This window comes from Triplophysa dalaica, chromosome 24 (genome assembly GCF_015846415.1).
Source record: "Triplophysa dalaica isolate WHDGS20190420 chromosome 24, ASM1584641v1, whole genome shotgun sequence".
In the NCBI taxonomy this organism is placed as follows: Eukaryota; Metazoa; Chordata; class Actinopteri; order Cypriniformes; family Nemacheilidae; genus Triplophysa; species Triplophysa dalaica.
The window spans coordinates 3,652,913-3,941,270 of NC_079565.1; the positions used below are offsets into that span (position 1 = coordinate 3,652,913).

A 288,358-nucleotide genomic window follows, 5' to 3' on the forward strand; every position below is an offset into this window, starting at 1 on the left:
AAGATGACAGTAAATTTTGCATTTAATTTGGAAATCAAAGTCCCAGAGTCTGGAGGAAGAGTGGCGATGCACAGAATCCAGGAAGATGAGAGACACCAGACCCAACAACGCAGATGAACTGAAGGCCGCTATCAAAGCAACCTGGGCTTCCATTACACCTGAGCAGTCCCACAGGCTGATTGCCTCCATGCCACACAACATTGATGCAGTAATCATGCAAATGGAGGCACAACCATGCATAGAAAGGAACATACTTTTCAGAAGCCTGACATTTCTATTTAAAAGATCCTTCCTTTATTGATCTTATGTAATATTCAAATTTTCTGAGACACTGAATTTTGGGTTTTCATTATCTGTAAGGCATAATCATCAACATTTAAAGAAATAAAGCCCTGAAATATTTCCCTCTGTGTGTAATAAAACTATATAATATACGAGTTTCAATTTCTGAAATGAGTGACAAAAAATATTGGCCTTTTTCACGATATTCTAATTTTTTTAGAAGTACCTGTATACTTCTCACCTGAGCCTACTCACCTGTTGAAAGACGAATCACTTTTTACAATCCTATTTATTGTAAATGTATTCTATGACGTTCAATCCTTCATGTACACTGTATCGATGTTATGACTTATTTGATTTGATCATCTAGCGTCTAGTTTTGTGTGTAAGACGTAAACAAGCCTGTCGCGAGCACAACAAACGTATTCATTACGTTTATTCGACAAGAAAATGAGTCATTTGTATGGTAATAAAACTACTTAAATATAAGAATGACAGTAATTATGCGTTCAAGTTGTTGTGTTTATAGGGAAAATACGTTTTACTGTTATGCTGCTGCTACTACCACAAAACGTCTTAGGACATGCGGATTGATCCTTTAGTAGCGTTACAGTCTTATCACATGAAAAACTGGCCCTGAAAATAATTTTGATATATATTTATCGGTCTGAAATTGAGCAAATCGTGATACGAATAGACTTCAGTAGAATAAAATCAGTGTGTTATGAAAACCAATACATTAACCAATTCCATCACCTAAAGTTACTGTGTCCGATAGGAACTATTTATCCTTCCGCTCATCCGAAGATACGTCTCGGTTACGTATGTAACCTCGGTTCCCTGATGGAGGGAACGAGACGTTGTGTTGAGAGACGACTGGGGTTTGATCTTGAGAACCTATCATCTCCGAGAGGAATTTCTAAACGCCAATAGGATTGGCGAATGGCCCGCCCACGCCAGTCTCCGCCCCGTACATACGGGTATAAAAGGAAGGTGGCGGCGGTCATTCACTTACCTTTGTGCTGAGGAACCTGAGAGAGTGTCTCTCGTCACTGCAGCGGGTCGGCGCAGTGGTGTGGCATGAAGACACAACGTCTCGTTCCCTCCATCAGGGAACCGAGGTTACATATGTAACCGAGACGTTCCCCTTCAGTCGGTCTCTCGACGTTGTGTTGAGAGACGACTGGGGAAGAATCTACACACGCCACGGCACTACGCCGCATTACGACCTCTAGCGGGGCGACAGTGACTGGCCCTGCGAGTCAAGACTGAGCGCTACCGCGAGATGTAATCCTCCAGTGGATTCAGTATCAGACATACGAAGAAGCTTCTACTGACGGTCATCACGGAAGGTGGCGTTACCCCTGTAACGAGGTCCCTTCCGGGCCGCACTGGGAAAAACACTATTCTTCTCTTGAAGAGTGTGTTGCGGAGCCCACATCCAGCCACGAGGGGAGGTACATGTGGAGGTATAAGGCATGGTCTACCCATAGGGAGAGCGCATGTCAGAAGTGTCAACCCGATTCCGGGGACAGTAAACCCGGTGGAGAGCCACCGGTGGGGAGGTCACCAATTCGCCAGAGGGGAATACGTGAAATCTTCATACGGGACTACCTATAAGGGAGTCACTACGTATGGGGCACTAGTCCAAGTATAGGGGTTCGCCTAAATAGGGGTAACTCTACCAGTACTGGACCTGGTTCCAACAGATCGCTCCGCCCGATCTATTACCAATGCTGTGCTTAGTGATGGATGGAATGCCTATGCTTCACCCTAATGGGGGAATTGCAGGGAGGCAGTTAGCGCACGTTACTCACCTGAAGAGGGGAGAAGGCGCTTTCGCAGGCGTACGTCCGGGTCAGATGCCGAGCCCCTATCCCAGCAGGACACGGGCTGACACCTGTTCCACTCGGAGGTCGTAGAACCTCACGAAGGTACTGGACGTAGCCCAACCCGCAGCTCTACAGATGTCTGCCAGGGTGGCACCCTGGGCCAACGCCCACGAGGAGGCCATACTCCGAGTGGAGTGTGCTCTCACTGCAAGCGGGCATGGTTGGCCCGTGGACTGGTACGCCAAGGAAATGGCATCCACAATCCAGTGTGCCAGCCGCTGTTTGGAGACAGCTCTCCCCTGATGCTGTCTTCCAAAACAAACAAAGAGCTGCTCAGAACTCCTAAAGTTCTGTGTGCGGTCAATGTAGAGGCGCAGAGCGCGTACAGGACACAACACATGAGAGGTCGGGTCTTCCTCCCCGGAGGGGAGCGCCTGCAAGGTCACCACCTGATCCCGGAAGGGAGTGGTGGGGACCTTGGGCACGTAACCTGGTCTGGGTCTCAGGACAACGTGAGAGTTACCAGTTCCAAATTCTAGGCATCCCGGGGACACGGAAAGGCCCTGTAGGTCCCCAACCCTCTTCATGGATGCGAGCGCCGTCAGGAGTGCTGTCTTCATCGTAAGATGAGGAAGAGAGGCATCTCCGAGGGGCTCAAACGGGGCCATAGCCAGGCCCTGTAGGACCACATTAAGATCCCAAGAGGGTACAGACCCAAGAGGGTCCCCTCCTCGCACCCTTAAGGAACCTGATGATCAGGTCGTGCCGACCAAGAGACTTACCCTCCACGAGATCGTGATGAGCGGCAATAGCGGCTACATACACTTTCAAGGTGGATGGGGAGAGGTTACTCTCTAGTCTCTGCTGTAAGAAGGCCAGCACTGACCCGATCGGGCAATTCCGCGGGTTCTCTCCAAGGGAGGAACACCAAGACGAGAAGAGACGCCACTTATAGGCGTACAAACGCCGCGTGGTGGGGGCTCTAGCCTGCATGACCGTCTCTTGGACTGCCAGAGGCAAGCCACTTAAACTCTCCTCGTCCCGTCCAGGGACCAGGCATGGAGATTCCAGAGGCCCGGATTGGGGTGCCAAACCGTGCCCTTCCCCTGCGAAAGAAGGTCCTTCGAGAGGGGAATCGGCCAGGGGGGAGCTATCATCAGAGATATGAGGTCTGGGAACCAAGGCTGGTTGGGCCAGTACGGCGCAACTAACAGGACTTGGTGCTCCTCTACCCTGACCTTGCACAGAGTCTGTGCAAGGAGGCTCACTGGGGGGGAAGGCGTACTTCCTCTTGTCTCGCGGCCAGCTGTGCGCTAAGGCGTCCGTGCCGAGGGAGCCCTCGGTCAGGGAGAACCAAAGCGGGCAATGGGTGGAGTCCGGGGAGGCAAACAGGTCTACCTGTGCCCGCCCGAACCGCTCCCATAAGAGCTGGACTACGCTGGGATGGAGTCGCCATTCTCCACGGGGAGTCCTCTGACGAGAGAGCGCATCGGCTGTCTGATTCAGGTTCCCCGGGATGTACGTGGCTCGCAGGGATTTGGTCACCTGCTGACTCCATTGGAGGAGGCGTCGGGCTAGTTGCGACATCTGCCGTGAGCGTATGCCGCCCTGATGGTTGATGTACGCCACGGCAGACGTGCTGTCCGACCGGACTAGCACGTGTCTGTCTTGCACTAGGGGCCGTAGCCTCCTCAGTGCTAGATGAACTGCCAGCAACTCTAGGCAATTTATGTGCCATCGCAGTCGGGGGCCCGTCCACCGCCCTGCTACTGCGTGCCCGTTGCACACTGCCCCCCATCCCTGCAGGGAAGCGTCTGTCGTAACTACGACGCGCCTCGAAACCTGTCCGAGCGGAACCCCCGCTCGCAAGAAGGACAACTTTGCCCAAGGGATGAGGGTACAACGGCACCGGGCGTGATCGTAATCCGCCTGGTGCCGCGGTGCCACGCTGTCCTCGGAACCCGACTCTGAAGCCAGTGCTGTAGCGGTCGCATGTGCATCAACCCGAGCGGGATTACCCCGGCTGAGGATGCCATGTGCCCCAGGAGCCTCTGAAATAGTTTCAGTGGGACCGCTGTGGCCTGCCTGACCTGTGTCAGGCAGCGAAGCACCGACTGTGCACGCTCGGTAGTGAGCTGCGCCGACATGCGGACAGAGTCTAGTTCCACCCCGAGATATGAGATGCTCTGCGCTGGGGAGAGCCTGCTCTTCTCTCGGTTGACCTGGAGGCCCAAACGGTCTAGGTGCTCGAGCACAAGATCCCTTTGCGTACTCAACACATCTCGCGAGTGTGCCAAAATAAGCCAGTCGTCGAGATAGTTGAGTATACGCACGCCCTGTTCCCTGAGGGGAGCTAGGGCGGCCTCGGCAAGTTTCGAAAAAACCCGCGGAGACAGGGCCAGACCGAAGGGCAGGACCCTGTACTGATACGCCTTCCCCTCGAACGCGAACCGTAGAAACGGTCGGTGTCGAGGAAGAATGGAGACGTGAAAGTACGCGTCCTTCAGGTCGATTGCCACGAACCAATCTTGGTGTCGAACTGACTCCAAGATGCGCTTCTGAGTCAGCATCCGGAACGGTAGCTTGTGCAGGTACCTGTTCAGGATGCGTAGATCCAGAATAGGGCGCAGCCCTCCTCCTTTTTTGGGGACGATGAAGTACGGGCTGTAGAACCCAGAGGACATCTCGGTTATGGGGACGGGCTCGATCGCACGTTTCGCCAGCAGGGCGGCGACCTCTCTCCGAAGCACGGGGGCATTCTCTCCTCGTACTGAGGAGAACAGAATGCCCCGGAATTTCGGGGGGCGCTTGGCGAACTGGATCGCATAACCGAGACGGATCGTTCGATCCAACCACCGTGAAGGGCTGGTATGCGTCTGCCACGCAGCCAAGAACCTTGCCAACGGTGTTAGAGGAATGATCTCCTTCACCGTCCCTGGAAGAGGTGGTTCGGTGGGTGGCAGAGCGGTCACCTCGCACCGGGACGGATCCCTGGGAGGTTGACGGCTCTGCGGACTTACCTGTCTGATGGCGCTGGCCGACGCAACGTCGCGTGGAGGTTGAAGTCGTCCGCGCCGTCCACCCTCGCCACTGCGCGCCGAAGGGTGCTGTGGGAGAGAAAAACCCAGGGAGAACAACTCTCTTAACGAGGAAGTGGGCGCCGGGCCCTGAAAAGGGCCCGGACTATGTGGAGACGCGACAGGCAGCGCCTCGTACCGACTCGGTGTTTCCCCTGGGTTCATCCCGTCAGGGCCGCTGGGAGTCCTTTGCGGGTCGCAGGCGGGGTTTCGCTCTCCTCCGCGTGGGTCTGCGTCTCGGGTGGGCCGTCCTAGGGGAGGGCACCGGAACCGGAGGGGCCACAGCAGAGGGGCGGGGCTGTTGGGAAGCAGGCTGCGCTCGGGAACGTGACGACCGATGGGTGGTCATGCCGCGGCGGGGCAAAATCTGTTGAATCGCCTCCGTCTGCTTCTGTACCGCGGAGAACTGCTGTGCCACGTTCTCCACGGTGTCACCGAACAGCCCTGCTTGCGAGATGGGGGCATCCAGAAGGCGGGCCTTCTGTGCCTCACCCATCTGCGCAAGGTTCAACCACAGATGCCTCTCTTGCGCCACCATAGAGGACATCGACCGACCTAATGCGCCTGCCGTGGCCTTCGTCGCTCGTAGCGCGAGGTCGGTGGCAGCACGCAACTCACTCATGCGAGTGGGGTCGGGCTTCCCTTCATCCAAATCCTTCAGGACTTTAGCCTGAAAGACCTGGAGAATCGCCATGGCGTGGAGGGCGGAGGCGGCCTGTCCAGCGGCGTTATAAGCTTTCGACACCAGGGTCGAAGAGAGCTTACACGCCCTAGACGGGAGTCTAGGTCGACCCCTCCAGGTGGCAGCCGTCTGCGGGCAGAGGTGCACCGCTACAGCACGCTCCACCTGGGGGATGTCGACGTAGCCTCGGGCCGCCCCGCCATCCAGGGAAGTCACAGCCGCCGAGCCCACGAGTGTAGAACGCGCCGAGAAAGGTGCATTCCACGACCTCGTGAGCTCCTCATGCACTTCCGGGAAGAACGGCACCGGGGTGGTTCGTGGTTTTTGGCCGCGACCCGTACCCAGGTACCATTCATCAAGCCGCGAGCGTTTCGGGGAGGGCGGGTTAACGCACTGCAACCCGATGCTCACGGCTGCCCGGGCAAGCATGGCCGACATCTCCGGGTCGGTCCCATCACGAGCTCTACCGCCCGTGGACAGGAGCTCGGAGAGATCGTCCCCGTCTGATGCCAGTAGGCAGCTGTCCGATGCCGCGACAGAGATTTCGTCCTCATCCCTCTTGCGAGTCTGCCCGCTATGGAACGGTCTACCGCCGTCCATCGGGGACGCACCAGGTGAGCGAACTGGGGTATGGGCGGTTCGCCGAGCCGGAGCTGGCGAAGCGACATCCATAGCAGTCCCCATATCACCCCCGCTGCTCGTCGAGGCGGTCGACTTCGCCGAAGCGGCAGCCGAACTCGCCTGAGAAACGAGCGGGTTGGCGGCAACAGTTCCGAAAAACGTCGCCAGCCGTGACCGCAACACCTTGATAGACATGTCCTCGCAGATAGGACATGTCGTATCACTGAAACCTGCTTCAGCATGCTTGACGCCCAAACATGTGACGCAGGTTTCATGGCCGTCTGACTCGGGAATGAGTCTGCCGCACCCAAGGACACAGCTGCGAGACATGCTCAGCAGCTGGGAAATTTGCTCTTTTAGAATAAGGCTCTGTGGGAATTTGCCGGGAAGTCGAAGGGAAGACCGTCACACCAGGGGATCCGCTGCTTCCACGTCGCGCCGGCAGGAGAAGAAAGACTCTCTCGAAGAAATAAGTTTGACACATGTAGTGCAAACAGTTCCGAAGAACAAAAAGGTAAGTGAATGACCGCCGCCATCTTCCTTTTATACCCGTATGTACGGGGCGGAGACTGGCGTGGGCGGGCCATTCGCCAATCCTATTGGCGTTTAGAAATTCCTCTCGGAGATGATAGGTTCTCAAGATCAAACCCCAGTCGTCTCTCAACACAACGTCGAGAGACCGACTGAAGGGGAACAAGAAGTTCAGTATCAGGATGCTCTTCGACCCTAGTAAACGATGTGAAAAATATATATATATAATTCTATCCCAGAATTCATTCTTGTGTCCTGCAAATCGTATGACTTTACTTTACATTTTCCCTGATAATTAACAGGTATAAATAAATATGTCAATAAACATAAACTACGTCTGAACCCTTAAGCCCCGCCCATCGCAGCGAAGAAGAGCCAATCATAAACGCGGAAGGGAATGACGTAAGAGGAAGCGTGTATGCACGCACTGGCGGGAGATTTTGTTATGAAACTTTTTGTGACGCGCAAAAAACATAAGACAACAGTCTATAAACAGGTTCGCTATTCATGAAACACGTAAGTGTGTGTTATTGTCAATATTATACCACAGTGCATCTGTATGTTAAAATGCGAATTTAAGTTAAGAATTGTACGTCTGACAGCTGCTGTTATATGATTTGTTGCTTTGTTTACATTCATTCGTCCTAGCACGTTATCCCAAAATATCTCAAAGATACAAACGCATGCGTTGATTAACTTATATCCACAGGTCTGATGTCTACAATGAAAGTTACGGCGGAGAAAATTATTTCGTTATCGGAGGAAGATGGTATAGACGAGCTTCAGAAACATCTTACCTTGCTGTCTGACGATAAGGTAAGCATGTGTGGGGTGTACTGTACTCATATATACATATAATATGTATACATTATAAATGTAGTGTTGGATCTCGATGCAAAATGTTTTATGTTAAAGATAGCACCACTTAATCACAATTAAAAGTGTTTTTTAACTTTCTGTTCCTGCTGTTTAGCTCACAACCATGATAACAAATAGTGCATTAAAAGGGAAAGAGACAGGTGTCCTGATCAAAGCCATATTTAAAGGTAGTTTTTATCTATTAAGATATTCAACTGCATAATCAAGCCATTTCTATGCACCTGTATTGAATAGAATAAAAGCATTAACATGCACAGGACAATATAAAACATGTGTTTGTGACTCATTAGGATCACCGGTGAATGAAACCAACGGTGCAAACCGCAGGCTGCTGGTGTACAAGCACTGTATTCCCCTCTGTGAGTCTGGAGACCTGCAGCCAGAAGTGGCCTCAGATATCATAGGTCTCCTGATGTTGGAGGTGAGGACTTTTCACATGCAGTACACAAAGCAATGTGATGATGTGGTTTAAAATCTTGTCTCTTACAGACACACGGTCTGCCTGGTTCTGCATTGGCAGCGTTAGGGTCTCTGTATGTGGAGGCCATTAAGATGGGTGAAATGAACAGCGGGAGGTCACTGGAACTCTTCCCTACGGTCCTTACTGCTCTTGCGGCTACTGAAGCATTGGCTTACGGAAAAGGTTCGATGTCTTTCATTATGCCATTTTTCATTACTTTTTCATTACTTAAACCTAGTAAACTAACCCTAAAAAGTACTAATGAAATCTCTATTGTGCTATTATAAACATTGTTTATTTCAGGTGAGCTGAGTGGAGATGAATACAAGAAACAGCTGATCAACAGTCTTTGTTCTAGCAGGTAAGATACACTGTTTATTGCTTTATTAATAGCTTTCAGACCGTATTCATAAAAGGTCTTAGTCTTTGAGTTTGAGTATATAGACTGACCGCTTTTATGATTTGATTGTCGAACAATAATCACGATAAATCGCATTCAATACAAACACATACATGTGTACATATTTAGAAATATTTGCACTTATTTATATGTACCAATATTTTAAGTTATAAATAAATGTTTATTCCTTTTTATATTTCAAATATATTAATACAATTAATTAATACACTTAAATACAAAATGAATACTTTGCAAAGTACACAGACATATTTTATGTAAACACAAACTTTTATTCTGGATGCAAATAAAATCACGAGTAATCATTCGACAGCCCTAATAAAATGAAGCTTTTAGTAGTCAAGCTTACAATTTAACACCGGCTGTTTTAGGAGATAGGATATTTATGGTTTTAGTAATATACTTCTCTGATGTGTACAGATGGGATCCACAATGTGTAATCCACCTTACCACCATGTTCAGGTATGTTGAAATCTGTTTAACTTGCCGGCCACATTTTTTAACCAGAAGAAAAAGACCATGTTTTGTTCTGTTAGGGACGTTCCATTATCTGCTGAGGAACTTCAGTTTTTGATTGAGAAGATTCTGCGCCTGTTCCTAAAGTTAGACCTGCAGGAGATCCCGCCTCTGGTCTATCAGCTACTGCTTCTATCCTCAAAGGTCTGACATCAATCCGTTTATTGGTGTAGAAGTACTTTACAGTGCGTTACATTCCAGATTCTATGTTTCATTTAGGGTTGTAAGAAACTTGTTCTGGATGGAATCGTCAATTACTTCAAAAAGCAAGACCAGCTACAAAAAGAGGAGCAGAAAAAAGGAGAGTGAGTTATTACTTAGAATACGTTATCTTTTAATCAGATTTTATCCGATTCTTGTCAAATCACCAGCTGTTATATACTCGAATGAGTGATCTCGATGTGCTGGTGTCTGTGTTCGTAGAAGTGAAGACGTGGAGGTACAGACCATCCCACAGGACCAGCTGCGGCACGTGGAGGGCACCGTCATCCTTCACGTCGTTTTTGCCATTCGTCTCGACCATGAACTTGGCAGAGAGTTTTTTAAATGCCTCAAGGTGAATATCTGTCAGTTTCGTATGAACACTTTTTTTAAGTCTTTTTTAATTCAATCCTACTTGGCTGATTGTTTTTCTGTAGGCTTCCCAGAGCGATCCATTGTGTCCTTTCAGTATCGCTCTACTGCTTTCGGTGTCCCGCATACAACGTTATGAAGAGCAGGTGCGTTATCTTGGGTTTTGTTCTTACACAAGCTCAACCTAGCGAGTTGCCTACCTAGACGGTATTGTGTGGCATTGCTCGAATGTGCAAAGACATGTCAACATAGACATCTCACTTGGGTTAAAGACACAGCCACTGTCTCATATTGTGTTGTAATGTTTTTAGGTGTTTGAGTTCCTGAAAGGCGCCATCACCAAGAACTTCAAAGATGATCAGATTCAGCAGAGCTCCAAGTTTCTGCAGGACCTGCTGCCTCAGTGTAACAGTGTCTCCGACATGATCATAGACACTGTGAAAAACAGGTGAAAAAGCTAAACAATCTCTCCTGTATCCCGTGTACTTGTTTTTGATACATGTTTGTGTCTGTAGTGTGTTTGGCTGGGACCACGTTACTCAGGGTCTGGTGCAGCTGGGATTTATGCTCATGGATTCTTTTGGGCCTAAAGCTGGAATGTTTGGAAAGGTCACAGAAGTGACATCCACTACGGCTAAAACCCCAAATCAGCTAGCATGTCGACTTGGTGGACAAGTTCTCTTGGAAAGTTTTAAGGTATGACAGACGCGTTAATATCCAAAGTGTGTTTCATGCAACTGAATTGTTTGTTTGAGTTTGATTCATTTTTATACAGATGCATGAGCCAATCAGAGGGGAGATCCTGGAACAGGTCTTAAACCGACTGGTGACCAAAACGGCTTCCCCTGTCACCCATTTTATTGGTTGGTGGGAATTTTGTACTTAATGCTCATTTTGATTAAAGCGTATATATGTTTGTTTATTTGTATTTTTCCCCTTGATATTTCCACAGACCTTCTTTCCAGCATTGTGACGTCTGCTCCCATGATCCTCTTGGAGTCCTCTTCCAAGGTCACAGAAACATTTGACCAGCTCTCATTCTTGCCCCTCAGCACAGTACAGGGTCTTCTCAAAGCCGTGCAGGTAATGTTACTCTACCCTCTCTCACACACCATTTTAACATCCCATAATCCTCCAAATATGTGATGCGGTTGGTATTTCCTGTGTTCTCAGCCACTGCTCAAAGTCAGCATGTCCATCAAAGATGCCCTCATCCTGGTCCTCCGGAAGGCCATGTTCTCTAGGTAGAGCAAGAAAGATGTTGGTTGTGTGTGTGTTTAGCGACGACTACATCCTACTGAAACATCTCTTTGCAGTCATTTAGATGGACGGAAGTCAGCTGTGTCCGGGTTCCTGTTGTTACTGAAGAACTTCCGGGTTTTGGGAAGCTTAGCTTCTAGCCAGTCTAGTCAGGCCATCACATCCAGTCAGGTATGATGCTAACATCTGTCAGTTTCACTTCGGCCATATATTTGTGCACAAGTTAACGTGACTGATTCTTGTTTGCAGATCCAGGCAGACGTGCATTCGCGCTACAACGCTGCAGCTAATGAATCCTTCTGTCTGGAGATCCTGAGCAGCTTGCGTCGCTGTCTGAACCAGCAGGCTGACGTACGGCTCATGCTGTATGAGGTCTGGATCTCTCAGATAAAACAAGAGTGGAAGAATTCTGCTTTTTTTACTGGTCCTTTTTCCCAATATCCTTTGCTGTATTGAGAAGGTGATGCGTTTTTCTTTTAAAGGGTTTTAATGATGTTCTCCGTCGTAACTCTCAGCTGGCGAGCTCCATCATGCAGACACTCTTGTCACAGGTCTGTGTTTAAATTTTCTATGAAATCAATGTTAAAAAAATTACTTTATAAACAATACAAATAAAAGTTTTTGTTAATTTAATAGATGTATTTAAATGAAATATAGAAAAATAAACTTGTTTATACCCTGTTTTAAAGCTCTCACACATTAGACAGTGGGTTTGATAAAATGTTTAATTTTCTGTATGACGGACCCTTCTGAATGGTCTTTTTGATGGTACTGTGTTTGTGTGTCAGCTGAAACGGTACTTCGAACCCGAGCAGGATCTTCTTCCTCCCCTGAAGCTGGAGTCATGTATCAGTGCGCATGGAGATCAAGTCTTCCTCCAAGAGCCTCTGGTACAAATCCACTAGTTTGTCATTGCAATTCACTCGATCGTGGGAAATTCAGATGATGAATGTAAAGATGATGTCATCCAGGCTCATCTGCTGTGCTGTACGGTTCACTGCCTGCTCTGGGACCAGAACGTTCGCTCCGATGGCAACTTGAGCGATGACGAAGAAGATGAGGAGGGTGGAGTCCAGAACGAACTGCATGCCATTCTGGAAAGCATAACGAAACGGATGATTAAAAGTGAACTGGAGGATTTCGAGTTGGTACGTTGTATATATCAGTTTAGCAGAGGACTAATATAAACCACAGTATCGTATAACTGAATATGTTTTTGGTTCAATTCAAATTCTAAGATTAAGTCTTGATTTGGGGGGGCCGCAAAGCAATGCACCCTACACAAAGGGGCCTTGCAATGAAAACGTTTGAGAACCACTGGTTTAGCAGATATTGTGCAGAATTGTTGAGATGTTTTGTAAACTTGAAATCTGATTTTACTAAGATCATAGAAAACTCTTTGATAATTGTGGAGGGACTATAAATTATCTGAGGCCAATGCAAGACGTCTCTATGATGTCATAGTGTTGCAATGAAACCTATTGCGGTTCTTAGAATACTAACTGTCTGCAACTAAATGCTATCACAGAGTAAGACTTAGTTTCATCGTGTGCGTGTGTTTTTCAGGATAAGTGTGCCGAATTTTCAACAACTTCCAGCGTTGGAGTGAAGAACAGCATCTACGCTGTGTTGGTGATGGGAGTGAATGAGGTTCTCATGGAATACAACTTCATCACCGGCAATTACAGGTTGTGTGCCTGCGTCTTTGTGAACCTCTGCTTGTAAACCATCTTAATTTGTGTTTAACCTGCTATTCTGTGTTGTGCAGTAAGAACCGTATTGAGGAAGTTCTGGAGCTGTTCAGACGCTATCATAAGGTGTCTGACATCCTGCGGGACAAAGCGGGGAAGGGCCGCACGGCATCCAGCAAGACCCCTCGCAGTCTGCTGTCTCTGAGCTTTGTGTCGACACTGCTCACTGCTCTGTTCAGGTAGTGTTCAAGTAAGAAGGAACATGAAAATGTACTTGTGCCTATCGGGTGTACCTGAATGTTTCATTCATTTTTTTTAGAGACAGTACTCAGAGTCGTGAGGAGAGCCTGTCGGTGCTGCGCTCCAGTGGAGAGTTCCTGCGGTACTGTGTGAGCGTGGCCTTGCAGAAGATCCAACAACTGGAGGAGACCGGACACACTGATGGACCAGAGGGCCAGAGTGCCGATAAGGCCTTTCGCCATCTTTGTGACATCACCAGGTCTGACCTTCACATCACATGAAACAGACCAAAGAATTAGATTTTGGACAGTGCATGAATGAGACTGGAATATGTCACCAACAGCGTTCTGATGTGGCGCTACACCAATGTGCCTTCAACCGTGGAGGATGCTGGGAAAAAGGGCCTCAGTGTGTCTCTGCTATGTCTGGAGGGTCTCCTGCGAGTCTTCACGACCGTCGTGGACCGATACCCAACACGAATGGGCAACTTCCTGTCTTCTCTTGGTGGGGGTTACACACCGCCTGAAACATCTCGAAGTTCTTATTAATATGTTTGTAGGATGTTTCAGTGACAAAATGTTTGTCCTAAAGATGTTTCAGGGGAAAGAGACAGCGAGGGCTCAGAGCAGACCGCTTTCTACATCCGCCAGTTCCAGGTTTATTTTCAAATCCTACAAAATGGTTCAGTTAGTTAGTTTTAACTGCAAGATGAAAGCTCATTGATTTTTGTACAGCGAGCTCTGATGACCCAGCTCAGTAGTGGAGAGGAGGAGTTTAACAGTAAAGAAGCACAGTTATTGGTCAGCATCCTCAGCGTGCTGTCGCGGCAACTTAACCCCGCTTCTCAACAGGTAGTCGCGTTAAAAAAAATCGTCTCTGTGTAAGTGGCGGCCGTAAACCTCAATGCACTTCTGTTCTTGCACGCAGTTTGCCCAAATGATCACCTGCACCGTGAAACTCTGCAAAGAAACCAACTTTGGTAAGCAGACTGAAGAGATCATTGCCAAATTGATATGAAAGATGGAAAAATGATTACATTAAATATTTTAATGCGATTTAAAGAATCATACATTGTTGAGCTTAAACTTATCACGTCAACATCAGATCTTATGTAGATTCCGTCCAACCTTTGCAGCGAAATTCAAAGTTACGTCCGTGTGTGTTTCAGAGGACATATCCTTTAGTAAAGGCTTGCTGTCTCTGCTGTTCAGCCTGCACGTTCTCTATAAAAGTCCAGTGTCTCTGCTATGGGAGATGTGCCAGGACATACACAGCCAGCTGGGAGATATCGACCAGGTAATGTAGTGTTTAATTCTAGGGAACTTAACAAACCACACTTGCGTTTTCTAGGGCCCTAATTCACCCTCTTTTTCTCGCTCTGTCTCCGAGCAGGATGTTGAAGTAGAGAAACAGTCTCACCTTGCTATCATCAGCATGAAGACCGCTCCATCCACTACGGTAAGAAAACATTCATTTGCTTATTGAGAGCATTTATACCTTCACACAGCATCTAATGCCTCTGTCCAGCTTTTAGTGTTGTCTCAGGTTGGAAAAGTGTTGGATGAAGTCGACTGGCTGATTGCTAAGAAGAAAGGTCAGATAAGTTCAGACAGAACCATTTCAGGTAACTCACATTCCCAAACAAACTTTCTGCTCCGCGTCATATCGATGTTTAAGGTGTATAATGCTTTTGAGCACTTTCTTGTTTAAGGAAATACCCAGCAGCCACTGGTCCAGCAAGACCCAATAGAGAAAGCTGTGACGATACAGTTAGGAACGTTGTTGACGGCTCTGCACGAGTTGGTTCAGACCGCCCTGCTTCCGGGACCCTGCACAGACACACTGATGCGAGAACTCAGCCGGACATACAGTATTCTCACTACACTTACCAAATATGTGAGTTCTGTCCTGGAGAACTGACATTTTTTTCAGGAATACAAAACATTCCTAACTTTTATCTTGAATAAAAATTTTTGGAGAAACATCTTGTCTGTTACGAATTTTCTTCTTAAGAATGTTTTGTGAATCTGGCCCCAGATTTTCTATATTGATATGATTCATTGTCAAAGAGTCAAGGGATAACAGACCCCTTAAGTGTCCCCATCCTCAAACTTAGCTGGCAAAAAAATATTGTTGGAAAAGGTCCTTAAACATTTATTTTTTGTTTTTTTCAGTATATTCAGCTTTGTGCGACCCAGCCGGGCCAGCTCCCTTCACGCTTGGAGAAATTGGTGAGCTTATTTTATTGATTTAGTATCAGCCGGAGTGGTCCGTAAAATTAAATTGAAAGCCAGATCAAATAGTATAAATACAATATATACACAAAGTACTTGAATACTCCTGAATCTTAACTCCTTGAAGTTTGTGGAAGGTTTTTGAGTTAAGATTAACCTTTCTCGATATCTTAAAATGTAACATGAACATTTGCTTCATTCCTGAATCATCATCTTTTTATCTCGTGTTCAGGTGAAGCTGTCAGGCTCTCATCTCACTCCTCAGTGTTACTGCTTCATCACATATGTACAGGTAAGCATGCATACAACCCGTTTCTTTTCTGGTATATTTACACCTGCACCATTGTGTCATATTATCAAACCTTCCTCACAAATAGAGTGGAGAGCTGACAGCAGTAGGCTCCGACAAGACGAAGAAGAAAAAGAAAGAAGACGAGGCAGTCGCAGCCGCTTCAGTAAGAGCGAGTTTTTGATGATAACGCCAACAATTTCAAGAACAGAGATATTTTTATTATCTTTTATGTTTTTTAATAGTTATTTGTCCTAATTTTGACAACACAGTCCTTTAAGTATCTGATATGTTCTATTTTTAATCTCAAGGCAAAAGTTCTTCGTGAAACGAAAGCCATACCAAACCTAATTTTCAACATTGAACAGTATGAGAAGTTTCTCATTCTTCTCTCCAAAAAGTCGAAGGTATTGTCTAGTTTTATTAATCCTATGCTATATACAGAGCACATAAATAACTTCAGTCCCATCTGTGAATTATCATGCCTGTGGCGCCCTCTACAGGTCAATCTGATGCAGTACATGAAGCTCAGCACCTCCAGAGACTTCAGGATCAACACCACTACTCTGGAAGCTGCACTGCAGGAACAAGAGCAACAGCATGATGACAGTCAGCAGGTTTGTGTCTCTTAAACTGATCATGCAACACCTCCATTGGTTTGCTTTATAGTGATGTTACTCTTCATTTCAGACTGAAAGTTCTCAGGCTTCAGAGGGAGCTCAGGCCCCCAAAAAGAAGAGGAGAAAGCAGTGAGAAGAGGCGATGACTTTGCACTTTTTGTTTCAGTGTGTGTGTTCACCCTTATGCCACGGATGTTTGGTTGTTATATTATTTCCCTTTAGCCAAAGATCCTTTGGTGATCTCTATAATCTGGTAGATATCCAAGGCGTCACCTGATGATATAAAAACAAGCTTGTTATGTTCAATGTAACAAAACAACTGTTAACAATTGGATAACTTCCGACTGTCATTTTATTCATACTTTTTTATGTGAGTTTGTAAAGTTCTTTTTGTTCAAAAACTGCTGCTATAATCTTAATAAATATAAATGCCCGTATCTGGTGTGTTTGTTGATCCGTTCAAGCCTCAAACATTTAAAAATATTTATTTGAGACCTCATTGTTTTGTCTCATCGTGTTTAGTTTCTGTGAACTGTTCTTTAATCTTACCTTGTGCTATGCCGTATCTTCGCTCAACTCCTGAAGGGTTCGATGGAGTCACGCAGTCCATGGTGACCTCCTTACGTAAGCACTGATCGATATCCACAGCGCTGAAGAAAGCCACTGACTGTGGTAGATCTCTCATTCCCAGTTTATAAGCGAACATACACCTGAAGACGGGACAGTAAAAACAGGCATGAAATTTACAAGTGACCGTCAAATGTACAATACAATACAATAATAACTAAAGAATGACATTTACCTGATAAGCAGGTTGGTTATTTGTAGGGCCAGCGCAGCTCTGTCGCGATCCTCGCTGCGCACCAGGTAACGCACTTCGTCGTGAATGCTGATGCAGAATCGGCCGTCGATATCGTACTCCTCAAACAACCACCGCATCGCCACCAACATCAGATGAAGATAATCCACAGCAGAACTCTGCACCACCCAGTTCACCCTGCTTGTTATGAACTAAAGGGAGAGAACGAACCGAAGACTATCCAACACATTTCTTCAAAGCATGAATAAAAATGACGTCATCATTAATTCACAATTATGTGGTTTTCAACCTGTATATCACTCTTTCTTCACTGGAACAGAAAAGAAGATATTTTGAGAAATGTCAATGGGGAAATGTCCCGAAGTCAATGGGGGTCAATGTTGTCTGGTTACCAACGTTCTTCCAGATATCTTACTATTGTAGACAATAGTGGCCATGAATGGTTTGCTTTCCTACATTCTTCAAAATATCTTCTTTCGTGTTCAAAAGAAGATATTTATAAAGCAATTATTCCTACTATGGTAGTCAATGGTGGCCAAGAACCATTTGGTTACAAGCATTCTTCCAAATATCTTTCTCTGTGTTCATCAGAAAAATGACATTCATACAGATTTGAAACTACTGTGGGTGACTGAGGGTCATTTTTGGGTGAACTGTCCCTTTAAATCCTTCATTCACCTCATCTTTAACAGCAGAAGGTTCCAGGGCTCTGGAGATCCTGCAGCCTAGCACCGGAGTGGCTGGTTGATCAGAGTGAGCGATATTCTCCAGTTTATTGAACATCTCCGACTCCGTGCCGCCCGCCCACACGCGTTTCCCCGCGAGATTCCATTTCCTCTTCCTGCGGGTGCTACGGGAATCAAAATAGAAGCGTAACATATAGATATGTGTCAGACGAACACAAACGGCATGTGTTTTAAGGAGATCAGCTGACCTTTGAGTTGCTAGTTTTGAGATCCTGCGGAGTTCCTGCAGCGAGATGGTACCGTCATCATCTCTTTCCACCTCCAGTTTTAACTCCTTCACCAACCACTCACCTTCCTCAGACAGATGATACCTGCAAATAATAAAAAATGATCTGCTAAGACATAATCTAACAACAGAGTTCAGTGAACCTATTACAAATTTAAAAGGAATGTTCAACCCAAAACGAAAATTGACTTTCTTCTGCAGGACACAAAAGAAGATATTTTGAACAATGTTGGTAAACGATCAATATTGGCCTCAAAGACCTCATCTTATGGACACAAAACCACAGAGACATTTCTCAATATATCATCATCTGTGTTCCACAAAAAACCAAACATGACAAAAATAATGACAAAATATTGACTTCTTAACAGGCAAGCAAAGGCACAGAGTCTTAGGCACAAAAAATATCTCCGCGCACCTGCGCAGTCCTTTGGTAAGTGCATACATCTGTCGAGCTTTGCTGCCTGCTTCCTGTTGGCTCAAGCGATGATTAAACTGCATGAGCAGTCGCTCGGCAAACGGCTGGCCGGCTCCATAAATCCTGCCGTAGTTGAAGACCTTGGCATGCTCGCGGCTAATTCCAACAGCCTCTGCGGTACGGCTGTGCAGATCCGTGCCTTGACTCTTTTTTCCCTGAAGTGTCATCCACCCGAACGCAGTGCAGCCTGGGAAACGGAGGCATAGTTAATTTTGTCCCACAGGGCCATCATACTGTCTTCAGCTAACGTGATATGTATCAGACTATTAATCTTATCTTCTATGGTGGTTTAAGACGTTGACAACAGAAATCATACCATGCATCCCAGCAAAGTGGGCTTCACCCAGTACGGCAGCGATCCACAGCTCTTGGGAATCCACATCTGCTCCCACCAGGTGATAACCAGGTGGCACCTGCACCATGGCCTTCAGTTCACTGCCCACTCGATCTTTCTGCACACGCAATATAATACCAACATAAAACAAAACAGCTTCCAATGATTGGAAAAAATATATTATTATTTATTTGCCCGCATGCTTCGGTCACCATTTACTTTCATTATAAAGAAAGATGAGTTTTCTTTTACCAAAACGTTGCACCAGAATTATATGAGACTTAGTAAATTACAGAATTATCGCTAAAGAAAACAAGTTTCATCAGTGTAGTCGTCATACTCGCGCATTGCTGGCAGTAAGCCACGTTGGCTCTACGGCTCTGCGCGTGACCGTTCCAGCCGTGATGACCTGAGGTAAAATAGCTCCGTACTGTCCTTCCTCATCGTAGTCTTCATGTCTGATGTCATTACAAAGATAGGGTTAAACAGTACATTGTGTTTAGAAACATAAAGGCTGACAGGTCACATACCTGCTGACAGTGCGTGGCTGCTCTCCTCTTCGCAGCCATACCACCATTTGAGAGCTGCGCGAATAAAATAAAGAGTTATTCTCAGTCCCCATTCACTTTCATTATATGAAAACAAAATACTTATATTTTGTATATTTTGTATAATAATGTATAATGATTATCTTATGTTGTGTCTCTTGGAAGTATGAGACCTGTATGAATGTGAGACTAACAATTTTTTATTTTGTTTGAAATATCTGCATATAAGGACAGCGAATGTAAAGAAGACACAAACCTGATGCGTTTTTGGGCGTTCCTCCAGAACGAGATCATCTTGTTGATCTCCAGGGCCCGCGTGCCGTTCGTGCCCCCCCGCCTCGCCTGAAGCGTACCGTCCTCCATTTTGGACAAGAAGTCTTTAGAGAACGGGCTTCCCACATTGTTGTCGTTTCCATCCTGTAATTACAATCCAACAGTTTGAGTCAATGTTAATAAAAGATTAATGAGTGTATGATAGGAAAGGAGGTTGTTCAACACCTTGTGTGGCAGTTTAAAGAACCAACAACCAGGGATGTTGACATCATTGTAGGGTCCATTTCCATGGTGATAAGGGCAGTCACTGTTCCCATTGTGAACACTCTTAAGAGTAAACAAAATTGTCGTTAGTTAGATCGTTTTGCTTAGATACTAACAATATTAGTATTAATAATGTGACCCTGGATCACAAAACCAGTCATAAGTAGCACGGGAACTTTTTTGGTAAAAGCCAAAAATTCATTGTATGGGTCAAAATTATCGATTTTTCTTTTATGCAAAAAATCCCTAGGACATTAAGTAAAGATCATGCTATAGATATTTTATAAATTTCCTACCCTAAATATAGGAAAAACTAAATTTTTGTGAGTGGATGGCCTGCAAAAGCGCCTCTGTTAACAACTTCAAAGGCCATTTTCTCAATATTGCATCCTCAGATTTCAGAGTTTTAAACGGCTGTATCTAAGCCAGATATTGTCCAATCCTAACAAACCATACAACAAATGAAAGCTTTTTTATTCAGCTTTCATGTGATGAAAAATCGAAATTTCGGAAAATTTACCCAAAACACTGGTTTTGTCCAGTCTTTGTCCAATATTTCTTTGAGAAACATTAAAGCTGTGATCCTTAACTTTTTTTGGTTAAAAATAAACAAAAATCTGTACACACAAAATGAACTGTTCAAAGCTTTTCTCCCGGTTTGAAACGGTAAATTAACATAATTATTTAAATATAATCTAAACTAACCTTTGACCTTTTGGATGGGACTCCTGTAGTATGCGTTTCATCATCAGACACTTCCAAACGACTAATTTCTTCAACCTACAAACAAATATCCAGACTTATGCCAAAAGGTGACTTCCACAGAATATACACTCCGTACCAGCCCTAAAACCAAGAGAGTTTGAGCATCTCTTACCGCCTGCCACACGGTGCTATCCGTCAACATGAGGTCAACAGAAAGCGGGCCATCCTGACACTCCAACTGTCCCTTCCCTTTCCCTTCGCAGTATTCCTTATAAACTTTATCGATTTCTCTAAACACCAGCAGAACCACAAAAGGGATAGTAGCTGTAAAGTTCCTCACATTATACAAGCGCTCCAAACTATCTTTATTTTACCTGTAAGGACATACAGATCCCTCGTTGTCTTCGGAGATCTCCAGGTTATCTTTGCGCCCCGGTACCAGGTAACCCCATCCGTGCTGGTCGGTGTAGTGCAGGGGAAAGCCGTCCCAAGTCAGTCCCATGAGTTTGGGTGTGACCCTCATCTGTAGACTGATCAGACTGGCTCCAGGAGACCAATCCTTGGCTTCGGACATCTTCACGCACAGCTTACGGTACCATCTGGGAAAAATGGTTATTGAAAAAGTGCAACGCTATGTAAAGTGTTTTTTAAGATAAGGGGCGGATCTCACCCGGGGTGGGCCGGTAAGTGCTGTCTCCTCTTTGGCAGGCAACTGATGGTCTCCTTTAGTTTCTTAAGTAGTTCTCCGCTGGGGTGTGGAATATTCTCCTCCTCTTCGGAAGGAGGACCAAAGTCTGAATCAGAAAGTACTTTATCATTCCCGTTACCTTGAGGGGTTCAGTGTTTTACTTAATATGAAGATTAAATAAAATACATACCATCGTCCCAATAATAAGGGATGTCATTATTCACTAGCGCTGCTGTCGTCTCTTCCTCCTGTTTGGCTTTCTTCTTACTTACAGGCACTTTCTTCTGTTTGAAGTCTTGAACGTCCCAATCCAAATCCCATAGCCAGGGGTCATCTTTATACCTACAACATAGCACAAAAGATATGATCATCACGAACCCTGTTTCACTTTTATATCTTAAAAGTAGAAATATTAAGCTTAGTGTAGGTTAAAATTATTTTACTGATCATCCTCCAATAACTGGCAGGCATCGTCGGCCAAAATCATCAACGATTTTTTCATTTCCCTCTGCAGCTCCTCATAAGTGTCCTGAGCGTCCTCCAAGTACCGCCCCCAGCTCTGATTGACAGGAAGATAGCACATGCCCATTTCTAGCATACCTGCGAGCGTCACGGGATGAGGACACCTACGGATATACAAAATGACATAAGTGACTGATAAAATGCCACAGTGTAGAATTCAGAGCGGACCCTGGGGACAGGGTTATGCAAATGAAGGTCCATACCGCTCTAAAAACAAAGGCAGCTGCTGAGTAAAGACCTCATGGGTGGCCTGTACATCTGAAGCACAATACTGCATCAGCTCCTTAAACGTCAAAGACACAAATGTCAAGATTTTGTTATGCAGACGCGTTGTACGAAGTTTGTATTAACAGAATTCTTGCTCACCTGAAAGTTGGACCGAACATCCGACATTTTTCCCTTCACAAAAACATCTCGTGCTTCTTTCTTCAGCGGCTCTCCGCCGACGTACAGAGCGTGAACATCAGCAAGATTATTAATGCTGCTGATATCAACCCATTCCCATGATCCAATCTGTAACATGACAAAACACAAATATGTTTTAAAATATATGCGATTATGAAAACCCTCCTCCTCCCCAGCTCGACATGTAGAGATCTGCTACGGGGATCCCACATTCTTGCAGCCTTCCTTTGATATTTTTGATGTTTGTTATTGCTGAACTATTTTTGTATTATCGTAGTAGCGTAGCAGATCTCGTCCCCCAAAATCAAGCTTAATAAATGCTGGTTAAACTCTGAGAGTTGTCATGAATGAACTGTTAATATGTAAATTTTATGTTAAAAATTTATAATTTTTATAGTTTTCTTAAGTTACGCTGGGGGCCCAGGAATTGCACATCACTTTTAATATACTGACTTAAGTCACAAACCTTCGGTCCCTCCGAGCGTCGGCCGAGTCGCTTCATGTGCTCTTTAACCTCCTGCAGGCCTTTTCTCTTGCCGTGCTTGCTAGCCATCCAGAGAGACCGCTGAAATCCCGTCAGCCCCGAGACAGCCATGTGGAGACTCATGGTGTCCAGGAAACGCAACTTGGATCCCTGCAGGACCAACACACAAGATAAAAATAAACACGCAGAACATCAGACTCTACATTCAAGAACATCTGACAAATAAGGACCCTACTTTTAGCAAATACTGCTCTTTAATGTGCGCTCGATCAAAGCTCACATTGTGTCCAACCACAAGCCTCTCCTGCCACTCACCGCCCGGTGGTCTGGTGGAGTTTGTGGGGGTCTCCAAAGGAATAAGTTCAGCCAGAGTCAGGTGACTTGACCAGGTGTATCTTTCTTCTATCAACCTCTTACTACACCATGAGTACCTAAAATGTATCCAACAAACATACACTGATGAATTTGTTTTGTGTGTTGCAAGTTTAAAATACATCATCATGGAAAACACTGACTAGTTCTGTCAATAAACCTCACCAGGCAGTTGGAGAAACCGCCACGGCCAGCGTCGGACACTGTCCTTCCTCCATGCAGACTTCCACATCAAACACTAACGCCTTCTCATCTGGAAAATCCACCCTGTCGCTTTTTCCGTCCACCCCGTAACGCGTCCACCCCACTTCCCAAGCCCATTCCGTGGGCATGTCGGGCAGCCCTGCGCCCTGAAGCTGGCTGGCCGCATCCAGGTAAGGCAGGCTCTGCGTTTGGGCCAGGGTGCGAAAGTGTCCGTCGATGTCATCCCCGTACATGTGGGGTAGTTTGAGTTCTACGTCTGGTAACAGATCAGTCTCTTTCCCCCAGAGTTGGTGTTTTTCCAAGTGTCTGATGCTGACCTCGATGTCTTCTTCTGCGTACTCCTGCGTCTGGCCCCGGAAGATCTGCTCCTGCAGGTTCCTGGACAGCATCTGAATGTTGAGCGGGTTCAGACGGGTCTGATGGGATTTGGGCTTTACTGAGGTGGAAGAGCATCTTTGCCCGAAGGTTTGCCATCGGTAACGTGATATCAGACGATGTATCATCTCAGGGTCATGAAAAGATTAACCTGGTAGATCAAACATAAGCACAATTCTAAAAGACATGAACATATACATCTTACTTTAAAATGATTGAGATGTTAATATTAACATTGATGTAAAAATGTATTGCTTATTGTTTCACGTTAGCTTAAACATTAACGTTAATGAATGAAACCTTACAGTAAGGTGCTACCAATCAATCTTAATTATTGTTTTTATAAAGACAAATGACAGAACAAAGCAAATTATATAAGTGTTTACTTCTTTTCATAAAGCGATGATTCTATTTGACTTTATCTCGATAATTCAGACGTTATATCAGCCTCAACTCTATATGCAGGATTGTCATATCCATGAATTGAAAGCAGATTTAAATACCTGTTTAACCACCGTTGGATAAACAGACTTCTCATGTTACCGTAAATGAAGTCATAGATTTGGTTTAAAGTGCAAATAAATCATTTCTTTACTCAAAACAAACATTGCACATGGAAGTACTTGAGCTCCATTCGAAGAAAACGGATTGCGCTTGTTATGCACATCTTGACTTATAGCGGCATCTAGTGGTTTGGTTGAAAATCTACCAAAGACTACATGACTTAACAAGACGCTGCAGTTCCTTTAGCGACGGAAGTCCCACCTCACAACGCGTTAAGGAGAAGCAACATGTAGAAAATCGGTATTTAAGTTAAAGAAACATTGTGACTTCATTAAGTGATAAAAAAACTAACTTTCCCAATTAAAGTAGATATGACTTTGACTGAAATAGTACCCAGTCGCGTTGCAAATAAGATCGCGGAAGTGCGGAGACTTTGCTTTAGGGACTTTGAACAGACATTCTTCACTAGAGGGCGCAGGGCGGCTCAAAAGGTCAATTTCCTTAGCGAAGCGCGTAAAATACGTATTAAAATAAACTTACCCATTCTATTTTTCACACCTCCAGAATATTGAGTAGCTAAAATGACTGAAAAATTACCATCTAACGTCATCATAAATGTAAAATACAGGTGCTAATCCGTTGCTTAAAGACTCTCAAATAACACCGATCTTCGTTATTGTATATAGCCATATGTTTTTCTATTTGTTAGCGTAGGCCTCGTGGCCTAATGGATAAGGCGTCTGACTTCGAATCAGAAGATTGCAGGTTCGAGTCCTGCCGGGGTCGATCTTTTTAGTTTAACATGCGTAACTCAAAGAAGCAAGAAACTAGTCCTAAAAAAGAAACACATACATTTTATGTAAGATATACTCAGATACATAATCATATAGTACCATAAATAATAAAATCAATATTAAACATTAAGAAAAAACTTTGACATACTTTTATTTAAAACGTATTTAGAACATATTTATATGCGATACTAAGCAACAGTAAGACCCTCTAAACAAATAGATTTAAAATATTAGTTGGTGAAATCGCACTAAAATTATTCCGTTAATCGAAATTTCCAGTGCATTTTCTTAACATTACCACAAGGGGGCGACAGCATACCAGTCAAGAAAAAAAGGCATAACCAATTAAATAGGTCGTTCTCTGTTTAAAGATGACAATAAACACGTTCGTGGTTATTTTTATGATTAGATATCAAATATACCAGATATTCAAATGCCAATTTAAGTCACATTTTAGTTGTTGGTCCTAATTTGAAAGGCCTATGTGTTCTCTACACAAAAACGAAAATAATTACCTAAACATTTTAGAAAATGTATATATATATATATATATATATTTAAACTTAAAACCTGATCAACTAAAATCTGTAAAATCTATTTGTTAAAATTGTAGTGAAAACAATAACTTGAGTACAATCTTAATTAAAACATCAGATGTCTCTTTTGAGATTCTAGAAGTACGAGCATTGAATTTTCCTTTAAAATGCAAATCTATAGGTGCCTTCAGAGGTCCCTCTGTTCATTGTAATTATAATAAACCTCACTTCATTATTAAACAAGTTATTGCCCACAAGAACTTGAATGTACACATGCAGCTATATAATATATTTTTATATTCAAAAGTCCATTTCTGACACCTCCCGTAATATGCAGATTATTATGGGTTCAGATTAGGTAAATGTTCTTTCTTTCCTCATCTGTGCAGCCCTAGAAGGCAGCTGAAAAGAAACTGCCTTTCTCAGTGAATGAAAGAGCGCTTGTTAGATCAGACCCTTAATTTCGCCAAGTGTGCAGCTCGGAGAAAAGAAGGGAGGGAAGTTTATCTGTGTGTAACTGAGAGAGACAGAAAGAGGGAGATATAGAGGGGGTTGTGTCTTAAACAAACTTCTGTTCGTCTGGGCGAAAGGAACCCAGGGGGGTGAGGATACATTAAATCATCATGTTTAGGAGCTTAGGCACGACTCTGGTGGCTGAAAGGCCTGTCCCGGCCTTCAGTGTTGCTATTCATGTTCAAGGGAAGGAGGTCAAGGGGTCGGCGGGGTTCACAGGCTCCAGCGCTATTGGTATGCAAACGTGTTGTATATATCCTCAGGAACAGACAAAATCCTGAAACTGAAAGAAATCAATTCTGTTGACTTTAGTTTCAGCTAATGAAGTCTGAAAATTATGGTCTAGATGTTTTTCCTTTATTCTTTCATTTCTTTCTTTCCATCTTTCTTTCTTTCTTAAAAAGGTCTATCCATCTAACGCACATTATGCAATATGCAGGATTATGAATGCCTTTTTAGTCTGATATTCGATTCAATCATTCTCAGTTTACATCTTGTTACCTCATAATGTGTTTTGTCTTCACCTCTATAAATGATCATGGCTTCATTGACCCCTGTGTCATCTCTCCTGGCTGGTCACTGGGGAGAAAGAGGAAATCGCCACTCAATTAGCACTTCTTGACCTGTCACTATGAACTTTGACCCCTTTATTGTCCTCCAGGGAGCGACCAGTCGGTCCCCGTCCATCTCCATCAAGTATTTAGATGGACTAAAGAAGTCAAGGTCATTACCGGTAAAGGATCAATAGTCTGACGTAATATTTTTATTTCCGTTTAGTCTGTAAGGGTGATAAAGGGCACGCTCACAGGGACGAACACGTGAACCCATTCGTTTAAGCGCGAGGAACTCAAACGTGTAGATTTTTCAGACATGAGTGTGCAAAGTGTGCAAAAATAAAAAGTTTTTTTTTATAAAACGCAAAATGGTTATTTTTTTCTATCTAGTATGGATTTTATATATAATTTCTTTACGGTTTCATGTCTTTATTTAAATATTATTGCGCAGCCTATTGTAGACCTGTGATTTGTAAGCACATGGATATATTGGTTAAATTGCAGACTATATCTCCAATTGTTCTCATCTTGTTTCGTTTAAATAGGCTAATAGCCATATAATTTAGTCTATTATGTTTGAAAATTGTAATTTCTTAATGAACTGACTACAGTATACAATTAATTTGTATGTTATATTTTTTCTATAGCCTAGTATTGCGACTGGATTCTTGCACAATAGCTAATCGTCCTTTAAATTACACATTTGCTAAAAGCTAGTTTGACTAGGCGCACATTTGCTTATCTATTATATAGATTTTGAAGACTACTAAAAAATAACACAACATTGGTTGTGTTACCTTATTTGTCGTAAGAGTAGCGTGTTTAGAATTCTGTTTTAGGCTAAATCTCGTATTTCAATTTATTTTACCGTGTTTTATATTGTCTATAGCATTTCAATATTAAAACGGTTGGCTTTATAGCTAACCCAGCTCGTTTTATTAAAGCCTGTGCCAAGGAAATCCCTTTAGGATAACGAATAACCAATCATACTATGGGAAAACGGAGTTCTTGAATATTAACAAGGTCTCGTTGACGTTGCTTGGTAACGTTCCAACTGTGATTGGTTTTCTTTCTTTAATATTAAACGCGCCTCGCCTACGTTGCTTGAAAACCAGCCAATAGCGACCGTTTGCTTCTTGAATATTAAGTAAGTTGTGCTGACGTCGCTCAATATCGAAGGTTTGATTCATACGCGATATGCGACCATCCTTTACCATAGTAAACTGGGGTAATTCGCAATTGGGATTCCCAGCATGCTCGTCACATCTCCTCTATTCAATGGCTAATTAACACTTAATAGTAGCCGTCTCAAAGGTCACTAGATAATTTCGCATAGGCATTTGCTTGAATCCATGTGGTGGGGTATTAGATTAGCCCAATTTATATAAAAATAATCTAGACATGCACTGTCCTTCAAGCTATAATTTCGTTTTATGTTAAGAAATATACTGTAGAAATATATTGTAGAAATATACTGTAGAAAAATAAAGACATCCCTCAAATGTTTAGGCAACTAAATTCGCAAAACAGAGTTTTTCGGTTCTTGTGGCAAAATGCATTGAGTTTAAAAAATTGTGAAGGTTATTTCTCAGTGTTTGTGCCTAAATTCATTTCTTAGAATAATTCGTTTTTTAATAGAAAACACGTGTATAAATTATGTAAAATGTATTTGTTCTCTTACAATATTTTAATCAAAACGTGTATTGTCAAGTAGGTGTAGATTTGACGTCCAAGGTGTCCAAGATTATACAAACTAATAGAAGACAATTAATGTCATAATAATCGAGCAAAATGCTACATGATGTTTTGTAAAAAAACGATTTAATTTCTAAACCATACAGATTTTCAAATGTCCAGAACAATAAAATAGTATGTATATATATTTTTATTTACAAACACAGCATTTACAATATAAAAACGATCACAAGGAGGAGGAAATAATAACTAAAATAAACATTACATTTTGATATAAAATAATGCACAAATGAAATGGTAACAAAACACTAGTGAAATCAGTTAACACACATGACATTACATTCTATGGACGTATGTAAGTGTACAGCATTTTGAACATTAAAACAACATGGTTTATCTAAACAGAAAAACAATACAATTCATTTTTTTGTTTGCAAGAAAAAATACTGTTCTTCTCTCTCTCTCTCTCTCTCTCTCTCTCACACACACACACACACACACACCCACACACACACACAATCACCAACATGGTTTTTATGCCTCTCAAACTTTCAGGTGCATGGGTTTTTTCCTTTGTTCCTCCAGACCTAATTCCAGATTTTCATTCATTTCATCCCACGAGGACATCCCAGCTCAGTCCACTGTCCATTCTGTAAAAGACAAGCACATCAGCACTTTAGTACGAGGTTCCTCTTCAACAGCTGCTTTCCCAAAGAGCGGGTGACTTTTTTTAAACTGTGTGGACATTATGAGTAAATTAGGCAAATTATCAAAGTAAAACATCGTCATTGTCTTCCTCTCATTGCAGCTTCACACAGAGAGCTACAGAGGCCGCAGAGCGATGATGATATCATTTTAATATTTCCATGTGTTTCGCTCTCATCAAAAGCGAAATAAATGATCTGTAATCAATCTCTTTCTCTCTTCTTCAATGGGCCTTTGTAAACAGTGTTACAGCTCTGTCACAGTTTTTAAATATTATGCATGGAGGTTCCTGCCTCTATTCAACGCCACAGCTTCATGTCTTTCTCCGGCAATTTCCACCCTCTCCCCTACGCAAACCCGCTCTTTCTCTTTCTGTCCGCACAACGTAGGATTTGTGCTTTATCTTTTTGTTGTTTTCCTCTGAACACCCTCTCCGGGCTCCATGCAGCTTATGTAAATGAAGCTTTTTTTTGTAGCCTCCTCCCGCTCGCCAATCGCACGCATACGCACCCTCGGTTTCTCACACACACATTCTCACACACAGTCATTCTGTTTCCGTCTCCAACAAACACCTTCGGTGCCAAAGCGCGGGCAACCAATTACGAGACTGCCAACCAACGTCGGTTGCACTTGGCAGAGATCCATATGGACATTCTCATTTATAGCTCCAGTGCAATAACTCGACTGTAACCACGCTCGTGATACGCCACGCACTTGCATTAGGTGACAATTACAAGCAAAGCCGCTAACGCACATCATGCTTATGATGGCCAGGTGCATTATGGGATTCTAGATTTGAACTTGGGCTTGCGGGGAGACCGCAGACCCGCAGATGGTGGGGTGCGGGTGCGGCTAGACTAGAGTGATGGGGTGGGGGCACGTCTCGGTGGGGGGTGGAGTAGGTCTGAGCTGGCGCGGAGATGTCTGATGAATCCGGAGCTGGAAGATTCCCAGGCTCCGGGACTGTGCCCAGCTGCGGTCGGAGGCGGGGAGGGGGCACATCATCAGACAGTCCTGACAGCACCGTCTTTCACAGGCGCATTACTGAGCCCTCTCGCCTCCGTTCCATAGCAACTTGCTCCCAGGTCAAAGGGCAATAGCCCCCCTCGCCGAATGCAAAGAAAGAGGGGAATAGAGGAGGTATGGAACGGACCGTGTCTAGACATCTGTGAACTTGAACTTGACTTTCTCACACAGTGATGCACATAAGGACCTTCGTGCATTTGGCTGACACTTTTATCTAAAGATTTATCCACAGCCCATGGGTTTTTATTTCACATGTGCCCCCAGTGCCACAGCAGCACATTAAGTGTTGGCTCCCAAACATGCTTTTCCTTCCCTACATCCTCCACAACTTCATCAGGTTCCACCACAGAGGCTCAATTAAACTCAGAATTCGAAAGGGTTTCAGATGCTTTGCATCAGCTAATGAGTAGCCTAATAAATAAACTATAAACATCCTTTTCAGTACTCGACTAATTGACGCTTATTTGATCATAAACAAACCAACATACTTCTAAAGATCGTGAGCCTCTGCTCGACTGTCCCTGAAGACTCTGGACAACTGAATTATCCCCCCACCAAACGCCCGTACAGAATCAGGTCAGATGCCGTGTTGTGGTAAGAAGATCAACAGCTTGACTATGTATAAAACAGCTTGTTTTGTCTCTGCTTTTGTTTTTGTGACTGTAGATGCTCAGTTTGAGGACCCCGTCAGGACGTGCGGCTTGAGAAATATCCGTTGTGACTTAATATGTCTTTAATAGCTTGGCTTTTTCTGAAGATTACTTCTTGGCTAAAGTTCCATTAGGAGACCAAGATTAAGTTTGACCTACATTGGACGTTTTTGAAGACTCCGAATGGCACATGAAGGATGGGTTACATATTTGACAAAGTTAAACGCAAGATTTAACAAATACTTTTCTCACAACCTTTTTTAAAATAGAAACACTGCACGCAGATCAAACTCTCAACACCTAAAAATAGAAAAAAATATTTAAACGATTACTTTTTTTCTTTAACACTTAAACATCAAGGTATATAGAGTTTAGTTGATGTCGAGCGAAGCTTTATCCCAGATTAACTGGACACAATCACAGATGTGAAAAGCCGTCAGACTTTTGCTCCTTGCTCTTGACCTAAATACACAGCAGCCATGATCTTGATTTAATCTTCCTGGATTCTGTTAACAGATAACGCTCTATTGACAGCATGCTGTCTTTCTCCACTGAATATAATTTTGACTTGTAAATAAGTTTGCAAAATCAAACAAAATGTGTATGGAAATGCACTTGTTCACCGTGGACTTCTATAAAGACATAATTGCACATCAGCGCATTGTTTGTTTTCACAGACTGAGGTACAAGAAAAAAAAATCGTTTGGTAACTGACAACATCAACAGATGCTGTAGATAGACCTTCAATTATTAGATTACAGAACTGGAATATTAATTTAGCCTTTTGAGTCTTGATTTTATAACTAAATGCAATGAACTCTACTGAACTCTAACATTCTGTTCATCTTTTTCTTGAATGAACATATGAAGTTTATGAGTTGAACTCTTTAACACGCACAATGAATTGTTTAAACCGTAGTGCTAGGGTGATGCTATCGTGTTGAAGCAATGGTTTCATATATCTTTTGTGTTGCATTTCTTGAATTGGTTAAACCGTTGCACTATATGGAAGTCCAAGCGGTCTCAAAAACAATTCTTTATGAGACCAAGTCGAGTCAGGAGCTGTTTTGCGACTTACAGGAATCTCGAGTTTCAGACATTTCTGAAACGTATCCTGTTTTATTTCCTTCCTAATAATATGATCCTGCTGTGTTTTAATTAGGTCAAATGAACTTATTTAAAGGATATTAAAGCAGATGAAGTTTAAATCCAACCAGAATGAGCTACAGGGCATAATTGCCCTCTCCTCAATTCTCGATTCTTGTGATGCCCTTCTGCACAGACGCCCAATTACAGACACAGAAACCCAAAAGCACAGAAAAAACCTTTACCGCCTGTATTTGACAGAAGCTCAGAACTGTCGGATGAACGTAAAACTAAACATGGTTCCACATCACGTTTTCACGTGAATCTTATCTGATGTCATATGACCTTCATCGCTGTGGTTGTGAGGTTATTTGCTAACCTATATGGCCGTGTTTGTTAGCGATCAAATGCATCAGAAACTGTAGTTCTGTACTGTAGATGCAAAAATTGTAGGAAATCTTTTCAGATTGCAGTGCAAGAAAGTTATGTATATATATGTGTAGTTGACAAATAAAACACACGTGTACTATGGCGTGACGGCAAATGTTTAGAAATAATATATTATTAATATTTATAGTTATCATCTAAAATAGAATATTAGAGATTTATCTTCATTTCTTTCTACATTTTTGCTGTCACACCATTGACAGTACATTTGCCCGTTTACTGTATTTTGTATATATTTTCTTATTTTTAAATGAGATAAACACGTAACACAGCTACATTGTGGTGCTTTCAAGATGACCTGAACAGAAAATAACCTTTCACAAAGCGTGTGCGTTCTGTTACACAAAACATGTTTCATGCTTACATCTGCATCTCGCTCAGACACGTATTAACTACACGCAGACTCATTAAGATGATCAGGTGGCCTGTAGCCTCCGTCTGTAAACATACACACACCCCTGTACACACAAACACACACTCGGCCTGACAAAGGCCCTACGATCTGCATAACCGTCTTGTGTCTTTGGCATCTGGTGGTGTCTGGTCTGCATCGCCGTTTCCCACCCTGCCCCCTCTCTGGTGGTGATGCAGGAGCAGCGCCCCTGACAATGGTGGGAAAGCGAAGCTCTTTATAAAGGAGGGGGCCTCCATTGAGTGAGAGGGACCGGCCGCGAGCTGGGCAGAATATTAATGGCCGACACCACGTTCTGTTCATTAAAAGCGCGCGCGCTGCAGCTGCCGGCCTGGCCCCACGGCGGCCCTCGTACCAGCCTCGCCCTCTCTCAGCGTTTCATTAAACCTCAAGCCAGATCGCCAGGGGATTGCCTGGCGATTTTGCCAGGGCCCTGAGCGTGAAGGGGCGATTCATGCTGTTCGAAAAATTGTTTCTGTGTGAAAGGCAGAGAGCAACATCAAGCCACAATAAGGTGACTTTCACGATTGAATTTTTAATTGGACAGCTAATGCATAATATGTCCATAAGCTTTAGTGAACAAGACTTAAGGTTGACATTTATATGAATATATAAAGGAACGTGAATATAGATAGATGTGAATGCTAAAGGCTTCTTTAAAGGGATAGTTCACCCAAAAATGAGAATTGAAAAATCTTGCCATTTCACACCTGTGTGACTTTTGCAAATGAAGGTGTTTCGAAGAATGTTGTTAACCGAACAACAGTGGTGCCCGTTCGCTTTTTTTGTATGGACACAAAACCAATGCAAGTCAATGGGTACTGGCTGCGGTTGTTCAGTAACAAACACTTCTCAAAATATCTTTATTTGTGTGTTCTGCCTAAGAAAGTTTGAAATGACAAGAGGGTGCCTAAATGATGATAGAATTTTCATTTTTGGGTGAACTGCCCCTTTAAGTATTGGATCATTATTATTATCGCTTTTATTAATTTCTTTTCTTAAAATGTATTTTAAAGGGTCTTGTGGTGTGCCGAATTCTTTTCTTGTCAAGAACATACATTCCAATGTGTGCAGCATTTAATGCAACCAACTAATGTGAGGATATTAACTCTTAAAATCTCGTTTCGCTTTAAATGTAACATTTTTTTACAAAGTGTGATAATCCATTATTTAAGAGCATTTTAACTGTGTTATTCAAAGGAACTTGAAAGATTATCAATGTCTTTATGCATTAATATATTCATACATTTATGCATTTATGCATTTACCTATTCAATAATTATGCAATAAATATTCAAGCGTTATTCAAGCATTGAGATATTCTAGCACTTAGTCTGCAACGTTTCAGATTATACATTTGTTTGTGTGAAGAAAATAGTCCTGTATGGTGGGTTCAACACCCATGAGAAGATACATGGACTCTGTCTGTGTCTTTAAAACCCAACCCCTGCTCTCCTTCTATTCATTGCATCTGTGTCAAGAGATTCTTAGCTTAGCGCTACTCATTAGCAGCCCAGTTTCCTAATTTTCTTCTTTTGATTCCCTCCCTCGTTATCCGTTCTCAGCTACAAACAATTAAGTAAGAGATTTGAATTGTAAATAAGCCCCTAAGAAAGAAAACTTCTTTTTGTGTGCAATGCTGTTATGGGGACAAACAATAATACGTTTGTATAATAGTTTACAAGTGAAAAAGTAAAATCCAATGGATGATTTTATAGTAAAGTGATATTTTGACAGGCCTCAAGTTTGACAAATGTGACATATATTCAATACACTTAAAAAAAACTCTAAACAATGCTCCTAATAGTATCTGTCTTTTAAAGACATATCTTTCATTGCTTTTTGCTATTAAAGATATTCAGCGTTTTGAAATAGTAAGTAGTTTTTAGGTTCATTAATCGAATTTCTAACCGAATCGAATTTATCTCCTTAACGAATGATGCGAGATGTCTCTTATCATATCAGGGCGCACTGCAGCATTAAACAAAGGAAAATAGCAGTCGCCGCTACTGTCGTTCAGTTCATTTATTTTCGGTGCCATCCCCCTCCTCGCCAAGCCCCCGCCAAAACCCTATCGTTAATTAGTGAAGTGAGATCAGATAGGCTAGTAGCAAGAGAAGCAAATTAAAGGAGCCGTAATATCCCCGATATGCACACACACACAAATGACCATGATGCAACTCACCTTACATGTGTCAGCCCAGCCATCTTAGCTTCTACTGAAATCTCTGTCAAGATGGCCTCCCTCAGCAGTCTGTGTTGGTGCCAGGACAAGGTTTGCCACGCCGCTGGCCCTGGCATGGGTTCTCCCCAGCCCCACGGGGAACCAGATGGCACTAGGGGTTTCTGGAAAGGCGGAGAAGGAAAGATACCACGTTCCTCTAAGCATCTCTTTCGCTCTCTTCCTCTCTCTTGGATGGTTGTGCCGTTGCTTTATTGTGCCATTTTGTGGATGGAAGTATCGCTCTGTATGCCGCAAGATGGAAGAAGGGGTGAGTATGGGATACATGAATAAGGGGGATTAAAAACACTGTGTTATTATTGCCAGGCTGATGCCATGGCAACCGTCTCTTGGTTTGTTTCATGATGGTTGCACAGGATGGGATTTTCTTTTAGTTCTTCAGTCTTGTGTGTTTTATATTCGCGCCAGGATTGAAATGCTAGGGTTAGTTTGGAGGACAGGAGTGGATTTAAAATCTATTTAAGAGAGGGTTTTTATGGGTTTATTTAAAACAATCTGTCAATTTGCACTTTTAAAGATGTGCATGCATGCTTCTAAACAACCAGTGAATACCCTCCATTTTAAAGGCAAAAACAGGGAAAACTCCAGCAATGCATGGGAACATCCTCATCGGCCTTTAGAAACATACTTCACTGAATCCAACCAATTAGCCAGCACAGTGTATTATTAACCGCCGCAATAGAGTACTGCTCTGTTCAGAGGTTTTCCAAAAGAATTAAAAGCATCTTCATTTAGGGAAGCGCTGGTTTTGTGCAATGATAGGCTGCTCACCCTGCGTGTGTACACACAGGCCATGAATAAGTGTTTGTACTGCTAGCATTGTTTCTGTCTTTCACACGGGGAAATCTAGCACAAAGGGCCTAAATGGGACTACAGGACAATCCTAAAGCCTCCTTTTAGGGTAGAGACCCCAACAAATAGCCCTCGAGTACCTCTTTTGTTTGGTGAACTGGTGAGCATCTCACCCGCCAAAATCGAATCTCTTTTACTAGATATAGTCATAATACACTGCCCCACAAAATGGAATTCTTTTGGAAAAACATGTCACAAGATTATACATCAATGCATATTTTGTAAATAATCCAGTCTCATTATAAATGTATATTGCGATAAAGTAATTCAGGAGCGAGATTATGTTCTGCAATGTTATGTGCAGCTGGGTTATGTTGGTAAATTGCTAACTTTCAGTATGTTCAACATCATCATAGAATATCACAAACATTACAACGCTGATTTTCATTAGTATATTCTTTATGACTTCTTTTAAATGAAAATATTAAAAATGCATAAAACAAATGAACAAAGGAATTACCTGAGGCACTCTCTGACGTCACACCAGTTTACAGTATTTTGAGGATTATTTCTACTTTCGGTTATCTAGCTTTATGAAAAGTGTTATAACTCATACAGCTAGATAACCAAAGACAGAAACCAACCCTCTGAAAGAGGCTTTGGGCCCAAGCGACGATCTTGATGATAGGACTGCAGTAGTACATCTATAAAAAAAATCACAAATACATGTTATATAACTTATATAATTTAAAAACTCAAAAGAAAAGGAGTATCATGTGAACTGTATTATTTACATTTTTACATTTTAATTTAAAACATCCAAATGGGTCATTCATTGAAATAATGATCATGCTCACAGACGAGAAATTTCGTTTTCCAAATTTCTTTCCAAGAGTGTATTTTACAAAACTAAAATGTACAAAATGAAAGATGAAGACTTACTATTATTCAATCATAATAGGTATGTTTTTCGCATATGTATAATTTGACTAATAAGGCCATTCGTATTTTTACATGGCCAAATCCCAAATTTGTCTACTAAGACGTATTTTATTGTGGCAAAATGACAATTCATGCAAAGCTCAATACATGTAACATCAGTTTAAAATACACGAAAAATTATATTATATAAAACAAGAGATTATTCACGGTTCCACGATCAAAAAAGTAATATTAAACTTCACAAAATCTTTCACAATGCGAAAATTGTGCAATAAAAGACAAAACCTACACAATCTATTTGACAGGTTATTTCACCCGCAAAGTGTTAAATAATGCATTTTAACATTTATTCAAGTTTTGAGAATGTAAAAATGTCACAATTTTATGATATTGTGTTTGTGAAACCTTTCAACTATCGTAAGAATATTTTAATGCCCAAAGCAAACTTGTCATTAACATTAATTTTAGAAAATGTGCTTGTACCTAACTGTTGGATACGTGATCTTCGACTTCTGTTCTACTAAATAATATGAACTAATAAATAATGATATAAACAAGATGTGGGATGTTACGAAACTTACATAAGTTGAGTTTCGTCAAGAGGAAAAGGCACGTGATGGTTATATTGCATTGGCTGAACGGTCAAGGATGAACGACACCCATTGGGTTGCTGCCCTTTTCTCTGAACGAATATAATACTTATGCCATATTTGTGAACACACTTTAACATTAAATATATATATAATAAAATAGTAAATGGGTCGCCTGCATGAACTGCATTTATATATTGCAGAGCCGAAATATCTTCATTTATTTGTCTCTACAGCTTTCTCTAAATCTAACAGACTGTCCTGAAAACAAAGCACATTTCATATTTATAGTTATGTAAGAGTGTAAATCGTACCTCTTGATGTCCTCCGTGCATAATGGACTCGCCATGAGTATCCTCACGCGTTGCACATGGAACCCATGAAATGTACCGATGCATTGCAACATGCAGCATGTCTGTAATCCACAACGTCTTCTTTGCTCCCTAGACTCACAAAATAATGGATTTTTTTCTCCTTTCTGTCTTAAAATAATTCTAACCTTTCTGTGCCGCCTTAATCAGTAACAACAGGTGGAAAACTCTCCATCGATTATATCGATTATGATGATGTTGGTGCTGCTGACGCGCGTCCTCTCCTCCTGCTCGCGCAGCTTTGGTACCAGTCCTCAGCTTCCTGCCCAGTATGTTCTCTCCTGCAGTGACGTCAGCGTGAGACCGGCCAATAACAGGCGCAAGCGCGCGCCGTCCGGGGGACCGACCAATCGGAGCGCAAGGACGCGAGGCGCTTTTGTGCGCTGCTCTTGTAATGATGTGACCGAGCATTCGCCGATGGCAAATTTCTTAATTAACAGAACTGACTGCAGGTCAATGCTTTGATGTGTTTGTTTATTCATTTACTGATTTTCGTAGTTTATAAAATCCGGTTAAGAGGGACTGAGATAAACAGCTTAAACAAACAAACGCAACAGGATAAAAATAATTGTGTATAATTCACATTAATTCACTAGCCTATACAAAGTTGTGTTGTCCTATATACATTTTAAAGAAACTACTGGTAACACAATGTATATTTGAAGAGGTTCAAAAAGTTCAAAACACAGTTGGGCACATTGTGACACAATCATTTGAAATAACAAAGTGCAAGATTAAAATGGGTTTATTATTAAAAAGACAACTTTTAAATCATTTAGAATTAGTGACGAAAGTATGTTCAAATACATGTATTGCTAAACAAGAAAAAGAACGTAGAATTTTCTAAATGTATGGTTTTTTAATACAAATAAATGGGCGCGTTTTTTCATTTATTTTCTGCCATCAAGATTTCTCAAAGATTTGAAAGGCGAATTAACAAAAACGAACGACAATGCAAACAAGTGTGAACTATCAAGTCAATGATGATCAACCTTTATACAGAATATTCATTTCTTTTTCGTCATTGTTAGATTTATATTCACAGTTTGTTCTATGCATTATTATTAACATGAATATCCCAATAAATATATGATTATTATTAGCAGCAGTTGTTTATTTTACACATATTTGTTTCCTTTAGCTTTCGTGAGAAGTGTACGTGAGGACAGATCGTATTAAAGAAACAGCAACGACGTGTATATAATTAAAAAACTACAATTTCGAAAATTAAATACATTTCACAAACAAACATGCCCTTGTGATATTAATATATTTGAAAATATAAATAAAAATAGCCACACAGTTCATAAACTGTATTTTTGTCATACAGAAGTCAAAATGTATTGTTGAAAAAGCAGAAGAAAGCGAAAAATGAATAAGAAGAGGAAACTTTAGAAGAGACACTCTACATTATTGTATGTGATGAGATTAACTATTTTAAATAAAGCAAAATTTAAAACACATTTATTATTTTTTCCACTTATCTAAATGTGCAGAATATTTCCTGACATTTATTAAAGTTTAATTTTGTTTGTTTGTTTTAGCTCCAAAGCCTCAACCATCTTCCATCTCAACAGTTTTTACACTATATAACTATTTTTTTATGTCTATGGTGTATATCAAAGAAACTTTGAAATATATTTACCTACCAGTTCCTTAGGTTGGACAAAAGTTTGTGTCAGATGAATGAAGGACTTTGGATTTGAACTTGAGACCTAAGGCATCTGCCCCACTAGAAAAATCTGCTGTCATTTCAGAGCCTTTTGAAAGACAATAAAATAAAATATTAAATATACATGTAAAAATATCTATTTGAATATCTTTATTTAATTATGTATAGGTGAAACGTATGTTTTTAAAGACCAAACAAACAATTACACATTTAAATTGTTAATATCAATTTTCAAAAGATATTTAATGATAATGTTCCATAGTTTTCATTCACATTCTTTTATTCTTGTAGTTAAATGAAATACAATCTGTGTGTAGGATTATCTGACAACATGTCCCAAGGAATGTGTGTCTACATTCCTCCATTCTTAATCACGGCCTTAATGCAACATTGACTCGTGCTGTGGGGTAAAGTGAAAGCTGGTCTTGACCTGTGACCCCCGCTGTCTGGAGAGCAGTCATGGCAGAGGGGGTCATGGTTCTCTCAGCCCCTGTAGGGAGGACGGCTGTCTGGGAAAGCTGAACCAGACAGTACTAGAACACGTCTGGATAGGGAGGAGAGCAGAGACATGTTTGGGACAATGTGGTACCCATATATCCCAAAGTCTGAGGGTGTCTGCCTCACCTCGGGGCCCTGACTGGGGCGTGGGGTCCAGACAGATCTAGCATGTGATCAGCATACACAAACACATGGGACACGGAGAAGCAAGCAGTGATGCAGACAGCACCACAAATGGCACCTGAGCTCAAATTATTCATGGCCTTTATATAATGATTCACATTGTAATGTATATGAAATTCAAGTCATTAAAATACAGTACGTCTCTTACGTGGGTAATTTGGCATATGTTGCATTTAGCAAGTGTAGAAGTCTGGGTTGGATTCTCATGCATTTACAGAAACAAATTAAACATGTGTCGAATGTAGTGCAAGTTATTTTAAAATCAAGGCATCTGCCAAATGTTTACATAAATTGTGTAATCTTTGAAATCAAAAGTTATGTTTTTAACTATTATAATATGTATCTAATTGGTTCGATCCCAGGGGATTGCAAATACCTATGTAGAATGTATAGGATAAAGCAATGTAAGTCGCTTTGGATAAAAGCGTATGCCAAATGCATAAATGTAAACGTAAAAGTAAAAGTAATTATGATGCAATAAGCATTAACCTTCAATTTCAACCATTAATATCATTATGACTTCAATTTTAGACACGGCCTTTACTCGTTCAATATTAGAGATATCATTGTTATATTTTTATAGAATGTTCTTTACACGTTGGATGATTTCAAGAAGAAAACAGAGTTCACCTGGGCTTTCAAAGAAAAATGCAAAACTGCATCTATTCTCAAATGGATTATTTGTAAATAATGTTTAATATAGAACTGTTTCTGAAAACGGTAATGAAATAAAAAGAAATGTAAGAAAGGAAAGGTAAATAGCTATAATAAGCTAAATAGATGTCACTGCTTGATATGTTTGGTAAGAGAATTAGTTTTATCAGTGCTTCAACCATAAAATTTAGACTGTGTCAACTGATCAACGTTCTGTAAAAATGGGATGTGAAAATGTATCTTGATGCATTTAAAAATACATAACCTACATTTGAACTGTTTCACAAATAGTTGTGTAAGTGTTAAAAAAGGGCCTATGTGATGTGATACAATTCAATGTTACATAATAATACTAAAACTAATTACACCCAGCAGTGAATTCTAGAGAGTGTTGCAATTTCATTTCATGTGTTTAGGTGTTGCTTTTCTAGACTTCTTGGTAACACTTTACAAAAAGTTTTTATTCATCTGAGCTAATGCATAACCCAACACAAAGTAACAAAGGGCAACATATTTTTACAGTATTTATCAATGATGCAAATGATACAAATACAGTTTTTCATTGTTCATTCATTTTTACATTGTGCATTAACTAACGTTAACAGATATAACATTTGATTTTACTTAATTATAAAATGTTAAATGAACTGGAACTAAAATGAATAGATGCAAATGCAGAAGTTTTGTTAATGATAACAAATCAAATTGTTTAGTTAAGTGTTGCCAGTTTTTATAGTGAGACACAGATGACTATATAGCTCAGAGGTTATTCTTTCCCTCAAGGAGTTCTCACTCGTTTAATTTTAGCTGCAACTTAGTCTCACATGTTTATCCTAAAATTAATAAAAAATGAAAAAAGAATGAGATACATATTAAAATATGTCAATTGTATAAGCACAATTATCTGGATTTGGGTAAAGTTGAAATTAGTTCATATTTAGATATTAAATATTGACATTTGACTTGGCAAATCGGAGCTCAGTTTGTGAGATCTCTGATGAAACGGACTGGAGATATTTCTTAGATTTCTTGGACTTTTTTCTATTTGTTCTCCATGTTATTTTAAAGGTGTCTACGAGAAATAATTGAGAAATTAAAGAGATTTTCGTTATGAGAAGCTAGCAAGGTGAAGACATTTTTGTCAAGAATGGCTGGATTTAAACTGCAATTCACGACGCTGTACACACAAACATTCGCATGGTCTAGACAGACTACACAACGAAGATCGATTGCGAAATGATTTCACTGAAACAAAATGGTCTTCAACACAACCGTTGTCATTACGCTTTTACAAAAGCACGAGCTCACGAGGGGTGGACACTTCCCACGTATATTTTTCACCTCTCTGCCACAAAAGCAATTGCCAGGCTGTCCAGAAATGATGCACTTTTACAAAGCATGATGGGAATCGCGTCTTCCACACCATCTTCAGGACGAACAGCGCAGCGCAACGCGATCTCAAACAAACAGGTGCCTCTGGTCTGGAGAGGCGCGGGACCCCGTGCTCACCAGCGTGTACCAAACGTTAACAGAGACGTTATACACACATCCACAGTGCCATCCCCATTTATTTGGCCTTTCTTAGCAACCACCACAGCACTGTGAGAGAAAAGGCTTTGTCCATAGAGCACCCGCCAAAGTCACCGTGTTTAAGCGCATCTTTGCGGTAGCCTACAAGGATTCCAGCGTTGACCCGTAAACCACATCTCTTCTGGGCGAGAGTTAGTAAGGGGGGAGGTGGATTAGAGTTAATCTCTTGTTCCTCACCACGGTGCGCTGACAGGGGCACTTACCGACCCTTTGAGTCACCGGATACCTGGAGTGTGCGAGGCGCGCAGCCGGCAGAGGGTCCGCGATCATGACAGGTGGTGGGGGTGAGACTGTCAAGCTCGAGGTTAGATGGAAAGCCGGCCCACTGTACAAACAAATTACCAAATTACACCTTGTAATGTTAAATAGGCATATATGACACACACACTTCGTTATCTTCTAAAGCTTCTAAAGCTAAATGAAAAAAGACTACTTTGTGAATTCTATCCTTAAAGAAAAGAATGAAACAAAAGTTTTATTTCATAACAAACTATACTGTTTGTCAAGTTATCTGGCATGTTGTAAATGCTCTCAGATATATATATATATATAGTTATACCTGGATTGTCTTCAAATTTTACTTATTAAATAAAATAATAGTGTTATTAAAGGACCACATATAAATTATAAGCCTCATTGCCTTTATCAAACTCCATTTTGCCATTTATCACATTTTGTGTTGATTTTGTATTGAATTGATGAAAGGGACAAGTTGTGTTGAAAACACAAAATGTGTTCTCCCAGAAACAACACAAAATGTGTTCAGTTAAGGACAACACATTTGGTGTGTTGTCCGTACCATACATAAAATGTGTTGTTTTAACACAGCCATTTTTGGAGTGTATATTTAATAAATGCTCAAATCATTTATTAAGGCAAATCAGTGGAAATGTTAAAATAAATGGCCAATTATTTATAGTGGTCAATCACTAAAAAGTATGGAATACCCTACAAATCCCCACAGCAAAATCCTTTTATCAATATCACCTCTAAAACTCTACTGTAGTGATGACCAGTAGAAGGTTTTACAGCGGTTACAGTGTCTGTTAATGAGTCCTAAGACTACATCCCATAATAATAAATGTTCAGACTGAGAACAGACGAAGATCAGTTTGGCCGCTTTGTAAACGTGTTTATGGACCTCAGTCTCACAGGCAAGAACAGATTTACAGGCGTGTTTATGAGGGTAGAGCACACAAGCACTTGGTCCCTCATAATGTGAGGCGTTTTATTGGGTTACACAAAACACATGACACCAATAGAAACACAGAGGAACACATTTTAAAACCCACATAAAAATGTATGAATCTAATTGGATTGGTTAAAAATATATAACCGCCTTGGACATGTGTCAAAATTATCTTGTTAACTTTTATTCTGTGACAACTTATTTACATTATGTGATGTTTTATTTCTGTGCATCGTGTACATTTTGGTACTTAATTTTAGAATAAAAAAGGTTTATCTACAAAGTCAAATGAAGTGCAAAATCGGCATCTCAAAACTGCTCAGAATGCAGAACCATATATTTCTGTGACGTAATGATGCTAAACATTTTTTTTAAAGTAACTTTTGTGACTTTTACCCACCGATCTTAAGGACAGTTTTGTCGAGATACCACATGTGAAGTTCAACACATTAACTACGAAGATTTACTCAAATATTGTCTTTGATATAGTGTTTCAAACAAACAAATGCAACATAAATCAAATCAACATTTTTTAAATTGCACATTTAAAATAACACTCTTCAGAAATGTCAACAAAGCACAATACCACTACACACAAATACAGAGCTCCTATCTTTTTTTATCAAACACTGTTAATGTATATAACAATACATTTAACCTTTTAAAGTTTATAATCAAAACCAGAATAAGCACACAAACACCAGGAATTTATTGTCGTCAGGGGAGCTCTTCAGCATACATTTTTTAAGTTTTAGACTTAAAAGGATAAAAAGATAGAGTAAATAATAAAAAACATATAATGGTGTAATGAAAGTTATTACAGTTGTGCCTAGCATGTGAAATATGTATAATGTAAATTTTAATCATCATTTAAAAATATGTACTAAAACAAAAATTATGATATTACTTGAAATTAGGTTGGGAAATAAATAAAATTAATGACATCCGGGGATTTGTATCCAAATACTTTCTGGGAGCCAATGTATGCAATAATCTCATTTCATTCCATTTTATCATCTCTAATCTTTGTCCAACATTGATTTTAATATTCAACATGCTAAAGCAACGATGATGGTCACAGCTAATTACAGGCATGGATATTCTCACCAAAGCCCCTCTTTTCACACACAATGTCTTAACCTTTATTTCTCACAGTTCGACATCAACCCCACCCAGAAACAGACTCCCAATTTTCCCACCCTTTGGCTCGACACCGTCTGTCAATCAAAAGACGGGCAATCAGTCATCAGCCATGAAAAGAGCCCTCTCTCTCCCTTCCCTCATTCTCTCCTATAACCTTCTTTTATTTCTTTATCCCACTCTTTCTGAATGGGCGTGACATATTTAATCTCCATCACGCCTCTTCTAAATTCCCGCCGTGGTCCTGACCGTGTCCCCCATTGGCTGGTCTAATCACGGCAGAGGCAGACAGTGCTGTCTTTTTTAGGGGGCTATAGGATCAAACCGGCCCCCCGCCTCTCCCCTCTCTGTGTCTTCAGGGTCAGGCTCCCCCCTCGGAACGGGGCCCTTTGAGCGCGGCAAACAGGATCATGTCGTGAATGGGGCTTGATTTAGTTTTAACAGGGGGTTGCGTCCGTCAAATAAGTGGTAAATGAATATACATTAGCCACGAAAGGACCGCGGGGAGGAGAGAACAGAGAGGCACAGATCTGAATGCTGAGAAGGTGGAGAAGGGGTGTGCGAGCGCAAATAGAACGGGGGGGTTCCCACTTTCCTCCACAGGAGCCCTAAAGCAGTTAATTGGAACGTTCGTTTGTTCCTTACCGTCTTTGAGATGGGAGCTAAGATCTAAGTATGTCACATGCTGATTTCCCACAGAGGGGAAATTAAAGGCTTGCGTCCACAGCTTTAGGTTGAAAAACTATTTGTTTGTGCCTTTGTCTGTGACTAAATGTGTAAAACATCACGCACTACAATCTGAAAGTCTGGACACGGCTGGAAATTTTTATTATTTGAATTATAAAAAATACAGTTTTTAAACTAAGGTAAATGTTTGAGAAGTTTGTAGTGATCTTACCAGTTTTAGTTTCCTTTGTCCATTACATCTCTGCAGACTCCGTATTGAAGAATGCTGGATGATGTGGCCTGCTTTTTTCTCTACTCCTACATTAAAAAAGACAAACTTTATTTTTATTATATAAATGCAATTTCAATTATGCAAAATTCAAATCCAAATAACTGTTTTGTATACACAAGATATTAGAATTATTCAAGCTTTAAGATCAAAATGTTTTAAGATCATAAGAAACGTATTTCACATCCAACTGTTGACTGCCAATAGACATTTAGTTTATTTTTACACATTGACCAAAAAAAGCAATTCAATTTAGGTCGTTTAAGATCATGTCACCAATCTAAATAAATAGACGCCTTTACCTGTTGCGTGCTTATACCCTTTGACCTCAAACGTTCAGTTATCTGTTAGGTATTGTTGTTAATGGGTCGGACATGTGGCATGGTCACCTCTGACATCATCCAATTGACCCCAGACAAGCAGATGTCATGCCCTTTGACCTCAACATGAGTCCACAAGGGACATCGAGGTGGTCACTAGCCACAGAGAAAAGGAACTGGTTCAAAACTTCATGTTTGCACAGACGGTTGATAAACCGAGAGTAAAAAGGATACAGAATGAGACGTATATTCAGAATACTGACGTTTTCCATTTATAAATCATTCTTCATCAATCAAAATCAGACCAAATCGTTTTTGGGCTCATTTTTGTCGATTTAACTGATGCTATGGATTGTAGACCGTAGAAAATAAAAGATTAAATCTCATGTAACAATTCAATAATTTAATAAACAATAGATTTACAACTTTTTTTAACAATCTTACAATACGGATCAACAAACGAGTATGATACAATACAGAAGAAAATTTTAAAATATAGAAACAATTACATATGTTGATGTATGCATACATGCTGATTAACATGAAAGCAATTCAAATGATATAGGAGAAAAAAGATCTGTAAACAAAACATTACAGAGTTTTGCTTTTGTTTGAATGCTTGTATCCTTTGCTGAACACAATGCGCGGTTGCTGATGTAAGAAAAACAAAGACTCTAACATTTAAAACAATTACATTACGATCAACCGATCAAATATTAAATTTACACATGTAAAATTCATTGATTTCTACTCTAGTTTAAATGAAAATTTATCTACTAGGAGGTTTAAAAGTTCTTGTTGATCATCAAATCTGTGTTTAAAAGAAATTGGTAAATCTAGTTTCACATTCACTTGACTGGTCAAAAATGTGACATACAAATATATTAAGACAGTTGTGAGACATTTTGGATATAATATGAAATGAAATGCATCTCCATGTATTCTGCCAGATTTGTCCATCATAAAAGCCAAAAGGAAATGTCCATTTCATTTTAGGTTTGGCTGAATGGTTGTTAACAGAGAAAAGCAGCATGAAATAATTGCCATTGACACAGATCACAACACTGCACACGTGTTGTTTTGTGTTAACGCTGCTCCACGAAATTCGTCTCTGTCCTGCAGGAGAAACTGTGTGTCACTTTCAACTTACAAACAAATTACAGACAATGAAGACTTGCCTGTAAACTCAACGCTGTCTCCATGCGCCACCTTGTGGCAAAAAAGGGTAATACACAACCTAACTGCAGTGCTGCTGAGAAACATGTAGCTACTTTGTTTAATACGAAAGCTTCTACACAATATATCCTGTCAACTTACTGTAATAATCTTAAATATCAGGTTTAATTTACATACAAAGTCATTATTAAGGTGTAAAAAAACTCAAATTAAATTTAAACAAAAAAAATTGAACTAAATTTACGTCATAGCTGTTCCTTTCTCAGACCTTGTAAAGCAACCAAAAATCGATTATTATAAACACATACTATTTTGTTTTTCATACCATTTAATTAGATCGATTTTTAAGAACAAATGTCAATTTGAAACGTTAATGTTAGTGTAAGGACGATTGAGCGCACAAGCGCCCCCTGGTGGAACAACAAATACCGTTTACAGGTAATAAGGGTATTGGAAAAACTATTTAAAACTGTGAGTGATTAAATTATTTCGAGTTTATCTAAAACCACAAACATCTAATAACAGTCTGTAAAAAGCAATTCAAATAAAAAAATAAAAAGTGATCATTGTGATGCACCACTACTCACATGTCCGCATGTTTGTTTGGGATCATGTGATTGGTGTAAGTCAAAGGAGCGCTTTCCTCATCCTCAGGAACCTACAGCCAGCCATAAAATAAACAAATTTTATTTAATAAAATTAAAGACCAACAGAACAAAACACACACATACAGCGTCACATTTCTAAAATATAACTTATGCAGTAAATCAGTTGTTCTACCTTCTTTTATGGCAAGAATGTAATTATTGGGAACACGATAATGTATGTTAAACTCAATGATGCAAACAATCTTTCTGCCATCATATCAAAAAGCAACTCACCTCCCAGTAGCACTCATCATCAAAGCAGTTCTCATCTGCTGGATCACCCCACATGGGCAACTTCAGAATACAGCCTGTGTATTAAAGAACAATACAAGTTAAAACGTTACATAAGAAGTTACACTCACAAGACAACATGTAGCATTTCTCCTCACACTAACACATTCTTTGAAGGCAAATGAAAGCTTGAATCAATACAGAAAAGCCCTTGAGAGTCTCACTGCCAAATATGACCCCACACTGTATTTTGTAGGATTCATGTATCCTATTCATGTTTTACAAACACAAAAATCGCAATATGCATATACGACTTGAAATCTAAAGAGTCTCTGTTTACCAACAAAAATGCCGCCTCCTACTCCAAACAACAAGGCCACACCAAGCGCGGCTGCCTGAAATCCTCCTTGGACGGTGGGAACTCGCTTTTCAAAATCTCCAAAGAAGTCAAATGTATTTTTCAAGCTGAAATGGAAAAAAGGATTTAGATACGTGTATTTTATATTCATGCTGCGTGTATGCGAGATTTGATGTCATTTCTTTACTGGCTCACCCTAATGCCCCATAAACTTTCTCGCTGGCAGTGGCGGCTGAGACGGCACCCACAATTCCTCCGATGACCCCTGGCATGGCGTGCAGGTTATGAATGCCACAGGTGTCTTGAATCTTCAGTCTCTTCTCCAAGAATGGCTAAGGTACAATAAATATCACATCATTAAAAAACACAGTTTAGTTTTTGGGTTTGAAATTAAAACAAACACCGTGGTTGACGAAAACATTTCTGTTGACACTGAAATTGAACCTTAGCAATCCAAGCGACTAAAAATAAGTGTTGCATTGTGAAATCTATAGTTCAGCTATTGTGCATCAGCACATTACAATTGAAATGCTTGCAAGAACCATGAACTGTTTTCTGAGGAATTTATGCTTTGCCATCACAGATAGAACGGAGCACATGAAACAGAAGAGTGAATTAGAGTATAATTTAAATGGTGTTTCTTCAAATGGTGCATAGCTTCAGAAATAATTATCGTTATTTCAATGTTTGGTCTTAGTCAACAGAATCTGTAATTTTATAATTCAGTTATGAATCTCAAAAACAATCTTTTTAATTGCAAAAGTTAAATAACTACATTGGGATTATTGTATGAAAAAAGGTTTTCTCTCCTTTAGTCATATTAAATGTGTTACAGAAACACTAATACTAGCAAAATGTATCATTTAAGATCACCTAAAACAAATCTTGACAGGTAAAAAAACTCACAGATATATAAATGTAGCCCAATGTTGATATAACTCCACAAATGAAACCCACGATCAAAGAACCATATGGGGACAACATAAATTCAGCTGCCGTTCCTACGGCAACTCCTCCAGCCAGTGTGGAATTCTGGATGTGAACCTGAAGAGAAAAAAAACGGTGTTTTAGATTATGGATCAGATGGTTTCCGTTTCAATCAAGTATTTTAAAAACAATACCTAGAGGGCAATACATGTGAAAGAATGAGTCAACACTTGGGGTAAAAAAGGAACCCCATATAACATATGTATAAAAATGTATGATGACAACACTTGAACTGCATCCAATTGAATTTTATCTGTAAATATCGTATGCATCTTATACTATAAATAGTAACACAATCCAAATAACTGGTAGTGGGGAATTCCGAGGAGTTTCCAAAAAGGTCTTGTGAGAACACAAGTTGTTAACAAAGTTGTAAGCCAACGCAGCGAAATGTTTTGCAGATGCTACCATGTCTAGTTTTCCTGTTTTCTCGAACAGGCTGGACATTGCGACTGTGGTCAGGACTGTGGAGGCCAGAGCCAGGTATGTGTTGATGGCCGCTCTGTGCTGACCGTCTCCATGATCAGCAATGGCAGAATTGAAACTGGGCCAGAACATCCACAGGAACAGAGTGCCTGCGTGAACAGATTTCATAACAAAACCATCAATGTGTGAATATACTACTTAAGGGATAGTTCACCTTCGAATTAAAATTTGGTCATCATTTACTCACACTGTTGTCATTTTAAACACGTGTCATTTTCTTTCTTGTCCAAAACACAAAAGAAGATATTTTGAAAAATGCTGGTACCCAAAAACCAAATTGACTTCTATTATATGATAACTAAACCAATGCAAGTCTATGGAGACTAATGGTTTTCAGTAACCAACATTCTTCAAAATATCTACTAGAAAATCAGGTTTGAAATGACAAGAGGGCGTGTAGATTATGACAGAATGATTCCTTATTGTAGGTTTTAAGGCTAGTCCCAGACTAAAATGAATGTTTGACCTGTCTTAAGTATAATAACTAGATCTTAAAATATATCAGTGCCATTGTTTTGTCTCAATTATAAGATTCTATCTGCAAAACATTCATAGACGCAAACATTTTCAAGCAACACAAACTATTTACTTATAACTTTTGGTAAAACATGAGGTTAGTGTATAATAATGTGCAAAAAATGTTTTTTATGACACTTTTCATATTTTAGAATGTTTTTTCTTGTTCAAGTTCAGCATAAAAGGACAGATCAAATTTCTTTTCAGAGACGAGTTTGGCTGAAATAACAATTTGTTATTAACTGCATTTTGTGAGTCTATGTAAACACAGGTATAAGGAAGCTAGCGCTGCTGGCTAGTGTTCTGTCAATAAATATACAAAAATTATCTCTACAAAACAAAAAATACTGTCGTTGGTTGAGCTGCTCTCGTTGAGAAGAGTATCAACAGTCAACCTTGAGGTTTCTTATAAACATTGTTTTGTGTTGCACTGTTCCAATATTCCCGTCACTGAGGAGTCCGTTCACATGACAAAGAAAGCGGATCCTGATTGGTCCTCTAGTGACATTCAAAGTGCTCATTGGCTCTTTATAATTATAATTCGATTTTGTAGAACCTTTTTGCTTTCTTAAAAAATGTCCATAAATGAACATTTAAAAAAACATGGAAAACTAATGAGTTGTTACAGAATAAGAATATGTGAAAACTTAATTTTGACCAAAATGTCAGATAGAACCTTATATTTCTAAGGCAATGAAATATCTTTATTCAACTAAGGCATAGTCCTGGTTTAAGCTGAAACATGTCTGTGAAACCGGGCCGTAGTGTCATAAACAAAGTTTAATAAAAAAATATACAATTTTTTACCGATCATGGCAAAGAGGTCCGAGTGGTAGACCGAACCGTTCAACTGTTTGCTCTTATCCAAGTCCGGCCGATACAGAACCCATGATATGGACAGACCGAAATAAGCTCCAAACGTGTGGATCACCATAGAGCCACCAGCATCTTTAGCCTGACGGGGATAAAGAAATCTAGTTTAAACCAGGAATAAGCCTTACAAATAAACTTTACAAGTGTGCATTTTTAAATATGTCACCGCAAGCTATCTTCAGTTTTGATAGCTCTAACATTTACTTGAGTCTAGTAATCTGTTTTTGCAAATGAACTCTTCATATACAGTTTGTCCAAACAGTGGAGGCCGGAAGAGTTTAAATTCAGCATTAAAATGTATATTATGTGTGCAAGTAAGTAACTCACATGAAGAATATTGAGGATGATGAACTCTTCAATAGCGAACAGCGTGATGCCAAAAAGGGTCATCACCAGCAGCTGAACCGGACTGACCTTTCCCAGGACGGCACCGTAAGCTATCAGACAACTCGCCACACAGAAATCTGCATTGATAAGGCTAAAACAACATTTAGAAATGAACCCAGTTTTACTCAAACTGAACAGACGGCAGATAAACATACTTGGTTGCCTGTGAAATCCAGGTTAGAGTCAAATAATGCAATAATGAGATTACAAGTATCAACGTTTGATTTTAACCAAATATTTCACTATGATTTCAATTTTTTTATATACGCCAAGATTCAATATACCGTACATCAATATTAAAGATATCAAGGTTATAATTTCCACTTACTTTATTGTACTTGTTTGTCAGGCTTGTGTTCCCATTAACGTTTAAACACAAATCTCACCTGTGGGATTGTTCTCTATCCTGTTCAGCTTACAAAAAATAAAAAGGGAGAAGAAACATACTTTTCTATGCCGATCTTGATCTTTCCATCGGTGTAATCCAGAGAATGAAACCAGCCTTGCATCAGAAGGGCCCACTGGATGCCGAACGCCGCAATCAGGAAATTGAATCCCACGGAACTGAATCCGTAGCGCTTCAAGAAGGTCATGAGGAACCCAAAGCCGACGAAGATCATGACATGTACATCTTGAAAACCTGTAGGGTGAATGTATCAAACAGTTCAGTTTAAATCAAAGGTCTTTATTCAGCACATGCGGGTCTTTAGAAGATCAAACATGTCAGAAGTTCTTAATGGGGTCTAGACATGCATGCTTGGTTTCTTTGTTCTTTAATGCATCAGTTTTGTTTCGACAAAAGACATTTTAAGGACCCTTTAGACCGGTGCCATTAAGAGAACAGTTGAGGGACAATGATTACATATAACCATTCACTTACACCCTTACAGAGATGAAAAGGGTTTGATTCTTCACTTAAAACCGCCACGCCCTGATGTTGACTGTCAAACATGTGCTTTGACAGGTGTAGATGTATGTAGCTTGTGGTCAAAAGTAAGCAGCTCATACTAAATACATATCTGAACACTGAATGAGTTTCTCAAAACAGAACTGGGTTTGGCTGCTCATTTTGTAAAGATGTTTCGAGTTCTCCCATAAATGCAAACAGAGCCACACAAACCAAGGACGCAACAATACTTGTGATCCGTCAAATCATCCTACCCTGATTTCCCTACCGCAAGGCAAAACTTAATCTAATCTAAACCAGATGGACAAAATTAACAGGTAGGATGATTTTACAATGAAACATTGGTCAGATAGTCCAACCTGCTTAAAATAAACACATAAAAAAAGATTACGGAGTAAATACCCTGTCAGATTATCCTACCAGCATTAAAGAAACGTGTCAAATTAATTTACAGCGCAATACCCTATCAAATCGTTCTTCCGGTATTTAATAAAAATATAGAATGATTTAACAATGAAAATACACCATCACATTCCCGTAGCAGGTAGGATGATTTTATAATTGGAAAAAAAATGACATTACATGGATGTGTGCATGCCTGGTAGGATAATTTGACCCAACCTGCTTATGTCAAACGTTAATGACAACAGACAATGCTGTGGTTTTTGGACAAGCCCTTATTTGCACAGAGAAAAATACTCTGCTGGTCATTGTTAGCATAAATCGACTGCTAGAAACCAAAACAGATCGTTCCTTAATGAGTCGGACAAGAATCATGTTTGACCTTGAAATCAGAGTCAACCGATGATATGAGATCTACTAAATAGCAGGTTACCACTTGTAAAACGAACTTGTATTTTACAGAATTTGATTGTTCCACATATATCAAAGTATATATATACATACATATATTTGAAAGTGCTGTTAGAAGATTCCTATTGACAAGTATACTTCGACTCTTAAATGTTTTAAAGTGCTCTAACTTCATGCACTAACTTTGTCCTTAAATGGATACTTCACCCAAAAATGAAAATTCTGTCATCATTTATACAGTGTCGACAAAAGGCATTACATGTTACATTTACATTTAGCAGTTAGGGAGCAACAAGCGATATGTCATACAGGAGCCATAATACATTAGGTGCCATTACAAAGTTACTGGTTTCAACAAATGCTAGATTACTACCTGTTGAGAGAAAGGGTTATTATTATTATTTATTTATTTTCTCATTTGTCTGTCAGGCATTCACAGAAGAGTTGGGTTTGAAGTAGTTTTTAGAAATGCATTAGAAACCATGGCCATGACAAACCCATTAAGGACAAGAATAGGTTGTCATGTCACGTCGAGTCCTGTTGCGTCCGGTGTAGACACGGTGTTATTCACCCTTAGATTGTTACAAACCTCTTTGTCTTTGCTGAACACACAGGAAGAAATTTGAAAGAATGTCAGATCTCACCCACCAAATTTGAGGGTGAATAAATATTCAATTTTTAATATTCAATTTTGGGCGAAGTATCCATTTAAATTTAAAAACGGTCTTTTAAATTAAGTAGTCTACTACTTTTGTGTCCTCAGAGTGTAGTCAACTGTGCTAATTTGGGACACCATGCATAGAAGATTAAAGATCATATTTTTTATATATTAAAGTCCCAGTGAAATTAAAAATGAAAATTTTCTTTTTTTAAAGAATTATTGTCGCACTAATATTAAAAAGCTTATCATGGGGGTCATTTTCTTTCTAAGATTCATGCGCCCTCACAATCTTCAGATAAAATCTGAAAATGCACTTCCACCCTGAAGTGACTATTCATCTCAAAGCATCCGTTAACTCCTCTCCTTCAACTGTCACTCTGATGCCTTTGAAATTCCTTTTCACTCCGAAATATGTCACAATACGGAAGTAAAAACGATCGCAACTTCCGGTTCAAGGGGATTTTAAAGTACTCTACTTGAGGCTTAATACTGTAACACTTTAAAGAAATTTACCCAATAGTAATTTAGTCGCAAGTAGTATTCAAAGAACACTTACACATGCACTACATAAAGTGCAAGTAAACTATACTTAACAAAATTAAGTATACACTTGAAGTGTACTTCAATTATCAATAGTAAGGCATATAAAGTCGTATGGAGAGATTTTATACACAAACCTTTTCTACGCCAGACGTATCCTGAAAGGCAAGCATCAGGTGTTGATACATTTGTTTTGTCGACACATTAAGCAGTATCAGATCTCACGCTGCTAACAAACACTACAAGCACATCATCAAGAACGCTTGTTAATACAAAACACCCCACCCTGTATTTATGGCTTCTCTCGTATCATAGAGGGTTTCCATAATACCCCTCGTGACTGACCACCTTAAGTTTCGTCCACACACTACTTAGAGATGAACTCGAAGTTATGTTTGAGGTAAGTCACACCTCGTCCAGGACAATTAGAGCAAAATGCTTCAATGACATCCGATCATCCCCCAACGATAGACAGTAGGGTCACAAAGCACCTGCCATGCAAGACCTTGATCCGATCTTGCAGGGAGAATAGTCCGACATGAGGGGCAAAGCTTTTTACATGGCAGAAGAATTCAACCACGCCTTCAAAGATCCCAAAGCTAACAAATGACACAATTACATGAAGAGAAATAATCCCACAAACACACACACACCTCTCTGTGTGTATCACATATTCAGATAATAAGAATGAAGTGTTGTACATAAAGATAGATTGTTTGCATAAAGATAGACGTGTTTATGTTTATTTGATCAGATCTGATATGAATATGAGACAGAAATATAACGGGTTTTATTACAAATACGATGAATCTCCAACTGTTTACCATTAAAACCATTATGAAATTCCTTTAAGTGCCGTGTTTTAGGTTCTATACTAGTAAGATTTAATGCTGTTCCAATTGGTTCCCATCTGCCAGATACACAAATTCAACCCACAAATTCAACCCAACAGAGACCCACAGAAACCATTATGGTTTCTATTAAAAGCAATACAACCCACTAGAAATTCTGTGATGTTTCAATTGCTGTTCTGGAAAGAGTTGAATGATTCATTTCAATCCCTAAAATTTAGTTTGTAAATGCAAACATTTTATTATATTATATTTAAATAGAAAATGATAGAAAACGTTTTAATAACAATTGTTTGACAGAATGCACTTACTGGGGTATCTGAAGTAGAAGTCATTCTCAATATCACTCGTGATATTATTCTTTTCTTTGAAATCGACCCAGTGAGTGTCTGCCTCTTCATTATACCGCACAAAGACCCCAAACAAAACGATCATAGCCAGTTGCCAGACCAAACACACGGCAGGTAAACTAAATCTCACATTCGTGTTCTTGGGTCGGTCGCAGATGCCGTGCATGCAGTTCCCCATTTCTGCAAGTTATTAAAGAGCAACCTGCTGATGCCGTCAAAGCGTGTGAACGCGCATTAGTGCCACTTTTAAACACAGCGGGAGCGCGGAGGTGTGTCCGCTTTGCCATATCGGGCCCCTTAGCAAAAACGTAGACAGAATAAAGTTTACGGATGAAAGGTCAATGTAACATCGTGTGACGTGTTTCTGTTTGGTGATTCGTGATTGATTCAAATGCATTGCCGCATTGATCTGTCATGACGAGTACAACTTTTAATTTGAAGACAGGATTATTTTCACGTCGTGTTTTTTTTATTTAATGCAATGAAATATTAATTCTCTAGTAAAACAAGAAAAATAAAAATGAAATAAAAATGAAATAAACCAGCGCAAATTTGGTGACGGTCGTATCTACGCGTGATGACGTATTTACGTTATTTTAATGACGTTTCTTTGAAACGCTACTTTCTAAATACTTCGCAGCACAGTTTAACGTTACACAAAGAGTTTATTTCTAAAACGAGTTAATAAAAAAAACATGTTTTTTTGTTGTCAATTCAAATAACGAGAGAGTTGTTACAATAAAGACGTAAAGATTCACTGCTGGTGTTACTTATTTTTCTCAGTTAATGGGCAAGACACACTGCAGTATGGGTATTTCATGCATATTAATAATACATGCTATACATGCATATAAACATGATCAAAGTTGAAATATATGTTTCTAATGTCATTTATTTCTTTAAAGAAATCATGAGCCATTGACGGGCATGCGTTAAATAACATTAACTGTGATTCAGCTGGGCCAAAGCAGCTTTTTCTATGTTATTGTGGCTGAACTCATTTTTGAACTCTGCCAGGTTCATATAGTCTAAAAGTACATAAAGTAATATCACGTGTTTATGTTTTAACCTTTTTCTGTCCACAGGCGATGGTTGTGTGGGCATGCTGGTCATTCTGGATATTGTTCTTAATGACCTCATTGTTACTGATTCATTAAACAGAGAATATGCCTGTAGTGTACACATGACTGACGTTCTGCTGTTACCGCTTGTAATGGCTTGTGGTTACTGAGAAATGGACATGATTGTATAACTTCCAAGGGTATGTAAAGTATACTGTAGATCATCATCAATGACCCATCATGACTCCCTCGATAGCTTTTTAGTGCCCAATGCTGCTCCTGCTGATACTATTTAGGGGCCTTTTCTTATATTGACCATACCTGTGTCTAACTCAGTAAATGGCAAAAGTTTATTAAAGTTCATTCAGGGTCGGACTGCAGATGATTTGACAGAAACTGCTGGTATTTGGAACTGCTGCAGGAACCGTGGTAATCTCTATAACCTGCCTAGACATTTAGTTGACACGGATATAACTTCAATTAGATTCAGACTGATGATTATAAGCCTTTCGGTGAAGGAGTAAGTTCTCAGCTAAAGTCGAGTCAATGCTTTGGTTTGCGTCACTCAGCATGCTGGTGTTACTGAGATGAAGCACCTCGATCCTGATGTGTCTGAATGCATTAGCACATTCTTGAAGGTCCACATTGATTCAATGTAATATAAATCCATCCATCCATCCATTTTCTACCGCTTATCCGAACTACCTCGGGTCACGGGGAGCCTGCGCCTATCTCAGGAGTCATCGGGCATCAAGGCAGGATACACCCTGGATGGAGTGCCAACCCATCGCAGGGCACACACACTCACTCATTGTAATATAAATCCGTGTTATAAAAACTATTTTTCCATAATATCGCAGTGATTAAAAAATGTAAACATTTCGGAACATTTGCTCTCTTCTCTTGCAAACGCCAGAAGACCATAGGGGCTGTAAATGAGCCCTTATAAACCCTTTTTTATTGAATGATTTGTGTTTAGGAGATATGAAGGTGTCATTTTCTTAGGCTCACCTGGTTTCAGCATGGGCTTAAAGAAATAAAAAACATTTTAATTGCATCTAAAATAAACTATACTTAAGCTTGTCAAGAGTTAGACAAAATGACCACAGCAAACATGCTTTGAATAGAGCAATACAGACCAACAATTTTTTGACTTGTCCTCTGTTTCTGCCCGTGTTAAAAGGCCATCTTACCCTTATTTTACCTGGTAATGTTTAGCCATCACTGCCTCATTAAATTCTGATACTCAGAGAGGTTAACATCAGTTCAATGTTTGACAATCAAGTCTAACCAAATAACAAGCAATGCCTTATTTATCTTCTCAAGGCGTGACCAGATCAAACGGAAAAACATTCATATTTGTATCCTAAAGCCTCCTGCGTATTTTGCAATAGGCTACAACAGATGTTGGTATCACATAGCGCCATCTGGAACTGGAGCTATTGTATACAGAATGCACAAGTGCTCTTGTTGTGGTGAGAAACAGATGACACAGGTCTCCTCAGACTGTTTAGTGTTAGTTACAGCAACCATCACCTGGAATTAATGAGTATTTGAGGCCACAAACCTGGGGAGCATTTAACAGCAGAATAAGTTTTTGATATTGAAAGCAAGAAGAGGATGAATTTCAAAATGATGCCAAAATAAACATACACGAGAATAAAATTACATTCTTAACCAAGGTTATGTCTTATCCATTGTGTTGTAAAAAAGCGAACCGTAAATTAAATAAAATAGGCTTAACGTTTGCACAGGCTAATCCTCAGCTTTCCCAGAAGCACAAAGAAGTTTTTTGACGTGAAATTCCTGTTGGATAACAATAAAGAGCCACAAGGGAAGATCATATGTTTTATTAACCGTTAATATGTCTTCAGTGTCTGGTCGCTTTTGTAAAGAAGAAATCTACACCACACGGTTAGCTGGGGAGGTGTGTAGGTCATGTGGAACAATGTTTTGTTCTTTTCATCACGATCTGATTGATGTCTATTTACACGTTTTCCACTGAAATACTGAAATTGACAGTTCAGTTGACGTCACTGAATCGGTTTGTTTGTTTTGAATGGAAGATTTTGTAATAGAACTGTGGACATTATCATAAATCATGTTTGTAGTGTTGTGAGCCTCAGATACATGAGAAGGATGATGCACTCAGTTGTAATTTCGTTATTGAATCAGCTCATTGTTCGGGTTTTGAGCGTCACTCAGTATAATTCAGTTTGAGATATTGATGAACTGAACAAATGCTTGCAATGTTTTTATCTAATTATTTTCCTGAATCAATTTATCTTCCAAGTATTACATTTTTTTAGCGTGGTCTTTTTAATCCTCACCACCAGAGGGCGCCATGATGATAAACTAAGAGTGAGAGTGTAAATCAGAATCCATAGAAAACTTTAGGCCTGAAGCTTGTGGCATTTCTCATTCAGTAAATAAAATTGAAAGAATTTGTCTAAATATCTCATTCTTCCCCACAGATTTTAATCCAAGTAATTTTCAGAGCAAAACATTCTGCCACATTTCAATCCTTTTCTTCGTCACTTTTAAAAAGCTTTACTAATTTTCAACACCCCAAAAACAAACGTTTAATTATGAAAAATTGCAGTACATTTTAAATAGATTGTGCAGTTGCGTATGTTGTTTTTATAGGATATTCAAGATTTTAAATCAACGTAAACCCCATTTCAAGATCTATTCTTTAGGCTAAAACGTTTTCATGATATGATTTTGCAATTCACTGAATTCTTCTTCGGGCAACAGATATTTCCTGATGATTTCTTTAACTTCCTCCTCTGTAACTGTTTCATAGTCCTTTCTGTTCTTAAAAGGGAGGTGACCTGCGAGCTCACACAGAGCGACATTAAAAGCAGACTCTTCCTTCGCCCCGAAACAGGACAATCTGGGCCAAATGACGACCCTCACCCCATTTCGGGCTGAAAACGGGTCACCCGCCTTGTTTGGAGGGCAACCTCGGGTGATGAAGAGGTTGTGTGCTATGTTCTTATCAACCATTATATCAGTCAGTTTACATACAGCGTTGACTGTCAGTGTGAGATCTGGACCCTGGGTGTAAAAGAGAAACCCGGTTGGAAAGTCGACCAGGCGGTACAAGTGATTTTGGGGGTGAATCAGTTCTGCTGGGGAGCTTTCAAGCCTCATTTGGTGGTCGAGATAGTAACCATGGAGATGTAGATGGTTTACAGAAGCAAATCCACCCAGGCTATTGAACCCAACTCTGAAACCTGGATCAGCACTTAGCAGAACGGTCTCGATGCCTATTTGGACCGCCAATGGGGTCAGTATTTGCGGGTGACAACGGTCCGGTTCGGGAACGAGCAGACAGTGGCCGAATTCTAAAGGGCTGACGTTGATAATGATTTTGCACTTTTTATTTCTGCCATTTTGGTCGCTTTCAGTGATAACTTTCTGTAGTTCAAACAGAAGCTCTTTCGGGTTGATCTTGTTGAAATTAAACTGATTCGGATCGAAGTTCTGTCGGATGCTGACGATCTCCTGCGGTTTTCGTCGCTCGACGCCTCTCAGGATGTTCAGCTGAGCCACGAAGCCACACGGACCGGGAAGGATCCGCGTATCCAGGTCACCCAGGTGGTATCGGAACAGCCCGGAGTTCATTTTCTCCGTCCATCCGGACCGCAAAGCGATGTCAAACCTGGACTTACTCGAAACATTTACGAAATCCTCGTCAGTGTAGGTGAAAACCGCACAGTTATCCATAGCGTTTGCCGATTAAAGATATCCAAAAGGTGTTTAAGTCTAACGTGATAAATAGCAAAACTTTATTTCAGGTCACTAGGATCTGTCGTGAGTATTTTAAACGCATTTAACTCGTGTTTCAATTCAAACAGCGACACCGTGCCGGAAGACGTCATTGCAACGCGGTGAACGTCTGTTGCCAGATTGGGGAACGAACGATTTTTTCCCCCAAAACCGAGAAGAATAATTGCCCCGCCTACTCGAACATTAATCCGCTTAATTATATTTTTCTAATAATTTTATTGCATCACTGTCAAGGTTGCTATGGACCATTTTCATCTTTTTTAAACGAAATTAATTAAAAAATTTCGAGAATTTGACTAATATATACAGAAACCATTTCAATGCGGCATTCAGATGATTTTAACCCTCCATAAATAATAAGTAAATAATAACGTAATAATCATTTTAATGTCTGCAGGAAGAATAAGTGAGTATATGATGTATGAAAACCCCAAATCTGGCAACACGGGTCTCTGACTGGTCACAAAACGAGTCGGTATGGAAAGCGAGAGTGCTCATATCGCTCGTTTAAACGCGATTTGTAGTTTTAGGTCTACGTAAGTCCGTAATATGCATTGCTTAACGTTTACAATAAACTTGCTTAAATGAGAACATCAACTTTATAGTTTGTTTCATAAAGTTTTGTTAAAAGTAATATTTCACAAGTAATTATATGACAAAATATTGAAATTGTTTTTCGAACAAAATTATTATTATAAAAAATGTATATAATAGTTAAATAATCATATATTTTGGAGATAATGTAATCAATACTCTTTTCATTTTAATACATTTAATAACCTTATATTTATTTTTTGCCCTTTTAACCAACAATGTCCAATAATAATTTGAAAGAGGTGAGAAAAAGCAGAATTCACTTTGGGAGAAACCCTTTACAATATGTAAATAACATATTGAATCCTTAAAATGTATATTTTAATATTTAGCATGTCTGAATAAGGGATTATATAAAAAAAGACGACCACATTTCAAACAAGAGTAGTATTTATATAAAACCAGAAAATATCATTTCACATTCAATAGTTAAAGAATTGAGGTGATGTCAAACAAAAATAAATACAAGATCAATACTTCTGTGCTCTTAATCACAAAGATGACTACAATTATTGGAAATCTGTGCATAATTTCATGGAATGCAAAATATTTAAAATAAATTGTTGAGTGCAAGTTAAGGAATGAAGGTGAATTAATTCATATTTGGTCTCTTTAGGTATGAAATGTGTGCTACCTTTAAATCTTTAAGATTCATTATCTCACACAGATACATTGTTTGGAATCAACCGCTTGATCTAACCGACTTGTGATTCTTCCGACCTCACGTTAATTCTTCCCTCATTGCTGCGGATCAGTCCGTGCTCAATCGCCAGATCCAGGCAGCGCTGGGCGGCTTTGCAGATGGAGGCCTGTTTAGGGTCTTCTGCTTTAGCCAGAACAGAGAGGATCTCCAGCGCTTCACTCTCCATCAGTTTCTCCGCAAGACTTTTGTCAGCCTGCATGATGTTCATTACGATAACCACAGCACGATGCCTCAGGTCCAGACTTTCACTTAGCAACAGAGCCTGAAAGATTTCCAGCCACTGGCTGGTCTGCAGAGAATGATGACATCACAGACATGATAAATCTTCAAAGAAATCTTCAGATCCTTTTTTGCTTTGAGTACAGAAACCACAGTGCTCACCGTTCCTGGAATACGTGAGCAGAGCTCAGGCATCTCACCGGTCAGCACGGCCAGCATGCCCGATGCAGCCTTTCTCAGACGCTCATCATCTTCACCGCTATAAAGGACCAGCAGCTTGAGACGGTCATTGTCAGTAGCCGTGTACAATTTCTGCACCTGATAAAATAACAAAAAACCTACATATAGGTCTTTTAATATCTTGACAGACATTTAAGAAAACGCACAGCCATGGAGTATGATTGACTACATTAAAGACACTATTTTTCAAACAAAACATACTGTGACTGTCGCATTATAATACCAGGTAAATGTCAAGAAGCGTGAAGCATACTGTAATACCTCAGTGCTCAGGGCCAGATTACACATACACTCAGTGGCTGCGGCACGGATCATATCATGCTCCTCAAACATATAGCCCTCTACTTTGGGCACTGCTTTCTCCTTTATGATCTTCTGCCTGTGGAAGATGAAAAACGTATTGAATAAAGTCAAGATATATTTATTAAACATTTTCTACGGGAGCCGACCTGAGTCTCTCGCTGATGCCAGCCAGGTTGGTGAGGGCCATCAAAGCCTCAAAGTTCTGCAGCATCGTGCAATCAAGTGCCAACAGACTAAGCAGCGGTCGGACCACCTCATACACCTACGGATGGATAAATCATCACATTACACAAACGATAAATCAACAAACTATAAAGTATAAGAGAGGTTAAAAGGGATGCCGTCTCACCCTCTCGCCCGGGAAGGCGATCTCTGGGTTGGATGTGATGGTGATCTTGGCCAGAGCTTGTGCTGCTTTGATTTTGCCCTTATCTGTGCTCTCGGACACCAGCGGCAACAAAGCCTGAATAAACAGATGAATTACATTTTAAATCAGGGCAATGTTAAACAAACTGCATTTGTTTATGAGGCATGTTCTTACTTTTCCTCCACCTTGTGCAACAACCAAACCCCTGTCCTCTTGTCTCTCCACCAGAGACAAAATAACCCTGTTAGAAGAGCGATGCATTATATTTATTATTTTATAAACAGAAGCTGATTTCTTGCTGAAAGATTCCATTTTGTACATTCACCGGAGCTCCCTTGACAAAAAAAAAAAGGAAAGCAACCGTCCCAGCACTGGGAAATGGCTAAAAATGATTTGCAAATGAATAACTTTTAAACCAGCAGCATTTGAATATAGCCAGAAGCTTCTAAAGATTTACTCTGGACTGAATTTCCCTAGCGTCAAACCTAGCAACGTGATTGGAGTGAAGGTGACCCACCTGGCGATACATTCCCTGCAGGCTTCGGTGAGGGCCGGACTCTCTTGCTTTACCATACACACCAACGCTGACACCACGCCAGCTTCCAGAAGCTTCACCACTCTCTTCTCCACAAATGACTGGGCATCCTGTATAAACACACATTGAGTCACTGATGCTAAAACGTTAAAGGAACAGTAAACCTGAAAATGTGTTTACTATGTTCCACAGAAGAAAGTTCGCAATGTGTTTATTTGTGTGTCACTTGAATGTTGTGATATAACGGTCAAGCGATTGAGAGCTTTATTGCAACAGCTGTTGTTGTCGTGTAATGTCTGGTTTCTACCTTCGGATGCTCTTCAGGTACGTGCTGTTTTGCGTATTTAGCAAGTTCCACCATCTGAGGGTCTGGCTTCTCAACGTCGTAGCTGTTAGTGCAGTTGACCAATGTTGATCCGACAGCAAACAACACCGTTTTGTCCTCAGGACTGTGGTGATCAATGAGAATAATGTAACAATGGTCAATATAGGACATGTGTATCTGAACCACTGGCCATTACTTTGGACAAGTACCTTCGCCAGCTCAAACATAGCTTGAAGTGCTTTCTTATCCTCCGCCAGGTCTTCTTTCACATCCGCATCCAGCGTGAGATAGGCCAGACCCTCGATGGCCCAGCGGCGTGATGTTGGCGGTAGTGCTTCGTTGCAAAGCCACCTGGGAAATAAAGAGACAGTACAGTGATGTGGCCACCTGCACGTGCACTTTTGCATTTAAAGAACGTTCTGCGCCTCTAATGACCTCAGATTTAGATATGCATACACATGCAAAAATAGCTTCTGCTGCATATGCACGATGAATGGGGTCACTGTAAGAGGAAAGTTTTATATGCAACGTTTTAATGCTACCCATTTATTCACCCTCATGTCATTTCAAACCTGTATGGTTTTCTTTCTTAAGTAGAGCAAAAGAAGATATTTTGAAGAATGTTGGTAAGCAAACAACACTGGCCCCCATTGACTTCCATTGTACGGACACAAATCCCCCGAGACATTTCTCAAAATATCTTCTTTTGTGCTACACAAACGAAAAGAGTGCCATGTGCAAAAAAACCTACTTCCTGCACTGCTTGGCGAGTTTGAGTGTCGAACCCTCCGCAAACTGCTTCATGCTGAAATCTGTGCCTCCAGCTGACCCAAGTTTGCACAACCCCTACAAAACACACAAATACAACTGTAACCACAATACAAAAAATGTGTGCAGTCGCTTAAAGGAACAGTTTACCCAAAAATGAAAATTGTGTCATCATTTCCTCACCCTTGAGTTGTTCCAAAGCTGTATTCATTTCTTTGCTCTGTTTAACACAAAAGAAGATATTTTGAAGAATGTTGGAAAGCAAACAGTTCTGGGGCACTTTTCACTACCATTGTCATTTTTCCTACTATGATAGTCAATGGCATCCAATAACTGTTTGGTTACAAGCATTCTTCCAAATATCTTTCTATGTGTTAATCAGTACAAAAACATTTATACAGATTTGAACAACTCGAGGGTGAGTAAATGATGACAGAATTTGATGAACTGTCCCTTAGAATACTAACCACCAGCGCCCGCACACGTATCCGGTCGTTTTCACTTTTCTTGTAAAGATCTTTCAGCAGAGCCACGCCATTGGCCGTGATGAACGATGCCCGCTTGGCTTTGCCAGCGGCGTGAATGAGCGCCTCTACTGCCACCTGCTGGTGGGTGATGTTCTCTGAGGCACAGAGGGAAATGACGGCCTCTATGATACCGCTGAGCTCAAGGGTACGATTACCCACGTCACTGGGACCCTGCAGCAGGACTGAGACTGTCTGTATCGAATGTAGTTTCCGTTCCATACCTGAACTGCCGAAATGATGCCTGCACACAGAATGTTTGTGGATGGTGAGAAGAACAAAAAAACTATATTATATTAAAGATAACCAATCATAAATGAGAAATCTTGAAAAAATACAGATTTTTATTCTGATTCCACTTCTGAGTGGTGGCTTAAAAATGTGATATGCAGTATATGCGGTGCACAGGGGCACCGCACAAGGGGGGGCCTATTGTGCCAAAATGTGATTTAAAGTTTCTACTTCATTTTACTCCGTTGTTTTATTAGCTTTCAGATGTGTTGTTTGTCTTTTCCGAATTGTTTATCTGTTACACTCTGAAGCCGCTTGAAAAGTGTTAATGTAAAAGGAAACCTTTATGCTTCTGTTTTAGATGCAAATCTGATAGTCACCTTCACATGATTTAAAATCCAACTAGAATGACACCAGAGATAAAATACAACTTGTCTACGGATTTTTGATTTTGTTGTGTGCCAAAACTGATCTCGCATACCCCTCAGCAAATGTGCAGTTGTGCCACTGCTTCTGAGATATTGTAAACACATCAATAAAATGTAACTATTTTATACTTGTAATACGCTTCAGAAAACCCAGTCCAAGAACCAAGTTCTCAACATTGCACACACTCTGTTAGATCTCACTTACTGGACATATTCCTCACAGAGCTTGCTGAAGTTTTCTCTCTCTTTATCACTCTTCAGGTCATCATAGAGTTTATTGAGAAGAACGGAGCAACTCATAGGTGTGCTATCTGTGAGCGGCAGCCCGTCTCCCATCTCAGGAACTGTACCTGCAACTTCCAGAATCTTCTTCAGCCCTATAAGAAAAGCATAAACCATAAAGATCCTAAATCATTTGATGTGGGCCTGTTTAGAAAACCTACATTTGATATGACAAATAATGCTCTGTAGCTGTCCTGTCACCAAAGTCAATGGTTTGAGAATGCACACACACTGATATAAATTCTGCCAAATACATAAATGTTAGATAACAGGATTTCTCGCTACGTGATAAGAAATAAACAGGTCTGCAAACACGTATAATCATACTGAAGGTCAATGGGGTATTCTGGTCATTACCTTGGTCGATGACCCACAGGGTGAGCGAGTTGTCTGGGTTTTTCAGAGATTTTCTTGGCACCTGTTTGACGAGCAGGTTAATGGCGTTCTCACGTCCCGCTCCAGACACGCTGGATGCGGGCAGCATGTCAATGAGATGACGCAACATGGAACGCAGCTCGCGGGAGGGTTCTGCAACACACAGAACAAAACATCCTCCGAAATGAATGACGGTATTTAATGTTCCTAATTTATGACAGCTGAAGACATTTAACAGCCACAAGAGATTGTCTGACAGTTTAAATATGTAATCTAGGGCTGTTGAGCATATCATTACTGCAACTGCTTTCAAGTAAAGAAACTCTGAGAAAGTTTGACGACAGGCCGATTGTAATTTATCTTTTACGTAATTTCTCGTTTCACATTTACTCTTTAAATAACCCAAAAAAGTAGAATTCTCTGCTGGAAATTATTTCTGCTCTTGTCATAAAGTAGGTCGCTACAACTAGCTCTAAAAGTGAAAGTTTCTCACCTGGCAATATTGCCTCATCTTTTCCTCTGATCTCTTTCTTCATGCCTTCTGTAAGGGACTCAAACATCACTTGGACCAGGTGGCATGCCGACAGAGACACAGTAGAGCCACCAGACCCCATGACACCACACAGGCTGTCCATGCCAAGCTCGTTCACAATGGCCATGGTCTACAGACAACAACAGTGAAGATGACTAAACGTTTTGATAAGATGCCAGTTGGCTGGAATATCAACTCTTGCTGGGGAAAAATAATTGGATGTTTGCTAAACATTTACCCTTGACTGATGTCCGGTACACAGACCAACCAAAGTTCTGAGAGCAGAGAGAACAAGTTCCTCCTGCTGGGACTCCAAAAGTGTTTGGAGAAGTTTAACTCCATCATTCCTGAAGATCTGCTCAGCGCCTGCATCCTCCCGCGAGAGCACCACCAGATTTTGAGCAGCCTAAAGAAATGATGAGGAAAATGAGGAAAATGCAAAAACTAAAAAAAATCTTGAAGCAAGTTTACAAGTTTTGGGATTCTTCTTGCCAACCTTCTGTCTGTCTGAAGCCTCCGCTGAGCTGTCCAGGAGGAGTTTGAACATCTGTTGAACTCGTGAGTCTGTAGAGGATTGTTGTGTTGCCTACAATACAAAAACAAATCAATCAAAAAGCAAACAAACAAAAACAGCAATTCACAGGGTGCTCTGGTCAGCAACGTTCTTGTTAAAATAACAGTTCAAAACAGCACTTCTATATTTCTGCAAAGAAACGCGAGCGGTGCTTGCTTGTCCAAAAAACATAAGATGGTAATGTGAGTGGTTGCTCGGGCATTCTGGGTACTGCTTGCCCTAGTCCAAGTAAAAAAAGACCAAACCAAAATGTCTGATTTGTGGAAAACTGAAAATGATTTTCTTTCAAACCTGTATGACTTTCTATCTTCTGCAGAACACAAAAGAAAATATTTTGAAGAACGTTAGTAACCTTACAACATTGACTTCCATTGTATGAACACAAAAGCACTTTAAAACACCCACATTCCTCAAAATATATTCTTTTGTGTTAAACAGAAGTAATAGTCATATACAGGTTTTGAATGACATGATGGTCAATGTTTTTATTTCCAGGTTTTCCTAACATCACTCAAGTGACCCACCTTCAGCTGGATCTGTGCTCCTAGCTGTCTAAGCAGATCTTGGAAAGCTTTATTTTTGGGCTCCAGCTGTGCACATTTCTGAGCGTCCAGAAACGCCTGATCCGGTCGCCCGAGCTTCTGCAGAGCCTGTGCTCTCCTGAACCGGGCCTTAATGTCACCTGGGTCTATGTCCAAAGCTTAAGAAGGAACCATAACACAGAAACAATGACCATAAACCCAAAACTGTGAATCTTCTGCTTAAGAAGTTGTCATGAATAATCTATTTACCCTTGGTTGCATCTGTCTCTGATTTGGAATAGTCTTCTAGTTTGAGATAACATGCAGCACGGTTACGGTAGAGAACACCACTGTCAGACTGACCATCACTGATCTTTAAAGCTTTTGTGTAGCAGCTGAGAGCATTTTGCACATCGCCAGCCTTAAAATAATTGTTCCCTTCCTCTCTCAATGCAGAGGAGTCCTGGGACATCTAAACATTCATAAAAAAACACTCAGTTAGTAAAAACAATCATGCTGCCAAAAATTGAAACACATTACCAGTATAGATGAAGTTGCATTGGGCTCGTCATACGTGCTCGCTATCTCACCTTTCTTTGCGTATTTGTTTTTGCTTTTAGTATAAAAACTTAAACGAACGAGTTGTTATTGCAGTCTGGCTACGTTTCTCTATAAAACGAATTAAAATGTAGCGTTATATTCGTAAGTGTAATGAGTCTGTTCACTCCCTTCTGGACCGTTCTGTCTTGTGTGCTTCCTGGTTGAGGTGCGCGAAGACGACGCCGACGAATCCTATTGGTTGAGCGTCATACACCGTCATTAATATTCATAAGGTGGTCCGTAGCTGTGGTTGGGTTGTTGATTCGCTTCTAGTCCCGCCTCTTATTCCTTCGACGTTTGACCATATAAGTCCAACAAAGTCAAGCTTCACTGGGAGGGAGGGATGGGCTTTTTTGAATTCCGTTTAAAGTGGCACAGGTAAGGATAGTAAACAAAACGTTTTTATTTGTGTGCTTCTTCCGATACATTATTTAATTTTATACAAATATATGAACAATTAATTTCATTATATTGTTTGTGTACAATGTTTGGGGCACACCCTGACTCTGAGAGAACCGAGGCCAAGCGCTCCATCCCTCATCCAGCCTGGAATGTGTCTATTTGGATTTGGTCTCCAAGGGAACCTGTCTTATATGGTCCTGGTGTAGTATTTCCCAACCAATCTGGAAACAAAATACTCAGTGAAGTGTGATGGTCGGTATTAAGGTTGAAAATGCAATGAAACCCTGAAGGGAACCACAACATAAACTATAGGGGAAATAGAAGATGCTTGTTCCATAAAACTAGAATGATTTTATTAGTGAACATACTCCGTTCCTTCATCTTTACAACCAGTATGAACCGGAAAACCTGATGGATCTATTCTACGGATACACAAAAGCTATTTTTTGTATGCTTGACCCTTGTCTATATGTTTACCTGTGTGGATTTATTATAAAAGACACCATTTGTATAACATTTCCAATATTATTAGGATGAATGGCTTCATTGTTGTCCTCACTCTTGCAAGCCTTTAAATGTTAAACTTGTTTACCCAACCATTACAAAAAACGCTTTTAGTATTTTAATTTGTTAAACATAATTCAAACTCTTTTTATAACCTCCCCGTTTGACAATTAACCTTTTTAAATATAACCGTAAATCATCTTGCAAATGTATTTGCACCGTTTGACATGTACTACCCCGCAATAATAATCTAACCAATAAGCGAGCAGTGCGCCTCAGCGACTAATAAACTACATACCCCAGAATGCTTTGCGCCAATCTCAAGCTCTAGCATAGGATAACAGACGTCTTTCAGCAGAATTGAACGGGTAAATATTTGATTTCCTGAGACTGCTTTCGCTTTAAAAAGCCGATGCTACTTTCAGGTCAGCCGTTGCACAAACGTTAGAAGTGTCGTAAAACGATTTCAACGGTAAGAAATGTGTTTTTTGAAGCTTGATCGCGTCCGAGTGACCGAGGTTGTATTAAAGAATGGAAGAGACCAGACCCTGTGTTCAGATGCTGCTTGTGTAGATAACGTTATCGTACGCACGGATATTGTAGATGAACTCGTCTTTTGTCTTATGTTGAGTGATATAGTCTGTAAAACACGGAAAGGTCGGATCTATCGTCTTCAGGCTAGTAACTTGCATGCACGGGCTAAGCTTTGCAGTGGATATCAATGGATATGACAACTGCAACAAGCTGGAGGGAGAATAAAGCTGGTTTAATGAATAACTATGTACATTAATGGTCTCATCTTAGTCTGATGTGGTAATCTTTCATAATTTTTCCTGGAAAGCATGCAAACATTTAGTTGAAGTCGTGTTGGGATGCTAAGGTATTTGGGGCTTGTATCATATTGCTTTAGTTAATACATGCGGATTGTTTAATTTGTTTTCCTAAAAATCCATTTAGTTGCATTACAGTTTTTTAACTGTTAGTGATAACGATATAATGTGTTTCAACATGTCTGTATCAAATGTGTTCACAATTATTCATAGACCAATATTAAAGGGATTGTTTAACCGAAATTTTCATCATTTATTCATCCTCGTGTTATTCCAAACTTGAATGATTTTTCTTTTTTGCAGAACACAAAAGTAGATCTTTTGAAGAATGTTGATAACTACACTATATAGAAACAAAACATTTATCAAAATATCTTCTTTTGTGTTTCACGGAAGAAAGAGTCATAAACAAATTTTGAACGGCATACATAAGGACCATTTTTATTCTGGGGTGAACTGGTCTCTTTAAATAATTAGAATATTGTTATTGTCATTGGCCATAACTGTGCCGGAGCTCTTCACATATCTCAATATGTTGTCATTGTATCTATCGTCATTGTATCTATCATCAGCCACCTTACTTCCTGTTGGCCCAAAAATTTTTTTTGGGAATAGCTGCTTGCGATTGGTCCGTCATTAGTTGGTTGTGAAAACCATAAGATTTTGTTTTTACAGGTGCTGGACTCCGCATTCCTGATGTTTGCTGCGGACGTAGGAGTTTGAAAAAACAACAAATACAGCAAAACTACAATTTGAACCTTCGAGAGGAAGCAATTTTCTCTGTAGGCTTCTTAACTCAATGTGGGATGTTTGAGCTGTTTACGAGTGTTGGAGGAAAGACCCATCCCAAACCCGTCTGGAGGGCGCTAAGACACTGCCTGACTCAAAGCCGACAGGATTAACTTCATATTAGATTTGTGAGACAAGAGAGAAAGCACACCTGCTTGAGTTTACAATCCAGGCCACGCTGCTCCCAGTTTGTAAGCGTATCGTATCTTGTATGCGAGACGCCACCTTGAACTGTCAAACTTGGCACGGCGCGTGCACCACCTGAATCGCCTGTTGTTGTAGGACTTTACAAATCCTAATCCATTCAGAATCAAGGTCGGTCGTCCTCTGCTGCCAAAAAAGGACGTTTTCGTGTTTGGCTCCCAGATGCACGCTAAAGAATTTTTATGTCTGAAACAGAATGACCATGAGAGGATAGTGCGAAGCAAATGCACGTGCATATCTGTGAAGGCATCTCAGCCGGGCTGGAAAGAAGAGGAAAAAGTCCTTGAGAGAGAGGGGAACTGAACTCTGCCGGTCTCATTCAGGTCCTATTCTTTTTTCTGTATGGTGGAAGCGTGCATTCGCGCGATGGCTCAGTCGACAGAAGCAGCCACTGCCGTGTGAAGGTCTACGTGCAACGCTGTGAGTGAACGCACACACACACACACAGTTGGGGGGGTGTATACACGTAGTAGTTGTGATGTCACAAACGGCGTAGCTCAAGCACCAAAAAATATTATAAATGTTTATATTAAACAATGTATATATTATTAAATTATTCTAAAAATAGTTTGGGAAGGATTGAGTGGAGTTGATGTTTAACAAGTTACTCAATGATTTCAATAAGTCACACAACATCCACAAGCTATTCTTAAGTAATGAAGATCGAGCACATCCCATTGTAAAAGTTGTAAAGCCGGTGGGACAGTAGATCCCCTGTCTGGGCTCCCCTTTGTTTAGAACCTGTGTTTTTTTTTTTCTTTCGGCGTCCCCTCGGGCTTGAATGCTGGAGGACAAGGGCCACTTTGAAAAGCTGTGGTTCGGTTGCAGTTCACAGACTGCCGGTCAAATCTTGCTGATCACCGTCCCCTGTGTATACACCCCCAATCCCACAAGCCCCCGCTCTAGAAATTGGAGCTGCTCGGCACTTTTTGAGTTTGGGGACCTTTTCTGTCAGTCAAGAAGAGACTGCAAATGTAAGTTCTTTCCTCTTTTTGTGCGCCTCATGTGCCCTCCGAATTAGCATCTGTCAGATAAGCAGAGCAGGATGAAACTGAAGAAGCAGGTGACCGTGTGCGGAGGGGCTATCTTCTGTGTGGCCGTCTTTTCTCTCTATCTGATGTTGGACAGAGTCCAGCACGACCCGGCGAGGAGGCAGAGTGGAGGGAACTTTCCGAGGGTAAGCCGACGACTGTGTTCTTTTTATGAACTCCCTTGGTCCTGGGTTATATTTTTTGCTGTGGTGTTGCTGTGTGGGTTGGTTTGAACGGCTCTATTTATCAAAGTCGTTTTTTTTGTTTTTGCGTTTGAGTGTGAAGCTAGCGATGTAGCCAATTTGTTTCTGGCTGACATTAGCTACAAATCAACTACTAAATTAGCTAGAGAATATCTCGCTGTGTGCATTGGGCTTTCTGTTCGGTGTCTTTTGGTTAACATGAAAAACTAATTATTAAGAATATATGGTGGTGGTGGTGTTCTTGAAATGGGTTCCAGGATGGGATGTCGTTGACAGTGTTTGATGCAGAATAGTTTCCGTACTTATCGCGAGCCTCAGGGGAAATAAAGCTCATTATGCAGATGCTCTTTATATTCAAAGCGTGATGTAAATCAGAAGTCGCTCCGATTGTAAGCTGGCTGTGTACCAATGTTACAAAAATTGGGCATTTAAAGTGAAAATTCCACTCGTAAACATCACCTACGACATTCATTCGCAAACATCACTATTACTATTGCTCATGTTCAGGTTTTTGATGTCAAGGACCCCGTAAGAGACCCATATTGTATAAAATTGAGCATTTTAAGCCTGGTCCTTAATACCGTGCGTAATTTTTTTAATCAAATATTAATTGAAGGACCACCTGCAGTTCATTTGTGCCATAGACATATATGACAAGACAATCATACTCATTTGCATTTGGGCTATTTAACGATCAGAAGACCCTAGAAGCGTAATAACTTTCACAATGACATCCTGGCAACCACCCACAATCCCCTAGCATTGCGGCAAAGTTTTGTACATTTCCAGAATGTAGAACCCTTTGTATGTAATACCTTGAATTATAGGTTATTATCATACCTTGATGTTGTAGATCGTGGTGGTAGATAGATGACCCCTCCTCCCCTTTGTTTTTCAGAGCCAGATTTCGGTGTTACAGAACCGTATCGAACAGCTCGAGCAGCTTCTTGAGGAGAACCATCAGATCATCAGCCACATTAAAGACTCTGTGCTGGAGCTCACCGACACGGGCGCCGTCTCTCCCAGCGGGCACCTACCATTTCGCAGCGCCAACGGCTCTTGGGTGCTGCCTTTCGACGGCAGGCCCACTTTTCTATCCGTTAAGCCGCAGGACTGCCAGTTTGCACTGGGGCGCAGAAGCAAGACGGACCTGCAGGTGAGAGTCTGATTAAAGGGACAGTTCAACCAAAAATAACAATTCTGTCATCATTTTCTCACCCTCTTGTCATTTCTTACCTGTACGATTATCTTCTGCAGAATACAAGAGATGATATTTTGAAGAAAGTTGGTAATTCCCATTGACTTGCATTGGTTTTGTGTCCATGCATAAGAAGCGAATGGGTGCCGGTTCTGTTCGGTTACTCACTTTCTTTAAAATATCTGCTTTTGTGTTCTGCGGAAGTTGGCTAAGTTATTTGACATAAATACTCAAGTGTGCAATATTAAATATTTTTTGAATCCTCACATAATTGAATATTAAGGACATAAATAAGGAAGTAAATACTTTGGAGAAAAAAGACACATTTTGAGAAGTCACTTTCCATTGGGTATGTGCTTCGGGCTGTCATGCCTACTCTTAGAATTCTTGTCATCTGTCAATCATGTCAAGTTGTCATGAGACTCAGTTTGTTTGAAGAAAGCTCAAAACATGACCAGCGTCGTGGAACCAGCCCTGGATTTGATATCTATATTACATTTCTATGTCAGAAGGTTCTGAAGCTTTCAGAAAGACCTTTGAGAATTGAGGAAGAGTTACAGAATCCTGCTGAACGTTTTCATTACGTGTCTCAGGATTGATTGGTGGATGGCGCTTGTGTCTCTCTAGATGCTGGATGTTTACTCGCTGCTCAACTTTGATAATGTGGATGGTGGTGTTTGGAAGCAAGGCTTTGAGATCACCTACGACCCCAGTGAGTGGGATGAAGAACCGCTGCAGGTGTTTGTGGTCCCTCATTCTCACAATGATCCAGGTACATCAGCGTTTAATATGAAATATTTTTGGCGTACTTAAGAATGAATAAAGATACCGTGTGAGTTTTCTTTATCAGGGTAGGGAATGATTCATTTTAAGCAGGAAAATTCAGCCCAGGCTATTTGAAGAAATGTCAAAATATCTAAATTAGCATCTAAAGCCGATGAAAACGTTAAAAACACTTTTAGTCACTAAATGATAGCAATGGTTGTCAATGCAGGTACAGTTTGATGAAAGATTTGTGCAAGGAAAATGGGTTATTTCCTCACCTTGCCAATATGCAGCATCTCCGGTAAACCGTCTCCATAACACAATAAGATCCTCCCTCAGGACGGATACATTTGCAAACCTCTCGACTTGGCTTTTTTTCCACCGTGATTATCAGATGACCTAGAACTTCAAGTCGGTGACCCAATTCCCTGTAGTTTAATTTGGGTCGATACATTGTCACTGGGCTTCGTAGCTCTGCGTGTTTAATGCAGATTGAGTAATGCAGAACTTTTAATTCACCTTGTAAAGTTTTAATCAGTTTTAAATGTCTTATGTTAGGCTGAGAGTCAGCAGTGATCTGTTGGCCGACACAGATTTGAGCGGTTTTTGCACACCACAGCAACACCTCTGAATAATGAACAGATGGTGTTATTTGAACAAGTTGTTCATGGGGGAACGAAATGCTGGGGAATGGCGGCGTCTCCTTTTAAAGCTTTTTACAGTAGATGTTACATCCGTTTGTAGGCCAACCTGAAGGCTGAATCACCATGGCAAATTAGTTTTGGATTTATGATCTGCAGCTATTGCTTGCCTGAGACTTCCACATTTTGTTCTTCGACAAATTAGACATTTTTACACCTTTTTATATATGTTGGTTCTTGTAGTCTTTTTTAGCAAGTAAAGGGGCTTTAAAAATCACGTTGAATTACTTTTGGTTTTAACTTTTTAATAAGAACTATTTTATTCTGAACTTGTCACAGGATGGATCAAGACATTTGATAAGTACTACAATGACCAGACCCAGCATATCTTAAACAACATTGTGGTGAAGCTGTCGGAAGACCCTCGCAGGAAGTTTATCTGGTCTGAAATTTCATTTTTCGCCAAATGGTGGGAAAGCGCTGATGTACAAAAGCAAGAGGCAATGCGCAGGTCAGTAAAGTTTACGTTTGGTGTTGAATAATTGGTTTAAGACGATATCAAATGATGTCAACAAACCACGTTATGTGTGTAATGTACATTGTTAAGAGACAGGACATGAAACTTTTTGTATCCGTAAAGAATTGATTTGATGATTGGAAAAACTTCAACTAAATGAAACATTTAAATGTTGTCTCAGAAATAAGCTTAATTAAGTTAAAGGCACTAAAATGATAATAATGAAAAGATAAATATATATAAATAATCTTAAATAGCAACATCATTTTTTATAAATATATATTTTTTTACTAAAATTAACATTAAATCTAAAAATAAAAGCTAGTTTAAAATATTAATACAAAATATTATTAATAAAACGAAAATCAATGTTGGTCTGTCAAACGATTAATTGCGATTAATTTCAATTAATCGCTTCCACAATAAAAGTTTGTTGACATAATGTATGTCTGTGGCACTCTGTTTAGTCTGAGACTTCTTATGATCTGGTGTTGTAGATGGACACGGGTGAGATCTGTGCTTTGTACCCCACTGTCCTAATTTTTCTTTTAGGCTTGTTCTCAACGGACAGCTGGAGATGGTAACGGGAGGTTGGGTCATGACGGACGAGGCCACCGCTCACTATTTCGCCATGATCGATCAACTCATCGAAGGCCATCAGTGGCTGGAGAAAAATCTCGGTATGATTATGTGGTGTGATGTGGTTTAGTGGTCAAACTTCCTGGAGAAGACTTAGGTTTGTGAATAGACTATAAATCCATGTTTGATGTTTTAGGTGTGACCCCTCAATCAGGCTGGGCAGTGGATCCGTTCGGTCACAGCGCCACGATGCCTTACTTGCTGAAACGGGCCAACCTGACCAGCATGCTGATTCAGAGAGTCCATTATTCCATTAAAAAGCATTTCTCTGCCACCCGGAGCCTAGAGTTCATGTGGAGGCAGGTCTGGGGTGAGAGCAGGTCTTTATTATTACAAAACCAAAGCAAGTTTCATAGTAAAATATATACCTTATGTCATGTGATGCTGCTTTTTGCCCCATTATTAAATGTCTAATGAAGGCTGCAAAAACACATACATTTGACTGATGCCAAAGAGTCGAGCCAAACCAAATCCTGTGGCTTTTCCAGATCTTAACACACATCAGCATGTATTCATTTTCTTTCTTTCCAGATCCTGAATCAAGCACGGATATGTTCTGCCACATGATGCCATTTTACAGCTACGACGTGCCTCACACCTGCGGGCCCGACCCAAAGATCTGCTGCCAATTTGACTTCAAAAGGCTTCCGGGTAGTAGAGTAAACTGCCCATGGAAGGTGCCACCCCGAGCCATCAATGACGCCAACGTGGCCGAGCGGTGAGGATTTGATTCTGAGTTAGGCTTGCGAACGAAAGTAGGTTAATTTCCTGTGTTGGTCAATAAAACTCATTAGTGCGACACCCAGCTGGCACCAGCTGTATTACGTGGGTATTGTTTGAATTGGGATTAAACCCAAATCCATCTCTCGCTATACACGGTGGACCTGGAAAAAAACGAGATATTATCAAGCTTGTAGCAATTAGTGTGCATCTGTCTTTATATTATGCAGGGCATGCTGGTATAAAGGCATAGGGCATTGTGGGTATACCCTGAGGCTGTATGCATCAGATGTTTAGAACTAGAGATCGCTAGAGATCAGACTGCTAATCTAAGGGTTTACTTGATCATGTTTTACGTTTCAGAGCTTCGGTTTTGCTCGATCAGTATCGTAAGAAGTCCAAGCTGTTCCGTAGCAAAGTGGTGTTGGTTCCTCTGGGAGATGATTTCCGGTACGATAAAGTATTGGAGTGGGACCAGCAGTTCTCCAACTACCAGAAACTATTCGACTACATGAACTCCCATCCAGAAATGCATGTGAAGGTATGTTTACAGATAAGCAAGCTTTGAACTTTGACCTTAAACTGATATGATCCCAATAGGGTCGTTTTCTTTAATGTTATTATGGTATTAAGGTTCTATCAACCAATCACAGCTTTCATTATTTCCTTTATAATGGTATTGATTTAGTAAAACAGTGTATTGCGCTGAAATAGAATGTTGTGTCCTCAGGCTCAGTTTGCAACACTGACGGACTACTTCAACGCCGTTTACAAGGCTAACGGAGTCACCCCGGGGGCGCGACCGCCAGATTACCCTGTGGTGAGCGGAGACTTCTTCGCCTACGCGGACAGGGAGGATCATTACTGGAGTGGATACTACACCTCACGACCCTTCTACAAAAACCTGGACCGCGTGTTAGAGTCTCATCTCCGGTAAACTACTTTTGTGTCCACCTTCCCATAATACAGCACGTTTTCATTAAAAGTGTAAAATGACAGGGCTAAAACTAATATTATCATTTGTTTTAGATGTAATGCAATGTGTATGATTTAAGGTTAAAACACTGTATTTTCTACATAGCGTGCATGTTTGAATATTCTCTTTGCCCCGCCTCTCGGAAACGCGTTGATTTTTTACAAAGCTCATCGCTCTTTAAAGCGAGGTGGGCAATGATTGGCCAGTTAACCATTGCGTTATGAATGGTTGAATACTGCAAGCGTTTGACAGAAATGTATCGCCTCTTACCATAGTTGGAACATCAGGTTCCAAAGCAATTGTACTGACAAGTACGCCCACCTTACTTGCGTATACATTTGTGCGGTCTTAGTCAAATCATACCACGAACTGACGTAGATTTGTGGGGGTGTGGTTACACGAGGCGTTTCAGGCAGGTCTGGTGTAGCGTTCGCTTTTAGATACAATGCATCTTCTGTTCAGACACTTTAATTTTTGCAATTTTACGTGTCTAATACACACATGGGCAATTTATAACACACCAAAGACACAGAAAAACACCATATGACCCCTTTAAAAATATCTGCGTAATTGGTTTTGTAGTGCTCATTCATTTATTTTTAACAGTCTAACATAATTCAAATAACCTTGACAGGCTATCATTGAAGTATCTAAATTAAATTCTGCATTTTGGCATCTTTGTGCAAGTGTCTAGCTTTATTTGCCAGGATTATATTATGTTTTGAATAAATGCTGATTCTCTGTGGTATTATCAGTGAATTGTTAAAGCGGCTGGTCTCAGTCAGCTTGTGTTGGATGAGCGTTTCTCATTAGTCCACTTCTTTGTTTTCATTTGTGGCGTATTTCATTACCTGTTTATTATGCAACTTTATTAGTTGCAAGTTTTATCATATGGTACACAAATACACATTAGAGCGTTTTTGGTGCGCGTCTATTCATTAAAGCATTCCTAGAGATCCCTGCATTCAGTTCACTTTGTTTTGATCCAAATAGCTGTTTATAACATTTTAAAGGCATACACTGACAACTTTCTTGAGGTTTGCTTTTATGTGTCCAGCTGGTGTGTAAATTTTAAAGTGGGTGATGAAAGAGCCGCATAAACTCTTATCATGAGTGATAAAGCACTACATTCACTGAAGATTGCCAGGTTTGTGCAGTAGTTGACGTTATTGTTGTTTATGTTTCCTATAGAGGGGCTGAGATTCTTTACAGTCTGGCGGTCGCTCACGCGCGGCATGCGGGCATAGAAGGAGGTTACCCCACCTCAGATTACTCTCTTCTCACTGACGCCAGGCGGAACATAGGGCTCTTTCAGCATCACGACGCCATCACAGGCACTGCCAAGGAGATTGTTGTCATTGACTACGGAAACAGGTCTCTGTAAAAAAAGAAAGAAGTCTCTTTAAATGGGACATTATTTTGAAAAATAGTCTTTATAACTGTTTGAATGGATGTTTGGTGTGTAAGTGGCTCTTGTTGTTCTGCAGGTTACTGCGTTCTCTGGTCGGTCTGAAGCGAGTGATCATAAACGCAGCACACTTTCTAGTAATGAAGAACAAAGATGTATATCGCTTTTATCAGACAGAGCCTTTCCTGGAGACGGTGAGCAGCAGTATTGGTGTAATCTGACACAAGTGGTCGGTTTTATGAACACGCTTGACCTTTGACCTCTTCTGTCTTGTTGACATGGGTGCAGGACGACAGACGGGCCACGCAGGATTCTCTTCCGCAGCACACGCTTATCGAGCTGGAGTCTTCTCCGAGGTCAGATCCTTTATGCACAAATTTGAGGAGATAAGAGGGGTTTGCAAAACAGAAACTAAAAGAATAAACAATTAGTATCATTTTGAGTATTATTGTAACAACAAACCGTTTTTTTTTATTTTACAAACTTTTGCTAAATGTGTCTATTGTTTAACTGTACACCACCATTGTCTCTGACTGTGTGTTCATACCAAATGCGAATGAAGTGTTAAGCACGAGTGAAATGATGGGACATCCTGCGGACAGTCGCGCAAATGACGCCCGAGTTGGAAAATCTGAACTTTGGCGAAAATTTGCACCGCGTTAACCAATCAGGAGGTTGCGCTAGTAGTGACGTGATGATGGAAATTAGGCAGAATCCCAAACAACAATGGAGGACAAAATCATTGTTGCCGTTAGTGGATACCTGGAGCTGTACGATACATTTTAATTTTCTCAAAACAGAAATTAAAAGGATCTTGCTTGAAAGAAAGTGAATGAGGAGGTCGTACAATCTGGTAAATGATCAAAAACGATCTTTACACAATTTGAGCTGTAGTGAGATGAATTTGACGTGCAAATGAAGCGAATTTGACGTGCGAATGCGAGTAAACTTAAAATGTTCAAGCGTCCAACTATTTGCGCTAGTCGCGTTTGCGGTATGAACACACAGTTAGACAATGAGTAAGTTTTGTCAAATAAAGATCCCAGATGGAACCTATCCATGAATTTATCATGTGGTCTCAAATGTGTTTTAATGCGTGTTTGATCTTCGTCAGGTATCTGGTGCTGTTTAACCCGGTGGAGCAGGAGCGTTTGTGTATGGTCACAGTGTTGGTGAATTCAGCTAAAGTACGGGTTCTAACTGAAGATGGGCAAACGTTACCCGTTCAGCTCAGCGCACAGTGGGTGTCCGCCGTCGAAATGAGTGGAGAGGTTTACCAGGTACGGTTGTGCCAAATTTCTATCCATATCCTTGCTGGGATGAACACAGAAAAACATATTTGGATGAATGCTTTTGACCAAAGGGTTTTTGGCCACCATTGAATACCATAGTAGTAAAAATTGCTTTATAAATTTCTTTGTTCTGTTGAGCACAAAAGAAGATTTTTTTAAGAATGTAGGAAAGCAAACAGTTCTGGGGCAATTTTGACAATCGTTGTCTATGGTGGCCGAGAACTGTTTGGTTACAAGCATTCTTCCAAATATCTTTCTCTGCGTTCAACAGGAAAAAATATTTAACTCGAGGGTGAATGATGACAGAATTTTCAGTTTTGGGTGAACTGTCCCTTTAAATCACTGGGATTATGTTATGAGACAAGAAAGTCGATTTACTCAAACCTCGACACAGATTTAAAAAAAAAAGTACTCTGGTTCTGCTTTTTACTCAGGCCTCTTTCATGGTACGCCTGCCTGCGCTGGGATTGGCCGTTTTTCACCTGTACGACTCTGCCGACTCCCCCATGACCATGCACTCGGAAACGCTGCTGAGGATTCCCGGGCGGGGCCAGGCCATACGAAGTTTGGATCCTTTGCCCGTTCGTTCGCAGACGGCGGATCCTCAACCCTTCTACATCCAAAGTCAGTCTCTCACTCTGGGCTTCTCTGGAACAACAGGCCTGCTGGAGGTGAGATGATTTTCGAAAAAGACATCCAATTTCTTTTTATCAGGTGCCAAACAATGTTTCTCTTGTCCTTTTGGCCCTTTCCATTCTTTTCCTCCATTAGAGCATTCGACGCAAAGACGACCCCCAGGAGGTCAGGGTACGGATTCAGTTCCTCACATACGGCACTCGACCCTCAAAGGACAAGAGCGGAGCTTATCTCTTCTTACCGGACGGAAATGCTAAGGTATCTTCCCCCGGCCACACATTCCGGGATGAAAAGTAATTTATCAGACAGCGCTTGGAGAATTAAAACCTTTCTTTCTGTCTCTCAGTCTTACTCGCAGAGAGAAGCTCCGATTGTGCGTGTGCTGGAAGGTCCGCTCTTCAGCGAGGTCGTGAGTTACCACCAGCACTTCCAACAGACGGTCCGCATTCATAATGTTCCAGGTATTCCCTCGATCCTTTAGCCTTCCATCTGTCGCTCGTAAAAGCATGCTTGCATCTCGTCGTGAATTATCACGGATTGTTTGGTCGACATCTCTTGTCTCACTCTTGCAGGAGTAGATGGTTTGTCTCTGGACATCACCACCATGGTGGACATCAGAGACCAGAATAACAAAGAGCTGGCCATGCGTCTGGTTACAGACATTCAAAGTGAAGACACTTTCTACACGGACCTCAATGGGTTTCAGGTAAAACGCATCTCTCCCTTTCGATAAACCTGCTTCTTTAGTGTGTCTGGCTTCTACTTTCTTTAGCAAAGTATCTTTAGAAAGTATGGATTAAAAAAGGAGTCTCAACATGAACTTCTGTTGTTGCTTTTTCTCAGATCCAACCACGGCGGTTCTTCCAGAAACTTCCATTACAGGCTAATTTCTATCCGATGCCCACCATGGCGTACATTCAAGACAGTCAGTACCGGCTCACGCTTCACACGGCCCAGGCATTGGGGGTTAGCAGTCTGGCCAGTGGTGAGAACAAATCGCTTTAGTGCAATTTGCCGTAAATTACCAAAAATATCATCGCAAAAATGGAAATGACCTTATTGTATTGTATATTTAATGTATTGACAAATATCTACCAAACAATAACATAAGAAATAAAAACTTTTGTAATATATACATGCTGTATATAAAGTCATGTGACTCGTCACTTTACGAAGGTTCTTGCTCGGTGACAGCATGAGCTAGGACTCAAAATGTAGCCGCTTGTGTCCCCAATCGAGTCGATACAACCAATTCTGTTGAAAAAGTGCATCATTACATTGTTTTAATATGGTATCGACTCGGTTCCAAAGTATCCATACATTTTAAAGCCGTAGCGGTGAGTACCCTGAAAAAGGTTTTATGGATCAAGAGATGGCGAGAGTAAAAGCACATATAGTGAGACACAACGCTCTGCTTCTCTATTGATTTAATGCAATGTATCCGATAGATGAAGATGAAGTGAAACACAAGTCATCGCTCTCGTCCTTTGTTTCCTCTCTACTCTGTGTTTTCAGGTGAGTTGGAGGTGATTCTGGACCGGCGCTTGATGCAGGATGATAACAGGGGTCTGGGTCAGGGCCTTAAAGACAACAAGAGAACAGCCAACCGCTTTCGCCTTCTGTTGGAAAGGAGAAGCAATAGCGGAAAGGTGAGCTCTGATTTAACATAAAACTGGATTAGTTTGGGTTATTTTAAGCTATTTTTGTTGTTTCCATTTTTGTCTTATTGAAACATAAATTGTCTAAAGGTTGGAATAAGATCAATAATCATTTACAGAGCAAGAAAAGTCATTTGCAGTTTCACAATAATGTGAACAGCTGTTCAGACATTTGTCTAAAATGTTTTGGTTTCGAATTTGTCTATTTAAAAATAGCAGATGTTGTACAGACGACTCAGAAAGCAGAATGAACTATGGCACTTATTTATATTTGATGTACTTTTAAGGAGTTAATGCTAAGAACCTCAATATGTTTGTCAAATTCAAATCATTGTTTTTCCACAAAGCATTAATAGTGTCAACATTGTATTTTTACATGATTTTATTACCCAGGAGACTATTAAAAACACTGTTTACTCGGATGACCCCAATTTGCAATGCAGTCGGTGAAAAATAAGAGTCTTGTAATGCATGTAAACATATAAATTCATATAAAACACAAAACAATAAAGCCATGTCTTTTCAAAATACATTTAGTTTAAAAATTAAAGTGCGTTTCGGTTACATTAAAATGTTACAATGTTCTCGAATTATTTCTTTTTTAGAATTTTGCCTTAATGAAACAAAGCATTGACAAATCTTCATTGATAAATATAAATAATTAAATACAGATCAGACTTTTTGTGATCATTATAGATTTATTTCCAGAATTAGCTTTTATATTTTTGTACCAATAAAATGTGCCATGTGTTCTATAGCTTGACAGTGACAATTTAGCAAACAAACTAGTAATAATATTTTATTTTATATGATTAATATTTATATTTGTAATATTAAATGGCATAAGAGACACGTGTGGTTTAATTGGCAACTATCCATTTATAGTTATGTTTGTTTTTTTTTTGAATTTTTAGCCTTATTCTTATGTGTTTTAAATTGTATTATATGTCTATTTTATGTTGCTATATATGTTACATTTATTTTCAATTAAGTTTTAAAGTTATTGTTTTAGTTTTTATGTGTTTCACTTAATTGTATTTTAGTTTCTCGTCTTACTTATTTCAGTCTATTGCTGAGGCAATATCAATGTCAATGTTTAGTTTACATCTTTCGAATAGTTTTTAGGTTGATATTTTATTTGATTTCAAATACAGTCATGTTTTAATGGTTTGAGTAAACTATAATAAATCTGGTGCCAGCGTAATTGATATATGAGCTCTTTCTCAGATCTCAGTATGACCTGTAGGGGGCACTATGTTGTTTCTCATGAGGTCTGTTTTACTCAAAGGCTCCGGGGAGAATATGATCCTGAGACTAGTGTGTCTAAAAGCTGTCAAGTGTGTAATAATACTTAATGGCTTTTGGAGCTTTCACACGCCTCTCCGCTGGCTCAGATTAATTTGAATAATATATATTTTATGTAAATAAAACTGAGCTGTCTCCTGTAAGATTATAATAATCCTGTAAGTAATGCATTGTTAAAGTAAAAGGGGTGGGGCTCAACAGACCACCCCCTGCTGATCACGTTTTTTCTCTTCGTCCATTGTACTTCTCACTCTCTCTTTTCTCACATGCATGCAGCCTCTTGGCTCCTATGCTAAAGTCACCCACATCCTTAACAAAATCATTACTGGTATTTTAGGAGACCACAAGAAAGAGGTAACACAACCGTTCCAGTGCTGGACTCTAGCAATAGCAGTTTTAAGACCCCGTATTCACCTTATGTTACCATAGCAACCAGTGACAGGTTTCCTCCTGGACGGAGAGGCCAAAGGTCCTTTCCCGTCTGCTGTGTCCCTGTCTTTGCTGTTATGCCCCCAACCTTTCACAGTACTAGAGGATAACAGGCTTTAGAGTCTTGCTGCTCTGTAGTTTTTTTCCTTTTATAGTTCATCTAAAAAATAAAAACGTTCAAATCTCTTGTGTTGTTCCAAACCCATCTAACTTACTATTGTAAAATGTTTGGAAATATTGTTAGGAGTCATGTTAGCAGCTGTGGTCACCATTCACTTTCATTATATGCACAAAAGTGCAATGAAAGTGAATGGTGACCAAGGCTTTCATTCCGTCTTTTGTGTTATTAACAGAAGAAAGAAAGTCATACATGTTTGGAACAACGCAAATTATTTCAATTACATTTTTTGAGCCACTTGTATAAAGTTGTTTACTGACCCCTGTCTGTATCTTCCAGATGGTGGACAGCAGATCGGTCAGCTTCCCATCGCTGCTCAGTCACATGACCTCTTCCATCCTAAACCACGATGTGCTGGCGCTTCCCGTGTTGCCCAGGAAACACGGCGTGCCCCCCATGCGCACCTTCGCACCATTGGCCGGCACGCTGCCATGTGACTTCCACCTCCTGAACCTCAGGAGCATCCAAAGCTCGGTAAATAATCCAACGATGTGTGTGTGTCGGTGTCTCCTGCTGTTGGAACTGATGAAGGCTCGAGCTCATGATGTGTCGTGTTTTTATCTTCTGGTAGGAGGTGGATTTATTTTCTTGACATTTATTTGATATGGTTTCTCAGCAGGACGCACACTCTCCGTCTCCTCATACGGCTCTACTATTTCATCGCCTGGGGCTGGACTGTGGTCTGGAGGCTCAGAACCCCGGTTTCAACTGTACTACCACACAGGGCCAGGTCAGCATCCTCAGAAAGAGTAGTCAGTTAGTACTACTAATAATAATTATGATTGACTAAATTACTCTCTTTTCTCCAGCTGACCGTTTCTGGACTGTTCCGCGGGCTGGATGTACATTTGCTGCAGCCCGTATCTTTATCACTCATGCACTCTCAGCCTCCGCTTTCCAACGACTCCTCCATCCATCTAGAGCCAATGGAAATCTCTGCCTACAAGCTTAAGCTGTGCTAGGACAAAGTTGCACCAGAGCCGGGCACTCCGTTTGGACACTCGGAACCCGTGTTAGCTAAAGTAGAGAGCCACAGCTGGATGAACAGAGTAGTTTGTTTATCCAACCCATCCAAATCAACAAATCTACATGAAGGCGCTAGTCCCTCTCGAGGTGAAAGGATCAAAGACTCAAAGATGAGAATGTTCCAGCCGAACGTAGAAACTTGGTAGCTGCACTTGGAGCTGAAATAAAAGATAATGCTCGAGCTTGTTTTTATTGGACGGAGCACAAATCGGCTGACATCTTTTTTATTCCCGCCGACCATTGTTTTTATCCGTTTTTGTTTGATTTTGGCTCGTATGTTTCATCGCCACACCTTACTTAAACCCATTCTGGAGTTCATACTGTATGTAAATATGTCCAAGCTATACGACTGGATCTATACAAACTTGTGGGACTCTGTGCAATATGTAATGCTTCACTTTCCGCTTCTTCGTTTGCTTTTTCTACTCTAGGCCTTGGAAGCAATGCTTGAAAAGCTCGCTTTATTTCTTTGTCTTTGCTTGTGCAGGGCAGACGCATGATTTCTATGAATGTGAGTTGCCACAGATGGTCTGTGAAGGCCATCAGTGGTGTAACTTAAAAAAAACGTCTTTTTTTCATAATAGGCCACGATGAACCGCAATCCAGTGGTGGTCTTCAGCTAGCTCTATTAGAGGTCGGTTATTGGTAAGTTGCGCGAGAAGACAAGTGCCGACTTTACAGATCTGTACGTAAACTTTGTCACAGAATGAAGCTGCTTTTGATAAGCTAGCTCTGAAGTCTGTTGTTGTTTTTACGTTATTATTTGACATTTTGCATCGCGATTAGCATTCAAAACGATCCTTGAATCGCTGAATGTTTGTTTATACCGCTTTGTGTCGTCTTATGTGCAGGTCTGAGACATTTTTTTTCCAAAGCAGTTAGCCCCGTAAGGACTGTTTTTGGATTAGACTTCAAAGATATGCAGCGCTGTATTATTTTAAAGCATCTAAGGATCAGTCTGAGAGCTTTTCAAAGAGCACCCAGATCAGTCAGAGAGCTTACACCTATACATCAACACATAAGATAGCCTCTTGAATACCTTCCGCAGTACTTTCAGGTAATGGAACATTACTTGTATCCGACTGTAAAGATACAGGCCACTACAGGCCGCTTTCTCATAGTAACACGGTCCTGCATTCGCAATAAATTGTGGATTCATCTACATGTTTGTAATTCTTGTATGTCGTGTAGCAGATCCATCTTGGTCCTTTTGTCTGTCACCTCGGTAGCTTGAGTCAGCTTCTGAAACTGTCCGGCTGACACGGACAAGCGTCGAAAACCTGTTCCACAATCTGTCAGTTTAAAGTCTCTCGGCTTTTGATTTAAATGACCAAAAACATTCTGGCTTCCCGATTATCTCTCTGCGGGGTGTCCATTCCGATCACTCGGACCGTAAACAGACTTTCCCGGCTAATCAGGTTTGGCAGTAGCATCCTATCAGAAACGTAATTTTCTGCGGGGGGAAGGCCGCTGCGCATTGAGTATGAATGGCGTGCGAGCCAAACGTCCGTCCACGGAGCACGTTTTGGCTCCCGGCGGGGTTTGCTTGTCATTCCAGAATGTTCGTTCTTCCATAATTTCACTTTTGTAATTCATATTCATTCTCTCTCTGTGTGTATCACTGCCATGTTTATGTTCTGCATACACTTGTCCAATCAGCTGTTCTGACAGATCTCATAGTTAGATGTCCTTTATTTGTGTAGTCAGTTTTTTCTGAGAAAATGTAATGGCGACGTATTGAAAGATTAATGTATTCTTTTTCCCCCGTTTTTTCGATTTGGTTTCTTAGCGTTTGTTTTGAAAATGACTCGAACGAAGCAAAATGCAAAGACATTAAAGAGGACGTTTAATAAAAATCTGACATTTCAAGAAATGTGGGAATGTTATTATATATGCATCCATGCTGTTGTGTATTCAATTGCTAAATCTGAACCAACCATTTTCCTTGCCTTTTGTCCAGAGTTTGTACAATTTTGTTGTTGTGCTCTGAATCAAAGACAGGGGGCAGTAGGGGGTCATCTGCAGTTAGCTCCTGCCGTGGTGTGTGGAGTTCAGTTCGCAAGAGTTCACAAGATATTCTGCTTTTTATATCAAACCACCCACGATAATGGCCAGAACATCAGGTAGTGATTCTAGCAGACACTGTGGTTTGTACCCTGCGAAAGGACAGAAAATACAGCTGACCTTAATCAGAGCCGACAGATCTCTGGCCTTTTTTGATGCCCTTTAATGCCCAGTTGAGATCAGATTTGGTTTCATCTACAGCCGCAGAGATTGTGTGTTAGAGTTGGAAAAAGGCCCTCAGCCAGGGCGTTTGAGAAAGAGCCCATTCCTCTTAATAAATCTGCCAGCGATGTGGGCTGAGACGGCAATAAAATTCAATCTCACAACTAAGGGCTTTAATAAGACGTGAGAGGTGCTGATAGATTGAGATGTTTTTAAAGGATTAGTGCACCAGAAATGAAAATTCTGTATGGCTTTCTTTTCTCTGTGCAACGCCAACACAATTTGTTTCTCAAAATGGTCACGGCGTTCTTTTCAGAACAATAAAAAGCAATGTTTTGTGAATATTAACTTAAAGCAATCTGTCATCATTAACTTGGTCCAAATTTAGAACGCTTGTTTCCAAAAAAAATTGGCCAACTCTGACTACCATCACCGAAAAAAAAGATAGGATTTATGTACCTTTTTAAGCTATTTGCTCAAATTTTAGCACAGTTTTTATTTTAAGTAAACTGCGTGCAAAAACTTAAAAAAAGAGAAAAACTTGGTGTGTGCAAAACTTGCACATATAAACATAAAAATATAAGTAAACCCTACTAGTTGTTTATTAAGGTGAAAAAGGACAATGGTACCCAAAAGTGACCCAGAACTTTCCTACAATCTTCAAATCTGTACACATTTGTTTGTTTTGAGGAACACAAAAGTAGATATTTTGGAGCAACTTAAGGGTGAGTAAATGAAGACAGAATTTTCATTTTTGGGTGAACAGTTTCTTTAAAGCAGGGGTCTTCAATTACTTTTCTTTGTCCAGAATCCAAAAGTATAAATAAGATGTGGGCCAGTTTTTCATAACCGTATCCTTATTCCTTCTATTATTTAGTATTTCTGTTATTTACTGCATGTTATTACTTTTATGCAGTTTTTTGTTGCTGTTACTTATAAGTCATATATTAAACATGAACACAAATATTGCATCCAGTATTAATGCCTTTTCATGATATTTAATTCAAAGGGATATTGTATTTTTGGTTGTATTTTATATTCTTTAAAGCGTTAGTTTACCCCAATTTGAAATTGCTGTTAATTTACTCTCACCCCCAATCCCCCAGTACATCCAAGATGTGGGTGGCATTGATTTTCTAGAAGATATTTATGAAGATATTTAGTTGACTTAGTCAAATCAATGAAAGTCAAAAGCACCAATATATTCAACACAAAAGTAATCCATTCCCCTTGTGATGATAAATTAGTGCCTTACAAAGCGAATTAATTGATCTGTGCAAGAAAATGCATGCTATATGAGCTTATATGAGCAAGGCCAGATCCTTTGTAGTGTGTGTTCTGGAGGGAGATGGACTCCAGTGTCCAGTGTTGTTCGGTTCCCAACATTCTTCAAAATATCCCCTTTTGTGTTCTACAGAATAAAGTCATTCATACAGGTTTGAAACGACATGACGGTAAGTAAATGATTAAAATAGTATCGTTTTACGTGAATTATTCCTTTAACTGAGATCAAAGCTCCGAACCAATGTTTTTATTGGAGAACTGAGTGAATAAAGGATATTACACAACAAAGACAAGCTCAAACGCTATTCATCAGATATGCTCATTGAAGTGGTGGGTAAACATGCTTAGTAATGCCCTTATGAAAGATGTGAAGTCTGTGTATTTTACTTAGGATGTCAGCCAAGTCTTAACTCAAACGATCCGACCTCATACTCGTTCTGAATGTCAGCAGAACTTTTCTCTCTCCGGGCACGTAGAGTTTCTTCCTCTAAAAGCATGATGACAAACCTCTTACATCACACTACGGCGAATTCAGCCTGAAAGAATCATTTCAAAGAACAGAAATAGCCTCTCGTCTCTCAGGAACTAAAGATCCGCGCCAATTGTTCGGCCCATTAACAAGGCAGACAAAATCAATTAAGTTCTAGTGGAACATCTCGGAAGGATAATGCAGATTTTTTTGGTGGTAAAAATACAACCCACGACATCGCCGGCTCTTGTACTATTAGTCAAAGACACAGCTGTTACATTAGTGGCCCAATGGCAAATCAATGCAAGAGAGCTACATAAAAAACCCCAGCATGACGGAAATTAATTTTCAATATTCTCTTAGAAGTGCACACTGAAGAGAGAAATCATCACGACACCTCAAGTAGCTGGACCATCCGTCTTTCTGTCTTATTGCTCAATTAGTATGTACGTGGCGGCAGCAATCTCACTTATAATGCCAAGTAGGCAGAAGCTTCAGGCATGGAAGACGATATCCCATTTCTCCCAGCTGAACTAATTACGGAAAGCATTTTTAAATGTGCCATTTCCATAAACTGGATCTCTCCCCCATCTTCTGGGATGCACTTTTTTCTCCACTGTCATAAGGATCGGCCTTGTATCAAGTACTCATGAAATATTTATGATCATCCATATCACACTTTACTTAGCGAAGCGCATAATGTGTGGGCTATTCATTTAGGGTGATCGTACAGCAAATGTACTTCGATTATGGGATGGAACCCACGCAAGAAGATACTGAAATGGGAGGGTTTTAGTAGCATCACCTGTCTCCCATCATCAGAGTTGTTGAAGTACTTTTAAATGTTTTTGAATAAACACAGACGCAACAGATGTTTGCAATTGATTTAATCACTGCAGTTTTGACAGCAGTTTAATAAAAACGGTAAATGTCTTGATGCGATGCTGAAAGCTGTGGAAACAAAATCATTTTGACGTTTATCGTGTTGTGAGCATTTTATTTCAAAGTTTGATACGCATGCTTGATATCTTCATCTTGACCTATTTTAACTACTGTCAATGTCACTTACCACTATACACTCATGTATGTACAGCTGCTTCATTGATATCCTACAGGTACAGTACAGTATACGGTAATTGTTTTAGACTTTGATTTAATTTAGTTTATTGTTTATCATTCACCATGTACTTTCGGAGTTAAATGGATTGTTGCATCACAGTAGTATGGAGTTAATGATGTTAAAGGGATAGTTTACCCCCAAATCATTTTTTTTCATTATTTACTCACTCTCATGTCATTTCAAAGCTCCATGACTTTTTTCTTTTGACGAACAGAAGATATTTTGAAGTGTGTTGGTAACCAATAGGGATGTAACAATATTATATTGTGTTATGGCGTATGAAACAATACGTCTTCCGGGCCTAAAATAGAGAATGTTAGAAAAAATGAAAGATGTTCCCTTTGGCAAGGTCCATCTGGTGCAATTTTTTTCTTTTATAAATATGATTTTTAGGTCATTTGACCCATCTTGTACTTTAACTCATACCTCTAAGCAACAGTTATGATCGGAGGATAAAGAAAAGTCGTCATTTGTCATTTTAAATATTGTAATACAAACCGTACCACAGACGTTCTACCGAGGTCTTATCGCACAGTGAGATTTTGACATTGTTACATCCCTAGTTACCGAACAACACATGGTCCCATTGACTTCCACAGCATGGGCACAAAACCACAAAGACATATCTCAAAATATCTTCTTTTGTGTTCTACAGAAGAAAGAGTCACATACAGGTTATGAACCACATGAGAGTGAATAAATTACATTTTTTTTTTATTATTGGGCGATGAATCCTGAGTTTAACAACAGCTTGACAAACAGGGGCGATTTCACATCTCAGGGCTGGCGATGACCTTTTTGGAAACTATTTCGTGCTTGCAAAAACAAGTAGAGTCAAATGAGACCTAAAAATCAATTGAACGTCCTGTGGAACAAAGATTATTTTTGACTTCCAACACTAATATTGAAAATTCATTATGAAAACATCAGCGGGGAAATGTGTGAGGGAACAAATTCATTAAAACCAGAACAGACAAACCAAAATGAACTAACAGTGAATCTTTAATCTCAATTATAAATATGCGAGGTTACTGTGGTCTGAAATAGCTAGTGATGGTTCGCCCAAAAACAAAAGAAATTCCGTCATAATTTATTCATCCTTGTGTCCAAACCGGTTTGACTTTCTTCCGTGGAACACAAAACAAGATATTTTGAAGAATGTCCACCTATTCATTTGCATTGGATTTGTGTTCATACAATAGAGGTAATTAGGTGCTGTCTAGTAATCTCATTTCCAGCTTTGTGTGCAGTATACAGTGAACTGTATGGACTGTGGGCGGTCTGTTGGTAAACTAAGACACTGCTCTATCTAGCTTGATGGACAGATAAGGTGATCTCTCAGCTCAATATTTCGATCCCTGCCACTTCATATCTGTGCCTGGGGCTCTCGGCAGACTGAAGTCTGCGTCACGTTACTTCCTTCCGTGCTGCTATGATTCTCTTTTATGCCGTCGTTGCAATCGTTTAGATTTATGCACGGTTAAATCATCCCTGATTGAATCGCTGGTGATGTCCCGAAGCTGAAAGCTGCCTAGCACAGAGAGCTGTACATTGACTTTATCGCCAGGGCTTATAGGATGAATGATGCAATGGCACAAAGGACTTTTGAGCAAAAAAGTTTTGTTCATAAAACAGTCTGAAACGTTTTATTAAAAGTTGACTGGAACAATTTTCAGCCCTTATTCTTGTTACAAAGTAAAAGGTTGGGTTTGCACAAACCCGGCACAAGCACATCTACGCACACACACAAACAAACATATACGCACATCTGATCTTAATGACCTTTAGTGGTTTAAAACTGAGACCACTGATAAAAGCACGAGTCCAAATAAAAGGAATCATTGAGCTGTCCTGTGTTTAATCAGATATTGACGTTAAACTAGCGTTGTGTATGGTGATGATCTCTCTCACGCGCGCACAAACACACAGCACACTCCCATTGGCTCTGCAATTAGTTCTGCATCCCATTATTGGAAAACAGATGTATAAAAAGCTCCACACCAACAGGAGGCGCTAAAGAGCACTTTGAGTCCGTATAAAAGCAGTCTTTTCGCTGTGAAACTCCAGTTCTTCGCTGTCCGACTCGGAGTTCACCCCCGCTGTTGCATCGTCGTCCCCCCACACAGTGGGGATCCCCCGGTACGATACCTTCCCTCGTCCGAGACCGAAGCCAAACCCTACTCGTATCCCCCCTCCACCAGAGTCCACCACCGGCAATTTGGTCCTCCTAAAAAAGGGAGCGCCGGCTGCTCCCGAGTGCAGCTGCAGCAACACGAAAACCGCTGCGAAAGTAGCCAGGATGAAGGCACAGCTGAGCACCGCTACCAGTGCCGGCAATTTTGAGGGCACTCCGGGCTCCCGTAAGACCCCCTCCGAGCCTTGTACTCCCTCGCCGGATATTCTGTTTGGGAGGACAGGGATGCTGGGAGATTTTCGCTCCACCTGGTTTTGGTGCAAGCAGGAAGCGAGTGCCAGGTGACTGTGCGGAGGGCACGAAAGACATTCGTTTTCTCCCGGCCCGGAGCAGGTCAGGCAGGCCGGGTGACAGGGGAGGCAGGCCTGCACGGTGGAGTGCTCCACCCAGTTGTCCAAAGACAAGTTGAGGACCTGCGGCCCGGAGCTGAAGCCGGGAGGGCAGGACTTCACGCAGCCTTGCAGGAAAAGCGAGAAGCCTGTGCTGCATTCTGGAAACAGAACATGTCATCAAAGACGTTACATCGGAATCATTAAAGACGACAAGAAGTGATGTTCACAATGTATTCCATATCCATGATGTGATGCATTGCCGTGGATTCTTTTTTACAACGGAAATGTGGGTTTCATAATGATGTGATTTTATTGGCCTTGGTTATGTCAACAGAAAAGCTGCTTCAGAGACGGGAAAAGTTATTAAATAGTGATGAAAGAAGATGAAAATAAAAGCTTTTTCTAAACAATAACGACATGCCACTTATGAATCATGCAAAATAAAACCCGCAATAACAAGACAAGTAAATTCGAAAGCTTTTAAATATGCAAGGATGGAAAGCAATTCATGCACAGAAACTCAAGAACAACAAACTTTACATGTATAAGCATTTGCATCTGCCTGAGGTGCCACAAATGTTCCGTTATAATGAAACAGTCGGTCCCTTATTTTGTGATCAGAATCGAATTACTTAGTTTCACCTCGTACAATTCAGGACTATCTGCAGTAACACCTGAGAGCACCTTATGAAAAATGAGTGAAATAACTTTGGGTTCGTCCTTGAGACGCTGTCTGCACCGTATGGTGGCTATGATGGAAAATCCATCATGGCACAGAAACTTTTAATAGGTCAAAGTGAAGTCTTCTAATTAAACAAACTAAAGTTTGTTTACTGACCTCTAGAGGTTTAAGGGAAAGAACGACCTTGCATCAAGAAGGCGCAGAAATTTGAAAACTTTCCTCCACCTTCAATAATGCAAACCTCTCTGGTACCGCAGTGTTTTGCAATATTCATACTCATAAACATATATTAATATTCATAAGAACTGGGGGTAGACACACTGAGACATAAGAGAATTTCTATATGAGTTTTAGCCAATTAACTACTGTGTGTGTGTAATAATATTTCCATGCGGCTGAATAAATTAAAAAGCTTGTTAAAGAAAAAGCCCCTTAAAGGAATAGTTGACACCCTTAAATAAAAATGCATTACTTGCTCGACCTCCTGTTTTATAAAGCAAAATATATTTTGTTCAGTATAAATACTTTTGAAAGAATTGCCATGCAACTGTTTTCTATACAATGAGAAACTGTAGTAATCAAGTATCAACATCGTAAAAAAAAGCACCATAAAAGTAATCGATAAGGCACGAATGTCATATTCCAACACACTAAAAACTTCATAAACTATTAATATTTCTTCCTCTTCAATATTTTTAAACCCCAAGAAAGACAAATTTGTCATTTTTGTCTGAACTGTCCCTTTAAGGAATGCCCTTTGAAATTGTTCATTGGCAAGCACTGTTGGTCCAGGGTTATGCGTGTCTTACCGATGCAGATCTGCTGTGTATCAAACGTTTTGCAGCTGTTGTTTGACGGTCGGGTGTAGTCTACAATGTACGGATCCGTGGCGCTGGAGCCGGTCCCGTACAGAATGAGCGTGAACTGAGACAGAACTCCTGTGGAAACGATATCCAGCTTAAATTTCGTCCATTTAGCAATTAGTTTTTGCAACTAGTGCATTTTTAGAACAATAGTTGTGGTACCGTAATCGTTAAGTCCAGCGGTGTTCTCAATCTCCAGTGTCCATTCTCCCCGAGGGTCCTCGTCCCAGGAGTGTGTGGTCATGAACGCCCAGTCATTAAAGCCTTCGGCTGAGTTGTCCTGAGGCCTGAAAAGAACCCAAAGAGAAACTCCGGTAAGGATACATTTGTAAGCGTCCTCTTAGAGTACAAATGTTTAGTCAATTGTGAAACGTTTTTGAGATGATTAGATGCACACTGTTTGTGCGGCACACATTTTATAGCGTTGCCTACTAAGAGTTGATTTTTAAGTGTCTGTACGCGTGTATTGATTGTATGTGAAAGTGAGTTTGCTGGAGAGCATCAGGGTGAAAGGGCTTCCCGGGGGCTGATGAGATGACACATGTGAGTGTTTATTACCGTGGAGCCAGCAGCGTGGAACGAGTCCCGAGTGGGCTGATGAGGTGAACTGCCAGGTTCCCCCTGTGGTTATAAGACAGCGTGAGTCTCGCCTGCACGTGTTCCATAGAGCTCACAAAGTCCTGCTGTCCAGAGCAGGCTTCTACAGATTTGCTGAAAATCAGGTGGTTTCTAATATCCCTGCGAAGCAGAAAGAATTGAAAATCATTGGGTGATCCAAAAATAGATATTTGGAAAAATGCTTGTAATCAAACAGCTCTTGGCCAGCATTGACTGCCACGGTAGGAAAAATTGCTTTATAAATGTCTTTGCTCTGTTAAACCCAAAAGAAGATATTTTGAAGAATGTAGGAAAGCAAACAGTTCTTGGGGAACTTTCGACTACTGTTGTCATTTTTCCTACTATGGCAGTCAATGGTGGCCATGAACTGTTTGGTTACAAGCATTCCTCTAACTATCTTTCTGTGTTCATCAGAACAAAGAAATGTATACAGTTAATGATGACAACATTTTTTGGGTGCAGTGTCCCTTTAAGGGCTCCTCAAGTTCTTAACATTAGCTAATGTACTAATGTCCTGCTTGTGCTGCATGACTTGTTTCACCGTCCTCACCTGGGCTCAGTAAGCATTTCAATGACACATTTGTGCTGCGGCCCCACGCTGCTCCAGTTTTGGGCCAATGTGACCATGGCGCTGGCATCCAGCAGACCATAGCCGTAAGAATGGCTCACTGCCACATAGAGAGAGAGAGAGAGAGAGAGAGAGAGGTCAAAGTGTCCACCAAACAAACAAATGCAGACATCCCATCTCTGATTTGACATTGAAATTGTCAATTACCTAATCGGCCCACACCATTGGTCCTCCAGTCATTAGTTATCAGGTGGGCGGGACGCGAAGTTCTCACAACCAGATGCTGCATATCTCTCCAGGTCAGGTTCATGCTACATGTGGCACAAAAAACAGAACTTTTATATGAATATTACACAGCGGCGGCTGCACATTTTTCATATTCAAATGATAATTCACACATAATTATTCTTTTGGATGTGACAGGATGTCTTTCTGAAAGACGCGTAATTAAAGCCTTTCTTTAATCCGAGTCATAGAAAATGGCAAATGGAGACGTTCCGTCCTGGGGGCCGTGCATCATTTTGTAATTACACGGGCGACGGGGCCTTTTTCAACTAAAGACCTGAAATTGTCCTTCCTGAAAAGGCAGCGATATCAGATTCAATTTATAACGGCGCTTCCATGCTTCACATCTTGAGTTTATTAGGTTCCTCATTGGCTGTTGCTTTACACGGCAGAAACAAGTGATTTGGGGACTCGTGCGCCCCACAGGCAGGGCTGAAAAGCCCCGTTATCGCTCAACAGCGTTCCAGGGCAGAACAGGTGTGGAATGGGGAATAATAAAGCACTGATGGTTCATACCTGAGCCATAAAAATAGACGTGGGGAGGCTTGGGGTATTGCGCTGTAAAACCTTCATGAACAGACCAACGTTCGTGTTGACATTGATAATTAAAACCTTCCCGCTTCACAATGCTTGAAAAACAACCGTTCGCATATTTTTAAAGGTGATTTATGAGGAATGTGATCCAATTCATACGCTTTGCATTTTTTTTTACCTCAATAAATGACTTAACGGGCAAATTCATAATGTCACGTGCACGATTTATTAACCTGGGGCCGCGGCACAGACAGATTTAGCTGCACCCGGTGATTAATAGGCGTTATACTATTTTAATGCCATGTTGGTGTACATGAGGAAACTCCTGGTGGAAAAAAGGGTGGAAACGGAGTTCTTCTTGCAGTGATGCCGGGGTACAATATAGCTTGCTTTTGCACGTTTTGGGGAAACTTGGCTGGGCACAGGCCCTTTTTATAATTCGGTGTTGTTTTCATACACAAACAAATGAAGAGTTTATTTGCAGAAAATCATGTTTTTATTGTGCATTCCAATTATTATCAATCAAACTGCAGGTAGGTAATTATAACTCAAAAAAACTAACTAACACCATAAACCTTGGTAAAAATATATTAAGAACGGACTTTTCTGTTTTTACAAATAAACTCTTTATGTACAAATCCTGTACATTTTCAGGAAAGTGAGAGTTACTCCCAACAATATTCCTGAACATAATGGTCTTAATATACAATTATTCATATGGCAAACGCTTTTATCCAAAGCGACTTACAAGTAGGAGAGCATATCAATATTTTGTCAATGTACATAAGTGTATACATTGGTTCACAAACTGGGGGCGGTTGTCCCTGGGGGTGCCCAAGATGGTTCGAGGGAGGACACGGGTTCTGTAGCATATTATGAAATTTGTCATAAGTTTTGTGCAATCAAACATCCTAAAAATAAGACCAAAAGGCAAAGTAATTGATTTTTACTTAATAATTTCATTTAAATACTAAATTTAAGATTATAAGTCTATTTTTAAGGGGGAGGGCACAAAGTGAAGCACTGTACACAAAGGGGGCCATACAACAAAAACTTTTGTGAACCACTGTATTACAATATTGATAGAAATATTGCAGGTTAAGAAATACAAAAACAAAACGTTTTCTTGCTAATAATTACAACAAAGTCAGAGAACATAATCTTTCACTGCAGCTTTCGAATCCTTCAACATTAATAAGGTATCGTGTTAGCCATAAGCGACTCCAGCAGAGGACCGTTCTTGATATAATATCTCCACGAGGGAACAAAGCCAGTGTTTTATTGAGAGATTATGAAGTGGTGTCCAATGTTGGTCTAATATCTTTTTACAGCAAGTATTCCTGCTGAAACTTTGCAATCTCTCATGGGAAAATGTGCATCATCACTCAACATTAAATAGCGGGATATCAGCACAAACCCAAGACTTACTGCTCCTATTTTCTTTTTATTGATCTTCACTAAGATTTTTCCTAAAAATGACATCCCATAGTGATATGTCTCTTCAAAAAGATCCATAAAAGAGATCTACATGTAGACAACAGCAGACATCTTGGTCGGTTCATGTGCTTTAGAAGCTACACAGCATGGGTGTCATACAGACATTTTATCGTTTTTCTTCAGATTTTTATAGATTGCTTAACACACTGCACACTATGAATTGTCAAAATGTTTAATTGTTGATGTGTTTAACTAAACAATAATACTGTCTAGTTTCAACGGACATGAGGTTGAGAACACATTACTGTGCAAACTTTTCCTTTAATTGATCATTACGACTCAAAGTTGTCTAGAGGTCTGCACACCTCTGTCTAATTTGACGAGAAATGCAGACTAGCATCCGTCACCCGTTCTCTGTCTCTCTGTATCTCTCCTCGCATCAGGGCGATGACGGGGGGCTGAAAATGATGTGTGTGAGGTAATGAAGTCTTACTGACGAGGTCGGATGATTGACAGAAGCGGTGGGGTGTGGAGAGTGTGTGTGTGTCCGTAGAGACAGGTGTCAATGTTGTCATCACTCACTTGGCCTCCAGAGCGAGAGCGATGATTCCGGCAGCCAGGGGAGCCGACGCGGACGTGCCCGTGTGTGAGTCCGTACACTTCTTCCTGAGGTCTGTCGTCACCTACCAACAGAAATGGACACAAAGATGGAGAGGTCAGATGTGTCAGAAAATACACTGGTTGTATCTATACACACACACACACACACACACAGACACGTAAATGTGTGGTTGGGGGGGCGCGTCCATCAGCCAAAGGCGCATGTCAAAGGGCTTGATGAGAACGAGTCTGAGAAAAGGAAGGAAAAACCAAATTCACTGCTGGCTCAGATGAAATGTGTGTATGCCGAGCAGACTTATAATAAGCTGGCACCCCCTAAGCATGAGGATTTGGGGTTTTAATCAGGGCGTATGAGACTCAGGGACGTGCCGGAGTGATTGACAACGGTCAGGATGAGAGAAGGTCCAGCCCGAGGCGACAGAACCATCACAGCGCACACAGGAGAGCACCTGTCACACACCCATACACACTAACACTCTTCCTCTTTGACTTTTATTTGTCGCTGTCACCGTCGCTCTGATACAAACACGTACCTGTGCGAAGATCCAACCCCACGCCACCCCTGCCACCGCAAATGCGTCCATTTTCAAATTGAATCTGTTATTGCCTTTGTCATTGTAATGGAACGGAGGTCTCGAACGAGAGAGGAGGGAGCTATCACAGTCAAGCGCGCTGAGAAATACTTGACATCAAACAAACAAACACTCTGAAGCCGTCCGTGCCGTCTCTGATGAGCTTCAAGGAGCTGGCACTGCGATCAACCTGCATGCGGAATCTCGCTTTCGCCAACAGGGCCGTATCGCAGTATCAAACAAAATACGGATAACTACCCACGGCAAGTTTTTTTCACTGATGTTCACTGAATCTACAGTGATGCTGCAAACAGAACCCGAGCTGAGAGTTTGCAGTCTGAATTGAATGTGGGTTGATTAAAAAAATGGTAATAAAAACAACCAAGGCAGCGTTTGCAGACCGTTATTACAAGGACACAAACTCAAAGGTTAATGATTTAAATAAGTCTAACAAATGATTTAGTATACATGTTTGTTTAGATATGCAAAGTCTGTTTTTCTGCAGCAATGTTCTATTTATAATATACCACCAGCATTGCAGCATGTGAAATTGAGCAACATTATGAATCTTGCATTGAGTTTAATGCGTTTTTAATCCATCATTAACTTTCCTAAAGATCAGGTGATTAAACTACTTTGCAATCCTCCCTCGTATCACTCACGTGTACAAACAGATGTTTAAAAATAGCAGACCCTCCCGAAGAACGAACTAACAGCAGATGCTCATCATCAAAGATGATCGTGATGTCTCTCGTGAAGGGCATCTAAAATCTCTTTTTGGCCCAAATAGCTGCCCTAATTGAATAAATATAACTTCTGCCTTGAAACCGAGGACAAGGGAAGACAGAGAAATCCTAGAAATCCTGATCTAAAGAATCTGCAATGCAGCATGTTTGGTATTCAAAAATCGCTGTCTCTGTGTCTTGCACCTTCGCTTGATCTCATTTATGTCTCTTTCCTCTCTCCTCTCTTTATTTCCGCTCTCCGAGGAAATGACCGGGACGGAAGCAGATGTGTATTGCTCGCAGCATCACCTATGATGGAAAAGTTTACAGACGTGATTCTTTGGCGTCCCGCAGGCACACCATTCACCGAGCTGTTTTTCAGTGAGCCCGCAGGAAATCATAGCGGCAGATGTGGAAATCATTTCATTGGCTGACACTTCAACTTCACAGCACGCTGACGGGCCGCCGCACCATCGCTCACTTGCCCGTGCGGTCGTCATATGGTCATTTAACCCATGCGGCAAATTTGGCAGCTACTGCTTGTTCGATTTGACATGAACAGCGCTTACGACTGGAAATGACTACTTTGTGGTTGTTTGTCTTCTTGCTGCTGGTGAGAAAAATACTACATTTCTTTTAATCTATTTTTGGTGCCATTAATGAGAATCAACAAAGTGTGTTTATGTCTGTGTTTGTTCAATGATAATGAAAGCTTTAGCAAGCATTTGCATATGTAACTGCATATGTGAGGCAAACAGATGAATAATCATATTATATAATGGGATAGTTCACCCAAAAATGAAAATTCTGTCATCATTTACGCAAACTCTTGTCTAGTCAAACCTGTTTTACTTTCTTTCGTCTGCAGAACACAAAAGAAGATATTTTGAAGAATGTTGGTCAATGTTGGTTTTGTGTCCAGACAATGGTAATGAATTGGAGCCGCCGTTGTTTGTTACCAACAACTTTCAAAATATCAGGTTTAAGTAAATGGTGACAGAACTTTCATTTTTGGGTGAACTATTCCTTTTTTAGAATTTTAGATTTAAGCTATAAAACCAAAACAAGCAAATGGAAAGTCTGGACTATAAGACAAAGCTGTATCGCACGCCTGACACTTAACAAACCCTACAGAAGTTGTGCGAATTTATCAAAAACCAAACATGTTTGTGTGCGGATGTGCCTTTAATAAACACGAAAAGGGAACTCGTATCTGCACATATGAATGTAAATACGTACAATCTGTTTCTCGTTGAGGTTTCCACTGCTGTAGGTGGTGGCGAGGGTGGATGAACAGGCCTCGCTGTACCACGGTACGTTACCGTACTGCGTGGTGCTGCTGATGGAGAGGGTGTAGATGCTGTTGGTGTATCCGTCGCAGTTGCAACTGTCTCTCTCACGGCCTCCGTTACCTGATGCCCACACAAAGATGGAGCCCAACCCGCCTCGACCCTTAGGCACACACAGTAAAACGGCGCATTTACTCAATAACAGTCACTTTAATGGAAATATATACATGTTAAAGAGCAAATTATCATGTTATCAATGTGTTCGTGCTTTCAGTCCCGATGTATTTAAAGGAAAAATTCATACAAACATGAAAATTCTGACATTATTTACGCACTGTCAAGTTGTTCAAAATCTGTGGAATTTTTGTGTTGTTCTAATGAACACAGAGAAAGATATTTGGACTAATGCTTGTGACCACACAGTTCATGTCCACCATTGACTACCGTATAGGACAAATTATTTTATAAATTTTGTCGTTCTGTTGATCACAAAAGAAGATATTTTGAAGAATGTAGGAAAGCAAACGGTTCTGGGGCACTTTTGACTACCATTGTCATTTTTCCCTACTATGGTAGTCAATGGTGGCCAAGAACTTAGTGAGTAAATGATTAAGGGTGAGTAAATGGTTTAAATTTTTGGTGAACAGCACTGGGTTGACAGTGTTAAATATGAAAAATGTGTTTTAATATTTTTTTGCTAAAACGGCAAGTAAATTGGAGCAAAACTACACATGTTCCTGTGAATTTCGTCTACGAGTATTTATCATTTAAACATCCGTGTAGCGTCCATTATTGTCCATGCTCGCGGACCTCATATATAATACAAAAGCCCACCAGGATCCGATTGAAGGAGCCGATTATGGCTGTCATGATTAATTTAAAACCGATACTGTGACCTCTGCATGTTGAAATCTGCTGTATTTTACGCTTTATTAAAATTGGTTGGACACCTGACAAAATGCCACTTTTCCTTTTCTCATAAATCAGTCTCCTCTCTCGCTGCAGTGAAGCAAGTCTGCAGAATTTGATTAAAGTTTCGTTCTATCTTCTGCCTTCCATATGGCCAATATTCACGGCTGACTGACTCAGGATTATTGTGCCCATGAAATGGTTTGTTTGTTTGTTTGGTAGCGTTGCCGCAATCTGGGTCGCAATTCTAGAAATGATAAAATCGCAAAAGAGGTGCGCAGAAAACGACCAAGATGGACTCACGCTGCTGGGACAGATGTTTATGTGAAGTGTCATTTGACAAACCTGCTCGAGGGAGAAATCACTTTAACATGCTATTAAAATGATCACTGACTCAATTCCACATGTCATGCATCAATCACACCAAGAAAACAATGAATTCATTCGGATAACATTTTGATAACATAGACAATACATTAAGGGCACGTTTACAGTAAAAAAGCGGTGTAATAAGATATTTTGCATGTCAAACACGGAACTCTTCTCTCTACGTGTCGAATCGGATAATAGTTTCTAAAGCTTGAGGGCGAGAGCAGGTGATTTGGATATAATTCCATTAAAGATATTTCCCAAAATTACTCATCGAGGATTATCTGAGCTTTGCAAACGTCTGTTTTAAATGGCTGTCAGAATTTTCGCTGCTTTGGCGTTCTGTATGAGGTCACCGAGTTGGGGAAGATTGCGAGCATATGGTTTGAAACACTCGATGGCACTTAAACACACGTGGGAGCTGATTAACATTTATAAAAGAAAGCTGAATAAATAGAATATTGAAACGAGTAAATAAGATGGGTGTAGAGAGAATTTGATTTCATGTTGTGTGCTCATGCAAAACTCATCACCTCAATGCTAAAATGACGCCAGGGTGATGACATACGGTTGCTAAGATGTCACATCAAAAGATCCCCAACTTTCTCAGATACTGCGATATGCAGAAAAGGCTCCTTCACTACAAATCTCACGAAATAGTATGCCTGACTGCTTCGAAAAGTAATAGCCCACCTCTCCTCAACAAGCCGTATAATTTAGGGTATCATTCACGTAGCATAAAACTCTTGGTGTGAGATGAGTATTCAAATGCCTCACGCTACATATAAAGAATATTAATAGCGCTGCTTGCCTTACAAAACATCACTAAAACATAAAGAACGACTCTAAAAGAGAATAAGAGAACGAATGTTCTAGGAACAAGACAGCCTAATGCTCACATCACAGAACGAAAAACTCATTTTTGCATTCAGTGTGCGACGTGTGTGTCTGAGCGCCGAAACTCTATCAAGGTAAAAAACTGACAAGGGATAGACGCGTGTGTGTGCCACACAAGAAAGATTACCATATCAAAAAAGTAAACAGTAAACAAATGCTTATCTCTCCCAAGATCTCAACAATCTCAATAAAAGAAATCTCTGTTGCGAGACCTTTTGCACCTACATTGGCTGCCAAGGCACCATACTAACAATCACAGAACTTCATATGTGACGCATATAAACCCCTAGATAGGCATCGTAGAGTTGTGCACGAATTAAACAAGACGCTCAAATGACATTTCAATAGAATGATCAACGACACAACACGTTAATGAGCAGTAACATCTTTTATTCTTTTCATTTTGTATAAATCAGAATAGTTTAGAATTGTTTGACATCATTTTTTGTATTGAAAGAATGAATGACTATTAAACGAATGAATATTCCTACTTGACCCCTCTCTTCCACCGACCACACAGTGGTGGCTAAAACAAGAGCGTAGGCAAAACAAGCTAAGTTTGGAACAGCCCTCGCATCATGAGGACTCAAAATGCAGCCTACATAGGCAGCCCACTAGGATTTCGATCAGAGAAAGAGTTTTCTAATACTCCAAGTGAACTTTCTTCTCAGTTCTCTCTCGTTAAACAAACGCATTTAAATAGGCCATGACATGTACAGCTCACGACGTCCAGTCCTGTTCCACTTGCAGAGGTGCTTATCAGAGCTGACAGCGACTGTGGCACGTTTAGCCGATCTGAAACCTGCCTGGATGACCTGACGGAAGTGCCAGACTCACCTCGGTGACCCCCTGCAGGAACGCTTCTTTGGCCAGCTTGGCAGGGCCGTCCACCGTCTTCCCATCGTCCTCGGGGCCCCAGCTGGCGCTGTAAATGTGGATGTGCTGGGAGTTCAGGCTGAGAGATTGAGCCTCTACAACATCTGTTACCTCTCCATCCAACATCCGCACACCTGCGCGGAAGACAGAAAGAGAGACAGAAAGCGTGTGTGGGTGTTAATGAAGATTTCAGAGAAAATGTGGGATGTGGGAGAAACATTGTCTGTTAAAGTGATTGATTTATTTAAAGAGAAGGCAAACGCAAACGAGATAGGAAAATAAATTCAAGTAGGAATAAACTATGACTCACTTCCTGGACAAAACAAAATGCTAATTGGACTTCATCTGGCTAGTCAAAATCCAGGCTATGCAAAATCAGGAGTTATTGCTTGCCGTTTTATTTAAGTGTCTAGTTTGAACATGGTGTGAAATAGAGCAGAGATGCAATTAGTAAGAATGATTCAGTGGCCATTTTTGTTTGATTAATAATTCCAGGGACAGGATTCATAGTCAAATCACCCACACACAGAAACAAACACACACACACACACACACACACACACTCACAAGCCAGTGGCCAATTAGATCAGCAACATCTGCTGTCTCGTGTTCTTCACACATACACACACACACACACAAGGACAAAATTATATTTTACTACAAAAATACACACACAATAACAGATATCACAAGTGGGCGCCGACTTGCCCTCTGCCTTAATCACTATAATTTACGGAAAAAAATATGTCTCTAAAAAGACAGGATTAAAATAAAAGATGGGCAATTTGTTTTTTGCTGTCTCGCCAGAACGCTACAATGTGTCCGGAATACCAAAGATAGTATTTGATAAAACCCAGAGAGAAAATTCACTTTAATGAATTAGTTTTATAATTAAACGATGAAGCGTTTCAGATTAGCACCCATTAGATGTACAAGACAGGAAATGACATAAGAGTTTCATGACTGACTGCTTTGAATGACCTTATTACCATATGCAAATTCCCATGTGCCAATCATCCCTTCAACTCACCTCCGATTTTGGCATCGTGGGCCACGCCCACTCCACAGACGCCATTGTTTGCCGCAGCCGCTACCTCTCCGGCGCAACGGGTCCCGTGCCTGGAGAGACAAGAGAAGAGACAGACATGTTGGTGTGATGGCTTGCTAAGCCTTTGTGCTCCGGCGCACGGTGTGCCTTTGCCCGATTCAAATCCAGTTCACATTCAGTTCAACTTGATTCAAATTCAGTCCACGTTCGCACAGACAAAGTCTCGGAGGTGAGACGCTGTGCTGTCACCACAATTGAGGGGTAACTCAAACACAGATGCACAATCCTTACCCTACAATTAAAAACTCATTAGAGCCTCGCCGGAAACTACGATAAATAAACAAACACCTAAGCCTCTCGAGTCGGCTTGTCACACGTGTGTCTGAACGTTCTGACGACACCGCAGGCGGATCTCAAAAGCTCTGCTGTGGAGATAAGCGTCACCGCCTAAAGAAAGGGCAGCTGGGTTTGGGCTTTGTATCTGCACCGCAAGAGCAGTTCCCTCCATTCAGTGGCATCCTATTGGAGCTCATTGTTTCCTTTTGACAAAGCGGAGAAGAGGAACGTAGAGAACCGAGAAGAGGACTGGAGATCAAGGCAGCGGGGCATTTTTAACAGTTGTCATTACGTGTACCGTTCCACACAAACATAGAAGCTTATTAAACTGAATTACACATAAACATAACTCACGGCCGAATGAAAAACCCTCAGTTTTATGGTCTCCACAGCTGTCATTCACAGGAAACACAAATCAGATATATACAGAGACCTACACAATGTGAGAAATGACAATGGCTTTTCCACAGCTCTGCGTTATCATGACACCATTGCAACATTTTTCAATGTTGTGACTCAGCCGTAGTGCTTGTAAGCCCTTGTAAGTTTTCAAGTAAAAATAAAAAATGGCTACATTGTGATAAATCAATACACACAGTACGACCTACAGAACATAGAAGGTAAGGAATGGTTCATTGGAAAAGACAATCGCTGAGGAATATACAGTATATGATATTTTTCAGCCTTTTGGTGATATTAATTATTTATAAATGCGCCTTGACGTGTATAAGAATAGAAGAATCAGCTGGAGGAAATGAACGTGACCAAACTTAAAAGAAACAAGCAATTTTGTCCTCACTGTTTTAACTACTTTAAGAGAAAATGTGATTGTTAATATAACTTATTGCAGTAGTTCAATGATTATTCATGATTAGTTGCGATTAATCGCAACCAGAATAAAGTTTATATATACATAATATATGTCTGTGCATATTCATTCTGTACACATACATGTATATATTTAAGAAAAATACACTGTAAAACTACAGCAACTTTCTGTAGAATTATTTACTTCTTAGTAATACTTTCCTATTAGTACGGTTTTCAATTACTTTAACCAAAATTATAACACCCTCGACTTTTGAGATTCATAATGAGCAAGAAGAGACTGACATTAGCACAGCAACACTGCAAAAAATGACATTCTTCCTAAGCATTTTTGAATCGTTTTCTACTAAAAATATTTGAAACTTCTTAAATAACGATTCATTCACATGACAAGAAAAGTGACCAAAGATATTTACTCTTGGTTTATGAAAGAAAAATACATAAATTTGGTAAGTTTATACTTAGAACAAAGTTGTACATTAAATCTACATGGCAAACCTGCTGTGAAATTACAGCAAAGTTTTACAGTGTGTATATATATATATATGAATACCCTATGCATAATTTAAATTATATATAAATAGATACATTTAAATATTTCCTTAATGTATGTATGCATGTATGTATATGTGTTTATAAATACACTGTACACAGACATACAGTATAATGTAAACACAAACTTTATTCTGGATGCGATCTATCCTTGAACAGCCATATTTTGCAGTAATATAAAATATACAAAAGCCACAAAGGGGCTTCAGTAAACCTTTGCGAGTGATGACGCAAGTGAATTGTTAAACAATTTCAAAATCTTGTCGCATTCTTAAATCTCACGTAGCCAACAAAAGCGTCTGATTAAAGCTTTGTGTGCGCTGTATTTCATCAACCTTACAAATCCGTGTCTGCTTACCGAGCAAACACCTGACATACAAAAACACTTTCGTCCTTCAATGGGACCTATTAAGTGTCAGCGCTTCCGAAACGCACCCAATTACGCCTGAATTTATTTCTCGCCGCAGTCTTTTCTCCAAGGCATATGGAGTTACACACATTCCCTGGATTTTTCTTCTCTCGCTATATAGCGAAGAAAAGCTGCGTATACCATTCTGATACATTCATTAGAGCCTATTAAGCATCAAGATGAGATTGAAATCAAAGCTATTTAATGTTAACAAAGCCCTTTAGCCAGTTAACCTGCCTAGAAGTTGGTATGATTTTACATAATTCAGCAAGCGTGTGTAACCCCATTTTTACAGGTTTTGGTATACATGGCCAGAGTTGAATCGCAACAAATTCCTTTCAAGCTTTGCATGTAAACCCGTCATTTGCAATAAAACATCATTTTCCACATTCGTCTTGTGGGAGGTGACGGTTATCATGACAAATGGCCGGGAACACCCTCATGAATAAACAATGCAGCTTTTATATCTGCTCATTTTGCAGTCATTTACAGCTCCAGACACAATCTACTGAAGAAGGTAATCTCTACATTCAGTACAGAGAGCTTTTATGCGCATTCATTTATATTTACATATACTGGTTTCAATAGCCTTCAGCGCACTGTGAGAGCACCTTATATCATACAGGCGATTAATCAAAAAATGATTATTTTTGTCAACTACTAACAACATTTCTCTCAAATTTCAAATAAAAACATTGTTTCTAGTTGCATTTATGTCCGGAAAGTGAATTCTGTATCAGATTTTATCACAGTTTTCATGTGAATTGTCATGCTGTCAATTTTTCACATTGCTTTATGGATGACTTTATGTCACTCCTGAGGTTTGATTTTGTTGAAATTCGGAAGTCAATGGACTGCAATGGCCACAATACATCTAGAAATTCTGATTAAATGAAAATTTGTAATGGTCTCTTCATCTATTAGTCTTTTAATGAAGGATAAAAATCAATGCTCATAAAGACTACTTAAGATGTTTTATATCTAAACTCATCCCCTTTATTCCACTGCTTTGTTAATAAATTCACAGCCTTCCACAACACATTTTACCTTGCACTTACAGAGCCAAGCCAATGCTCCCATTATTATGTGTAATCTACAAATATCAATATCCAAGACTTGTTGTGTGCAATAAATGATTATAGCTATTTGGCCTATTTATTCGTGAAATATCTCTCCATCACCCATGCGGTGACTTTCTGTGAAAAGTCGCAGATGGCACTACTCACATTGGCACACAAAGTGATTTAAACTGTCTGTTTAATCTTGTTAGTATACGTAATGTTAAAACAGTTGCCTGCCATAAGAGGTTGGACGGGTATGGCTTCATTTGCATATTCCCATCTCTGACTTTCAAAGAAACCCACATGCCGTCAGAAAGACAGATCATTGGCCGTCTCCTGAACTCAGGGGCTTAATGGCTATCATTATGGAGTGTTGGCACAGTTGAGCGTAAGGTCAGTTCGCACAGTGAATCTTAAAAGAAGCTATAGGACCGCATCGCAAGCTTTCTCTCCGAACGTAAACAGACGCCTTGACAAAAAAATGAAGTGCCGTTCTTTCAGAAAGCAGAAAACAGATCAAGGTCGGCCTTCTGGCAACCACTCTGACATAAAAGCCATCAAGCTATCATTTGCTCATAAGTGTGGACAGTACAGCCTGTGCCTGTCAGTAAGGAAAAGTTATTGTTTGTTCTCGAAAAGTTGTGGGATTGCAGATTCTTGCATCTGACTCTTTTACAAATCACATTGGTTCAGAGCTATTTGAATATTAAAGATAAACAACATGAATAAATTATAGGGATGTATATATTCATAAAATTTAGAGATTAGAGAAAGAAAGTCAAGTCTAAAATAAAACATTGATTAATCAAATTAAATAATTTAAGAATTCTTCCCACATTTATGGAGAATAAAAGTATTAATGAATGCGGCACATGCATGACTAAAATGACTAACTGGGAGTAACCAGCATGTTTTTACTCTTTCGGCACCCTGACCAGATCAAATTTTTATCTATATAAATGTGAAACCTTATTCCGGAGGATTAGTTCTACCTGGCTTGCAGAGAAAGCTGTTTTCCCCACAGAAATGCTGCGTTCAACTCATTTACCTTTCACAGTTCAGCGAGGTACAAAAGCACTGATACTGAACGAGGTCTCCATATTTTTAAAGTGCCAAGAGTCACAATAAAGCAGACAGGTTGTTGTACCTGACGCAAACCCAAAAATGATGTGGAAAAGAGTGCTAATGGATGCTGCAAAACAATCCTCGTCTTTCCTTAAATAAATGAAATATGCTTGAGTCACGGATAACACATCAATGCCAAACAGACCCAAAGTCATGACACACCTACAATTCATTCATACTGCTTCACTGAGGTTTCCATTCACACTAATAGATGCATACATATTCATTGGAAATTGTTCAATAGAAATGAAGCTGTGACCGTCACTTTTCGCACAAGGTTTATGTTAAAAAAGCAATGGCAAATGCTTTTTAAAAACGCACGTCTGCCTACACTAAGCTGCTGTGTGTGTTCACCTTCATGCACACTGATTTCAGTTCATTACTTATATAAGTTTACACAACCTTTATGTTCCCGTCATGACCTTTTCAGCATGACGCTGGTAATTATCCTTACCAATATTCATATTTGTGATATCTGAATGTTTACACAACTCTGCTTAACACGCACACACACTGTATAATCAAATATAACATAAAAATCGGCTGCTTTAGTCTCCAACTAAAATTGTTCAAGGACTTTCTCTTACACATCATTTCACCATATATCAAGATGAATACAAATTCATGCACTGTAAAACTCTTTCATTCACCTCTTTCAACTTAAAACTTTAGTTCAAAAGCATAAAACTTCAAAAGCTTGAACTTAAAGATATAGTCTCAGTTTCTCAGAAAGGCATAAGGCTAGTTCCAGACTAAAATGAAGTTTGAGCTGTCTTAGCTGAAAATAACTTGCCCTGACATATCTTAAAATATGTTCGTGCCATTGTTTTGTCTCAAGATGCCCATCGGTAATGTTGTTTTCTATGACATTTAAAAAAAAAGCGACTTAAATAGTCTATAGTCCTAGCTTAGTCTAAACCTTGTCTATGAAACCGGGCCCGGGTGTATGAAATTAAGCGCCATCTAGCGGTGAGGTTGCAAATTGCAACCAATGGCTCACTCCCCCTCCCATTTCAAAGCACTACGGTAGCTACACAGGACTAAGATGTCGTCAGGTTATCACTTCTTTGGCGAAGGAGATAACGTATTCACGAAATGCGCTCCGTAGATCATTTTTTTTGTTTAGGGCTACTGTAAAAACAACACGGCGAATTCCATGCAAGGTGTATGTAGATAGAAATAGCTCATTCTAAGGTCATAAAAACATAACACTTCATTATGTAAGGTCTTTATACACACCTTTGAACACATAGTTATGTGTATTTTATAGCATTTATGTCAAGATTCTGAGTAATGGAAAAACGTGTAAGATGACTTATTGAGAACATTGTTTCTTTTGCTCTCCATTACAATGTTGTGATCCCTAAATTAATTTGGAGCATTCAAAATGAAGTTTGCTTTATTTGCACTTCATTTTTATGTATCATGACTATAATTCCTATCTAGCCAGAATTTTAAAACAGAAGCGCGTCTGTTCTGAGAAGAACAACCAGCGTGTTGGACAGGATTACACTTTATCTTCTTCTCTTCCTGTCCCACATCTATTTAGGTGCAAAATTACTAGCAATCTTTTCCAGCCTTCCCTGTGGAGACCACAACAATCTGTCCAAGCCCACCAGGGAGAAACAGAGTAGAGAGTGAAAATTAACTCAACACAAGTTTTTTCTTCCACCCGAGCCTGCAACAATCATACGATTTTGAAACCGGAGGCGAAACGGAGGAGACGTGTTCTAATTCTGTCCATCTCCTTGTTTTTCAGCCCTCTATTCGTCTTGTTTTATGATCTCTTCAATTCTCTTATTCATCCATTTATTCATCCTACTCAAAGGCATAGGGTGCCCTTGAAAACTAACGATGAGTCTGTACAGTACAATGTTAGAGTAGAGTAATGGAATCCGTCCATGTGTTGTGGAAAAGAGTCTGATCTTTATGCCTCCCTTCAATAGGCTTGGATTAAGAAGCGCTCTAAAAGGGATTAGTGCATTTTCCGGCCAGCTAAACCCAACCCTCGGGCACAGCCTCGGTAAGCCACATGTCCTGGATGAGAAAGAGGGAGATGGAAAAGGGAGAGTGATAGAGAGACAGAATCCCAGATAATGGAATGAGAAATAAGGTATACGGAAGTCATGATGAAACCTCCGCCAACTCTTTGACGTGTCTGCGAAAGAAACCGTGACGCATTCCAGAACTCACAACCCGAAAACCCTGTCACGGTTCTGACTCCAGCTTCAATTGCTCTGGCTGGCGTGGGGCGGTGTACGGTAGGGCAGATTTCCAGCCTTTCTGATGGGGTTCCAGAGGTCCGATTCTGGTGGAAAAGAAAGCTGTCAGGTTCGGGTCACGTGAGGTGGGGTTGAGTGGAGAGGCAGCCGCGTTATTTACAGGTCTGACTGACAGCCACCTAACGCAATCCATCCATCACCTGCGCTTTTAGAATTAAAGTGAGAAAGAGAGCGAAGGACTTTAAAAGTCTTGTTTATTGACTCCATAAAGCCAACCGGACGTGGTTATTTATGCACAAAACAAAGACTGGAGTCTTCGAGGTGACATCCACCCAATATCAATAATTCAACACTTTGAACAGAAAATTCCCATTTATTTTCTCCATAGAAAAGATTTTTTTTAACCTTTTAATACAGACAACTGTAAGCTTTAAGAGACTGATGGTATATGTTTCCGTAAAAGCCAGACCCCCCCCCCAATTTATATATGCTTTTTTCCAAAGAATATGAGTTTATATTTCATCTTGATCAATGGTTTGATTACGATTTAAAACATTTTTTTTGTTATGTCAATGGAGAAAATGTCTAAGAAAATAGAAAAAACGTTTCAGTGTCTATTTGCTTGCTAGGGCATAGCTTGGAGGTTGCTAAGGTGTTGTGGGTGGTTGCTACGGAGTCACAAAGCTCACCGAAATCTTTATAATACTGTGATCCTACAGCTCAGGTGCCTCCATCGATTTAAAGTGACAGACTTTTATCATTTATTTAACCATCCACCAGTTGAAAAACCTTAAAGGGATGGTTCACCCAAAAATGAAAATTCAGTCATCATTTACTTACTATCTTGTCCTGTCAAACCTGTATTTATTTTCCTTTCTATGGTAGTCAATGGGGGATGAGATCTGTTTGGTTAATGACATTCTTTCAAATAACTTTCTTTGTGTTCAGCAAAACAAAGAAACAACCTGAGGGTAAGTGAATGATGACAAAATTTTCATTGAACAATCCCTTTAAGGCTTATCAAACAAAACAACATCGTCCTCAACAAAACAGCATGATTTCAGGTAACATTAAAGCCCATTGCAGGATGCAAAACAACTCATGCTATGCACTGGTAATTATCCAACTAAAGCCCACCAAAAGCAAATTTGCCTCTCACTTATCGCAACTACAACGCAAAGACAGAGAGACAGAGACAAACAGAGATGCAGAGAGAAAGACCATTATTGTCCTTCCAGCTTTCAATCTATGGGATACCAAGCCATTTCTGCTACCTCTATTTGAATTTGAATAGGCACTTTATGTCCAATTGTCATTTGCAGAGAGTGGCGTATAAACGAATCAGACCCGGTGAAATTAGTTAAAAAGCCTTGTTTCCGTGTTTTCTCAGGTGTATTCAACTGTTGTTATCTGCTGTTCTCCTCGACCCTCTTCAGTCGCAGAATAAATATCTAAGATTAGCACAAACGAAACTGGGCTTTAAGATCACTTGCACTGCCTGTATGGACTGCTTCAAAAACATGTAAGCAGCATTTGCAGTTATTAGAGATTATGAAGGACATGTGAAAAACCTTGAAAGTAAACAAAACGTTGTGAAATCCCCAACAAAACAGAAAACTGTCTCTCTCTTTCTGTGTTTGCTTCTGTCTTTCTCTGTAGATCTATTTTCGAATTGTTTCCCGGTGCAAAGCTCTGTAAATATTTTGAAGAACTGCAGCTGTCTCGGATCAGAGCGTCATTTTTAGCACCTGGAGGATTTCCTGCAGGAAAGAAAAACGCCAATGAGATGCTTCATGTCTCAATTCTCTTCTCCAGATACCAGTAAGATTCAATGCATGGTAACTTGCTGGAATCTCCTGCTTTTCAGATTATTTCTGACAGTATACCCAAGTCTGCAAAGTCAGAGATCTAAACAATGCAATTCAATTGTATAACTCTATAAATTCATTACAGTACAAGCCAATAACTTTGATATGTTTATATCGTATAAGCATGTGAGACAAACATCAAAGCATCACAAGACTCTCAAGCAGTCCGTCTGAGCCTGATAAAAAAAGTGAGAACATCTCTTTAATACGATAAGATTTAAGACTGTAGAAACACAATGCTTTTCTAAAAAAAGGGTAGACAACCCCTCATCCTGAACAATAAAAAGCCTCTGAAACTGACAGGTACTCTTACTCAACCACCAATACATGTCAATACATAAGCTACACACAAAAAAATGTGTTTTGTGATCCGAAGATGTTAACTCTAACCTGCCAACACTGGTGCCATCTCCCATTTAATCACAAGGAAAATATTTGATAACTCAGCCACGCGCTTCGCTCGATATCCACGGTGCTTATTCATCTTAAAATCAGATTTTACAGAGGACTCCGAAAATCAATTTGCTTTTAATAAAACACCAAAATCTCTCCGCTGCCTATTTATGAACACCACCCATAATTTCGTTGCAGATCCATAAAGTTTGTCGCTCTTTGCTCCACTACCATACATAAGCAAGTACTCCCTCCTCAATTCAGTTTTCTTATACCGCCTCACCATTTGTGACTATTGACACAGACATGCATTTTACCTCTCATTTCACGGACTCAAACCGATTCAATTCAGGATAATGGTCTTGACAGTAGATGTGCAGCACTTTCTGTTCGCTGGGTTGCCGAGGTGTGGCAGACCCGACGGCGATGGATTTCCCCGCTCTTTTTCACATTCAGCTGATTGATCTTAATATGCATTTGTCTGGGTGCCAGGAGGGTTCCGAATGCTTGTTAGGCTTCGCTGTTGCCGCAGAATGGCAGTTACACTTTAAGCAGTTGCTGTGGGTTTTATCAGGAGTGAAGACTGTAACTTCCACATGTCAGTAGAAGAGGCGCTTAGGCAAGATTGGTGGTGTTAACAGATTCGTTAAAGAAGATTTCCTTCCGTAACTTTGTAAGCTGCACTGTCCTGAGATTGAAGACTTCCTCCTGCATCCTTCTGCACACTGGAATCAAAACCAGGAAAGAAAGCCGTTCTGGCTTGAGGCGCAGGGTGAGACAGATTTGAGGTAAATCCCTCCAACAATCTATCACCGTAGCAATGGGCTTCTGGGATTTTCAGACTGAAAGGGAAGGGGGAAATTGTCCTGGCATTGAAAAGAAAGGAACCGTTCTCCCTCCATTACACCCGACCTTATAACGCTTAATGCAATCAGAGAAAGGCCACAAATAGATGAGGGTCTATCAAAGAGAACAAGCAAAAATCCAGATGTCTTCGGTGGGGTGAATTTAATCACAGCTGATTCAAGAAGAGAGAGGAGAAGAAGCAAAACAAGAAAAATACAGCTTGTAGATTGTCAATTTCGGAAATATCTAAATAAACCAGCGCACAACGGGCCTTCAAAAATCCTCTTCAGACATAATGGTGCTAAAAATGCTGTGTAGACTGGAAGACACAGATAGAGAAAGGAAGGGAGGGGCACTGATCGGCTAATTTCTACCGCACTGCCATAGGCGATTACCGCAACATGATGGTATGACAGTTAAAACTAAGAGAAAGAGCGATACAGACGGAATAAAACAGTGGGAGGAAGCTCTCTCTTGGGGAAACCGACAGCACGTAGGAACACCGTGCAGTTATGAGATTTTCTATAAAATGCATTTTTCATGAGAGTATTTAGGAGCCGTTAGCGCACATCTCTGAGCGGCAGGTGCTCGCCAGACTGCATTAAACCACGGAACGACGCAGCTCCAAACCACTTTATTCTCCTAACAAAACACTAAGCGTCGCAGTTACCGTCAGTACATCACAGCTTAAATCTGTTAGCTAAAGAGGGGAGAAGCTATGTCAAAACCTAGCGAACTTCCTAGGCAGACTTTACATTTTACCCATTGTAGTTGGTTTAAAGGTTTATCGAGAAACAGATGTCGGCTCTCGTGCTTGTCTACCTGCAAGAACCTCTAAAATATTTACAATCAAAGAGCTTCTGCAATGTGACATTTTATTGCAGCCCAACAAATCTGGCAACCCCGCTGTGGATGTGGTGATTGGATTGGAGATGGAAAGAGATTGTTACCTGTTGTCATTCAGCTGTGTGTATCTGGGCTGAGGGTCTGGATCTCTGTCATTCACATCATAACTGGCATCTGGATCCTTGAAATAAAACAGAGAAAAGGAAGGGCTGTATTTTGACACTCGACATTCCGTTTCTCTTGCGTTGCTTGAATGCACAATGCGTTTCAAAACCTAGTGAGCTGTCTACCCAGACAGAATTTTCATAGATGTAGTCGATGTATGGAGTCCATCTCTGTCAGAGGAACACTATTAGTTCTTACTATTAAATATATCTAGATTTATAATTATGGCATTATCATTGGACCATTGGTCAAAGCAGTCCAATAGAGATTTATTGTTGTAGATAGCTCACGTAGTTTGTGGCGAGATCGGGGTGATCCTTCTCGATGCCGTCATCCAGAATGGTCACGACAACTCCTCTTCCTGTAAATCCCTGAGCCCAGGCCTCCCTCACATTCAGGTCTCCACGACTGGGATTGAGCTGCAAGGTAAAATACATTTTACTAGACATATTTCACATTCAGTTTCACAGCCAAGCCGTGAAGAAAAATTCTGGAAAGAGAGAAAATTATTCCTCAGTGCTTTTATAAAGAGACACCCCCTTCAGCAAGAAAAAGGCAAATGTTGGACTTGGGAAAGCTCTTGTGTGTGGCACAGAAGCGCAGGACAGGGGACGCTGTGTAAAACATGAAGCCCCCGAGGTGTTTTGATGGGGTAAGTTAACCAAGTCACACACAATTTGACCAAGACTTCCCAATAGGGGAAGACCACCTGCAGAACTACACACACACACAATGATATTTTACCCTTGTCACAAAGGAAGATCCAGCCACAGGAGCTAAAGCAAATGAAAGATGACCGTTCACACAATGGCCCACACATTTTTCTCTCCTAAATTGGAGCATGTCGGCAGGACCATCCCAAATAGGTGTTATCCTCTTTACCCAACAGCTATTCCCTCAACAACAAAACTATTTCTCACTTCTCTTTCAATGTGTTTTTCTTCTGGCGTTTCATTCCCTCACGCTTTCCTTTATATCGCCATCTGCCATAACGCCACATCTACTTTCGACTAAACTTAGGACATAATATGTAAATGCGGAAATTGGGTGGAGAAACACAATGAAGAACTTTAATTTGCACGTCTTTGGATAACTGGCCCTTTTACAACCTTCACTCCCCTGACAAAAAACCCACACATAAAAATAAACCGACAGAATCGAATCCCTCGTCTTTCTGTGCCGCTTCTCCAGTGTAAACAACTTAAAAAGCATTCATTCCCTTGTCAACAATAATACAACCTCCATTCTTCACTATGAAAACACCAAGTATGTGTGTGCGTGTCTGATGTTTAACACAGCAAGACACACAGACGTGGCTTGAAAGAGGCGTCGGACAAGATGAAACTTTAACGGATTAGTATGCTAATGCGCCACGACAGCTCTCGCGTTTGTGTTGTCGTTTACGGCCCACGAAAACTCATTCAGTTCACATATTAATATGTTTTGAACTTGAAGCTCGACAGCTGAATACAGAAACGAGCTTTATAGCAGCTACACCCAAACAAACACACTCATCCGTGTTAATGTTCACATACACAACTACACATAATTCAATTATTTATGCTTCTTTTAATAAAAAATGAAAGTCATTCTCGAAGCAATTACTTCTTTTTTTATACACATTAAGACCAGAAAGATGTTCAAAAAGTAAACAGGGTAGATTTTTTATTCAACGTTGCCTTGCACTTAAAAGCTGTTTAAACAGGACTCATGTCAGTATGGGGATTTAGTGAAGGAAACTATCTAAGAACCTTCACAGATCAAGCGCAGATGGCTTCCCGCTGTAAAAGCACTTAATACACTTTACATTCATAACAACTGCAAAATAAACAAACACAGATGCTGTTCACGTACCAGGTACCACTGCTGAGGGAATTTCGGATCTGTGGGTTCGATATGAATGTCTCTCTTGTGTCGTCGCTTGGCAATCTGCTGCTCGGCCCAAATCACCTAAAAAAACATAAATCACACAAATACACACATTAGAGGAAATAACAAACACAATATTTCATAAGTTAAACATTTGCATTTCAGTAAACTGATCTCCATCTTTATCTTCTGTATTGAACGGGCATGTATGTTATTACTGCATAGCTTATTTTCACACTAAAAATACTCAAATTTCACAGGGATCTGCACAGTTTAATTCAATCTGCTCTGTTATTGCACTTCACTTCGTTCTATGAGTGTGTTTCTGCATGTTTGACTCTGCGTGTGCACATTTCCGTGCATGCATTTCTTTGGTGTTAAATAAAAATAAAATCACAAATTTGATTGTTTAATTTCATTCCCAGTTGTGTCTCTTTTCAACAATGATATTTAATGGAGTACTTGTCTCCTGTTTCAATTTCGCCTTAGTAATCTCATTTCCTGAAGAGTTTAACGATAAATTGCGATTAATCACATACAGAATAAAAGTTTTTGTTTACATAATAAATGTCTGCGTGCTGTGCATATATTTCCTAAATTTATATACATGTGTGCGTCTGTGTTTATAAATCAAAATTTATTATGTACAGTACATAGACATATATTATGTAAACACAACCTTTAATTCTGGATGCGATTAATCATTTGAAAGCCCTAGTTTGTGCTCCTGTTTGCTTAAATCAAGTTTTACAATTAGATATTTACAAATATAGGCCTCCAGGGCACCACACAGATTTTATTACAGAATTTGTCTCTTTGTTCCAAGGTTAACGCAGGATGCAGTTCATTCCCAGACCTGATGGCAGAGCTGAGAATGGGAAGCGGTGACCTGACAAGAGCTGAGATGATAGAGCTGGATAAAGGACGCGGCGACTTGACATGATTTCACTACAAAATTTCAAAAGTTATTAGATTATATATTAGATTATTAGATTATTAATTAGATCTTAAATCTATAATTTACCTTATTAGTAAATTTATTTATTTTTTACTTAGCCTTGTTGTGCAAGCACTGTTGAGCTTGTGCAGAGGCAGCAGCTTTTGCCAGAGGGGAACTGGAATCCCCTGGTTGGGCCTGGGTTCTCCTGAGGGTTTTTTTCTCGATTGGAGTTTTGGGTTCCTCGCCACCGTTTGTATACTGTTTTGCACTATTTGCCTGGCCGGGGGGGCTGTTTTAAAATTCAGAAGTTTTACATAATTAATAATGCTTATGGGAATTTATAGTCCATTTAATATTTGACCCGTGGTTCTCTCTGCTTTATCTCAAATGTGTGCTTTCACTGTGCGTGTGTGCGAGTGTGTCTGCGTGTGTGTGTCGATATGTGTAAGTATGTATGCATATTCTGTGTGTGGAGGTGTATGTTTGTCTTTTGTGTTTTTGACTTTTTCTTGTTTTTACAGGTGTATGACTTTAGTTGTTTTACTTGTAGTCGATGTGTCTTATGTACAGCTGCTTTGTAACAATGAAAATTGTAAAAAGTGCTATATAAATAAAGTTAAGTTGAGTAGATCTCAATAATCTCATCATTTCTAATCAAATGTTTCATTATTCTATTTTTTATCATCCACAGGAATTAAAGGAGATGCAACTGTGATAAAGTGTGTAAAACCTCACTTAAAACACAGATAAGTCTATTCAACTATACAAGATCGGAGTTTGTATCTTTATGAAATGTATTAAAGAAAGCAAGACACAGCACAACCATTAGCATTCACACTAACCTAGAGGTATTCGAAAGCACGGGGTAAAATCTAATCGGGTGGAGATGTATAGACATCTCAAATGCATTCCCTGCAAAACAATTGTTTCTAATGAACTCAAAGGTCCATGGGGCTCCTGCTTCATACAGGGATCATTTTTCACTTCATGGGGGACAAACAGAGGGCCTACAGATGATCTTGTTCTCATTATCTTACCTCTCCCTTCCTGCTCATTCCTTTTGCCTTAAAATTCACAAACAAGCCAGTTCTGAAAGCCTCCCAAAGACAACCCTCAGTTCACGGTTAAAGAAAACCTCATTCTAACAGTTTAGAAGCGCCAGAACATCAGGTGTTTCAGCGCAAAGCCATGTTTACATAATTACATGTGACTGGAGGTTGTAATTTACACGTTTTTTTCCATTTCGGTGCTTGTAGGTAGAAAACCATCTCTTGGTGGTTAATGGATGGGTGGGTGGGTTGGTGGTAATATGAGAAGTGAAATGCTGTGTCTGCTTGTTTTTTTATAAAGTGTCAACATATTCTTCCATGACTAAATTATCACATAAATTAGATGTCACCTTTATGAGCCCACAGCATGCAAAACAGGGCACAACATATGGTGCAACTTAAAAAATAAATGCTTGATGTGCCTGCTTGTTATTAAGCAAATCCAAAGTTTTTTTGAAAATGGTTCTTGGGAATGTGGTCTACACAATCCCCTGTAAGAAACCATCCTGCTATATGATGTATTTCAATGAAACCAGCAAAACAATTAGCTTAATCCTTTCACAGCGTAAAAATGTGGTTCATTTTATTATTCTCCTCTTCTGAGCAGCAAGCTTAGCTTTCACAGCGCATGTTCTTTTAAAAGACGAGGGTGATTCACACACATACACCCCCACTCGCTCAAAATCCTTCGAGTAAAGCAGCCTAACGCCCTTGTTTTTCTGTAATGCAAGGGGCTAAATTTATCCCGAACCTAGCAAATGTGCAGCAAGGCCAGGTCAGATTTTGAAGAATTCATTTTCCTGTTTCTGTCACGTCTTGCTGCCCTCAGTTCTGCAGAAATCTTCGAAAAGCCCACGCTGACTTTCCCAGCGAATAAAATTGTGGCAAGCGAGTAAAAGAGGCGACCTGCATTACATTTCACAAATTCGGTTAGGAAACGTCGCTGGAGGGAATGTGCTTCCTTAGAAAATCTGTGTCTTTAGCATAAACCTCGCTGACCTCGGCATGCAGAGCAGGCTGTGCGTTGTGTACGTGTGTGTTGTATGTGTGTGCCTTGCACTAAAATTGAAGTAGCAACAAGAGCGTCTGACCCGATGCAATACAAAATGGATCTAGAGCAGAACCCTGATTCTGTTAGCCTCGCATAAATAGAGGCTAGGACGCTGGGGAGAAATAATCCGGCTTGTATCTTCCCTGTTGTCTTTCTGCCTCTCATTCTCTCCTGTCACAGATCTGTGTTTGGAGTCATCCGGTGTCTTTCGCCAGCGTCTGGTGGGCAGGTGGGGTCTGGGAGGGCATCGGTATTAGGCTTGTAGTTGGATCTCTGGAGAGTGCAGTGGGTTTTAACTAGCGGCTGAAGCTTCAGAGAGCGAAGATAAGAGGCTTGTCAGTGGGAGATCTATGGAAGCCTGCAGCCAGCGGCCCAAATATGCAGTCGCTCGGGACGCCTCTGCTGCTCTCAGATAACTTATCGGCTGAGCCAGGGTCTTACACTTTAGTACCCACACACACACACGCACAAGCTTAAAAAACGCAAGCACCTGCGCACATATTTCAATAAAACAGTCAGTCGACCATTTAACTCTTAGGACCAACTATGCCCCCCTTTCTTGTCTCCAAACATTGTGCATTGGCGACTAAACCTTACCTGTGGATCGGTGTGTAGTCGGACGTGAACTCCGCGATGGCCGAACAAAGATCTCTTCACCACACCCCTGTGCTGGAAATGATAGTAGTCCCCGAACACCTGTGGAGACGCACACACAAAGAGAGGTGATATATTAGAGTGCCGTTCCAAAAGAGCTCCGTCCTACCCAATGCACAAGGTCATCTGGTCTTACGATCCAGAGGGAAACACACTCATTACCTCCAGCACCTGCACACAGGCCTGGCCATCTCTCTTTCCAACACACCTCACACAGACCCACATGAACCCGAGGCACAGCCGCGTGAATTAATCTCACACAGTCCTAATACAATATCTGCGACAGATCCGAAAACAAACACGTCTCAGACATTCCCACATTGAGAAACATTCTGTGAAAATAACAGAAGAATGATCACATTCATGACACACACATGCATGCTGACAAGTGTTATGCATTTTACTTGAATTTCTTTGTAGAAGACTCGCGGTACGGCAAACACGCACATCAAAAGCGTTCAGTATAAAATGTCTGGTGCATAGCAAAAGGGGGATGGAGATGAAAAGAGAGCGTTCTAAAGACCTGACTCCCGTTTCCATTAAATTTGATCCAGGGAAGCTGTGATTTTGTTGTCATGTGCTTCAGCGCTGTAAACCAGCACATAAAAAGCAGAAATCTCACTGCTTCTGGACCCCCACATGCCACATGCTAATGTGTGGGCAGACACGGCGCTCCGCTGGGCGGCTCGCAGCCCTGTGTTCTTTGAGCTTGTGCGTGTGTAAGAGAGAGAACATTTGGACAAAATCATGCCTCCATCATTAGTCATCTTGTGGTATTTTAAGCAGAACATGGAAAGAAACTTCTGCTTGTCTCGAACTACACACACAAACGCACAGCAATGTTCACTTATTCCAAGTGATGTCAGTGGAGACGTACTTCTCCGAATGGATTCGCCACTATACAGTAAAGTGTCTCCATCCTCTAAAATGACGTTCATTTATCAAAAAGTATCCCTGCTAGGCTTCTTTTCCCCTGACACTTCACTGCAGACAGTCTCTCTGCTTCCTATGCTGCCTCTGTCTCCTTTTTGCTCAATAACCTCTGACTGTCTCCTTGTGATCAATAGCATGACCTCTACTGCCAACATCTACCTGTCCGCTCCTGCAGGATTTCAATGACACTCTATCACACCTGACTGTAATTTTTAAGTAAGCTCTGTTATTAGCTGGCTCAGGTGGGTTTTATAAAGGTATAAGTTTTCGTGTTACAAAGCCGGATCAGCACGGCTTAGAATGTGAGGACTTGTGTAACAGTGATTTCATTTAATGTTGTACCAATACAATTTGACGCTAGCATGCTAAGCCAACATTGCAATACTGCAATATGCTTAAACACACAGTGGTAGAGTAATCCTATTTTGGTTTTACTGCAATGTTTTTGATTGACACTTTTCAGTATTGAATGAAATTCATAGTTTATCAACGTCGTGCTTTTTTTTGCTGTGCTCAGCGCAATGCATTGTGGGATTGCTCAGTCTGAGATGAATACATGCTGCCTTAGAATTTTGCAAGAAGGTTTTCAGACAAAATGTGTCAAACTACTCATATTTTCCAAGGTAGTCTGATATTTTAATATGAACACATCTGTCATCAAATTCTGAAAAGACCAAATTATATAAGCAATGCCATCCACGTTCGTTTTCATATAGCTCTAAACTCTTATTGCGTGTCAAACGGCATTTGCTGTGCCGCAACATCATCAACGCCACGGCAAAATAAATGACATTTCGTCAAACTTGTGAGTTGGCAGTCTGCATCGAACGTTAAGAGATAAAAGACTGAGAACCACAAAAAAATACCAAGACAATAAATACAAAACATATTTCTATTGTGTTGTGAAAACAAACATTTAATCCAATTTAGAAAACACTTAAATGTGCTGCTTACTTTAATAAATCTGTCAAACATATTCCAAAAGAGTTTGAAATAGTAACTATTACTCACTAACTCCCTCAGAGCGGTTACCGATTTAACATCTGACTCACTGGATGTATATGACATTGGATTGAAAGATTGCAAAAGGTTATACATACATTTCTAAATAAATGATAAATAACCAAAAATAAGCTTGACGTAGACAGGGTCTGGGTCCTGTAGCAAGTTCTAAACTGGGAAAGGTTTTATTGAGACCAGATGCTAACTTTATCTGTTCAAATCACATCACACCATATGTGTCGTTCGATGAGTCACAGTATTAACACAGACTCTATATCTCATTCCCCCCCATTTCTTGACTTTTATTGACTCACCAGTCTTTTACTTACCCAGATTGAATATTAAACCTTGGTGTATAAGCATGGTTGTGATCAATGTAAACCTTCAGGTCAAAGTAAGCGAAAGCGAAAGAGAAATAGGAACGATGCCGATGAAAAGAGAGACAGAAAAAAAGAAAGCTAACTTTGATTTACAGCAGAAGTGAATGTGAACATCATTCCTCTTTCAGGCCTGATTGTATAATTCATAAACTCACTGGGCAGATATCTAAAAGAACTCCTTTACTGTTCTCTGTGACTCTGTTCATGTGGATATGACTTATACTGAGTAATGGTGAGGATGCTTTGAATGGACAGTCTACTAAAGATCAGCAAACTAAGATGGGAGTTTATGGTCTGCTGGTTTTTGTGTGTGTGAACGTTCCCTCGAGTTCCTGATCTCTCCCCCAGCTGGACATTTTACATGTCTCCCTTATTTAAAACATCAGAATTAATGTATGAGCTGATTAGGAGAGAACATCATGACCTACACTGAGTGTATAGAGTAAAAAGACATCAAGTATATGTATAGTGCTGATAAAGGGAACGGGAACTTTTAAAGCATTTTATTTCTGTTTAAGAACACCTTTAATGTCAGTGATGGTTTCTTACAGTCATCATTTATTTAGTTTAACCTGATTTTTTCACATTTCAACAAACCCTTAGAATTAAACTGTTTTACGGTTGTATATGGTCTTGGTTATCACTGGCTCACTGTTTCTTAATACTGGTGTAGTTTATGTGGTAATACTGGCGAGGAAGCTTTGCATGGGGGATGTTTGAGTATTATCTTTATCAAACTTGGTTTGATGTTTCCCTTCAATACAGCAACATTTTACCTCCCGTTATATTATATGTCGGAGTACTGTCTGTCTATAATGCACAACCAGAATTCTGAACTTTGGAAAAAAGGATCAACTTTAAACCTAATTAAATTAAACTTAATCGGAATTTATGTCCAAAAATGGAAACTATTTCAGAGACAATGATTTAAGTGTCTTGTTATGTAAACTGTGATCTAGTATACCTAATAATTGTCTCAAACAAACTCCAACATTGGCAGTCTTTACCAACTTAAAATACAACAAAATGCAGCTTTTTGTTTCATCGATTTAAATTGATGAGGACTGTACTTTTATGCCTAGAAATAGAAGCTCAGGGGTGATACCAATGGGCCACCAAATGGACTCCCCTTGAAGAGACCTTGCATCAAACAGTGTGTAAATTAACTTTTTCACCTTTTGGGGGTGTGTCATTTGAGACTACAGACGCCCCATGTAAAAATTCACCTACAATTAAAGACACACAGAGAAACCTCATTAAAAGCACAGCAAGGCTCACATAAAAAGAAATGAAATCGAGAAGGGGATAAAGAGAGTATTGCAAAAAGTTTAATTAGTTTTACTTCTGCATTTGCCTTATTCCACTGGCAACATTTCTTGAAATTGTATTAAAAAACCCACAAGCATTCTCAAACCCACAAGCATTCTCTTTCACTAAACATGTTTTCCCTTTATCTTAACATTGATTTTCATGTTTAGCAAGTCAAAGCTTAAATGTTTTCACGGCATTAAGCGACTTTTTTTTATTATATAACCAGCTCGAATACAGAATGCTGCGTCTCATTCAAAAAACATGCGACAGCTATTGATCATGTGACTCACTGCATCACCGTTACAGTTGCATAATTGGTTTGTATAATACACTAGTCAATACAAATCAATTTTTCATAATTGCCAGAGCAGTGAGCGGTACTGAATAGATTCACGTTAGATGCAGGGACATGTGCCAAAAGAATTCTGGGAAATGATCAAAACAGCTTCTGATGCCCCACTGGGCTCCACAGTAAGCGTTGGACCTGACGTTGGGCTATTGATGTTCCACAGCTAAATTAAATTCAGAAAAGGTGGAACACATCAAGAATACAAAAATGCTCCACAAATGACCTTCAATCAATAGGAATCTTATCAAGTATCCTTCTTAAAACTCTGGTTTTCAATGAACAAAGGGAGTGGAGGCCTGGGTGAGGATGGATTTTGGCTGTGTACCTGTGGTTTCTGTTCTTTCACCACAATGTTTTGAGCAGTTTATGTATAATTTTTCCAATCAAACTAACCTGATCTTCAAAGGTCTCTCAAAAATATATATCATATTATTTTTCGCACCTTCAGTTTACAAAGTACAGTTATATCTCAGCCAAATATTGTCCGATCCAAACACAATACATTAAAGGAAAGCTTATTTATTCAGCATTCAGATGATGTAAAAATCTAAATTTAAATAAATTGACCCTCGAGACTGGTTCTTGTTTTCCAGGGTCACATATGCTAAAAAGCGTGTTATTTACAATACTGTACATTGAAAACATTTTATACAGCCTAGCTCTAGGTTGGTGGAATAATACGAGTCCTGTTTGCCAATAGACGAACTTTGGCTTAAGGGTTGGTGTGTGAGTCTCTTTTGTTTTGCATTTGCACTCATGTTGCTTTGAAGTACCAATATTACAGTAAGTTACTGTATGCATGTATATGTAAGAGTAAACCAGAAAGAACATAAGCTGTGCAACTGTGACAGCAGTTACCTTCAAAAGGATCTATCTGGCTGAATGTTAAGTTTTAAATCTCCCAGTGGGCTAAAAAAATACGTTTGCTAAATTAGTATACACCGCATATTTCCTCCGGTCCGACGATGCATAGAATATGAATCTGCTGGCAGCGTTTCTCACGTATTCCCCCTCCTACAGACACACACACAGATCTGAGAGCAGTTCTATAGTGTCTGACAGAGTTGACAGAGCAGCATTTCTGCCCCAGCTTTGCAGTCATGGGGGAAAGCGTTAGTCTAACTGGGATAAAAAAGAATTTCATTTGACCTTATTCAACCATGAAGCTTTTCTTTGATAATATTTCATTTTTCATACAAAGCGAACAAAACAGGGAAACAAGGGGAGAGATAAAGGATGGCGAGAAATGAAAGCAGATAGGTGTGTAACAGCCAGGGCCATGTACTAACAATCTGCTAACAAAGTTTTCATTGCTTCCAGATGACAGGGCACTTTAAAAATGAGAAACAGAGGATTTGAATTGTCACATATCTTTACATTCCACAGACACGACAGAAGGTTTTGGGGTCATCTGATGTGACTATACAATAAAACAGGCACAGAAGGTTTTCTCTCATGCTTTTTCCTTATTTATTTTTGATTTATAGAGATTTATTCAGCTAGGGATACGCTATATATCATCTGGAGTAATATACAACAACATTTTAGGGCTATGAACGCCTACCTGGTAAGGATAACCAAAATGAGAATTGATGCAAGTGTTTGCGAAATGCCTTCTGGTTTTTGATTCATAAAAAAAAGATAGCATTTGGAATCATCCGTTTTTTTTTAGATTTTGTAAATGATCCATTACAACTCACGATGCAGTTGTAATGAGTTACATAGCAGGTAAGGCTACCTGTTGGGACACTGCAGACACACAAACCAAACGCAACGTGCTATTAAATGTGTTGTAGTGGCTATAAGAAAACGGTGTAATGTGGGAGTGTGCTCCAATTACTTTATGTTCAGGGAAAAAATTATGTACAGCTTATTAAAAAAGTGAATTCTCTGTGGTGTGGAACTGACCCTTGTTAAACCTTACCCACCTTACACTGGCAGGCTTTACTTGTGCTTGTTCAGAATCAAATTCAGGCAATTATCTCTAAAGTACTGTTGGGTAGTTTTTATTCTGGTCAAATGTTAAATTAAAAAAAGAAATGCCTCGTTTAAGAAACATTAAAAATGACATTATTTATTATTTTAATTAAAAGTTATGTTTTTTGATTAAGTATATTTTAATGTGAAATGAAAACAAATCAAATGTTTTTTAGGCAAGAACCATTAGCATATGGTAGATGCTTCATTTCAAAGCTCCAGTTCAAATGACCTTGGCTATCGTTGCTACTGCAATGCTTTAACAACTGAGCAACTGGAAACACTGATACAAATATTTGTTTTTATCGCCCACTCCTACATACCGGATCATTCTTTTCTTACCTCTTCATCTGTTCCTCCACAAAACATCAGTTCATCTCAACAGAAGCTTTTTTTGTTGGCTCATATAGGTGGCAATACCAAAAAGCTTTTACAGAGTAATAGCGCTTTTTGTGTTTCATTCTCTCTCTCTTTTACACAATATAACCTCTACTTTTCTTTTATACAGTTCGTAAGCTATTTTTCTATAGTTTTTCGCTTGGATTGCACGCATACACATACTAGAGAAATTCTTCTGTGTTCATCCATCCCCAAAACTCACTTGTGTCTGTGTGAAAAATTTAATCGACAGGCATGCCGTGTCACTACAGCAAAATTCTCGTTTGATAATGATAAAAAAAAATGAGGCCATCAGGGTTGCTTATACGCTCACCTGACCCCGGATCGGATGATCAGAGGTAGCCAACACTATCAAGACTCAACTCAATTTCCCCTAATTATCAGTCTCATTTTAGGCTATAAGTTCATCGGGCAAGTTTGATTGGTTATCCATAACACTGACCCTAAATGTCACTGAACGCCCCGATGTGATTATAACAGCACAAACAGTTTGTGAATACTGGGTAGAAATTTCATCTAGGCTGAAATTGGAGAGAACAGCTCAATGTAAATCAGTCACCATTGAGAATTCACGATAGAGAGGTTTGTAGAGAGCAAGTTAATTTACGACTGTAAAAATGGGAAATAATTCAGAACGAAAGGAGGAATAATTAAAATGTTTACTTCTAAAATATGACTAGGGATGTAAAATATTGGTACTTCTGTTACAAGTCCATTCTAAAGTGATATTGCTACAAATTGGACTTAAAAAAATAGAGAAAAAGAAAAAAACTTCATAAAACATAAGATTACTCCAGTGTCAGAATGCAACTAAACAAAAATATGATCCGAAGAAAAAACTGCACAGCTAAATTTTTCATCAACCGATGCAGATGCCTAGAGAGCAAGCTGGGCCTATGGCATAATTTAACAGTAGTATATTATTAAACATTGGATTTTTAACATATTATTAAAATTAGATAGACTTACATAATAACATAAATAATATTAAATAAAAATTTAACAAACAAACCAATGCAATTCAAAACAATAAGAGATTTATTTGCCTTACTGGAAACACAGTCAACCATTATTTTCAATTACAGTCAAATTTCAGTCAGTCAGAAAGTAATGTTAATGCATTATAATGGCAAGAATTTAACTGTAAAATACTTAAAATTCCACAAGCCACTGGCATCACGCACAGGGATGACCACTAAAATTTTTTGGGGAGACCACTCTTTGCCTGACATCACACTACAAAACAAAGACAAACTCTTCTTGTGAAGACAACATAAATCACAAAATCCTTCGATTTTTCATCTAGCAACAAATTGAATCTGGTTGAATGATTCTCCAAGACTTCACTTAAAGGTCATTAGTATCATCCAAGGTCATGGCCAACACCGCACAATCAAATGGAAATTGCTTTCTGAAGCTAAAATCACTGAAAGAATGAGAGAGCAGGAAAGATACAGTCACATTCAGACCGCTACCGAGGGGAAAAGGGTCATTACCTCAGAATCGGAGACAGAACTAATGACACAGAGAGAAAGATTCAAAGTTTGATACACACACACCTATGCGAGTACGCACCGGCGAGATCATTAGCACTCGGCGTCATTCAGATGTGAGGGAGGTTTGGATGCGCACAAACACGCGCATACATGTGTGCTAATCTCGCAATGTATTATTCATAAGATGCCGTTATTACTTTCATTAAAAACTGCTTTTGATTCATTGAAATGATCGGTGGACGGGTGAGATTTTCACTGTCCTCTGGACCCCTACTGAAAGGGGTGACTGAACTAATCTGGAAAGACTCATTACATCAAACGGGTCTACCATTAGTGATTTCCAAATGAAAGGACTATACAGTAGCATCACCCCAAATAGACCTTCATCAAGGCTTTTAACGTTCATCAACAGGTCTGTCCTGATAATGCACTCAAGGACAAATCAATAAATAAGGTACTCTAGTGCGTGTGCATTTATTCATACCGGCCTTGTCCCAAATGGTGCTCTTCATGGGGAGTGTCATGGCCTTCGTTGCACATGTCCATTAAACCTACAAAACCTCATTGTCATTTTATTCAGAGTAATACACGCCAGCCCCCCTCATTGTGCCATTCTGCATGCAACCTCATCATGACCCCCGCCCAACTATTTGAAAATATCCAACCTAATGTGCCAGATAATATCTAGTGGTTATTTCAATTATATTTAAATATGTATTCAGTTAAGTATTTTTGTATTAATAAAACTTGGTCAATGTCTGATCATTCCATTGGGAAATATGCTGCACAACAAAACCATTTAGAGCTCTTCATCTTACCAGGTGGCATCTACTATTTACTCCTGCTTGCGACAGCATTTTACATTTAGGTGCAGCTTTTCTTCCCCAAATCCAGTTGAACGACTCTGTAAGACTGATGTCAACACTGACTCCAGATCAGCGCTAACAGGATATCACTGCTCCCTTAAGCAGGTCAGATTTGCAATAAAGAGATGATGAGATGCTAAGCTATACTGACTGAATCACAGCACCATTTTTCAATTCATGAAGCAATTTCTTCCTGCTCTCTCTCTCTTTCACACATACCCTTAAGGCTGACAGACAAAGACTTTATTCCTTTCTGATGTTGACTAACAAGGCCTGTCATTTAAGGGCTTTACGGCTACATTAAATCTGCATTGAGGAATAGTTCCCCATTGAATTGACCATAGTAAGTTTCATTCCTACTATGGAAAGGTCAATGGGGATCATTTTTTGGCTGAACAATTCCTTAAATCCAAGGCCACTTAATCACAACAATGTTACCTCCAATTTTCATAATCACAAATTAATAATCAGGACGGAGCAAATTGTCATGCCTTTAGGAGCGAGATTAGAGACTAAACTACATGATGTCATATTTTGATTAAAATTAATATTGCCGTAAATCACCTTGACAGTGTTGTAGCTGGGCCCTTCTTTAGATCTGTGGAAGGCTTCAGAGCGGCATCTAAAAAAATTACTTAAGATACATAAATCTTTATTAAAATTAGGTAAAGAAATTCCAACCTAAATCCCTCGGTCAACTAACTCATATAGGAATATAATCAACTATGACCACTTGAACAGAGCAAGAAAAATGTCTCCACAACAGAATTACACCAAAATTCCAATTTAAAGGAATAGTCCAGCCAAAAAAAAAAATTCTGTTATCATTTACTCGTGTTATTTCACACATGTATGACTTTCTTTCTTCTGCAGGACCAAAAGAAGATATTTGGAAGAATATTAGTAACCTAACAATGGCAGTACACATTTACTTCTATTGTGGACACAAAACCAATGCAAGTGAAAGGGTTCTACTGTGGTTACTGATATTCTTCCAAATATCTTCTTTTCTGTTCTGCATTTGAGACATTTGAGTGTAACAATATTTTCATTTTTGGGTGAACTATCCCTTTAAACTCTCAAAATGGATCATTAATCATATCGGCTTAATAGAAATACTTTTACAGAAAATATGTATCTGTATCTCCAGAGAGCCATTACCTGTTCCCCCAGCCTTTTCTCTGAATCATCTATGAATTAACCATACTCTGAATCATCATCTACACAAGGCGGTAATGACAATGATTCATTCCCTGTGCGCTTCACCATCTGACACACAAGAGCTTCAGTAACAAATCGATAAGGCTCAGATATCCGTGACCAAAGGTTACTAAAGCCCACCGTTGTTTCACAGCAGCTTGTTTCTTTTAAACCTCACAGTTTAGTGTGTGTATGTGTGCAATTTTAAAGAAACCTTGAAGTTTTGTTGAATGTATAACCTAATGATGTACGATAAGGACTGATGGCTGCCACCCAGAGGTTAACTAGATTGGACGCTTTCAAATTATGTTCCCCAACAGAGTGATGCCAATTTGAATGATATGAAACATTTCTTAATAAAAGCTCTGCTCTGTGCCGTTGAGGTGGCGACTCTTATTAAGATGATGACAGCAAAGTCTGCTCCTTTACATTATATTAATGGTGTCAGATTATTGAAATTACTTGTTAATGAACTCCGCTGTGAATCTGTAGGAAACCGTACGATTTAAACCTCACTTTTATATTCGTTGTGGAAGACACTAGCTCTGATCATGAGGGTAGTCTGACTTTCTCCTATTGGTGTGACATGTTTATAAGCATATACACATTCAAAAGGAAAACCTCAAAGTAGCAGACATCATTCTCTCAGTAGACCAACCAGTCGAAGATGAAATGCTTCTCTGTGTATGTGTGGGACTGATATAGAGAGGGGACCACATCCTTCTCACTTTAGTGTTAGCCATTTCAAAGATATTTTTTACTGAGGAGAAGAGGGTTTCATCCGTTCTCTCGCCCTCTTCTCCCTCTGTGGACCTGCAGAAAACAAGTTTGGCATGAAAGAGTTAAGAAAGTCCGTCCTGCCCTAGCCTGTTTGTACAACCTGTGCCGGACTTTTGAAAGCGACTGGACTGGTATAACACAACGATGTTTAGGTTTTCTAAAGATAATTTGTTAAAGAGTTTTATCATAAATGGTCCAGCTGGCAAGATGATGCTATGCAGTCGCAAAGATAGACCCGAACCCTAACCAAGAGCTAAAACAACACAAATTGCATGCAAAAACACAATTTTAGTAATAAAAAGTAGCAGGTCAACCAGGCCAAAGTCTATCATCAATATTTACTCACAAATGCTCTTAACGTAGAGCCCTGAAACAATGACGGCTGAGAATAACCAGAATTGAACATCAAACACAAGTCATAAATCAGACCACAGAGCTCCATTTGAAGCCAAGTGCCTTTTAAATCAATCTATGAAACATTAAAATCCCACAAGATTTTCAGGGATGTGACATTAAAAAAAAACAGTAAATAACCATTATGTTTCTAAGGGAGTCTTTGCAAATAAAACAGGAGATCAACCATTAACCGATGCCTCAAAATTCCACATCCCGTTTTTGTCATGCAATCCATCGCTTTGATCTCTAGAAAAGTATATCAAACCTCAGTTTCACAGTATTTTTTGCAACAGAGAAAGGGAAATCTTCCCCAAAGCTTCGGTGCTTATCATGACCGCTTTTACAGCAGAGGTAATGACCATAATAACCAGCCAGTGCATTTATTCCAGTCTTTCTTGCTCTGTGAAATGCCTTGTAGTTGAAAGACGACTGCTCTGGAGAGATTTCTCACATGGCTGAGCTGTAATAAGACTGAAAACGTCCTCTAACACTTCAGGTTTCTATGGAGACTTTCTCCGTCGTAAGTGTACAGCTGACAGTTTTTTTTAAGAAAAGCCTTGAAAGACATGTTTTCTGCATATATCAGTCCAGTAAAACCGCGTGCATTGATGGATGAGGGACTATTTCTTTGCAAGCTCAGGGAGAGATTCTCTTAAGGGAGATCACTGTACCATGAACAAGTGCCCGCGTTCAAAAAGCAGCTTGGGGCAGTTTCTCTAACTACTGCTGTTGTACCCCAGAGCCAAGACCTTAACCCCCCAGGGGTGTTTTCTTTGGATTGTGTGCAATGTTCATTGACCACTCTCTCATTATATTTCTCAATATTATTTTACTCAACATTTGTATCACTATGAATATTTCAGTTAGTTAATAACAAACATTTGGTTGGAAAATTAACAAACACAGAGAAGACTGCAGCGCTTTTAATGAAATATTTAATTAGTCATTAAGTTTCCAAAAGACTGCAGCAGTTTCACGCCTGGTCATGTGTCAGCATGAGCGCACTGAAACCAACATGTTCTGTAGCATCTATAATTTAAACCTCAGAAGTAGAACAAATGCAGATAGAGTCAGGAATTTCTCTGAATAAATTTTGAGCTGCTTTTCAGTGATTTATTTCCTATTCATCACAAAGTCCACACAAGTTTTTTATATTAATCTTTTATATGTGATTTAAAACATAAAATGCTACCAAAGATTATACCCATTCATCACTATTTGTAGCTACAATTTAGATTTATTGTTGCACTGGTGTGTATAAATAAAAAATATTCTGTTCACTTATTGTTAATTTAAGCTTTCCTGTAGCTCAGTGGTAAGAGCATTGTGTCAACAACGCAAGGTTGTGGGTTCGATCCCAGGGGATGGCACATATCTAAGTATAAATGTATAGGTTAATCCAATGTAAGTCGCTTTGGATAAAAGCCTGTGCCATATGCATAAATGTAAATGTAATTAATGCTGTTAAATTACTGTTTAGTGCATTCAAACCATTTGAATCTATAAGCAACAATGGCCTTTTAAAATAAAGGTTTTTGATTTGGAGAATGACCCCCCCATTAAACAATTTCAAAACTAATACGCGCAACTCATACATCACTATATAATTTTCTTCCTACCGACTCTATTCCCTGGGTTCTGCAAGCTGTTAAGGAAGGGCTGAAAACAGACATAGTTTCATAGTGTAAGATAAATAAATAAAAGAAAAATGAATTAAAAGAAGGTACAGCAGAAAGGAGAAGAGAAGGATCAAGCGGGATGGTGAAAGGAGAGAGAGAGAGAGGGAGAGAGAGAGAAAGAGCGAAGGAGCTCTGTGGAGAACAGAAGCAGTAGGGGAGTAATTATTTAGCCGTCTCCTGCGAGGAACTCCACTACAATGGCAGAACACTACCCTGTAATCAGGCATTATTCACTTCACATTGTTAACCTAGTACATATCCACCATGTGTGCATCTGTGTGCGTGTCGTCTAAATAACAAGCTTGGGATACACAAATCCGTCACAGAAGACAAATGGCACCCAATGCGCTCCAGACAGGGAGCAGTGCCACTGCATCTGAAACCAAAAACGGACGTGGAGAAATGAGCAGAACAGGATGCGCTCCAGCTAGCCTAAGAAGCAGAAACAGCTTGTTATATATTCCTGCTTCAAACTTTTTTGAGAAATGGGGAAAGGACATATTGTGCTATGGCTGAGGCCATTTTCTCACCACATCTGTCATTTTATTCGAGGAGGAAAAAAGCGGTGAGAGAGACTCTCCCTCAGGGGAAAAGCGACTTCGATAAATGTTGATTTGGAGTTGTGTTTGTTGAGTGTGAATGGATCGATATTGGCCATTTGGAAATGTATATCTGCACGGTTAGAGGATGAATCGAAACGCAATTTCAATTCCACTCCAGGAATTCTAAGCAGATTTTCAAAAATGAACTGAATTTCCTGCTGATTTGAATTCAATCTGTGGAGATAGAAATGATGAAATGCTGTTCACTCCTGAGACGTTCCTGAGGCAAGAGCGATTGGAGCGGAGAAGGGTATGGCACAGACTGTACAAAAAGCCTGCTCAGAAGGGTCTGGAACCACACCAAATACCCCATGATGTAATTGTGAAGTATCATTTTAATGAAAAAGAATATTATGCAAAGAACATTTTGTAGTCCAGACTGTATGACTGACATTTTTAAGCAATTTCTCTTGTTGAACAAGAACATTATAACCAGGCATGTGCTAAACTACATATTTTCAATCGACCAGTGGGCTGTCTGAACAAGGAAGTCCTGTATAATTAGGCACTTTGACAGTCAATATATAGATGTAAAATGTTAGTAATTGTCTTGATTTGTTGAAGATGGAGTATTAGTTTCAATCAAAGTGATCAATATAGAAGCACCGCTTATTATTGTTTCACCTTCCTAATTAAAGTCAAGTTTGCTATTGTCATTTCACTATATATTGGGACATACAGTGGAACGGAATGTTGTGTCTCACAGGACAACAGTTTTACATAGACAAAACACACATGACAGATATAAACTTAAACCTATTCTAACTATAAATTTAGTTTAGTAAACTATACTGTTCATAAAATAGATAGTCCTAGTGCAATGTTAAAAAAGAACAATTGACATTGTGCATATGGAGATATACAAGGCAGGCAGCATAAACAGAAAAACAGTGCAACATGAGTTGCCTGTTAAACTTAAAGTGACCAGTGCGCATAATGATAAGAGAGTGTGACCACAGGTGGATGGTTTTTAGAGACCACATCATGGCGTTGATGAAATTTCCCCACTGGTTAGTAGACGTGTAAAAACACCGGTAGTGCCGGTGACACTGGGGGCTGGGGGGCTGGCTGTGGGGCGTTGGAAGAAGCAGTCGTGTGCATGACACATACTTTCAGTTTTGAATTAGTGCCACTTCGGGAACAGCAATTTCTTGAATTAATGTTTGGTTCAATATCTTTCTTGATAAAAAAAACTACAAAAATCTAAAACCAGATTTGCTTATATTAAAAACAGACCTTACAAAACGAATAATCACAGCATACATCAAGCCAAAAAAAAAAAGAAACAAAAAAAAAAATTCGCTAGATAGCTAGATAGATTTTTTTTGCAATTAAATTAATGCAATGATAAGGAAAATCAAAGCTATTCTCTGCTAAAAGAGAACAAAAGTGTATTCTTCCCCATATACAGTATTGCATGTAAAAATATTTTGGAGAGTAAGATAAGTTGCCTATATTAACAAAAGGAGTAATCACCACACATATTGTGCAACAAATGAATAAATAAGAATTAGAATGGAATATGAAACGAAAAAAAAATTATGTTAAATAAATAAATAAATAAATAAGAAAAGAAAAAGAAAGGAATACTAACGAAGAACATTTATGTTAAATAAATAAGAAAGGAATACGAAACGAAAAACGTTTATGGTAAATAAATGGCAAAGCACCGGCTTTTGAAGATAAGAACTAAATAAAATTAAAACTTAACTGGCTCTTGATGAAAGTGCTCACTTCTTACATATTCTACTGCATGTTCTTTGACAGAAAACTATCCGCCATGATCTTGTCAGTCAGGACTTCACTCTCCTTACATGACAAATAAAATCGGACTCCTGCTGTTGATCTTTCCTGCGACACTTGTTCTGCTTAACAAGCCTAGTAACCAGTGCACATAATAAGAAGAGAGTGAAAGTGTGACCAGAGATAGATGGTTTTTAGAAATCAGTATTGCACGTAAGGGGTTGTAAACATATAGCAGAGGTAGATGTGATCCAGTGACTGGGGGGTCTGGGTAGGGGTTTCAGAGGGGGCTTGGGTGGCTGGAGTTAAGGGCTCTTACAGCCTAGGGAAAGAAACTGTTTATCAGTCTGGCTGAGTGGGCCCTGATACTTCTGTACCGTCGATCTGATGGAAGGAGTAGGAAGAGGCTGTAGGAGGAGTGGGTGGGATCCGATGCTGGTGGCCTTGCTAGAGCGTCGTGAAATGAAAATGTCAAGGATCGATGGGAGAGGGACATTGTGTTTACTGTCCGCTCAAGGGTCTTGCAGTCCGCCACGCTGCAGTTCCCGTACCAGACGGCGATGGAGATACTCAGAATGGTGCCCCTGTAGAATGTGGTGAGGATTGGTGGAGGAAGACTGCTCTTTTCAGCGGGCACAGAAAGTGAAGTCGCTGTTGGGCCTTCTTTGAGAGTGATATGGTGTTGGTGGTCCAGATTTACACTCCCAGGATTTGGTGCTACTGACTCTCTCCACAGTTGAGCTGCCGATGGTAAGTTGGTGGTGGCTAACAAATTCTTTAACAAATTCATAACACACAGAAGCTTAACAATTTTTAAAGCTAACAACCTTAAACCATCTTAACCCATCAGTACACCACAATAGTAGCAAGTGAGGCGAGAGTTTTTAGCGGTCCCTATTGGCTGGTTAAAAAAAAGCGCTTTTGATGTCCTTATGAATATTCATTACCTCCCTCAACTATGGTGTGACTCACTCACCCATAACAGCTCTATCTGTGCTCTGAATTATGGGAAAAACGATACCACAGAGAAGAATGGGAGACATTCATCTCCTTTTATTGGGGAACGCTAGGACAGAGAGACCAAGTAATACAATGAAGATGGGCCAAAGACAGTGACAAATTGCTTGATGAAAATGTTTCTAATAAATAGTCCTTGAAATGGTGCAGCCAAGTAACAACATGAACAAATAAGACCAAGCGGATCATAAATAAAAACGGTGGACAGATGATTGATATTAAGTCCTATAAATAAAACCTTTGCTGTTTTTTGCTCTGTATTTAGGGAATGTTCTTTGAAGAATTTCATGAATTTTTTGTGTCATCAAAATGCATTCATTCTTTTTCAAGTCTTAAATCTGAACTCTGTACGCCGTCAGAAATGAAACTCTTCTTCTTGATCAGAACATCATTCGATGGTGATGTAGTCCCAACGCTATGTGTTGCTGTATAATTATAGGAAATATATTTCATATGATGAATCTGGTGTAAAATTCACTTAAAAGTGCATTAAACAAAAAACATAACCCTCGGTTAACATCTTTGTTAACCATAGTTTAACATTTTCACTTTTAATTCGAATGACAGCTGGCACCACTTTTGACCCTGGATTAGGGAAAAATATCGAATTGCGGTTTTTTTTGACAGACATTGCGATTTGATGAGCAATAAAGCTTCAGCTCAATATTGTCAATAGTGTGGAGCACAGTATGGGTATAGTTACCCAGAAAACAAAATAAAACATTACTGAAATTGTAATTGTTCCATTAAAACCATTACAAAACAAAAGGTATACAAAGAAAGACTTCAAAGAAGTTACTGCACATAACAATACACACTCACACAAACATACATAGCTTAAAAGCAATCTCTCTCTGTCTTTCCTACAGATTGACTCCCTCATTGTCTGTGTCAGACTGAGCATGCCACATTTGATATTTCACATTCCACCATCTCTGCTGATCGTATCAATCTCCCATCGACCGCCTGCAGAACTTCAGACAGTTCTGTCTCCAGCTGCTAGATAGATACTCTCCTTTTCTCAAAGTCGACACGGCTGCAGACTTAGGAAACAACTTTTTTATCAAGTCCTTTGTAACTAAAGTTTCTCTTGTGTGCTTCTGGCAACACAAAAAAGATCTCTAAAGATAAGAGGAAAAGCTGCTTGAGGCAGATGGATAATTAGTTAAAATAAAATGACTATTTCTCCTTGATAAGACATTATAAAAAGTGGTGACTTGCCTTTCCACATACTTCTTATTGTCAACCTAATGCATTCAGGTTGATTACGCTAGTTAATAAAACAAGATGTTTACACATTGTTCCGAGCCTTCATGGTACATTTATATGTCATCTCCCTTCAATAAATAATCAGCTCTTGTAATCAGCTGGAAACCGAACGAAAAACAGGCAACTATAAAAGCAATATAAGCTCTGGTACACTGAATCAAATCACATTCTCTCACCAACCATCTAACAGATAGCACAATCCAGTATTCTGCTCTATTACCACTCTGCCAGGATAGATCAAATGTTCAGAGACGATGCAGCAGACTAAGGGCTACTCGCAATGGAATCGTTCTTGTGTTAAAAAACAACTCGATGGGCCACTGTAGAAAACAACAGAATGTGTATTTTTAGCCACACTGACTGCCATATAATATTACTTACAATATAATCACCACTGGTTATGTATCAAAAGTTACATTTAATATGACTGGGTCGTAACAGCCAAAGATGCCATATGTAATCATACCAACAATTTAAAACTACTTAAAGGAGGTCTTTGTAAACTGTCCCTCAGCTATTAAAATAGATGCATGTTTGAATTTGGTCTTAGCTCTCTGTGGTACATGCGCCTTAAACTATCTGTGACAATATAATACAGTAGTGTTGCACGATACACCGGTACTAGAAAAGTAGAGCGATACCCTTCTGTTTAAACGATACCATTTTCTAATTTATTAAATACGTCCATTTGCGGCAGCTATATGTTGCGCGCATGTGCTCTCAACGCTCTGTTCAGTCAGTGGATGTGTACAACTTTCTTTCCTCGTATTTGTGCTGCAGATTTCGGGGTGATGACGAAATTTAAGTCGTCTATTCACGGCTTGTCAGTTTAAAATTAGTTAGCTAACATGAACTAATAATTGGTAATCACTTTAAAGTGTTAACAATTGTATTTGTTAACATTTGTCAATGAACTAATATGAATAAACAACTAGATTTGTATTAAGTTACATAAAGAAATTCATAAATCCTGTAAAAAGAGATTTGTTGTTCATATCAGAATCTATTATGTAATGTTTTTAATGAGTTGTAATGATTGAAGTGAATGAATTTAACCATGCTTTAATGTCTTAGCTAGTATTAATGTAGATTAATTTAAGTTTAAACCGTTTATTTTCATGTTTAACTTTAACAGACCACAAACAATAAGACCGGTACACATTTAGGATTGTATCATACATTGATACCTGTCACTCATAAGTTGGTCTCTCTGGTGACATGTCATTTTTAAATAAGGGGAAGACATGCTCAAAAAGCAAGGCAGGAATACAGTGTAAATTGTTAGAGTAAAAAATAATATAACAGATTATGTTATGTTTCATAATTTTTTATTTAATTACTTCTTGTATGTTCTTTTTGCATGGTATCGATTACGTTTTCGTATAAAAATACTTATCTTAGGCATTGTATCGAAGTCAAACTTTTGGTATCTTGACAACACTATAACACAGACAGCTTAGCTCCATCAGTGTAGACATGTTCCCTGCAGAGCTGTCCTATCAATCTGCATTCCTTATACAAAACTAAGAGATTTAAAAAGGAGAGTGAATAGTGTCCAACTATGTCTACCTCTCCAGTCATCTTAAATAATGATTTCTGAAAAGTTGGATGAGTGACAAACCTTCGAAGAAAACGAGAGAGAATTTTGGTAGCAGACAGCCAGAGAGACATAAAGAAAGTGATTTTGTTTTCAGAGATAGAAAGAAACAGGCTGCCAGGTAGTGAGAGCTCATGAAGCTGCAGGAGCTCTTAATTTGAGATCTGTACATGCGAATTACAACTCTCTGGGGACTTCTGGTTAGTTTAGATGAAAGGAATTGGGGTGGATGTGAGGGCAGGAACAACTGTATTTTAACTTACTTCTTAAAAGAGACAAGTAATGATAAGTATACATCCAGGACATTAATAGCAACATAAATGGCCTTTAAATAAATACGCCATTTCCATAATGAAACGTATTGATGAATAAAACATTATAGCAAGAGATCGGTGATACAAGTTGGAATAAACTTTGGAAATAGATGAATCACAAAACAATTACAAATATGTTTAAGTTACACGGGGAAATGTCATTTTATCTTAAATATTTATCAATTGCTAATTAAATGCAACCCAATAGGGCTTCGAAACTAAACAAACAAGTACATATAAACATTGAGAGCAATGCACCAAAATAGTAGTAGATGGCAATCTGTCCTAAAGACTTCTTGTGAGTGCGAAACAGCATTTTTGCTTGTCTTTTTAATGAGCGATGAATCAAAATTATTGTTTGCGCTAATCGACCACTTGTTTTTGTGATTTGAACTCTTATAATTTTCCCCTTGGGACACAAAATGCTTTCTCAATAGGTTATAATTACTTCGATAATATGGGCTTCACAGGAGATGGATCAACCACTACCTAATTTATTTAAAAACATGTTTGAGTCATTTGTAAATCGTACAGCATTTGAGACTTTCTCAAAGTTTCAACATAAACGTTTCGTTCTTTAGTACAGAATCATTGTTCCCCTTTGGGTCTTTTGTGCACTGGTGCTTTCAGCTGTTAGACAAACACCATGAATAAGCAAGGGTGGAAAAATACACAAGGGGTGCATAACGGTTTCGCTACCAGCAGAACCCCAGATAGTGAAGACTTGCTCTGTGTACCCTATTGTCAGGAACTGTCTGATTCAAAACAAACAAAAAACAATGACAGCGAGGCGCTGTGGCAAATGCAATCAGCCCACAATACACCAGCCACCATCTCTCCCCACCAGCAGCTCTAAAAGCAGAGAGGCCTTTGAGAGCCGTGCTCGGCGATGGGAGCAATCACAAGTGTTTTTGTGTGCAAACGGGAGGAGGTGGGGACCAATGCGTCACTGAAGTGTGCTGATCAGCTGCCTGCTAAGCCGTTATTGTCACACCCGCACGCAGAGCATTAACAGAGAGAAATGCAAAAACACCACCAACTGCAGTTAGGACAAAAAAAGCTGTTGAAATCCTATTGAAAGCCGCACAAATGCTAGAATCCTGTTCCAAATCTTAATTCCCACCCCTCTGCTCCTAGTAAACAATCCACTCAGCTAGGGCTGGCGAGAAAGATAGTATACAGCCAAAATGAGTCAACAAACAGAGATGCTAGATACATAAAACATTTATTTTTATGATTTATATTTACGTTATATGTTGAAAAAAATAAATTCATCATGATATAAGAGACGGTCGTACTGCTCACCAACAGTATTAAGCATCACAATCATTAGTCCAATGAGCATGCTAAAAAGTACTTAAAATAAGATCAAATACTTTTTGGCAGGAGCTCCAGGGCCAATAAAAGCGAATCACTCTGCATAAAAACACCTGCTAAACAACTACTTTTAAGACAGTGAGGTCACCTGTTTTTTTAATCTATGGCCACATACCATGCTTATGCTAAAACTAGCGCATATAGCTACGAATTATTTAATCTCTTATCCGCTGAATGAGTTGAACAGCTGTTCACAACTCTCAGGTTGAGGATTCATTTCAGCAAAATCCTCCCTAAACTCATCCACTTCAATTCCAGAGATGAGCGCCTCGTTCCTCATTTTATAGATTCCCCACCTGAACTTCCATGTCCTGAGGTGTGCTCATTACAACACTTAAAAGAACGGTGGCAGGTGTGTGAACAGTAGGAGGCCCTTAAAATGCATAATAGTCAGGAAGTTGGGGAAGTCAGTCTGCTACAGACTGTGATATACCTTGAATCGGCGTATCTGCACCTCTTAAATTGGTGTCGGAAATGACAGGGAACAGGTCAAGACTTACTTAAATTAACTCTGCAATTACCTGCTCGGCAGGAGGGTCTGACTTGAGTTATCACTTGGGTTTGGTAAAATGTGAAAATCAGGCTTTAGGGACAATGACACACACGCTGTTCACCTGTTCAGTGACATTCACAGCCTCCAGCATGAGGGTTTGTGTGGCTTCGTCTCCCCCCCTGGGTCTGCTCCACCATCCTCCGTCTCCTCAGAGGAACATCCCGTCGCTCTGAGGGATGACAGCTCAAGCAACATGACATTTAAGTCTCGCACTCCCTGCTTTTATCTTCACCTATCCATCCATTCTTGCCTGTGATCGAGCTGAAACCCTCCCCACAGGATTTGGGTTGTGCAATCAAGTAATTATGGGCTTGGATAAATGTCTCACACGTCCCATCGTTCCCCTGTGGAGAGAGACAGGCGCTTTCAGAAATAAATAAGGCACTTTCTGTCACTTGGAATGGGGCAGAGCGCAGCGAGTCATTCGTTGACCTGATGTCACTTTTGTCTTCCTTAATCACTATTCCAGGCTATTGAGCATCCAGGGTGACATAAGACTACGGAAACGGACCTAAAAATAAAAGTTTTTCTATTCTGGAATATGTATGCTCACTGCATCAAAGTGACAAGTGTTAAATACTTTCTACTCAATTTCAAAGACTATAAAGTTAATGCATGTAAAATGTTAGAGGTAGAAAAAACACATAAAGCAAGTGTATATATTGCACATTTTTTCTCTTATGGTGTTCCAATCTGGTCCAAATTTAGCCAAAACCATGCTTGTTTTGCTACTTTCTTGTGGTGGTCAACATCATATGGTGGTCCACATTAAATTTTATATAAATTTTTCAGAATCAACACGTATCCAATATACCCTTTTCTCCTTCCTGCATGCTCGATGCTTCACCTTCTCGTATCACTCTCTATCTCTCTCCTAATAATACATTTTTGAGTGATACCATTTCAGCATTGTAGGATTTCTTGTGGATTTCTGTGAGGACGCTCCGAGACTAGACACGGCCGAAGCGACGGCACTCTGGATTAACGTGCCACACCTTCTCACCCAGAGACCGGCATCTCAAAGCTCTTTGCTCAAGTCACACTTTCTGACTTCAAATAACATCAAATGGAGAGAGGGGAAGACGAGAGAAAGCACCATATGGCATCAAAAATTCAACTCGGAACACAGGGATCCTTCAAGGACTTTCACAATCTGCCTGAGAGTCTGAAATGAATAATGAAAAATCAATCCGATGTGCAGGGTGTGAAAGTGTCCCTTGTTTGACTGACAGGTCAGTGTCATGCATAAATCAACGGAGATGCACGAAGAGCTTGTTCATTATGCCACACTAATGAACGCCAAGAATTCTGGGCATACACACAGTGCACACACACACATCAGTCTATTGTGATCCCTGATTCTTAACAGTGGCGCCTGCAGCCGTATGGCTGTATGCACTGTGCGTGCCATAAGAGGGCACTAGTTATAATTTTATTGATATGTTTGAATATTTAAATTGTATTTAAAACTGATTATTAATCTGTGTAAACTCATGACATATTCAGAAAGCAAGAGAATGAGAATGATACTAAATAAATAAAATAAATTGTGTGTATGTTGTTAAATCAAATATAGCAGGCTTATTTTCTTATTTACAGCTGCAAAATGCTAGAACAGTGTTAGCAGTGTGTCAATTATCACTTAATGTGGGAGTATCTATACCTGTTCCATACACACATGATAATTTAGTGGATTCACTCCCGTATTTAAATACGATTGTCACTTCTCAAACTGCAGTGTGTTCATGGCAAAACAGGATGAAAGACACCAGGCTTACTGGACTTGCACTAGTGAACATTTAACCTGAGATTAAAATGAACACCGAGGAGGTGCTGAAACAGGGAGGAGTGTAAGCCTCAAACAGATATACAGTATATATATATATATATATATATATATATATATATATATATAAGATAAACCTTATTCACCAATAACACAATTTCCTGTTTTCAAAGTATTTCATTAAAATTGAACAGAGTTAATGTGTTTTTGGAAAAATCTGCAGAATTTTGTGGAAAAGTTTTAAATGTGTTTACATTTGTAGAGAAATGTAAATATGGGAAATGTGTTAAAATATATTTTTTAATACCACCTGTCTATTAGCTGCAGGTGACAGTGGTTTGGTTCCACTGGAGACGGTAGAGAAGCTTTAAGTGCTAAGTAAAGAGACTGTTTAAACTCTAAACACACCAGGCCAAAAAAGTACTGCATTTGAACCAACAGAAAATGTGCATGTCATTTTGTATGAATTTTGTTGTTTATAGTGTTAAAGCAAAAACGAAAGGGCTCGTCTTAATACATTCTTATGATGATTTTATTGTGCATTGAGGACACTTTTCATCTTGTTCACAACACAATGTAAAGATAACTTCACATATCTTAACAAGAGAATTTGCCTCTCATTCATTTTTGTGAACGGATTGGAAATGATTCAGTGCTGTCTCAAATAATCAAAAGATAAATGGCGTATTATGAACTCCTCCGCGGTCAGTTTAATTTTAAACGTCTCAAATATCCAATCGCTCGTCCTCAGGCTAAAAAATCAGTCAGCGAATTTTATTAATGCGCTCACGTTGTGTCTGTAAACTTGTCAATGATGAGGTGAGCTGTGACCAATGCGATGACACCGGGAAACATCAGCTCGTGCTGTCTCAAAAACTATTTAGTCGCAGTCTTGAGCCCTGGAGTGGTTCCATCAAAGTAATTTAACATGTTTGTTTCATTTCAACACAGAACAAACAAAAGAATTAAACCAAATCAGCTAATATTGGTTCTTTCCAGCTTGTTATCTCGTCTGTAATAATGGATGTCTGATATGTGTGTATCAGGTTCACTGGTTTGTATCAGTGGAAAATGAGTTCATTTGTTCAGCTCTGTCAGATCACATTAGTCAGGAAGCTCTTAAATCGGAAAAAAGAAAGAACGAAGCAAACAGAAAGTTGGACGACCAGTAAATGGACTTGGTTTTGATCCGGGAATGCCAGGTGACAACCCTCCACCAACACCAACCGCATAACCAACCTGCTCAGCTTAAGCAGAGGACCAGATTTTTTACCTCTGGCTCTAATTTTTTTGTAAATATGTTTGTAGAATCTGATTTACAGTAGGGCAAATGTGAGGAGGGGAGAGGAGAGGAAAGCTTTATTTTGGCAGCTATTTCTTATCCTGTCCTCCCACACATGTGCTATTCACAGACTCCTCATAGCAAGCTCAGAGGGCACTGCACTCACAGGGATTAATTCACATACAATAATGCTTCAGCTGTCAGATACATTCCTGCTTTTCGTCTATCAGCTCAGCGTTTAATTCCGTAACAACAGAAGCGGGAACATCTGGCGAGACGAACAATACAATGCGGGCGGCGGGGAAAGAATACAACATAAGCTGAAATTAATTTCGCCAATCACATCCGACGCATCTCCGTCTTAATGAATTGAATGGTGACAGGCGCAAGACATTGCGACTCGACAAGCAGCTACAAGGACTCGTTCAAGAGACTTTGTGTACGTGTGGGGGTGTGTTTGTGCAAATGTGTCTTTCTCCGGCGTAAATCGGTACGGCTTGACAGCAGAAAGGTAAATGATGCTTTGCAGTCTCATTCAGCATTATCTCCACATACACAAATGTGGCGACACAGAACAGGGGATAAATCTTTGATAAAGAACTGATCCCACTCACCCTCCCGTGACTGATGAAACCGTGTTTGCGTGCGATTCTTTCTGCCTCCTCAGCTCCCCCTTCGATGTGGATGGCCCACGTGTTCGTGTAGATGCCTCGGTCAGCAGTTGCGTGGACCTCAGCATTCCTGAGGACCAGAAACGCCCCCAGCAGCAGCAGCAGGGTCCGGCGGCCCTCCATGAACAGGAGTGCTTAGGCTCAGAGCCTAATGGTTTTCTGGATTGCTTGGCTTTCAACGTTGTGAATTCAGAACTTTGATGACCTAGAGGTGATAAGACAGATTGTCAGCAAAGAAATACTAGCACACTGAAAGACCTATATTTTTCTATAAAGCTCAGGTTAGCTGAACATAACCGTTCTGTCAGAAAACATTTGCAGAGGGACCACAGCGAGCGATACATTTCCATGAAGGTGACTTGAGTGCTATTGATAGCTTTACACTAGGGGAAAACTGGGATCCAAACAACACTTAGTGGGACAAGGAGACAAGGAGGCTGTGCAACTCACATCATGTACCTACTTGTTATATGTTTGTATCTAGAGCAAGTATATAATCCACATCCTCAGCACCCAGCAAAAACATCCTAACCATTTTTGGGACAACAATCAATTCACAGAAACATTGTTTTATATAAAGTTTCACACTGCAATGATGACCCTGTAGCTTTCGAGTATTGCATCATTTCTCAGAGAAGCACTACAACACAAACTAAGGGAGTCCCGTGAGAGTTGAGCAGCTCCTTAGAGACAGCTCAGTTTTTGCTGATTGTGTCATTTCAAAGTTTGGCTCAGCGCTCGATGTATAACGTCAGACACCCTCTACAACAGAACAGACCATAAACAATAATAGTCAAATGCATATTTCTGCTTTGTAAAACATACAGCACACCAGCAAATCACCTTCAAATTCATGATATCCTGCTGAAGTTCATGCTTGTGAAATATGAAATTAAGAAAGCCAAACTGCATAATGCCCAGTAAGGTTTCAAAAGACAGGATGTCATTAGCAAAACTAGTCCATAGCCTGTGACGACTACGATCCGATTTTAGCATTTAAATAGCACCGCGTGGTAGGAAGTAGCGAGGATCTTGGTAAAAGGCCTGGTGAAGAAACAAACAAATTGTCACGTCTAAATTCTGCATTACAGAGCTCATTAAGGGCTGGCACAGTGCAGTGAGCTGGAGAGAGAAGCGAAGACAACCATGTGTGTCTTACTGATGGAACCCGTGAGAGTCACACCTCCACAAGCAACGGAGAGAGAGAGGAGGAGGACAGAGAGTAATATACGTACACTTTACCACGACTGTTAACCACACTGTAACTGTCATCTTTTAACTGAAATTCTGAACAACTGTTTTAACAATTAGTGTTTATTTTAATTATGCTAGATCAATCTTGAAGACCGAATAAAATTACATCTAAACACAGGAAGTGATAGAAGTTCCTATGCCTACAAGCATTGTCAGATAACTGCTTTTCAAGTTAACTCCATTTTCGACTGTCTTGACAAGACTAATTTATTAATGCAGTCTCTTCTGAAAGCTTCTTCTAATGGATAAATGTCAGAGGTAATGAAGGGTTTACCTTTAAAATGTTGCAGTCGTAAATGCGCCTGAAGACTGTCAATGTCTATTCTGACAAACAAGTGACAGCTTAGTGTATTTCTCTCCCTATTAGCTCTGATAAAGTCTTGGGATTAATCTGGCATTTTATAAGAAGGAAACAAAGCAGAAGAACAGTTTATACGGCAGAAGATACCAGAGGATCTATGACGATATCTTAAGCTCACAAGCAAATGGAACCTGGCCAAAGGGGTTTTTCTAATAATTGTTGCATTACAAAACACAACATTAAATTAACTAAATGAAATGAAAAAACCTTGATAGAACTGAAAAACACATCCGAGAGCATTACTAATACTTTGCAAATGGGCTTCGGGGACAGGTCAAATGGAAGTCATTCAAATGGAGCGTTGTCAAGAGAGGATTCAGAGCCGATCTTTTTTTGAGAACTCGGCGAAGGTCAAACTATCAATCCTCGTTCCGTCCTTCAAACGATCTGTTTTTTCCAAATGTAATGACTCACGAGCCATCATTAAAAGTCAAAATGTAAAAGATTATCTAGCTCTCACCGAGGACCTAACAGATTGTTTGCCCGCAAAAGGCGCCATCCTGGGTGACGCTATGCTGGCACGGGGAGCCAAATTTTTATGGCATGTTCTCTAGGGAAGAGAGAACAGTAATTACTATGCCTTAATAACTCCTCATCAAACACAACTACAACTACTAAAGCTTTAATGACCCATGATGGCTTGGTAAGGGCAGGAACTGAAAAGCTTAATCACTCATTAGAAAAGGGAAAGACAGCATGCATATATGCTCTCCTTATCTCTTCTTTCCGTTATCCTATTTCTTGACAGGACGAGATATAGAATATGACCACACTGCCAGTTTGCAGGAGCCTTAAGGCAAAAACCAATTTCATAGTCACGCTGCCAACAAAACCAATGTTTCAAGACAGTTAAGAGGACACTTATAATGTAAAAAGGGCAAACGGAGGACATGAGCCAAACATTAATCACATGGCAATAAACATACGGGAGCTACAGTTTTCACAGTCGGAAGGTAAAAAACATACATTTCTGAGGATGATCACGTACAGTCATGAATCTTGAACTACATGAGACACATGAGATCAGACAAGTCTCTTAAGTCCACTGGGCTGGAAAAGAGGGGTATATGATCACGGCTCTTTCTCTTTGTTGTTCTTTCATTTGCTGTACTGGACCAGTAGCCTACTACTGGGGGCATTAAATATTTCATCAGGTTTCTTTGGGTTTACACGGTAGAGACTCTCACGTGCACAGTAAACCGGTCAAAGTAACGGAAATCGGTCAAAACCTGTAAAACCAGAAGGCGCACACCAAAAATAGTTTTCATGTAATAAAAATAACGTAATAATAACCAAACTGAGAAGAAAAACACTCCAATTGTTTTCTTTTACACATATTTGCATGAAAATATACGAACACGACACGAATTTCTCCAATTCCGTTATATAAATGCATATATTTCTGCTTAATCTATTGAAATCACTCATTTAAAAAACACACATTTGTCAATAACCTGATAATTCTGTCGACAGTTTTACGTTAGGTTAGCCCTGCTATCTCAGTCATTAAAAACAATATTATACAAAAAATAATATAACACAAAACACGTTTTTAGATTATAGGAGAGCAAATATAACTGTAAACTAAATTATTACCTAGGATATACAAAAAACAACACAATCAAATACATTAAATGCAATACGAGTATTGTAAATATAAAACAGTTTGGTGCAAACAGTATTAAATATCATTCAGAGTTAGCATTAAAATATCACCGGTTAGTATGACAGCTCCAAATTCAGACAAAAGAAAATCTTGCCTCATATTAAACATTTGCTCTTTATTATTTGTTTTTCGCGCTAAAACAACCATTAAACAAACACAGGAGCTGTCATTTACCTCAGACAAGAGACCGTTGACCCATCCTCGAGTAACGGCATACCACACCGGACTGTCATTCCGCTTCACACAGACAGAATTCCGGTAATCGGGATAACATTTCAGCTCTCGGCTCCGGTCTGAACTCCACTCATCACGGAAAAGTAAAGTGCAGCCGTTACGAAGGCAAAGAAACCGTTAACGGAGCGCTCGCGCCGCTGCTTGTGTGACGCGAGACCCCCTGAACTCACTCAGCATCACGCGCAGAGAGAGCGCGCAGATCGATGAAACTTTCAGCAGCACGCGTCTTCCTGTAGTCCTCCGTTTTATTTATGTATTATTATTTTGTTTGTGTCTCTGAAAGATTGTAAATCAAAGCTGCGAATATTGTAAGCCATTAAATAGGCGCTTGATATGTGACGTTTCATCTGTAGCGTTTGTTTATTGTTCGTCGGAATAACGGGCTCCGTAGTACACTCGTGCACAATCCGGGGTAATCACAAATGGCCTACAATTCCCAGGAAGTACGTCATGTTATAAACCTGTTTGCGGTCTGTGATTCACGTGCTCCATCTGCAGGATTTAAGGCATCAACGTTAAATTGTCCTCTTGTCATATTGATTTCAAACGATCCAGTAAAACATAAAGATGTACATAAAGATGCATTCGGTGCAAGATGCAACTAGTTACCGTCTCCATACTAGAAATATGTTAAATGTGAGATTTTTCTAATTATTGTAGTAAAAGAATGTCCATTATAAAACATCAAAGGTCAGATCAGCATCATATTCAGGACCAAGGACAGCAGCATCATTAAAGCAAATATTCAGATAACAGGGTGGATCTTGTTCAGTAGATATAAATAGCCCCATTAAAATCTCTATCGTTTTTTATTTGTAGACAGATGTCAAATAAAATCAATAGTTTTGTCAATATTTGCACTATGCAGGTAGAATTGCTCAGGCAGAATTTCCCTGACGGTCTCCTCTTCGCTGACCCAGCTCTTCACCTTTTTTTGATTTATGCGCCATCTTAGAAAAAGACTTTGAAGAGCAAATAACCAGAAATATACTAATTACATTGAACTTTCAATTTCATTTAGAAAAGGAAGAAAACATTTAATTTGAAATACAAGATAAATCAATATTATTGTAAGTATGGCGTATTTGTAAAACATAATGGCCCGGTTTCACATACAGGGTTTATTTTAAAACCGGACTAAACCGTAGTTAAATTACGATATTTAAGCTATTTTTTATAGAAATGCTCTAGTAAAAACATTACTGGTGTGCATCTTGAGACATAATAATGGCGCTGACATAAGACAAAAGATGTTTTAAGGTGAGTGATTTGCAGTTAAAACTGCTCAAACATTCATTTTAGTCTGGGATTAGCCTTAAAACTTGTCTTTTAAACCCGTCAAATCAGGAATATTCTGGTTTGCTGCTTTCTAGCCATTGACGTCATTTTTACGTCAAGTACCTTAATGTCATTTTGTAGTCTAATGAATTTAATGCTGCATTTAAGTAATGGAAAAATATACACATGATGGGAGATGTATAAGCTTTCCCCTAGGTAGTAATTTAGAAGATGCTTTTATCTGAAGGAAATGACAGTATACTTATTATGAAACAATCCACCTGGAGCAATCTCAAGGGCACCGAACCAGCCTTAAAATGTATCTGCTGGGCCACACAACCCCTCTCATGCAACTAAAATACCCTTAAATAGGAAATGCTTAAAATAAAAACACGAACAAAGGGAATTATATTTTGTTCAAAGAAAATGAAGCATGTTTTTGGCCTACTAAGATTTCCTGCGTAATGACCCACACAGATCCCATTTTACTTATTTGATGATGCAAACTCATAAGGTAAACATTCATATCAGGTGGTCCTACCCATCTGTTAATGATTTTTATAAAGCATCCATTGTATTTGAAGTATTTAACCTTTATGTATTTTAAGTTACTTTAATAGTAAATAAAATTATGAAAAGGTGAATTTAACTAAAGTTTAGATATTGCTTTAATTGCTAAAATAAACAACCCCAAAAATATTATTTTAATTGTAAGTTAAACACACTGTTATTACATTTAAAACATGTAATAAAATGACATTTACTTTTTTTAAATATAAGAACAAGCCTGGTTTCATGTGGCGAAATGTCCCGTGTTCATGTTCTCTGGCGTAAAAAAGATGCAGGGCTGTCACCTATTTCAATGAAAATACTTATTTAAGATTTATGCACTTTTTAATTTGTCTAAATGATGTTGAAATGCTCCCTGTTAACGGATCGTTCAAATACATTAGATGGTAAATAACCCAATAAAAGTGAAATATCAGATTGACGTACATAATAACTGTACATTATTAGTTAAAACACTAGATGGCGCACCAACATTACAGTTGAGTTGCTCTCTGATCGTTCGCCTGCTTCGCGTTCGTCTCTCAGCGCATGCGCAGCGCCGTTCTTTGTTGTCACGGTCCAAATTTATCCCGGAATAAGGACAGCACGCATGTGCCGTGAACCCGGATGTATCAAGACTTGAATTAAGAACAAAAGCGACGGGTTGAAAATATATAAGGATTCTTGCTGAATATTAAGGATTTAAAGCGTTCTTGTCGGGGTAAAGTACTTGTGTTCGGGTTAGATGATTGATCATCATAAATAACGTGTTAAACAACAACTATTTCCATGCATTTGACTTCTGTTACGCAAACGTTCTGTCGTATCCATGCACGAACATTGGTAGCAACCATCTAACATCAAAACTACAAGTTTAACACACATCGTCTCCGCGATGCACTTAATTCATGTCTACGGCAAAAAGTATGAACGCGGCAGCAACTGGTCCGAACCAGAAGTGCTTGAACTTTTGCAAATCTGGTCAGACGTGACTGTCCAAACCGAGCTGGTGACATGTCTCCGGAACCAGCATGTTTTCAACCGGATCGCGAACACGCTTCGTCAAAAAGGGATTAATCGCACCGGCGACCAATGCAGAGAGAAGATCAAGAAGTTAAAGTTGGAATACAAGCAAAAGACGCTGAGATCCACGCGTTATTATGAACTTATGGAGAGAGCGCAAAGTAACCGGTCCGCCGCATCCTCTGGCACTTTTCCAGTATGGGGCGGTCCCATCACGAGCCAGGTGGTCGGGGTTCAAGATGCTGCTGTCGGGTCAGAGGTCGCGGGCAACCCGCCCAGAGCGGGTGAGATACTGGAGATCAAGACGGAGGTCTTGAGCTCCGATGATGAAGCGGCGGGTCCGCCCGAGATGCTGTACGAGTTTGGACCCGTGGACGATGACGATGAGGGTAATGTTGACAACAAACATGCGGGTCCGAACGCACAGGAACAGACGGAATTGGACGGGGAGCAGGGAAGCACGCATATGGTGTGTTCCCCATCAGGTAAGTTATAGTGGACAGTTTGAATGACGCTCGCAGAAATGTACCAGAAAGCACCTGTTGAATAAAGTAACACAGATTCTAATGGTTTCCATTACAGATAATATGATCCATCCTCTGTTTATCCATTACAAAATTCCTTTATGTGGTCCCTGCTGAAAAAAACAATACCATTAAAGAAGATATAATGGTTTTAAAGGGATTTGTATTGGTTTTATTGGAAACCGTAATTGTGTTTGCTGGTATGTGATGGATTGGCGGCGGGATCCCTGTAGAAAAAAACAATAGAAACCCAACCGAAACCATTGAGGAAATTCTAATGGTTACCATTAAAATACCGTTACAAACCATTAGTTTTTTCCATTAAGACCATTGTGTTTTGGGCAGTTTTTCAACGGATTTAACATCCCACCAGTAGAATTCTTCACATACCAGTAGAACCATTACAGTTTCCATTAAACACATCACTTTAAAACCATTTCTACCATTATAACTGCTTTAATGGTTTCTATTGTTTTTTTCAGTAGGGAATGTTGTGTTACATTTTTTACAATATTGTGGTCGCATTAGTGAATTACATTATTGAGTTGCACAGTCTTACTGTTTCTCGCTGATATTATCCATAATTATTTGGCGTGTGTGGTCAGTGTAGCGGTGTGAAGGCTTTATTCATGCCAGCTGGAATGATGATCATTGGTTTTCCTCTGCTGCTGGCATTATTCTGTCATCTAAAGCATTACGTTCTGCACCGCAGATGTTCCACGTGGCAAACCTGGCATGTTGCAATGCCTACTGTCACTTTACGTTTCATTCTGAAGCATGTTTTAAGCTTTTAATATTCAAACAGTTCAAGATCTAACGTTTGATTGAATCTTTTTTTTGTGGTATCACCTCAGATTTTAGTGACCAAAATATGACTGGCTCCTCCGGTGCGGGTGTCTCCCCGGCAACTGCTCCCATGGCAATCAGAGATGGAGATAGCCATGGCGACCAAGAAGGCAACAGAGCTTCCGAATCGTTCCTTCAGAGGAAACGTCGCAGGGTGGGACGAGGCAGCGATGGCATGTTGACGAATGCTCTGGCCGGGTATCTGAGCTGGCAGCAGACAGCAGAAGAGCGTTTCCTCGCTCTGGAGGAGGCACGGTTGCGCCAGGAGGCGCGGGCTGATGAGAGGAGGGAACAGCAGGAGGAGAGGAGAGCAAAGCAAGAGAGAGAACACGAGTTTCGTTTGATGTCCATGTTGACTAGAGTTTTGGGCTCAACGGAGACGAAGGAGGATGACCAAAAGCCCACTACTAGTGTGGCGCCGGTCACCAACCCTTTAATTTCACCCAGTTCCTTACAAACGTTGTTTCCTCAGGCGTCATGCGACAGTGCCAAAGCAACAACCACACCCAGCATCCTTTTGGGTGATCAGACACCCCACTGCAGTCCATACCTCTCCTGTCGTGGGAACAACATGCGAATGCAACAGGGAATCTTGCAGGAAGGCTACGTCAAGTATCACGTCAACAGACACGACGAGAACACAAACCCAAATGTTAGTCTTGCTAGAAAAGTATTGCAATAAGATTTTATAGGGTTTTTTATGTATAGACGTGAAAAAGAATTGAGAGACCATTCCAAATTTTGCATGTAATCAGGATTTCTAGATGTATGTGCCTATTTCAGTCCAGTGAATTTCGAGGAAATCTAAACCAGTTTTCATTTTCTTCAAATAAATTCAAATAGAAACAATACTTTTAGTTCGAATTTTGGAATTCTGGAAACATTGTTAGTAGTTCACAGAACGAAACAAAAATTATCCTTTTACTATATACCTAAAACATATACCTAAAAATAGTACATTAAGAAAATCGGAAAATAATTATTGTAATTGAAATTTTCTGCGGCTGTATATTGAGATTCCTCTAAATGTTAATTTCTAGTTCATTTTTAACCATACTTAAAAAAAAAATAGGGAAAATACTAAAATGAACTGTAAATATGAGGATTCACCCCAACAAGACATTGCTGAAATGAATTTTAACTATCCATCTATTATTTGCACACTTTTTTTTTCGATAATTCATTCTGTTTGCCCAGGGTGTCTGCATTTTCCAAAAAAAAACTTATGCTCCTACATTAAAACCTCTGATAAACACAGAGTCTTGTTTTAAGTGGTGTACTTTGCTAGATTCTAAAGACACAAAGGTCCTCTGGGACTGTCAGGAAATGTAGTTGCAAATCTGTGTGGCTTTTCTCATTTTAAGCACTTAAGAAGTGCTCTTTTCTGTTTAACCTGCATCTGCTGTGCTGTAATTTCCTGTGGTTTTGTGTCTTTTTTTCAGGGCATCATCAACATGGGAACCAGTGAAAACAAGCTTAATTTTGACCTCCTCCAGAAACGGGTGAGCTATTTTGTTTAGTATGCATAAGTGAAGTGCCTTTGCCTGGAAAAAAACCCATCAAACAATTATTTTACTGTTCAATAATAGGTAGAGAGCACTTGGTTGATAATGCATAAAAAAAGATCCTGCACCATTTGGACTGTTAACATGAATGATACCTTGTATTGTTTGGTTTGTTGAAGAGATTATCGTTGCGCTTGTAGTTTTCTAGACAGTTATGTAAAATGTCATACTTATTGGAATAGATGTTACATCTGACCTATTGGTTTTCACAACAGCTGACGCAGCCCGATATGCTTCACATTGAGCCGGCTTTCTTGCAATATTCCGACTGGAAAGGCCACAGCTTGTAAGTCAACATTTAACATAACTTAGCATGTTTGGTTTTCAGCTGAATGTTGCTGAGAATGCTGAACTGAGCTTTCATTTCACTGTTTTATTCCCCCCTCCAAAGCCTAAGAGAGGAAGTTGCAAAGTTCCTATCTGATTATAGCTGTTCTCCAAATCCTCTGAAAGCTGAGAACGTGAGTTTTTTGTTATCATCATATGTGTGTATTTTTTGTTAATGATTTATTCTTCACTCTGGTGTACACGCTCTCATGCGTCTATTCTCTCGCAGGTTGTTGTTTTAAATGGTTGCGGCTCTGCCTTCTCGGCTTTGGCAGCTGTGCTTTGCGACCCAGAAGGTATGAGACCATCTGGCCACTACTTAATACAACTGCGACCGTGTGTCAAAAACAGAAGCACACTCACACTGTGAAGCTGTTTAACCTTCAACCTTTATATTCACATTTATGCTTAATCGGCAGATATTTGGCAGTTTTAAGATGATCGACCCATAAAGATTGAGCAATTCTTCATACTGTGTGTTTTTCAGATTCCATTCTCATTGCCTCTCCGTTCTATGGCGTTATAAGGGAAGATGTGGGATTGTACAGTAGTGTCAAACTCCGACATGTGCCGCTTGACAGTCAGGTGCTGAACAAAAGCTCTTATTATGCTTGTGTTGGAAATTGAAGGGTTTTCTGTGAACAATAAGCAGAAATAGTAATTTTAGCATTACACTTATAAAAGTTTATTAGACTGTGGTGTTATTATACTTTTAAAATAAGTCTTTTAAGTTTAAATCAGTCTACTTTTTATTAACTTCTCAGAAAAAGGTTTTTAAGGGGGCCAATTTAGTCCCAAATAGTATGGAAATAGTACACTTACAAGTGTGCTATTTCTAGGACTTACTACATATTTCATACTTGAAAATAAACATAGGTGCATTTACTAAAATTAACTTGGAAGTATACTTATTTTTGTAAGAGTACCTCTCAAAACATTATTTTTGTGGTTATTTTGTTAGTTTATTTTTTTTTTTTGTGTATGTTTTTGGTACAGTCCACAGGAAATGATGTCAGACCGTTCCAGCTAACTGTCGAGAAGCTTGAGATTTCTCTCAAGGAGGCGAAGCAAGAGGTTATTTTTAATAAAGTTTAAGCAAATACACATCACATTTTTATTCTGAATCATGTTTATCTTGGGTTTTTAAATGTATTCTTTTAGTTTATGTCCAAAAAAGCAACCTTGTTTGAAACGTACGTTGTACAAAAACACAAATATTTGTTTATGAATTTTATATATTTACTTTCTTACAGGGATTAAATGTCAAAGCTCTTATTTTACTAAACCCCCACAATCCACTTGGAGAACTGTATTCATCTGATGAAATGACCAGCTTTCTAAACTTTGCCAAAACGTGAGTTCACAACCACTAAATATGAACCTCCAAAAATGGTGTCCCGTCCCTTTAAAAGATCTGTGATAGCAGTCTGTTTTTCAAATGTTTTCATACGCATAATTAAGTTGCTCATTACAGACAAGAGAAATTGTGTTTGTTTTCAAGGTTGTCTCCCCTCGGCAGCACTCATGTCCTCATTCTTTCATTATTTCTCTCTCATGTGCTCCAGGCATCAGCTTCATGTGATTGTGGATGAGATTTACATGCTCTCAGTGTTCAGCGAGACGGTCGCGTTTCGCAGCGTTCTCAGTTTCAACGGGTAAGAGACACCAACGCAAACATCCTCTCTCTCTTTTCCTTCTCTCATTTACTAAATTAACTAACATGCCCAAAGCTGAAATTGGAAAGAACGACAGTTCATTACTCGTCATGGAAAATTAACAGTCCGTCTGTCTCATGTGTTTAATGAAACAAAATCAATCTCATTCATCTTTATCTGTAATGTTCTGGAATAGGCACTTCCCATGTATGTGACAATTTAATTATAATACATTGCCTGTAAAATTAATTATAAACTTCACGCATGTTTCAACAGGTTGCCAGATCCGCAAAGAACCCACGTTCTGTGGGGTGTTAGTAAGGTAAGACCGGTTAAGTTAGACTAAGGATACCATGTCAGTCTAAAGGATTTGGATGGATTTGTACATTATTATTCTGTGTGCATGTGTAGGATTTCGCTATGGCAGGGGTGCGAGTAGGTGTGGTCTACACGGAGAACAGAGATGTTGTTCAGGCTTTGGATCAGCTGGGATGCTTCCATGGAGTCCCTGGACCCACACAGTACCAGATGGCCCAACTGCTCAGAGACAGAGGTGTGTGAACCTTCTCCGTGACTTTCTCAAATACACCCAATGTTCTGATTTGTTGTTCTATTTATGTCTGAGTACAAATTCTCATATTACAATTTGTCTAAAAAGTGAGACATTAGCATTTCTCAAATCGTAGTATGTCAAAAAAAGTATGTCAAAAAAGTATGTCAAAGGATGATACTATTTGTGGTTGTTTTTTGGTCGTTTACAGATTCTGTGTTAAGAACACTTTATGGCAGTCATGAATGAGCCTTAGGCCATGTTCACACTTTACTTCTTATTTGAAGCTGCTAGCATCTGTTTTACATGATAATCCTATGGAGTAAACCGTGTTTTCAAAAAAAGTACTGAGCGCTTTTTGAAACGGCAGCACCAGCGTCTTTTTCTGTAGCACAGAGCGACTTTTGAGATGGAAAAAAGTTATCCTTTTCTATAAAAAAAAAAACGGCCCACGTCAAGCACCCACAGTTAACCAATGACAGAGACCTGTCATGTCCATAAAAACAAGCAAGGAACGTGATTGGTGGGGAAGGCTCAAGCTCGAAAAAATGTAATAGCGGCCGAAACGACCGCTGGAGCATAGTTTTGTACAAATGTACGTTTAATTTTCACTTTCAATAACTTCTGATTGCATTTCTAGCGAGAAATTAATATTGTAGTATTTATAAATATGTGATTGGTTATTGCAAAGACGCTCTCTGTTCGTAATTCAAATAGACTTCTGTTATGAAGCCTGTCTTTTTACGCTGCCTACTTGCACAAATGTTATCTTTAGCATTGCCGGCAGCAATTAGTAACATCAACGCTGGAACTTTTAGTGAACTGGAAAAGCGCCATTTTTCTTGTCAAAAAACAAGTCAAGTGTGAACACGGCCTTAATGCCTTGATTCAAAATAAGATAAAATAAATGACGTAAAGATGTATTGTGACACAATATGTCATGATTGAACAAGTCTTATTGGTTGAGCTGCCAACACATGATCTGCATCTACAAATGTAGTGTTTTGTTTGGTGTTATCTTTAAGTCCCTTAAGGTAAAATTCAGGTTTTTCAGTGACAGACCTATTCAATCTTTATTAATTGTCATGCGAGCCTTGCAGATTAATTTTTTAATTGTGGCAATTTCTATAATAATGTATATAATGTACAATATCGTAAATAAGAAATGTTATTTAATTTAACATTTTTACTTTAATCTCGTAACATTTCGGTTTTAATCTCGTAACATTTCGGCTTTAATCTCGTAACATTTCGGCTTTAATCTCGTAAACATTTCGACTTTAATCTCCCATTTTGGAAATAAAAAAGAGTTTATTTGCAAAAACAGATCCATTGGAAAAAAAAATTGTTTCTATTGTGCATTCCATTTAATATCAATCAAGCAGTTAGGTTGTTTTGATTTATTAATAATAACTCAGAAAATATATTCAACTAACACAATCAAAACATGATAACATAATAAAAACATGAGTTTTGAATTTGAAGAATCTGTTTTTGCCAAAAAATATTTTTTATAATAATAATTTCAGATTCATTTTGTTAATAATATAATGATGCTATTAATTGCAAACCCTGTATTGTAACGAATCATAAACTGAGTGTATTATACACCCCCACAAACAGTCATATTAAAATGCACAGGAATTTGTGAAAGAACCCTTTTTTCTTGGTGTTTCCAGACTGGCTGAATAAAGAGTTTCTCCCCGAGAACAGACGTAGACTGAGAGAGGCTCACAGTTACCTGACAGAAGAGCTAAAGCAGTTGAGAATTCCTTTCCTGAACAGAAATGCAGGATTCTTCATCTGGGCTGATCTCAGCAAGGTTAAACCCAAGAAACTACATTATGCTTCCTCACTTTTTAATTCAGTTATAAAGTTAATATTTGTGTGGTTGTGTGTGTAGTATCTGAGGGAGAGGACGTTTGAAGAGGAGCTGTCTCTATGGAGGTGTTTCATCAAGCACAAGGTTCTCCTCAGCTGTGGTCAGGCTTTCAACTGTGTATCACCAGGATGGTTCCGGATCGTCTTCAGCGATCAACGGCACAAACTCAAGCTAGGTCTGTTTTTCTTACGATTCATTTTATTCATTGTGCATTTGGACATTGGTGTTTAACATCTTGGTTCTTAAGGTATCCAGAGGATCAGAAATGCACTGGAAGAACTTCAGGGTTCCACCTTAATTGAGGAGAAAGGATGCAAACAAGATGACACAAGTGGGTCAGTGAGGAGGGAAGACACTAAAAACATAAATTACGACACGTCAGTCGAATCCTCACGCACACAAAGCCAACAGCCATTGGAAATAAGCTGCATAAAGACAGAGCCAGTCTCATTGGCTGATGAGGAGTTTGTATTTCATAACGGCCAATCCGCTGACGTCTCAGAGAGTCTGGGCTCGCTGATCGGTACTCTGCGCCAGCAGATCCACGGGTCTGATTGGCTGGAGAAAAACAAGCCTGAACTAGCAGCTGGAGAGGACCCAGGACGATTGGATGTTTTTATAGATCTGTTAAACAGAGCTAGGAAGTAGTGTGGTATGATAGTGTCACTATGTGTTATCCTTAAGTACAGGTATGGTCCGTATTTCCAAAAAAGACACTTGGGACCCCCACAATTGTAAATGGAATGTGAATTCATATGTGTTGAATCACAACAGTTGTATATCAAAGTTTTGTTTTTTATGAACGTTGTTTTTAATATTATAAATAATTATATCTAAGCTGTCACATTGATTCAAGAGAGCTCCTTTTTTGCCTCATGATTCAATTCTTTAAATCCTTTTAAAGCTGTCGTATCAAACAATCAAATTTTGCTTGTTAGAAAAAATATGAGTATTGTGAAGAGTTCGTTTTGGTTTTGATGGTTGAAAAAATGATTTGCCAATTTCTGAAATGTATTCATATCGCTGAACTTTGTGCTGTTCCTCACGTATAGAACTTGGCTGTATGCTTATCGTGCCGAAGAATGGCGTTGTTACAAAGAAGTTTTTTTATTTTTGTGTATTTTGGTCTGATCTAAACATTTTCAGAGACGCATTAAACGACAGATCTGTCACAAAGTAAAAGTTTTATTAAAACAAACTCAAATGTCTGAGCGATGTTACATAAGTCTTAAAGGCACAGAGGCATTTTTTTATGCTAAAGATCAAAAACATGCTACTATTTTTGCAACAAAAAATAAATCTTGATCTATGTTTTCAGTCATGGGATAAAAAGTGAACGCGGTTTAGATAAAAAAATGTGTTTTTTGACACTTTACAAGAAAAACTTGCCTTGTATTCTGACACCCGGATGGATGTTATCTTTACTTTTCAGTTTAGGGTCATGACACATTTGATAATTTTGTGGTTGTCGAGTGTTTAAGGGCTCCTTACTGAATAAATAAGTTAACTTGCATTAAAATGTTTTATGTTAAATTATATTTTCCCAGCCGTGTCATATTTGTTTTCTGTGATCCTCATAATTTTTTGTCTCTTTGCATTGGTCTGGGAACAGCTTCTGTTGTCCAAAAATCATGAGAGGATAACGGAACCGGTGTCAGATCTGTGACAAACCACGTGCCACAGGAAGTAACCATTTGCTGGGTTTCCTGTGAGCCCACCTTGGTTGGGGAGCAGGGCTGTTTTATTTCCTTTGTCGATGATCCGTAACCATGACGACACCGCAGCGACCTTGTGTCATGTGACGCCACGGTAACTGTGGTTCAGCCTCCAGTTCTGCCTATTGCGATGATACAAAAACAAAAAAAACTCAGTTCGGAGAAAAATTTATTCACTCTTGTGTTGTTCAAAACCTGTATATGACTCTTTCTCAAGAGGAACACAAAAGAAGATATTTTGTCTGTCACATTGTCTTTGTTTTTTTTTATGTTCAAACAATGGGAGTCATTGAGGGTCAATGTTGTTCGGGGACCGACGTTCTTCAAAATATCTTCTTTTGTGTTCTTAGGAAGAAGAAAGTCATACAGGTTCTGAATAGATATTTTCTATTTACAGTCTGTTCTTAAATTTTCCATGTTCTCTAGTTCTAGACGTTATTGCTTACAGTATGCACGTTTTGAGAACAGTGAACACAATTTCACTTTCCAAATCTCGATGAGGGAGTCTAGGGGAATTTAACTACTGTGTGTGACTGTATGAGAGCTAGGGGGAGTTTCCACAGCGAGTAGGACTCCACTGTGGGCTGAGGGAAATCTTTACAGTGTGGAGGAAGCGAGATCGAAACGTCCGTATGTCCTCATGATAACCTCACTGTTGTGATGCACTTGATATGTCGGCGTCCGCACTTGAGTCGCTGATCACTTTGTGCTTGTTGTAGAGTCAAATCTTTCTATCAACATTTCAACGCTTCACATTATAACGGACAGAAGTTACAGGTAAGAAAACCATAAAGGATGATTTTGTGTTCTGAATAACCAATTGTAATGTTTTATGACTCACAGTGTTAGTTGAGTTCTTCAACCTACCTTGCAATGTGTTATGAAAGTTGGAAAGATATAAACTTTATTTAAATGTCACCATTCACGTTTGTTCTTCATCAGAATAATGAAAGGACCAGAACTGGTTGACTCGAGGAGTCGTTTTCGATTTATCGAATCGTGTGTTGGACTGATGGGGAGTTTGTGTATCAACTATGCCATCTGGACCCCTCGGTGGCTGGATAGCAGGGGTCTGTGGTTCTCGGGGAATGAGACAAGCTCGGATGATAACTGGAGGATTGAGGACATGGTTAAAGGTAATGTTGGATACCGCTAACATCTGAAAGAATAAAGATGCTTTATGTCTTGGGTTGTTGTTTTGTGTGCATCTTTTTATTTCTGTAAATGGAGAGTATGAATGATGCCCATGCATGATGCTATCTTTTTAAAACAGGAAGATTGTTGCGAATTTTTCAAAAATAGAAATTAATGTTCCTTAATGTTATAATAGTGCTGTCAAAAACAGAACCTTTCAATGAGTTCCTGTTACGCGTTGAGGTTTATAGATCTTAGGAATACTTGAACAGAGGCTCTAATAAGATCTGAAAGTTTAAAAGGAATTTTGTAACATTTGGCAAGTTTTGACCTGCGCATGTAAGACAATAATGACTAGCTAGCCAAATGAGAGGGAAAATTCTTCTGTGAAAGTGTGGTGTAGAAATTCCTGAACATCAAATGTCTCAACAGTTAGTTTGACTTGAAATGTCATATTGTGATTAAGTGTTTGTGTTGGAGGGATTTCTGAGATCGGGTGGGCTGTAGCTGGCAGGCCTTGACATGCTGCATTTCTTGCATGTTTTATTAGTTGTAGCCTGTCTGGTTTTCCCCCAGCAGTTTTTCTTTTTAGTCGATAGAGGATGAAACATTTGAAAAGTATGATCTCTGAAAAGTAATAAAATCTCAAACATTTACTGTAAAATACACTGGCTTTAGTTTTACATATATTCTTAGTAAAAGGGATAGTTCAAAATCTGTCATCATTTATTCTCCCTCTTGCCATTTGAAATCTGTATATGAGTAATTTCATCTGTATATCACAAAAGAAGATATTTTGAGAAATGTCTCAATGGTTTTGTGTCCAGACAGTGGAAGTCAATGTTATTTGGTTACAAATGTTGTTCAAAATAATGTTTGTGTTCAGCAGAAGAAAGTCATACAGGTTTGGAATGACATGAGGGTGAATGATAAAATAATTTTCATTTTTGGGTGAACTGTCCCTTTAAATATAACCCTAGTTAGGTAGATCAAGTAATTTGATTCGCCAAATTTAGTGTCTATGGTGTAACTAGATTTTTATTGGAAAATTGTCATTGATTAAATGTATTCCAGGGCTAAACTATTTGAGTCCTGGATATGTCTTAGATTTACTTTTTTATAAACGGTCTACCAAATTATATTATTGGTACCCCTGTGTGAAAGGGTCATGGGCAATGTTACCCTGCTTGACCCCATATGTTATCCCTGAGTCACTGTCAATCATTATAAACAACAATATTTATGTTATTTTTGTCTTGTTCAACAGCTCTGGAAGCTGAGAGGGTCTTTGCAATAGTGGCATTTCTCATGTCAGTGAGTTCTGGAGTGTTGTGCCTCATGTTCGCCCTCTGCTGGACGTCTCAGACTGTGCGTTCTTACTCCAACACCCGCTCGCTGCTGATGGTGGGCCAGGCAGTCGACCCCACCACCATGCTGCTTTTCACATTAGTACCCACAGGTCAGTACCTTAGCATTATTGCAGCTTCACTTGCTTGAGCGGTTCCTAGAGGCCAGTATCAGTACCCACATATTTATTAACGCCATCCTTATTTGATCTGTTCCACAGGGTTTTTCTTTTTTCTTACATGGATGCTTTTCACAAATCAACATATCGGTGTTATCCGGGAGGACATCACTCGACTCGGACCGTCCTATTGGGTGGGAGTCGTGGGCTGGGTGTTGCTATTGGCTGTGCTCCCTGTGATCTTCCTGGTGGAGAAGTTGGTGGTTCCGGACATTTTGCCAGACCTCATAAAGTCTGCAGATATATGGTGGAGTGCCCCGGAGGTTGCGTACACAAGATCTTTAAGTGAAGGTTCTCATCATTCACATCACAAGTATCAGGGTTACAGAAGGTACATGTCAATGCCCTAAAAGAGGGGGAGATGAAGAAGAGTTTGTGATGAGGGCTCTCTCAAATACTGAACATTTATGTGCTATCTGAGAGTGAGCCCCAAAGCAACAGGGTTGTGTTAAACTCTGATTTGTTAAAATGTTTGACACTGAGTGAGGACAGATTACGGACTATCATCACTCACTATCTGGATGTGAAGAAGCAGAAAGGTCGTTCCAGTTGCATACAGACTCTTAAAATGTTGTCAATCCTGATTTAAAGTCACATTGCACTTTCTACCTCTAGCAATTCATGTATTAAATAATTAATAATCCCAGGTGCTAATTTACACTATGGGTTGGTTTCCGATACAGGGTTTTAGACTATTCCTACACAAAAATAAAATGCTAGAGCTGTCTACACTGAAAACAGCTTGAACTAACAAACATAACAATTACATCAGTGCCGTTGTTTTCTCTCACAATCCACACAAGTAATGTTTTTTGTAAAACAAGTTTGTATAAACTATCCTAATTTAACAAAGGCCCAGTCCTGGTTTAATCTAATCCCTGTTCGGGAGACCTTCCCTACATGTTCAGTTTTGCAGTCTTTTCATTGATAATGCTAGATTTGTCCTGTCAAACAGTGACCTCTGCTGGTAGTGATATAAAGAGCATCCTGTCTTCTCTATTGTCTTTGAACCTGCTGTTACATGATTTTAGGCCAAGTGTTAAGGTTAAGATTCTGCGAAAACAGGTCAAAATATCAAATTGTATCAATTTGCATTATTATCAAATGTCATTGGTTTGTCAAAAACAAGAAAATGTCAATGAATAAAATAAATAGAAAGTTGAGTTTCAATCGTTATACTTCATTATAACAACACAGCAACCCTTTCTTTTCGGTGCATGCTATGATAATTTTAGTAAATTGAGTAGCCTATGTATTTAATAAAGTAATTATTCTTAAATTGAGATTATTCTTGACCCATCTTACAAATTTTGTCATTTTTAAATATGTAAAGCTGCACAGATGTCATATAAGTAGTCCACTTCAATCCTTCACAATAATACAATACTGTAAAGGAATAGCTCACCCTCACTACCCTCTTTTCATTTCATTTTAAAGTACGACTTTGTTTTTCTCCAGAACACAAAAGAAGATATTTTGAAGAATGTCGGTAGCTGAATTGCGGTACACATTGACTTGCATTGGTTTTGTATCCGTACAATAGAAGTGAATGGGCACCGTTGTTGTTCGGCTACCAACATTCTTCAAAACATCTTCTTTTGTGTTCTGCAGAAAAAATACAGGTATGAAGTGACACGAGTGTGAGTTTCTTTAATCTATCAAAACAAGGCCTGTCAAAATGCAAGAAAATGTTTGCAATGACATCAGGGTAAAAAAAATAGACTATGAGATTTCCATCAACTTTCATCCGTACTATTTATGTATTCATTTATACTTTAATTGATCATTTTTCATCCTCCGTAATGACCCTAAAGACAAACAGAGGAGAAAGACGCCAAAAGAGACTTCTTAACCCACAGGCTTTCATTCTGATCCCACCCAGTTGGAGATGAATGAAGTGTCTTTGTTAATTGTGCATTAATCAGATGCAGGTCTAATTAAAAGGCACTTCCACCTTTTTAGCGGAGCCTAATGAGTTTGTTATTAAATCCACAGAGAGATGCTTTTTTGTCACTTACTATTAGGAAAGCTCATAATTGGCCCTCAGATCACAACTTGAGTGTCCTTGAAGGTTGTGACGGCAGGGAGTCTGAGAGTGCATCGGATGACATTGCCTTCCTGCCCGATGGGAGTACGGAAGCCATTCTGTGTGCGTTCTGGATGTAAGCGGGCCACTTTTATGATCGTTTGAGGACATTTGCAGCAGGGCACAGCTCTCAGAGGACCTCAGAGGTCCACACAATGCTGACATGCAGGTGCGCCTTTTATTTCTTGCTGTGCTAACCTTTTGGTTTTATTTACGCTTGCTTTTTTCTTCAGGATAAAGGGCTGTGCTTTGAATGTAATGCTCACCATTCTGGATACTTTCCATGATTTATTTTTAAGACAATAGTATTATGAGAATCAATGAGGATTATGCAGAGCAAAATATTATGTTCAGTGCCAATGTATTGTTACATGACCTTATTGGATGTTACCCGAAGAAATCTGTCTTAACCCCCCCACCCCTAAAAAACAGAGCAGTGGGTATTTATTAAATAAATATAAATAATATGAAAAGAAAATATGTTTAGTCAAATATGTACAGCCTATGATAACTTTAAGAACAAAATCGTCTTCTACCATTCAAGGGCCACTTTGAATTAAATATAAACAGCATTTACGCAGAGATTTGGGCCTGATGTGGCCACTTTAATGGCGCGCGCGACTTTGATTGATCGGCAATGAGGACACGCCCACTCGCTTGATACGTAAGGTCTCGGCCCTAGCGACACTCTTCATTTCAATTAAGGCCCAATTAGGGAGCCATGTTGAACTAATTATGCCACGCTTCACATTCCCAGAATAAAGTGAGCGCGTGTTTACTGAGATAAATAAATAAATAAACAAAGACACGGGCTGCCAAGGCGAACCGACCTTAATCAGATTTTCAGAGCTTCCTGTGTGCGCGTGCGTTTGTGTGCGTCATGCTGTGTGATTGAAACAGGGTGTAATGACATGAGTTGGCCGTCTGGTGGCAGTGTTGTAACACGTCTTGTGAATACGTGGCGCATCATTTTTTCCTATTTGACAAATAATGAAATCAGGGATGGTTGTTTCATGCTGGGAGGTTGTTTGCTTGTGTGTGCCTGGGTGTGTGTGTGGTTGTGTGTGTTAGAGATGAAGAAAAACCGTGCGGCTACATGTGGGGACTGTTTCTGCTCAGGTGTGAAGAAAGTCTGATGAAATGGCGTCTAAAAACCAGACAGTATTCACCGTTGTTGAATATAATAAATAATGATACAGATTAATGTGCTGTGCTTTTATAAAATCTTCACAGTTGGTGTATAATGTAGCCTTACGGGAGGTTTTTTTACAGTCAGACATTTTTACGGCCAAACCACAGAAACATGGCAGTTAAGACATGAAATGAAACTAAGATGACGAAGTGATGAATATTTTACAGAACCTGGTGACAGCTCAAATCTGGTGACCGTCGGCGGCCAAAATTGGGGATGATCCAAGTACAATTCGCTTGCACGAAAATCCTCTTTAACTGCCTCTCTGGTTCTTTCGAAACACGTTGTGACAGAGACTGAATTAAGACTAGTTTTTCACATGCTGTCCCTGCTAATGGTTCATCTCGTCTAGACTTAGAGTCGTGATCAATCTGCGCTTGTGAGACTTGCCGCTGTATTGGTCATTTTTATGGCTAGTCTTATGTAATATGTCTGACTGATCATCTGCACCACTAGCGGCTGGTATTGATCAAACTCTTTCTTTTTAGCACACCAGAGTTTTATTATCTGTAAAGAGGGAACCAGGAGAAGTGCTTTGGCATTGAGCTTGGACTAATCCACCAACAAAGCCCAGATCTGTCACCTCTATCATCTGTTATGCGATGTTGAAGGAGAAGATAAACTTGCCCCTGTTCGTGTTGTAGAGGGATACGTTTAATAGTTTAAAATTCAACCGTAGTTCAGATGTTAAAGGGGTCATATGACAGGGCTATAACGAATAGTATCATTTGTTTAGATGTAATGCAATGCGTATACTCGATTTAAGGTTCAAACACGCTGTATTTTCCTCATACCGTGCATGTTTGTATCTCCTCTCAGAAACGCGTGGATTTTTTACGAAGCTCATCGCTCTGAAAAGCGAGGTGTGCTATGATTGGACAGTCTACCAGTCTGTAGTGATTGGTCGAATATTGCAAGTGTGTGACAGAAATGTAACGCCTCTTACCATATTTGGATCAGGTTCCAGAGCAATTGTACTGACAGGTACGCCTCATTTGTGTAAACATTTGGTTGGTCTTAGTCAAATCATACCACGAACTGACGAAAAACACGTATTCGCACCATATGACCCCTTTAATATGGTCTCTACAATGGCAAAACTTGGGATTTGTACATAGTTGCCATAAGAACCCCTGATAGCACACTGACATCTGCGAGACGTCTTTTTGATGTCGAATTTACATCTGCAAGACATCTCTGAGACGTCTCCTTTCAGATGTCATACTGACCTCTAGAAAAAGTTTGTAAGACGTTTATGATTTAGAATGCATTTAAGCTTGACTTTTCTAAGACGTTCATCAGATGTGTTTACACTCCCGATCATTTGGTATGAGACTGTGGTTTTCTGAAAAGATAAAAGATAAATCACAGCGCTACAACCTCTTCTAGTCCAGCAGCTGTTTCGGGTGTTTCTATTCAGAGTCTGCGAGTTTCAAAATTGTCTGCTGCTAATTGTGAAGGACAGCCTCGCGACAGCAAGTGGGCGTTCCGCGGCACTCGCGACACGTCTGTGTGGGTGTGTTTTTGAAACGTGCATTGCTGGTAATCTGCTCACTGTGTCTTTGTTGCTCTGTAGGACGTGTCACTTGTCTCGAAGATGTGTATACATACTCGCATCCGCTTGACAGCAATGCTGGATGTTTTTAAACATTTCAAACTGTATTTTGTTGACTTGCTTTGATTGACGGGTGTAAAGACAAACATGGTTTATCAAGAAGGCAGTCGTAATCGGACAGACGGGCTGGGGGTAGACGGGGAACCTGTCTCTCTCTCTAGATTCTGTCTCTAGGGGATGTGATAGTGGATAAAAGGATTTGATTTGTTGTAGTGTAAGGCGAGCCAGGGATTAAATGTTAACTTGACTTTCAAAGTGCCTGCGACATGGCCAGCGCACGTTCCTGGCCTTACGTCCTCACGGGCGCGTCCAACATTGTGTCTGCCGTGTCACTTTGGCTGATCTCGGAAGCTGCTTACTGCAAATCAAATCTATTCCGGCCACATCTTTGCATCTAACGAAATAAACAGCTCGCGCTATCCTCATCCACCCCTTCATCCGTCCGCAGATCGCTTAGTGGGAGAGAATGAAAAGCCATTTGTATTAGAGTCATGCACTCTCGAGGGTGCCAAGAGTGGAAAGGACGGAAACGCATAGATGAACACGGAGAGGGGAAGGGTATTTCCTTTTATCACCACAATAAGTGGCCCATTTTTCCGTGTGTGGTTGCCATTCTTCTCCAGCCACAGATCAGTCCAATTTTATCCAATTGGTCTGTCAAGCACACCGGCAGTGTTGGTCATCCATGCATTCATTTCGATAACTGAACCGTGGTCAGTGTTGTTGCATCACGTCATACATACTAGTCAGTCTTAAAAGGTGTAGTTTACCCCAAAAAACAAAAATTCTGTCGCCATTTACTCACCCTCTTGTCATTTCAAACCTGGATAGATGGAAGATATTTTGAAGAACGTTGGTAAATGAACTGTAGGGCCGCATTGACTTGCATTGGTTTCTTGTCCAGGCTATAGAAGTCAATGGGGACCGTTTTTATATTTGTTGATCTGATCCCTGGATCAGCTGAGATTTTGGGTGGGTGGTTTAAAGGTTGAAAACCTCTGGTCTAAGCCAAAGTTGACACTTAAACGAAACATAAATGATAACTCCATTAAGTTTCACGAGCTATGAAAGAGCAACATCTGAGCGATAAAATGTTCCTCCAGGGTGCCGCAAAGCTCAAAGTTCCCGAGTCCTTCGTCCAACATCTGTTCCGCATCTCCGCGTCTGATCGACTGCCACTCTGTACCCATCAGCGCCAGCCATATGCCATCCCAGTGGCCATCTCCTGCAGTAAACAAACGATAGATTTTGACAGATGTTCACCGGCCGTGATAGCTCTGCACTGGACACGGTTCTCGCTCTGACAGGTGGACCCTCACCCCTTACCTCCATTGTAATTACAGAGTGAATAGATTTAAAGATCAGACTGTTTAAGGCGGCCCTGAATCAACGCTTGTGTCAGGGGCTCTATTGTCCTCGGGGCTGCGGTGTGCTGAAAAGGCCACGGCTACCCTGCCATTTCTCATAATGGACTTTTTAGTTAAAGGACAGGAAAATAATAAGCGGACTTCACTGCGGAAAGCGGACGCAGTTTGCCTTCGCCGCCATTTCAACGTTTAGGAAAAAAACGAGAGATGTGATAGAGTGAGTGAGATAGGCACATATACACCCACAAAACCCCTGCAATCTACTTAGTCCAGGTCCGATTTTTTGGAGGATCTATTGAGAGAAATGCAATCTAATATTCATAATGTTTTCAGAGGTGTGTAAAGACCTTACATAATGAAGCGTTATCTTTTTATGACCTTAGAATGAGCTATTTCTATTTATGTACAGTGCGGGTCCCTCTGCATGTAATTCGCCATGTTGTTTCTACAGAAGCCATAGATGGACAAAGGGCCTCCACAGGGCGCGTTTTGTAAATACGTTTTCTCCTTCGACAAAGAAGCGAAAACCTTACAACATTTTCGTCCTCTGTCAGCCACCGTAGTGCTTCAAAATGGAGGGGGAAGGGGAGACTGAGCCATTGGTTGCAATTCCCAACTTCACCATTAGATGGCGTTAAAATCTCCACAACAGACAGATCTTTGAGAGGACCAGCATCACTTTGGAATGAAACTCTGTTGGAGTATAAAGAACTGATGATTAAACACAAACACGATGGAACTTCTGCATGGCTGAGCATCTCCTGATGCTGTCTGATCCTGCGACGCACATGGGGAAAATGCACATTTAATTAAAACAGAATTATAGAGCATTGTTATTCCGATTGAAGACACCCGGCTTTTCCTAGTTCTCCCTCCACCCGACCGTCCCGGATTCCAGTTGACGTGGTTCATCTCCGTCGGTTTACTTGAGTACATAGCTTGCATCTGGTGATCCTTTCTCCCTAACACACATGTCTTACTGTCTGTTTGTCTGAAGAACACAAACGCTGTTTCTTTGCTGTAAAGATTGAGTCTAATACCGCATTATTGGATAATGAGAAAAGCCTCTACGAGCAGCACAATATCAGAAGTTAATTAAATTTTGAGCATGAAAATATTGGAGAATGTGAGAGGGACAGTAATGTCACAACCTGACGGCAACAAAACCACGAATGTCTTTTCTCTGGGCGAGAGGGCCCGGACGCAGCTTGAGGGAGAAACGGAGAGAGAGAAGGACAGTAATAAATAGTGTGTGTCCTGATAATTGCATTAATGATTATTAGGCAAAGCTCAGGGGAAGGTGATGAGAGGGAGGCAAGCTGTCAGCTAACTTTGACAAATGGCTGCGCACCAGGGGCCACTGCTTGGAATATTAATTTACAAAATAAACTTTGAGTAGGAAGAGAGAAGGGAATATAGAAAGGAAGAGTATTTGAAGAATAATGAAAAGCTAAATTTGTTTAACCTCCTGAAATAGGGCTTCAACACTTTGGAGGAACATAAATATGTTTTGCATACTTTAATCGTTTATCTAATTGCGTGACATCACCTTTGTGGAAGTTTCTTCCTAAACAACAAGTTTTTCTCTACACTACATTGTAAAAAACAACTATTAGGACGTACTACATTTTTTGTGTTACTTGTGCAAGTTTTTGCACACATTTTAAAGTAAATTTTACTTTTAAAAAATGGAAATGTATCTGCAGTTTTTAAAAAAGTAAAATTTACGGAAAAAGACTTCAATATTTGTGCAAATGAACACAAAAAATCTAGTTAATCCTACTAGTTGTCTTTAAGGTGTATAAAAAGATTTTCGGTCCTCAAAATTTTCCATTCATGTGTTAAGTCAAAAAAAATTCTATATATTATTATTTTTATATAAATTTATTAAAATGTTACTTAAGGCCCCTTATTGACTATTTCCTCCGACTTTTACTCCATGACACTGCATTGCATTATGGGAAAATTAAGCATTTTAACACTCAACTCGTTGAATGCAGTGAACGATCATAATGAGAACTCCCGACTGACATCATAAAAACGTCACACAAATGTCAAAGGAAGACGACAAGCTCTTTAAACACTTATTAGTGACCTTTAAAAGACGGTGCGTGTCTGCCATCCACCTTTTCAGTCAAATAATAATCCAGATCAGTGTTTAGTTCACCTTCGCCCTCAGCGCTGACGCCAACATCTTTGACCCCACCTACCAGGTGGTCCCAAAGCTAATGATAACAACAGTGAAACCACCTCAAAAACAACCGCTATACGGAGAATAACACCCAGCTCGATGCCAGGTGGCTGTCGGCCGTAGACATTTTTCACATAAATCAAACTGCCTTTGGGCTTATCAATAACAAGTCATTTAGCAGGCGGAGAGTGGTGCCGATCTCCAGGGGTCAGCGCTTGTTTGTTAGATGGACATCTGCAGCCCTGTTTGCTTCGCCATGGCAAAGGACCTAGCGCTTTCTCTCTCTCTTTGTTTCGGACGCTTGCTGCATTTCTCTCATTCCTGAGGGCTGCGGTGATGCAACAAGTTATTGATAAATGAAATGATTTATGCATAAATGTATAATTTCTGTCATATATTCACCCTGTTGGATGAAAAAGCACCATGATAGCACACATACATCTGGCATACGTCTGTTTGATGTCTGCATTTACATCTGCTATACATAGTTTACTCATCTGTAATGGGCCTATGTCTCAGAGACGTCTGATGTCAGATGTCAAACAGACAACCAGAAGACGTCTGTAAGATGTTTATGATTGACAATGTATGTAAAACTGCTCTTTCGGAGATGTTTCTGAGAGGAATTTACCCAGCATGTTTTACAGATCTCCTGATCTTTAGCAGACGTCTTACACACATACGTGTGCTAGCTTTATAGTTTGTTTGATTTGTGTGATATTTTCATGTTTTCTGAAGCTATATACTGTAGTCTGGTGATTTTATTTTGTTGAGGTACACAAATTAAAGTTTTAGGTTTAACAGATCCTTTAGTAACAGGAGAAACTCCAACACAAATGCACACAGGTTACTTATGGCTGGACAGTTAAAAAAATCACAATGATTTTACTACAGTAAACATTGCTTAAAGGAACACTTCACCCGAAAATTAAAATCAGTTTTTCCAAATCTGTATATATTTCTTTGTTCTGTTAAACACATAAAAAGATATTTGGAAAAAAGTTTTTGGCCATCATTGACTAACAGGGTAGAAAAATTGCTTTATACATTTCTTTGTTCTGTTGAACACAAAAGAAGATATTTTGAAGAATGTAGGAAAGCAAACAGTTCTATGGCACTTGTTTTGACTACCACGGCCATCTTTCCTTCTTTGGTAGTCATTGGTGGGTGAGAACGGTTTGGCCACAAGCATTCTTTCAAGTATCTTTCTCTGTGATCGTCAGAACAAAGAAATTTATAAAGATTTGGAACAACTCGAGGATTGTTGAGAGTAAATGATGACAGAAATGTAATTTTGGGGTGAACCGTCCCTTTAAATATGTATTTATGTTTGACCATAGTAACCTTGTAGCCATTGTTTAAGTATGATATTTTGTTGCAAAGCTATACTGTAAATTGTAATAAATACACCAAAAAGCATAATAACTTCACTTTAGCTATAATAATCCCATTGTGTTTTCTTTTATTTGAGTCTCTCACAAATCTTTCAATGTGTCTTTCCATGTTTTTCAGGCCCTCTTTGTGAAGAACGTGAGAACACTTGTAAAAAGTGTTTTTGTTTCGGTGACCTTTTTCATTTTTATCAGTTTATGGACTTGGCTATTAAGACTTAGCAGAGAGCAAACGCCTTTTGCATTGAAATCACTTTCCTTCCTATTATCACTTTATTCTCTCTTTCTCGCTCGGTTTCAAATAATGATTAATTTAGTGTTTAATTTGTAAAATATTTTGCCTATGAAACGGGTCCTCACTGCATTTATGTTTATTGAATGCTCTGACGGGTCCAGCCAAGAAAGGACCTTGCGAAAACCGTTCGCAGGACCAATTACGACAAAGCAGATCTTACACAAATATGCCCTCGATTTACGCATCAACAAATAAATCCCTATAATTCATGCCGATGGCGAACACAGCTCTCAGTGGAATGACAAAATCAGCCACTTAATGTGAATGTTCATTAAAATGATATAAAAAGCAGAATGCCCCCTTGGATTTGCTAAATGGGTAATTTGTCCTAAAAGTCAACAAAAATAGAGTTTTTCTCATTATGGATCTGAAGCTGTCAAATGTTTATTCCCCGTGTTTGTGTGCATTTCAAAATTTTTGATTCAGAATTTAATGTGGCCACATTGGTCGGTTGTTGAGTTCTGCTTTTAATGGATTCCTCCAATCTGATGTGTTCTTAACAGTTTATATACAGGATATGAAATAGCAGAGCTGCAACATGTTGGTTTGGACCAGCTGGAGATAAGTTTAAGAGAGTGCAGAGCAACAGCAGGGGGATACGTTATGTGTGTATCCTTGTGCCCTTGTATTGACAATGTTTATGATACAGTTTGTTTATCTGTGTTTGAAGAACCCACAGGTTGTGTTGAGTATCGAGTGTGTGTAATTGCTAGTCTCAGACAACTCTGGCATCATTTCTGTGCAACTCCTGGTGCGTTTGGAAGCACTTTATAGGTCATGTTTAGTACATTTCTACACTGCAAAATTGAACTTCTGCTCAGTTTTTGTTTTTTCCGCAGGACAATGTCTCAAAAATAGTCTAATCACTATACATTTATATGAGAAGGGACCTGTTTTTCTAAAATAAAATATAAAAATGTAGTAAGTTTAAACCAAAAACAAGCAAATTCTGTATATCTGCCAATTGGGTGAGAATGATTCAATTCAATTAAATAACGATGAATTTTTCGTGCATTACCAAATATGTTTGCTTGTTTTTAGCATAAACTATCTTTTATGACTTTTTCTGAACAAGAAATACTATCTCAAGTCCCCTTTTTCCTAAATAAAATATAATTCAAAATATAGAGTTTATTTGCAAAATGTTCAAAATTTTAATAGTTTTAAATTGAATTGTAATAGTAACAACAAAATAATTCAGCTACAAACACAATTAAATACATTAAAAACATGATAACATGATTCTTGATGAAAAAATCCTGAGTTATCTGTTTATAATAATCTGATATTTTATTTTATTTTATTTTATTTTTACCTGGATAATCCCATTGAGACTTTACAGTCTCTTCTACCAGAGAGACCTGGTCAAGAATAAGGCACACAAAGTTTCACACAAAACAAAAACACATAATACTCATAACACTCAACTAATAAAAAAGTAAATCAATCAAAACACTTGCAGTTATGCAGTTTAAGTACATTTGGAAAAAGCACATTTTCCAAATTCTGATGACACTTTTGGAATTTATGAGTGTAAATACAATTGAGATCTGGTGAGATCATATTTTTACATCATATTACTTAATTTAATAAAAAGCAAAATTTTCTTTTTTTAATAATGGACAAAGAGGAGGGACATATTTATATAAAACAATTCATCAATAATTTGCTACATTAGAAGATATTGTGATATCAGATCTTTTCATGAAGTTTGTTCCATATTTTCCATCATTTGTTTTTATATTGAGAGTGTACTGGCATGTTTGATTTAAAGTCCTTCTTAAAATATTTTATATCAGAAAATGAAGATAGATTTTTTGTACATGTGACAATAACAAGGGAGAGATGTACAAATTACTCTGAAACCCTTTATTCCCCCTCACATTTTCATCAGGATAATCTGATGTCTGACAGAAGATAGTAAGAGATCTGACATATGTTGTTTAACATTGATGCATGTGTGTGTGTTTGTGGTTAACCCCCCTCCCAGACTCTTTCCCTGCCTCTCAGGTGCTAAACTGTGGCAGTTAAAGGCCTCACAGAGGGGTATAAATAGGATTGTCTTCCCATGGAGACACACAGTCTTTTATTGGAGCATCAAGTGACTGAGATCCAGAGAGCCTGGAAGACAGACAGCAGCGTGCAGAAAAACACACCCGGCTTCCCCTGTGCCCCCATGCGGAAAAAGCCCCAGGGGAGAATTTGCCAGCTGAGCTTCAACAACAAGGTAGGACGACCCAGCTGACTGCCAGACTGACTGCTCTCAGCTGTTTGTGCGTCTCAATAGTTCACTTCAGAGATGATAGCTGAGACCCAGGGTGCGGTACAGAGATACAGAGAGAACAGGCCAGCATGCGCTCGCCATGGGAGTGTTATGGTAAGCGACTGTTCATTTATTGATCGGAAGGGGACCGCTTAGCATTTATCCAGACGCAGTTGTTTTGAGACTACAAGGGTTTGACAGCAGTTGCGAGTCCAAGCGATGTGTCTTCTGGGTGATTCCTAGTTTCTATTTGTGTTTTTAAGTAGATCTCTGGCCTCAGGGAGTGACGTGGTTGAATCATCTGTGAATCTGGACAGAATCTGATTGGCAGCCGTTACTGTTTTCTCTCATTTGATTTCAGTCGTTGGCTGTGGAGTGGAAGACTTGCTTCACATTCCTACATATCCCTCTCTCTCTCTCTCTCTCTCTCTCTCTCTCTCTCTTTCTCTGTCTGTCTGTCTGTCTTATAAATGTCATCGAGCTCCACAGACTCAAAACTCCTATTTCAGCACAGAAAATGACTATTATAATTGATTGACAGCCTTAGAGGGAACGATGGAAAAAAATGAAACTAAAGATGAGGGATTGGAAAAAGGTCCCTGAGTGTCAGCGTTAAGGAGGATAGAAATTAAGTTTTCAGACGCGGATCGATTGGAGAACGCTTGTCTCATGCATTTTACACAGGCGCTAAATGCCACTTACGGTATAATGCTGTACTCTGGGTCAGACCAAAGCTCTCTCCCGCTTGGGCCGGGATTTCACAGCGCTTTTAACACACAGCGCCTAGTCTTCACTAAATCTCTCTGATTGTGTTGGATATCATGTTGTTTTGCACTTCTTTTGTGGATTTGCGAGTCTTAAACCCCTTTTCTATTACATCTAAGAATGTTCCTCTGTAATGTCTCATAGTCTCGTATACATTCATGAAGTAAATTTTCATTTTGTTAAACAGGTGATTCTAAGCTGACGCCATGGAGAATGGGAGGTGGAGTTGCGAGGACGCTCCCAGAGCTTCCATGCCAGATGAGCTGTCTCATCCGAAGTTCTCCGAATGGAAGTTTAAGCTCTTTCGGGTCAAATCCATGGAGAAGGCGCCGCTGCCGAATGAAACGCCGGTGGATAAGGAGAATGTGCCTGAGGTGGAGATGGAGATGGTGGGCTCCCCGGGTAGCGTGATGAAGCTCTGTTTTGGAGGGAAGAGCAAGGAGAACGTGGAAGGAGCTCGGGATAGAGTGGATCTTAAACTGCAGGAGATTGACACCCACATGAATCTTCTGAAGTGAGTCTAACACCAAAAAAAGAAAAATCAGTTCTCTTAGACAGCAATGAGGCGAAAAAGAGAACAGAAAGAGAAGTTTGTTCAGATTTTTCTCCTGAGATACAGTAACCTCAAATGTTTCCCCTAGAGTTTCAGAAGAGATGTCAATGTCATTTTATATGAAACTCTTTCAAGATGGTATCAATTTTATTCCTCTTTCCCCTTACTGTTTGTCAACAATTCTTAATATTTATATTTTTTTCAATGTTGGCTGAGTTTGTGACATTGTGAAGGTCAAATACAGATTTACGGACCTTTTTTCAAAACGAAATAGTCCTCAGTTTTGTATTATTTAAACTTAAGTGTATGCATTTAAACTTAATCTCAGATGGTTTTCCTGAAATTGCTTAGTAATAATAAAATTGTTGCCTGATGCATGAAGAGTATATAGGTGTTAAATGAATGTACATTGTAGGGGTAAAAAACTCTGGATTTGGGTACATTTGTTCAAAAAATCTAGTTTCTTATGAGTTCTTTAGTAATATTGACTTGAGATTGGAGACTTAATAAATCTGAGCTCGGTTTGAGACATTGTTGAGATCTCTTATGAAAATCTAATGGAGACATTTATACGATAACTAGTTTTTTTTTATGGAGATCCAAGACGCACAGGCAAGTTTTCATTTGCTCTCCATTTAAACTCATTGAGGTCTACGAGAAGTCATTGAGATATTTAAGAGATCTCATTTGTGATTTCTTTTTTTCTTATGGATAAGAGTTTGCGTCTCATTTAATGTCGTTGCTGTCTATGAGAAACAATTAAAACTAAACGATATCTGTGATTTTTCTTTTTAATAGGATGTTGTTTTTCAGTTCTCGTTTAGATCTCTGACTGTACACTCTTAAAACTAGAGGTGCTCAAAAGGTTCTTCACAGCGATGCCATAGAAGAACCATTTTTTTCTCAAAGGATCTTTAAAGAACCATCTCTTTCTTCATTTTTTATAATCTAATCTTCAGATGTTAAAGGTTCTTTAAGGAACCAAAAGGTTCTTCTGTGGCATCAATGAACCTTTGTAACACCAGTGACAAGAATTATTGATTCAACTTCTCTCTGAGTTTGTATTAAAATGCTGCAAGCTATTCATATAAAAAGCTGGTGAGATACGAGCTTGCTTTAATTGTCTTGAATCTATCTGAATGTTGATTAGATTTGTGTTAATTTCAAAGCGTGTCCTTGTTTGTCTTATAAAGATTCAACCGAGGATGCTTTACTTTCTCTTTGCAGAACTTTTACTTTTTTCTCTTTGCAGAACTCAGTGTCGCCTGTGCGGACTGTCTATACGGAAAGCTAAAGGTCCAGCGCACGAGGTCCAGGGAGACTTGGAAGAATCCAGCAGATGTTCCCTGCGCAAGATGGGCTGCAAGCTGGTGACCTGGCCAGAGGTCATCTCGAAAGTCTTTAAGGTGGACGTAACAACCGACATGGAGACGGTCCATCCTTCCAAATTCTGTCACCGTTGTTGGACTGCTGCCATGAGGGGCGGTGGATTCTGTACCTTCACCAGGACCAGGATCCCGGAGTGGATGCCCCACACCTCCCATTGCAACATCTGCTTCCCCAAGAAGACCTCATTTAAGCGGATGGGAAGGAAGCGGGCCAAGCCAGTAAAAAATTCACACCTTTCAAAGAGATTCAAGCGTGACTCTCCAACATCATCTAATAGAGTGTGGAGACAGACCCCAGAGAGTCTAGAGACATCAGGTGGCACAGAATGGATCAAACCATCGGTTCAAAGAGGACAGTGGGTAAAGGACATCACACAATGCCAGCGGGACCATTTGAACACCAAGCTGGTCTCCCAAGACCTCCCAACGGACCTGTTGCGTGCCTTTACGTGTCAAGTATGTGATCACCTGCTTTCCGATCCCGTCCAGTCGCCATGTCGACACCTGTTCTGCCGTAACTGCATCACAAAGTACAGTCACGCATTGGGTCCAAACTGTCCCACCTGCCACCAGCACCTGAACCCATCTCACTTGACTAGACCGGCAAAGTTCTTCCTCACAAGTCTCAGCTCCCTGCCGCTTATCTGCCCCAGCGAGGGCTGCACTGAATGGGTCCGATTCGACTCCTTTAGAGAACACAGCCTCAACCACCGTGCCAAAGAATCCCAAGAAGAGCAAACGTCTTCAGAGCAGAACTTAGACGGTTACTTGCCGGTCAACAAAGGGGGACGTCCTCGGCAGCACCTGCTTTCGCTGACCCGTCGAGCCCAGAAGCACCGTCTGAGGGACTTGAAGACCCACGTGAGGGTGTTTGCTGATAAGGAAGAAGGGGGAGATGTGAAGTCGGTCTGTTTGACGCTCTTCCTTCTGGCGCTGAGAGCCGGCAATGAACACAAACAGGCAGATGAGTTGGAAGCTATGATGCAAGGTACTGCCAAGAAGCATATCACCCACAGTATGTGACTGTCAAAGCAGTCACGGTCACACAAATTCAACTAAAGAACACATAATGATTTATTGACTCGCTCGGTTAAAGTGATAGTTCACCCAAAATTCGTCAAGTCATCATTTGCCCACCCTCATGTCATTTCAAACCTGTATTACTTTTTTGCTTCCCCAGAACACAAAAGAAAATGTTTTAAAGAAAGTTGGTCCCCAGAACAGCACTGGTCCCCATTCATTTCAGACAAAACCAGTGCAAGTGAATGGGTGCCAGTTAAAAACATTCTTCAAAATATCTTTTTTGTTCTGCGGAAGAAAGTCATACAGATTTGAAATGACAAGAGGGTGACTAAATGTTTTTTGCATGAGCTTTCCCATTATGATGAACTACATCTGGATTGTCAGCACACCATTATATTTTCATTCATTACTTCCAAACAGATGCGTGAGGTGAACTGAGCATGCCCGATATGTTTCTACAACAAGAAATGAATTCATTATTTGCTAGTACGGTCGACTGTCAGAACGTAAATACATTTTTCACCACACTGTTAAACGTGTGAGTGCACATGTGAGACGCATTTACACAATAACAATTCTTGTAAAGAGCCGAAAACAACATCGATAGCCCTTGTATCTGCAAATGATACAGCTACTGTTTTCAAGCCTCAGGGGAACCAGGCCCAGCTGGTGTCTGTTTTCATCAGCAGCCAATAGATCAGTATCTCCAGCCCAGCTGAGTCACCTCTCATCTAACTTAAACATTAATAATCTCACTGATCTAGAACAATTAGGACATATTCCATGCGGCAGGCAGGATTCGAGAAATTACAAAAACTCATTTGGTGGGGGAATCTCCTGAAGCCTATCAAAGTTAATATTTCATCTCAGGACTATAATAAAGAAAGGGTCGTATTTTGCATAAAGAAATGATTCATGTTAGTGTAATACAGTTAAACTGTTACACAGGTTTTTTTAGATCAATTACAATTATTTAGATTCAAATGATTATCGTACATTACAGTAATTATGCATCAGAGTTAATATCGTTTGATTTTAGTTTTAATTAGTTTTTATTAATATTTTAAATTAACTTTTATTTTCTTGTGTTAATTTCAGTTAAATAATTAGCAACTATGTTGTATGCTTTTGTTAATTTATTAATAATTTGGTTATTTTTTATGTCGCTATATAAGATTAATTAAAGTTTTAATTCCGTTTATTATTAAAAGTTTAGTGCTTTGAACTTATTTCAGTTTATTTCTGAGGCAAAAATATTTTTTTTTCCAACTCAAAAAATATTTTCTTTGATTTCAATAAATAAAGACGCTTTCAACTAAGCAGTCAACCAAAACAACCTTGTCATGCATGCACAAGTAGCCATCTATAGCAATACGCACATAGGCACATATTTAATTATGCTAGGGCTGTCAAACGATCACGATTTATCGCATTCAGAATAAAAGTTTGTTCGTACATAATATATGTTTTGTGTTAACAAAAAAACATTCAAATACTTTACATGTTTTATTTTTAGGAAATATTTTGATTTATTTATTTATATTTACCAATAATTTAAATTATATGTAAACATTTATACATTTTATATTTTATGTTTTTCTTAACTATATTCATGTATGTGTTTATAAACAAAATTAATATGCACAGTACACAGTAATACATTAGTTATTTATACTGTCTAAACAGCTTTTCAAATTTGTTGTATTCTGATTCTGTTTCCGCAGGTAGAGGATTCGGGCTACATCCCGCAGTGTGTTTGGCCATAAGGGTCAATACCTTCCTGAGCTGCAGTCAATATCACAAGATGTATCGCACTGTCAAGGCCACTAGCGGCCGCCAGATCTTCCAGCCTCTGCACACCCTCCGTAATGCCGAGAAAGAGCTTCTTCCAGGCTTCCACCAGTATGAATGGCAACCCGCTCTGAAGAACGTGTCCAGCTCTTGGGATGTGGGCATCATCGATGGCCTCTCCGGTTGGACATCCTCCGTGGATGACGTCCCTGCGGACACCATTTCTAGAAGGTTCCGCTACGATGTGGCACTAGTCTCTGCAGTGAAAGACTTGGAAGAGGACATCATGGAGGGGTTAAGAGAAAGAGGGCTGGATGACAGCTCGTGCACCTCTGGTTTCACCGTGGTGGTGAAAGAATCGTGCGACGGTATGGGAGATGTTAGCGAGAAGCATGGATCAGGCCCAGCAGTCCCGGAGAAGGCTGTGAGGTTTTCCTTCACAATCATGTCTATTAACATCCGACTTGACGATGAGGAGGACGCAGTCACGATTTTTCAGGAACAGAAGCCAAACTCTGAGCTGTCCTGCAGGCCTTTGTGCCTTATGTTTGTGGACGAGTCAGATCACGAGACCCTGACAGCCATCTTGGGACCCGTGGTGGCAGAGCGGAAAGCCATGCTGGAAAGTCGGCTAATCCTGTCTATCGGCGGTATGCAACGTTCCTTTAGATTCTTCTTCCGAGGCACGGGCTATGATGAGAAGATGGTACGTGAATTGGAAGGTCTTGAAGCCTCAGGATCTACTTACGTATGTACGCTGTGTGACTCGACTCGAGCTGAGGCCTCGAATAACATGGTGCTGCATTCCATCACACGAAGCCACTGCGAAAACCTCGAGCGTTACGAAATCTGGAGGAAAAATCCTTTCTCGGAGTCTGCTGATGAACTCCGTGACCGTGTCAAAGGTGTTTCTGCCAAGCCGTTCATGGAGACCCAGCCCACCCTGGACGCCTTGCACTGCGACATAGGCAATGCTACGGAGTTCTACAAGATCTTTCAGGATGAGATTGGCGAGGTCTTTCTGAAGAGCAATCCAAGTCGAGAGGAGCGCCGGCGGTGGCGTTCAGCACTGGACAAACAGCTGAGGAAGAAACTGAAGCTCAAGCCCGTGATGAGAATGAACGGAAACTTCGCCCGACGGCTGATGACCCGGGAAGCAGTGGAGGCGGTCTGTGAGCTCGTTCCTACTGAGGAACGCCGTGAGGCTCTGCTGAAGCTGATGGATCTCTACTTCCAGATGAAGCCTGTGTGGAGGTCCACCTTCCCGGCACGGGACTGTCCGGACCAACTCTGTCAATACAGCTACAACTCGCAGCAGTTTGCCGATCTCCTTTCAACCACGTTTAAGTATCGCTATGATGGAAAAATCACCAACTACCTACACAAGACATTGGCACACGTGCCTGAGATTATCGAGAGGGATGGGTCTATCGGAGCGTGGGCCAGCGAAGGCAACGAGTCCGGTAACAAACTGTTTCGCCGTTTCCGAAAAATGAACGCAAGGCAGTCCAAAGCATTCGAACTTGAAGATGTCTTGAAACACCATTGGCTGTACACCTCCAAGTATCTACAGAAGTTTATGGAGGCGCACAAGAATTCAACAAAAGCTTTGCAGGCTACGTTCAATCCAGAAGAGACTCCAGATGATGTTGACATGGCTGTTGAAATTCCAGATTTTTAACTTGATTTACTTTCTTGACTTGATCGACTTTCTTTTAAGGACCTTATTTTCTTGAAAATGACTTTATTTGTTTGACTTAATTTCTTGAGAGCAGATGCAATATCAGGTGTAAAGGTTGAATTCTTCGCTTGATTATTTTTTTGAAGCTCGAACATTAAAGCGAGCAAAATTGTTTTATGCCCGAGATAAAATTTTACGGGTAGGGTCATATTTTTTTGCTCTGCTTTTACAAGCAAATCTTCTCTGTTTTATCTCTTGCTGCGTGTGAAATGTGAGGGAGTTTATTGTATTGCCAGGTTGTGATACCTTTTTATTCATGAAAACATATGAGGCAACTGTAAGTCAGTGAGATTGTGTTACATTTATGATGGCTATATTCATATATCAAAACAAGGACAAAAATTGTCTTTATTGCAGAGATTATTTTACTTTCATAGTATTTCGATGGTGCTTCACTCAGCTCAGGTGATTCCCAGAGACACTATATTACATTTGCACATAAGTTTGATTCTGTCACATAGCCTACCTCAAAATTCAGTCTTTTGTTCCGCAAGCACCCGGGGACATTTGTCCCACACTATTAATACAAACACACTTTTAAATATTTCTGTAACAATAATTCACCATATACATTTTACCTCAAGTTATAAATGATGATTTTGAGAAATTAGTTTCATTGTTTATACGGTGCGCTTTTCAACTGTGATTCACGTTTTACTTCACAAGTATTTTTTTTTACTTGACTTGATTGATTTCTTTGATATCATACATTGTTTGACTATTACCTTTAAAGTATTTTTTAATGGATCATCACTTATTATTCATTACTTATTATTCACCTAACCATTGGAAAATTAATGATGGCAATATTGTTCTTATATTCTTTGATGAATTGATTATAAAACACTTTGCATTTCTTAGATGTGAAAATAATGTTATGTTGATTTGCACAAAGGCTGTGGAGATGTTCCTGAGATTCCTTCTTTCATCGTGTGAGGACATTAGTTATTGTTGCAATCACTCAACATTTATTAATTAAATAACATTGTTTTGAAATAAATGTCCTTTTACTTGCCATGTGAATTGTAATTAAATAAAAGAAATAAACAATTTCAATTACTTTTTGTCTGATTGTTTGTATGTATTTATAGCCTGCAGTATATCAAGATGAAAACAAAGGAAATACAATTAAATGTCATTAATTTTATTTCAACTGACAAACACATTTTATTTTAAAAGGAAATAAATCAACATGAGGTACATCAATTACTACTTTAATTATTTCATTAACAATGCATTTTAGTTGTTTCAATTAGTTACATTTTATCTGAATATAAAAGACAATCACAGTAAGGCATAAATAAGCCATTTTAACATGCATTGTGTAACAGCCAGCAACTTTTAATCAAACGCATTCGTATAACATGAGATTCAACAGGCAATGATACAACATCTCAGTCGAAAAGTCTCCTAAGGAAGGTTTTCTTGGCCGGGGTCATTTTCAGTGTGACCGGAGTCTTGCGGTGGATCATCTTCAATGGCACTCTCTTCAAAGGCACTGTCTGCCGTGGTGGCGTCATCTCCTGTTTGGGCAGGCCCCCATGATCCAGGCAAAAGTACTTGCTGTTGTCCTGCGAGAGGCTGAGCAACATGCTCTCAGGTAGCTCCATGCACCGGGCATGAACCCAATGTCCACCTTCACCTCTGGAGCAGTAGATCATGGCCGGTCGAGTGAGCTCTGTAGAGTAATATGGCTCCCAGGTGTTGGGGTCAACCTGACAAGTGAGGCAACATTTGATCCAATAACCTGTCTGTGACTCATCCTCTTCGTCTTCTTCATTGTAGGTGTCACCTTCTCCATCGCTGCTGTACTCCATCTCATGAGGTTCACGGCCAAAGTAGAGCTCCTCCGAGTCCTCCATCGGTGCCGAGTCCTCCAACTCATTGGACTCCTGACTGCAACCCTGAGTTGTTTCTTCTAGATCTCCGAATTTTACCTGGTAGAAATGGAAGGCTTCTGGTGGAGATGGGTTTCCTTCTGAGGGAACGGCGATCAATGCCTTTCCTTTGCCCAAGTTTCCGCCAAACCAAGTACGGCTGTGGCTTATCTCGGTGGTCCACTGTGGTGGTTCACGTGTCTCCATGTGTGCTCCGACATCATCGAGTCCAACGTATGTGCATTCCATTCGCTTTTGGGTCTCTGATTGGTACCCACCAATGATGATATACTCATGACAGCCAATAGGAGTGACTACAGCGCTGCTAATAGCCAGACCATCATTGAGAATGCTACAGGTCAGGATAGGCCTTCCTAAGAGAAGCTCCACACGGATGCGGATAAGACGAGGTGGTCTACAATCAGAATTGAGAATATGGCCGCCCAGGAAGTAGACACAGTCCTCTCTTGCCAGGGCCACGTGAAACGCCTGGCCATCCGTAAGTTCGGGGAGGTTGTGCGCGGACACGCAACCGAACTCCATTTCAATGAGGAAGACTTGAGGTGGGCAGTCCACCACGCTGTTCCAGTTCTGTGTGGTTCTCTCGGCAGGCGGCATGTAGGATCTACCGCCAAATAACACGCATGCAGTCTTCCCTCTGCTGCGGATTACGCTGATGGTGTGGCCATATCGAGCACTGGGGACATCTCCAACCAACTCCTTCTCTTTGCACTGCAACGTGACCTTTCGGTTGCATCCCCTGCTGTCCATGCTCAGCATGTAGAGACTTGGGGATAGTTCGTTATTAGGCGTTCGCCCACCGTGAATGAGGTAACATTCAGGGCATTCATTAGAAGGCTCCAAATGAGCTATTGCTGGACTTCGAAGGGGAGGGAGATAAGAGGAGGTGTTTGAGAAAGATATGGGACGGAGCTTAAGTTCTCCTTCTTTGATACGCACACCAAAGATCCCGGTCGGACATGAGCGTTTTGGCCAGCCCTTTTGACCGAAGAGATAAACATCACCCTCCAGCTCGAGCAGGGAGCAGCCTGGTTGAACAAGGCCAGCAAAGTTTGCAACAGTCAGAGATTCTAAAGCCATATCCTTTTGCAGGGACCTGTGTAAAATATATAAAACATAATTTCCTTTAATTCATATTTATTAAGTATAAATATGTTAATATATTTTATTATGAAATAAGTAGTATTAATAAATAATGGATTTAAAGTATTTATATATTCACACAACAACGGAACAATTTTGCCATCCTTGTTTCCATAAAAGAGGCATTCATCCCTTAAGCAGAAGAGTTGTAGTTTTTATCTATCCCGATTTCCTTAAACGCAGTCGTTACGATTGCAACTTAAAGACTACAGTACCCAGCATTCAGCGCGACAACCTGTTCCTCTCGCTCCACATTTAAATGGTAAGTCTGAGGTCTTCTGTTTATGAACTCGGAACGCTCACATTTCTCAATAGTTCGTTACCAATCTACAATCAGACATTATTGTTTCCTAGTTTTACACATTTGTTTGATGTGTTTAGGTAATAAAAAACGCCAGAGAACGTGTGATTAACTAGCTGTTGCGTCAAATGTCAACACGACCGTAACCTACATTAACAATGATGAATCCATTTAGAAGGGTTGAAAATATATTCAATAAAACTCTATAAAATGAATATGACATTTATTTCACATTCACAATACATTAATGTTTTTTTCTCTGTAATCCACAGCATTAAAAGCAAAATAAGTGTTGCATTTTTTTTTAATAACGACCCCCTTAATAACTTATAATTTGGATATTTCTTACCTGCAGTGCAGTCCTAGAGAGCTGTATCGTGCTGGTGCCTTTAATATCGTTTATTTTGTGAAAAGAAATGGTTTAGTGATTGTCTGGGGCTCAGTGTTTGTGAAGGTTGACTGGCTCATCTTGAGGTTAACTGCCTGTAACTGCTGTTTTCAACAGGTGGCTGAACACATCACAAAGTTTGAATGAAAACAAGCACAAATTCAGAACATCATAGGTCGGTGTATTAATGTGCACTTCAGTGGTCCAGCCTACAGCGGCCCCCTAATAGATCTATGAACTACTGTATACTGTATAAATGAATCAGTCATTACAATTTTGCCTGTTGTGGTATGTAGTGTGTTGTTATGGACACGGATTATTCAGATGTAGGCCCTATCTTGCAGGGGGTGTGAAAATAAAGTTTGTGTTGTAGAAAAATGCTCAATATCTCAATTTGGATCATTACAAAATTTTGATTCACATTTGAGAAAATCCATTGTTTGTATGCATGTATTTTAATTTATATCCAATAGGACTCCTAGGCATTAAAATACAGAGATACTTACCATATTTCAGTATGTACATTAAGATCTTTTTCGATTCTCATTCTTGACCCCGGATCACAAAACCTGTCTTTTGTGGCAGGGGAACATTTTTAGTTAAATACATTGTGAGGGTCAAAATTATAGGTTTTTCTTTTACGGCAAAAATAATAAGGATATTAAATAAAGATCATGTTCCATGAGGGTATTTTGAAAAATGTCATACCCTAAATAAATGAAAACTTAATTTTGGGGAGTGGATGGCCTGTAACAGTGCCTCTTATTAACAACTTCAAAGGCAATTTTCTCAATATTTTGACTCCAGAGTTTTAAACAGGTATATCTCCGCCAGATATTATCATATCATAGCCATCCATACATCAATAGAAAGTTTAACCATTTTTGTAAAAATCTCGATTTCAAAAATGGTTTTGTTGTCCATGGTCACATTTGTTCCCATTACAAAACCTTTACGAAGGTTCGAAATGAATATATAGAAATGTAGTTCTTGCTCATCAATCCTTTTTATGTTTTTTCGCTTTTGTAGTCACACAGATGTTTTCATATTCTTTAAGGACAACAGCCTCCAACATGCATGATAAAACATGCTCTTCGCGACGCGTCTGTAATGTTATATTATTATCTCACTATGTAATATGTTGTTGAAATATTTCCCCTGGGGATTTAAGTGGTGTGTGTGATGCCACTGAATGATTTACTCTCATTACACCAAAAACTGAATGTGAGTCACACATCAGGTTCTGGCAGGGGGGCGTATGGATTCATAGATACTGCTTATTTCCCGTAGGCTTTTTTTTTGCATTAACCGTTTCTGCTTGGCGGCTCCTTAAAGGAAAGAAAAATTAGGAGACTGCTGCTGAAAGAAGAAAGACTGGGGGAACATCTGTGTGTGCTTCATTAGCATACTGTTTTTGTGTTTTGGGGGTTGTGTAAAGGTGTGTGTGTAAGTGTGTATGAGTCTTTATGCAGTTGCATATTTGTTTTGAAGGCCAAGAGATTGTGTGTGTGTGCGCCAGGCGACGAAAGCGGGTGCAAAACAAAGAGCTGTAACCACGAGTGCCTGGAAGAACATTGAAAAACACAAACAGCGGAGCACCTGTGTTTGTGAAGCGATGCTGAAGAGCACTGTGAAAGAGGAGGCTCTTCGTCTCCCCTGAGGCGTAGCAGACAATAAAGAATTCCTCTGGTGTCTTCCAGCACTGTGGAGAGCTTTATTCTTTCGTTCAAGCGCACTTGATGCCAACGTTCACACTTACAAATGCGGGAAAATAAACCTGTTGAGTCCAGGAAGAGATTGACGTTCGGCTGTGGCAAATAAATGTTGCTCATTGCCAGGTTGGCAGCGGAGAGACACCTTTAAACACGGTTACACAAATGTGACTGTGACCTGGAAAGATGTTGCGTTTGCATTTTAGACGGCTTTTCTGGTGTTCAAATTATTTTAGGGCGTCATTTTTTTGGTGACCTTTAATGAACATGAAATAAATACACATTTATTACACAATTCATATATTATTGTTGGCTATTTATTAGTGCTGTTTAAATTCCTGTTGGTCAATCTGTGGGAATCCACATAGAGATGGAATTGAAAGCGTTGTCAAGAATCCTGGCAGTCTGATATAATTATTAAAGAAGAAAGAGTTCTGGTTTTCAGTTTAAAATGATGCATTGCACTGTGGGATACCATATTTCTAGCAGTGTATACAGGTGTTCTCAGCCATCCAGGTGCCTACAAGTGCATAAACTGTGTACTACAGAAATCGTAGTACAAAGTATGCCATTCAGGACATAGAGAGAGAGAGGGAGAGGGAAAGAAGAAGGCCAGTGATGCAGCTGACGCCCAGGGCCATGCGAGGATTCACGCTGTATTATTGATGGAGCGGAGTAATTAGACTCTAGTGTAGCACCTGTTTCTGTCCCCGCTAATGTTGTGCCACCTGAAGATGGCACTCCCTGGGGCGGGTTCGTGATAAATGACACAGCGACAGCTCGGAGGTTCTGACGATCACGTCGCCATTCTTCATTATTTTTTAATGTCACGGCAATCACTGTCCGCCCCCTCTCCAGCCGCCATTGATTGTAATTAAGTTGAACTTCAAAGTGATAATTTTATTCCAATCAGGGCTAATGCAGCTATAACGTGTGATGCCGGGTTATAAGTGACCTGTTGAGAACCGCAGAATTCTATGTTCATTTTTGTATTTGGCCTGTAATAGAATTCGTATTGAATTGTTTTCTTATTTGTTTGAAGAGGGGTTAGATGAAGCTGAGGCTACAACGCTCTTAGTGGTAGCTGTACTCGCAATCAGTTAAAATATTTAATTAAAATATTTATATTCATTTTTTTATATATGGTTTAGTTTTATTTTATTTCCTTTATTAATTGCTACCGTTTTTCGAGATTTTAATTTGAAACCCCAAAATATAAAAATCTTTTAAATTAAATTAGGTGTATTGTGCTTAAAGAATCAAACTGGTTTTACATATGTGAGTGTAATTTCTTTAAATATATTGAAACCTTTTGAATGGTATAATTTCAATTTAACCATTGTATAATTTTAATTTGGGAATTTATATTATGAGGTGGCTAATTTGTAAGAATTTGTACACTCTCATTTGTATACAGAATTAATTACAATAGTTACAATATTCTTTTTTTTAAATAGTTACAAGTGAAGGCTGAGAATTCAACTTAATTTTAAAACTCATTTGATTCACTTGATTAAATTTAAACAAAAAATGTATTTATTAAATTCATTTCTGTAACACTGTGTCTACACCGAACGCAGCGCGACGTAATAAAAGAGAATAGTACAAATTCATTTTTTTGTCCACACTGTATGCAGCGCGACAATCCCATTAGATGTGTGTCGTCTGTGTCCAGTGTAGACACATTGTAACTCTTTTCACAACATAAGCAACATTCATTTGATTCAGTTTTATTTATAGTATTTTTAAACTACATTAACACAATTGATTTAAATTGATTTGATTCAATAATTATTTTTCTATAGCTGCTGTTATAATTTTTGAAAACCCCAGACACTAATAATAACATTCTTCATCTGTTTTATTGTGAATATAAACAGATTTGACAGGATGCCAGGTTCGGTTCAGGGTTCAGATGTAGATGACCATGACCCGGACTCTGCTGAAGCTCTTTTTTTGCCCCCGAGCAAACCTGTCCCCCTCCACTTACCTGACCCCAGGTGAGCCGTACCGAATGCCTCACATAGACTCTTTCTTCCGATACATCCTCACACCTCTACCCGTGACCTTCACTGTCCATTCCATTTCCAGAGAACGTTAGGGATCCGCGTTTGACCGACCCCAGAAGACGGAGAGACTTGTCCCACAGCGAGATAGACAGCTGAGAGGAACAGAGAGAAGATGGAGTGTCAGAGATAGAGGAGAACACGTTCCACAGCCGCCGCTCACCGACTGCTGATCTGGAAGAGGTCAGTGCATTATAGATCTGAGCCTTATAAATGTGAACCTTATAGATGTGAACTGACAGGCTGTTCTTATCAGGCACATTTTTCCTTTTTCAATTCAAGTCCAGTTTTTTGCATTAGACCATGGTCTGTTTATCACAACCTCCCCCGCCCCACATTCTCACACACACAAATCTGTGTCATGTTTTTTTATTTTTTCTCTATCTGTCTGTTCATTTTTGTCCTTTTGGCGATTTAGAAGGCAAACATCAATTTTCCAAAACATGGAGGTTAAAATCCTTAAAACCAAATATTACATTTTGGCCTTAAATTATGTTGGAGAGAGGATGTGCTACTAATTTTCTAAAATATAAGTTTTAGCGTATCTAAAAACCAGAACTGAAGTGGGGCTGTAAGCAACCAATCACACAACCATAGCAACCACCTAGCAATGCCATAGCAACCACCCAAAACCCTCTAGCGACCGCTAGCAATTCCCCAGCAACCTAGCATAGTTATCATGGCAAAACACTCACATTTCTAAACAATATACCTCTTGGCAAAGCCCTAGCAACAACCTGGTTACAGTTTAGGTCACCTGGCAACCCCATAGCAACAGTCTTGCATCCTAAGCACCTCTGCAAATGTAAACGCATGGTCTTTCATTGTTTTTTCCCACATTTTCAATTTTCCGCTCTCTTGGGTTTGGATAGCTTCATCGAGACGTGTGTTTTGTTATCCGTCCGCTTGTCAGAGTGTGAATGCGCTTAAGTCATCTGCCTGGCTTGTGTATCGATCTCAGCGGGTCTCTGGTGAGCCGCAACGGCGTTTACTGTCAATAACACAAAACACATCGGCCAACAGCGCCGGTCAATGCTAAAAGAGCTTCTGCCATATTTAGATCCCGCACCACCGGGAGAGAAAAGACAGCCGTATTGATCACAGTGTCGTTTTGATCGTCATTGCACTAGTTCAAGTGGGTACCGTAATTTTTGAGCATCATTAGTTGAAATGAGATAGCGAGGGTGAGTTTATGAGTCTGTGTTTGTCTTGTAGGTTGTGCTGGATGCCGGTTGTGCGGGAGGAAGACTGGGTGGTGTCGGCAGGCCCAACCTAGACAGAGCTGTGAAGGTAAACGGTCGACATAAAACAGATAGACTTCTTACTAGATAGAGCAAGAATGTGGAAGCAGACCAGCGGGTGGGGGTTTAAAGTTTGGAAACTACAAAGAAACTATTATATTTGTTGTAGAAATAACAATTTTAAAGGTAAAGTGTCTATAATTGGTATCATTATCTTTAGGGCTGTTAGAATATCTGATTTTGACTACATGGTAAGTATAGCCAAAATAATTCAGAATATTATTGAAATATGATTAAAATCATTTTAATTTTGCTTAATTTATACCGATATATTGTGACTCACTTGTTTTTTTGGTGAATGAATAAATGTACATTTGAATCTTCTAATTTTGACAATGAGAATTGATTTGCATGTTTTTTTATGGCTGGCAGTTTGATTATTACTTTAAAGACTCAGAGGATGAAGCAGAAACCTCCCATGCCACAGGTGATCACTGTACTCAAACTCATAAAATGCGTTTATGATGTAAAGTCCTTTGCTGTGCTTTCCTATCAGCTTTTTCTGGTATTGGTTTGAAAAGGCTTAAAAAATTCTATTTGACCCTGCAAATCACAGATTCACATGTTGAAATTGCCTGCTTGGATGTATTTAAAAAGTGCAAAAGAATCATTTTATCATATGGATATGTAAGGAGTGCAAGAGCCCACCGCACGTTTCAGTGAATATCATACACACACAGTTCTTTGTAATTAAGGGTGTCGTACGGCGTGATTAACATACATTACCATTTATTACACATATTCAATGAATGCAAATTCTAACCCGCTCCTTCGCCAATAGAGCCGGGGGGCAAACGCTAGCTGTGCGAGGCTTAACGCTCACTGTACAGGCTTGTAATGAGACACATATATGCCAGTTTCATTCTTCTGCTCCAGAGAGCCTCATTTAAACTCAAATGACCATTTTAACACATTAATAAACAGAAAGGAAGAAAAGAAAAGAAAGGGAGGGTCTACCTGTTTTCTTGTGTATTTTCAGGAATCTTTAGGTTGACCGTAGACGTTATTGCCCATCTCTGTGAAGTATTTTTTCATGATTTAGTGGGCGAGAGGTATGTGAAAGTCATTAGGTGTCGTATTTAGAATGCCAGTCAAACCAGCTGAGGTGGATGGTGAACTTTAGCATAATTAGCATGAATAATCACGCCACTGCTGGGCTTTGCAAATAAGGAGGAAGAGAGAAAGCGAGGGCGAGCGCATAACTCAACGGCTACAGAGACGATTGCCTATACTTAGGGTTTGATGACTGTCCAGGCGAATCTTCGCAAGGTCGAGGGGAGGGTGGAGTGAAGGCGGACGCGGCCAAACCCGATCAAGGGTCGAGGTCTAATCGCAGAGTACCTGCGGATTTAATAGAACGCGCCAGTCAAGGGGCTTATGGGGTGGCGTAGTGGCAAAAGCCGTCAGATTCATTAGCGGTGTAAATCCCCCTTTCTGTGTTTTCTTAGTGAGCTGTTTAATGATCTTTTTTTGATAGAACTTTGTTTTGAAAACCTCCATGAAAGGTGCTGGTGATGGGTTCTTCTTTGGAGGAGTGCAAAATCCACAGGTCGGCTTGACTACACACACACACACACACAAGCTCGGGAACGCGCGCTATGACCCAGATGCTTGGTCCTTACATAGCAGCTGAAAGGATGAATTTCACTGTGCTGCTAATTAGCTGTTTAATTAAGATCAGCATCAGATGAAGCCCTGCCAAACCTGACGTCTCTCTCAAACACAAGCTAGCACCGAAAAAACACATTAAAGGACATAAAAATATGTCTTGTGATATGGTTACACTTACAGTACTTGATTATTTGATATCATTAGTAGGTAATGAACTGATAATGTTTAATATAGTTTTCAGCATACATTAATGCTTGTTAGTATAAGTTAATGTCAATATATTTTTTTCGTTAGTTCATTCTGCATTAACTAATGGTAACAACCTTATTGTAAAGTATTAATGTTACCTCAGGTTTGTTTTAATATTTTTTGTGTTTTTATAGCCAAAGTGTTGAAAGGAAAGAAGGGGGTGATGGGTGGTCTGGGCTCAGGACATGGCCTGAAACGGTCTTGAATTCGGGTCCAGGTGTGAGGTTTCAGATTTTTGAAACTGGACGCCTGTACAATCTTAAAGGTACAGTTTGTAGAAATCGCCGCTAGAAGGCGCACGGTCAAAACAACAACAATCGCGTAGCTTGGTGACGCTGTTTGGAAGTGTGGAATGATGGGAAATGTTCTCTTCAACTCCACCGCCGATGGTACCGCTGATACATCAATCAGACGGGAATGAGAAATCATGTTAGCGGAAGACGTAAAGTAATAATGTTTTATAAATGTATTGTTGATGAAATCATTTTATTAAGTATATAGGGTTAGGTTTAGGTGTAGGGTGAGGGCATAGAATATAAGTCCCCGATTATCTTTCACAATGAGAGAAGAAATCTTTAAAGGTATGAACGTATTCTCTTAGTTGTAGCAGCGAAGCATTCATAAACATTATTCAATAGATAGACCTTGTGATTCAGTGTTGAAACAATGTGGCCATGTGGGTGTTTGTGATTTCAATGGAAAAATGTTGAAACATCTGTCATCATTTACTCTCATTCTTGTTGTTCAAACCCATAATATCTCCTGTCTTTTATTAGTAATGCAGCGTTTTTTATAATCAAACATACTGTACACACATTCACTTTCATTGTACGGTTACATGCACCATGGATAAAAGAAGATAAGGTTGGAATGACATGATGGAGAGTAAATAATGGCACATGGTCCTTTAACCATTCCATTTAGCCAGTCAACGTTGCTTTGAACTGTATTTTTCGGCGGTTTATTATTAACACGGGCATTTTGAGACCATTGAGCGTTGAGAATGAGTGTTGACACTCATGCCTGATGTGTAGGTTATATTCAAGGTAGATGTTGAGAGTGATACAAGTAACCGGCTAACAGATGTCGGACTAAAAATGAACCCTGTAAATCTTGCCGCTTATACACGTCTGTGTCTTTTTATGTGATGAAAGGAATGTGCACTGCCCAGTGAGGTTGGAGAAGAAATAACAGCATCTTCTTCATCTCAGTGTCATCACACGCTGCTGGAGATGTCATCTGGTTTCACAGAGCAGAAAACAAAAACTGAGAATCATGAACACGCACCGGCTGACTGGTACTTGGGATTTTCTTTCTCTTTTGCTTATTTAACAACACCTGTAGCTCTATTGAACACTGTGCTAGCAACAATGTTGTTTCTTGTCTTTCTAGAATGAAAGCGATGGAGTTGTGCCTTTCCATCTGAATGAGATCTTTAATTAAGACACCGTCGTGCTGGCTCGCAAATATTCCATCCATGAACAGATCGGCAGACCATCTTGAGACGTAATCGCTCATGGCGAGACTTACATCTAACAGCTCTGGTTTACAGAGCAAAATCCTTGTCAAGGGGGTCGGATGTGTTTTTTATTTTGGCACTAAATGAGGGGGAAGAATTGGCTGTTTTAAGTGTGATTATTGTGGATGTCAATGTGTGAAGCACCAGTTTCTAGTAAAGTCTGGTCTGATCAGTCTTGAGAGACTATTTAGCTCAATAAAGCCAAATTAATTACATCTGATCCATTCGTAAGAGTTACACCTCAATGCAAAAAGATCAATGGGACCGCTTTATTTTGTCCATTGGGGATTGATTGTATTGTACAAAATGACAATCTGTATTGACATATTTATTGATTTTTATTATTGTAGGCAGTTGGAGGGCAGGGATTCAAGTTGAAAAGTGTGTTCATCAAGTTTGATTCCCAGGTAGGACACATACTGATAAAACGTTTACCCTGAATGCCCTTCTGATAAAGCATTGCCCAAAATCATAAATATAAAAGTCATTTCAAAGCCAGAGAAAAATATATTTTTTAAAAGGTCAACTTTTTTTAAATCTGAATAACTTGCATTTACTAATCGTCCAAGAAACTGTGTTTAGAAATTAAACGGGTCAATTTTAATGTTGTGTAAAAGAACACACTTATGCTGAGTATAATATGCGCATTGTAAACGGACCAAATGATGCGTATTTGTGTGGGAGTCCAAATCAAATCTCATTATAATTGTTGCTATTTTTCAACTAGCTAGGCTCAAGTGCTTTCATTTTCTAACTCAACGGCTCATGTAGGAGACCTGTGCTGTAACTCTTTCCCCTGAACCTTTGACAAACTTCGGAAAGTAATTAATTTCCCATTGCATCATTTTCTCGCTGTGTTTTATTCAAGGGAACAAATCGTTTCAGGGAACAACCTCATCGCCTCAATAAAAGCTCAAAACATGTTGGTCTTTGAAAAAAATCCGTCCCGGTTTTCTTCGCCCGATCATTTATTTTGACATTTCAGAGAATGCCCGAATGTAGCGGGAAAGTTTGTTCTAGCTGTTTCCCACTATGCCTTCTCTCGTTTCCAACACGCCACTTTGTACCTTGTAGCCAGGAGTTTCTGACGCGTCGAGAAATAGTTCTCTTCCACACATTTACCTGTTCTAAAATACCAAGAGAGAAAGTGTGCATATTTAAACTGTTCTTTGTCTCGGCGGCCATGCATTTTTAATATCTGCTTCTGTCATGGTCGAAGTAATTGGTGGACGGGGGGTTGAAACAAGTCACAGAAGAGCTTAGACCTTTTCAGGAAACTGCGAGAGGGCTGTTACTGTTTTAAGGTGATTGTGAAAATATATAGCCGACACAGAGGCTTGAATTAATACCACTGCAATTTAAAGCTGTTACGGAGGCGTTTATGCTTTTAAGGGAAATAACTAAAGTTCATGCTCGTGCTATTCTCGACATATAGATTTTCGCAGAAGTGTATAAAGTGCAAGAAGACATCTTTATTCATCTGTGTCTATTTACATTAATATCTTTCCAAAGTGATGCTAGTTTTTTTCTTTTTTCTTAAACACAAAGAATCTTAAAGGCTCTTAGAGGAATCTGAAAGTTCACCTTAAAAATGAAAATACGTCAATAACTCAACCTGTTGTTGTTTTAAACTTGTGATTTGCTTTCTGCAAAACACAATAGAAGATATTTAGAAAAATGTCGGTCCCCATAAACTCCTGTTGCGTGGACCAAAAAAAACAATTCAAGTCAATGGGGACCGAAGAGTTACTGTTACCAACACTTTACAAAATATTTTGTGTTCTGCAAAAGACAGAAAGTTTTACGCGTTTAAGATGACAAGCGTAAATAATGACAGAATTTTCATTTTGATGGTGAACTATTACTTTAATTCATCTTTTCATGACAACAGGTGGTGAAGCTCTATAAAGCACAATAGATTTATGATCCATAGCACACATGTATAATTGTAAGACGTCGTTTCTTCCTGTCAAATCATTCGTGGAAATCATTATTCAGCTCTCAAATTAAATAACATGTGTGCCGCATCCAATGCAGAGAAGTATGTTTTATGTGTCTTTCCATGGAAAAAAGCTGTGTAACAAAATAATAGTGATAAAGTGTGATTAAATAACAACAGATGATTAATTGATAAAGTAATTCTTTAAAAACTGTGGCTTCAAAACATGATCAAACGGTTTGGTTTTATTTGCAAAAAAACAAGTCTTTATTCTGCAATTTGTCTAATTTGGCACTCTTTTATTTGCAAAATCTCGCCGAAGGCCTTTTTGTGACTCTGCCTCCTTGTTGCCTAGCAATAGGCCAGCGATGAAACAAGCGTTTGGAGCATCGCAGACCACTCCGATGACACCTTATCTCGGCTCAAACCCTCCAGGCAGCTCTGCATCTGTTCAAAACTCATTTTAGTTTTGCTCAGACCTTCGGTTGAAAGATCAACCAATTGCTGTCTCGTGTGCTCGAAGCATTTTCCACAGAGGGTTTTGACTGCCCTACCAGGTGGATGCTCCTCTTTGCCAGGTGGGGGTCCCTTTGTGGTGCGTTTGGCATCGTAGATCACGACCGCGACTCTTTCAGTTAGAGAAACCAGAGAGATAGCGGGCGAGATAAAGAGGGCAACCCCGATCTCTCCCCCGCATTGAGAGCCAGGTGTGTGAGAAAAACTGCACCAACAGTCTTTTTCAGGTGTTAAACAGAATCATTGAGAAGGTTATGAAGATGTTTCGTCAAACGCTCGCCATGTCTCAGGCTGGCTGCCAGAACTCTTGGTTATTTTGGCCTGATCGGCATCCTCCAAAATGCTGAACTCGATCAACTCACTAATAGCTCATTTATAGGCTGATTAAGATTTGAGGATTCATTAATTCTATTAAGGATTTATCAAGGACAAGTTCCTCCGCATAATGAGGAACCCAGACAAATTAAAGGAAAAGAGAAAGTTTTTTTGGGGAAAGGGCCGCTTGGTTGGTAGATGGGAAAGGGAATTGGTTTCAACAGGCTCAGATTGATATTATTGACTTGAGTTTGTTTGATCAGAGTTTCGATTTGTTGACTTTTTGTATTATTGATTAAAAAGAAAAAAAATAGAGTTCCCGTGGTCACACAAAACCTACAGTGAAAAAAAACTGGAGGATTGACCTTTTTTTACTTAATCTGCACACTATTTAAACAACGTTTTTTAAAGTACATTTAATAAAAAAACTGTCTGCAAAACTTAACACTTTACTTAAAATTTAAACTGCTAAAAACTGCTAAAAAAATCATGCAAATGAAGTTAAAAAAAAATCAGTTTAGACAAAATTAAGGAATTTGGATTTCCAGGCCTTTAAAGGATCTGAATTATTGTATTTATTGATTGCAATCTAAAAAAAAGACTTTTTGTGTCACAGTTCTTATTTTTTAAACACAGTGGGTCAATTGCATCATACTGGGTGTGATATTTCAATCAAAACTTGAAATTCAAATTTTCAGATAATGTATTTTTATTGAATATATCGAACTTTAGAGAATATTGTAGCACTCCAAATAGGAACAGTAAAATCCTTGTACTGCAGGTGCGTAGAGCCGGTAGAATACCTGAAAATGAACAGGAGGATGGCTAACCGCTCACTGATTCACTCAAGACTCAAGAAGTCTGCAAAGAGACGTTGTTTATATATATTGTTTTATTTTTTATTTTATAAATTGCATTGTGCTAGAGGTGCAAAGTGCAAGTGAAGAAAAACAGACACACGAGAAAACGCTTCAGCACATGGCGATCTTCAGTGGTCACATAACAAACAACATTTATCTTTTAAAGTAGGTCAGCAAAAGATAATCGGCTGGATTCAATTATCACAGAGGAAACTTAATTGTCACGAGTTAAATTCCAAGAAAGTCTAATCGGTATATATAGCAAAGTATAACAAACATAAAAATTCAAAGAAGAGGCAAACAAATACACAGCCATTTGTAAACTTTGAAACTTCATATTGGTTTTTAAACCAACAAATATTGACATCTATACTACCGTTATAATGAAAACCTTTGGCAAAAACGTCATTTTACGATTGATGTATTCATTTTTTATTTTAGTAGTTGGTTGAAATGTGTCCTCTTTGTTTAGTGCCAGAAAACATAGTTTTAATTGTATCATATTACAGTTTTACATTTCAACATATAACTCTTTTAAATAGTTTCAGGTTAGTTAACAACTTTTACAGTACTCGCAGTGTAGCTGACCCCATATCAAAAGAGCAACTTGACTCTACAGTAGTTAAATTATGAGCAGCATCTGCAACACTGTTATTTTTGACATGGGTGAGAGGAAGCAATTATGATTTTACCTTTCACGACCCCTTATGAATAGATTTTCCCGAATCATTAAGCATATGCTAATTTACAAGCAAGTGTAGTCATTGCTATCACAAGCAGCGTCCGGTCATTTTACCTGTTGCTTTAATTGAACATGTCAATCATTTCTAAACTGCTGGATGAAATCTGAGTAAGCAGGCATTATGCACGTCCGCACGTCCGAGTAGCTTGTATTGGAGCTGTCATTTGAGAAATACACGGGCAGCAGTGTGTGTGTGTGCTTTATGTCAGATAAGAAAATACGCAGCTTTTCTCCCCTGATGGTGTCACTATTGTGTTGCTGGTTGCTCTCGTGGCTGTTTTTGTCCGTCTTCCAAATGCATCATCTGCAATGTTGAGCTCAGGCGCAAATCCCACAGTCACAAACACACATTGCATATTTCCATAAATCTACATACAGAAAAAGTACAATTCTTTTTCTATGTTTGGCTAAAATTACCAGTGAATAAAAATGTCCAAAGTCTGTCGCTTTCGCTCCGTGTTGAAAATCAACCATCCAGACCTAACCAGGTCAGTTCAGAGTGCTCTCATATTTGTGCCACCCGACAAATCCATATACAGTATAAACGCTTCCTCTGGGGCCTTGACTGCCGTTCAGCGCCCTTGATGAATCGTACCGTTGCAGAACATGTGGAGTACGCCCGGAGAAAATCTGCTGGCGGGGGCTTATTCGACTCAAATTTCGTTCTGATAACACGCCTGCTAGTGGGCAGCCCCGTAGCACTGCTGGAACATTAATTCAGACGGATGTAGACACCAAAGATTCAATTCCCTCCCATTTTCTGTCTCATTCTTCTGCAGAGTTGAAGGATGGAGGGCCTTCCGGGCACAGACGCCTCTTTGGCTCAACACAAACTGTTTTTTTATTTGAATTATTTACATGCTTAAGACTGACGATAAACAAACAGCGTTTGTCAAACAGTAATTCCAAATCACACATACAGTTGTTTTATTTGGAGGTCGCCTGTGTAGTATTTGTGCTAGAAGTACTGCTGGATGCTTACAAGGAACAGTTCACCCAAAAATGATTTGTAATTTACTCATCCTCTCGTCATTTCAAACCTGTATGACATTCTTTGGCAAAACACAAAACTAGATATTTTGAAGAATGATAGGAACCAAACAATATAGTGAATAAATGAGATAATAAAGAGGTCTCACCTGTCACTTTTCTTTCTTGGAAAAGCAAGCTTTATGTTTGAATACGTAGCAAGACTAAGGCATTCGGGGTACCGGCATTGTGCATTATCATGACTTTCACGCCCTTGCCAATTGGCCACCATGAATAAATCATCTCCCTGGAACATCAGGAGAGACAAAACTCGCCCGACTCAAGGTTGCCTGCTCTTCTGAACTCCAATATTAAGGGTCTTGGAGGAACAATGGCTAAATTAACACTGCAGCCTCTGAGTATTGGGTTGTTTCATCTCTTCCTCACTGCATTATTGCAGTAATGGGTCATGGTGCCGAGGCACTTGACGGATTCCTATGGGAGCAGTTGGATTAATGGCGCGCTGAATTTATGCCGGTTTACAGTGGAGGAAAACAGGAGCTAACACAATCTGTGTGTTTTTCGAATGTAGTCTTCTGTGCACGTCTCTACAGCGGTGTCCGGTCCTAAGGTTGTCATGATTTACAACAGGCGAAATCACTGCGTAATAAAAGCCTTTGATAATAAAGCATGGTGCCGCAGGGGAGCGAGCGAGAGAGGGCGGGAGATCGAAGCTAGAAAAGAGGAAGGGTTGATGATCTCCAAAGCAGTTTATGTAAATTTTCTCTCATCCCCCTCAGGGTTGCCAGTCACCTTGCCAAGGCCCAGTTAGGCAGCACTGGCACTGATGCCGTCACACTGTTGCCCTCCACAGCTGGAGAGAGGAGCGACTGGAGGCTCAGCCCACCGTGAGCTGGGATTTGGTGGCGGATCAGTCCGTATGAGCCAAGGGAATGCGTCACGCGGTATGTGGCAGAGTACCGAAACACTGTCCAATTTGACACCGTTTTCTTGTTCTGTCCCTCTTTGCCTCTTTCCCGACGTCCTAGGAAGGTCTGTGTCATAGCGAAGGGATGACTTTGTTTAGAGTTTAAAAAGTTTGAGGGAAAACTGTTCTTGAGGGACCGTGCAAAAGCACGTGACACAGAACTAGATTCTGAAAAAAGTACTCGTGGCTTTTTCGTAGGGGCTAAAGTACATCTCTCTTTTTCATTTTAGCTTGGTATAGAAAATATATTATAAATATACAAATTATACAAATAAATTTTCTTTAATGCAACCTTTTTCCAGTTATTAACACAGGTTGTGACCATAAGTGGTAAATTTGATGTGAAGATTTTAATTCAGTTTGTTTGATCAATATTTTCTATATTATATTATCTATTTTATATCTATTTTTTATATTAATTAATTTATTTTAGTTTATTTTGTTCATTTTAGGTAAATTTTTAGCTATTTCATTTTGTGCTGTTGCGTATATTTAATGTACTTTTTATTTTATATTGATATATTTATTATTGATATATTTTATTACTCTTTATATCAGATCTTTTAGTTTATATTTATGTTAATCATTTTATCTCCTCAACTATAAACTTAGTTTATTGCTCAAGCAAAATTTCTAATTTAATTTTTTATTTACGTTTTGTTTAGCTTTTTTATATATATTTATATAAATTAATTTAAGTAATAACCTTGCCAGTAATCATTTCTTAATTTTGGCCAAACATTAAATTAAACCTAAGAAAATGATATGCTTCGATAATAAGAGTTCAGTTCTGTAATCTTTGGCCTAAATAAAGATTTTTTTAATTTCATATATCTGCATAAAGGGGTACGGTGGCCGCTAGGTGTCACTGCGCTGCAACAGAAGAAAACACATGCAAACACAAATAAAACATAAGCAAATTCAGAAAGCATCTCCATTAGTTTGACGACACATGCCCTGCAAATACTCGCAACACAAACAAACACATAAACGCGCCGCAAACTGACAACGGAAGTGTTTCCGGGGAATTTTAACTTTCTTAACGTACGTCCGTAGGATATTATTAGCCTGTCGATTTGAACAGTTTAACAAAAACGATGAAACGTAGTAACTGCTCGACTTGCTTAAACAAGTGTCACTATAAAACATTTTTAAGGTTTAAAAAAATGATTAAAAACTTATTCTAGTCGACATAGTCAGTGTGGCTGACAACTCCACTAACGAATTTGAACAGTCAAAATGAAGCGCGTCCCAATCAGGTGCATCAGTTTTTGGGGTCCCCCGGAAACACGTCTGTTGTCGTGCGTGCAGTTTGCAGCGCGTTTCTGTGTTTGTTTGTGTTGCGAGAATTTGCAGCGCGTTTCTGTGTTTGTTTGTGTTTCGAGTATTTGCAGGGCATGTGTCGCCAAACTAATGGAGATGCTTTCTGAATTTGCTTGTGTTTTTTTGTGTTTGCATGTGTTTTCTTCTGTTGCAGCGCAGTGACACTGAGCGGCCACGGTAAAGGGGTGATATCCTCACAAACACAATTTTGGCTGGTTAGCTAATGCAAACAAAACACCTACACACCAACACAAGTCAACTTCTTACTATTTCAGAGTTATCTCGCTAATTCATAATACAATTATTAAAAATACATTGCTTCTTATACAGTAGACCCCAAGAAAGAAGCAAAGTATATTTAAAACTGCATAGGTCCTCCGAACTTGGCGATATGTAACATTTACATATCAACCGAAGCTCACGGCAAGTCAGGGTAAACCGTAGAGCGACGGATATGAGTTGAAATTCTTTTTTCATTTCCCTATTTCAGCAGACCCCTCCTCCAAACTCAATATAGTCTGCGTCCAGCCCGACCCTTCGATTAGATCTTGCTGTCCTGGTCCCAGTGAGGCGGGTCCGACTCTGTTATCACAGATCTAATCTGTGTCATATATTTTATATGTGTATGTAATATCTGTTGGTAAATGCCAGGCTCACAGACTGCGTGATTGAGATCCAAGCCGAGAGGACGCCCAGGTGATTGATTTCTGCCCTCGCCATGGCGACTGAATGATTATTAGAGGATGTGATTGACAGTTGAGGGGTTTTTAATGGACCGCACATGAATGATACAGGAATGAAGGGGATGGAATGATGAAATTACATCAAGCTGAGAAAGAGAGAGAGTCTCTTGGTTTAACACCTTGCTTTTGTCATTCAATCTTCTCATTCTTTCCTTAATTAACTTGCTGTCTCTCTTCTTCTCCCACACAGTATCCAATAAAGAGGAGGCCGTGATGGTCCTTATCTAGTTTAAGTAAATATACAGTCCTCTCATCCATTGATTACTCTTTTCTTCAAATGGCAAATATACTGGCTATTGAAGGGCTTCTCACATACCTCAGAATGGAGGTGGAAGATGAAATACTACCAATTTCCATATATTATTTATAATGTGAACAAAGACATGTTGTGTGAAAAGAGCCAAAGCCACTTATCTTCAGTCGCACTTATACAGACTCTCTTTCTCCGAGAGGTTCGTTGTAGGATGTTTCTCAAACCACTGCTAGCATTGTAGCTATTTTAAAAGCCCATTCCAATATGGTGGCGCCGTTGAGCCATCACAGCAACGTGCCAGAGCGCTCAATGCGGCTCGAGTGAATGAAAGCAACCTTTATTTCTCAGGATTATTTGATTTGTAATTACACTTGTGTGTTGCATTAGCAAGCCCGCTAAGACACTTTTTCGCCTACACACGGATCAGGTAGTTATGCAGTTAGGGACTTAAATGTGGGGATGCACCGAAATGTAAATTTTGGCCGATAACCGATAATCTTTTAACATCGAAAGCCGATATACAGTATCTAATTATTAATATAAAATTCCCTAAGAATGCCTGGCCTTGTCATATAGTACCATGTGAATGTATTACCATCAGGGATGCACAATACATTATTGGTATTGGCCGATAAATTGACATTTTTAATGTTATCGGTATTGGCCGATAATATATGTATTATATATTATAGCCGATAAACCATAAATCATCTCCTCTGGTTAAACTACTTCAGCTGGATGCTGCTCACAGTTAAAATCCAGTACAGTAGCCTACTGTCTTTCTGTCGTGATCATTCACTTACTGCTATTAGCAAACATTGTTAATGTAGGTACAGTATGTAGATAAAGTATTTATGAATGTGTCAATTATATCTACAAAAGCAAATTGTTTGAATCACACTGCTGTCTGAAAGCTTTATCTCTTGAGACCTGTTAGACATGTGGCTAATAAGAACATTTCTTTGGAAGAACATCTATAATTTGTTTATTAAATAAAGAATATACCAGAAAAGTTTGAAGGTTAAAGAATCACTAAGTGTAAAGAAGGCTTGGTATATGGTTTTCAGGGAATAAAGTGCACCAATGGTAACCTTGTTTTCAGCAGTCAATGTTTTCAAATAGATAGCATGCTGTCCACTTTTTGTTTTAGGGAATTTATTTTAATATTTAGATACGGTATATCGGCCAATATATCGGCTATCGGCCTCCGATGTTAAAGAATGATATCGGATATCGGCCAAATTGTACATATTGGTGCATTCCTTATTAACATACATTACAAATGGAATTATTGGTGTACAGTCACATGCATGTGCATTAGTATGTTACTTCTTGTAATTTTATGTAGCTCATTTCTTGTGTTAGTAGCATAAAGACCATGGTATTCATTTCTAGGGAACACAATACTTTCCTTCAGTAAGTTGTATAGTCTATGGTTTTGTTCGCTCTGTATTGTACAGTATATTTATATTGTAGACCACAGCAGAAATAGTAAGAGAAGTATGGTAATATAGCCAAGGTTGATACTTGAACTTTGTCAGATTAATATACACCCACAGGTAATCTGTCGTTGCTGAGTTTCTTTAAATGAGGCAGAAGGGAAGCTTTTGGATTTGTGTGCTGCTTATTAACCTTTAAGCTGAGTATGAAAAGGTTACCATGTTCCACATTCCCCATGCTGTTTTCTCGTCACTGTCTTTTAGACCTGCAATGTTTTTCGTCCATGTAACATAAAGATTATCTGTCAGAGACGTAGTGCAGCGGGTAATGAACGTGCTCAGGAGGACAAAGGTTCGAGTTCAGTTTGTCGAGTTCAGATGTCAGTCTCATTCCTTTTCTCTCCACTTTAATGTTGAATTTAATAAAATGAGATAATGAATGATTGAAAATAAGCGAAGAAAAAAGAACTTTGAACGCAACGTGTGTAAAACATAAACCTGTGACCACATCAATTGACCCCTATATTAATGTGACAAGTGTTACGCTTCATAAGAATCTGTTAGTATGTTGCTTGAGAACTGAAAACATCCTTCAATTAAGCTACTGAGTTAAAATACAGAATTTAGCAGAATATTTGAATAATATAATTGAAATAACTATTTAAGTTGAAGTCTGTCATTTTATTGGATTTTTCTAAATATACTTTACAGTGTAGTGTACAGATAGGCCTACTACTCGACAACATGGCTTTAAATACCATAGATGTGTATGTAGATGCCACGTTTGAATATTCCAGGTGCGTCCACCATCTTGAAGCGGCCAACATTTACTGAGATTTTAATTTCTGGAGAAATGAATATCGGTAAACCTTTCAAAAGTGAGAATGTATTAGTTTGTTGGTATGTGTTCATCCAAAAAATTTAAATTCTGTCAGTATTTACTCACCCCTTTGTTATTTCTTTCTTTCTTCTGCAGAACAAAAAAGAAGATATTTTTAATAATGTTGATAACCCATTGTCTTGCAACGGGTTTGTGTCTATACAACAAAAGTGCATGGATACTGCCATTCTTTGTATAAATTTTGTAGGGATCTACACCCTCCGTTTCCGATTCCGAACAATGCAAACTCTTTGGCTCGTCTTTATTTAGACACAATAGTTACTTCCCCCTAGTGGCACAGAAATGACTCACATGCTGTGACGTTTAAATATACACAAATACTTCTTTATCTAAGTATTCAATTTATTTCTCTGATTGATACGTGTCAAGCGATAAGGTGATTTTGGATCCCAGCAGGGTCTGGAAAGCAAAAAAGACACGGAGGAAGAAAAGCTGTCAGGCACACAAAGCAAGAAAAGAAGCAGGACCCTCTTAAGAACCTGATTGAGAACAGGAGAGAATCAATCAACTGAGCCCCTGTGATTGACAGGCTGGCGAGGGGTGTTTTCTGCAAAAGTGTCAAATGCTGCACAATCGCATCCCCCCGTCTCTTTAGTGTCCTTCACCCTTTTTATTCGCATATCATCATTCCTTCCATCTCGGCCAAATTACTCTTCTATCTCCTTCACAATGTCTCCACTCTCTGTACTTCCACCGCTCTCTCTCGCGCGTTCCCGTGACCGCCTCTTCTCTGCAATCTCTCTTTCTGGAGAAACTCTCTCCCATTTAAGAGCGCTGACTGACACTCCTTTAATCTTGCTGCTCTACAACCTTTACGGAAGAGGACGGGACGCGTTCCTGGCACACACGTACTAACAAAGAACCTCGCCTCCCCTCCGCTCAGCTCTCCTATTTGTTTTCCGTAATATCACGCCGTACCGAGGAACAGAAAATGGCATCGTGTCGCCTCAGGATTCTGCCCTTAATCTTCAAATGACACCCAAGAAATGTGACACACAGTAAGATCTGGCTGTTTAAATTTAGTATCCAACTTCTCGGACTTCTCGGGCCACTTTGTAGTACACTTTGTACTTAACGAAACTTTTCATGTCTTCCAAGTCTTATGGCCTAAAGCCTTTTTCATGCTTTGATCCTGGGTTAGAGCAATAATGAAGTATGTTACTTTATTCAGGATGGGATAGTTAGTAACATCTTCTGTTTTGTTTTCACAGATCTTCAAAAGCCATTTTTAACCAAACTCTGGCTTATTACATTGACCCTTAACCATAATTGAATGCGACTTGATATATCATTGTTATCGATGTGAAGCTTTGAACTTCGCCATTCAAACCGATGTACAAACCTTGCCTTCTTTTGTTTTTTATGTTTACTTTGCTTGTGACATCCACAAAGAACGCGTCTGGGCTTTTACAGCGCATTTATCCTGTCACCCGCAAATGGCAGAGTCCTCTGAGCTTGTGCTTTTGTAACCGAAGGACATTATGCCTGCTCGGTTGTTGTTGCCAGCCTTTCTTTCCAGCAGTCTTGCTCTGTTTAGAATGGGATGGAAAGGGATTCTGGCAGCTGTTCCGATTGTATCGTTTGCATGAGAGACCTCGGTGCTTGGCATCCGAGGATAACAGCTGTCACTCATCCAGCACTTTAAAACAATGACTACCAAGAAGACATATTGATTCTGAATGCAATGTGCCCTTGTTGGCCGGACATATAGAATATTGCCTGATGGTGTGACAGGAAGAAAGAAGAAATACTTATGATCTTGATGATGACGAATGAGGTTTGATAGAGAACAAAGGAGTTTTTTGCTTAATGGGATAATTTATTCCAAAAAAAATATTCAACTTAATTCAATTTAATTCAATTTAACTACTGTAGAGTCAAGTTGCTCTTTTGATATGGGATCAGCTAGTATTTGACTCTTTTGATACGTTATTAAAATTAGATATTTTGAGAAATCTTGAAAAATCCAATTTTTGCAAAATGTTCTTTAGTTAAAGGAGTCAAATTATTGTTTTGCATATACTAAACAAAATTAGCCTATAGCCTATGTTTCTAACAAATATAATTTTGTTGACGTGACTTAGATTCTTAAATTCTTGGCCAAAGTGTCAGAAAGTTTCCCCAATTTTTAAAACAGAGCATTCTGTTGCAATATTGCAAGAGTTTGAAAGTTCCCAAGATGCTTTGCAGCATCTTCATGAGTTTCTTGTTAGTTTTTCTTATAAAGATTAGTATTTTTGTTCTTGCTGGCTTAATAGATATCATTGCTTTTTATTTTCAGCCAACAAAAAATATTTGGTTCTGTTTTTCTGTTCATTAGGTAAACTTGACTATGTTGTGACAACTAATGACTTAAACAGCATTTTTTAAGTTGGATGGACTTTGGTCTCTGTTTGTTGAGTTAACTCAAAAATGTGCTTGTGATGGGTTGCCTTATCATTTTAAGCGGACTTATCAATTTTCACAGTGTAGTGGTTTTGGGCCCATACAGTGGAAGTCAATGGGGCGCAATGTTGTTTGCATATCACATTTCTTCAAAATATCTTCCTTGGTGTTCTGCAGTAGAAAGAGTGTCACACAGGTTTAGAAGGACGTGAGGGTGAATACATTTTTAATTTTTTAGTTTAACATGCCTTCTCAAATGTTTCTCTTCTAGAGTTGCACATAAGATTACAACAATGTCTCAAACGTACTAAGATTCAAATTTCTTCAATATGAATTAAGGCCAAGTCATTTTTATAACTTTATAGTTTTATTGTATACAAGTAATGTCTTTTTGGATTCATCCTACAAACTGTCTGAAAAACATCTCTGACAAAATGTTTTATTAAACGAAACAAATCCGAACACTAAATAATGTCTCCTTAACTGTAACAGTTTTATTCTGGGTTGCACAGTCCTGCATTTTATTTCCAAAGCTGTCATAATGGGAACATTATGTTTAAGATGCCTAGATTTATGGTACAGGTTTAACACCCAATTGACAGTCAAGCAAGAGATCTCTTTAAAAAGGCACAAACTTGCAAAAAACCTGCCCAGGACTTATGGCGTGTATCTTTAAAGCCCAACACACAGAGACGCGAAACCATTTAATTTTGAGCTGCTGAGATTTTAAGGGCTGAATGTCTAGTGATATGTACTGTATACTGTTTTGTTTCAGAATGCATCTTAGGTGCGACTTGCAGAGGGAAAAAAAAACTTCCTGTATTTGTTTTTGTAAAACCTCTGAAGCCCACCTGAAACTTTGATAAAGTTTTGATATATACTTTGGGATGAGGATATAGCGGTAAGGTGTGACATCTCGCTTTCCTAAAATGGATCAAAGGCAGCGAGTTTTCCTTATGAGCTTTGTGTGGCTTTTTGTTTGTGTTGTTTTAAGTTCAAGGGAAATTAAATATGAGAGCCGACTTAGTTTTTAAAGATCTAAACAGCAACAATAGAATCTGGTCCACGGTGTGTGACTGTACCTGGACCTATTGCTTTTCTTTGATAGATGAACGCTTTCGCACCGTCCCCGAGAGAATAAAAATGTGCCAGCGTGCAGTGCCACTTTACTGTGAAATCGGGAGGCTGGTGCTCGTAGCTTTTTTGAGTCACTGTTTTAGATTTACTAGATGTAGAAGCTCCAGGGTGAAGTGAGTCAGTTGTACAATCCAGTTGGGGGAGGAGACCTCTTTTTCATTTTATCCAATGTGTTTCAAGGAACAGTTAATACAAATGTTGTAATCATTCACACTGTTGTTTTAGACCCTGCTGTGCGGCACAAAAGGAGAAATGTTGTGGACTGTTTCTTTACAAAAAGAAAAAGATTTCATAAATACCCTCATGCTATTCCAGTTATTTTTGGACGATCTTTTGACAGAAATGCAAAATAGCATACATATGTCTTCAGAGGGGTTCAAAGACCTTACATAATGAAGCGATATGTTTATGTTACCATAGAATGAGCAATTTCTAGTTACATACACCGCGGGTCCCCTTACATGGAATTCGCCAAGTTGTTTCTACGGTGGCCCCAAACTGACAAACTGCTCTACAGAACGCGTTTCCTTCTGCGAGAAGCAAACATGTGCCGATATTTTTGTCCTGTGAGAGCTGCCGTTGTGCTTCGAAAGGGAGGGGTGAAGTGAGCCATTGGTTGCAATTCGCAAACTCACCGCTAGATGCCGCAAAATTTTATGCACTGGACCTTTAAATAATATTGTTTGTCACATTATGCCAATATATCCATCATAAATGTAATTAAAAAAACTCCAATAAATGTATTTTGAAGCTAAATGTGAACTGTTAATACTTTAGCTCATTTAATAATATTTAAACCAAAACAAACACACATAAAAACGGGATTTTAAAAACTGCTTCCGTCCTTTTGAGACCTTGCAAATTAATGATTTTTATATTTTTGTCATAAATCATTATTATTATTTCCTCTTTATAGGTTTGGCAAATATCTAACCAATCAAAATTATTAAAAAGTCCTTGTCAACTATAACATCACAGTATTTAATCATTGTGGAAAGTTTTTTATTTCCTGAAAAACAGTGACTTTGGACAACCAAGGTTTCAGAAAGACAAGGACGATATTCATAACTGTGACTCTCTTTGGCATGAGGGTGTGTAAATCATTACAGTATTTTCATTTTTTTGAAGTACTCCTTTAAAGAAAAATGAAAACAAAAAATAAATGTAACAAATAAGTGATGCAGTGAAGCATGATTTTTGGTAAAGAACATTTCTTTCTTGCATCCACGACACATGCTCTAACATTGTTTGGAAATTTTGGCACATCATTTTATTCATATTGTCCTGGGTCTTTCATTTGGCCTGGGCCTCTATTAAAGAGCTATTTTCGCGAGTCGTAAGTGTCGTAAGCTCATAACATGCTCCAAAAAGACAAAAATCCTGAACAAAAGATGGTTGCATTTCCGCTGATTTGAGCTTCTCGGTCTGGAAAGTGCAGGCGGACAGAATGTTGCTACATTGACAGAGAGAGAAAGCTGTAATTTTGGAGCTCTTTTCAGACAACCGTAGCTGCAGAGCAACAACAATGTCGAAAGGCATTTTGACACAGAGGCGGCCCACATCGAAAAACATACATTTCGATTTTGCGCATTTTCCTTGGATTTTTAAGGAAGGGATTTTCTCTATAAATTAAATTACTGTGATCAAGTAAATTATATTATATTAGAGCGCTTTTTTGTGTCTGGTTTTTGGAAATGATGACTTGCAACACGCGGTTTTGTTACCACGTAAATGAAACTTACTATTAAACTCTACATGAATATTAAAATTAATATTAATATTTAAAGCCTACTGGCAATTATACAAAAATATTGACCAATCAGAATCAAGTATTTATTTGTTGACTATCTGACTGTATAATTCCAAATTAAAAGAGAAGCTGAAGAGAAAAAAAAGATAAATATCCGTCACATTCTTTCCAGAATCACACATTTCATTTTCTATGTTTCTCACTGTAGTTGGTCTGTTGTTCCTCCATCGCTTATTGGATTACTCATTGCAATAATTTGATACGGTTCATATTGTATTTTTCTAATTAATTTGTCATGTGTGTTTGTCAACATTAATCAACAATGTGCGTTTCTGCAGATTTGTCAGTCAATGAAATTGCTTCTGACATGTGTTTGTGTGGAAGGCGGTCTGCGGGCGCTTCCACCATGTGCCATTGTGACCTCTGTACCTTAATGTTATGCGATGCACGTCAGCCACTTCATCTAATCTTATTTAATTTGCAAGAGGGCCAGGGGTGGACTTATACATTAGGCAAAGGTAGGCAATCGCCAGGGGCCCTCAGCTACCAGCGGCCTCTTAAAGGAAGGGGTGGACTTAACCAATAAGCCATGTTTGCAACCACATAGAGCCCAAAAGAATCATCAAAATAGTCGGGATATCCCTGTTAATTTTTTAGGTTATTACATCTGTACGAAGGCTCCCCCCCATTATAGATGAGAGTGGACCATTCCATTAGCACCGTATATGCACAAGACAAGTTCGAAGCGACAGACGCTAGCTGGAGAAATTTAACGAAGCTGCCCATAGCGAGAGCGTCACTGTATGGTACATTAGCTGCAAACCGAAGTTAAAGTCACAGGGAAATAAAATAACAATGAAACGCAGCTACACCAGTGGAGAGGAAAAAGATGGTTTACAAAAGATTGTTGACAAAGTCTCTTCTTTTTCCCCACTCAAACTCAACCTCTCACTTCCGCCAGATGCAGCACACTCCCAGCCACGAGCAATTTTAATGTGCTGGTGAGTATTTCTCCATGAACACGACAACACAGTTATCATGACTGAGGACCTAAACATCTGTCAAACAAAGAGCGCTGTGCGCTTGGTAGGAGAGGACCAGTTCAAAGGTAGAAAAGGTTGCTTGACTCCGCTGTGCAGACCGATGGGCACATAATATAGTAACATCAGTACAGAGCTAACTATTCGTAATGTACTTACTCATAAAGAAATTTGGTCACATTTAAATTCATGAAATTTTGCAAACCACAAAAAAACACAGCGGGAGATGGCACTCTTTGTATATTGTAATCCCAGATGTAATTTTTCCTTGTTTTTCATTTGGGAATTCAATATTTCATTTTTTGTGTAATTAGTGAGTATCTGTGTTTATTAAGCTTATTTTAACCCTTTCAGTTTGACTGGGGGTAAATAGTTGTGTGCTTTGAGGAGGAAGAAAAATAAAGTAAAAAATAAAGTAAAATGGCGCATAGTTGGGGCCCCCATACATGGATTTGCCTAGTGCCCCAAATCACAGTTTTCAACTCTTTTAAATTCATATTATTATTTAAATATGAATTATTTATATTCTTTCCTTAGGCAGTCTAACAAACAATTCCTTAGAAAAGCTTTTGTCGTGGGAGTCAAGATAACGTGCGGCCACAGCTGCTGAACCTCAATTAACTCTAACATCTTTGCATGAGTGAAGCTTTCAACACTATTATAAATGCCACACAAAACGGATAGCTTTTAAGGTATAAGTGCGCAGTCGGTTATAAATAGCTGTTGCAATTGTGTCAGCAGGCGCATGTTTGTCTCAAATTTCGTGCTTCCTAAAAATGCGTGATGCGAAGTCCAAAGATCTTTTGGTTTAGTGGTAAATAACACAGTGACATAAATAAGCCAGACAAAGGAGGAACCCAACATCAATCCAATTGTATTATTGTGATGTATTATGGACATTCCATGGTTTTCTTGATGCTTTGATTTGTGGCTTACGTTGGTTTGGACAGATCTGCGTGGGTCGAGCATTCTTTTTCTATAATGCATTGAGTGGGTTCAGACTTCAAACCGTGAGGCCAGGGTGGTCTTTATAGTTTGAACGATCTCTTTCATGCCTTTCCAATGAAAACACTCAAATCAAACCTTTGTTCATTTAAAGCCGGTAAGCAATTGGTGGGTCGCTGGAGTGAAGTGTAGTAAAAATAACTTACAGTTGTAGAGTTATGTAAATATCATTATTGTATGTGTGGGAAATAGAAAATAATTATAAAAATTATACAATATTCATTTAAAAATATTAATCAAAAACCCATATCTCTATTTTTTCCAGAAATTATTGCATTGGTCACTCTACATGTTTTTTGCAATAATGTAAAAAAAAATTGAAAAATATTGTGTTTGTTACATTTCCCGAAAAGTCGCACTCTTAAATCCATGAGGTGTCCGCCTGGCATCAAAAAAATTTGATTTTAGATACAATAGTTGTTCCCCCCAATAAAATAATATTTTACTTTTTCGTTAGGCAATAGCAGTTTGTTTTGAGAAAGTTACTGTTAAAAGATAAGTAAACAGTTCTTGAAATCTGTTATTACATCATCATTCGGGCGTATCCGACGACAAGGACAGAGTCCTGATCATGTCCCTTGGCGGAGTCCAGTCTGAAAACCCTCCCCCCGTCTGAATGAGTGACATTAAGATCACATTGTGGCTCGTAATGTTATTTATGCTTTTCATCAACTAATGCAGTGCAAATCCATTTTCCCCTCCCAAACTTGAAGGGCCACATACATTAACTTGATGCTGAGCCAGAGTCAACGGGTCCAGCTAATGAGGCTAAATGTAATTAGAAATCGTCTCCCCTCAACAAACACAGCAGCTCCAGGCCATCCGACGCACTCCAGCAGAGGACTGACGTGAAATTAAACTTAAAAAGCCGCCAACTAAAATGTACCTAAGGTTTTATATAAGTAAAAGCAAAGCGCACCCACAGCAGCTGTTTCTTCATGCCAATATGTTCCATGGTTTTCTGTGCAGAGTTGCTATATAAGGCTCTTTGGGAACATGTTGTACAGAAATTGTCATACCATCGTGGGTGGGGGTAGGGTTGGGGGTAAGTTCCTATTTGAGGGTACTGAAGAGTTGAAGTGAGAATCTAAATTTGGACTTTTCCATTTTAAATTTTGCTCAACGTTCGTGGACGGTCCCTAATCTTTCCTTACGTTGTGTTATAAATGGCTTTGCAAAGCATTCTGGATAGAAAGAGATAAGATGGAAGAGATCTTCGGATCTTTTAAGATTTAAGATGCTCAAATTTATATTTCTTGTTATAAAATGTACTGTCTTTACATTTGAATGTTTACATTTTGCCTAATAAGTGTACTTCATCAGAGCTACTGTAAATATTGTATTTTTTCACATGCAGACACTTCGTGCCAAAAGGAAAATACATGTCAGTAAATATTAATGCCTGAATAGTCAACTCATGTGAATATATAACTAAACTGATTAAATAATCTTATCTCATTAAACAGACATGGAGAGATGTCTACACACACACACACACACACACACACACACACACCAGACTAACACCAGACAAATCCTGCAAAAGGGTGTTTGTAATTACTGTTTGAAGGAGAAAAGGCAGGGATGGGGCGGTCTTTATCTCAACAGACACGGGTGCCTCAGGTGCCTTTTGATTCCCAAAGTCTTTGTTTGATCTCTGGTGGAGGCAGTACACAATTTCCAATTACCCGTTTCTCTCGTTTCCAAAAACGGCAACTGTAACCTAACTGCTTCCTGTACGCCACGTAACTTACTTCACATTGATGTTTATTCCATAAATACTGGGTTTGAAAGAAGACCTCTGACTTCCTCTGAAAGCCCTGGAGGCATACGTTGTTGTTGCCTGAATGTGACCTTATGTTCCCTGTTCTGTTTATCACACAGAGGAATTTATCTGACCCGACAAACATCTTCACGGAGTGTGCTGTCTTGTTCCGTTGTTTCTGTACTGTTGCAAACCTCAGATTTGAATCGGTAAACGTTAAAGAGACGTTTACACAACATGGTTTTAACAAAAAAACGGACATTCTGGAAGTGCTGTGACAACCTAGTTTTAGGGACCTTGGAACGCACACTTTTGATTATGGTTTATAATACCATCATCGTCTTTGTGTAAACTACAAAAATGCAATGTTTTATGTTTTTGCATTTATGTAAATGTATTTATATTGTCAAAGCCTAAATAAACAGCTACTGATACTAATCTTCTTGTTTTTGTGTTTTGTAGAAGAAAGAAAGCCATATGGTTTTGAAACAACAAATGGTTGGGTGAGTAATATGCTAATGTTGGGTGACCCCAATCCCTTTGTTTCATTTGAAATGTGTATTTTTCAGATGCATTGAGATGTTCTGATTTGAAAAAAGGGGAACTTGACCCCAAAATTAAAACTCTTTCATCGTTTAGTTACCATCATATTATTTCAAACCTGTATGACTTTCTTCTGCAGAACACAAAAGAAGATGAAGAACATTGCTGCCAAACAACATTAGCCCGTCATTGACTTCCCTTGTTTAGTCACATTTCTCAGAATATCTTCTGTTGTGTTTTACACAGGTTTACAACATGAAAGTGGAAAAAACGATGACGGAATTTGTTTTTTTAGGTCAACTATCCATTTAAGGCTATTTATGTTGCGTTTGACAGCATAGTGTTCTACAACAGATGTATCTACATAGGAATCACAATAGCCAAAAATATTGTATTATGTATTCACAGAATATTGTTTTCTGCGATCGTTCCCCGAGCACAAAACAAGATCCGCACTGGGATTTATCTTACACATAGTTTGGCATTTGAGACAATACGCATCCCATTTGGGGGGAAAAGCAATGTCAGCCAAGAAGCAGGACATGCCGATAATATGGGGCAGTTGGAAACCGCTACTGTAAATGTGTGGCCTGTCCTGCGTTTGAGAGGAAGACCGTATTGACAGACCCATGGGAGATGAGTGAGAGTGGTCACTATAGCACTTACGATGTCATCAGATGAACAAAACCTTTGATTGACTAAAAGAATGAACCCTTGTCTGTCCTCTATTCATGCTCTTTTCCTCTCTTTATTTTCTACCTTTTTCTCTTCAGCTTCTCTCCACGTCTTCTTTTCTCTCCTGCAGAGTGGCTGTTGTGGTGGATAGTGTCAGCACACAGCTGTCAGAGGTTAGAGACGGTCACATGCAGCCTGGGCTTTGGAAGCATGCAAACACTCAAGTTCCACAGCCAATTCACACTATTCGTCTAAGTTTTAACACCTCTCTCTTTTTTCTCTTAACATATGCATATGGGAATCAGCGGAAGGAAAATTAGTGGGATCGATAACTATCCCGCATAATGATATCATTCCCCAGTGGTTACATTTACTTACCTGATGAAGTCAACAACATTTATTTACATTGACATCTAGCAATGTAAACGGACAAACTGCTCTACAATGCACATTTCGTACGTTATCTCATTTGGCAAAGAAGCGAAAATGTGACCACAGCCCTGTGCCAGCCACCGTAGTGCTTCAAAAGGAAGGCGTGGAGTGAGCCGTTGGTTGCAATTCACAACTTCACCACTAGATGCCGCTAAATTTAATACACCGGACCTTTAAGCCAACATTAACGGAAACAAACATAAGATTTTTAAGCTAAAGAATTGGTTTCACACATCCTTCCATTCAGCAGTTCTGGTATAAACCGAACACCCTTCATTCCCAAAAGCAATGCAATATTCATGATAATAAAAAAATAAAAGTGGGTCTAATATTACTCTCTCAGATTCAAGATTGCAAGTTATTTCCTGTAATTTGTGATGATATCGGCCAAGTCTTTGTAGGTGTTGAAGTAAGTCCCCGTCACGCTGAATTTACAGACGTAATCCTGGGTGGCATAAAACCCGCAAGCAATAAACAAGTAATAAATCGGACTAGGTATCTGTTTTGAAAAGGTTTATGTTTGGCCTCATACTCCCATTTCACCAAAATACTGTCAGTCTGAACGTTTTCTTTACAAGGAAGGCGAGCTTGAAGCTAAATGAGAGCGTAACTGTGACACGTTATGTTTCCCTCCGGCAGGTTTCTGTCTGTTTAAAGGTATATGCTTCATTGCGGAACTGTCTGCATTTGCAGATTTTTTTTATATTTGTTCAAGTATTACGACTTGTGTGGATCTAAAATGTTTTTGTAGTCAAGAGGAAAAGCAGCACTTTTTTAAAGGGAAAGTTCACCCATAAAAACATATTTCTTCTTCTGTAACCAAACAACATCGGCCCCCATTGACTTTCATTGTATGGGCGCAAAACCACTCAGACATTTCACAAAATATCTTCCACATCTTTTAGGTGAATAAATGACGACATTTTTCTTTTTGGGTGACCTATCCCTTTAACCAATACCCTGTGAGCCAAGCTTATTTTTATTGGGTGAAAGATGACAATTGTCTTTTGAAATATCATACACCGCTATATCCTGCAGAGTAAGACCAACAGGGATGTGTATTAAGAAAGGTCACTTGAGTTTCAAACGTACTCCTGCATGAGATAAGTATAGAAACTGAAGCAGACGGGATGTCTGTAAGCTCATTAAAATGAAGTTGAAGTAGTGGCCCTCTCCTCTTGTTTTGTGCACTAGGATGGGCACTCGGTCCTCGGAGGCACCAGAGGGCAGCGCCGCCGTAGGGAGTCTGGGCTTTCAGAGCGGAACCCTGTTAGCGAGAGAAAGCAGAACCCTTTAGCCCTCCTAAAGTGGCGTTTCAAAAACAGAGCCGCTAATCACCCGTGAACTCAGTGGAGGAATCCTCGCGGAGGTTCTGGAAAAAGCCCGGGAGAAGCTATAAATAACCATGCAGCGAATAGTTTTGTTGTCGGCCTGCTGTTGAAAAGAACACATAATGTTGTGTTTTGAAAACTAATGTGTTGCTTTCGACAGGCATTTTTTCTGCGTATTATACCTGAAATTCATGAGTAAAGTCTTTATTGTCTTTCGGAGGATATTCCTTAGAGAAGCACAAAGAAAGCTCACTGTTTAAAAGCCATCATTCAGAGCTTGATATTTCATGTTGGACTGTATTTGGAGGGATCGATCGGTATCAGACTCTGAGGCTGACCGCTTCCTTGAAATTCTCCTTAAGTGTGTTTGTGATATGGAGGGATGCTGACATCACTTAACGCCCGCCTGCTGAGAGGAACTTAATCTCTCTAGACAGCTACTGCTTACACACACAAACACACACAGAGAGAGTCCTGTTAGATTATTTGTATGTTTAATCCAAAGTGAAGGTGACAAAAAGTCTGCTTTATGATGAGAGTGCTGTCATAAAAACTTAAATTTAACTTTCTTTAATCTTCTTTAATTAAGTCCCTCACCTTTCTTCATTTAGACTCACACATTTGTTTCTCTGTCAAAGGGAACGTTTAATTGACTTATTTAGTTGTAATGGTGAGCTTATGATGTTTTCAGGTTCTTATGCTTTACACGATTTTATAGATAATCAAATGTATTTCCCCTTTCATGATTTCCTTCGGTTTATCCAGACCTCGACAGCTCCAGTCCCCATTCACCTTCATTATGTTGTTCTTTATGCAAAAAAAAGACATTTTTGGGTGAACTGCTCTTCAGTCATTTTTGGTGTTGCCTCTACCTTACTGTTTCTTTTTTATCCTCACACTTTCCCCCTCTTCACCAAACAGCACTTGATGTTTTTCTCTCCTTTCAGATCTTGCTCCAGTCCCTATTCACTTTCATTATGTGGAAGTCAGTGCATGTACCATTTTAGGGTGAACTGTTCTTCAATCACTTTCATTGTTGCCTCTACCTTACCGTAGGTGATTTTTTTTAATGCTCACATTTGCCCCTTCTCCCCCCTCCACCAAGTGGCACTTGATGTTGTTTTCCCCTTTTTCAGACCTTGACAGCTCCAGTCCCCATTCACCTTCATTTCGTGGACATCAGTGCTCATCCCGTTTTAGTTCTTTAATAATTGACCTTGTTGCCCCTATACCATGTAGTTGATTTTTTATGCTCACATTTGCCCCCTCCTTACCATGTTGGCACCTGATGTTTCTTTTAAAACCTTCTTCAGACCTTGACAGCTCCAGTCCCCATTCACCTTCATTACATGGAAGTCAGTGCCAAAGGTGTACTTCATGCAACAAGAAATTTTGGGTAAACTGTTATTTAGTCACTTTCCTTGTTGCCTCAACCTTACAATAGGTGATCTTTGCCCACATTTGCCCCACCCACCAAGTGGCCACAGATAAACACATATTACAGTCAACCTTCCAAAGCAATAGACTTACTGTCACATTCATCTCTCTTTTTTCTTTCCGGTCTCTGTCCACACTTTTCCTTTTCTTCTAGACAACAACGAACCCACCCGTCCGATCTTGGGCCTGAGAAATCGAGACTGTCATTTCACCACAGGAGTCGTGGAATAATGAAAAATCCACACCAATCCCAGAGCCAGTCGGCCGGAACGCCGCTGATCTAGAGCCTGAGGGAAAGAAAATAGCCACCCTGAGGGATTCGCCTTACGTTTGTCTGATCTGTGGTCAGTAATGCAAACATGTTTTGAGGCTTCGGATAAATATGGCTGGTTTTAGAACAGCATGTAAATTAAAGGAGGCAGTGTTGGTAGGAACGAGTTGCTTGACTGTGGTGATGTTTCCTCAGCCGTGTCTGACAGGAGAAATGGGAACGATCTGTAATTAAGGCCACTATATTGTGTGAGGCATCGGCAATGCCGGTGTTGACTCATGTGACAGGTTGGGAACACAGTCGGGTAACGGCACGGAATAACACGTCAACGTGCAATTTTCTCGCACCGAGAATATCTGCCGTAATTTGATGGATGATGGAAATTCAGACAGCGAATTGTTTTAAATATGCATTTTTTCCAGGCGTAGTTGGGTCTGAGACGGTTACCAATCGAATCCTTCTGAGTGGGCAGCATGGGTATGGAACAGGAGTTGTCGTACATTTTGATCACTTTGTTGGACAAAAACTCTCATGCAACCAAATTTTGTTGTTTTGTTGTTTAGACGTTACACATGGGGTTTTTGTCGCCCCCTGTGAAATGTGTGGGGGGTTTTTTTCTATTGAGAGAGACAATTTTCTCACATTGTCCCTAATCTCTTTAAATCGACTGGTGAGTTTATGAATCAGCCAATTAATTCCAGTTCATTCGAACGGAAGAAGTCAACAGCCAACTGCATGGCCAAAATCTTGCCGACACCCAAACATTACAGCAATATGTGTGATAATTATAATGAGCTCAATTTAACAATAATGAGTTCAAAGATGTATTCATTAAAAAAAACATCTGCAAAAGTACATTTATTGTAATAATTGTAGTTTGTGTGTGTTTGGGCGTATGAAGTGCTGCATGAGGTCTCAAATGTATTGGGTAATGTAAACGCTGGTATACTGTATTCAACTTGTCATTGGGCTCCAAAATTTGTCAGCGTAACGCATTACTCCATACTCATTTGAGAAATGGATTCATCAGTTTTGGTCAACTGTAATTAGAAACTGTTTCAAAATATTTTCCTATTTAATTTCATTTATATAGGAAGAATATTTTCCTATATATTAGCTGTCTGTATCTTAGATAATTTAATTTACATTTAAAAATATATAGAATAATACATTGTTAATATATTACAATTTTACAATATACTGAATAGCACATAAAGCATTCCCGCAGATCATTTATTTAGAAATAAGTATTGGTTGTGATACTTAATAGAACTTCAATATACAGTATATATATATTTATTAGAATATATATATTTATTTTATTGCAATCGATTTTCCAGTATATTATTATATATCGTCGTGGTCCTTCTAAAACCTTAGACGTCCAAATTCAGAAAATGGAGAAATACTATACTTTTTAAATGTTTAAATACTCTTTTGGCAAAGTTGAGAAGCTCTTTTTAGTACTTTATATTGGTTATATATTTGAAACCCAGTGACAGACATATAGGGTGACTAATAATAATGATTTATTGCAAAAAAATCACGAAATATGGAGACGCAAGGTTTCAGAAGGATAGTAGCGATTTGTGTTTCTTATTTTAAGCTGATTTGAAACACAAATCAGAGTTATTTAAAGTTAACATTATTTTTAAAAAATCTGCCAGATTAGCGTAAAAATGCCCAGACTATGGTACCTGAGTATCCGTTTCTCACCCAAACTCTTTTGAAAAGTTTCTACTCCCCACTTGTACACGTTCCATGTGCTTTCGACTCGTGTATCGATTTTCTTTTTGTCAAGGTCTATAAACACCACAAACGCACAGCAGATTCCCCATTAATTAAGCATCGCTTTACCGTGAAAGTCAATTACACAGATACCTGAATCCGAAGCCTGCGAATGTTACAGCAAGGCCAGAACCTAGCCAAGCGCTTTCTTTTGTTTACCTGCGGTTCAGTCTCAGACCCTTTGGAACGACTGCACCATGCCCAGAAGAAATTTTCTTTGCCATTAATTCCCATTGTTTTATAATATTGATCAATTTGTTTTGCGCCAAAGCTCGCTTTTTTTGTCGTCGTGCCTCGTATGTTCTCTCCGGGGCGTTCAATTAGCTTCCATTCAGTGGATGTATGAAAATTAGAGGTCTGTAATCCATTTAGCGTGATTAATCATTGTCCCCGCCAGTACATATTCTGACCTTGTTGAACATGGTGTCTAATGTAAAGGCATTAGCGCGGACCCCGGTGTTGCTGTTATGACAGGTCCGAGGTCTTTTCTGAGCCTGTATGTGTTGAATAGGCTAGACATTAGCATTGCGCTCATGCCCTTCCTTTTTTCAAAGTATCCACCCGCCCGTCTCTCCTTGTCCTCCCAATTTCTCCCCACCGAGCTGTCGGCGTGTATGTTAGCGAGAGTGTGATTAATGTTTGTCGCATGTTTAAGCAATCACTTCTCAACTGTGCTGGCTTCTCTGTCTAGGAGTGACAGCAGTGGTCCTATAGACGTTACCAGAGTGATGCGTGCCGGTCTATAAAGATGATTTTAAACGGAGCAGACATCAGCAGGAGTGCTGTGTAAGGACTCTGCAGTGGGTTAGTGAAGTGAACAGGCTAAATAGTCTTATTGTAGCCGCTTATCTTTCTCTTGGCATTTCTTGGCCATCTTTTCTCGCCGCAGCAAGCTCTTCTGGAGAACTGGATAATGAGACACATTTGTACGTGACTGGAACTTGCTATTATTTCTTTCATTTTTCTCAGAGACAAGCCTAAAGGCCCTTTTAGGTGACTCGCAACAAGTCAACGGTCCCCAATGCATCGAGGTCAATTGAGCAAAGCGTCAAACATACAAGGCACCGTTGTTGGATTCACAAAGCACATTCAATTGCTACCAGACGATTCGTGTGATCTGTTAAGGCTGTCCAGTTTTTAGGCAAAATTTCATTTATGAGAGCACGAAAGAAGATACTTTGAAGAACGTAGCAAACCAAACAACATTGGGCCCTATCAACTTCCAATGTATTCACTGAGGTGAAAGCACTTTTTCTGTTCTTTGTCAAACACATATGCTGCTTTTGCATTCACAATTCTCGTTGTTTATGGTTTCCTGTTCAAAAAAAGTCTAAAACTATCTTGATATGGTAAAAAGACTTGGAAATCCAGCTCGAACCAGTTAAGACCAACACATCACCTTAGGCTGGTTGTTTTCAGCAGGGATGTGCAGCACTTTCTCTCACTTTTCGTTTACTCTATCTCTGCTGCCTTCTCTCATGTCTGATTTCTATCTTTCTACAGCTCATAATCCGACGCCCGCTCGGCTCGAGAAGAAATATGGTTTGTGCTCCGAATCTCCAACGAAGATCCTTTCATCAGGAGCGGCGGTACGCTCGTAAAGAGCTGAATTATTGCAGCGGAATCGGTTTTAAAGGAAAACATCTACAGTGGGTACGGATCATATACCAGCTGTCGGCTCATGTCTTGGTCACGTTCTAGGCATTAAACAGTCATAGATTGCCGGTCAGCTGTTTTAATAAGGGTCAAGTTCAACATAAAGCAAAACTGAACGCTTTGTTGCACACCGAGCATATTCCATCAAAGATCAAACCTCAATAGGAGCCTCTTTGTCCATTATACTCAGGAGACTCGATGTTAGACCTGAGTTAATTGTCCACTTGATGTATGTCATGCGGTACGATTGATCCGCTCTGAAGGGTCCTAATGCAATGACATTCACCCAGGGAGAAGGGACACAGACGGATTGAAAGACTCTCACTTAGCGAGTCATCACAGGCGAGGCAAAACAACAGGCTTTTTTCCACTGTGAAGTCGATGGACAAACGCAGAAGGCCCATCTGCTGCTTTCCTGTGTGAGAGAAAACAAAGTGAGTTCGGAGTCTGTTGCGTGTTTCGCAGATTGAGGTTTGTTTGGTGTTGAGGTTATAAGTCTGGAAATGAATGTGCTTCATGTTCTCTTAAATTTGGATGTGTGAGGTCATGTGATGGAGAATGAAGAGACGTTATTTTTTTGTCTGGTCAGTGATTCGCTCTTCATGGTCATCTGCTCATAGTAACACTTGAAGAAGTCTGCAATGTAGCTTAAAGGGACAGTTCTCCCATAAAATAAAATTCTTTCATAATTTACTCAAAATCAAATCTCTTTATTGTCACACATCATGTACACAAGTGTACACATGGTGAAATTCTTAGGTACAAGACTCTTGGTCATGGCAGTACGAGCAAGACGATATGAAAATGTACAATATACATAAACAACAATATACACACTTTACACAATATACAATAAATAATAGACAATTGTACACAATAGACAGTACACACATTTCCATAATATACAAGAACACAAAATTTGCATAAATGTATTTTTTTTATCAACACATAGAAAGCTATTTGGAAGAATGCTTGTAACCAAACAGTTCTTGGCCACCATTGACTACCATAGTAGGGAAAATGACAATGGTAGTCAAAAAACTGTTTGCTTTTTCTACATTCTTCAAAATATCTTATTTTGTGTTCAACAGAACATAGACATTTTTAAAGCAATTTTCCTACTATGGCAGCCTACGGTGGCCAAGAACTGTTTGGTTACAAGCGTTCTTTCAAATATCTTTGTGTTCATCAGAAAGACATTTATTCAGATTTGGAACAATTAAAGAGTAAGTAAGTAATGACAGAATTACATTTTTTGGGCGAATTGTCCCTTTAAGCAATTGCATTGATCTACTTTTCTTCCGCCAACAGAAGGATGGTTTTCTCCTTGTTGCCAAAGATCCAAGAGCTTCTTCAATATTATGATTTTCTCTCTCACGGTTAATTGATAGCGGGAGATTCAAACCAGATTTTTCCCCTTCCAGAAAATCCTCTCACCTTCAAGCAAGATTTAAAGTCACTGCTGGAGGTTCCCATTTATGAGGTAAGATTAGGATTTAGAGAGGTCTGAAAACAGCCCCTGCATCACAATATCTAATTCTGCCCCCAACAATAAAAAAAACCTTTTCCCATTGGCACCCACTAAGCCAGCTATGCAACAGTCCTTCCAAGAGTTATCATATTCTCTCCGGTGGTAGTCTAATAGATATGGATCAGGTCTGCTGACTGAAAGGTTGCAAGTTCAGCCCAGGTTAGACGTACCCGGAGTGCTCCAGAGATCGCAATCCATCTCTAATACAATTTTTGCCTTGAAGCAAGGCACTTAACCCCAGGTTCTTCCATTGGGGCTGTTTCTGAGTTTGGCGTACAGTAAATTACTTACTTGACACCCACCGGGTGCTATTGATTGGGGTCTCTTGGCTGTGTCTGCTAAATTTCAAAATTTCAAAACCAGGCCTTTGGTTGTCTAATTCCTTTTTGTAATAAATTCACATTTGTGTTTTACCTGGCTTTAACTCAAATACTCCAGTGTCAGGTAATAGTGCCTGTTTGCCGTCCCTGCTGCAATCTTGGCGATGTGCGTCGGTATCCTCCAAATTGAATAGTGGCTGTTAAATCCTTTCAGTGAGAAAAGAGCGAGTGGATACAGTTCATTGTTTTCTTCTCTTTTCTGCAGCCAGCGTTGCAGTACCCAGCAGACCTGCTAAGGGGCAGCGTAGCACCGTGAATGACAGTGCAGTGCCAATGAGGAAGAGAAGCATGCTGGCATGTGCAAACCAGGGAGATTCTGGGCGTTTTCCAAATGCGAGTGATCTCCCTATGCCCTACTCCCTTGGAAAGGAGTGAACTGGTTGAAGGGTGTATGGCATTACTGTCTCTGATGTATCATTTGGAACTCCCTTCACAAAGGGAATGACTTGCCAAATGTTACCTTGACAACGCCGCACGTGCTATCTGAATCCAGCGCTCGCTTGTAGAAAATTAACAATATTTTTGAATGTTGAGTAATTATGTCTTATTCCACCATTTTGGTGAAGTCTTCAGTCCACTTGGTATTAATAAAGGAAGTATATGATAAAGGAAACCTAAAAACATGTAGCTCTTTTTAAACATATTATTTTCATTTAATCTAAAAACAGACCTTATAATGTATTTTAACCATCTTAAATCATAATTATCACTTAGAAAAACTCAGAAAAAATAAATACAAACTAAACTATTGTACTTACATTAGTAGGTAACATAAAAATCCTGCACCATATTTTCTTCAAAATAGTTCTTCTCAGAGATGTATTAATATATCTGGTTTTAAGGATGTACAGTTTAGGCTATTGCTAACCATTGATTTACCGTTATTGCGATATTCAGTTGTGCCCCCCCATTTAATGTATGATACTTTCCTGCTTTAACCTTTGACCTCTGAAACAGCATCACGATTGGGTTGTGTTTATGGTCATCACCTTTTTTTGCCTTCAGGTTCCCAATCGACTGACACAGAAGATATTTTGAAGAACATTGGTAACTGCACAGCATTGGCCCCAGTGACTTCCCTTATATGTACAGGGCTTAAAGGGATACTTCACTCAAAAATGAAAAATCTGTCTTCATTTACTCACCCTTGAGTTGTTCCAAATCGGCGTACATTTCTTTGTTCTGATGAACACAGAGAAAGATATTTGGAAGAATGTTTATAGCCAGACATATTTTGCCCCCCATTGACTACCATAGCAGGAAGGAACACTTTATAATTTGTTTTGTTCTGTCGAACACTAAAGAAGACATTTTGAAGAATGTAGGATAGCAAACAGTTCTGGGGCACTTTTGACTCGAGTCCCGATTATAATTGTGAAGTGGAGCTGGAGGAGGGAGCAACGCCATAAGCTGCTATTAGCTGAATGATATTATATACATCATATTTCTATAGGAAGATCAGCTGATGCAAGCTTGACTCACGTGACCTGCCAGAACTAACGTATGGGCTTAATTTTTGGTTATCGCCAATATTGAGCTGTGGCACAAATCTAACATTGGGTTGTGGTCTTAAGAATTTTTTAAGCACTGAACATGACATGAGGGTAAATAAATGATGACAGTATTTTTAATTTTGGATGAACTATTTCTTTAAGCATTTTTTGAACAAATCCAAGGTGATAGCAAAACATAATAATACATTACTCAACAGTGCATTCACATTTACAGTACATTTATGCATTTGGCTGACAATTTTAATCCAAACTGACTTACATTTCATTGTATTTGTTTCAACCCCTGAGATCGAACCCATAACCTTGGCGCCATGCTCTAACCACTGCTCTCTGAGAAAGCGCATCATTTAAAAGAACGATAAATAAAGATATTCGGGAAAATGTCAGTTACAAAACAGATTTCATGTCCCATTTACTGCCATAGTCGGGAAAATAAATACTATTGGAGTCAATGGGGGATGAGATCTGTTTGGTTACCGACATTTTTCACAATATCTTCCTTTGTAAATAGCAGAACAAAGAAATGTATACAGGTTTGGAACAACCCGAGGATGAGTAAATGATGATCGAATTTTCTTTTTCGGGTGAAAACACAGCTTGTGACCATCTCAAATTGTGTCTTTTTGGCGTGATCAATGTCCATTTCTGTCGCCTTTCATTGCAAGCTTAACTTGCTGCTACTCATATATCCAGACATTAATAGCTGAGAGTAGCATCGGCCCGGATAGCGTTTCAACATTTGGAACAAAAGCACTTGGACAGCGTCCCTCCCTGTTATACTCTGCTGGTAATCAACGCACGGACAGGCCTGCCAATTATTGAGCGCCGCTGCGAGAGTGGATGAGTTAAACTCCCCCTTGAGGAGACGCTACGCCACCTTTGCTAGCTTCTGTGGCCCACTCCAACAGTCCTTGTCCTTTCTTGGCTGCTTGGAATCATGTTTGAAATGCGGCGCTTGAAAGAAATTCCTGTAATTTCTGGTTATTCGTGTCTAGTTAATGTCAGACGCCAACGAATCCTAATGCTAACCTTTGATTAACCCCGACCGGCCACGAACAAGGTCCTCACATGGCCTCATCCTCCATTATAATTTTAGAGACACCAGGAAACCATTAGCTGATGAAATATATGGCAATCCTATGAAAATGAATGATGAAGTCATTTCGAGAGCACGCGTGGCTGCGATCGTCCCGCCGTCTGCCAGATCGCAAGTCCAGCTGTCTTTGTGCTGTCGTCGTAGAACTGTATAAAAAAGTTTGAACGTAAAGCAAACACATTCAAGTTTGATTGCTTTATTCCTGGAAAGCTGTCTTGTAGATTGACTAAGCTCAGAATACTTTATTTAATAAAGTCTTTCCTGTATTGAACTGTAACTGAGTATCAGTGTGTACGATAAATGCACTGCATTCTTAAAAAAGACCTTTCATCGACACTCAATTGCTGGCGTGAATCTTCAGTCATCACTTTCATCTCTCATTGAATGCTTTACATTACAGCTGTGTTTGAGCTGAGGTGCCCCCGGAATCTGTAGCTTTCCGTGGAGTCTTGCAGTTTTGCTACGAGTAAACAATTTAGCGACGGGGGAGCTGAACTCTTGACTGGCCTCTGGCCGTTTCACAACAAAGCTGTTAGCACAAAGCGGCAAACGAAATATGACTGACGCTCACCCCCTGACCGGCAATTAACAGAACAATTTCCCCTACACTGTAACATCACGATTCAATGCTGAGCTACAAAATGGACAATTACATTAGAGCTTGTCGGAAAACTGTGCCAACTAGCATCCTAACAGCGTGAATGAGCAAAACAACGAGAGTTTACATTGGATTGACCCGTTCAGAAGGCGGGATTTATATTAGCTTATTCAGAGTATTGGACAGTATATTACAAAAAATTTAAGTTTGATTTTTAGTTACTTTTTAATAGCTAAGGTGAGTTTAGTAAAGGGACAAATTCTCACTATTACAAGTTGCTTAATAGCTTCCATTTTAAGTACTTATAACGCACATATTCTGCATGACCATCCTCTGCATCCCTAATCCTACCCAATACCAAAACCTAACAACTTTCTTACTAACTATTAATAAGCACCAAATTAGGAGTTTATTGGGGTAAAAGTTGTAGTTAATGGTTTGTTATTAGCTAAAATTGGACCAAAAATAGTTTTTTCTATAACAAGCTACTTTTTCCATTGAGTAGAGTTTAGTGCAAAAAACGACACTGTCTTTTGTCGTTGTAACACAATCTCACATTAAAAATGAACAATTCGTGCTATCTCTTTTCATTTTTTGCATTGTTCTTTTCTAGTAATCGTATGTTTCTGTACGCTTCGAAGCATACAGATTCATACGAAATTTGTCACCACCTAAAGTTGTTAGGAATTTCCATAAAATCAGATTGGTGTATAGCTTTTAAGGTGAGTGAACTCTTAAAATCCATTCTCTCCCTCTCTCTCTTTGGAATTTGGAATTCTGATTCATTTAGAAGTCTGATTCATTTCGGTGACTTGATTCGTTTAGTTGACTCATTTAAATGAAGCAAAATGATTTATGGATTAATTTGAACCACCTGCTTGGCATTTTATGTGTCTTTTTCAATTATGCCAAATTATATTATACATATTATAGTAATAATTTGCACTTTCCGTTGTTACGTTTTCAACTCGTTTATGTAAATTATTTACTATTTATATTACTATTAACCGATACGATTTTGTATTATTGATGGTGCATATGTTGATCAACCTAAATCAGATTGTTGTTGTTTTTGTGTCAGATAAGTACTAAAAATGTTTAATGCAGCTATTTTTATTAGTAACTTGTATCTCAGATTTAAGGAACGACTGCAGTTTGCTAACAAGGACACATATTTACTTAAGCTGAAACACTGTCGCCTCAATTACTTGTGATCGTCCCTGTGGAGCGGGAAAGGCTGGATCGGACGAGTGTCAAGTGCTTGTACTGTCCGTGGGGAATGTTAAATCACATCACAGACTTCACCAGTGGCAAACAGCTAAGGAGAGCAATTAGCATCAATGGCCCTATTAGTTACAATGGAACCGGGTTGCAACTAAAGGCCTCTATCCCCCACCTAATTTATTTGAGTTCTGCCCGAACTTAAATACTCTCCCCGGTGTTTGTGGATTTAGGCAGTGTAAATCCGATTCAATCCAATTCTGAGTCGAAATCACACAGTTTGGTGACTTACACGGTCGGCTGAGCAACTATGACATTGAGATATTGCGGTAAAGGGACTTCATTGATCCACAGGCTGCACATGGTGCATAGCTTTCACTTTGAATGTGTATAGATTACATATGTGTCCTTACTTTTTTTAACTTGAAACTGAGAGCTTTAGTTGGACTTATAGAATACCAACTATATAATACTTTGGCTACGAATTTAGTTATGTGGATTGCAAATTACACCAACTATTTTGTCGCTGGGAATAGCGTTAGAAAACATCCACTAGGATACAACACTAGGTGTGTTGTATCCATTAATAAATGTTTTTGTATTCCAGCTGTATGGTTCATTTATCCTCTCACTTAAGATTAGCGGTTCATTTGAATGTCAGGCAAAAAACATGCGCGTGTCACTACGTTTGTGTTGTGACTTCTTTTTCTATCTCCCAACAGACAGTTTCGTCAATGGAGATCGTAATCCGCTCACATCCCTCTGCTGTGAAACCTGAACGTATGCTAATACACTTATAATGGGGTCTGCTGAGGGACCAGGTACTCGAGTGACAGTGGGGTCACGTCTCTGCTATAGATTACAAACGGTCCCTTGCTGTAAACAAGATGCGAAACATTTGGTTGTGGCTTGTTCTTATTACAGATATTGATTGCAAACAGAACCGCAATGTTAATTTGCACGGTCTGTCAAAAATAAGATGCAAATTCCTTATCGGGATTATGCTTGTTGCCTTTGAATCTGTGTCGGCGTAATTCGTTGCAATGCTTGGATCAGTTTGAAGATTATGTGCCCGGCCATTGAGACTGAGGTAAATTTGCATCGGCTGTCATTTATCCGAGCAAAGCTGCATTTTTGCTGCTTAGCTGTGTGAGATATTTCCTCAAATGCGGTACGTTTTGTAGATCCATTGCTGCAAACAAGCACAATGAAGCATTTCACGTTGTGATCGTCCTCGTGATTGTTCATGTTCCTAAGCTATTAGACCAAGATGGCCAGATGGTCTTAGGTTTGATTCCTGAAACACATCTGAAGTTTGTGGTACATAAAGCCTCTGCCTAATGCATGGGGCTTTTTAAATAATTATAATAATTATAAAAAAACATCAAATATAATCATTATAAAATACAATAGTTGGGGTCTGAGATGACTTTTTATTGCACATTGTTTAGTTATTAAAGATTTACTTCAGTCAGAAAAAAACCCTTCCATTATAGAGTACATTTTAGGGCAATTCAATTAGATTATGTGAACAAAACATAACAGACCGAATAAATGAATAAATTAATCTTAAAGCTGACCCATACGGCGCCCTCATACCCTGCAAATTACATCAGGACACATTGAATCGCTTCCTATTATATGCAAAAATAAACGCTTTAAACACTCTTTGCTTACTAATCCCTAACAGTGTGTAACATACACTAGTAACCACCATAATGGATCATTTTTAGCCAATGATGTGCTGTCATTGTTTGTTTGCCCTTATGTTAACTTAATTCTGATAGCAAAATATATTTGCATACGTTTGGAGACATAACTAGTGCATTATTGGAGAAAATGTGAAACCTAACCCTTGCTCTCTGTTGATGTTTGTCGGTTTCTTGACTCTGAGAGCGTGAAATGCTAATTGCTTTCCGACTCAAACTCCGTGGAGAGATGTTATATCAGAAGTAAATAAACTGTGGAGATAAATAAGAAGCTGTTTACATTTCTGTTTACATGCTTTCAGTCTTCGATAAACACAACCGTAGCCTGATCCTTGATCTTGTGTAATTAATCTTTGTCCAGGTCTATAAATCGAACTATTCAGATCAGTCTACGGGTTTGTGCTCGCCGAAACCTGATCACCAGTGATCCCCTTGGATCCTTCGTCCTCCCCGCTGGTGCTTCTTAATTCTCGTTGCTCCATCATTCCTCCACCTGTGAGTGACAGGTCCAAAGCTGACTTGGTACTTTTCAGCGGCCACGTTTATTACATCAGGGTGGTATGAGGAGGCAGAGAATGTTGCCGTCCCAATAGTTCTACCTTCTTAATTTGCAGCTTTTAGTTGTTCATTAGCATCATAATTAGGCTGCTGGGAGATGCATGAGGCAAAATTTCTACCTGACAGTCTTACAGCACCGTGTGTGATGTAGTGGGCATGCATGGGGGCTTGCGGGCAAAATGTGTCTGTGTGGGCTTGTGTTTGCTTGTTTTAATGAAGCACAATTTTTGCTGAAGACTTCCATTAATGGAGTTTGATGCTTATTATAAGATTGAATTACGAACCAACATAAGGGACCTTTGTACGGAGAAGGCTTCCTGCCATTAGGTCTCTGTTTATTTGGTCTAGATGGCCTCGCTCTGGTTTTCCGTTCGCTCATTACGTGCTACATCAAAATTATCCACAGTGTCATAGGACAGACGTATTGCGTTTAAGGGCACTGCACCGGTAGCAATGGTCCGTGATGATGCCAGTAATTAGAATGGAACTGTGGGTTATACTCATAAATATGAACGCTGACAAATATATTTACACAGATGAAATTGTTCCGTATCAAGATATCCATCTGTCATTGGTTACTATCTTATAAAAAAACTTAAAGGTGCTATGCGTGATATTAAGGAGGATCTGTTGACAGAAATGCAATATAATATACATAACTGCGGTATGTGTTCTGAGATGTATAAATACGTTTCATAATTAAGCGTTATGTTTTTTTTAGCTTAGAATGAACAATTTCTATCTATATACACCTTAAATTGGATTTGCCATGTTGTTTCTACAGTAGCCCTAAACGGACAAACTGCTCTACAAAGTGCATTTCGTAAATATGCTGTCTCCATCGGCAAAGAAACGTAAACATGATGACATCTTTGTCCTGTGTCAGCCACCGTAGTGCTTCGAAAGGGGGGGGGGAGTGAGTCGTTGGTTGCAATATGTAACCTCACCAATAGATGACCTTTTGAGCTATTGCTCAACCAAATGGGAAATGCATTTTGTGGCGACCTTTTTTTAATACATTGTATTTCTAAGGAAAATGGACATCTTGTAAATTTACAGAAGGGAGAGAACTGCAAAAAACCTCTGACAGGTAGAACATTGGCCGTGGCACTTTCTGAAGTAAGAAATATAACTGAATAAGAACAAGTGTGGGCCCTTGTGTACACTACAAAATAAATAATATTTTTATTTTGTGATAGAATAATAATAGTATCCTCAAACTCAAGAATTTTTCTTTTTTTAAACCGAATTAGAAATGAAAAATAAAAAGAACGACTAGGGGCATAAATTTACCTTGTAATTCAAAATCTTATTAAAATCACAGACTGAAGGCATAAATATGGCTCAAACACTGATAAATCTCCCCTCCGGCGGGTTTGGGATGTCACCCAGATCTCATAAAATATCTCACTGTTCTTTTCTTTCACTGCCTGCTCCGGTAAGATAAGTTGTTAGCCAGCTCATCGCTTGGACCGCCATCTTGCACCTGTAGGTTTGTCCTCATTTGATGAGCACAGCAATAAGGTTGTCAAAACAGCCTTTGAGCTATTTCACGTTCCCGGCACCCGGCCGCGATGCCGCAACCTCACCGATAGCTGAGCCTAGTGCTGCACAACAGACAAACAGATACAAACGGCGGACAATGGTGGAGTCTAGGGGTCTGAATGCAGACAAGGGGCCGATGGACGGCTTTAAGTGGTAATTTCCATATTTTTCTGCATGGCTTCCCCTCTGGCTGGGTTACCATGGTGTTTCTGTCAGTGCCAATGATAGAATCTGCCAAAGACCTCTCGCGAACGCACCGGAGAGGTAATTTGGGGGACATCTGCTCTGGGTGAGAGAGGCTTGGCTTCATCGATGTGGCTTTTGTACAAAGAGCATCTCTGTCCGTTTCTGAGGTAAATAATTACCACACAAATAGATGCAGAATGTACAAAATGTGATATTACGTGATTTGTTTCATTACGTGATATTACGTGTCAGGAAACTACACGTTTTTATACAGCCGGGGAAATAATTAAGAGACCACTCCAAAATGATTTGACGTGTTTTGAGTTTAAAAATTTTAGGTTAAGTAAAATGATCATTTTCGTTTCATTCTACGATCTATAGTGAATATTTCTCCCGCAATCCAAATGAAAATGTTGTTATTTCCAGAAACTTGAAACAGAACAAACTGGTCAAATTATCATAAAAGATTTTGAACAGTGCAAAGAAAACAACACGTTTAAACAACACAATACAAATGTTTGTACAACAAAACTGATTTTTTGGGGATCAGTAAAAAAATGATCACGATGGAATAGTCTTGATTTTTCTTTTTGCAACTTTCATGCATTTTTCATGCATTCTCTCAGTCTTTCACATTGCTGCTGGATGACTTTGTCATTTCTGAGGTTTGATTTTGTTGAAATTCAACAGACATTGGACTGGAATAAACACAATACATGCAGAAATATCGTTTTTGTTTTATTTGTATATTTATAGTGTTGCTTTTATATAGAAATAATAGTTTCTTTTGCAGGAACCCATCTGGAAATGTGTACTCCCACACTTGTCTGAGGGTTAAAAAAATAAGGGAATTGTTGATGGCGTGCATCATTGACAATGACAAAATGTAAAAATTGTTTGGGAGAGCGTGTTAAATATTCATAAGGTGGGTCTCTCAAGGTGGCCAAAGACAGGGGAATCCATCACTGCCTTTGAAAATGCACTGATGCTATTAGGAGATAAATATTTATTACCATTTCTTGTGTTCAGCTAAAGACGGCATTATGTCGCTTAGTGTGAGAGGAGTAGATTCACAATTTCATCCCCATTCATTACTGCTGACCCCCCAAAGATAATTTTTTGAGAATATGTGACATGTCCACTTTCATTAAAGTAGGTGCTGGTTATATCTGTATAGTTGGATCAAGGAAAATCCCTTTTCTGCAGCGGCCGATTTACTTGAAGGTTCGATCACGTCCTCTTTTCTATCTCTTCAGTTGGAGTGGAGAGCTGACTCTCTCTTCATCAGACGAGTCTCATTGTGTTCTCTTCTGCTCTCGGCTTTCTATCTTGACCGCTCTCTTTCTGGCTTTCATTACACAGGCTGTCCAAGTCTGAAATTGAGGTTACTTTGGACAAGGGCACAATCATTCTTTGGAAGCACGCTGAAGTAGCGGCAGGGCCCGATCTTCTCCGTTTGCGTGTTTGGCAGGTCTCCGCACTTGATGAAAGACCCCTGGACTTCTTCTGAGATAGAATAGGTCTTCTTCCCAGAGTGTTTCTTCGCCTGCGCACCTAGAGCCGGAGTCCCGGAGCAGGAGGGGCACCGGCACCCGCCGAGAAGCTGTCAGCCGCAAAAATGAGAAATTTCGCACTCCCGGAGAGATCTCTTAGGTAAGTGGAAATGTTTTCTGCTCTGCCTCATCCGCGGAGGCATTTCATCGAGATGTGGGCCGCAACATCCGTTGGCCGACCTTCACAGAGAGGAGATAATGGACCCGTCTCATCAGCTATCCGTTGAAAAACTTGACTGGAGAGTTGGGTGAGGGAGACGCGCTTTGGAAAACATCCATCACGGCCTACTCGTGTGTTTTAAAACACGTATGAACGGTGACTGATGGTTCTGCCGATATTCTGATCTTCACTCGACTGTCATTGACTGTGGCTAAAACTGCAGGTTATATACCCGACCGTGTCCTTTCAGAGGTTTATAGAAATGAGTAATGTTAAGCCACAAATAGATACGACCGTGCCTTGTATATCAACAGGTGTGGGGCGTCGGACGAAAATAGATTATGGCAATAAAGAAGAGACAACCGAAAGGGTTAGATGACCCGGTAATGACCTTTTGATTAACCAATGAAAGAGAAATAAATACAAACTTCGCCAGGACATAAAAACGTCTCCTCAAAGAGGAAAGATCAGTAACCTCTACAAATTCGGTTTGTCAGGGCACCTGAGGGATTAATATGCTGTTTTTCTTGCTCTAGATCGGCTTCATTTTCAGCTTGTAGTCCACAGGGAGGGTTTATGTTATGTTTTTCAAAAATGGATTGCATCAAGAACTGTTCGATCTTGACATTTTAGTGTTTCACTTTAAAGTAAGTCAAGAATGCAGGCAATTTAACGCCACGACCACGGTGGAATTCAGTTCATTAGTTGCCCATATACACTTGAGGCCTTTTCCCCAGAAAGTAATTATGAACTGCTATCGATTTAAGTCATTACCTTAATTAATTCACTAAATTTATCACGGTAAAAGATTTACAGAAGATTAGAGATCTACCCATTTGCTCTGTGGGGTACAAAAGTATTGTTTCTTTTTTTAAGGAATTGGTCACCCAACAATGAAATGTTTGTTTTTATAGCAATTTTCACAGCTTTGCACACACAAAAAGGATTAAATGAGAAAAAGAACACATTGTTGAGTAGAAAGTACCACACAAAATGTGTCGACCTTTACTAGACACATAGACGTATTCAGTTTAAGACAGATTTTGTATGTTGTTTTAAACAATAACAGGGTGGAACAAACAATCAATTAATATAAATATAGTAATAATAATATAGAGCAATAATAGAAATAGGGAATGTGACGCCCCCTATGAAAACCTAGCGAAAAAGCCATTTTGTTTTTGTGATTTGCTAATTTAATGTTAAGAATATATATTTTTTAAATAGCTAACCTTATCTTTACAGTGATAGTTTGAGGAGTTCAGTGAATGTTTCGGAGACCAGCCAGTGCCCTTACAGACAAAGAGAGCTGACATCTTTTGGGAAATTAGTCCTTTTGTGTTTACAAAGGAGAAACGATCATACACCTGTTGCACAAATGTGACAAAATGTTGAGAGAATTTTCATTTTGGGGTGAACAAGAAATGGTGTAAATGAAAATTGTGCTATATTTTCATTTTTGTAATAACACAGTAAAAGTCCTTTTTATTTATTGCTTTAACCCACTTACACACAATTAAAAATGCAGTGTTATTTTCAACCCAGCGTTGGGTCATAAAGGGACGAACCCAACCGAGCATTTTTTTGAACCACTGCTAAATCTGTTCATTCATTTCATCATCATTCTGTTCATTCATCTTGGATCAATGTTAAATAAACTACAAGTAATAGCCAAGAAACAGTCTGCACAGGTACAGCATAATAAAACCCCAAATGTTATATATTTTCGGGTAGACCATAACGTTATTTTACTGTAGTTGCTGGGGCATGAAGCTCTTCTCCAGTCCATGCATGGCTTGCCAATTCCCGCAGCCTTCAGGGAATCGATAGCATTTGAACTCCTGCCATCATGGCAGGCGTCCGCCACCACACACAGTACAACAGATCAATTCTCCTCTCGGCCTGCAGATACACGACCGATGTTATCCTTTAGGGCATATCATTTCATTCTCTTCAATGGGCCTTGCTCGGGGCTTCTGTTTAAATTTGTGGACAGCATGTACAGAATACCATATGATCGAATCGAGTGGATTCCCAGTGATGGTTTATATTTGCTTATTGAGTATCTAATAAAAAAAAATCATTGTTATTACTATGATAGTAACATGACTTCTGTTCTTCTGAAATGACTTTCCACTTGAGGATTTGCTTTCATTTAGACATACGTTTATCGCAAAGGTCTTCAGTGGGCTTCAGGTTTGGGTTTGGCCTTTTAAACTTCTCCTCACCAGACTCTGTAAATTATTTATTTTATAGCTCTCACTGTGGGCCACTGGCGTGCGGCAGCTAAAAAAACCTTTCTGAACTGTTGCCACAAAGTTAAAACACAATTCTCCTTAATGTCATTGTATGCTGTAACAAAGATTTGTATTCACTGGAATTACGGAGCCCATGCCAATGCTGTTAAATTGAAAGGGGTGACCTCATACTTTGGGCCATGTTGTGTGTGTCCGTGTGAAGCGGCGGTCAAACTTGAATTTGCGCATGGGAAATTCGTTCGGACGGTGCTGCGAAAATGGGCGGGATATGACACGCACAATCACATAAAATTACACGTCTCACTGTTTAAACTTTACCATCCGCTCCTGTTTCTATTGCCACTGCAAACCTCGCCCTCCTCTTATTTGGTTTAAAGTGTGTCGCACAAAACAGGATGATGTGATACTGCTACAATGAGCGATTCCTCCATTTTTAAATTTTTGGAACTGAGAGGTCACGCTATGACGTTTTTATTTTCTATTGATCCCTAATTCGTAGGTCAGAGTTCACCAGACTTGAACTTTGCTACGCAGCGAAATGCAAAATATGTCCGTACGGGCTTGCGTTTCCGCATCCGCATTCGCATGCGTATGAATGAAAATCAATGGAGGGAAAATTCAAGTGTGACCGTGGATTTAGGAGCATATACATGAGCTGATTTGAGACGAGATGCCTTTGTCTGGTTTCTCTGGTGTCTTCATATTATGAATTTCTTTAAACACAAGAAAATATGAATTCGTTGCATTATATCTCAACACAGTTTTGAGCCTTCCTTTCTATTATTTAAATGATATAATATAAATTATTTAAAAGCACTTAAGAGCTTCGGTTCCTATGTAAATATGTCTGCTTGTATGTTTATGTGCAGGAACAATCCGGTCGTCATCAGCTGATGCCGTCCACTGATGTGATTAATGAACTAGGCCAGTCATTACTATAATAACAATTCCCAAATGAATCTACAGGGGCAGCTTTAAGACACACATCTCATGGCGAGCAAAAAGCCGGATTTCTGTAAACACGGGTGTCTTTGGTCGCCATCTTTCCTATAACCTCAGAGAATAGCGTGACGGAATCAACGGGGCAGGCTCCGACATCCCGGCCCTCCCTCTCTGTAGCTGTATTAAAGGATCCGAGAAATGTAGGAGGAGAAAGAAGGGTAGAAAAGCAAGACTGAGGAGGCCATTATGGTACGAAGAATGTATCCTCATGAGGAGGCAGCGGGGTCGGAGACGGCGCAAATGAGGGAGCTGGCATGGCCATTCCTGGGGCCTCATTAACTTAATGGAGAACCATCGGTTCTGCTAGGGTTTCTCGAAAATCTCATGTGACACGATTGCTTTCCTTTTTCTGCTCAGTCTGGCGGTGTCAGATGAGGAGAGAGAGAGAGAACAAGGGGGATAGTTGGAGTGAGAGGCAGTGGTTTGGTGAATTGCAAGGGAAGATTTGTGCGTTCGGTACAGTAATAAGGTCCTGATTGGGCCTGGAATCCACTGTCGCACTTTATAAAGTCGCCTCGGGTTGACAACACGGCCATAGCTGATGGAAACATCCAAGTACTGGTTTGGGTTTCTGAGCAAAGGTTTAGGATTGGGATAGGGGTTAGGATTGAAATGACTTGGGTTTAAGCACTTGTATTTCACCCCCAAAATATCTGTCATTATTTTCCCATGTTGTTTCAAACCCATTGATCATCTAACATGAAATGATTTTTTTTAAATTGTATTTATTTATACACTGTAAGAAATAAATAACGGAAAATATTCTGCCACTACATAGTTCTTTGTTATGCCTCATTTGTAAGTCGCTTTGGATAAAAGCGTCTGCTAAACGACTAAATGTAAATGTACATATTCGGTTCATTTTATAATTCTGTTGAAGCTAATAAATGCAGTGCAAGATTTAAAACGCAGATGAAACAAAAATATTTTTTTTTTACTGCGCATGTATTATAAGTATTTTTTAAATATTTATATTGAAGTGCTGTTTATATTGTTATTTATAATCGTTACATGTTTTATTCTTACATTTGATTTAATAATATATATGTATATAAATACAATTAATATAATGATTCAAAAACATGTTACGCATTGTTTTAATATTACAAAATATAAGACATTTTATTATACTTCTTTATTTATTTTAAAATACGGTATATTTATATAAATAAAAATACTGTAAATTTGTGACACAAAAAAACTTTTATGATACTGTTTGCAAGTTCCCATTAGCTTATTCCTCTATATAAAATAATTTCACATCAAAATATTTAAAGACTTGATCAGAATATCAAAATATCAGACAATGACAGCCAATTTGTTAAATAATAACAGCATTTTTATTTTTGGGTAAACTGAATATTGAAATGCTAAAAGGAGAATGGCTTATCAGCATTCTTTTTGGCAATAGACAGTGCTTTATTCACTTAGTTCAAACAGTGAAGTAACAATGTAACTCTTTTCTCACATTTATCGCTTTCAATGCGTGTGAAATACAGAAATGACTCGCCCATGCCGTCGTTAACTGTGACTCAGCTTCGTTTCTGTAGGCAATCTTCAGCATCCACATCTGCCGCCGCTAACAGGTCTGGTAGATAACTCTCTGTTATTAGGTAACAGCGAAATAACATCACAGCACGCAACAAAGCTTTGATTCTGCCACACAGTCTTCGGGATGTTTTTGTTTCCTCGCTTAAACCGTCAAGGACATGTTTTATGTCGTTACCCGGAGAAGAACCAAGCGTTTTTATCGACGAGTCGCACTGTTACACGTTTCGCCCCAAAGCTTTCCAAGCCTGTGAGGAAAGATATAAAGTAAAAGGGAATGTGCAGAAGAACCTTCAGAGTGCTGTGGAAGTCCTTGAGTTCTCGCTGTTCGTTTCCTTGTGGGAATTCAGAAGAGATAACAGGAAAGTAGCCTACTTGGCGGGATCGAGTTCTCGCAGTTTAGCAGTTTATAATCAGCGCTAATGAGGCTTGCGTCTCTTACATCGGCGTAACTATGGAATCATTTCAGTCATAATGCATGTAGGCTATTAGGTAACAGACAGTAACCTTGGCAACTGTGATATGTTTGAGAGAGTATTATGATTTAGGACTTGAAACTGAAGCTAATTAATGGCAGTTAAATTGGATTATAAGCGTCATACATCAGCGCGAAATAAGGATGTAGTCACCTCGCGTCTCTCGGCATTGATCTGAAGCTTCCGGATTACCTTCGGTTTGATTTAAGCCACCGAATATGACATCACACACACACACACACACACACACACAGAAAGCAGGCTGATAAATCAAGCGTGTGGTACCTTCGCTGCCTCCAGGGGGTATCTTGAGATTCAGACTGGAGCCGAATGGCCCCGTGCTCTTTCTCCCTGAAAATTCGCACTCGCTCTTATTACGATGCGGCGGCATCATCAATAGTCATTTATAGAAGGGACGCTTTCCACGCCGATAGATGCAATGAAGATTCATAGCTGCCATTTGAATGCAGGGAAAGCGGGCGCGAGCAGGTGCGTGCGGGAGTTGAAGATGGGGTGCACACATTCTCCCTTTCTTTTCTGTAACGTGGCCTTGCTTGTCCCGTGAGTAGAGGGAGAAGGAGGAGACGTGCCGTACAAGGGCATCACAGGATTTAAGGGTGGTGTGGGGGTCAGTTAATGTTGCCTTTGTTTAGATGCTGAGGTCCTTAAGTCACACTTGTGCAAGGGTCCATTCTTAAGATGCGTCGAGCCACGTTCATCAAATGGATAAAAAAACCTTTAACAGTGATTCATAACAATTGTACTCACACTGTAAACCCCAATGTTGTCATTAATAAAGACATTAAGTTAGCAGAACTTAACATTATTTAAAATACCACGTTTTGGCATCAAATCTTAAACAAACGTGTGTGTGCAGCAAAAACCTTTCGAATTAGGATTATACATGTAATGAACTCAAAATTGTAAATGATTTAAATTATTTTCAATGTCTTGATTGTTCGTTTTGAAATTATGTTGAACGTGCTGATTGGTCGGCTTTACACAAGGCGGTCATTTTTTGTTCTTTTAAATCTGACCAGGAGAATCAGGCATATAACTACAGGGAAGACATGTATAAAACGTGAATTTTTACTTGTAAGTAAGTACATATTAAAACGCATACACTTTTCTTAATTGCATCCCAGGTTTTATTGTGGTATAATTTGTAAGTTTTAACACTTTCCTGTTTTCCTCTCGTCTAAGAAGCACTAACAAATATGCTATCGTTATGAAGAAACGTTACGCCTAAGAAAAGCGTCGTCGTGAGGACTAAAATATGTCAGTTGCCCTTCAACGATTTTTTGGGTTATGAATATTTTCCGGTTTTCTGCAGTGGAACTAACGTCAGCAGATAGGGGTCATCGTGGCAAAGAGACCTTGCGATAGGCTCACTGCAGAACGCTCGCAAGGTAATTGTAAATAAAAATAATTGGTAAATTATTGTTCATAAATTTTTTGCTTAGTTACCTACCGTAGAAGTCACACAGCAAAGTTCTGTGTGAGTTTCTGTGTAGTATCTACAATGGGGATGTTGGCGATGAACAGCTTTACTAAGAAGTGGGTCTCAAGGGAAAAAGTGTAGACCCCTTCGACTGTTAAATGAACACACTTTCAAGCAGTACTTTTACTTTAATTACTTTATTATTCTCTTAAATGAATTATATATTCCAGAGCCTATATAAACCGTAAGCATGAGTCGTCTAACAGTTAAAGGTACACACCTGGGGCTCTGATGCCAACGCAGCTGTAGACAGTTTTTTATTTTTTATTTTGCCGAAGGCTTTATAGATCTTGATATATTCACTCGGGGAGAGTTTAGACAGAGAAAATCGAAATTGCCTTTTTAAGGTGAACGATATTTCCCGCTGTGAAGTTGTCTTCATTATATTGTTTTTATAAAGCAATAATGTTTCATAATGTAAACCACACACATCTGTATACACAAGCCATATGTTCATTTTGCTGTGCAACTGGATACAGGCCTAAAAAACAGATCTTTCTTTTCTGAAACAATACTGTTTTCCTCCTGCTCGGCAAACATCCTTCCACCACAATTTCCAAACATCTTCACAGAAAGCTTTGACTTGCAATAAGAAGTAAACAAATATGCAAAGCCGTGTGGATCACAGATTACTGTTCTTGCTGCTTTAAAACTGCCTCAAAAAGTGTCCACCGGAGCTGCTTTCTACACCTGGACTGAGCAAAATACAGTTTTGAACTGGTTTCAGGTAATTGTTCTTTTATTCTTATCTACGTAGATACCTAAGAATAGCCTAGAATCTTTAACATATTATGTAAAGATTTTAAATATTGTAGGTATTATAAACAAATGGTAAATGTGATCATAATTTATCAAATTTTTCGAATTCTCAGATCCCCAAATTCCCTGGTTTTCAGAGAAGGGAAATACCCTGTACTTATTAAATGATTATAGATGGTTTCAGCTTAACAATATAAACAAACGGCACAGTGCAAGAACACTTTTGTGACCCCCAAATTAACTTCCGGTATATTCACAAACTGTGCCTGTAGATTATTTCTGATAACAATCACAAGAAACCGAGAATAACCATTTCTTGGTTAAACTTGTCTCTCCAATATTTTGAATTTAGACTGCCATACCAAGCTCAACCGCTAGATGTCAATGTACCATACGATTTGTTTAAATGCAACCAAACAGTCGAATTGTCATACCCTGTCAGATTTTCCTACCGCAGGGCAAAACTTTATATTATCTAAACCACATCGACAAAATAAACAGGTAGGATGATTTACAGATAGTCCCACCATTGTAACTTAATCAACTTAAACACATAAAATAAGTTTTCAGCGTAAAAACCCAATCAGATTTTCCTACCGGCATAAAATAAACATGTAGGAATAATTTACAGCCCAATACCCTCTCAAATTGTACTACTGGTATTAAATAAATTTCTAAACGATTTAACAACAAAAATACTCTATCAGATTCCTGTAGCAGTATAACATAAACCGGTAGGAGGATTTTATAGCGAAAAAATGACGTAACATTGATGTGCGCATGTCTGGTAGGATAATCTGATGGGTATGATGACATTTCAGGACACCGGACCCATTCAACAATTTGTTTATTTAACAAAATGAAAATACAGCAAAATTAAACAAATCGCTTATGTAATACAATTATTATACAATAAAACAATAATATAAATGAATGTTAAAAAATTAAATAAATATAAATAGTTGTTTTATTAGACACTAGCCAAACACAAACCTGAAGTTAACTGGGTGTCAGGCTCGCGTGTCTACGTTAAAGTTGACAAACATGTTTAACACTTTTATTGGTTAGAAAACCCAGTGACAAACATGTGACTAATGATAATGATTTATGACAAAACACAAATCCCAAAATATGGAGATTCAAGGTTTCAGAAGGACAGCAGCAATATGTAAACCATATTTATTCCTTTTAATCATACTGTGTATACAAACAGACACAGTGTACTCTGGTAGCATGCTATTCTGAACATGCTAGTCTTTTCACTGCTGATCTGGAAACAGTTTGTGCATATACATATAAGATATTCAGCGCTACAGCGTAGTTTAATTTAGATTAGCCTTTGGTTTTAGTAGGCCTGTGAATGTGTGTGTCAGCGGTTAGGGATAGCATGAGTTATACCAGCTTTCATTCGCTCCTTACAACACATGCCGCGTAAGTGCACGAGACAGTCTGGGCACTTCATCACGTCGCTTTTCGGTAAATGCAAATGCCTGGCTGGATTCTTCCTCCTTCAGGCGTCATCTGATCTGTGAGTCAATGTGATGAAGGAGAAAGATGGACAGGAAAGGAGAATCTATCTTTATCCATCCATCACAAACCTTGTGATGCATGACAACAAGCACAACAACTAAACTTAAAGTAACTTAACTACCAGACAATTCATAATACTTCATTATGTAGACGGCGCTTTGCTTTAGCTGTCGTTCAGCTCACGTTGCGTAATGAACATAGACGCTCATCATTTCCCATCATCCTCCTGTGTATGAGAATGGTCTCATCATCTCTCACCGCAAAGGGAAATGAAGCAAAGAGCAGATTCTATCTCAATCAAGTCTTTAAATCGATTTTTCTATTCATGGGACAATAGCTTCCCTTTCATGTAATCAGTTGCTGTAACATCTTTTTCTCTTCATGTGATAGGGGGAGCTATTATGTCATTCCAGCCGCTCTCTCGTTCGTTTCTTAAAGCCCCCACTGATTGGCCTATGCTTTTTTCTTGATTTTCTGATTGGCCGTCTCGAAGGATTCTTACAACAAATCAGGAATTAAATTCACTGGGAGGTTCTACAATAAGAAAGGTTAGTGACGATTAGAGTTCTGTTACCAAAAGGTCTCGCTTATACTCGATCAGACATCAAAGGCGACATAACTTTAAAGACCCAGCTAATGTAGCGCTAATCATGGAAGATTTAGTGGTTTTAATCGAGTTTCAATGGATTCATTAAAAGCTCATTTAAGGCGGCGGAGACAATGTGACAAAGTGCTGACGATCAGAGCGAGGGAGAGAAGCCGTGGCCGTTGAGTTCATCGGGTGTGGGCTGAAAGGCCATTTTGCTGATCCGAGATCAGTTTTAAGTTTAGCTTTATAGGTGGTAAGGTTAGGGGTTGGGGAAACCGGCCTTAGATCAGTGCAGGGGGTCAACGTTAGATAATGGTTTCACTTGCTGAAAGTGCATGCAATGTGTCTGTATTCTGCTCAGTATTGTGCCAAACCCAACCTCCGGTCTTCTCTGAGCGCGTCGCCTTTGACCAACCTTATTTGATTTTGCGGAATGTGTTCAGTGGCTCTGGCTGATACCTGGAGACCTCTTGATCTTCTCGGCGTCCCGCAGAGATTGAGGATGATTGAAAGTGAATGAAAGAGAGGATGGTAGACGGCAGGTGCATTTGGAAAATAAGATTCATTTTTTTAGATTTGGCCTCATTGGTCGAAATAAGTTCAATTCAACTTTCTTTAATTGTTTTTAATTGAAATTAAAAACTTCTCCTTTAATTTCAATGTTATAGGTACAAATTATTACAGTTAAGGGAATATTTCACCAAAAAATGAAAATTCTTCCTCTCATTTACTCACTGTTTTTTTTTCAAACATGTATTACTTTCTTTATTAGGCAGAACACAAAATATCTTTTAAAGAATGTTGGTAACCAAACAACGTTGACCCCCATTAACTTCATTGAATTGACTTAGAACCACAAAGACATTTCTCAAAAAATCTTCTTTTGTGTTCCACTGAAGAAAAAGTAATATCAAGATTTTAGTCTACACATGCAGTGGATAGTTTCACAACATTTTACAGTCAAATTACATTCGACAAACGTACCATTTTACTCTTGCAATTATACTTTTTATCTTCAAAATAACTTTTCTTTTTCTCCTCTGTCTCTATCTCTCACGATAATACGCTTTCATATTCTCTCACGTTAATGACGTGCGAATCTGGCCCTTGCGTCTGAAACTCCCGTGTAGTTCACACCAAAGTTGTCTTGAGCCTTTAGTCATTACAGACTTGTTTTCCAACCCTTTTAATCTCCCCGTCGCCATCTTGACCTTCCTCAGTGCTTCTGTCGCACACCTTTGATGCCCCGAATAGAGACGACAAAAATCAGCCAGTAATGAATATGAAAACGCTTCTAAATCATTTGGGAGAAAGAGGAGGGGTGAGCGGAAGAATTAAAAAGCTCCTCTCTTACCATCTCTCAGCCGTGGAATCTGCGGAGGTGGATTTATACGTTTGCCGTAGAGGCCGATCCTTTGCAAGACGGATTAACATTTTGTGTTTTGACCTTTTGTAGTGTCGTCATGAATGCAGTTATAATGTACAAAAATTATTTTTACATGACACCAAAAATGTGCTAAAACATTGGGAATTTGAAACATCTTTCAGCAGTCATTCATTCTTTATTCGTATTAAAATAATTTGGTCTTTTGTTAGCGGTTTGTAAGCGGTTTATTAGCGGTCTACTTCAATGCCTGCAGATAAGCTGCGAAAAGCAATGACTTGAAATCCGTGGTGATATACGGTCGTCATAATTTCACGAAAAATCTTTGCTTCGTACATTTAGATTTACATCCCACACATGAGGTGTTATTAGCATATGTGAACATCACGCTCCTGTCGTAAGTCTCTAGCCGTGGGAACGCGCACCGTTAAAGCCATCCGGGTCGATGGGCCTGCACCGCGTACATTCCTGACACAATTCTATTAATCTGCATATGAATTATGAGAAGTTACAAGACTTCAAAGAGCTTGTAAATCCTGGCGGCGGATGGCTGATTTATCGATCGCGCGTGGTAGAGATGCATCCTGCCATGTCCGCGTAAGCTATAATGTTATTGCTAGTCATTAATCAGGAGTGACACAAACAAACTGCATCCAAAAATCTTTTACTCAGAGCTAAAGTCAACTACAGACGGTGAGACAAAGATAGATAGATCTAGAAAGATGAAACCGAGGGAGATGGAGGAAGCCGGCGAGAGTGAGCTATGACTATGACGAAGTGCTTATATCGGGGAAAGCAAAGAAAAATCAAGGTCTGGAAATTTGTCCCTCTTTTAGATGTACAGTAGGGTGGCGAGAGAAATCGCTGTTTTTACATCGCTCTATCAATCTGTTACCAAACCAAGTACATTAGTGTCTGCTGTCTACACGGGGAGGTGCCTTCCAAAGGGGTGTTCGCACGAACAGCGATATGCAGCGATAAAGCCCCGAAGTCGTTTGTCTACTGTGAGAGAATTTTTGGTGGCGTGAGTGCAGAAGAGCAGTGACACGATATGTGACTACCGCTGGAAGTGCAGACAGGGAGCCGTGGACTGATGTAGTCGGATACAGCAGACAGAACGCCTGCTGTCAACCAACAGCACATGACCTCTAGTGATTAACAGTCAGCCTTAACGCCCCATGAGCCAGCAAGCGAACTGAAATGAAGTTAACGGGTGAAGGTTTTGGGAAGCCCTATGGCATGAACAGCGCATTATGTGAAAATGAAAAAAATGAAAATGCTTTCATGATGTGTTCACTCTCGACTTTCTTTCTTTTGCAGAACACACAAGAAGATATTTTGAAGAACGTTGGTATTTAAACAACATTGGCGCCCATTGACTTTCATTGTATGGACACTAAGCCATTGTGTTCGACACAAATAAGTGATGAAGAAATTGATATTTCTGGGTGAACTATCCCTTTAATGATACAATGCTAAATAAGTAACATGCCATTGGGTAAAACATTGGAATGTTATGCCTTTTTGTCCGCCATCTTGTTTGTTGCAGTGCATTCTGGGATTGCCCTTTTGCACAATGGACGTGCGTGGTTCTCTAACAAAGTGTCATAAATATACGCTCCATCCTTCACAATAGAAACACACACTTATGTTGCCCTAAAATAATGCCTACATAGCTCATAGCTACAAAGCCTCCAGCGTGGAGTTCAGTGAGATGAGAACATTGATCTTGAGAGGTCCGTCGGCTCTCGTTGTTTTGATTACCATGTTGATGTTTATGAAAATCAAAGTTGAGCTTTTTTGAGTTTAGTGTATTTATTAAACTCCCCGCTTAGGATGGTATGTGTACCAGATCAAAAATATGTAAATATCTGTGCATTGCTGCATTTTTTATGTTTTAAAGTCCGTATTTCATAACAGGTTTACGAAGGAGCCCTTTGATTTGCCTTTCCTCTAATTACCATGGAAACCCTTCTATAACATCACACCCTCGCATGTTGCAGGAAGCGCTCAGTGTGTGTCCATTCAAGCGGCGACCGGCGTGCTGAGTCGCTAGTTTTTGGAAAACCACTTCTGAAAACATATTTTCAAAGCTTTGATAGGAAAACGAGGGCATTTTTGATCAATTCACGTATATGGTTTATTTTGATGCCCTGAGAGGCCGAATTAGACGAGGAGAAAAACAAAACCCAAATTTCCCAAACTGAGAGCGCAAGAACTAAATGAACTGTTTGTAGATTGAAATTGATTTCCACTGACAAGAGTGGGGGAAAAAATGTGCGAAATTGTTCTGTGAACGTGAGTCTGCAAAGAAAGGAGGAATTAATGAAAGGCTGATAAGGCGAATGAATCAAAGTTTCAATTCTCATTGTTAGTTAAAATAATGTGACGCATCGATGCAGCGCCGTCAGTAGATTGGGCCATTTTAAGTTTTGGGCTGGTTTTGAACCAAAATGGAAAGGCAAATAACCCTCAAATTGTGTTCTCTCTCAGGGGAGTGAGGGGGTGTGCGGCATGTCATGGGTTTCTACATATTTACAGAGGAGCTCAGAGTAGGACATATTTTTGATTAGATTTGAACCCCCCTGGAAATCTGCTTTTTAATTTACAAATTGGAAAATGCGTCCCCATTTTAGTCACTCCTGTACTTTTCTGTATCAGTCAGAGAAAGTGAGATAGAGAGAGAGAGAGAGAGAGATGCATTGAAGTAAAAGCCCGAAGGATGTGTGATTACTTCAAAAACACGTCAACTGAGAGTTACGTTCGCCATACTAGCGGTTTGAGTTCCTCCCATGCTTCTGTCAATCGCGCCTGAGGCTGAAACCTGAGTGGTGGCCCAATCATGTCACTCCTCAGCTCCTTGAGCCAATCAGAAAATAGCCCTGTCCCCAAAGGGCCAATGGGATGGCAGGGTCTCAAAAGAAGGCAATCCAGACGTCAGGAGCAGGTTTAGCCTATCTAGGACATTGAAGTTCATTTAGCGCTTCTCAAATGTCGCAATTCATGTGGACTTGTGGTCTTATGGACTTAATTTGCCTCTCCTCACCAAATCCGAATAGAGTCCCATATGTCTTTGAAGTGCTCAGAAGTCTGCTCACGAGCGCCTCCCCTGTACTCTTGATGCAGACTCCACTGATGTTACCTTCCCTGCAATCCTTGCGAACGCCCAATCACAGAACGGATGGGAGGAGTGTCGTGGATGTCAGACAGAAGTAAACATAACGGATAATTTTTTCAAATGTAAGTTTTGATCAAATTCCATGTTAAAATAGTTTCTCATTCAAATATTGCTTATTTATGTTCAATTAAGCCAGCTATTTAAAAATAAAAACTTTTAATTTAGTGCACTTTCTTACGTAAGGTAATAAGCTTCTGAAAATAAAGAAAAATGAGCTATTGTTATATTTTACAAAAACTCTTGTTGAATAGATAAGATTCGAAAAAAAGTTACAAAATTGCAACAATGTAAGTGAGAGTGAATCTCATATTCCACATTCACATGTTGTTATTCCAAAACGTCTTTTCTTGACATTCCTTTCACTTTTAACTTTCCTCAAGATCCCGTTCCAAAATTCCTCACACAGGCCTGCAGGCTCCGTGTGCCTGAGCGAAGGACAGGGAAGCTCACTAGACAGTAAAGCGAGAGAAGACGAGACGTTCTTTGTTCTCAGCGGGTGTTTTTGTCTTTTTTGTGAATATTATTAAGACCTCAATTGAGCCCCTAAAAGTGACTTTAGTATGACCTTCATGCTGACGTCTTTCTCTTTCCTTTCAGAACCTGTTTTTACAATTCCCCATTCTCTTTTTAAACAGGTTTCAGTCACCAGCACACACATATTGGTCATTAGTTAGCAGCAATTACTGTGTAATGGGGTCTTCAGATGGGCTGGCTAGTGTATTCAGTTGATTATACTCTCCCTAAAAACCTTTTATGTTTCTATTAAGTCGCGGTTGCATGCCATCGATCATCTTTTTAAACCTTTCACCGTCCGGTTTGGGTCCATCAATAGTTTTGGATTGGAACTATATAATTATGTAGAGTGATTAGGAGTGAGATTTTCCTTGCGTACATCAAAGAAATTGTGGTTACTGGGCCGTAGTAAAACTGATAAAGACGATTTTATTCTTTTAATGCAAGAGTGCAGGTTTTTGTAAGTTATTATGGCAGTGCAGTTTGCTACACGTGATGCCTTTGTTATATAAAAATGACATTTTTCATGTAGAAAAAGCATCACATAAAAACCTGCAGATTTTTTGAGCCAGAATTTCCACATAGGGCTGCTCAATAGAAGAAAATGTGATACTGTACTTGTAAATGTAAAATGTTCGATATGATAATGCTTCCATTTTGTAAAATCAGTTTGAATATTATAATATGTACAAACATTTATGTAATATAATATACATACAAAGGCATTCATGTGTTTTTAAGAATTTGTTGACCTCAAACTTTGACAAAACACAACTTTTTGAAGTATTATATTCATTTAGTTGCTGCAAATCTTTGCTTGAAAAAATAAGAGATCATACCAAATTTTCATTTAATAAGCATTTCTAGATGTATTGTGGTTTTTCCAGTCCAGTGTCTGTTGAATTTCAAGAAAATCAAACCTCAGGAGTGACAAAGTCATCCAACAACAATGTGAAAGACTGACAGCTTGACAAGACGTGAAATCTGTAAAAACTTCAAACTTTGACTGAATACACGTACAAATATTGTTGCTTTGCTTAAAGTGAATATGAGCTTGTTTTCTTTGCAGTCTGAATAAAAGCAATTTTATTGTTATTTGACCCATTTTTCATTTTTTGCAAATAAATGCAACTAGAAACAATATATTTTTTGCAAATAAACATGAAGAAATTTTGTTATACAGTAAGTAGGCTCATTGTGAATGTTGACTGTTTAGTTTGTATTCGTTTTGTAAACCGTTAGCAAAGAATAGTTATCTGGCCCGCAGGGACGGTTTGTTTTACTTATATTTTCTCTTGAGATTTGGTAGATGATGTACATGCTGTGAAAATCCTTTTTGTACTTTTGTCTGTTGAGCTTTTGAAAAGTCCTATGGTATAAAATGATATTGTTATTTTTACTTTCAAATGGAAAGACATGCACTGTATGAACAAAAGTATTGGGATACCTGCTTATAATAACAGTTCTAACTACTTTAGTCATTTTAGGGGTGCGAATGGTACATGTTGTGCGGGGGGGGATTGTGCATGGTACCATGTCTTTTACATTCGTCGTGCGTGCATTCACCTTTAGTATACGTCCGTCAGAGCGGCCAAAGCGTCCGTTCCAGCCCCATACGTTGGCGGCCCACCGGAAATACACCCGGTATGTCAGATGGCCAGTCTGACATACACTAATGGCATTTTAGCTGCTTGCGTCCAACATGAACATTTTGGTCACTGACTTACTTTTGTACCCTAGGTGTACCGCAATAAATCGAAGGCATGTTGACGAGTAAAAGTTCATGAAAAGTAATTTCGCTCTTGGAAGAAGAAGAAAAAAATAGAGGATTAGATTTTGAAAAGAAACATATCTCATCAGGCACAGCGAAGTGAACCCGAGAACATTGTTTTAATAACCGAGTCGTACAAAGCATGAGAAAGAAAACATTGAAAAATTACCCAGAGCGTTGAAATCCATAATGCCAGCCAGCCATTAGTGTAAGCACTGGTGCGCACAGATCCTGACGGAGATTCCATCCTCACAAATGAAAAGTAAATAAATTGCCATTTCTTTTTGAAGGAGCATCAAGTCGATTTTCTCTAAAACAAAATGTTTCATTTGACTGAATATCACATTTCAACGCTAGGTATTTTTTGCAACATATATGTTCGTACTTATGAATTGCGTCTTTTTACTTGTTGAACATATCAAACGCTGTTGAGACTATCTCATGACAACAAATATTCAATTACAAAACTGAATGATTATTATCATGGTTTATAGGTAACCACGCAGGAGATTGGAAACGGCTGTTAAAAAGCCTCTTATGTAGGCATGCGTAGTACAGAGAACATAAAACATGTTTGAAAAACACATAAATAAATAAATAAATTAATAAAGCAAGTGTATGCTCCCATCTGAACTGAATTGATTGGAAACCCACTAAAATCATCAGGCCACTTCAGATTGGAGAAATGATTGCAATTTGTGTGCATGTTTATATTGGGTGAAGCTATTTATTTTATTATATCTAGTCACTTGGGTCTCAATTACCATGTGAAATGATCATTAAAATGTGCTTATTAACTTCAAGGTCAGAAGTGGCATTGAAAGTGACAAAACCGTCCCAGAAATATTGAATACGCAGGAAAAAATGTTTTTAAAAATATATTTTCAGTTCCCCATTTCTTGACTCAAAGAGATAGTTCATCCAAAAATGAAAATTCTGTCATCACTTATTCATCCTCTTTTCAAACCCGTTGCATGTGTCAAAAGAAGATATTTTGAAGAAGGTTGGTGACTAACGGCAGCATTGATTTGCATTGGTTTTGTGTCCATACAATAGACGTCAATGGGTAATGTCAGTCTTCTGTCAACAACATTCTTCAAAATATCTTCTCTTGTGTTCTGCAGAAGAAGCAAAAGTCATACAGGTTGTTGAATCACCTTCACTTTTGTATTTGATATTGACAAGATTCTTTATCTAATAACTGTCATCGTACACTTATCAAAAATAAGTTGATTGGTAGATTTTCAACACACCATCGACACCCAAAGCTGAAGTATCTAAAGAGAGACTGAATGACTGTCGAGTCAAGTATCAAAGCCAAATAGACTTCAGACTCGCATCCTTAGAAAAGCCCACGGGGTCGAGAGTTTGTGAACCCGGCAGGAGTGTGTGCCTCTGTCTTCAGCCTTATGAAATAGTTACCCTCAAAGGCATACAGAGAAAGAAAGTGTACAGGGCCCGTGGTGTACCATACGCAGCCTAGGTAATTACAGCATCTGTTGAGAGCTTTACGGATTGTTTTTCATCTCCACATGGCCGCCACTCCTGAAAACCAATTACCTCGGGTGCTATGGGGGTTCGGGGGTGTTTGTTTGCGGCGAGACAAAAGCGACGTCGCTGAACGTGCTCGATTCTTATTTTTCTTTCTTGGCCGAGCGAGTCAATGGTGTATTTTGTCGGTGCTTGATATATACACCGCCATTTTTTGGTGACAGACATTCTTCAAAATATCTTCTTTCGTGTTCTGTAGAAGAAATTAAGTCATAAAGGTTGGAAACGACAAAATGGTTAGCCGATTGAAATGTCCCTTTACTGTTGTCCAGTCAATGAGACATTTATGACCCTGAAACTGTACACAGTGGTGCAAAACAAAAGAAATGTTGTTTCGAAAGCCTTCTCATCGTTTAGTCATTAGCATGTTTGTCAATTGTTGTGCATCAGATTATGAATGCGGATGATATAGTACAGAAAAGGAAGCAGGAAGTCAAATTACTGTTCATTATCGTACCACACTGGATCTTAATAAGGTTCTGCAAAAGGCCAGATAGAAATGTTGTTTTCCTGCACACCAGACACCTTATCAGGGTCAAATAAGCACCCGTTCATTTATGCATTCGCACTCCTTCACGAAACGCTATTGAACAGACGAATAAATGAGAAGAGCCCCCATTAACCGGTGATTAATTGATCTCATTTGCCGAGAGCACAACACTCCCCTCTCTTTCCTATGACCCCAATCTCAGATTGTCCTTCGGTATCAGAAAGATGACTTTGAGGTTTCTCGTCCCCGCCCCTCTTCCCCTGCCTCCGTGTTTCCTCTGACTCTTAGGGTTCTGCGAAACATAAGCGGATTTGCGCTTATAAAAATTGAAAAGTGAAAGATTTCTATTGGAGGAAATGTACAGCTTTATTCTCCTGGAGCTCAGCCCGAGTCGGAGCACTTTCGTTTTTTCTGTTGCTTTTCCTTTAAAGCACCGTGTCTAATTGCAATGGCGTTTTTAATTAAAAGTCAGGCATGTGTGGTTGTTTGTTTGAGAAAGAATTATCCGTTTCTTTCTCGGCTGCTAGTCGTATCTTCCATCTATCTTGCTAATGAGAGGCGGGGGAGAACCTGATGGAGGACTTGTTGATATTTGTCTGTTTCTATAAGTGGTTTTCTGAGAGTTTGCGATTAGCGCCGGCTCTCTTTTGAAACTCCAGGATGTTGGTCTTACAGAGAAACGATAAGGTGAGATGGGGTTCCTCAGTTTCTCTATCAACCACCTCCTCCCCCAACGAAAAAACAAAGCGGCTTGGTTTCTGTACATTTCAAGCGTGAAAGAGAAATCTTTTTCATTTGTGAAACTTTTGAAAGTTACCCGGTCATTTGATGTGCTTTTTTTGTGTGAATATATCAGGGAATTTTTCAGTGAAGTGAACATGTAGATGGCAGCATGAATTAACACGTTTGCCGAGAGTGGCTAAAAGAAAAAACGTGAAAATTGTCGTACTTACTTATCTAAAATGTCTAACCTTCTTTAGGAAAACAGGAAATGGCAGGATTAACAATTTTACTGTAAGTTGCTTACAATATTGGGTTGTTTTTCACCTAAATTAGTCAGACTGGTCAGCTATTCATTTATTTATTTTGCAAATTTTTGGTGCTTTATTGAACATTTAAGGTCCAGTATTTGAAATCTAGCGGCATCTAGTGGTGAGGTTGCGAATTACAACCAACGGATCACTCCACCCTTCATAAGCCTAAAATGGCGTTGGCCTTTTGCCAATGAAATAACGTATTTACGAAACACGTTCTGCAGAGCAGATTTCCATTTACGGCTACTGTAGGAACAACATGGCGAATTTCATGCAAGTGGAGTAATGGTGTATGTAATTAGAAATAGTTTATTTTGAATGTTATTAATAAGTAAAACAATTCCTCAGTATTAAGATTAACCTAAATGTACTGTAAAATATTTGATAAAATATTAAGGACATAACTGTTAGCAAGCAAAGTAGTGTTTAATAATCAGACTTTATTATTTTAATACTTTAATGAACACTAAAAACAATTACTGTCAACAAGATAATGAAATATTTTATATTAAAGGGATTCTTCACCTAAAAAAGGAAAATTCTGTTATGAATTACTCGCTCTCTAGTTATTCCAATCTATGTACATTTGGAGAGATTTGGACTAACCAACCATAGTAGGAAAAATGACAATGGTACTCAAAAATGCCCCAGAAATGTTTGCTGTCCTGCATTCTTCAAAATATCTTCGATATGTTCAACAAAAGACAAAACTTTTCCTATAATGGTAGTCAATGTGGTCCATTAACTGATTCGAACAACATAAGGGTGAGTAAATGATGACAGAATTTTCATTTTTGGGTGAACTAATACAACCTGTAAGCCAGATACTGTATCACAGACCAATCCTGAGTCTGCACATTCATTCCTGCCAAGAGATTTCTTGGTATGTTGTTCTTCTCTCTCCTAATGAATAAACCGCAGTGAGTAGAATCAGTGGTTGTCCAAGCATGTGATGTATGTGCGTGTGTGATTTCGTGTGTGGGTTGGTAGAAACAATCCCCTGACATTGAAACAGCTGAGACCTCATTCGGGGCCGTTTGGCAGGACATCAGGTGCACCAGGTGTCCCCTTAGCACCCAGTGCTTTGAAGTGGGCAAGCGTGGACGTCCTACCAGGACGGGACCTCTTCTGTCAGAGAGAACAAGAAATGGGCACAGCATGCCCTGCACATGCGGCTCTTCATTTCAGCACATGTACTTTTGGGTTTGTGTGTTTTAAACTTTGAAAGAATGATTACATTCTCAGCTCGAGACGTCGATTGAATATGCGAGAAATGACAGATTAACAGCTGTTGTGGAGGTGATGTTTCTATTTTAAGCTTGTTTTCGAGATCTCAAAGACTTTTCAAGAATTCTGTCAAGATTTTCATTATATTAATTAATGGTTTAACTAAACCGTTTTAATTTTGTTTTAAGTTTTTAAGAACAATCGAATTTTGACGAAAATTTAAAGTGACTGAATTAATGTTACGTAAACAAACGTGTTAGGACATTTAAACATGTGAAATTACTTGTAAAGTCAATTTGATTGTCCATAAAACTAAAAGTTATGCTTCACCCAAAAATGAAAATTCTGACACTATTTACTAACATTCAAGTTGTTCCAAAATCTTTGTTCTTATGAACACAGGGAAAGATGTTTGGAAGAATGCTTATAACTGACACATTTTGCCCCCCCTTTACTCCCATTGTAGGAGAAGTTACTTAAACAAAATATTTTTTTTCTTCTGTTGAACAAAAAGAAGACGTTTTGAAGAATGTAGGACAGAAAACAGTTCAGGGGCACTTTTGACATTGCATTTCTTCCTACTATGATAGTCAATAGGGGGAAAAATCTGTCTGGTTGCAAGCATTCTTCCAAATATCTTTCTCTGTGTTCATCAGAACAAATACATTTTCATAAAGATTTGGAATCACTCAAATACATTTTCATTTTTGAAAGAAGTATAACTACGTTCTAAGGACAATCAAATTTAGTTTTTTAAAAGTCTTAACAAATATTTTTAGGTTACATTAATTGATTTTTGGGTGAAATATCACTTTAAGGCAGCAAAATGTTTAACAATATATATTGTTTTATAGTGAAACCTGAAAATCAAATGTGGTCTAGGCACAAGAACCAGTTCAACCATGGTAAATAAAAATATGTTAAAGCGATTCCCACAAAATTTAAAATTCAGGCATGAAATACTCCCCGCCCCCAAAGTTGTTTCACACCAATATACATTTCTTTCTTCTGCTGAAAGCTGAGAAAGATATTTGAAAAATGTTAGCAACTGATATTAGCAGGAAAAAATAAATGGTAGTCAAATGCCTTACACTGTTTGCTATCTTCAAAATATCAAATTTTGTGTTCAGCAGATCCAAAAAAATATCAAAGAATTGTCGTATGGTACTCAATGATGTCCCAGAAATGTCATTTTTCCATGAAAGACAATAGTGATGTGGTACTGTATATGGGTCAAAACTTGTAATAATGTTACGGCGTAATGCTGCCAGTTCGAGTCGGATCAAGGTTTGACCGCTTAACTTCGACAAGAACATGCGCTGGAAGATCTGGTACTACATTATTCGTCCCGGCAGACTCTCCAATGCCCGTTGATATTATCCAAAGTGATTTACAACTGTCCAATTGCCTTTCCCTGGGTTTTACTTGGGGTATAAGTGGTTTTCTCTAAGGTTAATAGCGAAGAAGATAGGTTGTAATCCCAGTATTACTCCAGTTTCTGACTCACTTTACTGCTGACAAAATCAGCTTAGACCAGCATGATCTCTCTGGCGATGCTGGTTGACCTTGCTGCTTAAGCTTGTTAAAAAGCCGGATGGGGACGCCAGCAACCAAACACAACATATGCCTGTTGCACTTCTCAACGCACTGGAATTGAACCTGTATCATTTCCGTTGCTAGCTTATCCCAGCCAGAGAACAATGACATCCCTGTGGCATGTCATGTGACACCATATGTTTATAAGAGCCTGAAACAACATCGCATCTGATGTGAAACATGACATGAGAAACTGAAGCTGCTTGTGACATGGCACCTGACAGGCTGTTGTCAAACACCAGTCCCTTCATCGAGACTGCAAACGGGTTACCCTTCTGGTTCCAGAGGTTCACAGAAAGCTTGCATGGCATTTGAATTAAATTACTCTTTTATCTCCAAATCGTAAAGCAAATGTTCGGTTTTCAGGTAAAGACATTTGCTTTAAAGAGCATCTGATATTATCTTCAGCAGTTTTGAGGTTTTGTGGAGAAACATAGAAGAATGGAAACATATAGAGGAATATCAGGGAGATTTTGACGGACCACTGTAGGAAAATCCAGTATTAAGATTTGCCTTTTTGGCATGAACTGGTCCTTTTGCTCTTCAATGGGCTTGTGCATTAGACCACCAAGCAACATTTATGATCTTCAAAAGAAAGATCATTGAAAATCATATGATGAGATATAACAAAGATGGCCACCGTTTATAGTTCAAATTAAACTTGATGTTCATTGACAAGAGCATAAGACACGTATTGTATTCTGAAAAGTTGGGTTACATAAGTTGGACGGGAATGTGGTTGAAAAGTAACATCAGCCGGAAGAGAGGTTATTACATTTTGATGAAAGATTATGAAAACAAACATTTATTTTGAGTTAAGTAAAAGAACGTGCATTATAAACGTGAAGATGTCAAAGTCGATATTAACTCTAATATTTCATCAATGTACATAATAGGCATAACAGAAGATGACGGTGTCAGTCACCTTGAGAAAAAGAAAAGAAAGAAAAAGAAAGAAAGAAAGACGTTGACTTCGACAATTTAATCAAAACTTTATCATAAACAAATCAAACAAAACAGAGTCACAGTGTATTTCGACACAGCTGAATTTAGTTTAGTGTCTTGCCGATACTGTATTTCATATTCAAGTGGTTTTTGAGGATGAATTCGGGATGATTTCCGGCTTGAAGAGTGTGCAACGATTCCATGCTATTGTGATGTAATTTTAATGCCATGACGATCCCATCATGTTTCACTTGAAATTTTTAACTTGTTTTCCCAGTCAAAAATAAACTCTTATTACGTTTAAATAGACCACTGATGTACCCGAGTACCGAGGCTATAGCTGTGATCACACAAGATCTTCAGTTTTATATTTTAAAGCTCTTTTCTTTGTACTTTCATTCAACGTCCTCAGAGTGTCTCTGCACATTAATATCAAGCTAATGTTCCTTTGTACTTTCTGGGGGAAGAATCATTCATCACACGGATCTTTAGGAAAAATCCGTCATGAAATCTTCTGGGTGTTATCTACCTACACGTTCCTCCCAGTCTGTTGTTGCTGTAAGAAAATGACCCATGCTTTATACAAACCCATGTTTGCAAGTACATCTTGCAGTCTTTCGTAGTTTTTATGTATATTGGGTGAAAGATGTTTGCTATCCCCTTCCCCTTTTACCACTCACTTCAATTCCATTTTGAATAGTTCATTGACATATTTTTACACTGTATGAGCTCACTTTCAAACATTTAGACATATAGCTTAACATGCAGCCTGACTATCGTGTGATATAATTATATGTTTTAGTGTTTGTAATCAGTATGTACTTGTAAGTGTGAGATGTATGAAAAGGTTCTTTCTGAGAATACAGGAGGAAAGTGCATGACTGATGTAGCTTTAAGCCCTGAGGCTCTGGAGTCCAGCCTTTATAAATGAAGAACAGGAGAAAGGGTTCAGCTTTAGTGCACATCCAGGGGCTGTGAAGGACAAGGTCAATTCAGCTCATTTAGTTGAATGGTTTACCATGTAGAGAGTAAAGAAGAATCTGCGTTAAAGATTGCAAGAATTGCAGTTTGGAGAAAAGGGTAAAACTACTAAATTGCATAAGACTTTTTAAATTGATCTATCTGGTTAAATAGCTAATGGCTTAGTGGTTAGCACGTTCGCCTCACACCTCCAGAGTTGGGGGTTCGATTCCCGCTTCCGACTTGTGTGTGTGGAGTTTGCATGTTCTCCCCGTGCCTCGGGGGTTTCCTCCGGGTATTCCGGTTTCCTCCCCTGGTCCAAAGACATGCATGGTAGGTTGACTGGCATCTCTGGAAAAATTGTCCGTAGGGTGTGAGTGCGTGAGTGAATGAGTGAGTGTGTGTGCCCTGCGATGGGTTGGCACTCCATCCAGGGTGTATCCTGCCTTGATGCCCGATGACTCCTGAGATAGGCGCAGGCTCCCCGTGACCCGAGGTAGTTCGGATAAGCGGTAGAAAATGGATGGATGGATGGATGACTAAAGCTATATTGTGCACTTCTGCACAAAATCAATTATTGGATTCCATGATGTCAAAAGACAAAATCAAACTATTTATATTAATAAATATTCTCCCATAATTTATTCACCCTGGCATCTTTTATTTGACTCACTCTGCTGTGGAACACGAAATATATTTAGAGAAATGTAATTTCACGTGAGAAAAACGCATTACCTGTTCTGAAGTCTTAAAGGCACAGGGGAAAGATTCATTGAAGGGGTCAGAGAAAGCCCTGTGACCTCATAGAAAATGCAAATTGGTTTGGATGAAACGGACCCCTTTAAATGAGAGGTTGATAATGGGGAAGGGAATCACCTTTCGTGTACCATAGAAGAAAGCAAGCCGTACAGTGCATATTTAAAACATTTACTCTTTTATGGCTGAAGAGGACAAATATTTCCTTTAATCGCTCTGAAGCGTTTATCTTTCTTGTAGCCCCTAGTGTTAAGGTGCTTTACCTTCTGAAAGCAAACCACTATTCAATTTGTGGAAATTGAATGAAAGCATGCGAGTGTGAGTTGTGAAATGCTGAAATTGCCTAACAGGGATGAAGTTTAATTGCAGTTTCTCTGAGATGTTCTTTACCTGGAATGTGTCAAACCGCACAACAGCGTTCCAAGGCTGTGAGGCCGCTAAATGAAGTGGAAAGCTTTCAGATGCAAACAAAAAGGAATGGGTGTGAAAGAGCAATGAAGATCTATACTCTGTTATTTCTTTGTCCTGTCTCAGCTGGAGGACTGACATTACAGATTATGAACGCCGTCTGAGATGGTCCAGAGTACAAAACGTTTTTTCTATGACTTCTTGAAATTGTTCTTGGACAGCCTATTAATGTATCGATTTCACGCCTACAAAAGAATTCTTTGACTTTGAATGAGCAGAGAGGGCTGTTGGAGAGGCGAGGTAAAGCTTTACTGTTAGCTGGAGATTCTTGAGATATTTTACACTTGTGGGTAAAAGATAACGTTGTTAACATAACTGGTCAACTCCCAAAATATTTTCACTAGCACTCTTTACCACTAGAATATTACATGATTTTTGCATTTTACAAAGTCAAAATTTGCATTCGAATATCGTCTGTAGATACTTTGTTGCATTTATGCAGTGTTTCGTTACTTCCTTAAAGTACCCAAAAATTATTTTACATATTTTATGCACCCTTGCAACTGTTAAGTGACCTCTGTGAAATACAAAAGAATATATTTTGAGAAATGTCTCGGTGGGTTTGTGTCCAAATAATAAGTCGATGGGGACCAATGTTGTTTGCTTACCAATGTTCTTCAAAATATCTTCTTCTGTGTCCTACAGAAGAAAGTCATACGTGTTTACAATGACGTGAGGGTGAGTAGTCTAGTAAATTACGATTTTTTTTGAGTGAACTATCCCTTCAAGCTTAAACAGGGATAAAACTGTACATTTATCGAGAAGAGATGAACGGAAATGCTAACGGATTAGCTTTTATGTATAATATAGACCTCTTTTGCTAATATGAGGAAATGAGATCAAATTGCAGCCTATCACAAGTAATTCTGGCATTGGTTGCATTTGCATTATTACGGTCGCACGATTGCAAAACCCCGAAGGTGTGTAATAAACAAAGACAGAAAGCTGCGTGTGCGTGCTAAGGCGAGATAGGGAAAGTATACTTGTATGGTCGCCTGAGGTAGACTCAACTTGTGATGGAGATCTCCAAACTCTCACAGAAACAAATTAAAAAGGTCGCATAAATCAACGGAATCTGGACCCTGACACGGGACATCGGAATGAGAGACAGATACGGTTGGGAGGGAAGGCACATTAAAACAAATCTAATAACTCATTTTCCTCCGTTTCTTCCTCTCCCTATAAACACGAGACTGCTAGTGGGAAAACAGCTATCAGTTTTTATGTGAATTACACAGTGGAGATGCAATAGAAAATAATTAAAAGTTCTCTTATCCTTTCTTTTTTCCAATGCCTGGTCTCTGGCAAACGCCACTTCAGATGCCTGCTGCGTTGATACGTATGTCATAAGCGTTTATGAATCTAATTATTGGACCGATTCGAATGAAATGAGCAATGCTGTTACTCAGACCCGCCAGGAGTCAGTGATGTCTTCAGCTGCCCGTCGTCCAAAAACAAACTGCGTTGGTGGAATTTCTCGTTTTTTACAAGTGGGGACATAAAAATGTTCTGACTAATTATCCTGGACCACAGCGCCGGTGTGAAATGAAATTTGATTACTGACAAAGCTGGAAAAAACACGTAGGCGGATGGCAAACAAATAACTCCAAACAAGTAAAAGAATGAGGGTTTGTTGTAAATACGTGACGGCACTTCCGATTGGACACGGTCGAGTCCAGCGTCGTGCACGTGGCGCGGTTGCCTCGGCCCACAGCCTCAAAGGAACTTTTTTGGTGATATGAATTATGACAGAATGATTATTCATCGGTGTGGCTCCACAAATCCAGCACGAGTTTAATTCAGTTCTGCATTTAATTCCGTCCTTCTTGTTTCTAATTGCTCTCGCTGTTCCCCTCCTCACTTAACAAAATTTGCCCGAGAACTCGAAACGTTTAATCTGCGCGTGCCATCAGTGGGTATTGTCTTTCTGCAATTAGACTGATGAGGGGGTTTAGCCATTAACGGGTTCATTACGGCTGCCACACGCCGACTCTATTGGAGCAATCAGAGGACGTGCTTCTCACAATCGCTCCGTGTTTAATGCCGCCGGGAGTTAAACCCTAAACTTATTGCAGGCGTGATGAAATTCTGGGAAGCATCAGGTCGTTCATGAGACGAATGCCGGGCGGAGCGTAGATTTTTAGCTCTGATTTTACAGTCTGACATAAATTTAGGAAATTGGACTTTTTGTAAGACTACAAGCTAAATGGAGAGCTTTTAATTGTTTAGTAGACAACTAGTAGTCATTGCAATTCATTTTAGCATTTGAAAAATTTAAGCGTAAATTGCTGTGCAATGGTTGCCAAATGAAGAACCAATATACACAAGCTGATACTATAAGAAACATATACGTAGCGCGGAGTTCACACTATGAGTATTGTAGCAAAATTATTATTTTTATTTTCTCTATTAGCGCAAAGAAGTTTAAGAATTAGATTTTTTTAAGAATTGTAATATCAGGAATTGAATCGGGACAGTAAAAGCACATTTCTCAACTTTTCTTGAGCATGAAGTGTCCTTGTTTCTGCAACATGATTTATGACTTTATTTTCGATATCGTATCAAAATCTGTCTTTTAAATGCACAGAAATAATTTATAATAAATCGGCAATATTCTACATTCCTATGTTTTTGATAAAATATGTATTGAATTGAAAAATGAATGACCTGTAACAGAGCTGGGTAGTAACGGATTACATGTAATCTGGATTACGTAATCCGATTCCAAAAGTAATCTGTAATCTAATTACAGTAAACTACATTTTATAATACTGATAATCAGACTACATTTACTTTTTATGGATTACATGATTACATATTATTCACAGTATGGCAGTAATTGCAGTTCAGTGATTTTCCTTAAAAAATAAATTTCTTTTTTTTTCCAAAAAATTTTGTAGTAAACATACCTACCACTTATGTATGTTTGTGATTCTTCATGCTTTTCCGACAGAGAGGCAAAGGTTTTGAAATCGCACAGAGATGCAAAATGCATAATATTTTTACACTACTTTCAAGTTGCCCTCAATGATGAAATATATGGAAAAAATAGTCTTTAATTCAACTGGAACTCACAAAATGCAAATTAGGTACATATTTCAAATGTAATTTAAATTAATGTAATTTTACGTTATTTTTATGGATTATAATATGATGTAAAAGTGGCAGGGCATTTTCAATACTTATTTTATCATCAAACTCCATCATGCTGATATCACAAGACTTTTTGTCACATTTTCTTGTCACACCCCTAATAGACACCCTTTCATTTTCAGGGTAACTCATGGAAAAACTATTCAGTGTTTCTGTCAGTAAACACTAACAACAAGTTATATGAGTGTTGGTATTTTTTCTGTACTGTACTTTAAAAAGATTTTGAGGCTCTTGTTAGTTATAAAGAATGGAATATTTTCCCTCGTTGTATCTGTCAAAATAGTACAGAATGATCCTACTTCAATATACTGTATGTAACATCAAATAAGATTTAAATCAAAAGTAATCTCAATGTAATCCAAAAGTACTCAGATTAAAAAATGTGTAATCTAAAATACTACATTACTGACTACAAATTTTGTCATGTAAAATTTATTAGTAACTGATTACAATTCATAAGTAATCTACCCAGCTCTGCCGATCGATCACTTTTAATAAACACTTAATTCCAACAATTGTCAATTATAATTTTATGTACTTTTAATTCTCATTCTCATTGCTGTCTCGAGAAAATTTAAGAAAATTAAGAAAGATGACTTAAAGGGGAGGTCTGCTGGAATTTCGCTGTTTGAGCATTAACAACATCTGCCAAATTGCAACGGTAAAAGTTTAGAAATCTCTTTTTTTAAAGACTACAATGAACGCTTGTTGGGACTACAGCAAACGTTTTCCCGGGTTAGTGACCTCATGAAACCCAAAATTTACATTGACCCTGCCCCCTGGAACACAAAGAGGGTAATGGGCGGGACATCTCATCACACATTAAATGGTAGACCAAACCCAAAAGACTTCCTCAGCTTGAGCGTAGATGAATGAGGGACTTCATAGAACCAGAAATTAAGATGATGGTGTAAAACAAAGGTGAAATATGTATAACATGTAAGCATTTTTTTTAAATCGAGACATGATCACCTATTGTTTAGCACATCATAAACGTAACAAAGACTTTGAAAATAGGCAAAATAGGACCCATTTGAGTCAAACACACAAGCTGATAAACAATCGCCCCATCTAAATCCATCACAAACCTGGACAAATGAAAAGTTACAAAGTTTCAATCTATAAACTTAAACACTTAAAGGGCCAAAAAGTGTTGTAAACACTGTTTAGAGAGTTCTGTGAATGTACTGTTCTGATCTGTGCAAAGCAGTTAAATGCGATGTGGCTTTGTGACCCGTCCAAGTCGCAACAGTGCTGACTGTTTCATTTACCGACGGGAGGTTGTGAGGGGGTCAGCCAGCGGAGTTTGTACTCACTGAGAATTCATTACTTTGTGCTGCTACCTTGAATAGGAAATGAAGTTTCCGATAAAGCCGGAATTGAAAAAGGCAAAGGAGCAAAAAAACGGACAGCATCCTGGCCTTAAAAAAGCGTCTGCGCGTGGGCCGGTGGAGGTTAACTCTTAACATTTTGCAGGCTGCGTCTGCATCGTCAGGAAAAAATTAGATGCCAATCTGCCAGCCACGCCAAAGTCTTTTATATCATGTCTGTGACAGGGGAAATTGGAATCTTTATCTCCTTTGTGGAGCGAAGACTGCCTGACTTTGGTCTGCCAAAGGCGTCTGGCTTTGTTAATTGCTGAGAAAGAATAAGACAGTGAGTGAGAGAGATAGAGTCTGCCTGAGAGTCTTTTTACCTATGTGCAAGAAGACTAGATGAAAAAGAAATATGTGTAAAAACAAAATTGTTTTGTTTTTGTAAAATAACTCGAAGCTCTTGATATTTCCACAAAACTTTCATTTTAACCCAATTTATGCTCCCTATATATTCTTGCATTATTGCTGGTACGATATCATCCAGGAGTTTATATTTGGCTTTACTTCCATATGTGTGTTTCAGTTCATATTTGTATGTATAAATCTTAAAAAAATATATGTATGGTTTTTAATATTCTTGGTTCAAAGTAAAATTTCATGAATAATACTTTTGAAATAAAGTTGATTAACACAGAAACAAGTGATCTTATCAGATAAAGTCCTTCACTTGCTTTGACCTTTTCTTTGTAAACTTAAATTCAGTCTGTCAACTATGTTGTCTGGCAATGCAATATTGCTAAACTGTACAATAATTGTGTAAACGGATGGAATTTAACTATCTGCAAAGCACCGTTTAGATGAAACAAACTGTGTCCACAGGAATTACATTCATGCACTTTGCAGATACTTTTCTGTAAAGCCATGTTGAGTGCATTCAAGCTATACATTTGATCAGTTTGTTTGAATCAAACTCACAACCTATTCATTGAGACCAAGGTTTCCCAACCCTGGTCCTCAGGCCACCCTCCCAGTTAACAATTGGATGAATTTGGCAATTATACAACTTAAATATATAAAAAATTGCAAAACAATTATCAATTAAAATAAATACTTATTGAAATTGAAGGTGACACGTCCATGCCCTATGCAGCACTAGAAATAAATAGAACGTGTATTTTCTATAGTTACTGCTATTATGCCAAATATTCTGTCAATAGTTTAACTTGACTAGTTTAACACTGAGAAATTTAGTTGAGAATACCCAATTGACAAAAATAACATAAATCGTTCTAAATGAATCCCAATTCTCAAAATCGTAAGTCAGCTAGATCTCACTGGAATTCGTAACCGGTTTACGAGGTGGCAAATTCGTATAATTGTATAATGTGAATTAGTAGAAAAAAATCATTCCTAAAGGTCTTTGCGCACACAGTCCGAACTTTTCATTTTCGTTTTTTCGACTTTGGCTCTTGTTTGTACGGTGTCTCTGAATTGTGCAAAAAAAACACCCAAAATGCTTGACGGATGGGAAAAACGCAGAAAATCGAACCCAGTCCGAATTGTTTTATGACGGACGGAAATATCGTAGGCAGTGTGTAAATGTGATTGACAAAATGTGAGGTTGTATTTATTTTTTAACTTGCGGAAATTTCGGACGCGAATTTCAGAATCAATGTGCAATGGGCTTAAATATAACCGTCACCATCACTAAAGCATGTCGTAGTAAATGTCCAAATGAGATTGTACGAATTCATGTAAATTAACCACCTCGTAAAATAGTTAACCTTAAATTCAACACCCAATATAGAAGTCAAGATTTTATTTGCAAATTTCCCCCCAACAGGCCTGTATCATCAAACTACTCAATCGGCGAGGTTCACGTGTTAATAAACATGCTTTTGCATGCATTACAGCCTATAACCCCGGTATTCGCAAAACAGACGCACGTTTGTTTGCACATCCGTTTTGCTCTTTCTGCGTTGTGTAGGTTTGGTGCATTGCCGTTGAGTGTAGCTTTGGCTTTCTCTCCCTCTCTTCCGCTGAGCTCTGGGGGCGGGCGAACTGGAGAGACGGTTGCATTAATAATGCAAGGCTGCCTGGAAACCGAACGGGCTGCAGTGAAGTGCTGTGTGGAATGTTAAAGAGACGTTTGTTTGTGTGCCGCCTGCTTGTGTCCCTCCCCTTCCTTTAAAAGCACAACTGCCACCAACTCAAGTATGTGCTTGTGTGTGTGCGCGAAGAAGAAGGATTTTGTGTGTGTAGCTCTCAGTAGACAGTCTTGAGTTTGCGTGGCGAAACATCCCACATCAGTGTGTCTTTGTTGGTGTATTGACAGAAGACATATTGATGCGTGTGTTAAATATAGAGCTGGCACAAAAATTCTTCAAAGTGTGTCAACATGTCATGTGTGTGTTTGTGTTTGCGCATGTGGAAGTTTGAGTTTTATAAACATACTCACACGCCATCAGATATCAAGTATATTGCTGTAGATATAAAGTGGGTGGATAGTAGAAGCTTAAAATGCTTTAAGGGCTTAAAATGATTCGTAGCTCAGTTGATTTTTTTTTTTCCAGAATTGTTTTATTTAATAATTTGGTAAAGTGGTAACTTGGGAAAAAGACACACTTTGAGGCACACTTTTTGGCGTATTGATTGCAATTTGTAAAACCATGTTTTTCTTATATACCATGGTTTTAATATGGTTATATAAGTATAACCACAGTTAATTTATGAAAACCATTGAATAATTGTAGTAAGCATCTTTTTTTGTTTATTTGATGTATAAGCATAGTTAGTTTTTGTAAGAGCTCTCATAATGACATTATATGTGACCCTGGTTAACAAAACCATAAGGAGTCATAAGGAGCACAAGAACAATTTTAGTAAAAGCCAAAAACACGTTGTATGGGTCAAAATTATAGATTTTTCTTTTATGCCATTATCAGGATATTAATTAAAATCATGTTCCATAAAGATATTTTGTAAATTTCCCTCCCCTAAATATATTAAACTTTATTTGTGTGAGTGGAGGGCCTGCTACAGCGCCTCTGTATAAATATTAAATAACAACATATATGCATATTATGAACAAATTATGCACATTAAAGTATTGTGCATACAAATAAATAAATAAATACACATAAGCAGTTGCATATACGTCATGCCAAATGAATGCATTACAAACATAAGTTTCAATTGTATCATGTTCTGGTGGCATATCAACATATGAAATACATAACTATAAAAACCCTCCGGTCCCAAATAACAATAATGGGACAACAAGTGTAGTCGCCTTCACGCGGCGCTGCGCAGACTGATCAGAGTATGACAACAAAATACCACTTGCTCTTTCTGGCATGTTGACCTCAAGTCTGTCCCAAAATGCACTCCGATGTACCCTTGTGGACTCGTGCCTAGTGCCCTATGGGTCTGCACTTCTTGACGTCACCGAGTGTAGACATCGGAGGAGGTGTACAGTACCAGACTGCTTCATTTGGGACAGGGCCAATGTCGTTGACAAATCCTGAAGTAGTGTCTAGCAAGCACTAGCTTGTTTTGAGCAGGCCCTTGTTTATGGACCACAATTATCCTCAACATTTATCAAACTATATTACTTTACCTCTTTATTTCTCATCCCTTCTGATCGATGGACATTCCACGCTCCTCCACAGCGTCATCAAGCTACGCCATTGTTTTTGTTTTGAATGTGCGCCCTCTAGCGACAGGTGTTTTGCAAAGTGTAGCTTTAAACAAAATATTTTTCAGGTTTGGTGTTGATGGCATCTGGGTCCCACTGGGAAGCCGTACAGTCCCCAGACCAAAACGGTTGGGAAACACTTCTTTTATAAACAATATCACATTCATAATCCGTTTCTAGCAGTAAGCATTTTATTGTGCACTGTGCCGCGATCCGTTCATCCCAGAGGCGACATATGTAATGCACTTATGACTGAATCCCATTAATTTCCGCACTTTATTAAAGCATTTTACAAGTGACGATATACTGCGAAAACACTTTGAAAATAAATAAAAATAATGGTAATAAAAACAATTTACAGCAGCAAGAGGAGAGCGTGTGATGTATTTTCTCTCTTTATTCATGCGTTTGTTGACACAAGAAGGAAACAATGGGAGCATGCAAACACTTAGTATAATCGAGCACTCGCCCCAGGACAGAAATATAATTCCTTAATGCTTTTCCTCCCCATTTAAATTTTACACCATTTGTAACCAACGCCTCACAAGAGTAATGCTTTTTTGAGTGCTTCTGAGTCGTGTGTGCTAATGAACTTATTTTTAAACGCGCGGTTTATAAATTAGAATCGCACGCATGCGACCTCTTCCTTCTACGGAGCGCGCATGCGTGTTGTGTCACACACCGCAGGCCCACACAGATTCACAGCACGCTGTTTGGTCGAGAAGATTACATACTTCTAATGTACATCTTACGGGTAAACGCTGTGATCACAGTAACCTAGATATATGATTGATAGGTGGTCGTGGAGATGATTGCTCCTTGAGACGGGAGATGTGGTTGCGTGCCGAAGAAGAGTAATTTTAACCTTATGGTGCGTAACGGGGTCGGTATAGTTTAGTGCATCACTTATGAGTGTATACATGCATTTCTTGTGTGGCTCTGCAAGATGAAAAATATGACTAATAGACCTTCAAACATGCATTGTTCATGCATATATTTGCTGTCGTTCAAAGCTGTTTTATAATGCCTGTTAAAAACTATATGGAGAAAACCAGTTTCTAGGAGACTGAATTGAGACTAGATTTTTTTGCTGGGCGAAACGGTCTGTACTGATCTAAGGTGTCTCCTTTAGAGAAGAAAGCAGTATAATTATATTTTTATGTAACGTTAAATTACATAGGCCATTTTTCATGTAATTTTACACCCAACTCACGTCTATATCTGTAATTAGAAATTTTTTACCACATTTCAAAAATGTGAAAATTCGAAATAATTTTTTTTATCTCAATATTACCTTATGTTGACTGTTTTGTCTGATTTTATTTCTCTTATGACTAATTTACACTGATCCAACAAACATGTTTTGATTCTTGTTGACATTTGTTGGTGTTTGTTGGCGTTTTTAGATGTTTGTCTGCGTTTGTTGGTATTTGTTGCTGTTTGTAGGAGTTTGTTAATGTTTGTTGTTTTTTTCTTAATGTTTCATGATGTTTGTTGCATTTGTTGGCCTTCATTGATGTTTGTTGCGGTTTCTTGATGTTTGTTGGAATTTGTTGATGTTTGCTGGCATTCTTTGAGATTTGTTGATGTTTGTTGGCGTTTTTAGATGTTTGTCTGCGTTTGTTGGTATTTGTTGCTGTTTGTTGGCGTTTGTTAATGTTTGTTGTTTTTTGTTAATGTTTTCATGATGTTTATTGCTTTTGTTGGCCTTCATTGATGATTGTTGCGGTTTGTAGATGTTTGTTGGAATTAGTTGATGTTTGCTGGCATTCTTTGAGATTTGTTGGTGTTTGTTGGATCCATGTGAATTTGCGTTTATGAATTGTCATGTACCAATAAAAAATGTTGATCACAATAAAAGTATTGTCAGGTGTTTGCTCTTTAAAGACTGAATTGGTATGTATGATTGACGATTTAGCACAAAAAACAAATCAGCAGAGACGCAAACCACTTGTTTGCCTGCAGGGCAGATTTTGTTTGATGGGAGCGGACGTTTATGTGCTTGTGGACGGGGGTTTGATAACAGTGACACAGAATCTGTATTGTTGACTTAATGTTTAAGGACAGGGAGTCACTGGTTGTGTGTGAAGTGATGCCCAGGGATAAATCTTACATGTGCAGCCGTTAATATCATTTTTTTATATTAATTTAAAGGAATTAACATACACTTTGCTTCACATTTTATCAGAATGTGCATTCCTTGAAAATCAAACCCTTGACATTAGGTTTGTGTCGTGCTCTAGTAGTCCTCAATGGTGTAGTGTGTAAGAGCTAAATTCAAATATAAGTCCATGTCATCCGCTTTAAATTTTGAATTGTAAAATAGGATTAGCAGTTTCTACCAGGATTTACATTAAAAATTTTGTATTGCTATATATCACGCTATACTAATGGACTACAGAAGGCTAACACCTCTTAATGTGGGAGGGTGTCAATGCTGATTATTTCAGATGGTGACCTGATAGCAATGTGTTTTTAGTTTTTTATTGAAGTGTTGCTTTATAAAATTTAGTTTTGGCCATTTATGGCCATTTCTGATAGGTGTTGAATATCTTACTCAGAAGCATTCAACTTTTATCCATTGTATATTTTTACATGGTTATCTGTGAAAGATAACTAGATTCACACTTTCAAATGACCTTCTTCATTATATAGTCTTGGTTATATATATCATATTATTCCTATTATTTCATATTATATATTTAATTCTGACTGTATGCCAATCGTGTAGAAGCTGTCTAGCTTTGTATGCTGCCAATGTCGTGTATATTATTCAACACTGGCTGTATAATCCTGAAGTTATTCTTCTTGTCTGATTGACGACATATTAAAAGCAGATGTGCTTTTGCCAGAATACAATCTAATGGTGCTAAAACCTCATACGGTGAAAGTTATATCTTTGAAATGGGCGAATATCAGTCATTGGACCATAGAAACACTTTTTCACGATAACAAGGAAACAGAAGGGCCTTTTAAATGAAAAAAATAATTTGCATTTAAATTATACGCATTTTTAACAACAAAAGCAATGTTTCAATTTTGTTGAATTATATTGAAGAACTTTACATACGCAAAGCCTGAGATATCTTTTTGAAGAGGTTTATTTTGAAGAATGTTGGTTACTGAACAATGGCGTTACCCTTTTACTTCTATTGTATGGAAACCAATGCACGACAATGTGCCGTTGTTCGGTTACCAACATTCTTCAAAATATCTTTTTGTGTTCTGCCAAAGAAAGTCAGTCATACAGGTTTGAAATGACAAGAGGGTTAGTAAATAATGGCAGACATTTAATTTTTGGTTGACCTATCCCTTTAACTATAACAATTCAACTAAGTGTCCGGTTTTCCACTTGACATTTCACATTAGTTCTTGAACCCTAGATTCAGTTTTATCCGTGGGTAAAACCGTCTGTCACCTGTCACCCCGAATCATCCCGTCCCGCTCAGTTCCCGGGCGCGATCCACCCGGTTCATTAATTCAATAGCAGTCACTGTCAAACACGGGCCTATCTGTCTCGCCATCTCTATCTGGTATTCCCTTTTGACTGTGAAGCCAGTATTGCCTTCAGTCCCCGGCTTACGCATAACCTTTTCTAGCCTTTTAATATGCAGCGTCGTCGTCTTCCGAATGCCACTCTCAATCTCTTCTGACATTTGTGCTGAAGACGCCACATTAGGTGACAAAATGCAACACGCGCTGCGACGCTCTTTTAAGACTCTGGTGACAAACGGGGAAACACACAGCAAGCCGTTGAGATGCTTAGGTATACACAAGTATTATTTGCAAACATAATGCTTTTCTGTTTTTGGCGTCATATTAAAAGTAAATAAGAGTGTAGTGTAATTCAAGTCAATGTGAGACAGTTTACTGGAGCACAGTATTAGGATCTAATAGAGATGTTGCTTGCACAAAAAGATGTCAGAACTTGGAAGATTTCATTATGTAAAATAACTCACATAAATTTAAATTAATACATTTTATAAATGACACGGCTGTGGTTTTGTGTGTAGCATCTTTGTTGTTATGTGAAACATCTTTGTTTTGAGTGGGAGATCTTTTACAAGATGGTGTTAAAAACTACTGCAAAGTGTGACTTTATAGTTGCATAACTTTTATTGAAATACAATAAAATATGAAATGCAAAATTAAATTAAATTAAATGTAAAAAAAAAACACAATGTGTCTATCACAAAAAATGCAGTGATTTAGTATTGTATATGTCCATCCATCCATTTTCTACCGTTTATCCGAACTACCTCGGGTCACGGGGAGCCTGCGCCTATCTCAGGAGTCATCGGGCATCAAGGCAGGATACACCCTGGATGGAGTGCCAACCCATCGCAGGGCACACACACACACTCACTCATTCACTCACGCACTCACACCCTACGGACAATTTTTTCCAGAGATGCCAATCAACCTACCATGCATGTCTTTGGACCAGGGGAGGAAACCGGAGTACCCGGAGGAAACCCCCGAGGCACGGGGAGAACATGCAAACTCCACACACACAAGTCGGAAGCGGGAATCGAACCCCCAACCTTGGAGGTGTGAGGCGAACGTGCTAACCACTAAGCCACCGTGCCCCCCTATTGTATATGTTATCTACTATATTTTTGATTTATCAATGATAATATTATTATTTATTAATAATGATTAAATATATAATTTTGCCCATTCTTTATTGTGTTTTTGATTGATCTGATTGTATATTTTTTGTTTTCTATATAAACAGACTGTTCATACATTCTTAAAACCACAAGTTTTGAGTTTGATTGCTTTTTAATGTAAACTAAACCACTAATAAATAAAACATAATAAATAAAAAAGCGAATAACTAAGACATGACTCAGAACCACTTCAGTTCAGATTGTGTCTTGGTTGAAGTTAGTTTGTAAATGAATACTGCGATATTCCACCCACAGATGTGACTATTCGCGTCAAATAACTTATCATTTAAAATGTATCTTGTCACATCCCCATGTCGAGTTGGTCAAAGATTCCAACAGGAAACCCCAGGAGCCGTTCTAATCCCAAGTACTATCTTCTGAAGCCCTCAGAAGTCATTTTCTGCCATAGTTTCAGTCTGCCCCTCTGGACCGGGTGTAACTCTCATTGCTCAGAGCCAGATTTGATCTGGGAAGCCTGGGACTGGATGTCCTGTGTACTAATCAGTGAGCTAAAAGTGTGGGCCGCTCGCTCGCCGCAAGATCATTTGTTTCCAGGGGAGAGACAGTCCACCGGATCCCCAACCCAGGCTGACAGACCAGCCTCACTCCATTACGCTATCACAGAGAGATAGACCGAATGCTCTTTCATCATTGTGCTATTACGGCATGGGCTGTGTTGCGCACATCTTTTCTCTCACCAGTGGTTAGACTTGAAAAGTTGAAGAAAATCTCGGAGGCTCACTTTGGGATTGCTGTACCCGGCAGCATTTTTAATAAGATTCTTGAAGATGCAGCCACTTATCTGTGAGTCACCAACCGCAGAAGACTTTTTAACTGTTATGCATCTATCTCTTTATCATTGAAGTTACATATTTTCCTCGGTGTACATTATACACGTTAGAGGTCCAGTATATAAAATTTAGCGGCCTCTAGTGGTAAGGTAAAAAATTCCACCCTTCTCTTTCGAAGCACAGGATCAAGATGTTGTCACTTTTTCGGTTCTTTGCCAAGGGAGATAATGTATTTATGAAACGCGCTCTGTAGAGCAGATTGTCCCTATAGGGCTACTGTAGAAACAACATGGTGAATTCCATGTAAGTGGTGTATGTAGATAGAAATAGCTCATACTAAGGTATTAAAACAGAATGTTTCCTTATGTAAGGTCTTTATACACCTCTTAAGACTTCTGTCAATAGATCCTCCAAAAAATACACTCAGCACCTTTTGGAGGGTACAAACCCTCTAAGGGACAGTTCACACAAAAATGAAAATTGGTTACTCACCCCCATGTCATTCCAAACCGGACTTTCTTTTGTCTGCAGAACACAAAAGAAGATATTTTGAAGAGCGTTGGTAACCAAACAACATTGGCTACCATTGACTTCCATTGTATCACTGAGGCATTTTTTTAAATTTCTGTTTGTGTTCCACCAAAAACATTCATCTAGTTTACCGAGTGCCAAATGTGTTGAATTAGAGCTGTGTTGTGTTCAAAATAACTCATTCTCTTTGGTCTTTTTAATGTTTTTGAAATATGTTCATGGTTATCCTTTGTGTATATAGGTCACAAAATCGATCCAGGATTGGCTTCGGGCTTGTATCAGAATAAACATCAAAGACTTGACCAAAGCCGATACCCTTTTCCCAGTGGATTTAGCGAGCTGTAGATCAACACACTTCATCTTTCCAGAGATTCTTCCTGTTAGGTCTGGTCCATCTGTGTGATAAGCTGCCAGATAACAGGGGTATGCCATTGGTCAGTCGTGTTTTTTTCATACTGGGAGCTGCGGAATATGGGACACAACCGAAGCCCCTTCTGTTCTGCTGACCGACTACAATTGGCCTTGCTTGGGCAATTGAGCGGTGACACACACGTGTGTTTGTCATTTGGCATGAGCAGTGAATAATCTGGAGGTGCGTTTAACACAAACCGACCGTTCCCACTTGACATTTAAATGTCATACAGCCGCATTATTAGATGGTCATATATGGCCACCAGGTCATGTGTGTGTGGGTCAGAAGACTCGTATATTGCTTATTCTCAGTAGTACAGGACGCTCTTGTCTTTAGCTCACAGATGAATAATTTGGAATATAGAAGATAAACAGGCAAATACAAGATTATGCTACTCTCGTGAAATCTAATCGACTAAATTGCACGATTTCATGATATGCTTTATTATTCAACCAAGAAGAAATAAACAATAACTTGAACAGCGCTTTGATTTTCTTCAGCTCCTCAGACGCATTAGACATTAAATCTAATTAAAACAAACAATGAAACCAAATAATTAGAGTTGCTATATTGGAGTCTGTTAAAGTTACCATAAGACATTAAAAAAGTGAGATACGATCACGCTGCCGCAGACTCTTGAGCTAATTATCCTAATAAGGTTTAAGCAAAGTCATTTCATTGTTTCGGCCGCAGCGATGCATATGGTGTTTCCTTCCTGCTGCAATAACAGGCTACACAACTTCGTACAAGATGTCACGGCATAAAGGAATCTCTTTGATGATTTGTGTTAATAAGGTCTTGATGAGATTGAACATGGTACAGAAAGGCGAACACGTTTTTAAAGTGGACAATGCTGCAGGGCTGGTTCCCTTAAAGGGAGGTGATAATGATGTGTAATATAATCCCCTACTCCTAATATTTACAATGATCATTTCAGCTTGTGCAGAAAAAAATCTGAGAAACACAGAGAAAGATATTTGGAAGAATGCTTGTAGTCAAACAGTTCTTCGCCACCATTGACTACCATAGTCGGAAAAATTACAATATAGTCAAAAGTGCCCAGATTCTTCAAAATATCTTCTTTTGTGTATTTCTTTACAATGGTAGTCAATGGCGGCCAAGAACTGTTTGACTACAAGCTTTCTTCCAAATATCGTTCTCTGTGTTTGAACATCAGAGGTTTTGTAAGGACAGCAACAGTTTTCTCCTCCAGGAATATAATTTCATCTGATACGAGAGATGGCATTTGATTTTTCTTTCCTGAGCCCGTGTAGCACCGCTTGAAAATCAGTTGTTTGGGCCTGTTGTCTTGATGTGCGCATGATAATCAGTCATTTTTCCAGCTGTCTCCACATCAGAGGAACGGTTGCCAGTGAAAACCGGTGGACCAGACAGCAGGTGCGTTCTAAACAGCAGCCACCGGCCACCACACCGCCTCTTGCTAGGCCTTCCGAAGAGGCAGGGGGCTGGCACTGCATTCCAGGTTGAATCTTTCGAACCTGCCCTTTCATTTTAGTTCCACCAGTGAGTAATTAACAACCTTCCCTTCCCAGTTCAACACGCTCATACTGGTATCCAGCAAAGGGAGAAGGTCATTAGAGAGGCAAGGTAAGGCCCACGGCTCCTGAATGCCATCACAGGACTATAGACAAACAGAAAGCAGAACGTCTCATTTAAAGGGATAGTTCACCCCGAAATTCAAATTCTGTCATCATTTTCTCACCCTTTTGTTCTTCCAAACCTGTGTAACTTTCATAAACATAAAGAAGGATATTTTGAAGCATGTTTGTAACCAAATGGTTCTGGGTCACCATTAACTATAATAGTAGGACAATAATCTACTATGGTAGTAAATGATTCCCAAAATCTGTTTGGTGCTCCACGTTCTTCAAAATATCTTCTTTTCTGTTGAAGTACAGTGTGTACAGTAAGAAAAATAATGTAAAAAAATGTGTTTAAATTGATGGTTATCCTTGATGTTATAGCATCTGGCTTTCTAGAAACATGAAATAGTCTGACAGGACCTTCAAGTTTTTTATTTTCGCACCTATGCTGGTAAAATACAGCGTCTCTACAAATACATCTGAAGGACAGATTACAAATCCCTCTGTTCATCAAACAAGCCTGCAGGTAACTTCAGTTCTATCTCGTCCTTGAGACTCCCATGATTTGCTTTTCATCACATCCAGTTGAAAGAGAGCAATGCGACTTCCATTTAGAGTTTGTATAAAACCTCCGGCTTTTAAAACGCTTCTCTGTTGATGGAGCCCTCGCAGACGTACGAATTGAAAACTCCGAGATGAGGTTTCATTTACGTGCAGGTACGGCATCCTAGCCGACGCTCCATGGTGATGAAAATATTTATGAACCTGTGCAGAATATCTGTTTCGTATTCAAACAGGTCCATTGTGACATCAACGGTCGGCCTCGCCCCCTCAAGCTCTACAAGCTGCAGGTTGCGCAACTCGCCGCGTCCCCCGAGGTTCCTGTCCAATCATTTTTCATGCTGATTTGCTATTAGGACAGACGCCGGTTCTATTTTATTACCCCGGTTTTATTATTTTCAACTTTCTTGCTGTGAGTGATAGCTGAGCCTTTAGCCATAAAAAACAAATAACATGAATACGCAGAGCCTTACCATCGGGCACATGCTGACTGGCAGATCAGAGCTCTGTATTCTGCCTGCTTTTAAGGCCTTTTTAGCAACAAGTAAAGGGTGGATATCCCAGAGGTGCTACAGCATCACATCTTCCTCAGATCAAGACGTAGAGAGGCGGATTAAACCTTGAGATGAGAGGGTGACATGCGATGGAGTTCAAAAGCCCCGACAATAGCAACCGTTGAAAAATGACTGCCGTAAAGACGGTTGCGTTAAGAAGCCAAACAACATCTTATTAATTAGGTCTACTGAGACAGAAACGTGTCTTTTGTAGATTGTAACCTTATTTTATTTATATTTTATATAAGCATATTAACTGTCTCTCCGAGCTGCTCGCGAGGTGAGATTCTGGCGTCGAGTTATCAAGATCGCTGAGTGAGAAAATGAGAGGGATTGTAACATCGGACACACCTCAATTCCATTTGAGATGTGATTTAAAGCTGTTGTTTTTATACCGTAAGTACAAGAGAGCGCAATGCTTTATTGGTCAGTGCCGGTCCTCACTAGCAAAGCTTTACAAGGGAACTGGTGTCAAATAAAGCCTGTAATATACAGACCTTCCTCATAACTGTTTAATAGCTGGTCCCAATGCTTTAAATTTACCTCATTTATCCTTCTTTGGGAGAACAAATGCTGGCTAAGAGTGACAGACAATCTTGAGAGATGATATGAAGGGTTAAATTGAATGGGGTGGTGCGATAAGTAACAGTGTTGACATTTTCAATGAAAAAAAGAATTGTAATATTACCAGAATTAGCTCCAGATTTTAGGGTTCTTTCATCTCCAAAACCCCAATTTGAACCCTGAAATATTTAAATTTGATAGGTGTCGTTGGGCAGTTATGAAAGTAGGCTTACCATTGTGTTGGTTTGGACAATAGGAACCAATATCAAATACAACGTAGCAACCTGTAAACTCAGTACAGGACAATCAAAATGATGGGTTATTTTCAACCCATGCAGTGTTGGGTCAAAAAAAGGTCAAACCCAACCGTTGGATTTAATGAACATTGAAAAAGTGTATATTTGACCCAACAATGGGTTAAAAAAAACCATCAATTTGGGTTGAAGCAACCCAGCATAGGTTATTTTATAACCCAGTGGTTGGGTTTGTCCCTAACTGACCCAATGTTGGGTTGAAAATGAGTATAGTTCAACTGGTAGCGCATTGCATAAGCATCGCCAAGGTAAAGTATAGTAAGCATCTTCCAAATGAGTATATTTAAAGTTACACTAACAGTGGAAAATCGTCCCTCTTTGACATGTTAGAAAGACATGGAAAATGTACACAGTTTAAACAATAACTTTACTATCCTATGTGGAATTGGGAGTTAAGTTTCAGTGTGAGTTATGAAACTACAGGTCTACTAAAGAAAGTTCAATGGAAATCATTTCCACCTTCCCGTTCTTTTTGCGTTTCACATCACAAAGTGTCAGCACCTTCGGGAAGGGACTCCAAGCGACAAAAGACATTCAGTCAAAATGAGAAACTGCAAAATACGGCGTGACACGCTCAGTCACTCAGCTGGTCGTCCTGGACAGCATGTCATTGGGAAAATAGTTGCCCCGTCTGAGGGTCAAAACAGAGTTGACAGAAATCAAATGCTTGTTGAGTTTTTGCCTTCTCTCAACGCTCTCTTAAATCCCTCTCGTCCATCTTTCTCACTTCAGAATGATGTACCGCCGGTGAAAGTTGCTGTTTCCCAGGACAAAGACATCTCGTGATTTGAAAGATCTAAAAGTGACGCAAGAATTGCACCAACGTGAAGATTTTTGGAATTCTGTCCAACGAAAAAATATATAAATCATTAAGTGCTAGTTATAGAACTTCTTATGGGCCCTTAAGAGCAATGTTTCTTGTCAACTTCCACAATCTACACTTGCAGACTTTTTGTATTTTTTTCTGTTTTATAGGTGTAAAGCAGAATCGCCCTGGAACCTCCAATTCACATTCATGCCAGTGCTCTCAAGAAACGTACATTAAACATTATCTCTTAAGTTGAATGATGATGTATATTTCCAAGTTCCAAAAACAGACCCAAGTTATCTTAAGTGGAAATTAGTAGAAAGAAGTAAATTTCACTTAACCAATATTTCTCTCTTCATTTAGTATGTTGCATGGGGCGTTTTCTTCAGTAATGATGCATTTGATGCCTCCAGCGAATTTGGTCATACTAAGATCAGCATAAGTACATAAAAATGTTTTGCTACCTACAGAGAAGGCTCACTAGCTTATAGAACAGAACACCTTTACTAAGAGTCAGCCAGTCGTACTTTAAATGGCCATTTGTCCTCTCAAAAACTGCACATCTTGTTCTCAGACATAATAATTATTCACATCAGCCCCACTGTATTTTAAATGCTAATTTCTCTTTTCTTGATTCGCCCTGCTGGTATAGTTCAGCGTGGCACAGTGTGACACTCATCGGATCTCTAAATGTTAATACTGCGGGTTACTTCCAAGATAGCAGCAGGGAATAGATTACATCAACCATCTGATTGGATGCTAACGTGGCCACATGGCTTTTTCTTTTATTGCAATGACGACAATGTCAATAATGTATCCAAGAACACAGGCTGTGTGCAAGAATAGCAACAAATAATTAAAAACGTTTTTGTTTCACTTGCCAACAAATAGATTGAAAGTATCCAGGTATGTCTGTAAGATGTCCCCTAAAGCTCTGGAAAAACGTCTTAGAAAAGTCAGTTTTAAATCCTAAACATCTTAGAGACATCTTTTAAATGTTTATATGACATCTGACACGAAACGTCTCGTATACGTAAAAAGATAGATGTCTCTGAGATGGATGTGTGCATTCAAAATCATTACTGATCAATAAGTGTGCACATACTTTTTTCTTTAAATTGCATACATTTTAGCCTCATTGTGGTTAGTTGTGTATCTGGATAAAAATCATAATATTGTAGCAGTTTGCATTGACGCCATCCTGAAGCTCAGATGTGTTAAACATTTTCTTGCACACACGTGTACGTCTGTTTATCTATTTACTTGCCCTTCAGTACAGTGGGTAAATTCCCTCTAATCTCACAAAATAAAAATCCTGAATTTGAATGCTTGCAGTATGCCATTTGAGAAGAAAGCAAAAACAATTTTCTGCCATTTTATGCACGAACAGCAAGCCCTTGCTCTCTCAACCGAATGGTTACAGTATATTTCCGCAAATAAATAGACCCAGGCCTTTAAAATTGCTCTTCCATTAGCTGAAAGTACCAGAGGATAGCAGGTACTGCCACCCCAACCTGATCGCCTCCGTTTTGCACATTGCAGGAGGATGTTGCCTTTTCAGTCGGCCAGTGCTGCTCTTCCAGGTAATTCAAATCAAATGATGTGTCTTTCCACTCGGACTGGATTGTTTGTGACACACTGGGCTGAATTAGTAACACCCGTTTCCCAAAACAAGTAACAAGGATGGACCACGGTGTAAAAACAATGAGTTTGGAGTTGGAAAACTCAGGGCTGCCTGAAGAATTACATCATACGTACGCTACTGCTTTAATTAGATTTCCCAAGAATCCCTGCAGCATGGTTTAGTATAATTTGATATTTAAGTCATTTTGAGAGTTTTAAAGTAAGATATAATGCTTAATAGACTAATAATGCATATATAATTTATACGTCCACGGTTGATGGGAAATGCATCTGGAAATATGGAGGACGTTCAAATTTTACAATGTTATACGATTTAGTTTGCAATTCATTTGCAAAGCGTGTGGGATGTGTCAAAGACATTGTGGGAGGGGCCCAGCTGTCGGGCGTTGCCCCACCCACACTGTCCATAGTTACTCCATCACAAGTAAGCAAATCTTCCATCCAAACCTTTCAGACCCATATCGAGGGCCTGTGTTCTGTGTTAAATCGCAATTGAATCGCTGTGGCGTCACGCATAAAGGCTGTTATTTTCCTTTCTCGCCACACATAAGGCACATCATAAACAAGATGTGCTGGAAGTGTTTTGTCGCCGTCATATCTGTTATTTTTTTACAGCCACATGCCTTTCTTTCTTTTTTCCCACAATTCTCTCTCCCACACGTTTAAACACTCCCACACACCACATTCCTCAGCAAATGTCTCCTACAGACATTTATTCATGCCAAACTGTCAGTCATTGTCATAATAAACAAGAGATCACAATATAGACCGCAGAGGTTAATATAATAACCGTCTGTCCATCAACATCAGTGATAGAGTGTATGTTAACCAGCAGGGGTCAGTGTGGTCTCATACACACACACACACACACACACACACACACAGGTACAGTGAACCAGTCACAGCCAAATGTGTCTCTCTTAACAGATGCCCTGTGTGAAATAATTTAACGAAAACCTCACTCTCACCAAACGCCATACGCTGCGAACAATGGCCATCATGTTTCCACACGATCCCAGGGTTCGGCTTTAAAGAGCCTAGTCTGTCTCTTAACAGTGCGAGGGAGCGTCTATATTTAATTTGTTCTTTTAACTCCGGTCCACTTGATTTTACACAGAGAGAGAAACAAATACAAAAGAGTATCACAGCAAGAGATGCCGTTTAAAAGTCTGTTGCGGTTGTTTGCACCGCAGTACTGCTGTTTCGTGAGCGTAAAACGCTTCGGGGTGAAAAATTGAACGAGTACCAAGCCTGATCCGCAGAGTCAAAATAACAGAGCTGGAATGTGTTGCATTAAAGTTACATGAAGTTTGTACGGCAGGTTTGAAACGGCCAAGTTTTTTTTTTAAATGTATCCACTGAAGATTACAGAATACATGATGTACCATGTCATTTGGGCACAGCAAAAATGACTAAACAGTGGTTCAACAGGGGGCACTTTAAGGAAGCGTGGATTTGCGAAGAATATTTCTGTCCGTGGGATTAGCGACAGACGTTATCATGAATATTGAACAAGAATTATCTAAGGCTTTTTCATGTTGGAAGTTTAATCTTTTCAAACGTGTCATAGTTTGTTGCGGCCTTTGTCAAATTTGTATTTCTGTATTTGAGAATTGTGTTTGTGGCTCCCTGTCTCCACCATTTTCACAACTTGTGAGTCTGCTCATCATTGATGAAACAGGTTTGTGCAATTTGTAAGACACTTGTATTGTAAAAAGATTTAATTTACGTTGGTTTTTTTATCACGGCAAACATTGAATTGACCCTTTTTACTAATGCATTATCATGTACTCGCCCTCATGTGGTGCCAAACCTGAATGATTTAATTTCCTTGCACAAATTACTAAAATCACTGCTGGAGGTTTCAGACACTTGAAACGAGTTCAACAGTGTCAGAATTCTCAACCTAGTGAATAGGAGAGTGAGTCCTTAGTGATGCATGCCACGAAATGCAGTGATCTCTCTCTCTCTCTCCCTCCCTCTCTCTCCCTCCCTCTCTCTCTCTCTCTCTCTCTCTCATGGGCAGTCTTGGCTGCTAGTGAAGCCTGTACTTCTGCAGACCGTGTGCCAGAATGAGAAAACAGTGCCAGCAATCTGGTCTTCCTCAGCCACAACATCCAGAGAAACAGTCACTGAGCAACATTACGATTAAACACCTCTACAGTTTAACCTTAAGCACAGAAACACAGATGTTTTTTTGCAAAATTATTCTGGAGTCTTTAGGGTGGATGTCTTTTATATACAGTATGGGAATTGTAATTAATTGAAAGATTCTGGTTTCCTGACAATTCAGTACCCAGTAAAAATATATATTATGGTCAAAAATAGTGATGCTGGTAAAATTATCAATAGAAAATATTAGAAATGGCACTTTAAGAAATTGTTTACAATATATTGTATAAATCATGAAATTATATAATAGAGTTTTATGTTTGGTCTCATTAAAATCTCAAATATATGAAGCTATATATGAAATATATGAAAGGATAGTTCGGCCCAAAAATTCTTTCATCATTTACTCACCATCATATCATTTCAAACATGTATGGCTTTCTTTAATCTGCAGAACACAAAGGAAGATATTTTGAAGAATGTTGGTAACCAAACAACATTGGACACCATTGACTTCCATTGTACGGACAAAATACCACTGACACATTTCTCAAAATATCTTATTTTGTGTTGCACAGACAAAGAGAGTTATAAAGGCGAATAAATGATGAAAGAATTGTGAACCTTTGTCTTTTATATGTTCTTTAATGCATGTATGCATGTATGTTTGAAATGTGCTAATTCTAATTTTGTGAATTTTTTAGGCTGGATTGCAAATTGGGACGCAGCCACATTTTGAAGAGGCGTCATAATGGCCAATCACGTAACTGCACAGGCTTGAATTCAAACAGATGAGCACTCATTACCACATGTGTATTCAAACTCTTTTGTACGGCTGGAGTTAGAGCAGCAGATTTAACTTTGTTAACTTTGCTAACTAAGTTTGGCATCGAATTGTGTTCAGGTGCAGAATTGAGACTAACGACGTGGTGCTTAGTCAATGAAAGCCAATACCGCTCCGCTGCATCTTCTGTGATGCAATGCAACACAAACAACTTATGTGCAACTCCGACCTATCCTTGCAAAATATGGATTTGGTTTCTCCTTGATGGATGTTCTCTGTGTGCTCCACAGATGGGGTAAGTCTGAACAGTAGAGTTAGATGTTTGGCAAACTCAAGGTTGTGACCATTCGCAACCAGATGTTGCTTCTGGTCTCGTCTAGACAGCCAATAAGAAGGAAGGGAAAAGGGTTTGCACATCAAACCAGAGGAAATCAATGCGGCTGGGTCTCGGCAGGAGTCCTGAGAATGGGCATGATTAGTTTAATTGGCTAACGATTTAAAAGCCCTAATCCTGAGAGAGCTGCCCAAGCCCTGGGCTGAATCTGGCCTCCAGATCTGGAAAAAAGAGTAAACCAAAGAGACTTCCGAATCAAAGTGTCACAGACAGGCTAATACTGTTAGCACTAATAGCATCTGTTGTTGAGCTAATGTTGTGTTGTTTGGGTTGACTGTAGACTTGTTTTGAAGCGCCGACAAATAAGTAAACAAACAAACCAAGAAATAGAACACTCAATAGATCATATTTATGGTTATTTTCATGTTCTAATATTTTGTTCCAATGTTAGAAATGTTCAAAATTCCCCACACGTCTGACATGTTTATTTATCGAGTTGTTGATAAGTTCAGCTATGTTTAATAATGTAGAACTCTTAAAGTTTTTCATTCAGATTTTCATCGGTCAATTTTATTTACCACATTTAAAGTTGAGTATTAAACACTTTAGTTCAAATGCAGTTCAGACTTTATGCAAACTTTATGGCCACTACATTTACCCTGCCTTAAAAAAAAGGTTAAGACTATTAGCAGATTTTGCAATATACCTTATGTTCCCTTCCTTCCTGTGGCTAAAAAACATTCCAAGGCGAATGCTGTTTGAAAATATGAAAATAAGTCCCTAGGAACTTATGCTGAGACTCCAAACTAGGCAGATAAGGCTGTTTGGCCAAGCGTGCCTTAGCTGTGGAGGGATTTTGGACGTCTTGTCAGGAAGTCTTAGGGAAGCATTTCCTCTTTTCACATTTCATCTGAATGCAGTGTCGACGGTATGCGGTGGGTAAGGGAACACATAAAGAGGCTTGCTTGAAGCTACAGCTTTTATGCGACCGATGCTTTCAAAGGGAGAAGGTTGCTTACTGCACAGAGGTTTAATGGTACGCTGCTCTGCTGCACTCTTCTGAGCTCTCTCTCCCTTTTCTACACTCTATTTTCCTTTCTTCTTTCTTTCAACTTAATCATGAGTTTACTTTCTATCTCTTTGCAAACCAAACCATACAATCGCACACTGTGGACCCGCACGCACACACATAATGCTTTGATGTACCCTTACTATTGAAGAGAGTCACTCGCAATTCTGAGGAATTTAGATGCTGGTGGGGGGGAGGTTTTTGTAGATTATCAAGACTTCTCAGTGAGGGTCCTGAACAACAGGTTTGGATATCGAATGACTTTGTTGTCTGGCTTGTTGCACCTCTCTGACTTAATATTGTTGAAAACTATTAACTGCTTCCTTCTTCTCTTAGGTCCTATTTTAGCTCTGGCTGCTGACTGGGGTAAACGTTACAATTTTAGCCCCGCCCTTAACCATATTGACCCTGGCGATAAAAGCAAATCAAACTAATACTGTACAGATGCTATCTTATGAATTATCCAAAATCAGCCACATCGTAAAATTTTGTTAAAAAAAACTAAAAAATTTGCCATTAGATTTTGTTGGTAGTGCCCATAAGTGATACGTTTAGTGCCCAAAGGTCCTGGCGGTCATATTTGTACAATATTTGCTTCATGTTACGATAAACCATGAAATTATGAGATGTATATAAAGTATTAAACAGTGTAGATATAAAATAGACAAAACACTAAACCTTTATGGTTTTATTGGACAAATTCATAAGGCAAACCACAGCATATCAGGGAATATGGGTTTGAGTATACAAAACAAATACACAGACAACCAAACAGCTCA

The 288,358-nt window shown here is 39.5% G+C and overlaps 12 protein-coding genes, 2 long non-coding RNA genes and 1 other non-coding gene across 24 annotated transcripts; 8 read left to right on the plus strand and 7 right to left on the minus strand.

Annotated features, from left to right (window-relative positions):
* The first annotated feature begins 7,416 nt into the window (after positions 1 to 7,416).
* On the plus strand, positions 7,417 to 16,642 carry fanci (FA complementation group I). 2 transcript variants are annotated; one of them, XM_056740015.1, is made up of 38 exons: positions 7,417 to 7,541; positions 7,735 to 7,841; positions 7,999 to 8,071; positions 8,195 to 8,325; positions 8,394 to 8,547; positions 8,668 to 8,725; positions 9,203 to 9,244; positions 9,319 to 9,442; positions 9,518 to 9,603; positions 9,722 to 9,854; positions 9,937 to 10,017; positions 10,183 to 10,319; positions 10,387 to 10,567; positions 10,647 to 10,734; positions 10,824 to 10,954; positions 11,045 to 11,115; positions 11,188 to 11,302; positions 11,381 to 11,503; positions 11,614 to 11,682; positions 11,920 to 12,021; positions 12,103 to 12,279; positions 12,698 to 12,819; positions 12,900 to 13,061; positions 13,142 to 13,321; positions 13,406 to 13,566; positions 13,654 to 13,718; positions 13,797 to 13,913; positions 13,990 to 14,041; positions 14,231 to 14,358; positions 14,455 to 14,520; positions 14,590 to 14,686; positions 14,774 to 14,958; positions 15,237 to 15,293; positions 15,529 to 15,588; positions 15,674 to 15,751; positions 15,897 to 15,992; positions 16,089 to 16,202; positions 16,276 to 16,642. In XM_056740015.1, the coding sequence occupies exons 2-38, from the start codon at positions 7,740 to 7,742 to the stop codon at positions 16,336 to 16,338; spliced, it is 3,981 nt and encodes a 1,326-aa protein (XP_056595993.1). In that variant the 5' UTR covers positions 7,417 to 7,541; positions 7,735 to 7,739; the 3' UTR covers positions 16,339 to 16,642. The 2 variants fall into 2 exon arrangements, with proteins under 2 accessions (XP_056595993.1, XP_056595994.1); XM_056740016.1 differs by having other exon boundaries at positions 7,447 to 7,521.
* polg (polymerase (DNA directed), gamma) lies at positions 16,342 to 24,290 on the minus strand. 3 transcript variants are annotated; one of them, XM_056740017.1, is made up of 23 exons: positions 24,153 to 24,290; positions 23,236 to 23,800; positions 22,934 to 23,129; positions 22,681 to 22,848; positions 22,176 to 22,322; positions 22,013 to 22,092; positions 21,731 to 21,913; positions 21,478 to 21,629; positions 21,270 to 21,393; positions 20,974 to 21,198; positions 20,772 to 20,889; positions 20,600 to 20,674; positions 19,856 to 19,957; positions 19,614 to 19,774; positions 19,340 to 19,393; positions 19,150 to 19,267; positions 18,792 to 18,927; positions 18,416 to 18,662; positions 17,960 to 18,082; positions 17,704 to 17,875; positions 17,008 to 17,216; positions 16,755 to 16,915; positions 16,342 to 16,478 (listed from the first exon to the last, which is right to left on the minus strand). In XM_056740017.1, exons 2-23 carry the CDS (start codon positions 23,775 to 23,777, stop codon positions 16,414 to 16,416), a joined length of 3,558 nt encoding a protein of 1,185 aa, XP_056595995.1. In that variant the 5' UTR covers positions 23,778 to 23,800; positions 24,153 to 24,290; the 3' UTR covers positions 16,342 to 16,413. The 3 variants fall into 3 exon arrangements, with proteins under 3 accessions (XP_056595995.1, XP_056595996.1, XP_056595998.1); XM_056740018.1 differs by having other exon boundaries at positions 24,036 to 24,290; XM_056740020.1 differs by having other exon boundaries at positions 23,236 to 23,826; positions 24,036 to 24,290.
* Positions 24,291 to 24,866: 576 nt separating this feature from the next.
* On the plus strand, positions 24,867 to 24,939 carry trnar-ucg (transfer RNA arginine (anticodon UCG)). Its single transcript has one exon. It is a non-coding gene; the product is annotated as a tRNA-Arg (tRNA).
* Positions 24,940 to 28,417: 3,478 nt separating this feature from the next.
* Positions 28,418 to 37,722, minus strand: LOC130414686 (uncharacterized). Its single transcript, XR_008905647.1, has 4 exons — positions 37,452 to 37,722; positions 36,126 to 36,309; positions 34,757 to 35,037; positions 28,418 to 28,895 (listed from the first exon to the last, which is right to left on the minus strand). It is a non-coding gene; the product is annotated as an uncharacterized LOC130414686 (long non-coding RNA).
* An 8,426-nt stretch (positions 37,723 to 46,148) lies between these two features.
* Positions 46,149 to 55,830, minus strand: rhcgb (Rh family, C glycoprotein b). The gene is made up of 11 exons (XM_056740402.1): positions 55,454 to 55,830; positions 51,818 to 52,010; positions 51,311 to 51,461; positions 50,918 to 51,065; positions 49,517 to 49,683; positions 49,028 to 49,165; positions 48,317 to 48,453; positions 48,104 to 48,228; positions 47,767 to 47,840; positions 47,473 to 47,543; positions 46,149 to 46,825 (listed from the first exon to the last, which is right to left on the minus strand). The coding sequence occupies exons 1-11, from the start codon at positions 55,668 to 55,670 to the stop codon at positions 46,795 to 46,797; spliced, it is 1,452 nt and encodes a 483-aa protein (XP_056596380.1). The 5' UTR covers positions 55,671 to 55,830; the 3' UTR covers positions 46,149 to 46,794.
* A 3,179-nt stretch (positions 55,831 to 59,009) lies between these two features.
* Positions 59,010 to 60,447, minus strand: gdpgp1 (GDP-D-glucose phosphorylase 1). The gene has a single exon (XM_056740129.1). It carries the CDS (start codon positions 60,283 to 60,285, stop codon positions 59,254 to 59,256), a length of 1,032 nt encoding a protein of 343 aa, XP_056596107.1. The 5' UTR covers positions 60,286 to 60,447; the 3' UTR covers positions 59,010 to 59,253.
* Positions 60,448 to 61,314: 867 nt separating this feature from the next.
* On the minus strand, positions 61,315 to 68,630 carry unc45a (unc-45 myosin chaperone A). The gene is made up of 19 exons (XM_056740545.1): positions 68,460 to 68,630; positions 68,140 to 68,341; positions 67,873 to 68,048; positions 67,271 to 67,360; positions 67,013 to 67,180; positions 66,736 to 66,904; positions 66,225 to 66,395; positions 65,791 to 65,962; positions 64,870 to 65,170; positions 64,386 to 64,480; positions 63,838 to 63,985; positions 63,617 to 63,751; positions 63,292 to 63,419; positions 62,949 to 63,015; positions 62,757 to 62,870; positions 62,554 to 62,669; positions 62,366 to 62,483; positions 62,027 to 62,182; positions 61,315 to 61,934 (listed from the first exon to the last, which is right to left on the minus strand). Exons 2-19 carry the CDS (start codon positions 68,339 to 68,341, stop codon positions 61,638 to 61,640), a joined length of 2,823 nt encoding a protein of 940 aa, XP_056596523.1. The 5' UTR covers positions 68,460 to 68,630; the 3' UTR covers positions 61,315 to 61,637.
* A 195-nt stretch (positions 68,631 to 68,825) lies between these two features.
* man2a2 (mannosidase, alpha, class 2A, member 2) lies at positions 68,826 to 89,015 on the plus strand. Of its 5 annotated transcripts, XM_056739938.1 has the most exons (25): positions 69,629 to 69,743; positions 70,881 to 71,309; positions 71,394 to 71,618; positions 72,220 to 72,375; positions 73,331 to 73,588; positions 74,258 to 74,402; positions 75,376 to 75,547; positions 76,106 to 76,233; positions 76,329 to 76,502; positions 76,724 to 76,910; positions 77,276 to 77,453; positions 77,643 to 77,845; positions 79,080 to 79,262; positions 79,376 to 79,490; positions 79,585 to 79,652; positions 80,411 to 80,576; positions 81,023 to 81,259; positions 81,360 to 81,482; positions 81,571 to 81,685; positions 81,797 to 81,930; positions 82,068 to 82,209; positions 82,740 to 82,873; positions 85,074 to 85,268; positions 85,411 to 85,524; positions 85,604 to 89,015. In XM_056739938.1, exons 4-25 carry the CDS (start codon positions 72,244 to 72,246, stop codon positions 85,754 to 85,756), a joined length of 3,456 nt encoding a protein of 1,151 aa, XP_056595916.1. In that variant the 5' UTR covers positions 69,629 to 69,743; positions 70,881 to 71,309; positions 71,394 to 71,618; positions 72,220 to 72,243; the 3' UTR covers positions 85,757 to 89,015. The 5 variants fall into 5 exon arrangements, with proteins under 5 accessions (XP_056595917.1, XP_056595916.1, XP_056595913.1 ...); XM_056739939.1 differs by lacking the exon at positions 69,629 to 69,743 and adding an exon at positions 68,826 to 68,847 and having other exon boundaries at positions 70,881 to 71,618; XM_056739935.1 differs by having other exon boundaries at positions 70,881 to 71,618.
* Positions 89,016 to 92,549: 3,534 nt separating this feature from the next.
* furinb (furin (paired basic amino acid cleaving enzyme) b) lies at positions 92,550 to 150,851 on the minus strand. Of its 2 annotated transcripts, none has more exons than XM_056740452.1 (16): positions 146,875 to 146,994; positions 143,254 to 143,536; positions 121,896 to 121,994; positions 118,244 to 118,339; positions 116,680 to 116,808; positions 116,329 to 116,405; positions 105,721 to 105,809; positions 104,652 to 104,824; positions 101,590 to 101,802; positions 99,015 to 99,115; positions 96,384 to 96,487; positions 96,159 to 96,276; positions 95,549 to 95,728; positions 95,153 to 95,277; positions 94,937 to 95,065; positions 92,550 to 93,603 (listed from the first exon to the last, which is right to left on the minus strand). In XM_056740452.1, exons 2-16 carry the CDS (start codon positions 143,281 to 143,283, stop codon positions 92,933 to 92,935), a joined length of 2,334 nt encoding a protein of 777 aa, XP_056596430.1. In that variant the 5' UTR covers positions 143,284 to 143,536; positions 146,875 to 146,994; the 3' UTR covers positions 92,550 to 92,932. The 2 variants fall into 2 exon arrangements, with proteins under 2 accessions (XP_056596430.1, XP_056596429.1); XM_056740451.1 differs by lacking the exon at positions 143,254 to 143,536 and adding an exon at positions 150,387 to 150,851 and having other exon boundaries at positions 92,551 to 93,603; positions 146,875 to 147,136.
* Positions 150,852 to 152,805: 1,954 nt separating this feature from the next.
* accs (1-aminocyclopropane-1-carboxylate synthase homolog (Arabidopsis)(non-functional)) lies at positions 152,806 to 162,160 on the plus strand. Its single transcript, XM_056740523.1, has 15 exons — positions 152,806 to 153,781; positions 154,675 to 155,318; positions 156,109 to 156,168; positions 156,447 to 156,517; positions 156,623 to 156,692; positions 156,788 to 156,854; positions 157,046 to 157,143; positions 157,555 to 157,632; positions 157,812 to 157,912; positions 158,124 to 158,213; positions 158,490 to 158,535; positions 158,625 to 158,766; positions 160,443 to 160,585; positions 160,667 to 160,820; positions 160,893 to 162,160. Exons 1-15 carry the CDS (start codon positions 153,169 to 153,171, stop codon positions 161,291 to 161,293), a joined length of 2,778 nt encoding a protein of 925 aa, XP_056596501.1. The 5' UTR covers positions 152,806 to 153,168; the 3' UTR covers positions 161,294 to 162,160.
* An 819-nt stretch (positions 162,161 to 162,979) lies between these two features.
* Positions 162,980 to 166,182, plus strand: si:ch211-256a21.4 (uncharacterized). The gene is made up of 4 exons (XM_056740327.1): positions 162,980 to 163,137; positions 163,303 to 163,496; positions 164,762 to 164,953; positions 165,062 to 166,182. Exons 2-4 carry the CDS (start codon positions 163,307 to 163,309, stop codon positions 165,367 to 165,369), a joined length of 690 nt encoding a protein of 229 aa, XP_056596305.1. The 5' UTR covers positions 162,980 to 163,137; positions 163,303 to 163,306; the 3' UTR covers positions 165,370 to 166,182.
* Positions 166,183 to 177,261: 11,079 nt separating this feature from the next.
* On the plus strand, positions 177,262 to 184,620 carry rag1 (recombination activating 1). Its single transcript, XM_056740331.1, has 4 exons — positions 177,262 to 177,383; positions 178,372 to 178,698; positions 179,990 to 181,113; positions 182,873 to 184,620. Exons 2-4 carry the CDS (start codon positions 178,391 to 178,393, stop codon positions 184,618 to 184,620), a joined length of 3,180 nt encoding a protein of 1,059 aa, XP_056596309.1. The 5' UTR covers positions 177,262 to 177,383; positions 178,372 to 178,390.
* Positions 184,621 to 185,896: 1,276 nt separating this feature from the next.
* On the minus strand, positions 185,897 to 188,515 carry rag2 (recombination activating gene 2). Its single transcript, XM_056740655.1, has 2 exons — positions 188,372 to 188,515; positions 185,897 to 187,674 (listed from the first exon to the last, which is right to left on the minus strand). Exon 2 carries the CDS (start codon positions 187,656 to 187,658, stop codon positions 186,075 to 186,077), a length of 1,584 nt encoding a protein of 527 aa, XP_056596633.1. The 5' UTR covers positions 187,659 to 187,674; positions 188,372 to 188,515; the 3' UTR covers positions 185,897 to 186,074.
* Positions 188,516 to 192,012: 3,497 nt separating this feature from the next.
* Positions 192,013 to 197,175, plus strand: iftap (intraflagellar transport associated protein). The gene is given in 5 exon segments (XM_056740677.1): positions 192,013 to 192,122; positions 192,341 to 192,371; positions 193,404 to 193,478; positions 196,504 to 196,638; positions 196,742 to 197,175. Coding segments are annotated over 5 exon segments (462 nt in total). The 3' UTR covers positions 196,853 to 197,175.
* A 24,342-nt stretch (positions 197,176 to 221,517) lies between these two features.
* LOC130414637 (uncharacterized) lies at positions 221,518 to 227,547 on the plus strand. 2 transcript variants are annotated; one of them, XR_008905635.1, is made up of 5 exons: positions 221,518 to 221,700; positions 224,919 to 225,068; positions 225,362 to 225,505; positions 226,383 to 226,554; positions 227,188 to 227,547. It is a non-coding gene; the product is annotated as an uncharacterized LOC130414637 (long non-coding RNA). The 2 variants fall into 2 exon arrangements; XR_008905633.1 differs by having other exon boundaries at positions 224,919 to 225,505.
* Positions 227,548 to 288,358: the final 60,811 nt, after the last annotated feature.

Coding starts and splice junctions, on each gene's coding strand:
- si:ch211-256a21.4 (XM_056740327.1), top strand. CDS start 163,307: ATGAAAGGACCAGAACTGGTTGACTCGAGGAGTCGTTTTCGATTTATC. Junction 163,497..164,761: donor GATTGAGGACATGGTTAAAG/GTAATGTTGGAT, acceptor CTTGTTCAACAG/CTCTGGAAGCTGAGAGGGTC. Junction 164,954..165,061: donor TTTCACATTAGTACCCACAG/GTCAGTACCTTA, acceptor TCTGTTCCACAG/GGTTTTTCTTTTTTCTTACA.
- accs (XM_056740523.1), top strand. CDS start 153,169: ATGCACTTAATTCATGTCTACGGCAAAAAGTATGAACGCGGCAGCAAC. Junction 156,518..156,622: donor GACTGGAAAGGCCACAGCTT/GTAAGTCAACAT, acceptor CCCCCTCCAAAG/CCTAAGAGAGGAAGTTGCAA. Junction 158,536..158,624: donor TTCTGTGGGGTGTTAGTAAG/GTAAGACCGGTT, acceptor GTGCATGTGTAG/GATTTCGCTATGGCAGGGGT.
- rag1 (XM_056740331.1), top strand. CDS start 178,391: ATGGAGAATGGGAGGTGGAGTTGCGAGGACGCTCCCAGAGCTTCCATG. Junction 178,699..179,989: donor ACCCACATGAATCTTCTGAA/GTGAGTCTAACA, acceptor TTCTCTTTGCAG/AACTCAGTGTCGCCTGTGCG. Junction 181,114..182,872: donor GTTGGAAGCTATGATGCAAG/GTACTGCCAAGA, acceptor CTGTTTCCGCAG/GTAGAGGATTCGGGCTACAT.
- fanci (XM_056740015.1), top strand. CDS start 7,740: ATGTCTACAATGAAAGTTACGGCGGAGAAAATTATTTCGTTATCGGAG. Junction 9,604..9,721: donor GAGGAGCAGAAAAAAGGAGA/GTGAGTTATTAC, acceptor CTGTGTTCGTAG/AAGTGAAGACGTGGAGGTAC. Junction 11,683..11,919: donor TGCAGACACTCTTGTCACAG/GTCTGTGTTTAA, acceptor TTTGTGTGTCAG/CTGAAACGGTACTTCGAACC.
- man2a2 (XM_056739939.1), top strand. CDS start 72,244: ATGAAACTGAAGAAGCAGGTGACCGTGTGCGGAGGGGCTATCTTCTGT. Junction 76,503..76,723: donor CATGTGGAGGCAGGTCTGGG/GTGAGAGCAGGT, acceptor CTTTCTTTCCAG/ATCCTGAATCAAGCACGGAT. Junction 77,454..77,642: donor ATCCAGAAATGCATGTGAAG/GTATGTTTACAG, acceptor TTGTGTCCTCAG/GCTCAGTTTGCAACACTGAC.
- furinb (XM_056740451.1), bottom strand. CDS start 147,054: ATGGAGGGCCGCCGGACCCTGCTGCTGCTGCTGGGGGCGTTTCTGGTC. Junction 96,277..96,383: donor CAATGGTGTGGGCCGATTAG/GTAATTGACAAT, acceptor TCTATGTGGCAG/TGAGCCATTCTTACGGCTAT. Junction 95,729..96,158: donor GAAATGCTTACTGAGCCCAG/GTGAGGACGGTG, acceptor TCTGCTTCGCAG/GGATATTAGAAACCACCTGA.
- gdpgp1 (XM_056740129.1), bottom strand. CDS start 60,285: ATGGATAACTGTGCGGTTTTCACCTACACTGACGAGGATTTCGTAAAT.
- rhcgb (XM_056740402.1), bottom strand. CDS start 55,670: ATGGGGAACTGCATGCACGGCATCTGCGACCGACCCAAGAACACGAAT. Junction 51,462..51,817: donor ATCAAGATCGGCATAGAAAA/GTATGTTTCTTC, acceptor ATGTTGTTTTAG/CCTTATCAATGCAGATTTCT. Junction 47,841..48,103: donor AGGAGGCGGCATTTTTGTTG/GTAAACAGAGAC, acceptor TTTAATACACAG/GCTGTATTCTGAAGTTGCCC.
- rag2 (XM_056740655.1), bottom strand. CDS start 187,658: ATGGCTTTAGAATCTCTGACTGTTGCAAACTTTGCTGGCCTTGTTCAA.
- unc45a (XM_056740545.1), bottom strand. CDS start 68,341: ATGTCCCAGGACTCCTCTGCATTGAGAGAGGAAGGGAACAATTATTTT. Junction 65,963..66,224: donor CCTGTGGGTCATCGACCAAG/GTAATGACCAGA, acceptor CTTTTCTTATAG/GGCTGAAGAAGATTCTGGAA. Junction 62,670..62,756: donor TCGCCTTCCCGGGCGAGAGG/GTGAGACGGCAT, acceptor ATCCATCCGTAG/GTGTATGAGGTGGTCCGACC.
- polg (XM_056740017.1), bottom strand. CDS start 23,777: ATGATACATCGTCTGATATCACGTTACCGATGGCAAACCTTCGGGCAA. Junction 19,958..20,599: donor TCCCATCCAAAAGGTCAAAG/GTTAGTTTAGAT, acceptor TTTACTCTTAAG/AGTGTTCACAATGGGAACAG. Junction 19,775..19,855: donor TCTTTAAACTGCCACACAAG/GTGTTGAACAAC, acceptor TTGTAATTACAG/GATGGAAACGACAACAATGT.